The 288,358-nt window shown below is 44.5% G+C and overlaps 1 protein-coding gene across 1 annotated transcript; it reads right to left on the reverse strand.

Annotated features, from left to right (window-relative positions):
• Positions 1 to 45,402: 45,402 nt before the first annotated feature.
• On the reverse strand, positions 45,403 to 184,184 carry TK2 (thymidine kinase 2). Its single transcript, XM_063945406.1, has 10 exons — positions 183,979 to 184,184; positions 171,574 to 171,608; positions 167,966 to 168,040; positions 156,713 to 156,766; positions 142,933 to 143,022; positions 117,092 to 117,165; positions 67,675 to 67,763; positions 51,204 to 51,283; positions 49,035 to 49,115; positions 45,403 to 45,961 (listed from the first exon to the last, which is right to left on the reverse strand). The coding sequence occupies exons 1-10, from the start codon at positions 184,064 to 184,066 to the stop codon at positions 45,884 to 45,886; spliced, it is 744 nt and encodes a 247-aa protein (XP_063801476.1). The 5' UTR covers positions 184,067 to 184,184; the 3' UTR covers positions 45,403 to 45,883.
• Between the last annotated feature and the right edge of the window lie 104,174 nt (positions 184,185 to 288,358).

Below are 288,358 nucleotides of genomic sequence, written 5' to 3' on the forward strand. Positions count from 1 at the left end.
TCTGGATGAAGTCCCCACTCTCCCGGGTGAAGGTCGTGTCTGCTGAGGAAGTCTGCTTCCCAGTTGTCCACGCCCGGGATGAATACTGCTGACAGTGCTATCACGTGATTCTCCGCCCAGCGAAGGATCCTGGCAGCTTCTGCCATTGCCCTCCTGCTTCTTGTGCCGCCCTGTCTGTTTACATGGGCGACTGCCGTGATGTTGTCCGACTGGATCAACACCGGTCTTCCTTGAAGCAGAGGTTCCGCCTGGCTTAGAGCATTGTAGATTGCTCTTAGTTCCAGAATGCTTATGTGAAGAGACTTTTTCAGGCTCGACCACACTCCCTGGAAATTTCTTCCCTGTGTGACTGCTCCCCAGCCTCTCAGGCTGGCATCCGTGGTCACCAGGATCCAATCCTGCCTGCCGAATCTGCGGCCCTCCAATAGATGAGCCTCCTGCAACCACCACAGAAGGGATACCCTTGTCCTCGGCGACAGGGTTATCCGCAGGTGCATCTGAAGATGCGACCCTGACCATTTGTCCAACAGATCCCTTTGCATGGAATCTGCCGAAAGGGATTGCTTCGTAAGAAGCTACCATTTTTTCCCAGGACTCTTGTGCATTGATGTACAGACACCTTTCCTGGTTTTAGGAGGTTCCTGACCAGGTCAGATAACTCCTTGGCTTTTTCTTCGGGAAGAAAAACCTTTTTCTGAACTGTGTCCAGAATCATCCCCAGGAACAGCAGACGAGTTGTCGGCATTAATTGGGATTTTGGAATATTCAGAATCCATCCGTGCTGCTTTAGCACCTCTTGAGATAGTGCTAAACCCATCTCTAGCTGTTCTCTGGACCTTGCCCTTATTAGGAGATCGTCCAAGTATGGGATAATTAATACGCCTTTTCTTCGAAGAAGAAATATTATCTCGGCCATTACCTTTGTAAAGACCCGAGGTGCCGTGGACAAACCAAACGGCAGCGTCTGAAACTGATAGTGACAGTTTTGTACAACGAACCTGAGGTACCCCTGGTGTGAGGGGTAATTGGAACGTGGAGATACGCATCCTTGATGTCCAAGGATACCATAAAGTCCCCTTCTTCCAGGTTCGCTATCACTGCTCTGAGTGACTCCATCTTGAACTTGAACTTCTTTATGTATAGGTTCAAGGACTTCAGATTTAGAATAGGCCTTACCGAGCCATCCGGCTTCGGTACCACAAATAGAGTGGAATAATACCCCTTCCCTTGTTGTAGAAGAGGTACCTTGACTATCACCTGCTGAGAATACAGCTTGTGAATGGCTTCCAAAACCGTCTCCCTTTCTGAGGGGGACGTTGGTAAAGCAGACTTCAGGAAACGGCGAGGTGGCTCTGTCTCTAATTTCAACCTGTACCCCTGAGATATTATCTGCAGGATCCAGGGATTTACCTGCGAGTGAGCCCACTGCGCGCTGTAATTTTTGAGACGACCGCCTACCGCCCCCGAGTCCGCTTGCGAAGCCCCAGCGTCATGCTGAGGCTTTTGTAGAAGCCGGGGAGGGCTTCTGTTCCTGGGAAGGAGCTGCCTGTTGCTGTCTCTTCCCTCGTCCTCTGCCTCGTGGCAGATATGAATAGCCCTTTGCTCTCTTATTTTTAAAGGAACGAAAGGGCTGCGGTTGAAAGGTCGGTGCCTTTTTCTGTTGGGGAGTGACTTGAGGTAGAAAGGTGGATTTCCCGGCCGTAGCCGTGGCCACCAAATCCGATAGACCGACCTCAAATAACTCCTCTACGCATCGCCTGTCCACTGTCGTGTCCATAAAGCTCTTCTGGCCGAAATGGACATAGCACTTACCCGTGATGCCAGTGTGCAGATATCTCTCTGTGCATCACGCATATAAAGAAATGCATCCTTTATTTGTTCTAACGACAGTAAAATATTGTCCCTGTCCAGGGTATCAATATTTTCGATCAGGGACTCTGACCAAACTACCCCAGCACTGCACATCCAGGCAGTCGCAATAGCTGGTCGTAGTATAACACCTGCATGTGTGTATATACCTTTTTGGATATTTTCCATCCTCCTATCTGATGGATCTTTAAGTGCGTCCGTCTCAGGAGAGGGTAACGCCACTTGTTTTGATAAGCGTGTTAGCGCTTTGTCCACCCTAGGAGGTGTTTCCCAGCGCTCCCTAACCTCTGGCGGGAAAGGGTATAAAGCCAATAACTTCTTTGAAATTAGCAGTTTTTTATCGGGGCACCCCACGCTTCATCACACACGTCATTTAATTCTTCTGATTCGGTAAAAACTACTGGTAGTTTTTTCACACCCCACATAATACCCTGTTTAGTGGTACCTGTAGTATCAGCTAAATGTAACATCTCCTTTATTGCCAAAATCATATAACGTGTGGCCCTACTGGAAAATACGGTTGATTCGTCACCTTCACCACCGGAATCAGTGCCTGTGTCTGGGTCTGTGTCGACCGACTGAGGCAAGGGACGTTTTACAGCCCCTGACGGTGTTTGAGGCGCCTGGACAGACACTAATTGAGTGTCCGGCCGCCTCATGTCGGCAAACGACTGCTTAAGCGAGTTGACGCTATCCCGTAATTCCACAAATAAAGGCATCCATTCTGGTGTCGACCCCCTAGGAGGTGACATCCTCATATTTGGCAATTGCTCCGCCTCCACACCAATAACGTCCTCATACATGTCGACACACACGTACCGACACACAGCAGACACACAGGGAATGCTCTATACGAAGACAGGACCCACTAGCCCTTTGGGGAGACAGAGGGAGAGTCTGCCAGCACACACCAAAAAACGCTATATATGACAGGGATAGCCTTATGATTAAGTGCTCCCTTATAGCTGCTTTTATATTAATATATTGCCATTTATTCTGCCCCCCCTCTCTGTTATACCCTGTTTCTGTAGTGCAGTGCAGGGGAGAGACCTGGGAGCCTTCCTGACCAGCGGAGCTGTGACAGAAAATGGCGCCGTGTGCTGAGGAGATAGGCCCCGCCCCTTTTTCGGCGGGCTCGTCTCCCGCTATTTAGTACATTTAGGCAGGGGTAAATATCTCCATATAGCCTCTGGGGCTATATGTGAGGTATTTTTAGCCTTTTTAAAGGTTTTCATTTGCCTCCCAGGGCGCCCCCCCCCAGCGCCCTGCACCCTCAGTGACTGCCGTGTGAAGTGTGCTGAGAGGAAAATGGCGCACAGCTGCAGTGCTGTGCGCTACCTTAAGAAGACTGCAGGAGTCTTCAGCCGCCGATTCTGGACCTCTTCTTGCTTCAGCATCTGTGAGGGGGCCGGCGGCGTGGCTCCGGTGACCATCCAGGCTGTACCTGTGATCGTCCCTCTGGAGCTTCATGTCCAGTAGCCAAGAAGCCAATCCATCCTGCACGCAGGTGAGTTCACTTCTTCTCCCCTCTGTCCCTCGTTGCAGTGATCCTGTTGCCAGCAGGAATCACTGTAAAATAAAAAACCTAAGCTAAACTCTCTAAGCAGCTCTTTATGAGAGCCACCTAGAATTGCACCCTTCTCGGCCGGGCACAAAAATCTAACTGGAGTCTGGAGGAGGGTCATAGGGGGAGGAGCCAGTACACACCACCTGACCTGTAAAAGCTTTACTTTTGTGCCCTGTCTCCTGCGGAGCCGCTATTCCCCATGGTCCTTTCAGGAACCCCAGCATCCACTTAGGACGATAGAGAAAAAAGCTGTTAGTCTATAGGGTGTTCTCATGTAGGAAAACCTCAGCAGACGGCAATGAGACAACTGCGGGCTGTGCTAAGTTGGAAGAAGGGGTTGGGATTGATACGTATAAATCAGAGGTGCATATAGGCAAATATGCATATTCCAGCACACAAAATCAGTCTAAGCCTGTTTAGTGAAACCTGTGTGGTGCAGTTTTACCAGAGTAGAAGGTAAAGGTCTTTTTTTCTTTTCCCTTCCGATGGCCTTTACCCATTTGCATTTCTCCATAGTATGTTATCATCTGTTCTAGTGACAGCAGCCACTTCTATAAGAGCATGTATATAAATGTTACTAGCTCCGTAGCTAGGAACCTATTTAAAATGTAAGTGCAATAGGTCTATGCCTGTGTTATCCCTGAAGACTATGGCCACAGACAATCCTGGGCAGCGTAGAGACAGGCAGTGGTCATGGGTTAAATACCAACCATGGCTATAATCAGTGTGTAGTTTGTATGTTCTCTGTATTTGTGTGGGTTTCCTCCACAGTCCTAAACAAATATAAGTTGATTGTCTTCTGACCAAACTGGTGTGTGTTTGTGTGGTAAGGAATGGTTGATGTACCAAGTAGTGCAAGGCGAAGTGGGTAAGTTGTCCATAACGATCAATCAACATCTACCTATCATATTATACAATGCAATTGATAAATGCTTTCTCAAAGCTGATTGGTTACTATGGGCAACTTCTCCACTCTTGTCACATCAACTCCATATCCTTATCACACAGCACATTGCTCTCCAGACCAGCACCTTATCACACACAGCACAGCGCTCCCCGTACCAGTACCTTATCACACACAGAACAGCGCTCCCCGTACCAGTACCTAATCGCACATAACACAGCACTCCCCGAACCAATACCTTATCACACACAGAACAGCGCTCCCCGTACCAGTACCTAATCACACATAACACAGCACTCCCCGTACCAATACCTTATCATACACAGCACATCACTCCCCGTACCAGCACCTTATCACACACAACACAGCACTCCCCGAACCAATACCTTATCACACACAGAACAGCGCTCCCCGTACCAGTACCTAATCGCACATAACACAGCACTCCCCGAACCAATACCTTATCACACACAGAACAGCGCTCCCCGTACCAGTACCTAATCACACATAACACAGCACTCCCCGTACCAATACCTTATCATACACAGCACATCACTCCCCGTACCAGTACCTTATCATACACAACACAGCACTCCCCGAACCAATACCTTATCACACACAGAACAGCGCTCCCCGTACCAGTACCTAATCGCACATAACACAGCACTCCCCGAACCAATACCTTATCACACACAGAACAGCGCTCCCCGTACCAGTACCTAATCACACATAACACAGCACTCCCCGTACCAATACCTTATCATACACAGCACATCACTCCCCGTACCAGCACCTTATCATACACAACACAGCACTCCCCGTACCAGTACCTAATCGCACATAACACAGCACTCCCCGAACCAATACCTTATCACACACAGCACAGCGCTCCCCGTACCAGTACCTAATCGCACATAACACAGCACTCCCCGAACCAATACCTTATCACACACAGAACAGCGCTCCCCGTACCAGTACCTAATCACACATAACACAGCACTCCCCGTACCAATACCTTATCATACACAGCACATCACTCCCCGTACCAGCACCTTATCACACACAGCACAGCGCTCCCCGTACCAGTACCTAATCGCACATAACACAGCGCTCCCCGTACCAGTACCTTATCACACACAGCACAGCGCTCCCCGTACCAGTACCTAATCGCACATAACACAGCACTCCCCGTACCAATACCTTATCACACACAGAACAGCGCTCCCCATACCAGTACCTTATCACACATAACACAGCACTCCCCGTACCAATACCTTATCATACACAGCACATCACTCCCCGTACCAGCACCTTATCACACACAGCACAGCGCTCCCCGTACCAGTACCTTATCACACACAGCACAGCGCTCCCCGTACCAGTACCTAATCGCACATAACACAGCACTCCCCGTACCAATACCTTATCACACACAGAACAGCGCTCCCCATACCAGTACCTTATCACACATAACACAGCACTCCCCGTACCAATACCTTATCATACACAGCACATCACTCCCCGTACCAGCACCTTATCATACACAACACAGCACATCACTCCCCGTACCAGTACCTAATCGCACATAACACAGCACTCCCCGTACCAATACCTTATCATACACAGCACAGCGCTCCCCGTACCAGTACCTAATCGCACATAACACAGCGCTCCCCGTACCAGTACCTAATCACACATAACACAGCACTCCCCGTACCAATACCTTATCGCATACAGCACAGCGCTCCCCATACCAATACCTTATCATACACAGCACATCACTCCCCGTACCAGCACCTTATCATACACAACACAGCACAGCGCTCCCCATACCAATACCTTATCGCATACAGCACAACGCTCCCCATACCAATACCTTATCATACACAGCACATCACTCCCCGTACCAGCACCTTATCATACACAACACAGCACATCACTCCCCGTACCAGTACCTAATCGCACATAACACAGCACTCCCCGTACCAATACCTTATCATACACAGCACAGCGCTCCCCGTACCAGTACCTAATCGCACATAACACAGCGCTCCCCGTACCAATACCTTATCATACACAACACAGCACATCACTCCCCGTACCAGTACCTAATCGCACATAACACAGCACTCCCCGTACCAATACCTTATCATACACAGCACAGCGCTCCCCGTACCAGTACCTAATCACACATAACACAGCACTCCCCGTACCAATACCTTATCGCATACAGCACAGCGCTCCCCATACCAATACCTTATCATACACAGCACATCACTCCCCGTACCAATACCTTATCATACACAGCACAGCGCTCCCCGTACCAGCACCTTATCATACACAACACAGCACAGCGCTCCCCATACCAATACCTTATCGCATACAGCACAACGCTCCCCATACCAATACCTTATCATACACAGCACATCACTCCCCGTACCAGCACCTTATCATACACAACACAGCACAGCGCTCCCCATACCAATACCTTTTCTCTATCGTCCTAAGTGGATGCTGGGGTTCCTGAAAGGACCATGGGGAATAGCGGCTCCGCAGGAGACAGGGCACAAAAAGTAAAGCTTTTACAGGTCAGGTGGTGTGCACTGGCTCCTCCCCCTATGACCCTCCTCCAGACCCCAGTTAGATTTTTGTGCCCGGCCGAGAAGGGTGCAATTCTAGGTGGCTCTCATAAAGAGCTGCTTAGAGAAGTTTAGCTTAGGTTTTTTATTTTACAGTGATTCCTGCTGGCAACAGGATCACTGCAACGAGGGACTTAGGGGAGAAGAAGTGAACTCACCTGCGTGCAGGATGGATTGGCTTCTTGGCTACTGGACATGAAGCTCCAGAGGGACGATCACAGGTACAGCCTGGATGGTCACCGGAGCCTCGCCGCCGGCCCCCTCGCAGATGCTGAAGCAAGAAGAGGTCCAGAATCGGCGGCTGAAGACTCCTGCAGTCTTCTAAAGGTAGCGCACAGCACTGCAGCTGTGCGCCATTTTCCTCTCAGCACACTTCACACGGCAGTCACTGAGGGTGCAGGGCGCTGGGGGGGGGCGCCCTGGGAGGCAAATGTAAACCTATATAAGGCTAAAAATACCTCACATATAGCCCCCAGAGGCTATATGGAGATATTTAACCCCTGCCTAAATACAATAAATAGCGGGAGACGAGCCCGCCGAAAAAGGGGCGGGGCCTATCTCCTCAGCACACAGCGCCATTTTCTCTCACAGAAAGGCTGGAGAGAAGGCTCCCAGGCTCTCCCCTGCACTGCACTACAGAAACAGGGTTTAAACAGAGAGGGGGGGCACTAAATTGGCGACATAAATATATTAAAGATGCTATAAGGGAGAAACACTTATATAAGGTTGTCCCTATGTAATTATAGCGTTTTTTTGGTGTGTGCTGGCAAACTCTCCCTCTGTCTCTCCAAAGGGCTAGTGGGGTCCTGTCCTCTGTCAGAGCATTCCCGGTGTGTGTGCTGTGTGTCGGTACGTGTGTGTCGACATGTATGAGGACGATGTTGGAGGAGGCGGAGCAATTGCCTATGATGGTGATGTCACTCTCTAGGGAGTCGACACCGGTATGGATGGCTTATTTAGGGAATTACGTGAGAATGTCAACACGCTGCAAGGTCGGTTGACGACATGAGACGGCCGACAAACAATTAGTACCGGTCCAGGCGTCTCAGAAACACCGTCAGGGGTTTTTAATAACGCCCATTTACCTCAGTCGGTCGACACAGACACAGACACCGACACTGAATCCAGTGTCGACGGTGAATAAACAAACGTATTCCTTATTAGGGCCACACGTTAAGGGCAATGAAGGAGGTGTTACATATTTCTGATACTACAAGTACCACAAAAAAGGGTATTATGTGGGAGTGAAAAAACTACCTGTAGTTTTTCCTGAATCAGATAAAATAAAATAAAGTGTGTGATGATGCGTGGGTGTACCCCGATAGCAAATATTGGCGTTATACCCTTTCCCGCCAGAAGTTAGGGCGCGTTGGGAATGAATAAGGCGCTCACACGCTTATCAAGTGGCGTTACCGTCGCCAGATACGGCCGCCCTCAAGGAGCCAGCTGATAGGCAGCTGGAAAAATATCCTAAAAAGTATATACACACATAAGGTGGTTATACTGCGACCAGCGATCGCCATCAGCCTGGAGATGCAGTGCTGGGTTGGCTTGGTCGGTTTCCCTGACTGAAAATATTTGATTGATATAGAGCATTTAATAGGATGCATTATATATTTATGTATGCGAGATGCACAGAGGGATATGTGCACTCTGGCATCAAAATAAGTGCGTGATCCATATCTCCCAGAAGATGTCATGGACACGACAGTGGTCAGGTGATACATATCCCATACGACACATGGAAGTATGGCCGTATAAAGGGAAAGAGTTATTTGGGGTCGGTCCAACGGACCTGGGGGTCTCGGCAACAGCTGGAAATCCAACCTTTTTACCCCAAGTTACATCTCAGCAGAAACAGACACCGTCTTTTCAGCCTCAATCCTTCCGTTCCCATGAGGGCAAGCGGGCAAAAGGCCAGTCATATCTGCCCAGACATAGAGGAAAGGGAAGTAGACTGCAGCAGACAGCTCCTTCCCAGGAAAGGAAGCCTTCCACCGCGTCTGCCAAGTCCCCAGCATGACGCTGGGGCCGTGTAAGCGGACTCAGGTTAGGTGGGGGTGTAGTCTCAAGAGTCTCAACGCGCAGTGGGATCACTCGCAAGTTGACCCCTGGATCGTACTAGTATTATCCCAGGGGTACAGATTGGAGAGTCGAGACATCTTTTCCTCGCAGGTTCCTGAAGTCTGCGTTACCAACGGCTCCCTCCAACAGGGAGGCAGTATTGGGAAAAATTCACAAGCTGTATTTCCAGCAGGTGATAATCAAAGTACCCCTCCTACAACAAGGAAAAGGGTATTAGTCTTCCACACTATATGGTGGTACTGAAGCCAGACGGCTTGGTGAGACATAGTCTAAATCTGAAATCTTTGAACACTTACATAAAGGTTCAAATCAAGATGGAGTCACTCAGAGCAGTGATAGCGAACCGGAAAGAAGGGGACTATATGGTGTCCCTGGACATCAAGGATTACCTCCATGTCCAAATTTGCCCTTCTCAACAAGGGTACATCGGGTTCGTGATACAGAACTGTCAATATCAGTTTCAAAAGTTGCCGTTGAATTATCCACGGCACCCCGGGCCTTTACCAAGGTAATGGCCGAAAAGATGACTCTCTTCAAAGAAAAGGGCATCTTAATTATCCCTTACTTGGACGATATCCTGAAAGGGGCAAGTTCCAGAGAACAGTTGGAGGTCGGAAAAGAACTATCTAAAGTAGTTCTACGATAGCACGAGTGGATTCTAAATATTCCAAAAATCGCAGCTGTGTTTTCCGATGATACGTCTGCTGTTCCCAGGAATGATTCTGGGCATAGTCCAGAAAAAGGTATTTCTCCTGGAGGGGAAAGCCAGGGAGTTATCCGACCTAGTCAGAAACCTCCTAAAACCAGGCCAAGTATCAGTGCATTAATGCACAGGAGGCCTGGGAAAAATGGTGGCTTCTTACGAAGCGATTCCATTCGGCAGATCTCACGCAAAACATTTTCAGGGAGATTTGCTGGACGAATGGTCCGGATCGCATCTTCAGATGCATCAGCGGATAACCCTGTCTCCAAGGACAAGGGTATCTCTTCTGTGGTGGTTGCAGGAGGCTCATCTACTGGAGGGCCGCAGATTCGGCATACAGGATTGGATCCTGGTGACCACGGACGCCAGCCTGAGAGGCTGGGGAGCAGTCACACAGGGAAGAAACTTCCAGGGAGTGTGGACGAGCCTGGAAAAGTCTCTTCACATAAACATTCTGGAACTAAGAGCAATCTACAATGCTCTAAACCAGGCGGAACCTCTGCTTCAAGGAAGACCGGTGTTGATCCAGTCGGACAACATCACGGCAGTCGCCCATGTAAACAGACAGGGCGGCACAAGAAGCAGGAGTGCAATGGCAGAAGCTGCCAGGATCCTTCGCTGGGCGGAGAATCACGTGATAGCATTGTCAGCAGTATTCATCCCGGACGTGGACAACTGGGAAGCAGACTTCCTCAGCAGACACGATCTTCACCCGGGAGAGTGGGGACTTCATTCAGAAGTTTTCCTCATGATAATAAACCGTTGGGAAAAACCAATGGTGGACATGATGGCGTCTCGCCTCAACAAAAAACTGGACAGGTATTGCGCCAGGTCAAGAGATCCGCAGGCAATAGCTGTGGATGCGCTGGTAACACCTTGGGTGTACCAGTCGGTATATGTGTTTCCTCCTCTGCCTCTCATACCAAAGGTATTGAGGATTATACGGCAAAGAGGAGTAAGAACGATACTAGTGGCTCCGGATTGGCCAAGAAGGACTTGGTACCCGGAACTTCAAGAGATGGTCACGGACGATCCGTGGCCTCTACCTCTGAGAAGGGACCTGCCTCAGCAGGGTCCTTGTCTTTTTCAAGACTTACCGCGGCTGCGTTTGACGGCATGGCGGTTGAACGCCAGATTCTAAAAGAAAAAGGCATTCCTGAAGAAGTCATTCCTACCTTGATTAAGGCAAGGAAAGAAGTCACCGAAAAGCATTATCACCGCATTTGGCGGAAATATGTGGCATGGTGCGAGGGTCGGAATGCTCCGACGGAGGAATTTCAACTGGGTCGTTTCCTACATTTCCTGCAATCAGGATTGTCTATGGGTCTCAAATTGGGATCTATTAAGGTTCAAATTTCGGCCCTGTCTATATTCTTCCAAAAAGAATTGGCCTCAGTTCCTGAGGTCCAGACTTTTGTCAAAGGAGTACTGCATATACAGCCTCCTGTGGTGCCTCCGGTGGCACCGTGGGATCTAAATGTAGTTTTAGATTTCCTCAAATCCCATTGGTTTGAACCACTTAAGAAGGTGGATTTGAAATATCTCACATGGAAAGTGACTATGTTACTGGCCCTGGCTTCGGCCAGGAGAGTATCAGAACTGGCGGCTTTATCTTATAAAAGTCCTTATTTAATTTTCCATTCAGATAGGGCAGAGCTGCGGACGCGTCCGCATTTTCTCCCGAAGGTGGTGTCAGCGTTTCACCTGAACCAGCCTATTGTAGTGCCTGCGGCTACAAACGACTTGGAAGACTCCAAGTTGTTGGACGTTGTCAGAGCTTTAAAGATATACATTTCAAGGACGGCTGGAGTCAGAAAATCTGACTCGCTGTTTATACTGTATGCACCCAACAAGTTGGGTGCACCTGCTTCTAAGCAGTCGATTGCTCGTTGGATTTGTAACACGATTCAACTTGCACATTCTGTGGCAGGCCTACCACAGCCTAATTCTGTTAAGGCCCATTCCACAAGGAAGGTGGGCTCATCCTGGGCGGCTGCCCGAGGGGTCTCGGCATTACAACTCTGCCGAGCAGCTACGTGGTCAGGGGAGAACACGTTTGTAAAATTTTACAAATTTGATACCCTGGCAAAAGAGGACCTGGAGTTCTCTCATTCGGTGCTGCAGAGTCATCCGCACTCTCCCGCCCGTTTGGGAGCTTTGGTATAATCCCCATGGTCCTTTCAGGAACCCCAGCATCCACTTAGGACGATAGAGAAAATAAGAATTTACTTACCGATAATTCTATTTCTCGGAGTCCGTAGTGGATGCTGGGCGCCCATCCCAAGTGCGGATTATCTGCAAGACTTGTACATAGTTATTGTTAACTATTTCGGGTTATTTTGTTTAGGGAGCCATCTTTCAGAGGCTCCTCTGTTATCATACTGTTAACTGGGTTTAGATCACAAGTTGTACGGTGTGATTGGTGTGGCTGGTATGAGTCTTACCCGGGATTCAAAATCCTCCCTTATTGTGTACGCTCGTCCGGGCACAGTACCTAACTGGAGTCTGGAGGAGGGTCATAGGGGGAGGAGCCAGTGCACACCACCTGACCTGTAAAAGCTTTACTTTTTGTGCCCTGTCTCCTGCGGAGCCGCTATTCCCCATGGTCCTTTCAGGAACCCCAGCATCCACTACGGACTCCGAGAAATAGAATTATCGGTAAGTAAATTCTTATTATCGCATACAGCACAACGCTCCCCATACCTGCACCTTATCGCATACAGCACAGCGCTCCCCGTACCAGTTCCTAATCGCACACAGCACATCGCTCCCCGTACCAGTTCCTAATCGCACACAGCACATCGCTCCCCGTACCAATACTTTATCGCACATAACACAGCGCTCCCCATACCTGCACCTTATCGCACACAGCACAGCGCTCCCCGTCCCAATACCTTATCGCACACAGCACATCGCTCCCCGTACCAATACTTTATCGCATACAGCACAGCGCTCCCCATACCAGCACCTTATCACACACAGCACATCGCTCCCCGTATCGGTACCTTATCACACACACATCGCTCCCCATACCAGCACCTTATCGCACATAACACAGCGCTCCCCATACCAGCACCTTATCGCACATAACACAGCGCTCCCCATACCAGCACCTTATCGCACATAACACATCGCTCCCCATACCAGCACCTTATCACACACACATCGCTCCCCATACCAGCACCTTATCACACACACATCGCTCCCCATACCAGCACCTTATCACACACACATCGCTCCCCATACCAGCACCTTATCGCACATAACACATCGCTCCCCATACCAGCACCTTATCGCACACACATCGCTCCCCAGACCAGCACCTTATCGCACATAACACAGCGCTCCCCATACCAGCACCTTATCACACACAGCACATCGCTCCCGGTACCAGCACCTTATCACACACACATCGCTCCCCATACCTGCACCTTATCGCACATAACACATCGCTCCCCATACCAGCACCTTATCACACACACATCGCTCCCCATACCAGCACCTTATCGCACATAACACATCGCTCCCCATACCAGCACCTTATCACACACACATCGCTCCCCAGACCAGCACCTTATCGCACATAACACATCGCTCCCCATACCAGCACCTTATCACACACACATCGCTCCCCAGACCAGCACCTTATCGCACATAACACAGCGCTCCCCATACCAGCACCTTATCACACACAGCACATCGCTCCCGGTACCAGCACCTTATCACACACACATCGCTCCCCATACCTGCACCTTATCGCACATAACACATCGCTCCCCATACCAGCACCTTATCACACACAGCACATCGCTCCCCGTATCGGTACCTTATCACACACACATCGCTCCCCATACCTGCACCTTATCGCACATAACACAGCGCTCCTCATACCAGCACCTTATCACACACAGCACATCGCTCCCCGTATCGGTACCTTATCACACACACATCGCTCCCCATACCAGCACCTTATCGCACATAACACAGCGCTCCCCATACCAGCACCTTATCGCACATAACACAGCGCTCCCCATACCAGCACCTTATCGCACATAACACATCGCTCCCCATACCAGCACCTTATCACACACACATCGCTCCCCATACCAGCACCTTATCACACACACATCGCTCCCCATACCAGCACCTTATCACACACACATCGCTCCCCATACCAGCACCTTATCGCACATAACACATCGCTCCTCATACCAGCACCTTATCACACACAGCACATCGCTCCCCGTATCGGTACCTTATCACACACACATCGCTCCCCATACCAGCACCTTATCGCACATAACACAGCGCTCCCCATACCAGCACCTTATCGCACATAACACAGCGCTCCCCATACCAGCACCTTATCGCACATAACACATCGCTCCCCATACCAGCACCTTATCACACACACATCGCTCCCCATACCAGCACCTTATCACACACACATCGCTCCCCATACCAGCACCTTATCACACACACATCGCTCCCCATACCTGCACCTTATCGCACATAACACAGCGCTCCTCATACCAGCACCTTATCACACACAGCACATCGCTCCCCGTATCGGTACCTTATCACACACACATCGCTCCCCATACCAGCACCTTATCGCACATAACACAGCGCTCCCCATACCAGCACCTTATCGCACATAACACAGCGCTCCCCATACCAGCACCTTATCGCACATAACACATCGCTCCCCATACCAGCACCTTATCACACACACATCGCTCCCCATACCAGCACCTTATCACACACACATCGCTCCCCATACCAGCACCTTATCACACACACATCGCTCCCCAGACCAGCACCTTATCGCACATAACACAGCGCTCCCCATACCAGCACCTTATCACACACAGCACATCGCTCCCGGTACCAGCACCTTATCACACACACATCGCTCCCCATACCTGCACCTTATCGCACATAACACATCGCTCCCCATACCAGCACCTTATCACACACACATCGCTCCCCATACCAGCACCTTATCGCACATAACACATCGCTCCCCATACCAGCACCTTATCACACACACATCGCTCCCCAGACCAGCACCTTATCGCACATAACACAGCGCTCCCCATACCAGCACCTTATCACACACACATCGCTCCCCAGACCAGCACCTTATCGCACATAACACATCGCTCCCCATACCAGCACCTTATCACACACACATCGCTCCCCAGACCAGCACCTTATCGCACATAACACAGCGCTCCCCATACCAGCACCTTATCACACACAGCACATCGCTCCCGGTACCAGCACCTTATCACACACACATCGCTCCCCATACCTGCACCTTATCGCACATAACACATCGCTCCCCATACCAGCACCTTATCACACACACATCGCTCCCCATACCAGCACCTTATCGCACATAACACATCGCTCCCCATACCAGCACCTTATCACACACACATCGCTCCCCAGACCAGCACCTTATCGCACATAACACAGCGCTCCCCATACCAGCACCTTATCGCACATAACACAGCGCTCCCCATACCAGCACCTTATCACACACAGCACATCGCTCCCGGTACCAGCACCTTATCACACACACATCGCTCCCCATACCTGCACCTTATCGCACATAACACATCGCTCCCCATACCAGCACCTTATCACACACACATCGCTCCCCAGACCAGCACCTTATCGCACATAACACAGCGCTCCCCATACCAGCACCTTATCGCACATAACACAGCGCTCCCCATACCAGCACCTTATCACACACAGCACATCGCTCCCGGTACCAGCACCTTATCACACACACATCGCTCCCCATACCTGCACCTTATCGCACATAACACATCGCTCCCCATACCAGCACCTTATCACACACACATCGCTCCCCATACCAGCACCTTATCGCACATAACACATCGCTCCCCATACCAGCACCTTATCACACACACATCGCTCCCCAGACCAGCACCTTATCGCACATAACACAGCGCTCCCCATACCAGCACCTTATCACACACACATCGCTCCCCAGACCAGCACCTTATCGCACATAACACATCGCTCCCCATACCAGCACCTTATCACACACACATCGCTCCCCAGACCAGCACCTTATCGCACATAACACAGCGCTCCCCATACCAGCACCTTATCACACACAGCACATCGCTCCCGGTACCAGCACCTTATCACACACACATCGCTCCCCATACCTGCACCTTATCGCACATAACACATCGCTCCCCATACCAGCACCTTATCACACACACATCGCTCCCCATACCAGCACCTTATCGCACATAACACATCGCTCCCCATACCAGCACCTTATCACACACACATCGCTCCCCAGACCAGCACCTTATCGCACATAACACAGCGCTCCCCATACCAGCACCTTATCGCACATAACACAGCGCTCCCCATACCAGCACCTTATCACACACAGCACATCGCTCCCGGTACCAGCACCTTATCACACACACATCGCTCCCCATACCTGCACCTTATCGCACATAACACATCGCTCCCCATACCAGCACCTTATCACACACACATCGCTCCCCAGACCAGCACCTTATCGCACATAACACAGCGCTCCCCATACCAGCACCTTATCGCACATAACACAGCGCTCCCCATACCAGCACCTTATCACACACACATCGCTCCCCATACCAGCACCTTATCGCACATAACACATCGCTCCCCATACCAGCACCTTATCACACACACATCGCTCCCCAGACCAGCACCTTATCGCACATAACACAGCGCTCCCCATACCAGCACCTTATCACACACACATCGCTCCCCAGACCAGCACCTTATCGCACATAACACATCGCTCCCCATACCAGCACCTTATCACACACACATCGCTCCCCAGACCAGCACCTTATCGCACATAACACAGCGCTCCCCATACCAGCACCTTATCACACACAGCACATCGCTCCCGGTACCAGCACCTTATCACACACACATCGCTCCCCATACCTGCACCTTATCGCACATAACACATCGCTCCCCATACCAGCACCTTATCACACACACATCGCTCCCCATACCAGCACCTTATCGCACATAACACATCGCTCCCCATACCAGCACCTTATCACACACACATCGCTCCCCAGACCAGCACCTTATCGCACATAACACAGCGCTCCCCATACCAGCACCTTATCGCACATAACACAGCGCTCCCCATACCAGCACCTTATCACACACAGCACATCGCTCCCGGTACCAGCACCTTATCACACACACATCGCTCCCCATACCTGCACCTTATCGCACATAACACATCGCTCCCCATACCAGCACCTTATCACACACACATCGCTCCCCAGACCAGCACCTTATCGCACATAACACAGCGCTCCCCATACCAGCACCTTATCGCACATAACACAGCGCTCCCCATACCAGCACCTTATCACACACAGCACATCGCTCCCGGTACCAGCACCTTATCACACACACATCGCTCCCCATACCTGCACCTTATCGCACATAACACATCGCTCCCCATACCAGCACCTTATCACACACACATCGCTCCCCATACCAGCACCTTATCGCACATAACACATCGCTCCCCATACCAGCACCTTATCACACACACATCGCTCCCCAGACCAGCACCTTATCGCACATAACACAGCGCTCCCCATACCAGCACCTTATCACACACACATCGCTCCCCAGACCAGCACCTTATCGCACATAACACATCGCTCCCCATACCAGCACCTTATCACACACACATCGCTCCCCAGACCAGCACCTTATCGCACATAACACAGCGCTCCCCATACCAGCACCTTATCACACACAGCACATCGCTCCCGGTACCAGCACCTTATCACACACACATCGCTCCCCATACCTGCACCTTATCGCACATAACACATCGCTCCCCATACCAGCACCTTATCACACACACATCGCTCCCCATACCAGCACCTTATCGCACATAACACATCGCTCCCCATACCAGCACCTTATCACACACACATCGCTCCCCAGACCAGCACCTTATCGCACATAACACAGCGCTCCCCATACCAGCACCTTATCGCACATAACACAGCGCTCCCCATACCAGCACCTTATCACACACAGCACATCGCTCCCGGTACCAGCACCTTATCACACACACATCGCTCCCCATACCTGCACCTTATCGCACATAACACATCGCTCCCCATACCAGCACCTTATCACACACACATCGCTCCCCAGACCAGCACCTTATCGCACATAACACAGCGCTCCCCATACCAGCACCTTATCGCACATAACACAGCGCTCCCCATACCAGCACCTTATCACACACACATCGCTCCCCATACCAGCACCTTATCGCACATAACACATCGCTCCCCATACCAGCACCTTATCACACACACATCGCTCCCCAGACCAGCACCTTATCGCACATAACACAGCGCTCCCCATACCAGCACCTTATCGCACATAACACAGCGCTCCCCATACCAGCACCTTATCACACACAGCACATCGCTCCCGGTACCAGCACCTTATCACACACACATCGCTCCCCATACCAGCACCTTATCGCACATAACACATCGCTCCCCAGACCAGCACCTTATCGCACATAACACAGCGCTCCCCAGACCAATACCTTTATCGCATACAGCACAGCGCTCCCCATACCAGCACCTTATCACACACAGCACATCGCTCCCGGTACCAGCACCTTATCACACACACATCGCTCCCCATACCAGCACCTTATCGCACATAACACAGCGCTCCCCAGACCAGCACCTTATCGCACATAACACAGCGCTCCCCATACCTGCACCTTATCGCACATAACACAGCGCTCCCCATACCTGCACCTTATCGCACACAGCACAGCACTCCCCGTCCCAATACCTTATCACACACACATCGCTCCCCATACCAGCACCTTATCGCACATAACACAGCGCTCCCCATACCTGCACCTTATCGCACACAGTACAGCGCTCCCCGTCCCAATACCTTATCGCACACAGCACAGCGCTCCCCGTCCCAATACCTTATCGCACACAGCACATCGCTCCCGGTACCAGCACCTTATCGCACATATGGCTTAATTCAGACATGATCGCAGCAGCAAATTTGTTAGCAAATGGGCAAAGCCATGTGCACTGCAGGGGGGAGGGGGGGCAGATATAACATGTGCAGAGAGAGTTAAATTTGGGTGGGGTGTGTTCAAACTGAAATCTAAATTGCAGTGTAAAAATAAAGCAGCCAGTATTTACCCTGCACAGAAACAATATAACCCACCCAAATGTAACTCTCTCTGCACATGTTATATCTGCCTCACCTGCAGTGCACATGGTTTTGCCCATTTCATAAAAAATTTGCTGCTGCAGTCAGGTCTGAATTAGGCCCACAGCGCTTCCCGTACCAATACCTAATCGCACACTTATTTGCTATTCACCTTACACATTTACATTATGTTAATGTCCACCTAATCAATTGAACTTTCACATCCTTAATTTCCTTACCCCCAGGTGACATGGAAACTAGGATTCCCCCCCCTCCCCATTAATAACAACCATCACAATATTAGTTGGTCGATGTTGCAGGCGTAGATCTCAGGACCAGCTGCTTTTTCCATGGGCAGCTTTACGTGGCTTGAGTTAGGAGCCCCAAGCATCTTTTTGTTTTAATATCTGAAGGAAAAACTGCAAATATTGTTTACAATGAAATTGTATGATCAATTAGTACAATATAAAATATACATCACAATATTAGATGGTCTATGTAAAATTAATTCCACCGAGCAATAACAGACATTCACGCGAGCGAATCAGTGGGCAAATGCTAGTTAATTTCTACATCAACCGTTACAACCACAAAAAACAGGAAGTTCTCTTGCAAGAAGTAAAAGCCTTGGAGAGAGATAAAGTGGATCAAAATAAAATGCAAACTAGTCAGTCTCTCTTTTTTTTTAGCACAGCCTGTGACATGGGAGTTAGCTGATTTGTTGCTACTTTAAAGGGGTCTATTTACTAAGCCTTGGATGTAGAAAAAGTGGACTGAGATAAAGTACCAACTAAACAGCCCCTAACTTATTTTTCAAACATAGCCTGTAACACGGCAGTTAGGAGTTGATTCGCTGGGACTTTATATCCGTCCAAGGCTTAGTAAATAGACCCCATCTATCTGCAAGATTTGATACATCTCTCCCTCCAGAGTGGCAGGTAAACAGACATGCTTCCTTGAATGAGCAAGCTGTGATTCAACACGTGGAGAATTCAATAGCACTTGCTCCTCAGCTGATACCAAGGTATCACCCGCCAGCTCCATACAGAACAACTGTGTGAACATTTGTAAAGACAAGAAGTTTAGCCGCTTACACAAATAAAATCCCTTCAGGGACAACAGATAACATACAGCACACAAAGCTCCAAGACCTGGTAAATTACTATATGTACACTTTACAAGGTACAGTGATACTAGGCAGTTTGTGAACCCTTCACATTTTTCTGAGTAGCAGCATAAATGTGTTCTGAGCTTCATCTAAGTCATAAAGACAGAACCTAATAAATCAAATAGCACACACACAAGGATTTACTTTTTCATTAATGATTACTCAATGCTATCATAATACATGGGAGTGGTATTATTTGTCTGGGAGTAGAATGTCACCTGTATGCAAGCCTCTTGGATAACCTGCTTGTTAAGGTGGGTTTTGGTACCCTGCCCTATGTAACATTATCAGATTCTCACGACACGGGTCTGTGAACGCATACTGTACCTCCAATACAGGAGATTTCTGAGGATCTCTGAGGAGAAGCTGTCCATGCTCAGGCTGGAGACGATTACAATGATTCAAAAAATAAGATTTTACTTACCGGTAAATCTCTATTTCTCGTAGTCCGTAGTGGATGCTGGGGACTCCGTAAGGACCATGGGGAATAGACTGGCTCCGAAGGAGACATGGGCACTTTAAGAAACAATTTAGACTCTGGTGTGCTCTGGCTCCTCCCTCTATGTCCCTCCTCCAGACCTCAGTTAGAGAAACTGTGCCCGGTAGAGCTGACAGTACAAGGAAAGGATTTTGGGAATCCAGGGTAAGACTCATACCAGCCACCCCAATCACACTGTATAACTTGTGATAACTTTACCCAGTTAACAGTATGAACAATCACAGAGCATCAGATAAACTCCGATGCAACTATAACATAACCCTTATTTAAGCAATAACTATATACAAGTATTGCAGAAGAAGTCCGCACTTGGGACGGGCGCCCAGCATCCACTACGGACTACGAGAAATAGATTTACCGGTAAGTAAAATCTTATTTTCTCTAACGTCCTAGTGGATGCTGGGGACTCCGTAAGGACCATGGGGATTATACCAAAGCTCCTAAACGGGCGGGAGAGTGCGGATGACTCTGCAGCACCAAATGAGCAAACACAAGGTCCTCCTCAGCCAGGGTATCAAACCTGTAGAACTTTGCAAAGGTGTTTGAACCTGACCAAGTAGCCGCTCGGCAAAGCTGTAATGCCGAGACCCCTCGGGCAGCCGCCCAAGAAGAGCCCACCTTCCCTGTGGAATGGGCCTTAACTTATTTAGACAGCGGCAACCCAGCCGCAGAATGAGCCTGCTGAATCATGTTACAGATCCAGCGAGCAATAGTTTGCTTTGAAGCAGGAGCACCAAGCTTGTTGGGAGCATACAGGATAAACAAAGACTCTGTTTTCCTGACCCTAGCCGTTCTGGCTACATAAACCTTCAAAGCCCTGACCACATCTAGTAACTCGGAATCCTCCAAGTCACGAGTAGCCACAGGCACCACAATAGGTTGGTTCATATGAAAGGATGACACCACTTTTTTCAGAAATTGTGGACGGGTCCGCAATTCTGCTCTGTCCATATGGAAAACCAGATAGGGGCTTTTATGTGACAAAGCCGCCAATTCTGACACACGCCTAGCTGAAGCCAAGGCTAATAGCATGACCACCTTCCACGTGAGAAACTCCACGGTTTTGAGTGGCTCAAACCAATGTGACTTCAGGAAACTCAACACCACGTTAAGATCCCAAGATGCCACAGGAGGCACAAAAGGGGGCTGAATATGCAGCACTCCCTTTACAAACGTCTGGACTTCAGGAAGAGAAGCCAGTTCTTTTTGAAAGAAAATGGATAGAGCCGAAATCTGGACCTTAATGGAACCCAATTTCAGGCCCAAAGTCACTCCCGACTGTAGGAAGTGAAGGAAACGGCCCAGCTGGAATTCCTCCGTAGGGGCATTCCTGGCCTCACACCAAGCAACATATTTTCGCCATATACGGTGATAATGTTTAGCCGTCACGTCCTTCCTAGCATTTATCAGCGTAGGAATAACCTCATCTGGAATGCCTTTTTCTGCTAGGATCCGGCGTTCAACCGCCATGCCGTCAAACGCAGCCGCAGTAAGTCTTGGAACAGACAGGGCCCCTGTTGCAACAAGTCCTGTCTTAGAGGCAGAGGCCATGTGTCCTCTGTGAGCATTTCTTGCAGATCCGGATACCAAGTCCTTCTTGGCCAATCCGGAACAATGAGTATTGTTCTCACTCTTCTTTTTCTTATGATTCTCAGCACCCTTGGTATGAGAGGAAGAGGAGGAAATACATAAACCGACTGGAACACCCACGGTGTCACTAGTACGTCTACAGCTATCGCCTGAGGGTCTCTTGACCTGGCGCAATATCTCTGTAGCTTTTTGTTGAGGCGGGATGCCATCATGTCCACCTGTGGCAGTTCCCACCGCCTTGCAATCTGCGTGAAGACTTCTTGATGAAGTCCCCACTCTCCCGGGTGGAGGTCGTGCCTACTGAGGAAGTCTGCTTCCCAGTTGTCCACTCCCGGAATGAACACTGCTGACAGTGCTCTTACGTGATTCTCCGCCCAGCGAAGAATTCTGGTGGCTTCTACCATCGCCACCCTGCTCCTTGTGCTGCCTTGGCGGTTTACATGAGCCACTGCGGTGATATTGTCTGACTGAATCAGAACCGGTTGGTCGTGAAGCAGGGACTTCGCTTGACGTAGGGCGTTGTATATGGCCCTTAGTCCCAGGATGTTGATGTGAAGGCAAGTCTCCTGGCTTGACCACAGCCCTTGGAAATCTCTTCCCTATGTGACTGCCCCCCACCCTCGGAGGCTTGCATCCGTGGTCACCAGGACCCAGTCCTGAATGCCGAATCTGCGACCTTCGAGAAGGTGAGCACTCTGTAGCCACCACAGGAGACACACCCTGGCCCTGGGGGATAGGGTGATTAACCGATGCATCTGAAGATGTGATCCGGACCACTTGTCCAGTAAGTCCCATTGGAAGGTCCTCGCATGGAACCTGCCGAAGGAAATGGCCTCGTATGATGCCACCATCCTTCCCAGGACTCGAGTGCAGTGATGCACCGACACCTGTTTTGGTTTTAATAGATTCCTGACCAGTGTCACGAGCTCCTGAGCTCTCTCTATCGGGAGATAAACCCTTTTCTGGTCTGTGTCTAGGATCATGCCTAGGAGAGGCAGATGAGCTGTAGGAACCAACTGCGACTTTGGAATATATAGAATCCAGCCGTGTTGCCGTTACACTTCCATAGAAAGTGATACGCTGTTCAGCCACTGCTCTCTTGATCTCGCTTTTATGAGGAGATCGTCCAAGTACGTGATAATAGTGACACCTTGCTTCCGCAGGAGCACCATCATTTCCGCCATTACCTTGGTGAACATTCTCGGGGCCGTGGAGAAACCAAACGGCAACGTCTGAAATTGGTAATGACAATCCCGTACCGCAATTCTGAGGTACGCCTGATGAGGTGGATAAATGGGGACATGAAGGTATGCATCCTTTATGTCCCGAGTCACCATAAAATCTCCCCCTTTCAGGCTTGCAATGACCGCTCTTAGCGATTCCCTCTTGAACTTGAACCTTTTCAGGTATATGTTCAGGGATTTTAAATTCAATATGGGTCTGACCGAACCGTCCGGTTTCGGGACTACCACATGGTCGAATAATAACCCCCTCCTTGTTGAAGGAGGGGAACCTTGACCACCACCTGTTGAAGATACAATTTGTGAATTGCAGTTAACACTGTTTCCCTCTCTGTGGGGGGAAGCCGGCAGGGCCGTCGGTGAGGGGGCATCTTCTGAAAGTCCAGCTTGTATCCCTGAGACACAATATCTATTGCCCAGGGATCTAACAGGGAGTGAACCCACTTGTGGCTGAACTTACGAAGGCGTGCCCCCACCGGGCCTAGCTCCGCCTGTGGAGCCCCAGCGACATGCGGTGGATTTTTGTAGAGGCCGGGGAGGACTTCTGTTCCTGGGAACTAGCTGTGTTGTGCAGCTTCTTTCCTCTGCCCCTGCCTCTGGCAAGAAAGGACGCACCTCGGACTTTCTTGTTTCTTTGTTCGAAAGGCTGCATTTGATAATGTCGTGCTTTCCTAGGCTGTGCAGGAATATAAGGCAAAATATCAGAATTACCAGCTATAGCTGTGGAGACCAGGTACGAGAACCCTTCTCCACACAATCCTCAGCCTTCCATATGCCTCTTAAGTCGGCATCATCTGTCCATTGCATATTCTACAGGACACGTCAAGCAGAAATCGACATAGCTTTGACTCTAGGACCCAGTAGACTCATGTCTCTTTTGGCATTTTATATATATATATATATATATATATATATATATATATATATATATATATATCTCTACATACTAGGGTCTCAATCTCTGCTGATAAGGTACCTGTCCACGCTGCCACAGCGCTATAAACCCATGCCGACACAATCGCCGGTCTGAGTAGTGTACCAGAATGTGCACGCTATCTGCAGGATCCCTGAGAATAGCTGTTATGTCAGGGCTACCTTTTGGGCAAACGTGACACCCTAGGGGAAGATTCCCATCCTATCCTGGCCCTAGTGGGGAAAGGGTACTGCCTGAGATTTCTTTGTGGGAAACTGCAGTCTCTTGTCTGGAGATTCCTGCTCTTTTTCATCATGAGCTCTCTTCCCCTTAAACATGTGTACCCTTGAGTCAGGGACAGATGAGTCATCAGTGATATGCAAATCATCTTTTATTACAATAATCATATATTGCATACTTTTCTGCCATTTGGCTGTAACTTTGCATTATCGTAGTCGACACTGGAGTCAAACTCCGTGTCGATATCAGTGTCTATTATTTTGGATAGTGAGCATTGAGAAACTCTGAAGGTCTCTGCGACATAGGGACAGACATGGGTAGATTTCCTGTCTGTTTTCTAATCTTTTGTGCAATAAATTTACCTTAGCACTTAATTACACATATCCAAACAGGTGTCGGCGTCGTCGACGGAGACACCCTCACACACACATATTTGCTCTATCTGCTCCTTAGGGGAGCCTTTTACCTCAGACATGTCGACACACACGTACCGACACACCACACACTCAGGGAATGCTCATCTGAAGACAATTCCCCCATAAGGCCCTTTGGAGAGACAGAGAGAGAGTATGCCAGCACACACCCCAGCGCTATTAGCCCAGGAATAACACAGTAACTTAATGTTAACCCAGTAGCTGCTGTTTATATTGATTTTTGCGCCTAATTATGTGCCCCCCCTCTCTTTTTACCCTCTTCTACCGTGTAACTGCAGGGGAGAGACTGGGGAGCTTCCTCTCAGCGGTGCTGCGGAGAAAAAACGGCGCTGGTGAGTGCTGAGGAAGAAGCCCCGCCCCCTCGACGGCGGGCTTCTGTCCCGCTTTCATGTACAATTTTGGCAGGGGCTCATACATATATACAGTGCCCAACTGTATATTATGCAAACTTTTGCCAAGAGGTTCTCTAATTGCTGCCCAGGGCGCCCCCCCCTGCGCCCTGCACCCTACAGTGACCGGAGTATGTGGGTTTAGTGTGGGAGCAATGGCGCACAGCTGCAGTGCTGTGCGCTACCTCATATGAAGACTGGAGTCTTCTGCCGCCGATTTCGAAGTCTTCTTGCTTCTGTCTTCCGGCTCTGCGAGGGGGACGGCGGCGAGGCTCCGGGATCGGACGACCAAGGGTGCGATCCTGTGTACGATCCCTCTGGAGCTAATGGTGTCCAGTAGCCTAAGAAGCAGGACCTATCTTCAGTGAGTAGGGCTGCTTCTCTCCCCTCAATCCCACGTAGCAGAGAGTCTGTTGCCAGCAGATCTCTCTGAAAATAAAAAAACCTAACAAAATACTTTCTTTTTAGCAAGCTCAGGAGAGCTCACTAAGTAGCACCCAGCTCGTCCGGGCACAGATTCAAACTAAGGTCTGGAGGAGGGACATAGAGGGAGGAGCCAGAGCACACCAGTATCCAAATTCTTTCTTAAAGTGCCCTGTCTCCTGCAGAGCCCGTCTATTCCCCATGGTCTTTACGGAGTCCCCAGCATCCACTAGGACGTTAGAGAAATAATATTTCAACTCATTTATAGGGTTAGATTTACTATAGCTTCTAAAACAGAGAAGATGTGATGTCCATAGCAACCAGTCAGAGTCTGGCTATCATTTTCTAGAGGTCAATAGATAAATGATAAGCAGAATCTGATTGGTTGCTATGGGCAACATCACTTGTTTGTTTTAGAAGCTTTATTCAATCTGCAACATAGTATATATTCAGAATGACCAACCAATTCCCATCAGAGCTTCAGCTACTGGGTAAGATATGGAGTTACAGGCCGCTTTGCATGTGGCCAGTTCCAGCCATCTTAGATTTACTGCAGTGTCACAGGTTGCACACGCGTATTTACCAATGTATGTACAATTCAGAGGTGCACGGATGTCAGAATAGTGTCTGGAGACCCTGAATGGCTGTTTGTGGGTGGCATCAATGCAAACGCACGTAAGAGAACAGTTTTGTGGGTATGTTGTCATGGGTGTTGATCAAAAGGTCGACAAACAGGGCTAAGTCAACAGGTCAGCAATATATGGTCAACATGCATTAGGTCGACAGTACAAAAGGTCAACAGAAAAATGGTCGATATAAGCTTCTTTTTTGTGGCCTTTATGGTGTCATTTTGTATATTTAACCATATTTAAGCCAAATTAGTAGAAACGTGTACCCTTGCCAAATCGCTTCGCTTGCCAGCCTTCGGGCAAGGTGCCTCGCTCTGCTACCGCTGTGCTGGTCACAGGTTATTATTCCCAATCGTAAGCCACCTGGATGGTAAATAATGAACCTTATGTCAACCTTTTGTCCATGTCGATTTAGAGACTGTTGTTCTGAATTGTGCATAAGAGTTCTGGGCACCCAATTCAGACATACACATACCTCCCAACATGACCTTCTCCAGGAGGGACAGAATGCTCTACTCCTGGACTTCCCTCTTAATGTATGATTGCATCACCTGTGGTGAAACACCTTTCTTATCCATTAACCTGTTCAAAACAGGTGATGTTAATCACACATTAAGAAAAGAGTCCAGAAGCAGAGCATTGTCTCTCTCCTGGAGAGGGTCATGTGGGATCCGGTCTGAAGATCGACAGTGTCTAGGTCGACAATGTTTAGGTCGACCACTATAGGTCGACAGTCACTAGGTCGACATGATTGGAAGGTCGACAGGGTTTCTAGGTCGACGTGCTAGGTCGACATGAGTTTTTCACTTTTCTTTTTTTGATTTTTTTCATACTTAATGATCCACGTGGACTATGATTGGAACGGTAAAGTGTGCCGAGCGAAGCGGTAGCGGAGCGAAGGCACCATGCTCGAAGCATGGCGAGCGGACGCGGTGCACTAATTTGGGATCCCGGTCACTCTACGAAGAAAACGACACCATTTTTTTTTAAATCCTCATGTCGACCTTTAGACCTGTCGACCTAGCACATGTAGACCTAAAAACCCTGTCGACCTTCCTTCCATGTCGACCTAGTGACTGTCGACCTATAGTGGTCGACCTAGACACTGTCGATTTGATGAACCACACCCTATCATGTTGGGAAGTATGCATACAGTATTTCCTATGTGCCTAGCATGGGGCAGGTGTAAGTTCAGATAATAATGAAGAAAGCTGCTCTCCGATATGGACATTAGGCCTTAATCAGATTTGTTAGCAAACCAAAAAGCTCACTAATGGGCAAAACCATGTTACACTGCAGGTGGAGCAGATGTAACATGTGCAGAGTGCATTAGATTTGGGTGGGGTGTGTTCAAACTGAAATTTAATTTGCAATGTAAAAATTAAGCAGCCCATATTTACCCTGCACAGAAACAATATAACCCACCCAAATCTAACTCTCTGCACATGTTACATCTGCCTCACCAGCAGTGCAACATGGTTTTGCCCAATTGCTAACAACTCTGAATAACCCATATAAAGCCGGTGCTACAGCACAGGACATGCAGATTGTGGCATTAACATTTAATTTGCAATCTATTCACATTCCGAATGCAGACACATTCAGACCTGTGTGTAACTTAGAATCTGGACCATTATATTCTTCCAAAGGTGCATTATGAAATTCATTTTAGTATATAGACAATCCACTAGGAGACTAGATGGTGAGTTATCTGTCACTTGGCCGTTTGACCGTTTCCATGGTGCACAGATTAGCCAGCTAACGCAGCGACACCTATTTCACTTACAATGAAAAAGGAGTGCGTTAGATAATGTGACCATAATATCCCTTTAATTTGGAACACCTATGATTTACACAGGTACTTTGGCTGGCTAAAACCAGGTGAAATTCAGGATAGAGTTTAGCCAGTCACAGAACCTGTATAAATCATAGGTGTCCCAGATTAAAGGGATATTATGGTCACCCTATGTTAGAGGACTCTCCTACCTCATTTGAATTCTACAGTATGACACCAGTTCCAGTAGTGACCCAGCCTTACAGCAATTCCTGGTCTTTGTTGGATGAGGCAATGGCTGAACAAGGATTTTAAATAACCTGAAGTAATATTGACCCCTTTATGCCACCACAAAACATTTCTTCCAAGCGCAAAGATTTTGGGCCTGTTTCAGAATTGGAAGGAAATCAGACGCGTGCTTCCGCATTATGCGCACTTAAATGTGTATATTCGCCAGTGATGTGCGGTGAGGTAAATGACTGGGGAGGCACACATGGGGGTGGGTTTGAGTACCTGGAGCCTCTCACCCCCTAGTCAGTGTAACTCTCCCTTCACTACACTAAGCTTCAGTGTCCATTGATTTGCCTACCTGCATCGCTGTGTCTTCTTCCTCCCCCTGCTGCATACTTGCCTACCTGACCCTCTCCATGAGGGAGAAAATGCTCTGTTCCTGGACTTTCCTGGTAATGTATGATTGCCATCACCTGTGGTGAGCTAGTTAATTGATAAGAAAGGTGTTTCACCACAGGTGATGGCAATCATACATTACCAGGAAAGTCCAGGAACAGAGCATTTTCTCCCTCATGGAGAGGGTCAGGTAGGCAAGTATGCCCTGCTGCTGCTGAGCTCCATACCTCCCAACATGACCCTCTCCAGGAGGGACACAATGCTCTTGTTCAGGACTTTCTCTTAATTCATGATTGCCAGCACCTGTGTTGAACAGGTTAATGGATAAGAAAGGTGTTTCAGCACAGGTGATGGTAATTATAAGGGAAGTCCAGGAGCAGAGCATTCTGTCCCTCCTGGAGAGGGTCATGTTGGGAGGTATGGAGCTCTGATCTAGGGATGGCCATTGATGATTTGAAATCATCGATGGTTTATGGCCAATGCTGAATACTTTTACCATCGATGGTAGAGAACCGATAGCAATGTTATTTTTTTGTATTCTTGTGCCCACAGACCCTCAAAACGCAGTCACTGTCACTACTTGTGCTGCCGCCGCCTGGCGCTATTCTGCTGACAGGGAGTTCTCTTCCTGAGCCCGGCAGTCAGCAAACATGGCTGCCGCCTACCATTGCTCAGCTCAACTCCATGCCGGCTATCAGTCATTCAACCTGCCCACTGTTTGTATCGTCAATAGACAGGGAAGGTGGCTACTTGCACCTTGCCCTACCAATGTGGGCTTGTAACTCAGTCTGGCTGACGGTGAGTGTGATGACTGACATCAGTCACATATCTGTTCTAGTTCTTCTGCTGTGATACTCTGCCTCTACGTGCCACTCTGCTGATCAGATGTGGATGTAGCACACTGCAGTGCAGAGTCTCTGCCTCTGCTGTGGGATATGCAGCCACTGGCCCGGCCTATAGTTCACAGCACACAGGTGAGGCCACACAGTGACACCAGCACGCAGCATTGTTGCACTTGTAACCGCCAGAGCCAGCCACCAGGGGGAGCCACTATGCGCATGCTGTTGGTTCGTTTCTCCCCCCCCACAGGGTGGGATGTACTAACCTCTCTCGCCGCATTAACTGCTTTTCTGTGCGCCCCCTTGACATATTCTCCATGGTAACCTGTCTCCAACTCCCACTCCCGGCGCTGCTATTCGCTTCTCGTTTACACATGCACCGCCTCTTCACCGCCACTAAGGTCTCAGCTTTGTTGTTGCCGTGCTCCCCCTTTGCTATTTTCCGTGGAGAATATGTCAGGGGACCGTAGAGAAAAGCAGTTAATGTGGCGGCGGGAGAGGTTAGTACATCCCGCCCACAGTGAGGCATGCCTCTCTTGGCTCTATTTCTCTGCAGTATTACTAGCCGTGGTGTAGACCCGATCCCAGCTCTGCAAGCAGTGTCTATCAGAGGTGAAGCTGACTGCTGCACCTCTCGTCCCTCCCTGCAATTTAAGGATGGCCTCAGTGAGTTAACAATTGATAGTCACATCGATAGTACCATTGATGGTTAACCTCGATAGTATAAAACCATCAGCAAGGGAGCCATTGATGGTTTCACCCACCGATGGTCATTCATGTTGTTCCATTCAAGGTACTGCGGGCCCATCACAGCCTCGGGCGGGGCTTCACTGGTGTGAGGGGCAGAGCTAAGCTCTGTGTCAACAGACACAGCGTCAACATGTTTACAATGTTGACATCTGAAATGATGGCACGCGATATGTCGACATTCCCAGAATGCAGACAGTCAGGCTGTGGGGGGAGTTTAGGGATAGTCTGCCAGGAATGGGGGGGGGGGGTTAAGGATTAGGGTAAAAAAAAAAAAAAACTTGCTGATCGTCAAACTTCAGCACTGGAAGAACACGGAAGATGATGCTACCTCCAGGAAGAAGTAAGTGACTGCTGGTGCTGGGCCACCATTGACAACATGGTCACTGTGCCTTGCTAAGCATGCCAACATTGCAACGATGTTGGCATTGTCATATTGGCATGAGAACTGTTGACCAGACTTACAGCTAAACCCTTTTGCCATTTTTAGTTCCTTCAGCATCCACTTTTTCTCCTCTCTCCCTCCACCTATTACTATACAATATCTCTCTTCTCATTCACCTTAGTTCTGTCTCCAAAACCCTTCCTCTTCACTCTCTTCTCCCCTCCTCAGTCTTTCTATTTCTTACTCTCCTGCCCCAAATCCTAATAAGGAGCACAAACAAACATTACAATGTGGTTTAATTACCCAGTTTCTTCCCGATTTTCTCTTACGTCCTAGAGGATGCTGGGGTCCATATTAGTACCATGGGGTATAGACAGGTCCACCAGGAGCCATTGGCACTTTAAAAGTTTAATAGTGTGGGCTGGCTCCTCCCTCTATGCCTCTCCTACCAGACTCAGTTTAGAAAATGTGCCCGGAGGAGCCGGTCACAGCTGGGGGAGCTCTACAGAGCTTCTTTAGAAAAGTTTGTTTCTCTAACGTCCTAGTGGATGCTGGGAACTCCGAAAGGACCATGGGGAATAGCGGCTCCGCAGGAGACTGGGCACAACTAAAGAAAGCTTTAGGTCACCTGGTGTGCACTGGCTCCTCCCACTATGACCCTCCTCCAAGCCTCAGTTAGATCTTTGTGCCCGGCCGAGCTGGATGCACACTAGGGGCTCTCCTGAGCTTCTAGAAAGAAAGTATATGTTAGGTTTTTTATTTTACAGTGAGACCTGCTGGCAACAGGCTCACTGCACCGAGGGACTAAGGGGAGAAGAAGCGAACCTACCTGCTTGCAGCTAGCTTGGGCTTCTTAGGCTACTGGACACCATTAGCTCCAGAGGGATCGACCGCAGGCCCGTCCTTGGTGTTCGGTCCCGGAGCCGCGCCGCCGTCCCCCTTACAGAGCCAGAAGCAAGAAGAGGTCCGGAAAATCGGCGGCAGAAGACATCAGTCTTCACCAAGGTAGCGCACAGTACTGCAGCTGTGCGCCATTGCTCCTCATACACACTTCACACTCCGGTCACTGAGGGTGCAGGGCGCTGGGGGGGGCGCCCTGAGCAGCAATAATAAGACCTTGGCTGGCAAAATAATCACAATATATAGTCCCAGAGGCTATATATGTGATAAATACCCCTGCCAGAATCCATAAAAAAGCGGGAGAAAAGTCCGCGAAAAAGGGGCGGAGCTATCTCCCTCAGCACACTGGCGCCATTTTCTCTTCACAGTGCAGCTGGAAGACAGCTCCCCAGGCTCTCCCCTGTAGTTTTCAGGCTCAAAGGGTTAAAAAGAGAGGGGGGGCACTAAATTTAGGCGCAATATTGTATATACAAGCAGCTATTGGGGAAAATTCACTCAGTTATAGTGTTAATCCCCACATTATATAGCGCTCTGGTGTGTGCTGGCATACTCTCTCTCTGTCTCCCCAAAGGGCTTTGTGGGGTCCTGTCCTCAGTCAGACCATTCCCTGTATGATTGCGGTGTGTCGGTACGGCTGTGTCGACATGTTTGATGAGGAGGCTTATGTGGTGACGGAGCAGATGCCGATAAATGTGATGTCGCCCCCTGTGGGGCCGACACCAGAGTGGATGGATAGGTGGAAGGTATTAACCGACAGTGTCAACTCCTTACATAAAAGGCTGGATGACGTAACAGCTGTGGGACAGCCGGCTTCTCAGCCCGCGCCTGCCCAGGCGTCTCAAAGGCCATCAGGGGCTCAAAAACGCCCGCTCCCTCAGATGGCAGACACAGATGTCGACACGGAGTCTGACTCCAGTGTCGACAAGGTTGAGACATATACACAATCCACTAGGAACATCCGTGACTTGATCCCGGCAATAAAAAAAAAAAAAATATGTTACACATTTCTGACATTAACCCAAGTACCTCTAAAAATGGGTTTTATGTTTGGGGAGAAAAAGAAGGCAGTGTTTTGTTCCCCCATCAGATGAGTGAATGAAGTGTGTGAAAAAGCGTGGGTTCCCCCGATAAGAAACTGGTAATTTCTAAAAAGTTACTGATGGCGTACCCTTTCCCGCCAGAGGATAAGTTACGCTGGGAGATATCCCCTAGGGTGGATAAGGCGCTCACACGGTTGTCAAAAAAGGTGGCACTGCCGTCTTAGGATACGGCCACTTTGAAGGTACCTGTTGATAAAAAGCAGGAGGCTATCCTGAAGTCTGTATTTACACACTCAGGTACTAGACTGAGACCTGCAGATCGTGCTGCTGCAGCGTGGTCGGTGTCCCTGTCAAACAGGGATACTAGTTTGTTAACATATGAACATATTAAAGACGTCGTCTTATATATGAGGGATGCACAGAGGGATATTTTGCCGGCTGGCATCCAAAATTAATGTAATGTCCATTCTGTCAGGAGGGTGTTAGAGACCTGTCACTGGACAGGTGATCCTGACTTTAAAAGGCGCATAGAGATTCTGCCTTATAAGGGTGAGGAATTATTTGGGGATGGTCTCTGGGACCTCGTATCCACAGCAACAGCTGGGAAGAAATTTTTTTACCTCAGGTTTCCTCACAGACTAAGAAAGCACTGTATTATCAGGTACAGTCCTTTCGGCTTCAGAAAAGCAAGCGGGTCAAAGGCGCTTCCTTTCTGCATAAAGACAAGGGAAGAGGGAAAAAGCTGCACCAGTCAGCCAGTTCCCAGAATCAAAATTCTTCTACCGCTTCCTCTGAGTCCACCGCATGACGCGGGGGCTCCACAGGCGTAGCCAGGTACGGTGGGGGGCCGCCTCAAAAATTTCAGCGATCAGTGGGCTCGCTCACAGGTGGATCCCTGTTTCCTTCAAGTAGTATCTCAGGGGTACAAGCTGGAATTTGAGATGTCTTCCCCCCGCCGTTTCCTCAAATCTGCCTTGCCGACAACTCCCTCAGGCAGGGAGGCTGTGCTAGAGGCAATTCACAAGCTGTATTCCCAGCAGGTGATAGTCAAGGTACCCCTACTTCAACGAGGACAGGGTTACTATTCCACACTGTTTGGGGTACCGAAACCACAGGGTTCGGTGTGACCCATTTTATATTTAAAATCCTTGAACACATACATAAAAAATTTAAGTTCAAGATGGAATCGCTCAGGGCGGTTATTGCAAGCCTGGACGAGGGGGATTACATGGTATCCCTGGACATCAAGGATGCTTACCTGAATGTCCCCATTTACCATCCTCACCAGGAGAACCTCAGATTTGTGGTACAGGATTGCCATTACCAAGTCCAGACACTGCCGTTTGGACTGTACACGGCACCGAGGGTGTTTACCAAGGTAATGGCCGAAATGATGATACTCCTTCGAAAAAAGGGAGTTTTAATTATCCCGTACTTGGACGATCTCCTTATAAAGGCGAGGTCCAAGGAGCAGTTGTTAGTCGGGGTAGCACTATCTCGGAAAGTGCTACAACAGCACGGTTGGATTCTAAACATTCCAAAGTCACAGCTGGTTCCTACGACAAGTCTACTGTTCCTGGGGATGGTTCTGGACACAGACCAGAAAAAAGTGTTTCTCCCGGAGGAGAAAGCCAAGGAGCTGTCATCTCTAGTCAGAGACCTCCTGAAGCCGAAACAGGTATCGGTGCATCATTGCACGCGAGTCCTGGGAAAAATGGTAGCTTCCTATGAAGCAATCCCATTCGGCAGGTTCCATGCAAGAACTTTTCTGTGGGACCTGTTGGACAAGTGGTCCGGATCGCATCTTCAGATGCATCGGCTGATAACCGTGTCTCCAAGGACCAGGGTATCGCTACTGTGGTGGCTGCAGAGTGCCCATCTTCAAGAGGGCCGCAGGTTCGGCATACAGGACTGGGTCCTGGTGACCACGGATGCCAGCCTTTGAGGCTGGGGGGCAGTCACACAGGGAAGAAACTTCCAGGGACTTTGGTCAAGTCAGGAGACTTCCCTACACATAAATATTCTGGAACTGAGGGCCATTTACAATGCCCTGAGTCAGGCAAGGCCTCTGCTTCAAAACCAGCCGGTACTGATCCAATCAGACAACATCACGGCAGTCGCCCATGTAAACCGACAGGGCGGCACAAGAAGCAGGATGGCGATGGCAGAAGCCACAAGGATTTTCCGATGGGCGGAAAATCACGTGTTAGCACTGTCAGCAGTGTTCATTCCGGGAGTGGATAACTGGGAAGCAGACTTCCTCAGCAGACACGATCTACACCCGGGAGAGTGGGGACTTCATCCAGAAGTCTTCCAACTGATGGTAAACCGTTGGGAAAGGCCACAGGTGGACATGATGGCGTCCCGCTTAAACAAAAAACTAGATAAATATTGCGCCAGGTCAAGAGACCCTCAGGCAATAGCTGTGGACGCTCTAGTGACACCGTGGGTGTACCAGTCGGTTTATGTGTTCCCCCCTCTGCCTCTCATACCAAAGGTACTGAGAATAATAAGAAGGCGAGGAGTAAGAACGATACTCGTGGTTCCGGATTGGCCAAGAAGAGCTTGGTACCCAGAACTTCAAGAAATGATATCAGAGGACCCATGGCCTCTACCGCTCAGACAGGATCTGCTACAGCAGGGGCCCTGTCTGTTCCAAGACTTACCGCGCCTGTGTTTGACGGCATGGCGGTTGAACACCGGATCCTAAAGGAAAGGGGCATTCCGGAGGAAGTCATTCCTACGCTGATTAAAGCTAGGAAAGAAGTAACCGCAAACCATTATCACCGTATTTGGCGAAAATATGTTGCATGATGTGAGGCCAGGAAGGCCCCAACGGAGGACTTTCAGCTGGGTCGATTTCTGCACTTCCTACAGTCAGGAGTGACTCTGGGCCTAAAATTGGGTTCCATTAAGGTCCAGATTTCGGCTCTGTCGATTTTCTTTCAGAAAGAACTGGCTTCACTGCCTGAAGTTCAGACTTTTGTAAAGGGAGTGCTGCATATTCAGCCCCCTTTTGTGCCTCCAGTGGCACCTTGGGATCTCAACGTGGTGTTGAGTTTCTTAAAATCACATTGGTTTGAACCACTTAAAACCGTGGATCTAAAATATCTCACGTGGAAAGTGGTCATGTTATTGGCCTTGGCTTCGGCCAGGCGTGTGTCAGAATTGGCGGCTTTGTCATGTAAAAGCTCTTATCTGATTTTCCATATGGATAGGGCGGAATTGAGGACTCGTCCCCAGTTTCTCCTTAAGGTGGTATCAGCTTTTCACTTGAACCAACCTATTGTGGTGCCTGCGGCTACTAGGGACTTGGAGGATTCCAAGTTACTGGACGTAGTCAGGGCCTTGAAAATGTATGTTTCCAGGATGGCTAGAGTCAGGAAAACTGACTCGCTATTTATCCTGTATGCACCCAACAAACTGGGTGCTCCTGCTTCTAAGCAGACTATTGATCGCTGGATTTGTAGCACAATTCAGCTGGCGCATTCTGCGGCTGGACTGCCGCATCCTAAATCTGTAAAAGCCCATTCCACAAGGAAGGTGGGCTCATCTTGGGCGGCTGCCCGAGGGGTCTCGGCTTTACAACTTTGCCGAGCTGATACTTGGTCAGGGGCAAACACGTTTGCAAAATTCTACAAATTTGATACCCTGGCTGAGGAGGACCTTGAGTTCTCTCATTCGGTGCTGCAGAGTCATCCGCACTCTCCCGCCCGTTTGGGAGCTTTGGTATAATCCCCATGGTCCTTTCGGAGTTCCCAGCATCCACTAGGACGTTAGAGAAAATAAGATTTTACTCACCGGTAAATCTATTTCTCGTAGTCCGTAGTGGATGCTGGGCGCCCGTCCCAAGTGCGGATTGTCTGTAATACTTGTACATAGTTATTGTTAACAAAAGGGTTATTGTTGAGCCATCTGTTGAGAGGCTCAGTGTTTTCATACTGTTAACTGGGTATAGTATCACGAGTTATACGGTGTGATTGGTGTGGCTGGTATGAGTCTTACCCGGGATTCAAAATCCTTCCTTATTGTGTCAGCTCATCCGGGCACAGTATCCTAACTGAGGCTTGGAGGAGGGTCACAGTGGGAGGAGCCAGTGCACACCAGGTGACCTAAAGCTTTCTTTAGTTGTGCCCAGTCTCCTGCGGAGCCGCTATTCCCCATGGTCCTTTCGGAGTTCCCAGCATCCACTACGGACTACGAGAAATAGATTTACCGGTGAGTAAAATCTTATTTTTAGAGTTTGTTTTTTTCACAGGGAGGCTGCGGACAACAGCCTCCCTGCATCGAGGGACTGAGGGGGGGAGCAGTGTCTTGAGCCACTGCCTCCGCTGACTGGACATTGAGCTCCAGAGGGGACAGATCGCGCCCTGCCACAGGGGAACGCTCACCCTGGCAGTCAGCCGCCACCCCCTCACTGAGCTGAAGTGTGGCGAGTTAGTCACTGTCCCCCCCTTACAAGCAGGGGGTCAGTGTGAAGAGGGCGGCTTAAGGGTGGGAGCACGGTATTAACCGCGCTCCCGGATTGCTCAGCAGTACTGCGGTGCGGCACTGTGAGGGTCGCCCTGAGCCAGCAAGATACCCTACACTGACCATTTCCAGCCTGTCGGGGTCTAACTCCAGCTGGGGTCCAACAGTTCAGCTTCAGAAGCTGAACTGTTGGACCCCAGCTGGAGTTAGACCCGTAGTACATACCGGCCGCAGCATTCATCTGCTGGTTGTTTATTCTTGAGTGGAGAGGAGCCGCTCACCGGTGCCCGCAAACGGCACGTAGAGGTGGAGACCTGTGGAGTATTCAGACCGAGCAGGACAGGTTGTAGCAGGAGCCAGTGCAGGTGCCGTTTTCCCCGCAGCTAGAAGCCAGTGTGGTGGACGTCGGGATGTACTCCTGCTGATACTACTTGCTCACACCTCACGTAAGATTCCGGTTGAAAACGGCTCCTATTCATTTTACTGACCTATGTTGGATTATTACATTCAAAGGAACTTTGATACAAAGTGACTGTCTATTGTAGACATCTATTATACGGGTTCTACCAGCAGCTACACTTGGTCTATTTTTTTGACTTTGTAAATCAAGTCATTTAGCTATAGAGCTAGTTTTTACACCTCTGTGCACAGAATATGCTTAAGTCCACCTCCTTTTATTGGAAAGTATATATACTTGTCATCTTAGATGTTTAAACTACTAAGACCGGTCTTGTTTTATGATTTGTGATTATTCATATATTATTAAATATTTTTAATTCAATAGGAGTCTTATTTTTGTCAGCCATATCATATAAATTTATAATATAGCGCAAAAGTTTCTAACAATTGGAGTTCGATGTTCCAGTTCTGTCTCAGAAGTGGAACAGGGGTTATTATTCGAACCTTTTTGTGGTACCGCAACCGGATGGTTCGGTACGGCCTATTCCAAACTTAAAGTCTTTGAACCCTTACTCAGGGAGTTCAAATTCAAGATGGAATCTCTGAGAGCTGTCATCTCAGGACTGACGGAGGGGGAGTTCCTGGTGTCTCTAGACATCAAGGATGCTTACCTCCACATTCCCATTTGGTCGCCGCATCAGGCATATCTCAGGTTTGCACTGTTGGATGATCACTATCAATTCCAGGCACTGCGGTTTGGCCTCTACACAGCACCAAGGATCTTCACCAAGATGATGGTTCTCCTCCGCAAACAGGGGGTGAACATAATTCCATATCTGGACGATCTCCTGATCAAGGCGTCGTCCAAGGAGAGGTTGTTGCGATCCATCATGCTCACGACACAGCTGCTCAGGAAGCATGGCTCGATCCTGAACCTTCCGAAGTCTCATCTGGAGCCGACAAGGAAGCTGCCTTTCCTGGGAATGATCCTCGACACGGAAGTCCAGAGGATATTTCTCCCGGTGGAGAAAGCGTTGGTGATTCAAACAATGGTCCGGGATGTCTTAAAGCCTATCTGGGTATCGGTTCATCAATGCATACGTCTTCTGGGGAAGATGGTTGCCGCCTTCGAGGCTCAGCAGTACGGCAGGTTTCATGCTCAACCTTTTCAGCTGGATCTCTTGGACCAGTGGTCGGGCTCTCACCTTCACATGCACAAGAGGATACGCCTGTCTCCAAAAGCCAGGATTTCACTCCTCTGGTGGCTGCAACTTCCGCACCTTCTGGAAAGACGAAGGTCTGGAATTCAAGACTGGATCCTTTTAACTACAGATGCAAGTCTAAGATGTTGGGGAGCAGTCGCTCTGGGGGAAACCTTTCAGGGAAGCTGGTCGGATCAAGAATAAATTTTCCCAATAAACATCCTGGAACTCAGGGCCGTGTACAACACCCTCCTGCAAGCAGCACACCTTCTAAGGATCGGGCTGTTCAGGTGCAGTCGGACAACGTGACCACAGTGGCCTACATAAACCGACAAGGCAGGACGAAGAGCAGGGCTGCCATGTCAGAGGTGTCAAAAATCCTCCTCTGGGCAGAAGGGCACGCGGTGGCGATGTTGGCAATCTTCATTCCGGGTGTAGACAACTGGGAAGCAGACTTCCTCAGCAGACACGATCTCCATCCAGGAGAGTGGGACATCCATCCTGAGGTGTTCGAGGAGGTAAACGGTCGGTGGGGGTTCCTCACATAGACATGATGGCCTCCCGCCTCAACAAGAAGCTGCGGAGGTACTGTTCCAGGTCGAGAGACCCACTGGCGGTGGACGCACTGGTAACACCGTGGGTGTTCACGTCAGTGTATGTGTTCCCTCTACTTCCTCTGATACCAAAAGTTCTTCAACTGGTAAGAAGAACAAAGGTTTTGGCAATCCTCATTGCTCCGGACTGGCCAAGGAGGGCTTGGTACGCGGATCTACTGGATCTTCTGCTGGAAGATCCACGGCCGTTGCCTCTTCGGGAGGATCTGCTACTGCAGGGGCCGTTCGCTTATCAAGACTTACCACGGCTATGTTTGACAGCATGGCGGGTGAACGCCAGATCTTAGCTCGGAAGGGTATCCCGAGTGAGGCCATTCCTACCCTGCTACAGGCTAGGAAGGGGGTAACGTCTAAACATTATCATCGCATTTGGAAAAAATATGTTTCTTGGTGTGAGTACAAGAAGTTTCCTCCGGTGAAGTTTCAACTTGGACGTTTTCTCCTTTTCCTGCAAGCAGGGGTGGATATGGGGCTAAGATTGGGCTCCATCAAGGTCCAAATCTCTGCTTTGTCCATCTTCTTCCAAAAACAATTGGCTGTCCTCCATGAGGTTCAGACCTTTTTAAAAGGGGTTCTGCACATCCAGCCTCCCTTTGTGGCTCCAACGGCACCCTGGGATCTTGATGTGGTGTTGCAGTTCCTGCAATCTGCTTGGTTTGAGCCTCTACTGGAGGCTGATCTCAAGTTTCTCACGTGGAAGGCGGTCACCTTGTTGGCCTTGGCTTCTGCGCGACGCGTGTCAGAAATTGGGGGCCTTATCTTGTAAAAGCCCCTATCTGATCTTCCATGAAGACAGGGCGGAATTTAGGACTCATCCACAGTTCCTGCCTAAGGTTGCATCGGGTTTCCATATCAACCAACCTATTGTGATGCCAGTGGCTACTGACTCCTTAATTGCTTCAAAGGCCTTGGATGTAGTGAGGGTTTTGAAGATTTACGTGTAGAGGACGGCTCGTCATAGGAACAGTGACTCTCTGTTTGTCCTCTATGATCCCGAGAAGATTGGGTGTCCTGCTTCTAAGCAGTCGATTTCACGCTGGATCAGGTTCACTAACCAGCATGCTTATTCCACGGCAGGATTGCCGTGTCCGAAATCTGTAAAGGCCCACTCTACTCGTAAAGTAGGCTCTTCCTGGGCTGCTGCCTGGGGTCTCTCGGCTGTACAACTCTGCCGAGCAGCTCCTTGGTCTGGGTCGAACACGTTTGCCAAGTTTTACAAGTTCGATACTTTGGCCTCTGATGACCTCAAGTTTGGTCAAGCAGTGTTGCAGGAGCCTCCGCGCTCTCCCTACCGTACTGGGAGCTTTGGTAACATCCCCATGGTACTAATATGGACCCCAGCATCCTCTAGGACGCAAGAGAAAATAGGATTCTGGTTACCTACCGGTAAATCCTTTTCTCATAGTCTGTAGAGGATGCTGGGTGCCCGCCCAGCGCTGCGTTTCCCTGCATTGGATTTATAGTTCAGTACTGCCTGGTTCCTAGGTAAGTTCTGCGTTATTTACTGTTTCAGCTGTTGCTGAGTTGTTTCGGCATGTTAGCCGGATTTGCCTGTTGTGTGAGCTGGTATGAATCTTGCCACTATCTGTGTAATTCCTTCTCTCGAAGTATGTCGTCTCCTCGGGCACAGTTTTCTAGACTGAGTCTGACAGGAAGGGCATAGAGGGAAGAGCCAGCCCACACTATTAAACTCTTAAAGTGGCAATGGCTCTTGGTGGACTCTATACCCCATGGTACTAATATGGACCCCAGCATCCTCTACGGACTACGAGAAAAGGATTTAACGGTAGGTAACCAAAATCCTATTTTATATTTTACCAGTATCCATACATATACATATCCTTTAATTTAATAGCGCTCATTTTATCAAAAATCCAAGCAATCAAATCTAACTGATCAGCTGAACAAAGCATTAACAAACACAAAATCCATTTATTTTCTCCTGCCCCTCTGTTTACTGCTCTTCTCTCCTTTTTTTTTTTAGAAAGAAAACAAAAAGTCTGTATAAGTACAGGCCAGTGTTCAAGTCTCAAACAAACAATAAGACAGCGCTTTTCACGTTGTATGAAAAAATAGCCTTTACTTTATATTTCATATATAGAATACAGATATAAAAGGATTTTCACCTATACATATATATAGATATCACACTAAGATACCGGCCAGTACCAATTTTAATCTAAAAAATATATATTAAAATTATCTCTGTAACAAAAACAATTCATTCAAAATATTCAACTAGAGTAACAATTGCCCTGTATCTCTATAATTCTCCTAATAGGGCTATTAAGATGTATATTCCTTAAATTTTCTATATAGCACAATAAGCCTTGTTAGTAAGCAGAGAAATCCACATGCATCTGTTAATTTAGGCAAGAAAGAATTTAAAGTAGAGGATTTTATCCAACAGTTCAAGCAGGTTGTTTGTTAGTGCACTATAGATGTAATTGGTGGTGCAGCTGTTAATTTGAGATCAGCTGTTAGCGTTTTAATCAGATAGATATTGAGCCTGTGTTATAATCAATACCGTCCATACCTTACAACAGACTTGATGTTGTTATATTAAGCATATATCGCTATTATTATATAATCAACTGTGTATACAAATAGGCAGTATGTATACAACTCCGTCTGGATATCTGAGAATCCACAATACACCACGAGTGTGGTACACTCTGTACTCTAATGGATACCTCTCCTCACAATGCTTGTGGGCATATCAGCCTTCCAGCCAGTGGCAATGATGCTGTGATCCTTATCTCACTCTCCGGTGTAAGGGCTTTTCTCCTTAATACTTTTGGATGCCTGGTGGCTACTTCAAACAGCCGCGGCAACACAGCGTGATGAAAGCTGCAGTGAATCCCGGCTCTCCTCAGCACAGCCAGCGCCGGTACGAGCACTCAGTCACGGCAGCAGCAGCAAAATGATGATGTGGTGCTAGCACAATGAGTCCACAAACGCGTTTCTCCGCCTACCCTCCGGCTTAGGCGGCTTCCTCAGTGAATTATTCACTGAGGAAGCCGCCGAAGCCGGAGGGTAGGCGGAGAAACGCGTTTGTGGACTCATTGTGCTAGCACCACATCATCATTTTGCTGCTGCTGCTGCCGTGACTGAGTGCTCGTACCGGCGCTGGCTGTGCTGAGGAGAGCCGGGATTCACTGCAGCTTTCATCACGCTGTGTTGCAGCGGCTGTTTGAAGTAGCCACCAGGCATCCAAAAGTATTTAGGAGAAAGCCCTTACACCGGAGAGTGAGATAAGGATCACAGCATCATTGCCACTGGCTGGAAGGCTGATATGCCCACAAGCATTGTGAGGAGAGGTATCCATTAGAGTACAGAGTGTACCACACTCGTGGTGTATTGTGGATTCTCAGATATCCAGACGGAGTTGTATACATACTGCCTATTTGTATACACAGTTGATTATATAATAATAGCGATATATGCTTAATATAACAACATCAAGTCTGTTGTAAGGTATGGACGGTATTGATTATAACACAGGCTCAATATCTATCTGATTAAAACGCTAACAGCTGATCTCAAATTAACAGCTGCACCACCAATTACATCTATAGTGCACTACCAAACAACCTGCTTGAACTGTTGGATAAAATCCTCTACTTTAAATTCTTTCTTGCCTAAATTAACAGATGCATGTGGATTTCTCTGCTTACTAACAAGGCTTATTGTGCTATATAGAAAATTTAAGGAATATACATCTTAATAGCCCTATTAGGAGAATTATAGAGATACAGGGCAATTGTTACTCTAGTTGGATATTTTGAATTAATTGTTTTTGTTACAGAGATAATTTTAATATATATTTTTTAGATTAAAATTGGTACTGGCCGGTATCTTAGTGTGATATCTATATATATGTATAGGTGAAAATCCTTTTATATCTGTATTCTATATATGAAATATAAAGTATAGGCTATTTTTTCATACAACGTTAAAAGCGCTGTCTTATTGTTTGTTTTAGTTCTTTTAATTCTTGGGACAACTGGGATCAGTGTCCCGAGACTAGCTGCTTTCACATTGTAGGTGACAGCGCCAGGTGTATATTTTTAAATCTTTCAGTGTTCAAGTCTGCTAGTTGTCCTGCAGAGCAGACACAGACTGTGCATGTCACTGCGTTAGCTGCGCACAGCCGTACTAACGTCCTATTTACATCTTTACCGTTAGTTTTGGGAGGCGGAGTCTTTCGTCTCTGTATGTGGCCTGTACATCCATACAAGCATTTTTGTTGCCTATGCTGTTGTACATTTTTGCTTATGACATTGTTATCGTCAGGAGAATCTGTTATAAGTATGTACAGATGGGTCCTCTTACATTCTTGCTGCAGTCATACTAAACAGCCCTTCAAGTTGCGCCATGCTGTGGCGGGACTCTGTAGCGCCTAGCACCTTTTTTTTTTTGTTTTGTTGCTTCTTTTGCCTGGAAAACACTAACGTTTCATTTTAGATGCGGATAGAGCCGCTATTACACACAGAATACAGGCAAGCAGCATATTTCAATCAGCAGAAGCAGCTCATACGTCCTATTGCATTACATTGTGTCTTAGATACATTTTCGCAATAAAAAAACACGCAAAAAAGATGCTAAGCGCTACAGAGTCACACGGCACTCACGTGTTATGTGTAACGCGACTTGTAGAGCATGGAGCAAAGTTGTAAGAGGACACATCTGTATAGGAAATAATAAAAGTCTTTGGAGACTATGGGGACCACTTATTTACCAGCGTTAAAACTCAATAAAAATCATAAAATAAAAAAAAAAAAAATGATAAAACTTGTTGTGCTCAAGCCAATCGGCTCACAACTGTAATTTTTCAAACTCGAGCTGATTGGCTGGAGCACTGTTTCTCAAATGCAATAAGTTTAAACACCCATTGATAAATAGGACCCTATAGATGTGTGTTATGCCAGAAGTGTCTTGACGTAACATCAGTAACCCTGATGGGAGTGTGTCAAAGGTCGTGACAACTATCATTAAATGCCAACGTGATGACAATTTTATTAGCAGCTGAATTTATTATATAGATTGCGGACCCTTATGTAGTTCTTTGTAGTGAACCTCTTATCAAAAACAGTATTGAGTGAATAGTCATGAAGTATAAAGGGTCCTTTCATTCACTGGAATTATGACAGCTGGTAGCACGGCATGGTAGAGCTACCTCCAACAATATTTACTAGCCCATTAAGATCATTGGTTGTTGGGTAGTTGTCTAGTTACTGCTCATTGGCCCTCATTCCGAGTTGATCACTCGCTAGCTACTTTTAGCAGCCGTGCAAACGCATAGTCGCCGCCCACAGGGGAGTGTATTTTCGCTTTGCAAGTGTTCGATCGCATGTGCAGCCGAGCGGTACAAAAACATTTTGTGCAAAACAAGACCAGCCCTGTAGTTACTTAACCTGTGCGATGATTCCAGCGACAGAGGTACCGGAATTGACGTCAGATACCCACCCTGCAAACGATTGGACACGCCTGCATTTTCCCTACCACTCCCAGAAAATGGTCAGTTGACACCCATAAACGCCCTCTTCCTGTCAATCTCTTTGCGATTGGCTGTGCGAATGGATTAGTCGCTAGAAGCACTGCACAGCAACTATGCTGTTTGTACCCGTACAACGCGCGTGCACATTGCGGTGCATGCGCAGTTTTTTTTACCTGATCGCTGCGCTGTGAAAATCGGCAGCGTGCGATCAACGCTGAATGACCCCCATTAACTTGAGTGTAAGCACAGACATAATATAAATAGGTGAAATTAAAATGCGAGCTGTCTAACGTATAAAGCATTCAGCCATCAACTGCATTGTAAAACAAATGTCACTTTATGCGTATCAATCTGCAACAAGAAGTACAAAGGAGTGTGGAAGGGTAGTATGGGGTAATGGCCCCTTAAACAACATAATAATAATAATACAAACTAAATCATAAAAATCAAAAGTGGAAAAAAATAAATAAATATTGGAGTAAAATGTATCCACTAGCAGCCGTACGTGGGGAATCTGACATTTCTGCACTAAAACGAAGAGCTGGTATATTGGTCCAATGAAACAACTATGCTTTACTAATGCCTGGCCCCCCAAAACGGTCCAATCTGTAGAGTAAGACATACCCACTTGTTACCTATACATCTTTAGGGCATGCCATTCTGTGGCTGCAGCCAATTGATAAGCCGCACACTCACAAATATTGCTTCAGCCCCTAAGAAAGATCTGCTCCAAACGTGTGATGGCATAGTCTACGCTATAGCAGTTTCAAAAGTTGTAAGGCTCAAAAAAGGTCTTGTATCAAGCTGAAAGGATCCTTCCGCGATTAGCTTCATAGTGCTGAATCATCTCCTCCAGATCCTTATCCGCATCTATTACCTGTGCAAATAGGAAACAACGTAGACTTTCCTTATACACAGCAACAATGAATATGAAACATAACTACACTTTAAGAAAGTAGGAAATGTATTTACATAAGACACATAAGTATGATTTACCTTCAAGACTATACATTATTTCTACAGCAAACTACGAGGGAGGAACAATAAGGTAACAAGTGCAAAATTCTCTATTTCATTCTAATTCCCCACCAGGCCAGAGCAGACAGACCACTGCTACCCCTCACAGCCATTACACTGCGCCTCATATCATGTTACCTTGCTCACTGAACCACCCTCCTATTTACTGTGCTAAGCTTTTCCTCTTAGGGGGTGGATCCTATTAGCTGTGATGTTATCGCGGGTGCGAATCATCGCGGCAGTGGCTGCACGTTACGGTGGCTCGAATTCACACAAAAGTGCTCGCTGCCCCATATGGCTCAGAGCACTTTGGTGCGAAATCAGCCCGCGAAGAGTGCAAGATCGTGTGCCGTTGCCGCCGTTTAAATGCCATGGCAACAGCACATTGCACCCTTTAGGACCGACCCCTTATTGTTCTTCACTGGCCTCCATTAGTGTGGGAATAGGAGTTCAAAGAAACCAGGAAAGAATAGACAATAAGGAGGGAATTTAACTGTTTTATCGCGCCCGATCTCCCGTCTAAAGTGACGGGAGATCACAGGGCGATATGCAATTGTGCCTATTAGGGATGGGTTTGAGCGTGCAAAGCACCTAAACCCGACTAAACTAATGGTCGCGAGTGTGAAAAGACCCGTTTGGGTCTCTTTACGCGCATTTCAGCTCACTACCTCCAGGGGTAGCAAGCGGATATGAACTTCTCGTGGCCGTCGGCAGCAACATTTGAATAGCTGCCGGCGGACGCTCGTGGGTGCCGGGACCAGCGATAACATTTTAATCCAGCCCTAATAATTAGAATGTATTTTTGTTTCAGGAATTTGTGAATATACAGCCAGTTGTTTTATGAACGTTGGTCACACAGTACTTTAGTCGTATTATGTGCGACTTCAACAGAATGAATACTGGTTTTACCCACAACAGGAAACCTCCAAGTGTTGATCTCACTATTGGATATTAATATGTAGCAATACTTATAGTATTTATTGTGCACAGATTTAGTTTCCTTTTATTTCTACTGTAGCGCCTAAATTGTATTAGAGAGACTTTATTTGGGTAGGCAGTAGAAACCGTATACGTTCAGTATAGAAAGAGCTTTCCACAAGGCCTCCTCTCTACAATATTAATGAGTAGAACTTTGCTTTTGTTATTAGTGAGCAAGGTTTAATCTACAGAATGAACCATTTGGTACAGAGGATGCGACACAAATCCACAACCTTGTGTCAAAATCATTCTCCATTGTGTTACCAAGCAGATGTGTTACGCAAGTCTTTAATCTTTTTTTTTACCACCAGTTACCTCCCATAAAACTCTCACTGACTGCCAATCATTCTGCATCCTAACTCTGACTGTGACAGTCTTTGGTAACCAGTCTTGTTGCATGCGTAGTAAAACAAATTGTTCAACTCCACAAACATCGATATTGCGTCCACCTCTGACTCCAGTGCTCACTGTTTTTATATGTAAACATACACAGGGGGCCAAATTACTATGACCACGAGGTTAGTAGTTTAGTTTGTAGACTTGGGAGCAGGGCCCTCTTACCTCTCTGCGTGTCTGTTATTACCCTTGTTGTAATTACTGTTTTGTTCTTACGTATTGTATATAGCGCCAGCATATTTCATTGCACTTTACAAGTAAATGTTAATGCTTTGTTGGGCCCTTAATACGGCTTGAATTTTTCTAGGCATGGAATCTAGTAACTGTTGGCGTGTTTCATGGGGAATATTAGCCATATCCTCACCCTACTATCTACAAGTTGTAAGTGAAAATGTAATAACCCTTTTCCAATCATTTACTGTCCAATTCCTGTAATATTATCCGTAATGTTATGTATGGTTGCTCGTCTGTGGGGCTGAACAAGCCCGCCAACTGTCTAAGCCACTGGAGCATCCGGGAGGCGGTTATGATCGAAGGCCTTGTGCACAGACCTAGGTGTACATTTACTAAGCAGTGATAAGAGCGGGGAAGTGAGCCAGTGGAGAAGCTGCCCATGGCAACCAATCAGCACTGAAGTAACATCTATAATTTGCATACTATAAAATGATACAGAGCTGCTGATTGGTTGATGGGGAAATTTCTCCACTGGCTCACTTCTCCACTCTTATCACTGCTTAGTAAATGTACCCCCAAGTCTTTGGTCTGCTCACTCACTCTACACCATAACAACTTCCGCCCTTGAACAAATCACCAGTGTAGCCGCTTTACTAATACTCTCACCGCTGCAGGCGGCAACAATCATTCCACGTTCAAAGTCCATTAGATAACGTGGTTTTCCCATTATTTGTTATACACTTCATTAATCTCGGCATACCTTCACCTATCCGATCTTATACAGATTCATCCATCTTACGTCAGCAGTATCTGCGGAATATCTAATGTACGCAAAGTCACCTGGTGGAAATAATACTGTGGCCACCCAGCCTATAAATCCTATGCAACCGTGTAATACTAAGGGGTCTATTCGTGAAGCAGTGAAAAGTGTGGAGAAGTTGCCCATGGCAACCAATCAGCTGCTCTGTACAATTGTATAGTATGCAAATTATAAATGTTACTTCAATGCTGGTTGGTTGCCATGGGAAACTTCTCCACTGGCTCACTTCTCCACTTTTCACTGCTTCATGAATAGCCCCCTAACTGAGTTGCATTCAGTCACTGGGTGAATGCTGCACAAAACACATCAAACAAGACTAGTTTCCAACATGGAGAGAGTCCCAGAGAATGTGATTACAGTGTTCTGTGGGTTCACCTCCACATCCTTTTCAATTCATACTGTAGATTGAGCTGTTGTCACCAAGCAAATGAATGCAGCTCAAAGTTAGCGTTCCACAGATACATAAGCAGTGCCATGTGTATGCAAGCCTCAGGTGCATAGTAGCAGCTGAACATGGAATTAGGGCATGTTCATGATACAACACACCACTTTATACAATGCTTACAAGAACAGGCGCTGGCACAGGAAACGAGGTCTGCTTAATGAGCCACTCTTCATAGAGCCCATGAATCGCATACAGATATTCCTGGAAGATAAAAAAAAAATATGTTTTTTTTTCTCCGGTCCTTGGGGCTGATAATCAAAAATACTTTTATCATGCAGCTTGTGTTCACATCCATAATTAATAACCAACATCAGCTGAACCAGCAACCCTCTCTTCTAACAACCTATTGTTCACCCTCACGACTAAACAATTGCTGTCAGGGTGGACTGACCTGTACTGATCCCAAGCAGAGTTTCCACCTGATCCTCATTAGCTCCTTTTTTACAGTACCCTATTATTAACAAGTCTGTCGCTCTGATCTCACTAACACAGAAGCTACCTGCTCCATTACTGCTTTCTAAAAGAGTAGGTGACCCTTTTTATTCATAGCAGGGCTTATAAGGATCAACACTTACTTACTGAAGGGAATAATGGACAAGGGTTCTCCAAGCTTCTTGAATAGCAGACTTGTGCTTGCTACAGATCTTGTATACACATTATAGAGAGTGCTAATGCGAACACGAGTTTACTTCTGCCATTCAATATTGCCGCACCTATTCTTTTTAAAATGTCTCAGATAGGCAAGGAGCGTTGTGTGAGTATATACATAGATAGACCAATATACATTTTCTGAAAGCCATAAACAGCTGAGAGCTCATTGAAATACAGACATGTCTTCCCTCATCGCTGCTGCAGTCATGTTACACAGCCCCTCTATTCGCGCCTAGTCGTGGGCGCGTTTACCAACGTCAATCATCTTTTCATGCATTTTTTCCCCCTCAAAAAAAAAATCTTGTTCGCAATTGTTATTTCTGCATATGAAATGCTATGTTAGTGTTTTCCTAAAATACACTGTAACCTAGAATTTCATATGCAGATACAGCCGCAGTCGCACACAGAATATAGGCATGCCGCATATCACTTTAATCAGCAAAGTCTGCTTGTTTGTCTTATTCACATAGCAATACGGGGAAAATAAAAAACGCCCGACGCTGGCCGAGTCGCACAAGAACTGGCGTCTCTCATCCACCCTGTGTGCTGAGACTCATTACGTATGGAGGCTAGATGAGGAAAGACGCATCTATAAGCAGCCCTCTCTCATAATAATTACTTTACTTATTTAAACATTACAAATAAAGGTGTCCTCATACATCTAGGCGCAGAACACCACGCAGCACTAGATGCCTAGCGTGAGTGAGCCGCAAGGTCCTGTGCAGCTCTGTTAGCACAGCACGTCTTTTTTGCATAAAATGTGTCTCATTTGCAATGCGGTGTGACTAAGACGCACAAGGAGACTAAGCGGATCCATTTAATATAGGACACTTGTAGATCTGTGTGCAACTGAGCACAATGGAACTCATATTGAAAAAAACAACAACCTGTGGCTGCTACTTTGTAGCACTTCGTATACAGAGTCAGAGACTCAGTCACACACAATCTACAAGTGCCATCTAAGAAATGAATTCACGCAGTCTCCTGGTGCGTCCTAGTTGCATCGCGTTGGGACAAAGACATTTTTTGGCAAATAAGACACCTGATGCGATCAGAGTCTCAAGGGACCTAGCGCGCCAAGGGGGTCTGTTTGGCGCAACTGCAGCAATGATGTACGAGGACACATCTGTCATTGTGATTAGTGTATAAAATGACACACCATTCCTAATAAAGGATGTGGGCTACTACAATGTGGATTTTGGCTTTGTTAAGAATATTTTACATTTGCCACTCCCCTTTTTTGGTGGTAATAGGTTTAAAGTGGGGACAGAGATAAACTGAGCAAGTATTCTGCTAGTACAAAAAGAACTGTCCCTGTCACTGAAGATTTAGGTAGAGAAATTGCTCAACTGCTTCTTGCATGTTTCATTATGTTTTGTTTCACGACTAGTGTCAGCCTATCACAAAACAAGAGCAAAGCAAAATACTTTGATGTAACCAATGAAAAGAATAAAACACAACACTTTAAAATGTATCATCTGCTTTACACATTTTTTAAGAAAACTACATTATGGTGTCAAAATGCTTTTTATTTCTCCAATCACTCCACTGGACGAAGCAGTAGTCAACACAATGTGTTCTGGTGAAGAGACGGCAATGACACCCTCTGGACTGGAGAAGAAGCCATTAAAGTCTTACCAGTGGTATTACCCGCTCCTCCTCTCTACACCTCATCTTTAATCTCTGGTAACAGGTTTCAGGTGATGTCCGCAGATAAACTGTAGGGGGGAGGGGGGGACGACATACAATACAGTTATTAGCTATTACAGACGTCTATTGCGCTGCATTGAGAGTACAGGAATGTGAGTATTTACTGTTGTGGTTCCTCCCAGTAGGCCTCTATGCAGCCGCATCTTGTACAGGAAACACAAAAATCTATTTACAGTAACTAGAAAGTGCAGGATTGATGGGGTACCGAAACCACAAGCTTACTCCTTTGTTACTCGGTAACATAGCAGCATGAGGAACCTAGGCTGACAATCGTCTCAAGGGATTGACTTGTGTACGATACAAAATACAATATATTGCACAGATAAAGGAATGTTCATAACAAATACTAAAGTACAGTTCTCTCTGGTATGTCAGATAACCAGCTGGGCTGGCTTTTGTTTTTCTCTATGACAAATAAAAACTGTGTTTTTTAATATTGCGTTTGACAAAAATATTCTGAAAACAGTAACCCTGTAATTCTGTACGTCAATGATTGACAGGCCTGGCCAGTCTAGTTCTGTGGATCTCTATAGCTTAAAGAATGTACATCAAGGGTGTGTGCTTTCTTACTGTGGCCTTAGTCGTGCCTTATGTACTAAGGTGTGAGGCTTTTATTTCTCTAACGTCCTAAGTGGATGCTGGGGACTCCGTAAGGACCATGGGGATTAGCGGCTCCGCAGGAGACTGGGCACAACTATAAAGAAAGCTTTTAGACTACTGGTGTGCACTGGCTCCTCCCACTAAGACCCTCCTCCAGACCTCAGTTAGATTCTTGTGCCCGGCCGAGCTGGATGCACACTAGGGGCTCTCCTGAGCACCTAGAAAGAAAGTATATTTAGGTTTTTTATTTTCAGCGAGATCTGCGGGCAACAGACTCACTGCAGCGAGGGACTAAGGGGAGAAGAAGCGAACCTACCTAACAGGTGGTAGTTTGGGCTTCTTAGGCTACTGGACACCATTAGCTCCAGAGGGATTGACCGCAGGACCCGACCTTGGTGTTCGTTCCCGGAGCCGCGCCGCCGTCCCCCTGACAGAGCCAGAAGCACGAAGAAGGTCCGGAAAATCGGCGGCAGAAGACTTCAGTCTTCACCAAGGTAGCGCACAGCACTGCAGCTGTGCGCCATTGCTCCTCATGTACACCTCATACTTCGGTCACTGATGGGTGCAGGGCGCTGGGGGGGGGCGCCCTAAGGGCAATAAATAACACCTTGGCTGGCAAAATATACATCATATATAGTCCCAGAGGCTATATAGATGTAAAATCACCCCTGCCAGTATCACAGAAAAAGCGGGAGAAAGTACGCCGAAAAGGGGGCGGGGCTTCTCCCTCAGCACACTGGCGCCATTTTTCCCCTCACAGTTCCGCTGGAAGGAAGCTCCCTGGCTCTCCCCTGCAGTCTGAGAATACTACAGAAGGGTAAAAAAGAGAGGGGGGGGGCACTAAATTTAGGCGCAGTATAGATATATATATATATGTAATATATATAAAAAAGCAGCTATAGGGAAATCACTCATTGATAGTGGGATCCCAGTGTTATATAGCGTTCTGGTGTGTGCTGGCATACTGTCTCTCTGTCTCCCCAAAGGGCTTTGTGGGGTCCTGTCCTCTGTCAGAGCATTCCCTGTGTGTTTGCGGTGTGTCGGTACGGCTGTGTCGACATGTTTGATGAGGAGGCTTATGTGGAGGCGGAGCAGATGCCTGTAAATGTGATGTCACCCCCTGCGGGGTCGACACCTGAGTGGATGGTGCTGTGGAAGGAATTACGTGATAGTGTCGACTCCTTACATAAAAGGTTTGACGACATACCTAATGTGGGACAGCCGGCTTCTCAGCCTGTGCCTGCCCAGGCGTCTCAAAAACCATCAGGGGCTCTAAAACGCCCGCTACCTCAGATGGTTGACACAGATGTCGACACGGATACTGACTCCAGTGTCGACGACGAAGAGACTAATGTAACTTCCAGTAGGGCCACACGTTACATGATTGAGGCAATGAAAAATGTGTTGCACATTTCTGATGTTAACCCCGGTACCACAAAAAAGGGTATAATGTTTGGAGAGAAAAAACTACCAGTAGCTTTTCCTCCATCTGAAGAGTTAAACGAAGTGTGTGAAGAAGCGTGGGCTTCCCCTGATAAAAAGATGGTAATTTCTAAGAGGTTACTAATGGCGTACCCTTTCCCGCCAGAGGATAGGTCACGCTGGGAAACATCCCCTAGGGTGGATAAAGCGCTCACACGCTTGTCGAAAAAGGTGGCACTACCGTCTCCGGATACGGCCGGCCTGAAGGAATCTGCTGATAGAAAGCAGGAGGCTATCCTGAAATCTATATATACACACACAGGTGTGATACTGAGACCGGCTATAGCTTCAGCCTGGATGTGCAGCGCTGCTGCTGCGTGGTCAGATTCCCTGTCAGAAAATATAGATACCCTAGACAGGGACACTATTTTGCTGAACGTAGAGCATATAAAAGACGCACTTTTATACATGAGAGATGCACAGAGGGATATTTGCCGGCTGGCATCCAAAATTAGTGCTATGTCCATTTCTGCCAGGAGAGGGTTATGGACTCGGCAGTGGACAGGTGATGCAGATTCCAAACGACACATGGAAGTTCTGCCTTATAAGGGTGAGGAATTGTTCGGGGATGGTCTCTCGGACCTCGTTTCCACAGCAACAGCTGGGAAGTCCACATTTTTGCCCCATGTTCCCTCACAACCAAAGAAAGCACCGTATTATCAGGTACAGTCCTTTCGGCACAATAGGGGCAAGCGGGTTAAAGGCGCGTCCTTTCTGCCCAGAGGCAGAGGTAGAGGGAAAAAGCTGCAGCATACAGCCAGTTCCCAGGAGCAAAAGTCCTCCCCCGCTTCCTCTAAGTCCACAGCATGACGCTGGGGCTCCACAGGCAGAGCCAGGTACGGTGGGTGCCCGTCTCAAGCATTTCAGCAATCAGTGGGTTCGCTCACGGGTGGATCCCTGGATCCTTCAAATAGTATCTCAGGGGTACAAACTGGAATTCGAGACGTCTCCCCCCCGCCGTTTCCTCAAATCTGCCTTGCCAACCACTCCCTCAGGCAGGGAGGCAGTGTTACAGGCAATTCAAAAGCTGTATTCACAACAAGTGATAGTAAAGGTGCCCCTACTTCAACAAGGAAGGGGTTACTATTCCACAATGTTTGTGGTACCGAAACCGGACGGTTCGGTGAGACCCATTTTAAATTTGAAATCCTTGAACACATATATCAAAAAATGCAAGTTCAAGATGGAATCGCTCAGGGCGGTTATTGCAAGCCTGGACGAGGGAGATTACATGGTATAGCTGGACATCAAGGATGCTTACCTACATGTCCCCATTTACCATCCTCACCAGGAGTACCTCAGGTTTGTGGTACAAGATTGTCATTACCAATTCCAGACGTTGCCGTTCGGTCTCTCCACGGCTCCGAGGGTCTTTACCAAGGTAATGGCGGAAATGATGATACTCCTTCGAAGGAAGGGAGTTTTAATTATCCCGTACTTGGACGATCTCCTGATAAAGGCGAGGTCCAGAGAGCAGTTGTTGGTAGGGGTAGCACTATCTCGGGAAGTGCTACAACAGCACGGCTGGATTCTAAACATTCCAAAGTCACAGCTGGTCCCTACGACATGCCTGCTGTTCCTAGGGATGGTTCTGGACACAGAACAGAGAAAAGTGTTTCTCCCGGAGGAGAAGGCCAAGGAGCTGTCATCTCTGGTCAGAGGCCTCCTAAAACCAAAACAGGTGTCGGTGCATCACTGCACGCGGATTCTGGGAAAAATGGTAGCTTCCTACGAAGCGATTCCATTCGGCAGGTTTCATGCAAGAACCTTTCAGTGGGACCTGTTGGACAAGTGGTCCGGATCGCATCTTCAGATGCATCGTCTGATAACCCTGTCTCCAAGGACAAGGGTGTCTCTGCTGTGGTGGCTGCAGAGCGCTCATCTTCAAGAGGGCCGCAGATTCGGCATACAGGACTGGGTCCTGGTGACCACGGATGCCAGCCTTCGAGGCTGGGGAGCAGTCACACAGGGAAGAAACTTCCAAGGACTATGGTCAAGTCAGGAGACTTCCCTGCACATAAATATTCTGGAACTAAGGGCCATTTACAATGCCCTAAGTCAGGCAAAACCCCTGCTTCAAAACCAGCCGGTACTGATCCAGTCAGACAACATCACGGCAGTCGCCCATGTAAATCGACAGGGCGGCACGAGAAGCAGGACGGCGATGGCAGAAGCCACAAGGATTCTCCGATGGGCGGAAAATCACGTGTTAGCACTGTCAGCAGTGTTCATTCCGGGAGTGGACAACTGGGAAGCAGACTTCCTCAGCAGGCACGACCTCCACCCGGGAGAGTGGGGACTTCATCCAGAAGTCTTTCAAATGATTGTAAACCAGTGGGAAAAATCACAGGTGGACATGATGGCGTCCCGCCTAAACAAAAAGCTAGAAAAATATTGCGCCAGGTCAAGGGACCCTCAGGCGGTAGCAGTGGACGCCCTGGTGACACCGTGGGTGTTCCAGTCGGTCTATGTGTTCCCTCCTCTTCCTCTCATCTCAAAGATATTGAGAATCATAAGACGAAGAGGAGTACAGACAATTCTCATTGTTCCAGATTGGCCTTGAAGGGCCTGGTATCTGGATCTGCAGGAAATGCTCACAGAAGATCCGTGGCCTCTTCCTCTCAGAGAGGACCTGTTGCAACAGGGGCCCTGTCTGTTCCAGGACTTACCGTGGCTACGTTTGACGGCATGGCGGTTGAACGCCGGATCCTAGCGGAAAAGGGCATTCCGGATGAGGTCATTCCTACTCTGATAAAGGCTAGGAAGGACGTGACAGCTAAACATTATCACCGTATATGGAGGAAGTATGTTGCTTGGTGTGAGTCCAGGAATGCTCCTCCGGAAGAATTCCATCTGGGCTGTTTCCTTCACTTCCTACAGACTGGAGTGAATTTGGGGCCTAAAATTAGGCTCCATTAAGGTTCAGATTTCGGCCCTATCAATTTTCTTCCAGAAGGAGTTGGCTTCTCTCCCAGAAGTCCAGACTTTTGTGAAGGGAGTGCTGCATATCCAGCCTCCTTTTGTGCCTCCAGTGGCACTATGGGACCTTAACGTGGTGTTAAGGTTCCTTAAGTCTCACTGGTTTGAGCCTCTTCAAACGGTGGAATTAAAGTATCTCACTTGGAAAGTGGTCATGTTGTTGGCCTTGGCATCGGCAAGACGAGTGAGAGTTGGCGGCTTTATCTCACAAAAGCCCCTATCTGATTTTCCATGTGGATAGAGCGGAGTTGCAGACTCGTCCTCAATTTTTGCCTAAGGTGGTTTCATCTTTTCATATGAACCAACCTATTGTGGTGCCTGTGGCTACGAGGGACTTGGAGGATTCCGAGTCCCTTGATGTGGTCAGGGCATTGAAAATGTATGTGGCCAGAACGGCTCCTGCGGAGCCCGTCTATTCCCCATGGTCCTTACGGAGTCCCCAGCATCCTCTACGGACTAGGAGAAAAAGATTTACTGGTAGGTTTAAAATCTTATTTTCTCTTACGTCCTAGAGGATGCTGGGGTCCACATTAGTACCATGGGGATGTACCAGAGCTGACAGAACGGGAGGGAGAGCGCGGAGGCTCCTGCAGAACTGACTGACTGAACTTCAGATCATCAGAGGCCAAAGTATCGAACCTGTAGAACCTTGCAAACGTGTTCGACCCAGACCAAGTTGCAGCTCGGCAAAGTTGTAAAGTCGAAGACCCCACCATACGAGTAGAGTGGGCCTTGACAGACATAGGACACGGCAATCCTGCCGTAGAATACGCATGCTGGATAGTGAACCTGATCCAGCAACAGATCGTCTGCTTAGAAGCAGGACACACAATTTTCTTGGGATCATACAGGTTTAACAGAGTCCAAATTTCTGCGACGAGCAGTCCTCTTCACATAGATTTTCAGAGCCCTTACAACATCCAAGGACTTTGATGAAATTGAGGAGTCAGTAGCCACTGGCACCACAATAGGTTGGTTGATATGAAATGCCGACACAACCTTCGGAAGAAACTGCCGACATGTCCGGAGCTCATCTCTATCTTCGTGGAAGATCAAGTATGGGCTTTTACAGGACAAAGCCCCCAACTCCGACACACATCTAGCAGAAGCTAAGGCCAACAACGTGACAGCCTTCCACGTAAGAAATTTTACCTCAACCTCCTGTAGAGGCTCGAACCAGTTCGATTGGAGGAACTGCAACACCACGTTAAGGTCCCAAGGCGCCGTAGGCGGTACAAAGGGAGGCTGGATGTGCAGAACTCCCTTCAGAAAGGTCTGAACCTCAGGGAGGGCAGCCAATTATTTCTGGAAGAAAATGGATAGGGCCGAAATCTGGACCTTCACAGATCCCAACCTCAGGCCCATAGCCACACCGGCTTGTAGAGTAGAAACCGTCCCAGTTGAAACGCCACTGCAGGAAATTTCTTGGACTCACCCCAAGACACATTTTTTCCAAATTTGATGGTAATGTTTAGACGTTACTCCTTTCCTAGCCTGTATCAGGGTAGGAATAACCTTGTTCGGAATTCCCTTTTGAACTAGTATCAGGCGTTCAATCTCCATGCCGTCAAACGTAGCCGCGGTATGTCTTGATAGGCGAACGGCCCCTGCTGCAGCAGGTCCTCCCGAAGAGTAGAGCCAGAAGATCCGCGTACCAAGCCCTTCTTGGCTAGTCTGGAGCAATGAGGATCGCTTGAATCCTTGTTCTCCTTATGAGCTTTAGAACTCTTGGGATGAGTGGAAGTTGAGGAAACACGTACACCGACTGGAATACCCACGGAGTCACTAGGGCGTCCACCGCCACTGCTTGCGTGTCCCTCGACCTGGAACAATACCGCCGAAGCTTCTTGTTGAGACGAGAGGCCATCATGTCGATCTGGGGTATGCCCCAAAGATCTGTTACCTCCTTGAACATCTCCGGATGGAGACCACACTCCCCTGGATGGAGATAGTGTCTGCTGAGGAAGTCCACTTCCCAGTTGTCTACTCCCAGAATGAAGATTGCCGACAGTGCCAATGCGTGTTTTTCTGCCCAGAGGATGATTCTTGATACCTCTGACATTGCAGCTCTGCTCTTCGTTCGGCACTGTCGGTTTATGTAAGCTAATGTTGTCACATTGTCCAACTGCACTTGAACGGTCCGATTTCTCAGAAGATGGGCCGCTTGAAGACGACCTTTGTAGACGGCTCTTAGTTCCAGAATGTTTAGCGGCAGGCCGGCTTCCAGACTTGACCACCTTCCTTGGAAGGTTTCCCCTTGAGTGACTGCGCCCAAGCACCGGAGACTTGCATCCGTGGTTAGAAGGATCCAGTCCTGAATCCTGAACCTGCGGTCCTCCAGAAGGTGAGGCAGTTGCAGCCACCAGAGGAGTGAAACCCTGGCCTTTGGTGACAGACATATTCTCTGGTGCATATGTAGATGGGATCCCGACCACTTGTCCAGGAGATCCAGTTGGAAGGACCGAGCGTGAAACCTCCCGTACTGCAGTGCCTCGTAAGAGGCCACCATCTTTCCCAGAAGGCGAATGCACTGATGAACCAACACCCGGGTTGGCTTCAGGACATCCCGGACCATTGTTTGTATCCCAGAAAGGACAACCTCCTGGTTGGTTCCAAATGTGATTTTGGAAGATTCAAGATCCGGCCATGTTCCCTGAGAAGATGGGTCGTGAGAGATATGGACCGTAACAGCTTCTCCTTGGACGATGCCTTTATCAACAGATCATCCAGATATGGAATTATGTTCACCCCCTGTCTGCGGAGGCGAGCCATCATTTCCACCATCACCTTGGTGAATACCCTCGGTGCTGTGGAGAGGCCGAATGACAGGGCCTGGAACTGAAAATGACAGTCCAACAGTGCAAATCGAAGATAAGCTTGATGCGGCAGCCAAATCGGAATGTTGAGGTACGCATCCTTGATATCTAGGGATACCAGGAATTACCCCTCCTCCAGACCTGATATCACTGCCCTCAGGGACTCCATTTTGAACTTGAACTTCCTCAGAAAGGGGTTTAGTGAGTTTAAGTTCAGAATGGGCCTGACCGAACCATCCGGTTTCGGTACCACGAAAAGATTCAAATAGTAACCTTTGTTTTGCATATGAGGTGGTACTGGCACAATGACCTGTGCCTCCACCAACTTCTGGACGGCTTCTTGCAGGACAGTCCTGTCCGCCAGCAGAGCTGGCAAGCCTGATTTGAAAAATCGGTGAGGAGGGAGATTTTGAAATTGCAGCCAGTACACCTGAGACACAATATCTTGCACCCAGGGGTCCAGGCCGGATGACACCCAGACGTGACTGAAATGCCTGAGTCTCGCTCCCACCGGCCCCACCTCCGGGGTGTGCCATCCACCGTCATGCGGAGGACTTTGGTGTACCTGAAGCAGGTTTCTGTTCCTGGGAACCTGCAGCCGCAGGTTTCTTGGACTTGGGCCGACCTCACCGAAAGAAGGTGTTGGACGGCTTGGACTTTCTGGGCTGGAAACTGAAAGGGCTGTGATGTAGCTGAAGAAAAGGGTTTCTTCGGAGCAGGTGTAGCTGAGGGAAGAAAGGGTGACTTACCAGCCGTAGCCATGGAGATACACGCATCTAACGCCTCCCCAAGAGAGCCTGACCTGTGTAGGGTAGGGTCTCCACACTTCTCCTGGATTCCGCGTCGGCAGACCACTGGCACAACCACAGTCCTCGACGAGCTGATACAGACATGGAAGAAATTCCGGCAGCCATAGAACCCAGGTCTTTCATGGATTCTACCAGAAATCCTGCCAAATCCTGAATATTACGTAAAAACAATTCAACATCACATTTCGCCATAGTATCCAAGTCTTCAAGTAACGTGCCTGACCACTTTACTATAGCTTTGGCAATACAAGCACTGGCAATAGTGGGACATAGTATTGCCCCAGAAGCCGTGTACATGGATTTGAGCGTATTATCAATTTTACGATCAGCCGGCTCTTTCAAGGCGGTAGATCCTGGAACAGATAAAACCACCTTTTTTGAGAGTCTGGATACTGACGTGTCCACAATAGGCCGGTTTTCCCATTTTTTCCTATCCTTTACCGGGAAAGGAAACGCTACCAGGACCCTTTTAGGTATCTGGAATTTTTTTATCCGGGTTTTCCCAAGCCTTTTCAAAAATAGCATTTAATTCCTTTGACGCAGGGAAGGTTAGCGAGGCTTTCTTATTTTCAGTGAAGTAAGCCTCCTCAACCTGCTCTGGTGTTGTATCAGCAATATTCAACACATCCCTAATATCCTCTATCATCAACTGCACCCCTTTTGCAAGAGATGCTGCCCCCTGCAACACATCCCCATCACCGTCTGTAGTATAAGAATCGGTATCATCCTGCATGATCTGTGCCAGAGCACGTTTATGTGAATATACAGCGGGGAGCCCTGAAGTACCAGAACTGGGCCAGACTGCCATAGAGTTCTGTAAAGCCTGACTTGCAGATTCATTTTGTGCAATCCTATTTGAAATCTGAGAAATCATAGATTTGATAGAGGATAACCACTCAGGCTCCCTTGCTGGAATCTGTGCTAAACCAGTGCAATCCTGATTACATGGAATGGGATCATCCTGAGAGGACATATCCTCTACAGCATATGACACAGAGTCCCTGGACATTGCTTAATGGAGACCACAGACACTCCACACACGCACACACAGGGGAGGACAGACAGTTTCAACCCCAAGAATGGCGAGAGAGACACAGAGATTGGAGCCAACTCACACACAGCGCTTTTAATATAAAGGGAGACCCCCCATCAGCACTGACTGTGCACCTTAATAGGTTACGCAGTTGTTTTGCAGCCTCCCCCCCTTCTACAACCCCCTGGTACCGTGAGAGATAGCTGGAGTTGCTTTGGAGGGACTTGCTCTTCCTGGACAGCGCTGAATGCTGCTCTGAGGAGAAGCTCCGCCCCCAAAATGGCGCTGTCTTCCCGCTCTTCCTAGGATTTATGCTGGCTGAGATCCCGGGACCCCAACAGGCTGTGTGACCAGTGTAGGGTGTAGGCGCTGGCTCAGGGCGCCCCTCACAGTGCCGCACTATGTACCACTGAGCCTCCGGAGCGCAGTTAATACTGCGCTCCTACCCTGATGCCGCCATCTTCACACCGGCCCCCCGCTTGCAAGGGGGGTCAGCGACTCACTCGCCACTGATCTTCAGCTCTGTAAGGGGGTGGCGGCATGGTGCCTGGGGCGAGTGATCCCCTGTGGCGGGGTACTTCGATCCCCTCAGGAGCTCAGTGTCCTGTCAGCGGAGATAGTGGCTCAGACCCCGCAGGGCGGACACTACTCCCCCCTTAGTCCCACGAAGCAGGGGGTCTGTTGCCAGCAGCCTCCCTGTAAAATAATAAACTCTAAAAATAAGAATTTACTTACCGATAATTCTATTTCTCGTAGTCCGTAGTGGATGCTGGGAACTCCGTAAGGACCATGGGGAATAGCGGCTCCGCAGGAGTCTGGGCACAAAAGTAAAGCTTTAGGACTACCTGGTGTGCACTGGCTCCTCCCCCTATGACCCTCCTCCAAGCCTCAGTTAGGATACTGTGCCTGGACGAGCGTACACAATAAGGAAGGATTTTGAATCCCGGGTAAGACTCATACCAGCCACACCAATCACACCGTACAACTTGTGATCTGAACCCAGTTAACAGCATGATAAAAGAGGAGCCTCTGGAAAGATGGCTCACAACAACAATAACCCGATTTAGTTAACAATAACTATGTACAAGTATTGCAGACAATCCGCACTTGGGATGGGCGCCCAGCATCCACTACGGACTACGAGAAATAGAATTATCGGTAAGTAAATTCTTATTTTCTCTGACGTCCTAGTGAATGCTGGGAACTCCGTAAGGACCATGGGGATTATACCAAAGCTCCCAAACGGGCGGGAGAGTGCGGATGACTCTGCAGCACCGAATGAGAGAACTCCAGGTCCTCCTCAGCCAGGGTATCAAATTTGTAGAATTTAGCAAACGTGTTTGCCCCTGACCAAGTAGCTGCTCGGCAAGTTGTAAAGCCGAGACCCCTCGGGCAGCCGCCCAAGATGAGCCCACCTTCCTTATGGAATGGGCTTTTACAGATTTTGGCTGTGGCAGGCCTGCCACAGAATGTGCAAGCTGAATTGTACTACAAATCCAACGAGCAATAGTCTGCTTAGAAGCAGGAGCACCCAGCTTGTTGGGTGCATACAGGATAAACAGCGAGTCAGATTTTCTGACTCCAGCCGTCCTGGAAACATATTTTCCGGGCCCTGACAACGTCCAGCAACTTGGAATCCTCCAAGTCCCTAGTAGCCGCAGGCACCCCAATAGGCTGGTTCAGGTGAAACGCTGACACCACCTTAGGGAGAAACTGAGGACTAGTCCACAATTCCGCCCTGTCCGAATGGAAAATCAGATAAGGGCTTTTACAGGATAAAGCCGTCAATTCTGACACGCGCCTGGCCGAAGCCAGGGCCAACAGCATGACCACTTTCCATGTGAGATGTTTTAAATCCACAGATTTAAGTGGTTCAAACCAATGTGATTTGAGGAACCTCAAAACTACATTGAGATCCCAAGGTGCCACTGGAGGCACAAAAGGAGGCTGTATATGCAGCACTCCCTTGACAAATGTCTGGACTTCAGTAACTGAAGCCAGATCTTTTTGGAAGAAAATCGACAGGGCCGAAATTTGAACCTTAATGGACCCCAATTTGAGGCCCATAGACACTCCTGTTTGCAGGAAATGCAGGAATGGACCCAGTTGAAATTCCTCCGTTGGGGCCTTCCTGGCCTCGCACCACGCAACATATTTTCGCCAAATGCGGTGATAATGTTTTGCGGTCACATCCCTCCTGGCTTTTTGATCAGGGTAGGGATGACTTCCTCCGGAATGCCTTTTTTTTTTTTTTTTTTAGGATCCGGCGTTCAACCGCCATGCCGTCAAACGCAGCCGCGGTAAGTCTTGAAACAGACAGGGTCCTTGCTGGAGCAGGTCCCTTCTTAGAGGCAGAGGCCACGGGTCCTCTGTGAGCATCTCTTGAAGTTCCGGGTACCAAGTCCTTCTTGGCCCCACCCGGAGCCACGAGTATAGTTCTTACTCCTCTCCGTCTTATAGTTCTCAGTACCTTGGGTATGAGAGGCAGAGGAGGGAACACATACACCGACTGGTAAACCCACGGTGTTACCAGAGTGTCCACAGCTATTGCCTGAGGGTCCCTTGACCTGGCGCAATACCTGTCCAGTTTTTTGTTGAGGCGGGACGCCATCATGTCCACCATTGGTTTTTCCCAACGGTTCACAATCATGTGGAAGACTTCTGGATGAAGTCCCCACTCTCCCGGGTGGAGGTCGTGTCCACTCCCGGAATGAACACTGCTGACAGTGCTATTACATGATTTTCCGCCCAGCGAAGAATCCTTGCAGCTTCTGCCATTGCCCTCCTGCTTCTTGTGCCGCCCTGTCTGTTTACGTGGGCGACTGCCGTGATGTTGTCCGACTGGAACAGCACCGGCTGACCTTGAGGCAGAGGTCTTGCTTGGCTTAGAGCATTGTAAATGGCCCTTAACTCCAGAATATTTATGTGAAGTGATGTCTCCAGGCTTGACCTCAAGCCCTGGAAATTTCTTCCCTGTGTGACTGCTCCCCAGCCTCGCAGGCTGGCATCTGTGGTCACCAGGACCCAGTCCTGAATGCCGAATCTGCGGCCCTCTAGAAGATGAGCACTCTGCAACCACCACAGGAGAGACACCCTTGTCCTTGGGGAAAGGGTTAACCGCTGATGCATCTGAAGATGCGATCCGGACCATTTGTCCCGCAGATCCCACTGGAATGTTCTTGCGTGGAATCTGCCAAATGGGATTGCTTCATAGGAAGCCACCATTTTTCCCAGGCCCCTTGTGCATTGATGCACTGAGACTTGGCCTGGTGTTAGGAGGTTTCTGACTAGCTCGGATAACTCCCTGGCTTTCTCCTCCGGGAGAAATACCTTTATCTGGACTGTGTCCAGGATCATCCCTAGGAATAGAAGACGTGTCGTCGGGATCAGCTGCGATTTTGGGATATTGAGAATCCAACCATGCTGCCGCAACACTACTTGCGATAGTGCTAACCCGACTACCAACTGTTCCCTGGATCTCGCCCTTATCAGGAGATCGTCCAAGTAAGGGATAATTAAAAACTCCTTTCCTTCGGAGGAGTATCAACATTTCGGCCATTACATTGGTAAAGACCCGGGGTGCCGTGGACAATCCAAACGGCAGCGTCTGAAACTGATAGTGGCAGTTCTGTACCACAAACCTGAGGTACCCTTGATGAGAAGGGTAAATTGGGACATGCAGGTAAGCATCCTTGATGTCCAGAGACACCATATAATCCCCTTCTTCCAGGTTCGCGATCACTGCTCTGAGTGACTCCATCTTGAATTTGAACCTCTGTATGTAAGTGTTCAAAGATTTTAGATTTAAAATATGTCTCACCGAGCCGTCCGGCTTCGGTATCACCAACTGCGTGGAATAATACCCCTTTCCCTGTTGCAGGAGGGGTACCTTGATTATCACCTGCTGAGAATACAGCTTGTGAATGGCTTCCAATACCGCCTCCCTGTCGGAGGGAGACGTCGGTAAAGCAGACTTTAGGAAACAGCGAAGGGGAGACGTCTCGAATTCCAATTTGTACCCCTGAGATACCACCTGAAGGATCCCGGGGTCCACTTGTGAGTGAGCCCACTGCGCTCTGAAATTCTTGAGACGGGCCCCCACCATGCCTGAGTCCGCTTGTAAAGCCCCAGCGTCATGCTGAGGACTTGGCAGAAGCGGGAGAGGGCTTCTGTTCCTGGGAACTGGCTGTCTGCTGCAGCCTTTTTCCTCTTCCTCTGCCACGGGGCAGAAATGAGGAACCTTTTGCCCTTATGGGGCCGAAAGGACTGCGCCTGATAATACGGCGTCTTCTTATGTTGAGAGGCTACCTGGGGTAAAAATGTGGATTTCCCAGCCGTTGCCGTGGCCACCAGGTCTGATAGACCTACCCCAAATAACTCCTCCCCTTTATAAGGCAATACTTCCATATGCCTTTTGGAATCCGCATCACCTGACCACTGCCTCGTCCATAACCCTCTTCTGGCAGAAATGGACAGCGCACTTACTCTTGATGCCAGTCGGCAAATATCCCTCTGTGCATCACGCATATATAAAAATGCATCTTTTAAATGCAATATAGTCAGTAATATACTGTCCCTATCCAGGGTATCAATATTTTCAGTCAGGGAATCCGACCAAGCCACCCCAGCACTGCACATCCAGGCTGAGGCGATTGCTGGTCGCAGTATAACACCAGTATGTGTGTATATACATTTTAGGATATTCTCCTGCTTTCTGTCAGCAGGTTGTCTAATTCCTTCCATAAGCTCATCCACTCAGGTGTCGACCCCCTAGGGGGTGACATCACCATTACAGGCAATTGCTCCGCCCCCACATCAGTTTCCTCCTCATACATGTCGACACAAACGTACCGACACACAGCACACACACAGGGAATGCTCTGATAGAGGACAGGACCCCACTAGCCCTTTGGGGAGACAGAGGGAGAGTATGCCAGCACACACCAGAGCGCTATATATAGACAGGAATACCACTATATAACGTGCTTTTCCCTTTATAGCTGCTGTTATTATCAAAACTGCGCCAAATTAGTGCACCCCCTCTCTTTTTTACCCTTTTCTGTAGTGCAGGACTGCAGGGGAGAGTCAGGGAGACGTCCTTCCAGCGGAGCTGTGATGGAAAATGGCGCCCGTGTGCTGAGGAGATAGGCTCCGCCCCCTTCTCGGCGGCCTTTTCTCCCGCTTCTGGCAGGGGTTAAAATACATCCATATAGCCCTGGGGGTTATATGTGGTGTATTTTCGCCAGCCAAGGTGTTTATATTGCTGCTCAGGGCGCCCCCCCCTTGCGCCCTGCACCCTCAGTGACCGGAGTGTGAAGTGTGCCTGAGGAGCAATGGCGCACAGCTGCAGTGCTGTGCGCTACCTTGTTGAAGACTGATGTCTTCTGCCGCCGATTTTTCCGGACCTCTTCTTGCTTCTGGCTCTGTAAGGGGGCCGGCGGCGCGGCTCTGGGACCGGACTCCGAGGCTGGGCCTGTGTTCGGTCCCTCTGGAGCTAATGGTGTCCAGTAGCCTAAGAAGCCCAAGCTGGCTGCAAGCAGGCAGGTTCGCTTCTTCTCCCCTTAGTCCCTCGATGCAGTGAGCCTGTTGCCAGCAGGTCTCACTGAAAATAAAAAACCTAAAACTAAACTTTTTCTAAGAAACTCAGGAGAGCCTCCTAGAATGCACCCTTCTCGTCCGGGCACAAAAATCTAACTGAGGCTTGGAGGAGGGTCATAGGGGGAGGAGCCAGTGCACACCAGGTAGTCCTAAAGCTTTACTTTTGTGCCCAGACTCCTGCGGAGCCGCTATTCCCCATGGTCCTTACGGAGTTCCCAGCATCCACTAGGACGTCAGAGAAATAAACTTTACTAGAGAAACTCTGGAGAGCTCCCCTAGGTGTGACCGGCTCCTCCGGGCACATTTTCTAAACAGAGTCTGGTAGGAGGGGCATAGAGGGAGGAGCCAGCCCACACTCTCAAACTCTTAAAGTGCAAATGGCTCCTGGTAGACCTGTCTATACCCCATGGTACTAATGTGGACCCCAGCATCCTCTCTAGGACGTAAGAGAAAAAAAAAAGTCACCAGATTTCAGTATCAGTAATCAACTAGATGGATAAGACAAAAAAGTTTAATAACTAGTATGCAAGAATGACAGTTTTACACTTTTGAGCAAGACATATTAATTCAGTTTTTTTAAATTGAGCTATTCTTTATTAAATATTTCATATTTTAAACACTTACAAAACAGCACATTCTTGCTACAAGAATGGCTTCTTCCATATATTTCCTACATATTTTAACATGCATATAGCCCCCCCCCAAACAAAAAAAAAAAATACCAGACTTTTTACATACACATATAAACATACATATTATTTGTCTTCCAGATTCAACCTAAAGGAAAATTTGTAATGTCTCTAAGAGTACAATATAATTCCGTAGGTTATCTTGATTTCCTCCTAATATCCCAACCCATCCTCCTCCCCTCGTTAGACCTTGTATAGTTGTATTACCCTAAGACCCCTTTGCTTTATTATTACATTTTAAAATAAAGAAAATTTGTAGGATTTACAATGTTAAAGCACTAAATTATAAAGTTACTGGTACAATTACACTGATGTCTGAAAACCACAATTGCCCCTTATTCAATCCACACATAAAAGTACTTGTGCACCCACAGTATTAAAGAACATTCTTACCGATCAGGTCAACAGAGAGGTCAATGTTCTCTATGATCCAGTTAAACCACTCTGTTAAAACCACATAATCCACTTCAGGCATCTTCCCACTGCAAAATCCACAGAAAGGCAGAAGCGTTAATGGAGATGTCACAGTGTGAGAAGCCTCAATGTGAGAAGGGATTAAACGCTACCAATAACGGCGATTTATCTCTGCTGGAAAAGGACATTTGTTATGGCGAATGTATCATGTCTGCAGATTAACACTTTCTCTGTAGGGTGCTTAGAGAACTAGGTAAAGTATCTGTTATCAGTGGTAGGGTACAAGGAGGCACAGACTTTGTAAATAGAGTACATACAGAACTACATAAGATAACCATGTGGGAACACACAACAAATACAAGCTACATTCAATTATATCACTGCCTGTTACTCTTCATCTGTTCATGCCACTTTCCCCATAGAGTATATAGAAAGAGGAAAACCTACAGAAACCCTATATGAATTTTTAAAGTATAAAAAATAAATAAAAACACAGTTCTAATTTAAATGGGACTATTAGACCAACCAAGTAGCCCTCATGCCAGTTTAGGAGTTTAGGGAAGCCTTGCTTATTGGTCTTGGTCACCTAGCTGGGCACAGGTGTAAGACCAACTGTCACATTTCAAATATCTACAGGTGACATGGAAAACATGAACCGCTTGGGGTGCTGAGGACAGAAGACTTTGAGAACCACTGGGTTACAATAATCAGGAAGCAGCAGAACAGACCAACCATGTGTTGAATGTCTCCTCTGTGTCATTAGCATACAGCTCAGGGACTCAGGGAATCTGAGCTGTCTGATCTGCAGGGGTAAGAGAGTGAGCACTGTCAGTGTGTCTGTCTGACCTGTGAGCCTGTATACCAGTGTGCCTTCCTCTCACTCCTATTTATGATTCTTTGTGCAGTGAGTCTATGTCCCAAGTCCTGCCTGTCTGTGACCTCCAGTCCTGGCATTAGCCAATGCATGAACTATGTTTTTATGATGCAGAGATAACAGTCCACCACCAAGGCATCTAGCGGGCAGTTCAAATATCAAAATGACAACAAAAACAGGACATTTTAACGTGTGCACCCTGGAGGTCAAACCCAGGGTGCACACGCCAAAATACTTTAAATCGCATTATTAACAGTGTCAGCTTTACAACTTCAAACATGATGGCACTGTAAAGCAGCAAGCTTGAAGTTGGAAAGCTGACCCTTATAATGATTTCAATCTAAATGTATTGTTAACTGGTTGGGTGTGATATGCTGCCAGTCGGGATGAAGGTGGCCAGAATACCAACTGCAGCATCCCGATGGCAAAAATCCCGACAGAGACAATGTATGTATACTTATTAATACCCCCATAACCCTCCCTTCCCACAGCCTAAACCTACCCCCCCCCCCCCCCCCACCCTATCCCTCCCCGGTGGTGCATAATCATAACCCCCCTTCACACAGCCTAACTCTTACTCTCCCACAACCTAAGCCTAACCCTCCCCGGGTGTGCCTAAATCTATCCCCTCCCCACAGCCTAACCCTAACCCCCCCCCACCCCGCAGCCTAACCCTAACCCCCCCACCCTGCAGCCTAACCCAACCCCCATCCCCCACCAAACACTTTCAGGATCCCGACGGTCGGGATTGTGATCCTAGTCGGGGTTGCAGGAACCGGCATTCCGAGCAGTGTCGGGATTCCGCCATCAGTATTTCAACCCCCGGGATCCTGACCGAATCCCTTATTAACATGTTGGCCTACCTGGTTCGTCCTTTTGATTTACTGAACTCAGATGCTCACCGCCTTATGTTAAGTGTATTTAGTAAAATATACTGACTGTAATTGTAAGATTCCAGCACTTTTCTAAAGGTCTCAAAGCACAAAAAGTAACTATGACAACATAAAACAATAGCATTTTACTTGCAATTCTTTAATCTCCGTCTTATAACATAAGACTGAGTATGCCACTCTTTTGGACTAAAAGAATTTGAAATAAAAAAGTGGCTGTTTTAGGCTTATTGTGGCAGTCTTTAACTTGTCCCTATATCAAACACTCAGGAACCCTTGAAGAAATACTGCTTTTACCCCTTAGAAGTAAACATTACATTTGGTAACGAAGACGCGCTACACAACCCACTTTTAAAGCAGAACTAGTTCCTCATTGTTGCATCTGGAAAGTAGAGACTGCTGGCGCAGCCATCCGTGCTGGTATTGCCTTACAATAAGGGAAGATACTGAAAAATTAAAACACCCAAAGCTCACCCGACACCACCATGTCACGCTAGAGGTTTCCTAATAGAACGATTTCTTTATGGAATGTGTGACCAGCCTTAGAAACATGTGATCCTACTGTACAATTAAATGTGCAATGAAAAGAAACAAAGACAGGTTTACAGGAACTCTACAACACTTTAAGTAGAAGACATCCTGATGAACACGAATAGCTGGAAGGAAGAGGAAATACAATTTTTCTTTTCTTTAGAACAAGGTTTGTCCTGTGCAGCTTTTGAATAAAAGTAATATGCTCCAATATCAGATATAGGGGTTGATCCTATTACCCGTGAAGGGTGTGATGTGCCGTTGCAGAGGCGTTTAAACACCGGCACCAGATCTCGCACCATTCGCGGGCTGAATTCGCACCAAAGTGCTTGCAGCCAAATGGGGCAGCGAGCACTTTTGTGCGCATTTGGGCTGCCGTAAAGTGCAGCCGCTGCCGCAATGATTTGCACCCGCAAAATCATTGCGGCTAATACCCCTTTCACATCTCCAATGCCAGATCCCGCCGGGGAATTGGAAACGGGTCCTTCCCGGGTGGGATCTGGCATTAGAGCCTCAGCGCTGGCATCCCCACCCGGCAATTAGCTGGGCTGGTTGTGGGGGGCAGAGCCAGCAGCGGGGGCAGCGCTGGGAGATGAGCTCATCTCCACACCCCCTCTCCCTATGTAGTAAACAGGTCCCAGGTCTCATTGACTCGGGAACCCGTTCACACTGCCACTGACCCGGTATTCAACCTGGGAAGAACCCTTCTTATAACCCAGGTTGAACCCAAGGTCAGGCGACTCGGGAATTCTCCAAGGCCCTTTTCACATCGCACACTGACCCGTGTCGACCTGACAACATGCCGGGTTATTTTTGCGATGTGAAAGGGGTATAATAGGATCAACCCCATATTCTGCACAAGTAATCCTTGACAAGGTCTATTTAGTGTTTTCAATTATTTTGGATATCACTGTCAAAGTCACTTTGCCCAGTGAGGCAATAAAGCTGCTGATGTGGATGAGTCACATGTGCAGAATGGCGGCTACCAGCTTGACACTTCCTACTTCTAACCTTGTCCTTACTTACTGTATGTGGTTATATACTATAAAGATAATGGAGTGGGAGGAACCAGTGTATCTATTCTGCCTGCAGTTTAGCACAGACAAAACAGCCGACTATAGGTTATGTGCATACTAATAAGTACACTTACATCAGCATTCTAACTGAACTGCTTACAAAAATGCAGTTGTATTAGGGAGCACTAATCCCTATGCCACCTGCTCTTGTGATTTACAGTCAGTGGTGCAAGTGTGCGGGTACAGTGTACCCTAAAGTATTTGGCAGTGGGTATGCCGTACTGCCACCCACACACATTCAGCACACCAGTGACGCACCCCGCCATTACTGCTGCCTCACACTTTAGGCAGAGAGGAGAGCGCAGCATGCGCCTCTCCTCTCCTGCCTGAGACAGTCCGGCGGTTCTTGAGCCAATCAGAGCTCGCGGACTGGCAGCTAATCAGGAGATGCCGCTGCCGGACCGCGAGCCCTGATTGGCTCGCGGACAGGTGCCAGATCTAAAATACGGGATGATGCCACCACCGCAGGACGACGCGGAGACTGGACTGAGGGCAAGAGGGGCGTGTGCTGTGCTCTCCTCTTCCCAGCAGCAGAAGACAGTGCCAGCCCCAGGCAGCAGCAGCAACGGTGAGTTGAACTGCTGGGGCATATCTGGCACTCTGGGGGCATGTGTATCTGGCACTGTGGGGGCATATCTGGCATGTGTGCATCTGGCACCGTGGGGGCATGTGTGCATCTGGCACCGTGGGGGCATGTGTGCATTTGGCACCGTGGGGGCATGTGTGCATCTGGCACCGTAGGGGCATGTGTGCATCTGGCCCCCCATATGTGTATCACGCCACCATTTTCATTGCCCACGCCCCATGTGGCATTTGGCCACACCCATTTTTGCCACACGCATACAGTACCTATAAGACATTTTTTCTACTTGCACCACTGGTTACAGCTTATTACACATTAAAGTTTAATTTATATACTACATGGACAGTTTACAGATTCATACTGGACAGACCGATATTCCAGCAGTAGATTGTGAATGGCCTTTATATGCGTGTGGACAAAAACTTGCATTAATCTAGCTAACTCCCAATAAAGAGAACAAACAAAATAAGCGATCCAACCATCCAGGCCAGGCCTAGCACTGCCCAGTCGGATTACAGTAAGTCATGTCAGCTCCTCTCCACAGAAAAAGAAGAGTTGTGGTGAATGGGTAACACAAGGTTACATACAATTTCCAGTATCCTAAGGTCTGTCGGGGTATGCAAACTTTGAAGCCCCATACACACTAGACGAGAAAGTGAAAGATCTCGCTCAGAAGGGCCAATGTGAGCGAGATCTTTCACAATCTCGTCCAGTGTGTACACTCAATGTCGTTAACGATGCACATCGTTAACAACCCCCTCTCTCTCGTCTGAACATGTACAGACGAGGGAGGTCCTCGTTAACGACAGCCATGTTACAGATGCAGCATGGCCGTCGTTCCCCCCACCATCACTCCAATCCCCGCCGGCATCGGCAAGTGTGTACTGGCCTTGAGTCTTCCAAATGTTATGTCTATTAGTACTGGATTAAATTGCATTTAGAATATATCAAACAGTTGTAAGCGGCTTCCGGAGAATGCCCAACAGCTGCTACAATCAGGTACTGCCAGTGCTGCAAGCAGCCTCCAGCCAGGCAGGAAAGAAGAACCAACTGCTGTATACAATGTATCACAAATGGTTTGCAGCAGGTAAACAGAAATCCCATATTACACCATTAAAAGGTGGATTTAAGCAAATAGAGATGGGTTTAAACCTTTCATCTATTTGAACTGTGCACTGCCAGATGGCCACGTACCTACCAGTAACAACCTCCAGCAGTTGAGAGGGGAAGGAATTCCCCTTTCTAAAAGGTTCTAAATGAGAGTAAATAACAAAAGAGAAATATTTACTTAGATTACTACCAAATGCAAAATAAAAATAAAAACGCAAACAGACAATAAAAAAACACAACTGTCTCTATATTTCTAAATAAATTAATAAAACAGCGCACGTGGCACGTACAAACGTTTGAGCACCCTCTCAGCTGATTCAGTAACACTTCCGTTATTGCTTTTTTAATGTTCAGCAACTTTTAAATTAACTTACCAGAGGGCATATTCATTATGTTAATTATCAGGGGCGGATAACATTCTGACACGCAGCGAGCGCCGGAGCAATTCATCATCGCTCCAGCATGGAGAAAGCCGTTCCGAAAATCAGCTGTTTCCACTAATCTTTTCACCGCTACTTTCGTAGCAGTGAAAAGATTTGGCAGTACTAGTGCGTCTGCATGAACTACAGTTCACGCAGGCACACAAAGCACCCGGTGGAAGGAGCCGGACAGGGGCAGAGGGATTCAGAAGGATCCCTTTTTGCAAGCCGGGACTACTTCACCACTCACAATTTTATCTCTTGCCAAGCGTTGATAAATACCACTCAGTGTTTTCTAGGTCTCCTCACAGAGGGGGACATTTACTAAGCAGTGATGAGAGTGGAGAAGTAAGCCAGTGGAGAAGTTGCCCATGGCAACCAATCAGCACTGAAGTAACATCTATAATTTGCATACTGTAAAATGATACAGAGCTGCTGATTGGTTGATGGGGCAATTTCTCCACTGGCTCACTTCTCCACTCTTATCACTGCTTAGTAAATGTCCCCTAGAATCACAAGTGAAATTAGCTCCACCTGCGGATCTCTTACTATATATCAGTGAGTAATAACTACAGCTGTGCACCTGTGAGGTGAAAAAGCACCCTGCAGGATCATAAATCGTCCCCTTGTATACAGAATGCAAGTCAGAGTGCACGTTACAATGTAGTTGTCTACTCCTTGGGGGTCATTCCGAGTTGATCGCTCGCTGACGATTTTCGCAGCGCAGCGATCAGGTGAAAAAATGGCATTTCTGCGCATGCGTATGCCCCGCAATGCGAACACGCGACGTACGGGTATAAAGCTCTTTGTGGTTGTGCTCAGGTTCTAGCAAAGTTTTCCTTCGCACTGGCGGCCACAAGAAGATCGACAGGAAGGGGGCGTTACTGGGTGTCAACTGACCCTTTTTAGGGAGCGTTTGTAAAAACGCAGGCGTGTCTATAAAAACGCAGGCATGGCTGGGTGTTCGCTGGGCGGGTGTTCGAGTTCAAATCCGGATACGAATAGGCTGAAGTGATCGCAAGCGCAGAGTAGGTTCAGAGCTACTCTGAAACTGCACAAACTGTTTTTGTAGAGCTCAGCTGCACAAGCGTTCACACTTCTGCTAAGCGAACATACACTCCCCTGTGGGCGGCGGTATAGCGTTTGCACGGCTGCTAAAACTAGCTAGCGAGTGATCAACTCAGAATGACCCCCCTTGCCCGCCTCTGAAATTGGAACACTATTTCTATCCTTAGCGAAGCGGATGGCAGAGGAGGGACTGTAAATGACATCACTGCTGTGGCTGCCGTCATAACAGCACTCCGATAAAGAGGGAAAGAACAGGGTAAGCTGTGAGCACGTACTGCTTTACAGTACTTCCCTAGTAGCAGAAAAGACTTCTTTTTTACCTATATATATTTTAACCCTCTGCTTAACTTTTCTGTTTTATAACACATTAGGCTTATAACCACTTCAGCAATGGAGGAGACGTTTATTATCTACTTATGTATATCCTACAGCTGTTTTTTCAAGAAGACTTGGCATATGCAGTATTTTTCTCAGTACAGATGTTGGTTGTTACACGAGTGTCCAAGTGATCGCGCGGAGCAAAAAAAATTGTGGGTCCCAGGGACCCCTCACTTTAACAATTTGGGGTCCTACTCCACTGTTTCTGGGTCCCATCACATATTATGGCGGATAGCTTAGGCAGTGCTGGTGGCAGGTAGCAGTTGGTGTAAAGGGGTGTAAGGGCAAGCAGTAATTAGGTAGAGCCGGGGGTGGAAGCAGGGAAAAGTTGGGATAGAGGTGGGTAAGGGCAGGCAGTGCTGGGGGAAGGGGAGGGAGGGGGGTGGGGGATCAGTGTGGACAGCAGTTGGGACAGTGTTGGGGGGCAAATGTATATAGCAGCTGGGGCAGTACTGGGTGCAATGATGGGGTTAGGGACAGGCAGTACCAGGAGTAGGGAAGGGGTAAAGATAGATGGCAGCTGAGGGAGCACTGGGGGGGCAAAGATGGGGTTAGGGGAAAGCTGTACTGGGGTGGTTAGAGAGGGCAAGGGCACATAGTAAGCTGGGGCAAGGAGGGGATTAGGGGCAGACAGTGCCGGGAGTAGGGAGGGGGTAAGGGTAAATAGCAGATGGGTCAGTACTGGATATAAGCCGAGAGTTAAGGGCAGGCAGTGCTGAGGGTAGGGTAGAAAGTAGCTGGGGAAGTATTGGCGAGGGCAAGGAGGGGGTTAGGGGCAGGCAGTGATGGTGAGGGAGGGGTCAGGGGTAGTTAGCACCGGGGCTGTACTGGGTGCAAGAGGGGGTTAAGGGCAGACAGTGCTGGGGGTAGGGGATATATATATTAATTATACTAAACATTGTATAAACATGCACATATTCATATGTATGCTGTACACACACACAGGAAAACAAAGCATTTGGTTGACATTTAACTATTCTGTTTTTTTAGTTTACAACTAAAATCTAACTTGAACATTTAGGCAACGACCAAAAGTAAATAACATCGCTACTGCACTGTAGGACTAATTCAGACCTGATCGCTCCTCTGCGGTTTTGCAGAGGGCTGCGATCAGACAGCCACCGCCCAAAGTGTCAAAACCCGCCCCATGCAAGTGTGCGAATGCATGCGTACTGTATGCCGGCAAAAAATGTCTCCAGTCATTGGACAACTGCAAATCCATACACATCGCACTCACCATCTAATGTTTTTTCCAGTCTGTGCAGACTGTGCGTAACCCAGGACCTACTCCAACAGTGCGATAGAAGCAGGCTGGTCGGGGCCGGAGCCGACGTCTCACACCCTCAGATGGGATGATGCAATGAACGACACTATGCTACTAAATGTAACATGGAATGGTACATTGCTCATCATCTACTGCATTGTGCAGTAGTTTTACCCCTAGGAGTAGGGCAGGACAGGGGGCGCATAGGTGCCAAGCATGAACCACGCCTCAAAAAGAGGATGTGGCCAACTGGGGAGGAGGTGCGGTCCTGCCTGTGTCATTAATGGGGGCGTGCCCCAGCTTCCACCAAGTGCTCCCTTTAATGTGAACAGGGCATATCATTTATTCACGTGGCAGAAGGCTGTTTTAGCTGTTTAACCCTGACATTTGCTTTATCAACCATACTGTATCATTACTCAATTCCTGAGGGTGATACAACACACATTGCCCAACAGAAAGGAATCAGACACATTCGACACAGTCATTGTATCTTTCTGTTTGGGACATTTTCCTATTCCTTGTATGGATAAGATTTATTCATAAGTGAGGTTAGAACATCAGATGCAGAAAAAAAATGTAACTAACATCTCCTACCTGGCTCTATAACCTAACATGGGCATTTTACTGGGAAGAAAAGGAAGTGTAATGTCATGGCACAGGATTGTACGCTACAATGTCATAGTCATTTGCTAATGTGTGCTGGGTGTGGTTGTAGCCTAGAACAGTGATGGCTAACCTTGACACTCCAGCTGTTGAACTACACATCCCAGCATGCCCTGCATCAGTTTTGGCGTGGTCAAATAACAAAACTGTAGAAGGGCATGCTGGGATATGTAGTTCGACAACAGCTGGAGTGTCAAGGTTAGTCATCACTGGCCTAGAACTACTCTCATCTGTACCAATACAAAAGATGATCGTTCAAGACAATCAACACATCACAGCCAAGAGACTCACAGAACTTTTACACATACACTTATCACTGAGATGCACCCTGTAATCCACAGGCGGGTCAGTACACGGGTCTCTGTACAGCCAGATGTCCCCAGCAGCATACAGTGCAACAAGCCATGTGAGCAGCACTGTAGCCGGGGACATATAACTAGGGCAATCAAAGGATGGGAGCGCGGGAACCCTGAGCCCCCTGCGCTGCTGACAGAGCCCTGATCCGCACCCTCAAGGAAAGGGAGACAGCATTCCTGGTACTGGGGTCGGCGGCGCACATGTCATACGCCAGGTCTCCCACACAGCGCCTGCTGCAGCCCGGACACACATGCCGCCGGGCGGACAACATGCTGGGTGCACAGGGCAGATGCCGACCAGGACAGTGCAGGGGCAGGGGGTATCAAGCCGTCTCCCTTCCTGGACACAAAGTACAGCATGGAAGTAGTGACAGGCTCGAGCAGTCTCACCGTTGTGGTGGAGGGCGGGTGAGCGGGGCCAGTCTCTGCCAGTGCTGCAGCACAGATTCAGGGTGCTGGCGGCGGAGCCAGAGGTCAGCGGGGAGGAGCCTAAGGATTCAAAATGTACTGGACTGGCGGGCAAAGAGAGAGAGACACTGCAGCCTGTGATTGGCTAGAGACTACAGGAGGTGATTGGCTTGGGAAACAGCCAGTCACCTCCTGTGTGCCGCTGACTGGCTAGGTCGATAACACACAGATCAAGATGAGCGCATCCTGAGTGACCCGCTCATCTTCTAAACGTGGGTACCAGGTGGCTGTTTTGGGGTAAAATATGCGCCATATCGCATTTTTGCGATCACTAGTGTCCTATATGTATGTATGGGTATATGATATACTAAGGGGAAAATATATGTATAAAAACTATAAACATATGCCAGCATTTCTCAAATTGTGTGCCGTGGCACTTTACAGGGGTGCCGCAGCCTGATGATCTAGTCCGCTCCCGACTCCCACACTGAATGCAACCAGACAGCAAGTTAATCTGGCCGCCCGCTGCTTTAAACAGACGTAGCGTGCGGCCATTTACACAAAGGGCACCAAACTTCGGGCCCCATCCCCTTCCAGTCTTCTCCTCTCCCTCTGTGCGCTACTTTTTTCTGTGCCTCGGCAGTCAGAGCAGAACTAATGGCGGTGCAGCTACCTAGGGCCCCGCAACTGGTGACTTTATAATGAGTCACAGTGGCTCATTAGTATACTGCTGCACGGTAGTGGTCCGAGAGCAGTGTGAGATAGGAAATCTGTGTACGTAGGGTTGGGATCTACTGTTTTAGGGAAGGTGTGTGGGTGGGTCTTTGTTCCTGGGGTAGATCTGTGTGGGGGTAGGTCTGTGCTCAGTGGAGATTAGTGTGTGGGGCAGTAGGTCTGTGCTAGGGTTAGATCTGTGTATGTGGGAAGGGGGGGGTGTCTTTGCTAGGCGGATATCTGTGTTAGGTCTGTGCTGGGGATATCTTTGTGAGATGGTAAGGGGGCGATATGTGTAGGGGGAAAATCTCCTGGGCTAGGGGGAGATAGGTGTGAGGGGGAGATCTTTTCTGCTTATGGGAGATCAGTGTTGGAAGAGGATCAACCCATAAGACTACTTACAGGGTACCGCAAAAATATTCAGACACAATAAGGGTGCCATAAAACGAAAAAGTTTGAGAGCCACTGACATATGCGCTATGTTTTGTGCGCAAAGCGTCACATCAAAAATGTGCTCTTCAAAATTAAAATGTGCCCTCCTTAGTGATCAGCACCCTCCCTAAAAAACCCTAGAGTGAACATTAATATATATCAAAGCTCTGAGAAGAGTTAAAATACCAGCCAATCAGCTCCTAACTGTTCACAGATTGTGTTTGAAATATGACAGTTAAAATCTGATTGGTTCGTGCTTTATCTCTCTCCCAGCTTTGATACATACAGTATGCCCCTATGGGGTGCATTCAATAACTGTCGGAAGCTGCCATCTTGTCGGAAAGACGGCAGCTTAGACAGAAATAGGTCAGAAGGGGTTCCGACCTATTCAATAGGGGCTGATTATTCCGACAAGTCGTGAATTCCCGACTTGTCAGAAAACACGTGGATCGGTGGAATAGCCGCAGATCCACATGCTTCTGTCGGAAATGGGGCCAAGTCCAACAGGTTTTGGCCCCCTCTCCGACAAACTCAAGCCGACTTGAAAACAAGTCGGATTGAGGTGAGGAGACAAGCGGTGCAGGGGGAGCAGAGATCACCGGCCGGCGGGGGGAGCTGCCTGTGGGGGGACATGTCTGCGGAGGCGGGGGAAGGCGCTGCAGGGAGAGAGGTGCATGGCTGTCCCCAACCAGGCACCTCTCTCCCTGCAGCGCCTCCCCCCGCCGCCGCAGACATGTCCCCCCGCAGCAAGCTCCTTCCGCCGGCCACCGTTCTCTGGTCCCCCCGCAGGCACCTCTCTCCCTGCAGCACCTCCCCCCCGCTGCCAGCTCCTCCCGGCGCCCATTGATCTCTGCTCACCCCGCTGCCCAGCTTACCCCCGCCACCGTCCCGCTCATGCACGCCGCCATCTGCGCCGCTGCTGTCAGCGCATCCGCAGCCGCTGACAACTGCGGCAGGACAGGACCCTATGTATGGCCAAATCAGACAGTCGGATTTGGCCGTCCATTGAATAGGGGTTGTCGGATCCATTCCGACAACTGCATGTCTGAATGGATCCGACTCTTATTGAATATACCCCTATGTCTCTTAGCAGCTGTCAAGAGAGCATGAAAATAAAGAACGGACAGTGACAAAGCAGAAGACAATGCTTCCTGGATGGAATTTCTGCCGTCAGAGAAGTCATAAACTAATGGAAGTTAAGGGGACCTGGTGTAGTCCAGGACTGGTCTGGCATCCCAAGAAATGTCATTGCAATGATATGAGAGTTATGCATTGCATATCTGACCACTTGACAAATAGTATTATCAAATGATCAGCATAAACGTTTCGGTATAGTGGTCCACAGTACAATGTTGCTTAAACCAAAGTGATTTGCATAGAAGTTATGACAGGAGGACACCTTTTTAGGTGTACAAAACAATATGCCTAGATAAACCAGAGACTTATTTTTTTTTTTTTAATCAACTGCTTTTAGGGCCCATTTATCAGTAAATCGGGGGGAAAAATATTTTCACAATTCTCCGATCCACCCATACATTGCCGATATCTCTCAGTGGTTTGCAGATCATTTTCAGCAAATACAGATCTGCCAGTCTTGAACGGCTCATCATTTTACTAGTAATGGTCATTAAATCGGCTGATCATTACAATACACTAGCAATTTACAACCCTGATTGGTCGGTGAAGGGTTAGGGCAGGGGGCAGGAGAGGGTTAAAATACTTACCACTGCCCGGTGTCAGGATCCTCATTGTTGGGATGCTGGTCATGTGACCGCCAGCATCCTGACAACCGGCATTTCATACCCAACCCATTCAGAGTGCTCAGATTAAACACTGAAAACCAGTGGAGAGATCACAATCATATGATGACCTAATATATCTGAACCAGGAGTGTTCTGCTGGGGAGAGTGGAAAAATAAGAATTTACTTACCGATAATTCTATTTCTCGTAGTCCGTAGTGGATGCTGGGAACTCCGTAAGGACCATGGGGAATAGCGGCTCCGCAGGAGACTGGGCACAACTAAAGAAAGCTTTAGGACTACCTGGTGTGCACTGGCTCCTCCCCCTATGACCCTCCTCCAAGCCTCAGTTAGGATACTGTGCCCGGACGAGCGTACACAATAAGGAAGGATTTTGAATCCCGGGTAAGACTCATACCAGCCACACCAATCACACCGTACAACTTGTGATATGAAACCCAGTTAACAGCATGATAATAGAGGAGCCTCTGAATAGATGGCTCACAATAATAACCCGTTTTAGTTAACAATAACTATGTACAAGTATTGCAGACAATCCGCACTTGGGATGGGCGCCCAGCATCCACTACGGACTACGAGAAATAGAATTATCGGTAAGTAAATTCTTATTTTCTCTGACGTCCTAGTGGATGCTGGGAACTCCGTAAGGACCATGGGGATTATACCAAAGCTCCCAAACGGGCGGGAGAGTGCGGATGACTCTGCAGCACCGAATGAGAGAACTCCAGGTCCTCCTCAGCCAGGGTATCAATTTTGTAGAATTTTGCAAACGTGTTTGCCCCTGACCAAGTAACAGCTCGGCAAAGTTGTAAAGCCGAGACCCCTCGGGCAGCCGCCCAAGATGAGCCCACCTTCCTCGTGGGATGGGCTTTAACAGATTTAAGCTGCGGTAATCCCACCGCAGAATGCGCCAGCTGAATAGTGCTACACATCCAGCGCGCAATAGACTGCTTAGAAGCAGGAGCACTCAGCTTGTTGGGTGCATACAGGATAAACAGCGAGTCAGACTTTCTGACTCCAGCCGTCCTGGAAATGTAAATTTTCAGGGCCCTGACTACGTCCAGCAACTTGGAATCCTCCAAGTCCCTAGTAGCCGCAGGCACCACAATAGGTTGGTTCAAGTGAAAAACTGAGACCACCTTCGGGAGAAACTGAGGACGAGTCCTCAATTCTGCCCTATCCATATGGAAAATCAGATAAGGGCTTTACAAGACAAAGCCGCCAATTCTAAAACTCACCTGGCCGAAGCCAGGACCAACAGCATGACCACTTTCCACGTGAGATATTTTTAAATCCACAGTCTTAAGTGGTTCGAACCAATGTGATTTCAGGAATTCCAAAACCACATTGAGATCCCAAGGTGCCACTGGGCACAAAAGGAGGCTGAATATGCAGAACTCCTTTGACAAAAAGTCTGAACTACAGGCAGTGAAGCCCGTTCTTTCTGGAAGAAAATCGACAGAGCCGAAATCTGGACCTTGATGGACCCCAATTTGAGGCCCAACGTCACTCCTGCTTGCAGGAATTGTAGGAATCGACCCAGCTGACATTCCTTCGTCGGGGCCTTCTTGGCCTCACACCACGCAACATATTTTCGCCCAATGCGGTGATAACGTTTTGCAGTGACATCCTTCCTGGCTTTGAGCAGGGTAGGGATGACTTCCTCCGGAATGCCCATTAGGATCCGGTGTTCAACCGCCATGCCGTCCAACGCAGCCGCGGTAAGTCTTGGAACAGACAGGATCCCTGCTGCAGCAGGTCTTGTCCGAGCGGCAGAGGCCAAGGGTCCTCTGCAAGCATCTCTTAAAGTTTCGGGTACCCAGCTCTTCGTGGCCAATCCGGAACCACGAGTATAGTTTCCACTCCTCGCTTTCATATGATTCTCAGTACCTTGGGAATGAGAGGCAGAGGAGGAAACACATAAACCGACTGGTACACCCACGGTGTCACTAGAGCGTCCCCAGCGATCGCCTGAGGGTCCCTTGACCTGGCGCAATATCTTTTCAACTTTTGTTGAGGCGGGACGCCATCATGTCCACCCGTGGTCATACCCAACGGTTTTTCCGCATTTGGAAAACTTCTGGATGAAGTCCCCATTCTCCCGGGTGTAGGTCGCCCATCGGAGAATCCTTGTGGCTTCTGCCATCGCCATCCTGCTTCTTGTGCCGCCCTGTTTGTTTACATGGGCGACCGCCGTGATGTTGTCTGATTGGATCAGTACCGGCTGGTTCTGAAGCAGGGGCCTTGCTTGACTTAGGGCATTGTAAAAAGCCCTTAGCTCCCGGATATTAATGTGAGGCGAAATTTCCTTGGAAATTTCTTCCCTGTGTGACTGCACCCCAGCCCCGAAGGCTGGCATCCGTTGTCACCAGGACCCCGTCCTGTATTCCGAATCTGCGGCCCTCTAGTAGATGAGGCCTCTGCAGCCACCACAGCAGCGACACCCTGTTTCTTGCTGACAGGGTTATCCGCTGTTGTATCTGTAGATGGGACCCGGACCATTTGTCCCACAGGCCCCACTGGAACGTCCTTGCGTGGAACCTTCCGAATGGAATTATGCTTTGTACGAAGCTACCATTTTTCCCAGGACTCGTGTGCATTGATGTGCCGACACTTGTCCTGGTTTCAGGATGTCTCTGACTAGAGATGACAACTCCTCGGCTTTTTCCACTGGAAGAAACACTCTTTTCTGGTCTGTGTCCAGAATCATTCCCAGGAACAGAAGACGTGTCGTCGGGACCAGCTGTGACTTTGGAAAATTGAGAATCCAGCCGTGCTGTTGTAGCACTTCCCGAGAGAGTGCTACCCCTATTACCAACTGTTCTTTGGACCTCGCCTTTATCAGGAGATCGTCCAAATACGGGATAATAAAAACTTCCTTCTTGCGAAGGAGTATCATTTCGATCATTACCTTGGTAAAGACCTTCGGAGCCGTGGGCAACTCCAACGGCAGCATCTGGAACTGATAGTGACAGTCCTGTAGCACACATCTGAGGTACTCCTGGTGAGGAGGGTAAATGGGGACATGCAGGTACGCATCCTTGATGTCCAGGGAGACCCTGTAATCCCCCTCGTCCAGGCTCGTAATAACCGCCCTGAGCGATTCCATCTTGAACATGAATCTTCTGATATAAAAAATTCAAGCATTTTAATTTTAAGATGGGTCTCACCGAACCGTTCTGTTTCGGTACCACGACCATTGTGGTATAGTAACCCCTTCCTTGCTGAAGGAGGGGCACCTTGACAATCACTTGTTGTGATTATAGTGTTGAATAGTCACCAACACCGCCTCCCTGGCAGAGGGAGGTGCCGGTAAGGCAGATTTTATGAAACGGCGGGGGGGCGAACATCTCGAACTCCAGCCTGTACCCCTGAGAAACTACCTGAAGGACCCAGGGATCCATGTGAGAGAGCCCACTGGGCGCTGAAATTTCTGAGACGGGCACCCACCGTACCCGGGTCCGCCTAAGCAGCCCCAGCGTCATGCTGTGGGCTTACCGGACGCAGGGGAGGACTTCTGCTCTTGGGAACTAGCTGTTGCTTTTTCCTCTACCTTTGCCTCTCGGCAGAAAGGATGAGCCTCTAGCCATCTTGCTTTTCTGGGGCCGAAAGGACTGTACTTGATGATACGGTGCTTTCTATTGTTGTGGGGTAACCTGTGGCAAAAAAGTCGATTTCCCAGCAGTAGCTGTGGAAACGAGGTCTGACAGACCATCCCCAAACAGTTTTACCCCCTTATAGGGCAAACTTCCATGTGCCGATTCGAGTCGGCATCGCCTGACCATTGCCGAGTCCATAACCCCCGTCTGGCGGCAATGGACCTAGCGCTTATTTTTGATGCCAGTCGGCAATTATCCCTCTGTGCATCACGCATGTATAAGACCACGTCCTTTATATGCTCTATTGTCAGGAAAATATTGTCCCTATCCTTAGTTATTTTCCGACAGGGAATCTGACCATGCAGCAGGAGCACTGCACATCCATGCCGAAGCAACGGCTGGTCGCAATATAATGCCCTAGTGTGTGACTATATCTTATAGGGTAACCTCCTGCTTTCTATCAGCAGGTTCCTTCAGGACGTCCGTATCCGGAGACGGTAGTGCCACCTTTTCTGATAAGCGTGTAAACGCTGTATCTACCCTATGGGGTGTTTCACCGCGTGACCTATCCTCTGGCGGGAAAGGGTACGCTGCCAATAACCGTTTTGAAATTATCAATTTCTTATCGGGAGAAGACCACGCTTCCTCACACACATCATTTAATTTCTCAGATGCAGGAAAAACTACTAATAGTTTTCTCTCACCAAACACAATACCCTTTTTATGTGGTATCTGGGGTATAATCATAAATGTGTAATACATTTTTCATTGCCTCAATCATGTAACGGGTGGACCTATTTGGAGGGTACACTAGTCTCATCGTCGTCGACACTGGAGTCGGCATCCGTGTCGACAACTGTGTCTGCTATCTGAGGTAGCGGGCGTTTTTAGAGCCCCCCATGACATTTGAGACACTGGAACAGGCACAAGCTGAGTAGCCGGCTGTGCTGTGTCGTCGACCTTTTATGTAAGGAGTTGACACTTTCACGTAATCCTTCCATAAATTCAACCACACCGGTGTCGACCCCGCAGGGGGTGACAACATATTTACAGGCATTCGCTCCGCCTCCACCTCATTATCCTCCACATACATGTCGACACAGCCGTACCGACACACAGCCCACACACAGGGAATGCTCTGATAGAGGACAGGACCCCACAAAGCCCTTTGGGGAGACAGAGGGAGAGTATGCCAGCACACACCAGGGCGCTATATATCACAGGGATAGCACCCATAAAAAAGTGTTTTCCCTTATAGCTGCATATATATTGTATACTGCGCCTAAAATGTGCCCCCCCTCTCTTTTTAACCCTTTCTGTAGTGTATTAACTGCAGGGGAGAGCCAGGGAGCTTCCCTCCAACGGAGCTGTGAGGGAAAAATGGCGCCAGTGTGCTGAAGGAGATAGCTCCGCCCCTTTTTCGCGGACTTTTCTCCCGCATTTTTATGGATTCTGGCAGGGGTTAATGTACATCCATATAGCCCTGGGGGTTATATGTGATGTATTTTTGCCAGCCAAGGTGTTTATATTGCTGCTCAGGGCGCCCCCCCCCAGCGCCCTGCACCCTCAGTGACCGGAGTGTGTGGTGTGCATGAGGAGCAATGGCGCACAGCTGCAGTGCTGTGCGCTACCTTGGTGAAGACTGATGTCTTCTGCCGCCGATTTTCCGGACCTCTTCTTGCTTCTGGCTCTGTAAGGGGGCCGGCGGCGCGGCTCTGGGACCGGACTCCGAGGCTGGGCCTGTGTTCGATCCCTCTGGAGCTAATGGTGTCCAGTAGCCTAAGAAGCCCAAGCTGGCTGCAAGCAGGCAGGTTCGCTTCTTCTCCCCTTAGTCCCTCGATGCAGTGAACCTGTTGCCAGCAGGTCTCACTGAAAATAAAAAACCTAAAACTAACTTTTTTCTAAGAAGCTCAGGAGAGCCTCCTAGATTGCACCCTGCTCGGTCGGGCACAAAGATCTAACTGAGGCTTGGAGGAGGGTCATAGGGGGAGGAGCCAGTGCACACCAGGTAGTCCTAAAGCTTTCTTTAGTTGTGCCCAGTCTCCTGCGGAGCCGCTATTCCCCATGGTCCTTATGGAGTTCCCAGCATCCACTAGGACGTCAGAGAAATAGATTTCATGTGTCAAGAACAACAAAAAGTCGTTCGACATAAGAAATGTTTGTAGACCAATTTCTGCAAATGGAGGATTTGCCAAGTACGGATTGACATGATGGCCAAATTTATGCTAACGTCATATTAAAAACCAACCAATAAATAGTAACTACATTCAAATGTCATGTTTTACAACCCGCTGCAGTAGCGCAGAAACGTGCATTCAAGTGTATACGCTCAGTTAAGTTGAAGCTAGATTTTTTTTTGGATATTGAGTGAAATGTGTGAATAACACTTTCTTTTAAAGACCCAGAGTTTAGAATCCAGGATTTGCAGTGTGATGTGACTGAAGTGTCACATACAGTATGATAAATGGACAGGCAGAAGAGAGTGAGCAGTCGTATATTGACTATTCACAGAGCTCCCTCTGCTGGCGACTTCTTTCAATTACTCTCCAATCTTTGGTGGTCTAGAAAACTAAGCGTCTCAAAGCTGTAAAATGTGCAAGATACACAAAAGTCATATTACAGACCCTAAGGCTCCACCCATATTTCTTCTTGCTTATGTAAAACGCAAGTTTCCACAACACACTAGTTACATCTGAGATTCTAACACTTATGGATGGATGTATTAACAGTGTCTATGTACCGTATATACTCGATTATAAGCCGACTTTTTCAGCACTTTTTTTGTGCTGAAAAAGCCACCTCGGCTTATAATCGAGTCAGCGTTAGGAGGGACACAGAGAGCGCAGCTCTCCTGTGTCCCTCCTGCATCTCCTGCGGTGTGTGTGTTAAAGGAAGTGCACGAACCAGCACTTCCTTTAACACACGCCGCTGCCGCCGGAGACGCAGGAGGGACACAGGAGAGCCGCGCACTGCGCTCTCCGTGTCCCTCCTTCAGAAGACAGCGTGGGAGCGACGGAGGGTAAGTATCTAGCACTGTGGGGCATATCTGGCACTGTGGGGCACATCTGGCACTGTGGGGCACATCTGGCACATCTAGCACTGTGGGGCATATCTGGCACTGTGGGGCATATCAGGCACATCTGGCACTGTGGGGCACATCTTGCACTGTGGGGCATATCGGGCACATCTGGGACTGTGGGGCATATCTGGCACTGTGGGGGCATATCTGGCACTGTGGGGGCATATCTGGCACTATGAGGGCATATCTGGCACTATGAGGGCATATCTGGCACTGAGGGCTGTGTACGGCTAGAGCTGCATTTCCCACCCTAGGCTTATACTCGAGTCAATAAGTTTTCCCAGGTTTTTGGGGTAATATTAGGTGCCTCGGCTTATATTCGGGTCGACTTATACTCGAGTATATACGGTATGTGTATGCATCAAGTGTAGGAATATGCATATTATATTTATTACATCTCAGCCTTTTGCAGTGAGATCCTGCAAGGACCCAGCACTAAAAAAAAATAAAAAAATCAAATTTTTTTCCCCCTAGCACCCTGAATGATCGCAGTAACCAGATTTAAATCCCATACAATATCTTAGAATTCAGAGATCTCGGTTACATATATCTGCGCAAATGTATGTGTAAGCCCCCAAGCCGCGTCAAGGCCTCTCTGTATATATATTGGGGGTCACTAGCGCTATATCTAGGTGCAGGGCGTGGCACCCAAAAAAAATCAGCATAAGCCAGACAGCTCAGGGCAGCATACTAGTGAAAAAACTATAATATTAATATAATAGTGTTTAAGAAGCCGAAGCTATAGAGAAAGTGATACAAAAATCAGATGTAATTAAAATAAGAAATAGTGCTTAAGAAAATAGTATGTGATAAGTGTTAATGTAAGGGTATGCCACACTAAAGCCATCCAGCTCCGCCAATTCAGGGGCACCACGTCCCACACCTCCACAACCCCAATCTGGGTCTATGTTTAAGCAGCAAGGAGCCACATGATAATGGCTCCCTGCTACAATATTACTAAGCTAAGAGCTACCCACCTTGGAGCAACCCCATAATGCTCCATCTGGCATGTCAGGACCTGCATCTCCCTACTGGTAGAAAAATATTAGGGTGAGGTCACACAAAAAAAAATTCTATCACGTTATTTCCTTCTGGAAAAAGGAATAAACAAAAAAAAAGGGGGTAATGTATCTGCACTTTTACTTGCACATGAATTTTAAAGTGAGAGGAGTTCCCCTATATTTTGTAATAAATTATTAATATATAGTTTTTACTAGGGGTGTCGCCGACTACAGTAAAATTACAAATATTGAACAAGCAAGAGAAGAAAGTAGTGTATAACGGGCGCACAAAAAGGAATATTTTGATAAAACTTAACTTTTAATAAACTTAGGTAAAATCTTGTGGCTTTTTGGAACAGTTTGATTCGGTATAATAGTGAAAAATAGATAATAGTTAAAATCACACTGACAAGAAAATAAAGAGTATAATAAAGATTTTGGGGGACATGAACGAAGCAGTGATAAAAGTGGAGAAGTTGCCCATGGCAACCAATTAGCTGCTCTGTATATGTTTATAGTATGCAAATTCTAAATGTTACGTCAATGCTGATTGGTTGCCATGGGTCACTTCACTTTTATCACTGCTTAGTACATGTCCCCGTAAAAGAGGGAAAAGGCAATGTCCACCTGTTGTTACTGTCCTAATCCTGTCATTGGCCGCACAACCAAATTGTTTAAATTCACATTTATTTTTGTGTTATGGGTGTTGGTGATTATTAACTTCCAAGTTTTCTGCTGTTTTTACAAATGGTTTTACCATTCAGTGTCAATAATTTATAGCCGTATTGCTCCATAAGGACACAAACAGTATTCCAATGTTATCATTTCTCATTAGCCTGCCACAGGAAAGGTAATAATAATACCATAGAATCAATACATTAACCGGTGCGTGCATCTGTGAAACACTATAGGCATAAATCAGACCTGATCGCTGTTGCGCAATTTTGCATGATGGGCGATTATCGAACGACTGCGCATGTGTATTGATTGCAATGTGCAGGCCAAACTACGCAAGAATGTTGCAAAAATTTTGATCGCTAGGCGTACGCAAGTTGATTGACAGGAAGTGGACATTTGGGGGTGCTAACTGGTTGTTTTCCGGGAGTGTCAGGAAAAACGCAGGCATTCCCAAGCATTTTCTGGGAGGGTGTGTGACGTCAGCTCCGGTCCTGATCAGCCTGTTCTCATTGCATTGGAGGAGTAAGACCTGGGCTACGCCCACACTGCACAGTATGGAAAAATCATTAGATGGTGAGTGATTTGCGAATGGATTTGCAGCTGTCTAGCTAAGTTTTCGCATGGCATACACATGCATTCGCACACTTGCGCGGGGCAGGTTTTCAGTCTCTGGGCGGCGACTAGACTATCTGATCGCAGACCTCTGCAAAAACGCAGCACAGTGATCAGGTCTGAATTAGGCCCTTCTTCAGTAGGGGATGTCAGTTCAAGTAGTCTCTAATCAATTAGGCGCACGCTGCTATTATGCACAGTATCTGTTTTACATATGGAATATATCCTTAATTAGTCAAATTTAGATCTATATTAGTTACCCCTGGAAAAAAGGACACGTTTTTTTTTTCTTTCTTTGAAGTTCTTACCCATTGCAATGATTATGGTTTGCATATACTGTGTCACATGAGTAGGTTTCCTGCTGTGACGGCTTCTGTATGCGACTTTTAGGGCCAGCATTAAAATGACTAAAGCACTCAAATGGTTACTAAAGGCATATGTCAATTCTCCTGCATCAGTCACTAATGAAACACTTCTCAGAGAGTGACCAGATAGTAAGCTGCGTTTTCCAGGCGCTGCTTTTCCTGACGGAATGGACAGAGCTCTGAAATACAGAACATTATTTTTTCTCTGGCTGTTTTCTTGCTAAGCAAAAACAGCTAATGTGACACCCTACGCAGATTTTATATATAAAAAAAAATAAAATAAAAATTATATATATATATATATATATATATATATATATATATATAATATTCATAAAAAATATTATATATATATATATATATATATATATATATTTTATGAAAGCAGAGTTCAAGATGAAGATTTCAAGTTTTTATTACAGCCGCAAAGCAGAAGGCAACCTGTAAAATGGCAGCTGAACGGTTACACTACTGGGAAAACACTAAGGAGAACTATTTTGCCAGAAACATTTCTAATATACTGTATTAAAGCAGAGTCAGCTTAGAAATGAGGAGCCAAGTCATAAAGGGCAAGGCTGGAGAGAGGTTTATTAACTTACCAACGTTACCACTAATGTTCTTTAGGAGGAAATGAAGATTGAGTTCTAAAAGTGAAGACTGTAGAAAGTTATTCAATGAAGGGATGCTTGAAAGTGACCCCAAGACAACGGTTCTTGCAGTCCAGGAGAGAAGAGAGTATTAATGGAAATGGAGATATCAGGGAGATGAATATTAGTAAAGGACAGTTGTGTAGGCAGATTTTGGAAGGGGGTGGTGGTAGGGGTTTAAAAAAAAAAAAAAAAATAGGCACCACTGGGGGCATTGCTATATCATGCAGTGGGGTGTAAGTGCATTGTAGTGGGCATTCCACACCAACTTAATTACTGCGCGCCGAGGCAACTTCTGCTACTGGAACTGCAATATTGAAGGCAACAGACCTTTGTATCAAAACTGTTAGGAAAAACACAAGGAAAAGGAAGCCAGTGTGGTTTGCAAAAGAAGTAGCAAATATTGTGAGAGCAAAAAAGATGGCTTTTAGGAAATATAAGCAGACACAAAATAATGAAGACAAAGAGATATATCTTGTTAGACAGAAGGAGACTAAGAAGGTAATCAGATGTGCAAAGGCACAAGCTGAGGAGAAAATGGCCCAGTCAGTGGGTAAAGGAGGCAAAACTTTTTTTTAGGTATTTAAGCGAAAGGAGAAAAACAAAAGGCGGAATTATAAAACTAAAGACGGACACTGGGAGTTTTGTTGAAGGAGACAATTTAATAGCAGATCATCTTAGTGATAATTTTTGCTCAGTATTTACTACTGAAAGAGAGGGGAAGGGGCCACAGTTAAGTTGCAGGGATATTCAGGAAAATTAAACAAGTACATTTACAGAGGAGAAGGTCCTAACAGAACTCTCAAAGTTGAAAGTGGACAAACCTATGGGACCAGATGGGATACATCCAAGGATACTAAAAGAACTTAAAGAGGTGCTGGTAGCACCATTGACAGAATTATTCAACCAGTCATTAGCTACAGGAGTAATTCCAGAGGACTGGAAAAGAGCAAACGTAGTCCCACTGAACAAAAGTGGAAGCAAGGAAGAGGCAAACAACTACAGACCAGTGAGTCCTGATCCGCACCATCAAGGAAAGGGAGACACCATTCCTGGTACTGGGGTCGGCGGCGCACATGTCATACGCCAGGTCTCCCACACAGCGCCTGCTGCAGCCCGGGCACACATGCCGCCGGGCGGACAACGGGCTGGGTGCACAGGGCAGATGCCGACCAGGACAGTGCAGGGGCAGGGGGTATCAAGCCATCTCCCTTCCTGGACAGCATGGAAGTAGTGACAGGCTCGAGCAGTCTCACCGTTGTGGTGGAGGGCAAGTGAGCGGGGCCAGTCTCTGCCAGTGCTGCAGCACAGATTCAGGGTGCTGGCGGCGGAGCCAGAGGTCAGCGGGGAGGAGCCTAAGGATTCAAAATGTACTGGACTGGCGGGCAAAGAGAGAGAGACACTGCAGCCTGTGATTGGCTAGAGACTACAGGAGGTGATTGGCTTGGGAAACAGCCAGTCACCTCCTGTGTGCCGCTGACTGGCTAGGTCGATAACACACAGATCAAGATGAGCGCATCCTGAGTGATCCGCTCATCTTCTAAACGTGGGTACCAGGTGGCTGTTTTGGGGTAAAATACGCGCCATATCGCATTTTTGCGATCACTAGTGTCCTATATGTATGTATGGGTATATGATATACTAAGGGGAAAATATATGTATAAAAACTATAAACATATGCCAGCATTTCTCAAATTGTGCGCCGTGGCACTTTACAGGGGTGCCGCAGCCTAATGATCTAGTCCGCTCCCGACTCCCACACTGAATGCAACCAGGCAGCAAGTTAATCTGGCCGCCCGCTGCTTTAAACAGACGTAGCGTGCGGCCATTTACACAAAGGGCACCAAACTTCGGGCCCCATCCCCTTCCAGTCTTCTCCTCTCCCTCTGTGTGCTACTTTTTTCTGTGCTTTGGCAGAACTAATGGCGGTGCAGCTACCTAGGGCCCCGCAACTGGTGACTTTATAATGAGTCATAGTGGCTCATTAGTATACTGCTGCACGGTAGTGGTCCGAGAGCAGTGTGAGATAGGAAATCTGTGTACGTAGGGTTGGGATCTACTGTTTTAGGGAAGGTGTGTGGGTGGGTCTTTGTTCCTGGGGTAGATCTGTGTGGGGGTAGGTCTGTGCTCAGTGGAGATTAGTGTGTGGGGCAGTAGGTCTGTGCTAGGGTTAGATCTGTGTATGTGGGAAGGGGGGGGGTTTCTTTGCTAGGGGGATATCTGTTAGGTCTGTGCTGGGGATATCTTTGTGAGATGGTAAGTGTTCTTTACTAGGGGGCGATATGTGTAGGGGGTAAATCTCCTGGGCTAGGGGGAGATAGGTGTGAGGGGGAGATCTTTTCTGCTTATGGGAGATCAGTGTTGGAAGAGGATCAACCCATAAGACTACTTACAGGGTACCGCAAAAATATTCAGACACAATAAGGGTGCCATAAAACGAAAAAGTTTGAGAGCCACTGACATATGCGCTATGTTTTGTGCGCAAAGCGTCACATCAAAAATGTGCTCTTCAAAATTAAAATGTGCCCTCCTTAGTGATCAGCACCCTCCCTAAAAAACCCTAGAGTGACCATTAATATGTATCAAAGCTCTGAGAAGAGTTAAAATACCAGCCAATCAGCTCCTAACTGTTCACAGATTGTGTTTGAAATATGACAGTTAAAATCTGATTGGTTCGTGCTTTATCTCTCTCCCAGCTTTGATACATACAGTATGCCCCTATGGGGTGCATTCAATAACTGTCGGAAGCTGCCATCTTGTCGGAAAGACGGCAGCTTAGACAGAAATAGGACAGAAGGGGTTCCGACCTATTCAATAGGGGCTGATTATTCCAACAAGTCGTGAATTCCCGACTTGTCAGAAAACACGTGGATCGGTGGAATAGCCGCAGATCCACATGCTTCTGTCGGAAATGGGGCCAAGTCCAACAGGTTTTGGCCCCCTCTCCGACAAACTCAAGCCGACTTGAAAACAAGTCGGATTGAGGTGAGGAGACAAGCGGTGCAGGGGGAGCAGAGATCACCGGCCGGCGGGGGGAGCTGCCTGTGGGGGGACATGTCTGCGGAGGCGGGGGAAGGCGCTGCAGGGAGAGAGGTGCATGGCTGTCCCCAACCAGGCACCTCTCTCCCTGCAGCGCCTCCCCCCGCCGCCGCAGACATGTCCCCCCGCAGCAAGCTCCTCCCGCCGGCCACCGTTCTCTGGTCCCCCCGCAGGCACCTCTCTCCCTGCAGCACCTCCCCCCGCTGCCAGCTCCTCCCGGCGCCCATTGATCTCTGCTCACCCCGCTGCCCAGCTTACCCCCGCCACCGTCCCGCTCATGCACGCCGCCATCTGCGCCGCTGCTGTCAGCGCATCCGCAGCCGCTGACAACTGCGGCAGGACAGGACCCTATGTATGGCCAAATCAGACAGTCGGATTTGGCCGTCCATTGAATAGGGGTTGTCGGATCCATTCCGACAACTGCATGTCTGAATGGATCCGACTCTTATTGAATATACCCCTATGTCTCTTAGCAGCTGTCAAGAGAGCATGAAAATAAAGAACGGACAGTGACAAAGCAGAAGACAATGCTTCCTGGATGGAATTTCCGCCGTCAGAGAAGTCATAAACTAATGGAAGTTAAGGGGACCTGGTGTAGTCCAGGACTGGTCTGGCATCCCAAGAAATGTCATTGCAATGATATGAGAGTTATGCATTGCATATCTGACCACTTGACAAATAGTATTATCAAATGATCAGCATAAACGTTTCGGTATAGTGGTCCACAGTACAATGTTGCTTAAACCAAAGTGATTTGCATAGAAGTTATGACAGGAGGACACCTTTTTAGGTGTACAAAACAATATGCCTAGATAAACCAGAGACTTATTTTTTTTTTTTTAATCAACTGCTTTTAGGGCCCATTTATCAGTAAATCGGGGGGAAAAATATTTTCACAATTCTCCGATCCACCCATACATTGCCGATATCTCTCAGTGGTTTGCAGATCATTTTCAGCAAATACAGATCTGCCAGTCTTGAACGGCTCATCATTTTACTAGTAATGGTCATTAAATCGGCTGATCATTACAATACACTAGCAATTTACAACCCTGATTGGTCGGTGAAGGGTTAGGGCAGGGGGCAGGAGAGGGTTAAAATACTTACCACTGCCCGGTGTCAGGATCCTCATTGTTGGGATGCTGGTCATGTGACCGCCAGCATCCTGACAACCGGCATTTCATACCCAACCCATTCAGAGTGCTCAGATTAAACACTGAAAACCAGTGGAGAGATCACAATCATATGATGACCTAATATATCTGAACCAGGAGTGTTCTGCTGGGGAGAGTGGAAAAATAAGAATTTACTTACCGATAATTCTATTTCTCGTAGTCCGTAGTGGATGCTGGGAACTCCGTAAGGACCATGGGGAATAGCGGCTCCGCAGGAGACTGGGCACAACTAAAGAAAGCTTTAGGACTACCTGGTGTGCACTGGCTCCTCCCCCTATGACCCTCCTCCAAGCCTCAGTTAGGATACTGTGCCCGGACGAGCGTACACAATAAGGAAGGATTTTGAATCCCGGGTAAGACTCATACCAGCCACACCAATCACACCGTACAACTTGTGATATGAAACCCAGTTAACAGCATGATAATAGAGGAGCCTCTGAATAGATGGCTCACAATAATAACCCGTTTTAGTTAACAATAACTATGTACAAGTATTGCAGACAATCCGCACTTGGGATGGGCGCCCAGCATCCACTACGGACTACGAGAAATAGAATTATCGGTAAGTAAATTCTTATTTTCTCTGACGTCCTAGTGGAAGCTGGGAACTCCGTAAGGACCATGGGGATTATACCAAAGCTCCCAAACGGGCGGGAGAGTGCGGATGACTCTGCAGCACCGAATGAGAGAACTCCAGGTCCTCCTCAGCCAGGGTATCAATTTTGTAGAATTTTGCAAACGTGTTTGCCCCTGACCAAGTAACAGCTCGGCAAAGTTGTAAAGCCGAGACCCCTCGGGCAGCCGCCCAAGATGAGCCCACCTTCCTCGTGGGATGGGCTTTAACAGATTTAAGCTGCGGTAATCCCACCGCAGAATGCGCCAGCTGAATAGTGCTACACATCCAGCGCGCAATAGACTGCTTAGAAGCAGGAGCACTCAGCTTGTTGGGTGCATACAGGATAAACAGCGAGTCAGACTTTCTGACTCCAGCCGTCCTGGAAATGTAAATTTGGAATCCTCCAAGTCCCTAGTAGCCGCAGGCACCACAATAGGTTGGTTCAAGTGAAAAACTGAGACCACCTTCGGGAGAAACTGAGGACGAGTCCTCAATTCTGCCCTATCCATATGGAAAATCAGATAAGGGCTTTACAAGACAAAGCCGCCAATTCTAAAACTCACCTGGCCGAAGCCAGGACCAACAGCATGACCACTTTCCACGTGAGATATTTTTAAATCCACAGTCTTAAGTGGTTCGAACCAATGTGATTTCAGGAATTCCAAAACCACATTGAGATCCCAAGGTGCCACTGGGCACAAAAGGAGGCTGAATATGCAGAACTCCTTTGACAAAAAGTCTGAACTACAGGCAGTGAAGCCCGTTCTTTCTGGAAGAAAATCGACAGAGCCGAAATCTGGACCTTGATGGACCCCAATTTGAGGCCCAACGTCACTCCTGCTTGCAGGAATTGTAGGAATCGACCCAGCTGACATTCCTTCGTCGGGGCCTTCTTGGCCTCACACCACGCAACATATTTTCGCCCAATGCGGTGATAACGTTTTGCGGTGACATCCTTCCTGGCTTTGAGCAGGGTAGGGATGACTTCCTCCGGAATGCCCATTAGGATCCGGTGTTCAACCGCCATGCCGTCCAACGCAGCCGCGGTAAGTCTTGGAACAGACAGGATCCCTGCTGCAGCAGGTCTTGTCCGAGCGGCAGAGGCCAAGGGTCCTCTGCAAGCATCTCTTAAAGTTTCGGGTACCCAGCTCTTCGTGGCCAATCCGGAACCACGAGTATAGTTTCCACTCCTCGCTTTCATATGATTCTCAGTACCTTGGGAATGAGAGGCAGAGGAGGAAACACATAAACCGACTGGTACACCCACGGTGTCACTAGAGCGTCCCCAGCGATCGCCTGAGGGTCCCTTGACCTGGCGCAATATCTTTTCAACTTTTGTTGAGGCGGGACGCCATCATGTCCACCCGTGGTCATACCCAACGGTTTTTCCGCATTTGGAAAACTTCTGGATGAAGTCCCCATTCTCCCGGGTGTAGGTCGCCCATCGGAGAATCCTTGTGGCTTCTGCCATCGCCATCCTGCTTCTTGTGCCGCCCTGTTTGTTTACATGGGCGACCGCCGTGATGTTGTCTGATTGGATCAGTACCGGCTGGTTCTGAAGCAGGGGCCTTGCTTGACTTAGGGCATTGTAAAAAGCCCTTAGCTCCCGGATATTAATGTGAGGCGAAATTTCCTTGGAAATTTCTTCCCTGTGTGACTGCACCCCAGCCCCGAAGGCTGGCATCCGTTGTCACCAGGACCCCGTCCTGTATTCCGAATCTGCGGCCCTCTAGTAGATGAGGCCTCTGCAGCCACCACAGCAGCGACACCCTGTTTCTTGCTGACAGGGTTATCCGCTGTTGTATCTGTAGATGGGACCCGGACCATTTGTCCCACAGGCCCCACTGGAACGTCCTTGCGTGGAACCTTCCGAATGGAATTATGCTTTGTACGAAGCTACCATTTTTCCCAGGACTCGTGTGCATTGATGTGCCGACACTTGTCCTGGTTTCAGGATGTCTCTGACTAGAGATGACAACTCCTCGGCTTTTTCCACTGGAAGAAACACTCTTTTCTGGTCTGTGTCCAGAATCATTCCCAGGAACAGAAGACGTGTCGTCGGGACCAGCTGTGACTTTGGAAAATTGAGAATCCAGCCGTGCTGTTGTAGCACTTCCCGAGAGAGTGCTACCCCTATTACCAACTGTTCTTTGGACCTCGCCTTTATCAGGAGATCGTCCAAATACGGGATAATAAAAACTTCCTTCTTGCGAAGGAGTATCATTTCGATCATTACCTTGGTAAAGACCTTCGGAGCCGTGGGCAACTCCAACGGCAGCATCTGGAACTGATAGTGACAGTCCTGTAGCACACATCTGAGGTACTCCTGGTGAGGAGGGTAAATGGGGACATGCAGGTACGCATCCTTGATGTCCATCCTTGATGTCCAGGTACGCATCCTTGATGAAACCCTGTAATCCCCCTCGTCCAGGCTCGTAATAACCGCCCTGAGCGATTCCATCTTGAACATGAATCTTCTGATATAAAAAATTCAAGCATTTTAATTTTAAGATGGGTCTCACCGAACCGTTCTGTTTCGGTACCACGACCATTGTGGTATAGTAACCCCTTCCTTGCTGAAGGAGGGGCACCTTGACAATCACTTGTTGTGATTATAGTGTTGAATAGTCACCAACACCGCCTCCCTGGCAGAGGGAGGTGCCGGTAAGGCAGATTTTATGAAACGGCGGGGGGGCGAACATCTCGAACTCCAGCCTGTACCCCTGAGAAACTACCTGAAGGACCCAGGGATCCATGTGAGAGAGCCCACTGGGCGCTGAAATTTCTGAGACGGGCACCCACCGTACCCGGGTCCGCCTAAGCAGCCCCAGCGTCATGCTGTGGGCTTACCGGACGCAGGGGAGGACTTCTGCTCTTGGGAACTAGCTGTTGCTTTTTCCTCTACCTTTGCCTCTCGGCAGAAAGGATGAGCCTCTAGCCATCTTGCTTTTCTGGGGCCGAAAGGACTGTACTTGATGATACGGTGCTTTCTATTGTTGTGGGGTAACCTGTGGCAAAAAAGTCGATTTCCCAGCAGTAGCTGTGGAAACGAGGTCTGACAGACCATCCCCAAACAGTTTTACCCCCTTATAGGGCAAACTTCCATGTGCCGATTCGAGTCGGCATCGCCTGACCATTGCCGAGTCCATAACCCCCGTCTGGCGGCAATGGACCTAGCGCTTATTTTTGATGCCAGTCGGCAATTATCCCTCTGTGCATCACGCATGTATAAGACCACGTCCTTTATATGCTCTATTGTCAGGAAAATATTGTCCCTATCCTTAGTTATTTTCCGACAGGGAATCTGACCATGCAGCAGGAGCACTGCACATCCATGCCGAAGCAACGGCTGGTCGCAATATAATGCCCTAGTGTGTGACTATATCTTATAGGGTAACCTCCTGCTTTCTATCAGCAGGTTCCTTCAGGACGTCCGTATCCGGAGACGGTAGTGCCACCTTTTCTGATAAGCGTGTAAACGCTGTATCTACCCTATGGGGTGTTTCACCGCGTGACCTATCCTCTGGCGGGAAAGGGTACGCTGCCAATAACCGTTTTGAAATTTTCAATTTCTTATCGGGAGAAGACCACGCTTCCTCACACACATCATTTAATTTCTCAGATGCAGGAAAAACTACTAATAGTTTTCTCTCACCAAACACAATACCCTTTTTATGTGGTATCTGGGGTATAATCATAAATGTGTAATACATTTTTCATTGCCTCAATCATGTAACGGGTGGACCTATTTGGAGGGTACACTAGTCTCATCGTCGTCGACACTGGAGTCGGCATCCGTGTCGACAACTGTGTCTGCTATCTGAGGTAGCGGGCGTTTTTAGAGCCCCCCATGACATTTGAGACGCTGGAACAGGCACAAGCTGAGTAGCCGGCTGTGCTGTGTCGTCGACCTTTTATGTAAGGAGTTGACACTTTCACGTAATCCTTCCATAAATTCAACCACACCGGTGTCGACCCCGCAGGGGGTGACAACATATTTACAGGCATTCGCTCCGCCTCCACCTCATTATCCTCCACATACATGTCGACACAGCCGTACCGACACACAGCCCACACACAGGGAATGCTCTGATAGAGGACAGGACCCCACAAAGCCCTTTGGGGAGACAGAGGGAGAGTATGCCAGCACACACCAGGGCGCTATATATCACAGGGATAGCACCTATAAAAAAGTGTTTTCCCTTATAGCTGCATATATATTGTATACTGCGCCTAAAATGTGCCCCCCCTCTCTTTTTAACCCTTTCTGTAGTGTATTAACTGCAGGGGAGAGCCAGGGAGCTTCCCTCCAACGGAGCTGTGAGGGAAAAATGGCGCCAGTGTGCTGAAGGAGATAGCTCCGCCCCTTTTTCGCGGACTTTTCTCCCGCATTTTTATGGATTCTGGCAGGGGTTAATGTACATCCATATAGCCCTGGGGGTTATATGTGATGTATTTTTGCCAGCCAAGGTGTTTATATTGCTGCTCAGGGCGCCCCCCCCCAGCGCCCTGCACCCTCAGTGACCGGAGTGTGTGGTGTGCATGAGGAGCAATGGCGCACAGCTGCAGTGCTGTGCGCTACCTTGGTGAAGACTGATGTCTTCTGCCGCCGATTTTCCGGACCTCTTCTTGCTTCTGGCTCTGTAAGGGGGCCGGCGGCGCGGCTCTGGGACCGGACTCCGAGGCTGGGCCTGTGTTCGATCCCTCTGGAGCTAATGGTGTCCAGTAGCCTAAGAAGCCCAAGCTGGCTGCAAGCAGGCAGGTTCGCTTCTTCTCCCCTTAGTCCCTCGATGCAGTGAACCTGTTGCCAGCAGGTCTCACTGAAAATAAAAAACCTAAAACTAACTTTTTTCTAAGAAGCTCAGGAGAGCCTCCTAGATTGCACCCTGCTCGGTCGGGCACAAAGATCTAACTGAGGCTTGGAGGAGGGTCATAGGGGGAGGAGCTAGTGCACACCAGGTAGTCCTAAAGCTTTCTTTAGTTGTGCCCAGTCTCCTGCGGAGCCGCTATTCCCCATGGTCCTTATGGAGTTCCCAGCATCCACTAGGACGTCAGAGAAATAGATTTCATGTGTCAAGAACAACAACAAAAAGTCGTTCGACATAAGAAATGTTTGTAGACCAATTTCTGCAAATGGAGGATTTGCCAAGTACGGATTGACATGATGGCCAAATTTATGCTAACGTCATATTAAAAACCAACCAATAAATAGTAACTACATTCAAATGTCATGTTTTACAACCCGCTGCAGTAGCGCAGAAATGTGCATTCAAGTGTATACGCTCAGTTAAGTTGAAGCTAGAATTTTTTTTGGATATTGAGTGAAATGTGTGAATAACACTTTCTTTTAAAGACCCAGAGTTTAGAATCCAGGATTTGCAGTGTGATGTGACTGAAGTGTCACATACAGTATGATAAATGGACAGGCAGAAGAGAGTGAGCAGTCGTATATTGACTATTCACAGAGCTCCCTCTGCTGGCGACTTCTTTCAATTACTCTCCAATCTTTGGTGGTCTAGAAAACTAAGCGTCTCAAAGCTGTAAAATGTGCAAGATACACAAAAGTCATATTACAGACCCTAAGGCTCCACCCATATTTCTTCTTGCTTATGTAAAACGCAAGTTTCCACAACACACTAGTTACATCTGAGATTCTAACACTTATGGATGGATGTATTAACAGTGTCTATGTACCGTATATACTCGATTATAAGCAGACTTTTTCAGCACGTTTTTTTGTGCTGAAAAAGCCACCTCGGCTTATAATCGAGTCAGCGTTAGGAGGGACACAGAGAGCGCAGCTCTCCTGTGTCCCTCCTGCATCTCCTGCGGTGTGTGTGTTAAAGGAAGTGCACGAACCAGCACTTCCTTTAACACACGCCGCTGCCGCCGGAGACGCAGGAGGGACACAGGAGAGCCGCGCACTGCGCTCTCCGTGTCCCTCCTTCAGAAGACAGCGTGGGAGCGACGGAGGGTAAGTATCTAGCACTGTGGGGCATATCTGGCACTGTGGGGCACATCTGGCACAGCTAGCACTGTGGGGCATATCTGGCACTGTGGGGCATATCAGGCACATCTGGCACTGTGGGGCATATCTGGCACTGTGGGGCACATCTTGCACTGTGGGGCATATCGGGCACATCTGGCACTGTGGGGGCATATCTGGCACTGTGGGGGCATATCTGGCACTATGAGGGCATATCTGGCACTATGAGGGCATATCTGGCACTGAGGGCTGTGTACGGCTAGAGCTGCATTTCCCACCCTAGGCTTATACTCGAGTCAATAAGTTTTCCCAGGTTTTTGGGGTAATATTAGGTGCCTCGGCTTATATTCGGGTCGACTTATACTCGAGTATATACGGTATGTGTATGCATCAAGTGTAGGAATATGCATATTATATTTATTACATCTCAGCCTTTTGCAGTGAGATCCTGCAAGGACCCAGCACTAAAAAAAAATAAAAAAATCAATTTTTTTTCCCCCTAGCACCCTGAATGATCGCAGTAACCAGATTTAAATCCCATACAATATCTTAGAATTCAGAGATCTCGGTTACATATATCTGCGCAAATGTATGTGTAAGCCCCCAAGCCGCGTCAAGGCCTCTCTGTATATATATTGGGGGTCACTAGCGCTATATCTAGGTGCAGGGCGTGGCACCCAAAAAAAATCAGCATAAGCCAGACAGCCCAGGGCAGCATACTAGTGAAAAAACTATAATATTAATATAATAGTGTTTAAGAAGCCGAAGCTATAGAGAAAGTGATACAAAAATCAGATGTAATTAAAATAAGAAATAGTGCTTAAGAAATTAGTATGTGATAAGTGTTAATGTAAGGGTATGCCACACTAAAGCCATCCAGCTCCGCCAATTCAGGGGCACCACGTCCCACACCTCCACAACCCCAATCTGGGTCTATGTTTAAGCAGCAAGGAGCCACATGATAATGGCTCCCTGCTACAATATTACTAAGCTAAGAGATACCCACCTTGGAGCAACCCCATAATGCTCCATCTGGCATGTCAGGACCTGCATCTCCCTACTGGTAGAAAAATATTAGGGTGAGGTCACACAAAAAAAATTCTATCACGTTATTTCCTTCTGGAAAAAGGAATAAACAAAAAAAAAGGGGGTAATGTATCTGCACTTTTACTTGCACATGAATTTTAAAGTGAGAGGAGTTCCCCTATATTTTGTAATAAATTATTAATATATAGTTTTTACTAGGGGTGTCGCCGACTACAGTAAAATTACAAATATTGAACAAGCAAGAGAAGAAAGTAGTGTATAACGGGCGCACAAAAAGGAATATTTTGATAAAACTTAACTTTTAATAAACTTAGGTAAAATCTTGTGGCTTTTTGGAACAGTTTGATTCGGTATAATAGTGAAAAATAGATAATAGTTAAAATCACACTGACAAGAAAATAAAGAGTATAATAAAGATTTTGGGGGACATGAACGAAGCAGTGATAAAAGTGGAGAAGTTGCCCATGGCAACCAATTAGCTGCTCTGTATATGTTTATAGTATGCAAATTCTAAATGTTACGTCAATGCTGATTGGTTGCCATGGGTCACTTCACTTTTATCACTGCTTAGTACATGTCCCCGTAAAAGAGGGAAAAGGCAATGTCCACCTGTTGTTACTGTCCTAATCCTGTCATTGGCCGCACAACCAAATTGTTTAAATTCACATTTATTTTTGTGTTATGGGTGTTGGTGATTATTAACTTCCAAGTTTTCTGCTGTTTTTACAAATGGTTTTACCATTCAGTGTCAATAATTTATAGCCGTATTGCTCCATAAGGACACAAACAGTATTCCAATGTTATCATTTCTCATTAGCCTGCCACAGGAAAGGTAATAATAATACCATAGAATCAATACATTAACCGGTGCGTGCATCTGTGAAACACTATAGGCATAAATCAGACCTGATCGCTGTTGCGCAATTTTGCATGATGGGCGATTATCGAACGACTGCGCATGTGTATTGATTGCAATGTGCAGGCCAAACTACGCAAGAATGTTGCAAAAATTTTGATCGCTAGGCGTACGCAAGTTGATTGACAGGAAGTGGACATTTGGGGGTGCTAACTGGTTGTTTTCCGGGAGTGTCAGGAAAAACGCAGGCATTCCCAAGCATTTTCTGGGAGGGTGTGTGACGTCAGCTCCGGTCCTGATCAGCCTGTTCTCATTGCATTGGAGGAGTAAGACCTGGGCTACGCCCACACTGCACAGTATGGAAAAATCATTAGATGGTGAGTGATTTGCGAATGGATTTGCAGCTGTCTAGCTAAGTTTTCGCATGGCATACACATGCATTCGCACACTTGCGCGGGGCAGGTTTTCAGTCTCTGGGCGGCGACTAGACTATCTGATCGCAGACCTCTGCAAAAACGCAGCACAGTGATCAGGTCTGAATTAGGCCCTTCTTCAGTAGGGGATGTCAGTTCAAGTAGTCTCTAATCAATTAGGCGCACGCTGCTATTATGCACAGTATCAGTTTTACATATGGAATATATCCTTAATTAGTCAAATATAGATCTAGATTAGTTACCCCTGGAAAAAAGGACACGTTTTTTTTTCTTTCTTTGAAGTTCTTACCCATTGCAATGATTATGGTTTGCATATACTGTGTCACATGAGTAGGTTTCCTGCTGTGACGGCTTCTGTATGCAACTTTTAGGGCCAGCATTAAAATGACCAAAGCACTCAAATGGTTACTAAAGGCATATGTCAATTCTCCTGCATCAGTCACTAATGAAACACTTCTCAGCGAGTGACCAGATAGTAAGCTGCGTTTTCCAGGCGCTGCTTTTCCTGACGGAATGGACAGAGCTCTGAAATACAGAACATTATTTTTTCTCTGGCTGTTTTCTTGCTAAGCAAAAACAGCTAATGTGACACCCTACGCAGATTTTATATATATATAAAAATAAAATAAAAATTATATATATATATATATATATATATATATATAATATTCATAAAAAATATTATTTATATATATATATATATATATATATATATATATATATATATATATATTTTATGAAAGCAGAGTTCAAGATGAAGATTTCAAGTATTTATTAAAGCCGCAAAGCAGAAGGCAACCTGTAAAATGGCAGCTGAACGGTTACACTACTGGGAAAACACTAAGGAGAACTATTTTGCCAGAAACATTTCTAATATACTGTATTAAAGCAGAGTCAGCTTAGAAATGAGGAGCCAAGTCATAAAGGGCAAGGCTGGAGAGAGGTTTATTAACTTACCAACGTTACCACTAATGTTCTTTAGGAGGAAATTAAGATTGAGTTCTAAAAGTGAAGACTGTAGAAAGTTATTCAATGAAGGGATGCTTGAAAGTGACCCCAAGACAACGGTTCTTGCAGTCCAGGAGAGAAGAGAGTATTAATGGAAATGGAGATATCGGGGAGATGAATATTAGTGAAGGACAGTTGTGTAGGCAGATTTTGGTAGGGGGTGTTGGTAGGGGTTTAAAAAAAAAAAAAAAAAGAATTTACTCACCGGTAATTCTATTTCTCGTAGTCCGTAGTGGATGCTGGGTACTCCGTAAGGACCATGGGGTATAGACGGGCTCCGCAGGAGACTGGGCACTCTTAAAAGAAAGATTCGGTACTATATCTGGTGGGCACTGGCTCCTCCCTCTATGCCCCTCCTCCAGACCTCAGTTAGGGAAACTGTGCCCGGAAGAGCTGACATTACTAGGAAAGGATTTGGAATCCAGGGTAAGACTCATACCAGCCACACCAATCACACCGTACAACTTGTGATAACTATACCCAGTTAACAGTATGAACAACAAATGAGCCTCATTAACAGATGGCTCATAACAAAACCCTTTAGTTAAGCAATACCTATATACACGTATTGCAGAGAGTCCGCACTTGGGACGGGCTCCCAGCATCCACTACGGACTACGAGAAATAGAATTACCGGTGAGTAAATTCTTATTTTCTCTGATGTCCTAGTGGATGCTGGGTACTCCGTAAGGACCATGGGTATTATACCAAAGCTCCCAAATGGGCGGGAGAGTGCGGATGACTCCGCAGCACCAAATGAGCAAACTCAAGATCCTCCTCAGCCAGGGTATCAAACTTGTAGAATTTTGCAAATGTGTTTGAACCCGACCAAGTAGCAGCTCGGCAAAGTTGTAAAGCCGAGACCCCTCGGGCAGCCGCCCAAGAAGAGCCCACCTTCCTCGTGGAATGGGCTTTTACTGATTTAGGATGCGGCAGTCCAGCCGCAGAATGTGCAAGTTGAATCGTGCTACAGATCCAGCGAGCAATAGTCTGCTTTGAAGCAGGAGCACCCAGCTTGTTGGATGCATGCAGGATAAATAGCGAGTCAGTTTTTCTGACTCCAGCTGTCGTGGAAACATAGATTTTTAGGGCCCGGACTACGTCCAGCAACTTGGAATCCTCCAAGTTACTAGTAGCCGCAGGCACCACAATAGGTTGGTTCAAATGAAAAGCTGATACCACCTTTGGGAGAAATTGGGGACGAGTCCTCAATTCTGCCCTGTCAATATGGAAAATCAGATATGGGCTTTTACACGACAAAGCTGCCAATTCTGACACACGCCTGGCCGAAGCCAAGGCCAACAGCATGACCACTTTCCACAAGAGATATTTTAGCTCCACGGTTTTAAGTGGCTCAAACCAATGTGATTTTAGGAAATCCAACACCACATTGAGATCCCAAGGTGCCACTGGAGGCACAAAACGGGGGTGAATATGCAGCACTCCCTTAACAAACGTCTGAACTTTAGGCAGTGAGGCCAGTTCTTTTTGAAAGAAAATAGACAGGGCCGAAATCTGGACTTTTATGGAACCCAATTTTAGGCCCATAGTCACTCCTGAGTGTAGGAAGTGCAGAAATCGACCCAACTGAAATTCCTCCGTTGGGGCCTTCCTGGCCTCACACCAAGCAACATATTTTCGCCATATGCGGTGATAACGTTTTGCTGTCACATCCTTCCTAGCTTTTATCAGCGTAGGAATGACTTCATCTGGAATGCCCTTTTCCTTTAGGATCCGGCGTTCAACCGCCATGCCGTCAAACGCAGCCGCGGTAAGTCTTGGAACAGACAGGGCCCCTGCTGTAGCAGGTCCTGTCTGAGTGGCAGAGGCCATGGGTCCTCTGAGATCATTTCCTGAAGTTCTGGGTACCAAGTTCTTCTTGGCCAATCCGGAACAATGAGTATAGTTCTTACTCCCCTTTTTCTTATTATCCTCAGTACCTTGGGTATGAGAGGAAGAGGAGGGAACACATACACCGACTGGTACACCCACGGTGTCACTAGAGCGTCCACAGCTATCGCCTGAGGGTCCCTTGACCTGGCGCAATACCACCTGTGGCCGTTCCCAGCGATTTACAATCAGCTTGAAGACTTCTGGATGAAGTCCCCACTCTCCCGGGTGGAGGTCGTGCATGCTGAGGAAGTCTGCTTCCCAGTTGTCCACTCCCGGAATGAACACTGCTGACAGTGCTATCACGTGATTCTCCGCCCATCGAAGAATTCTAGTGGCTTCTGCCATTGCCATCCTGCTTCTTGTGCCGCCCTGGCGGTTTACATGGGCGACCGCTGTGATGTTGTCTGACTGAATCAGAACTGGTTGGTTTTGAAGCAGGGGTTCTGCTTGACTCAGGGCATTGTAAATGGCCCTTAGTTCCAGAATATTTATGTGTTGGGAAGTTTCCCGACTCGACCATTGTCCTTGGAAGTTTCTTCCCTGGGTGACTGCAACCCAACCTCGGAGGCTTGCATCCGTGGTCACCAGGACCCAGTAATGTATGCCGAATCTGCGGCCTTCGAGCAGATGAGCACTCTGCAGCCACCACAGCAGAGACACCCTGGCCCTCGGGGACAGGGTGATCAACCGATGCATCTGGAGATGCGATCCGGACCACTTGTCTAACAGATCCCACTGAAAGATCCTTGCATGGAACCTGCCGAAGGGAATTGCTTCGTAAGAAGCTACCATCTTTCCCAGGACTCGCGTGCAGTGATGCACCGACACCTGCTTTGGTTTCAGGAGGTGCCTGACCAGAGATGATAATTCCTGGGCCTTCTCCTCCGGGAGAAACACCTTCTTCTGTTCTGTGTCCAGAATCATGCCCAAGAACAGCAGACGCGTCGCAGGAATCAGCTGTGACTTTGGGATATTCAGAATCCAGCCGTGCTGATGCAGCACTTCCTGAGATAGTGCTACGCTGACTAGCAACTGCTCTTTGGACCTCGCCTTTATAAGGAGATCGTCCAAGTACGGGATAATTATGACTCCCTTCTTTCGGAGGAGCATCATCATTTCGGCCATTACCTTGGTAAATACCCGCGGTGCCGTGGACAGACCAAACGGCAACGTCTGGAATTGGTAATGACGGTCCTGTACCACAAACCTGAGGTACTCCTGGTGAGGTGGATAAATGGGGACATGCAGGTAAGCATCCTTGATGTCCAGTGACACCACATAAAATCCCCTTCTTCCAGGCTTGCAATAACCGCCCTGAGCGATTCCATCTTGAACTTTCTTATATAAATGTTCAAGGATTTTAAATTTAGAATGGGTCTCACCGAACCGTCTGGTTTCGGTACCACAAACATTGAGGAATAGTAACCCCGCCCCTGTTGAAGGAGGGGTACCTTGATTATCACCTGCTGAAGATACAGCCTGTGAATAGCCGCCAGTACTACCTCCCTTTCTCTGAGAGCAGCAGGCAAGGCTGATTTGAGGTAACGGCGAGGGGGAATCGCCTCGAACTCCAGCTTGTATCCCTGTGATACTACATGCAGAACCCAGGGATCCACCTGTGAGCGAACCCACTGGTCGCTGAAGTTCCGGAGACGCGCCCCCACCGCACCTGGCTCCGCCTGTGGAGCCCCAGCGTCATGCGGTGGACTTAGTAGAAGCAGGGGAGGATTTTTGTTCCTGGGAACTGGCTGTCTGGTGCAGCTTTTTCCCTCTCCCCTTGCCTCTGGGCAGAAAGGAAGCGCCTCTGACCCGCTTGCCTTTCTGGGGCCGAAAGGACTGTACCTGATAATACGGTGCTTTCTTAGGCTGTGAGGGAACCTGAGGTAAAAATGTCGATTTCCCAGCTGTTGCTGTGGATACGAGGTCCGACTGACCATCCCCAAACAATTCCTCACCCTTATAAAGGAAAACCTCCATGTGCCTTTTAGAATCAGCATCACCTGTCCACTGCCGAGTCCATAATACTCTCCTGGCAGAAATTGACATTGCATTAATTCTAGATGCCAGCCGGCAAATATCCCTCTGTGCATCCCTCATATATAAGAAAACGTCTTTTATAAGCTCTACGGTTAGCAGAATAGTGTCCCTGTCGAGGGTATCAATATTCTCTGACAGGGTATCAGACCACGCAGCTGCAGCACTACACATCCATGCTGAAGCAATTGCAGGTCTCAGTATAGTACCCGAGTGTGTATACACAGACTTCAGGATAGCCTCCTGCTTTCTATCTGCAGGCTCTTTTAGGGCGGCCGTATACTGAGACGGCAGTGCCACCCTTTTAGATAAGCGTGTGAGCGCCTTGTCCACCCTAGGGGATGTTTCCCAACGTAACCTGTCCGCTGGCAGGAAAGGGTAAGCCATCAGTAACCTCTTAGAAATCACTAGTTTCTTATCGGGGGAAACCCACGCCTCTTCACACAATTCATTCAGCTCATCAGATGGGGGAAAAGTCACTGGCTGCTTTTTCTCCCCAAACATAATACCCTTTTTAGTGGTAACCGGGTTAATATCAGAAATGTGCAACACATTCTTCATTGCCGTAATCATGCAACGGATGCCCCTTGTGGATTGTGTATATGTCTCATCATCGTCTACACTGGAGTCAGACTCCATGTCGACATCTGTGTCTGCCATCTGAGGTAGCGGGCGTTTCTGAGCCCCTGATGGCCTTTGATACGCTTGGGCAGGCGCGGGCTGAGAAGCCGGCTGTCCCACAGCTGTTACGTCATCGAACCTTTTATGTAAGGAGTTGACACTGTCGGTTAATACCTTCCACATATCCACCCACTCTGATGTCGGCCCCGCAGGGGGTGACATCACACTTATCGGCACCTGCTCCGCCTCCACATAAGCCTCCTCATCAAACATGTCGACACAGCCGTACCGACACACCGCGCACACACACAGGGAATGCTCTGACTGAGGACAGGACCCCACTAAGTCCTTAGGGGAGATAGAGAGAGAGTATGCCAGCACACACCACAGCGCTATATATCACAGGGATGCACACTATACTGAGTGATTTTTCCCAATAGCTGCTATTATACACAATTTGCGCCTAAATGTATGTGCCCCCCCCTCTCTTTTTTACCCTTCTTGTAGTATATACTGCAGGGGAGAGCCTGGGGAGCGTCCTTCCAGCGGAGCCGTGAAGAGAAAATGGCGCCGGTGTGCTGAGGAAGATAGCCCCGCCCCCTCCGCGGCGGGCTTCACCCGCTTTTTTAATAAAGTTTATGGCAGGGGATTAGGCACATATAGAGTGTTATACACTGTATTATGTGTATTTTGCCAAAAAGGTATACATATTGCAGCCCAGGGCGCCCCCCCCCAGCGCCCTGCACCCACTAGTGCCCGGAGCGTGTGGTGTGCTTGGGAGCAATGGCGCACAGCTGCAGTGCTGTGCGCTACCTTATTGAAGACCGAAGTCTTCAGCCGCCGGTTTTCTTCTGTTTCTTCCGTCTTCTGGCTCTGCAAGGGGGACGGGGGGACGGCGGCGCGGCTCCGGGAACGGACGATCGAGGTCGTGCCCTGTGTTCGATCCCTCTGGAGCTAATGGTGTCCAGTAGCCTAGAAGCACAAGCTAGCTGCAAGCAGGTAGGTTTGCTTCTCTCCCCTCAGTCCCTCGTAGCAGTGAGTCTGTTGCCAGCAGATCTCACTGAAAATAAAAAACCTAACAAATACTTTCTTTTCTAGGAAGCTCAGGAGAGCCCCTAGGGTGTATCCAGCTCTGGCCGGGCACAGATACTAACTGAGGTCTGGAGGAGGGGCATAGAGGGAGGAGCCAGTGCACACCAGATATAGTACCTAATCTTTCTTTTAAGAGTGCCCAGTCTCCTGCGGAGCCCGTCTATACCCCATGGTCCTTACGGAGTACCCAGCATCCACTAGGACATCAGAGAAAATAGGCACCACTGGGGGCATTGCTATATCATGCAGTGGGGTGTAAGTGCATTGTAGTGGGCATTCCACACCAACTTAATTACTGCACGCCGAGGCAACTTCTGCTACTCGAACTGCTTCGCCCCCCCATAATCAGTCTCTGAATTCACTGTTTACGCTACAGAGCAGTCTCTCACACTTACAGAGTCACAGAGTCCCAATCATGTAGAATCATACAGCACAAGCATACACAGATTGGTTCACACAAAATAGTGCCCCTCTCCTTTTTACTTTTCAGGCTGGATAGTGGTCGCCCTACAGAAGCTCCTCCCCCTTCTATCTTCAGAGTGCAGACAGGAGTCAGGGTCAAGGGATGTACCCTGTGCTATGTAGCTTTGCCCCCTGCTTGGATGCCCGCCTTTATCCTGTCCTGTCTTCCTTGGCAGCTCAGCCTCAGATAAGGGGGCATGCTCCCCTGCCATCTCCCTATAGGCACCACTCTGGACAAGTTGTATGTTAGGGGAAGCTTTCGCTCCATCCTCCGGCTACGCCACTGGTGACGGAGTGATAAAAATAAAAGTTCAGTCTGTATGGGAAATGCAGTATAATTTATGAAATTCTTTTGAGCACACAAAAATGTATGCTTCTGAAATACTGTCAGAAGCGTTAGTAAGAACAGCAAATATAAAGTTGGATGCAATCCTAAAGACAGAACAGAAGTCCAAAAAGCATGATTACTTCGTTAAACAGACAGGTAAACTAAGAAGGTGAGACAACACGAAGACCTGAAGGACCCCCAACTGTAAGTGGAAGCAGGAGAGAAGTAAGAGATTCAAAGTATAAGCTGCAGGAACAATTCAATAAACTGGTTATAATGTAATAACAAACAATGACCTTTTAATCCAAAAAGCTCAAAGCCTAACTAGAGATGGATTCTATACATTTGGAGACATACAGGTCCTAATTCAGATTTGATCGCAGCAGTAAATTTGTTAGCTAATGGGCAAAACGATGTGCACTGCAGGGGGGCAGATATAACGTGCAGAGAGAGAGTTAGATTTGGGTGGGTTATATTGTTTCTGTGCAGGGTAAATACTGGCTGCTTCATTTTTACGCTGCAATTCAGATTTCAGTTTGAACACACCCCACCCAAATCTAACTCTCTCTGCACATGTTACATCTGCCCCACCTGCAGTGCACATGGTTTTGCCCATTAGCTAACAAATTTGCTGCTGCGCTCAGATCTGAATTAGGCCCACAGTACACAAAGGGAAAATATCATGCAAGGGGGAGACAATAAAAATGTTCGGTCAGGTAAATAATTCAAAACAAAGAAAAAGATTGGAATGCAGAAAGTACAGTAGGTAATTGCACATAAACTTAGAGAAATACAGGGCTAAGAGAGAAGGTGAGTGGATGGTTACGGATCACTGCTGGTGGCAGATTGCAATTAGATTTTCGGTTACATAAAGTAAAAATCCTCCTTGAACCTGCAAGCAAGGTCCTAACTACAGTACTACTATGGTGAGATCAATATGGGGGCATACTGAACCAAGAATAGATCTGAAGCTTTTAAAGAGCAGTGTTCTCCCCACGCTTTAAAATTATGGGTGGTCCACCTGGCAAGCGCCCTCTTGTCGCCCGGCAGCCAAGACCCCTTGTCGCTCGGCAACTCTTACCACCACTGTGTCCTCTGTGGATATCCCGGCAGCCCCAGTAATGTATGCGTCCCCTGGCATTCGCCCGGCACCCTCTCCAACATTAACATGTTTCCAGCAGAGGGGGATGCTGGACAGAGCACCGGATGTGACATCGGCTTCAGTCACATCATCTCTGTAGCGCTCCATTAGGCACTCGGGGATGTGCACACTGTGACGCTGATGGAGGGCAGAGATCCCTCCTTCTGCTTAAAAGGAGGAGGCATGCTGACTGGACGGGAACAGATGCCTGAGCATATTGAAAGAGTGGTCCACACTCTGTTGTTTATATCACTGGGGGTCATTCAGACCTGATCGCACACTAGCTTTTTTTTGCAGCGGTGCGATCGGGTCTGAACTGCGCATGCACCGCAATGCACAGGCGCGGGCATCACCCGACAGCGACAGATTTTACGAAGAAAGCGATGGCACCGGCGATCGCAAGAAGATTGACAGGAAGGGGTCGTTTGTGGGTGGCAACTGACCGTTTTTAAGGAGTATCAAGGAGAACACAGGCGTGCCCAGCCATTCGGAAGGAGTGTCTCTGACGTCAGCATCGGTCCAGATCGTCGCAGCGGGTGAGCAAGTCCTGGGCTCGGTATGAGATACCTACAATCAAAATCCCGACAGCAATTGACCGACGGTCAAAATCCCGACAATGTAAAAATCCCAACATGGTCAAAATACCGACATTTAAAATACCGACATGTAAAATGTTGATAGGTCAAAATGCAGACACAAGTTTTTTTCATTGGGTTTTTGTTGTGTATGTCGACATGGACACCATATAAGTGTACCGCTGCGCTCGCCATGCTTCGGGCACACTATTATATTCCCCAACCAGGTCCACTGGGATGGTAAAGTATTTACAAGTCGGTTTCAATGAAAAAATCATGAAAAACGTATGTCGACTTTTTGACCTGTCAACATTATAAATGTCGGTATTTTGACCTTGTCTGTATTTTAAATGTCGATATTCTGACCATGTCGGGATTTTGACCTTGTCGGGATTTTGACCATTGGTCAATTGCTGTTGGTATTTTGACCGTTGGGATTTTGATTGTCGGTAAATTGACTGCATCCCGCGCAGAAACTGCACAAACTTTTGTTTTATGCAGCTCTCTGCACATCCGATCGCACCCCTGCACAGCGATTATCCCCTACCCCTGTAGGTAGCGATTACCTGGTCGCAGCAGTGCAAAAAACACCTGCTTGCGACCAGATCTGAATTAGGCTCATTGGGGGTAATTCTGAGTTGATCGCAGCAGGAACTTTGTTAGCAGTTGGGCAAAACCATGTGCACTGCAGGGGAGGCAGATATAACATGTGCAGAGAGAGAGAGATTTGGGTGTGGTGAGTTCAATCTGCAATCTAAATTGCAGTGTAAAAATAAAGCAGCCAGTATTTACCCTGCACAGAAACAAAATAACCCACCCAAATCTAACTCTCTCTGCAAATGTTATATCTGCCCCCCCTGCAGTGCACATGGTTTTGCCCAACTGCTAAAAGTTTTCCTGCTGCGATCAACTTGGAATTACCCCCATTGTGTCTTGGGTCAGGAGCAGTAAAAACAACTTTGTGGAGCTAGCAAGTGGGGGCGACTTGTTTAAGTATCTGAGAGCTGTTTGTGGGGGTAATTAGTATTTTAAAAAGCTGTTTAAAAAACAATTGTGCCAGCACGTGGGAGCAAAGAGCTCTGCTGTTTAAATACAGTGCATCCGGAAAGTATTCACAGTGCTTCACTTTTTCCTCATTTTGTTACGTTACAGCCTTATTCCAAAACGGAATAAATTTATTTTTTCCCCCTCAAAATTCTACACACAATACCCCATAATGAGAATGTGAAAAAAGTTTGAGATTTTTGCAAATTTATTAAAATTAAAAAGCTACGAAATCACATGTACATAAATATTCATAGCCTTTGCTCAATACTTTGTTGATGCACCTTTGGCAGCAATTACAGCCTCAAGTCTTTTTGAATATGATGACACAAGCTTGGCACACCTATCTTTGGACAGTTTCTCCCATTCCTCTTTGCAGCACCTCTCAAGCTCCATCAGGTTGGATGGGAAGTGTCGGTGCACAGCCAGCCATTTTCAGATCTCTCCAGAGGTGTTCAATCGGATTCAAGTATGGGCTCTGGCTGGCCACTCAAGGACATTCACAGAGTTGTCCTGAAGCCACTTCTTTCATATCTTGGCTGTGTGCTTAGGGTTGTTGTCCTGCTGAAAGATGAACCATCACCCCAGTCTGAGGTCAAGAGTGCTCTGGAGCAGGTTTTCATCCAGGATGTCTCTGTACATTGCTGCATTCCTCTTTCCCTATATCCCGACTAGTCTCCCAGTTCCTGCCGCTGAAAAACATCCCCACAGCATTATGCTGCCACCACCATGCTTCACTGTTGCAATGGTATTGGCCTGGTGATGAGCAGTGCCTGGTTTCCTCCAAACATGACGCCTGGCATTCACGCCAAAGAGTTACATTTTTGTTTCAGACCACAGAATTTTGTTTCTCATGCTCTGAGAGTCCTTAAGGTGCATTTTGGCAAACTCCAGGCGGGCTACCAAGTGCTTTTTTACTAAGGAGTGGCTTCTGTCTGGCCACTCTACCATACAGGCCTGATTGGTGGATTGCTGCAAAGATGTTTGTCCTTCTGGAAGGTTCTCTCTCCACAGAGGAATGATGTAGCTCCGACAGAGTGACCATCGGGTTCTTGGTCACCTTCCTGACTAGGGCCCTTCTCTCCCAATCGCTCAGTTTAGATGGCCGGACAGCTGTAGGAAGAGTCCTGGTGGTTCCGAACTTCTTCCATTTACGGATTATGGAGGCCACTGTGCTCATTGGGACATTCAAAGCAGCAGATTTTTCTTTACCCTTCCCCAGATTTGTGCCTTGAGACAATCCTGTCTCGGAGGTCTACAGACAATGCCTTTGACTTCATGCTTAGTTTGTGCTCAGACATGCACTGTCAAGTGTGGGACCTTATATAGACAGGTGTGTGCCTTTCCAAATCATGTCCAATCAACTGAATATACCACAGGTGTACTCCAATTAAACTGTAGGAACATCTCAAGGATGATCAATGGAAAGAGGATGTACTGAACCTGAGCTCAATTTTGAGCTTTATGGCAAAGGCTGTGAATACTTATGTACATGTGATTTCTTAGTTTTTTTATTTTTAATAAATTTACAAAAATCTTTAAAAAACTTATTTCACGTTGTCATTATGTGTAGAATTTGAAGGGAAAAAAATAATTTATTCCATTTTGCCTAGAGCAATTTACACCAAACTTGGTACACATATCACTTATAATCTGGAAAAAAATACTGTGGTGGTAAAACACTCCTAGCACCCCTAGAGGTGGGAATGGGGTGACATGTAAAAATCCATAGTTTTCGGGATAAGTCTGGAATGCCTGGAGCAATTTACAACAAACTTCGTACACATATCACTTACAATCTGGAACAAAATACTATGGGGGTAAGACACCCCTAGCACACCTAAGGGTTGGGGTGGGAAGGGGGTGACATGTAAAAATCCATAGTTTTCGGGGTCGCAGAGATGCCGTTTAAGTCCATGTTCATCCCTCATCAGCACGGGGGGTGAGAAGGGGTGAAAAATTAAATGTCCAAAATAACCGACATTAGTGTCAAATTATGCTGGCGCTATAAGCATCAAACTGACAAGTATACAGCCCAGAGGCCCATTACGTAGTGACCCCTGGGGGAACAGCTCCCACATAGACTATACCCGGCTCAGGTGATGAAACAATGACAGCAGTCGGCGGTGTGCGCAGGGCCTGGGGGTAGGGTATGGGGCAGCCCTGCTGCTGCTTCCACACTTTCCTATGTCAACACAGATCCACCTGGTCCAAGCTCTCCACGTTTAACATCCTCCCTCCACCACTTGCTTGCTGATCTGCAGCAGCACGACGCACCTCCGTCATTGGCTACACAGCAGCAGCATTGATAAATCGCATTAGGGTCGCTGCTGCCTGTGGTCACCCCCCGGCACAGCCGCCGCTTCCATAACTACTACTGTCACTGTACAGGCCACTGACACCGGGGGGGCACGGCGGCACCGCTACTGGGTAAAGCAAATGTCTCCCCGCCGGTGTACCCAGCGCTGGCTGCTGTGTCCGGCTTGGGGAGGGGGTGATCCCGGGGAGGTTCCCAGCAGCAGGTGTCCCCTCCGTCTTTGTGCTGCTCCCTCCGGGTGCTGCTGGCTGCTGCCTTGCAGGGGGATGGGTGGTCTTAGTTTACCAGGAAGTCCTTTAAAATGAAAAAGTTATACGCATGGCAATACTTGCAATTCCGTAGCGAAGCACAGATATTCAGCTAGTTAATATATAAAAATCTCAAGTTTAAATCAATATGGTCATGATTTAAACATTTTATTATTGTGAAGACCCCTACCCGGCTACTTGATGCCACGCGGCTGGAAAAATTTTCTGGGGAGAACACTGAAGAGGCATAAAACGATACCAAAGATAAGAGAGAAGACATATACTATGAAATAAGCTATGTTTGGCATGGTAAAATTAATATGCTAAACGAGCCAAGAACGATCACTGGATGTAGTTATGTGACCGCCGTTTATAATAATACCTCCCCCCCCCTGCATCCCAAACACTGATAATCCCGACAGTCGGCAAGCTGCACTCTCCACCGAGCCTGCAAGGGGCTTCGTTGCGCTGCCCCCTCCTCTTCCCCCAGCATTCTGCGGCCAATATCCCGCGCCAGGATTCTGACCACCGGTAACACATACCCAACAATCACACAGTGAAAGACTATTGCTAGGCAAATACACGGTTAAGCTATTACAGGTTGAGTATCCCTTATCCAAAATGCTTGGGACCGGAAGAATTTTGGATATCTGATTTTTCCGTATTTTGGAATTATTGCATACCATAATGAGATATCATGGTGATGGGACCCAAGTCTAAGCACAGAATGCATTTATGTTTCATATACACCTTATACACACAGCCTGAAGGTGATTTAATACAATATTTTTAATAACTTTGTGTATTAAACAAAGTTTGTGTACATTGAGCTATCAGAAAACAAAGGTTTCACTATCTCACTCTCACTAAAAAAATTCCGTAATTCGGAATATTCCGTATTTCGGAATATTTGGATATGGGATACTCAACCTGTACAAAAAAATAAAATAAATAAAAAGATAGATACTGTACCTTTTGTAAAGGTTTTCTACAAATATGTGCTTTGCACTGTGGATTGACCTCTCCATCATTTTAACAGAAGCGATCTGCAGGGAATTACACAGGTACAGGTTAGAATGCATTCACAAAGGTGTAGCAGCAATACATTGCACTTGCAATGTAAAATATGTAGCAATCCACAAAGATACCTTATTCGGTGACAATGGAAATTGAATACAGCAGAGATCATCTTTACAGCAACGACAAAGCTATAAGAACCGCAGCCTACAGCTTACTCAATTGTAAATAGCAGCATTCACACAGCGAGCGAGTAAAGTTACAGTTTCCCAAGGAATCAGTTGCCGGCAGACGGGTTACCGGCTGTCAGTATACAGACAGCGCCATCCCGTCTATCGGAATCCCAGCTGGGAGGCACAGAGTGGGAATACAACCTGTGGCGAGGAAAGCAAGCCACTGTATCCGAAGCGTGGTGAGCGCAGCGAGCCCGGTGGCTTGCTGATAAAAGTGGAGAAGTGAGCCAGTGGAGAAGTTGCCCATGGCAACCAATAGGCAGCTCTATACCCTTTTATAGTACGCAAATTATAAATGTTACGTCAATGCTGATTGGTTGCAATGGGCAACTTCTCCACTTTTATCACTGCTTAGTACATCACAGCCATCTCTCATCCTAATCCTCTGTCACATGCTCACTTCTAGCCTGTATGTCTGACCCTCGCCTTCAGGATGCAAGCCGACTCACCTCATATGCTAGCCCTCGATTTCTGCCAACATGATAATTATTTCAGTGTCCTGTTCCCTGGTGCAGAATGCTTATATAACATGTATTTGTCAAACATTGTTTTATACTGTAAGCCATTGTTTTTCTTGTCTTGGTCATTGTTAAAGTACTCTGCCAGGCGCTGCAGAACCCTTGTGGCGCCATATAAATAAAAGCTAGAAAGTCCCTCTTTAATACAGATCCCTCTATACAACAAATAATAAGATTTTAAACCTACCGGTAAATCTTTTTCTCCTAGTCCGTAGAGGATGCTGGGGACTCCGTAAGGACCATGGGGTATAGACGGGCTCCGCAGGAGACATGGGCACTATAAAGAACTTTTAGTATGGGTGTGCACTGGCTCCTCCCTCTATGCCCCTCCTCCAGACCTCAGTTAGAGAACTGTGCCCAGAGGAGATGGACAATATGAGGAAAGGATTTTGTTAAGCTAAGGGCAAGATTCATACCAGCCCACACCAATCATACCATATAACCTGGAATATACGCAACCAGTTAACAGTATGAACAAAAAAAACAGTATCAGTCAAAGACAGATTCCAACTGTAACATAACCCTTATGTAAGCAACAACTATATACAAGTCTTGCAGATTTAGTCCGCACTGGGACGGGCGCCCAGCATCCTGTACGGACTAGGAGAAAAAGATTTACCGGTAGGTTTAAAATCTTATTTTCTCTTACGTCCTAGAGGATGCTGGGGACTCCGTAAGGACCATGGGGTTTATACCAAAGCTCCCAACCGGGTGGGAGAGTGCGGATGACTCTGCAGCACCGACTGAGCAAACGCAAGGTCCTCATCAGCCAGGGTATCAAACTTGTAGAATTTTGCAAAAGTGTTTGAACCCGACCAAGTAGCTGCTCGGCAAAGCTGTAATGCCGAGACGCCTCGGGCAGCCGCCCAAGAGCCCACCTTCCTAGAGGAATGGGCCTTTACCGAATTAGGTAACGGCAATCGAGCCGTAGAATGAACCTGCTGAATCGTGTTACAGATCCAGCGAGCAATAGTCTGCTTAGAAGCAGGAGCGCCAACCTTGTTGGCTGCATACAGGACAAACAGAACCTCTGTTTTCCTAACCCTAGCCGTCCTGGCTACATACATTTTTAAGGCCCTGACTACATCCAGGGACTTGGAGTCCTCCAAGTCCCCCGTAGCCACAGGCACCACAATAGGTTGGTTCATGTGAAAAGATGAAACCACCTTAAGTAGAAATTGAGGACGAGTCTTCCCTTCCGCTTTCCAAGTGAGAAATTTCAATTCAACTGTTTGAAAAGGCTCAAACCAGTGCGATTTAAGGAACTGTAACACTACGTTAAGGTCCCATGGTGCTACTGGGGGCACAAAAGGAGGCTGGATGTGTAGCACTCCCTTTACAAAAGTTTGGACTTCTGGGAGAGAAGCCAATTCCTTCTGGAAGAATATAGACAGGGCCGAAATGTGTACCTTAATGGAGCCTAACTTTAGGCCCATATCCACTCCTGTCTGTACAAAGTGGAGAAAACGGCCCAAGTGGAAACCTTCCGTAGGATCATTCTTGGCTTCACACCAAGATACATACTTTCTCCAGATACGGTGATAATGTTTCGCTGTCACTTCCTTCCTAGCCTTTATCAGAGTAGGGATGACTTCTTCCAGAATACCCTTCTCCGCTAGGATTCGGTGTTCAACCGCCATGCCGCCAAACGTAACCGCGGTAAGTCTTGGAACACGCAGGTCCCCTGCTGCAACAGGTCCTCTCTGAGAGGAAGAGGCCACGGATCTTCTGTGGGCATCCCCTGAAGATCTGAATACCAGGCCCTTCGAGGCCAATCTGGAACAATGAGTATTGTCAGTACTCTTTTCCGTCTAATGATTCCCAATATTTTTGAGATGAGAGGAAGAGGAGGAAACACATAGACCGACTGAAACACCCATGGGGTCATCAGGGCGTCCACCGCTACTGCCTGAGGGTCCCTTGACCTGGCGCAATACCTCCAAAGCTTCTTGTTGAGGCGTGATGCCATCATGTCTATTTGAGGAAGCTCCCAACGACTTGTTATCTCTGCAAAGACTTCTTGATGAACTCCCCACTCTCCTGGATGGAGATCGTGTCTGCTGAGGGAGACTGCTTCCCTGTTGTCCACTCCCGGAATGAATATCGCTGACAGAGCGCTTACGTGATTTTCTGCCCACCGCAGAATCCTGGTGGCTTCCGCCATTGCCACTCTGCTCTTTGTACCGCCTTGGCGGTTTACATGAGCCACAGCTGTGACGTTGTCGGATTGAATCAGAACCGGTAGGTCGCGAAGAAGATTCTCCGCTTGTCGTAGGCCGTTGTAAACGGCCCTTAATTCCAGTATGTAGATGTGTAGGCAAGCCTCCTGGCTTGACCACAGTCCCTGAAAATTCCTTCCTTGTGTGTCTGCTCCCCATCCTTGGAGGCTCGCGTCCGTGGTCTCCCGAACCCAGTCCTGAATGCCGAACCTGCGACCTTCTAGAAGATGAGCACTCTGCAGCCACCACAGGAGAGACACCCTGGCCCTGGGGGACAGAGTTATCTTCTGATGTATTGGAAGGTGAGACCCGGACCACTTGTCCAGAAGGTCCCACTGAAAAGTCCTCGCCTGAAACCTGCCGAAGGGGATGGCCTCGTAGGTCGCCACCATTTTCTCCAGTACTCGAGTGCATAGATGGACTTACACTCTTTTTTGTTTTAACAGGTCTCTGACCCTGTTCTGGAGTTCCTGGGCTTTTTCCATTGGGAGAAAAACCCTCTTCTGTTCTGTGTCCAGAATCATGCCTAAGAAAGACAGCCGAGTTGTTGAAACCAACCGTGACTTTGGTAGATTTAGAACCCAGCCATGTTGCTGCAGCACTCTCAGGGAGAACGACACGCTTTTCTGCAACTGTTCCTTTGATCTCGCTTTTATCAGATCGTCCAAGTACGGGATAATTGTGACTCCTTGCCTGCGCAGGAGTACCATCACTTCCGCCATTACCTTGGTGAAAACCCTTGGGGCCGTGGAAAGCCCAAACGGCAACATCTGAAATTGGAAATGACAGGCCTGTACAGCGAATCTCAGGTACGCGTGATGAGGAGGATAAATGGGGACATGAAGGTATGCATCCTTTATGTCTAGTGACACCATAAAATCCCCCCCCCTCCCTTCCAGGCTGTAGATCACTGCCCTGAGCGATTCCATCTTGAACTTGAACCTTTTTAAGTACAGGTTCAGGGATTTTAAGTCGAGAATGGGTCTGACCGAGCCATCCGGTTTCGGTTGCCACAAATAGGGTTGAATAGTACCCTTTTCCCTGTTGCATTAAGGGAAACCTGATAATCACTTGCTGTAGACACAGCTTTCGAATTGCAGCCCCCACTATCTCCCTCTCTGGGGGAGACGTTGGTAAAGCCGATTTGAAGAATCGGCGGGGAGCCACGTCTTTGAATTCCAGCTTGTAACCTTGGGACACAATTTCCATCGCCCAAGGATCCACATCCGACTGAACCCAGACGTGGCTGAAGAGTCGAAGACGTGCCCCCACCGGAGCGGACTCCCTCAGTGGAGCCCCAGTGTCATGCGGTGGATTTAGTAGAAGCCGGGGAGGACTTCTGTTCCTGGGAACTGGCCGTAGCAGGCATTCTTTTTCCCTCTACCCTTACCTCTGGCGAGGAAAGAAGAGCCCCGACCTCTTCTGGACTTATGCGACCGAGAGGACTGCATCTGATACTGCGGCGTTTTCTTTTGCTGTGGGGGAACATAAGGCAAAAAAGGCAGATTTACCCGCGGTAGCTGTTGAAACCAGGTCCGCGAGACCTTCCCCAATTAAAAGCTCACCCTTGTAAGGCAAAATTTCCATATGCCTCTTTGAGTCGGCATCACCCATCTATTGGCGGGACCACAGCATATATAAGACTGCATCTTTGATGTGACCTAAGGTCAATAAAATGGTATCCCTATCTAGGGTATCAATATCAGCTGACAATGTATCTGTCCAAGCTGCTACCACGCTACAAAGCCAAGCCGATGCTATTGCCGGTCTAAGCAAAGCCCCCGTATGTGTAGTTTCATGCCTGCGATCCGCAGGACCTTTTAGTGTCGCTGTGTCCGGGGACGGTAGGGCCAACTTTTTGGACAAGCGTGTTAAGGCCTTGTCGACCGTGGGTGACGATTCCCACCGTAACCTGTCCTTTGAGGGGAAAGGATATGCCATAATAATTCTTTTGGGAATCTGCAGTTTTTTTGTCTGGAGTTTCCCAAGCTTTTTCAAATAATGCGTTCAGCTCATAAGATGGGGGAAACGTTACCTCAGGTTTCTTTACTTTAAACCTGTGTACCCTCGTGTCAGGGACAGAGGGGTCATCTGTGATATGCAAAACATCTTTTATTGCAATATTTAAAAATAATGAATACTTTTTGCCACCCTTGGGTGTAACGTTGCATCATCATAGTCGACACTGGAGTCAGAATCCGTGTCGGTATCAGTGTCTACTATTTGGGACAGGGGACGTTTTTGAGACCCTGAAGGGCCCTGTGACACAGTCAAATCCTTGGACTCTGCTTTGTCCAATCTCTTATGTAATAAATGTACATTTGCATTTAAAACATTCCACATGTCCAACCAATCAGGTGTCGGCGTTGCCGACGGAGACACCACAATCATCTGCTCCACCTCCTCCTTAGATGAGCCTTCCGCTTCAGACATGCCGACACACACGTACCGACACAACCCCACACACACAGGGATATTTATATGGAGACAGATCCCCAATAAGGCCCTTTGGAGAGACAGAGAGAGAGTATGCCAGCACACACCCAGTGCCACTGACACCGGAAATAGAATTCCCAGATAAAACAGCGCTTTATATATATATATATATATATATATATATATAATCACATTATATACACTCACTGCTGCTAATAAGTGCCCCCCCCCCCCTCTGTTTTGCCCTGTGTCTTCAGCAGGGGAGAGTCCGGGGAGCCAGCTCCATGCTGTGGAGAAAATGGCGCTTTCCGTGCTGAGGGATCAAGCTCTGCCCCCTCCCCGGCGGGCTTCGGTCAAGCTCATTTTTACAATACTGGCGGGGGTTATGATATATAGTGCCTCTGTAGCCTATATATGTATGTTTGCCAGCCCTAGAGGTTTATTGCTGCCCAGGGCGCCCCCCCTGCGCCCTGCACCCATCAGTGCCTTGTGTGTTGTGTGTGGGAGCAATGGCGTGCAGCGGTAGCTTACCTCAGTGAAGATCTGAAGGCTTCTGCCGCCTTGAAGTCTTTTTTTCTTATTATACTCACCCGGCTTCTATCTTCCGGCTCTGCGAGGAGGACGGCGGCGCGGCTCTGGGATGAACGGCGGGGTGAAACCTGCGTTACGACTCCCTCTGGAGCTAATGGTGTCCAGTAGCCTAAGAAGCAGAGCCTATCACTTACGTAGGTCTGCTTCTCTCTCCTCAGTCCCACGATGCAGGGAGCCTGTTGCCAGCAGTGCTCCCTGGAAATAAAAAAACCTAACAAAATAATTTTTCAGAGAAACTCAGGAGAGCTCCCCTGTAATGCACCCTATCTCCTCTGGGCACAAGATCTAACTGAGGTCTGGAGGAGGGGCATAGAGGGAGGAGCCAGTGCACACCCATACTAAAAGTTCTTTATAGTGCCCATGTCTCCTGCGGAGCCCGTCTATACCCCATGGTCCTTACGGAGTCCCCAGCATCCTCTAGGACGTAAGAGAAAATGAGCTTCATGTAGCTCTATAGCAGAGCAATAGACAGGTTGTAGAGTGCACTTTGCATGCAGCAAAATAAGGAAGTTGCAGAGTGACCAGGGGGGGTAATTTTTATATCTATGGTAGTTGTTTAGCTTTAGGAGGTGGCAGCAAGGTAGGTGCATGGGGGCGTGGCCGGTGGCAAGGTGGGCTGTCTGGGGGTGTGGCCGGCAGAGAGGTGGCCAGTCCAGGGGCATGCATCATGATCGCATCACCGTGGCTCCGCCCCCCGCTCTACCGTGCCGCGAAAAACAGGCATTGTAGAGTGGGGAGCGGAGATACGATGACGGATTAAGCATGAATCTCGTCATTAGAACCCCTCGGTCCGCCCACTTATTCTCTGCTGTGGGCGGCCGATCAGATTCACTTGGACTTCCCACTTGTTATCTTCTGTGGGCAGCCGAGGGGGGTGGGGTAGGGGAAGCGGGGTTGCAGGTGGCTGTCAGGGAAAGCGTAAGACTTGCCTACCTTTCCGGGGGGGGGGGGGGGGGGGGGGGCAGGAGGGCCACCCGATTCTCGGGAGCCTCCCGGCCATTCCGGGAGGGTAGGCAAGTATGGCTTCAAGGGACTTTCATTTCTTATTTTAGCAAAACAAGATAAACTCAAACACACAGAGAAGCGAGAAAGAAAAGGCAATGTGTTTACCAAATGTTGTAAACCAATAAAGTAAAATCATTTGAAGGTGGAAAACCCCTTTGCACTAAAAATAAGATTTTACTCACCGGTAAATCTATTTCTCGTAGTCCGTAGTGGATGCTGGGAACTCCGTAAGGACCATGGGGAATAGCGGCTCTGCAGGAGACTGGGCACAACTAAAGAAAGCTTTAGGACTACCTGGTGTGCACTGGCTCCTCCCACTATGACCCTCCTCCAGACCTCAGTTAGGATACTGTGCCCGGAAGAGCTGACACAATAAAAGGATTTTGAATCCCGGGTAAGACTCATACCAGCCACACCAATCACACCGTATAACTCGTGATACTATACCCAGTTAACAGTATGAAATATAACTGAGCCTCTCAACAGATGGCTCAACAATAACCCTTTAGTTAGGCAATAACTATATACAAGTATTGCAGACAATCCGCACTTGGGATGGGCGCCCAGCATCCACTACGGACTACGAGAAATAGATTTACCGGTGAGTAAAATCTTATTTTCTCTGACGTCCTAGTGGATGCTGGGAACTCCGTAAGGACCATGGGGATTATACCAAAGCTCCCAAACGGGCGGGAGAGTGCGGATGACTCTGCAGCACCGAATGAGAGAACTCAAGGTCCTCCTCAGCCAGGGTATCAATTTAGTAGAATTTTGCAAAAGTGTTTGACCCTGACCAAGTAGCAGCTCGGCAAAGTTGTAAAGCAGAGACCCCTCAGGCAGCCGCCCAAGAAGAGCCCACCTTCCTTGTGGAATGGGCTTTTACAGATTTAGGATGCGGCAGTCCAACCGCAGAATGCGCAAGCTGAATTGTGCTACAAATCCAGCGAGCCATAGTCTGCTTAGAAGCAGGAGCACCCAGCTTGCTGGGTGCATACAGGATAAACAACGAGTCAGTTTTCCTGACTCCAGCCGTCCTGGAAACATAAATTTCCAAGGCCCTGACTACATCCAGTAACTTGGAATTCTCCAAGTCCATAGTAGCCGCAGGCACCACAATAGGTTGGTTCAAGTGAAAAGCTGATACCACCTTAGGGAGAAACTGGGGACGAGTCCTCAATTCTGCCCTATCCATATGGAAAATCAGATAAGGGCTTTTACACGAGAAAGCCGCCAATTCTGACACACGCCTGGCCGAAGCCAAGGCCAATAACATGACCACTTTCCACGTGAGATATTTTAAATCCACGGTTTTAAGTAGCTCAAACCAATGTGATTTTAGGAAACTCAACACCACGTTGAGATCCCAAGGTGCCACTGGAGGCACAAAAGGAGGCTGACTATGCAGGACTCCCTTGACAATGTCTGAACTTCAGGCAGTGAAGCCAGTTCTTTCTGGAAGAAAATCGACAGAGCCGAAATCTGGACCTTAATGGAACCCAATTTTAGGCCCATAGTCACTCCTGACTGTAGGAAGTGCAGAAATCGACCCAGCTGAAATTCCTCTGTTGGGGCCTTCCTGGCCTCACACCACGCAACATATTTTCGCCCAATGCGGTGATAATGGTTTGCGGTTACTTCTTTCCTAGCTTTAATCAGCGTAGGAATGACTTCCTCCGGAATGCCCTTTTCCTTCAGGATCCGGCGTTCAACCGCCATGCCGTCAAACTCAGCCGCGGTAAGTCTTGGAACAGACAGGGCCCCTGCTGCAGCAGGTCCTGTCTGAGCGGTAGAGGCCATGGGTCCTCTGATAACATTTCTTGAAGCTCCGGGTACCAAGTTCTTCTTGGCCAATCCGGAACAATGAGTATAGTTCTTACTCCTCTTCTCCTTATTATCCTCAATACCCTGGGTATGAGAGGAAGAGGAGGGAACACATAAACCGACTGGTACACCCACGGTGTCACTAGAGCGTCCACAGCTATTGCCTGAGGGTCTCTCGACCTGGCGCAATATCTCTTTAGCTTTTTGTTTAGACGGGACGCCAGCATGTCCACCTGTGGCCTTTCCCAACGGTTTACAATCAGTTGGAAGACTTCTGGATGAAGTCCACACTCTCCCGGGTGTAGGTCGTGCTGAGGAAGTCTGCTTCCCAGTTGTCCACACCCGGAATGAACACTGCTGACAGTGCTAACACGTGATTTTCCGCCCATCGGAGAATTCTTGTGGCTTCTGCCATCGCCATCCTGCTTCTTGTGCCGCCCTGTCGGTTTACATGGACGACTGCCGTGATGTTGTCTGATTGGATCAGTACCGGCTGGTTTTGAAGCAGGGGCCTTGCCTGACTTAGGGCATTGTAAATGGCCCTCAGTTCCAGAATATTTATGTGTAGGGACGACTCCTGACTTGACAAAAGTCCTTGGAAATTTCTTCCCTGTGTGACTGCCCCCCAGCCTCGAAGGCTGGCATCCGTGATCACCAGGACCCAGTCCTGTATTGCCGAATCTGCGGCCCTCTTGAAGATGAGCACTCTGCAGCCACCACAGTAGAGATACCCTGGTCCTTGGAGACAGGGTTATCAGCCGATGCATCTGAAGATGCGATCCCCACCACTTGTCCAAGAGGTCCCACTGAAAAGTTCTTGCATGGAACCTGCCGAATGGAATTGCTTCGTAGGAAGCAACCATTTTTCCCAGGACTCATGTGCAGTGATGCACCGATACCTGTTTTAGTTTCAGGAGGTCTCTGACTAGAGATGACAGCTCCTTGGCTTTCTCCTGCGGGAGAAACACTTTTTTCTGTTCCGTGTCCAGAACCATCCCCAGGAACAGTAGGCGTGTGGTAGGAACCAGCTGTGACTTTGGAATGTTTAGAATCCATCCGTGCTGTTGTAGCACTTCCCGAGAAAGTGCTACCCCGACTAACAACTGCTCCTTGGACCTCGCCTTTATAAGGAGATCGTCCAAGTACGGGATAATTAAGACTCCCTTTTTTCGAAGGAGTATCATCATTTCTGCCATTACCTTGGTAAACACCCTCGGTGCCATGGACAGTCCAAACGGCAGCGTCTGGAATTGGTAATGGCAATCCTGTACCACAATTCTGAGGTACTCCTGGTGAGGATGGTAAATGGGGACATGCAGGTAAGCATCCTTGATGTCCAGGGATACCATGTAATCCCCCTCGTCCAGGCTTGCAATAACCGCCCTGAGCGATTCCATCTTGAACTTGAATTTTTTTATGTATGTGTTCAAGGATTTCAAATTTAAAATGGGTCTCACCGAACCGTCCGGTTTCGGTACCACAAACATTGTGGAATAGTAACCCCGTCCTTGTTGAAGTAGGGGCACCTTGACTATCACCTGCTGGGAATACAGCTTGTGAATTGCCTCTAGCACAGCCTCCCTGCCTGAGGGAGTTGTCGGCAAGGCAGATTTGAGGAAACGGCGGAGGGGAGACGTCTCGAATTCCAGCTTGTACCCCTGAGATACTACTTGAAGGACCCAGGGATCCACCTGTGAGCGAGCCGACTGATCGCTGAAATTTTTGAGGCGGCCCCCCACCGTACCTGGCTACACCTGTGGAGCCCCCGCGTCATGCGGTGGACTCAGAGGAAGCGGGGGAAGAATTTTGATTCTGGGAACTGGCTGACTGGTGCAGCTTTTTCCCTCTTCCCTTGTCTCTGTGTAGAAAGGAAGCGCCTTTGACCCACTTGCTTTTCTGAAGCCGAAAGGACTGTACCTGATAATACAGTGCTTTCTTAGGGTGTGAGGAAACCTGAGGTAAAAATTTTTCTTCCCAGCTGTTGCTGTGGATACGAGGTCCCAGAGACCATCCCCAAACAATTCCTCACCCTTATAAGGCAGAATCTCTATGTGCCTTTTAAAGTCAGCATCACCTGTCCAGTGCCGGGTCTCTAATACCCTCCTGGCAGAATGGACATTGCATTAATTCTGGATGCCAGCCGGCAAAATATCCCTCTGTGCATCCCTCATATATAAGACAACGTCTTTAATATGCTCTTATGTTAGCAAAATAGTATCCCTGTCTGACAGGGTCACAGACCACGCTGCAGCAGCACTATCCATGCTGAGGCAATTGCAGGTCTCAGTCTAGTACCAGAGTGTGTAAATACAGACTTCAGGATAGCCTCCTGCTTTTTATCAACAGGTACCTTCAAAGTGGCCGTATCCTAAGACGGCAGTGCCACCTTTTTTGACAAACGTGTGAGCGCCTTATCCACCCTAGGGGATATCTCCCAGCGTAACCTATCCTCTGGCGGGAAAGGGTACGCCATCCGTAACTTTTTAGAAATTACCAGTTTCTTATCGGGGGAACCCACGCTTTTTCACACACTTCATTCACTCATCAGATGGGGGAACAAAACACTGCCTGCTTTTTCTCCCCAAACATAAAACCCTTTTATAGTGGTACTTGGGTTAATGTCAGAAATGTGTAACACATTTTTTATTGCCGGGATCATGCAACGTATGTTCCTAGTGGATTGTGTATATGTCTCAACCTTGTCGACACTGGAGTCAGACTCCGTGTCGACATCTGTGTCTGCCATCTGAGGGAGCGGGCGTTTTTGAGCCCCTGATGGCCTTTGAGACGCCTGGGCAGGCGCGGGCTGAGAAGCCGGCTGTCCCACAGCTGTTACGTCATCCAGCCTTTTATGTAAGGAGTTGACATTGTCGGTTAATACCTTCCACCTATCCATCCACTCTGGTGTCGGCCCCACAGGGGGCGACATCCCATTTATCGGCATCTGCTCCGCCTCCACATAAGCCTCTTCATCAAACATGTCGACACAGCCGTACCGACACACCGCACACACACAGGGAATGCTCTGACCGAGGACAGGACCCCACAAAGCCCTTTGGGGAGACAGAGAGAGAGTATGCCAGCACACACCAGAGCGCTATATAATGTAGGGATTACCACTATAACTGAGTGAATTTTCCCCAATAGCTGCTTGTATAAACAATATTGCGCCTAAATTTAGTGCCCCCCATCTCTTTTTAACCCTTTGAGCCTGAAAACTACAGGGGAGAGCCTGGGGAGCTGTCTTCCAGCTGCACTGTGAAGAGAAAATGGCGCCAGTGTGCTGAGGGAGATAGCTCCGCCCCTTTTTCGCGGACTTTTCTCCCGCTTTTTTATGGATTCTGGCAGGGGTATTTATCACATATATAGCCTCTGGGGCTATATATTGTGATGATTTTGCCAGGCAAGGTGTATATATTGCTGCTCAGGGCGCCCCCACCCAGCGCCCTGCACCCATCAGTGACCGGAGTGTGAGGTGTGCATGAGGAGCAATGGCGCACAGCTGCAGTGCTGTGCGCTACCTTGGTGAAGACTGAAGTCTTCTGCCGACGATTTTCCGGAACACTTCTTGCTTCTGGCTCCGTAAGGGGGCCGGCGGCACGGCTCCGGGACCGAACATCAATGGCCGGTTCCATGCGGGTGATCCCTCTGGAGCTAATGGTGTCCAGTAGCCTAAGAAGCCCAAGCTACCACCAGTTAAGTAGGTTCGCTTCTTCTCCCCTTAGTCCCTCGCTGCAGTGAGTCTGTTGCCAGCAGATCTCACTGTAAAATAAAAAACCTAAAATATACTTTCTCTCTAGGAGCTCAGGAGAGCCCCTAGTGTGCATCCAGCTCAGCCGGGCACAGGATTCTAACTGAGGTCTGGAGGAGGGTCGTAGTGGGAGGAGCCAGTGCACACCAGGTAGTCCTAAAGCTTTCTTTAGTTGTGCCCAGTCTCCTGCGGAGCCGCTATTCCCCATGGTCCTTACGGAGTTCCCAGCATCCACTAGGACGTCAGAGAAATAAAAGTTAATTTCCTAAAGTCATAAGGACACAACAGATGTGATTACAGCCAGGCACAGGACATGTATATTTGTGATAAAATAGGATTTATGTCCTACTGTACCTGGTACTTCCTTTGTTTTATGTGGAAATACTAGACAACAATGGCTTGTCAGTTCCTGTAACCGTCTTTTCTTTCTTCGTCCTCTTGGGGACACAGGAGTGCTAACGCTGTGTATAGGGCTGGCCGGGAGCAGGCAAGCACCAAAAGGGTTACTTTAAAGTACCCAGCAGCCTTTCCTCCCCGTCCCTTATACCCACCAGGCCCGGAAGTTTTGTTAGCAAGCTTTAAGGCAGGAGCAGCATACAGAGGAAGGAAGAAAGAAAGTCACAGACACCATACACACAGAAGGCCACTGTGAAGCCGGAAGGTCGCACACCACCTACACAGGAATCCAATCCCGCAGGACAGGTGTCCTGTGCCCCCTATGGACTCGAAGAAAAGGATTTACTAGGTAAGACATAAATCCTATTTTCTTTCTTCGTCCATTAGGGGGCACAGGAGTTCTACCGTTGGGACGTCCTAAAGCTGTACCCAAAGGTGTCAAACGCATAGAATTTGATGAATGTCTGGGCAGAAGACAACGTAGCCGTTTTACAAATCTGCTCCGCTGTGGCTCCATGAGAGGCTGCCCAGGAAGCCCCCACAGCTCGTATGGAATGGGCCCTCACCCCTGAAGGGATAGGAAGATTCGCCGCCACATAGGCGTGATGAATAATCAACTGAAGCCATCTAGCTAAGGTTTGTTTGGACGTGGGGCATACCCGTTTATGTGCGTCCAATATCACAAACAGGAAGAGCTTCTTTACAATAGACAGCATAAATGCATTTGCAAACGCTGGGGCCACGTTGCTCCCCATCGCACACCCCAAGCGTTGTAGATAGAACATCCCATCAAACAAAAAGAAATTTCGAGTAAGGGTTTTCTCAAGCAAAAGCAGGAAAAAAATCTATAATCAGGACCCTTGTAGTGTGGATTGCCAATCAAGAGATGTCTCATTGAGGAAATTCCCTCCAGGTGTGGTATATTTGTGTATAGACTAACCACATCTATACTTGCTAACACGCATTCTTCAGGTAGTGCTGTACATTTCTGAAGATGGAGTAGAAGCTGTGTGGTGTCCATGAGTACAGATGGTTCGGCTTGAATTACCGGCTGTAAATAGAAATCGAGGTATCTGGAGATTGCATTATACAACGATCCACGTGCCGAAATTATCGGGCGTCCAGGGGGGGCAGATAAACTCTTATGCACTTTTGGCAACGTATAGAGAATTGGGGTAATAGGATGGTCCACCGTCAATGCTTTCAGAGTGGTTTTATCGATAACTTTCTTCTGATATGCATCTAGTAAAATAATATCGATCTTCTTAAATGGAATTGAGGGATTTCCCCCCAATTTCTCATAAACCGCCTGATCACTGAGTTGACGGTGAATTTCTTCCATATATTGATCACGGTCTTGCAGCACGATGGCCCCACCCTTGTCGGCCGCATGTATCACCACCTCTTTGTTCTCACTCAACGATCTCATGGCTTCAAATTCACCCTGTGTTAAATTAAAAGGGGACTTGTCCGATCTCTTGAACTCCATATTAACAGTGGATTCTAGCATTCTTGAATAGCTCTTAATTGACGCATTGTGTGTCTGTGGATCAAACTGAGAGACTGGTCTCAAGGGATGATCCGGGTTTTCCATCCCTGCAGTAGTTGGATTCTTTCCAAAATACTCTTTTAGTTTTAAATTGCGTTGGTGTTTCCAAGCATCCACTTTCCATTCAAAGGTATTAAATTTTGTCGTGGGTACATATGAAAGTCCTTTGTTCAACAACCTAGTTTCTTCCTCTGATAAAGAATAGGAAGATAAATTGATAATAAGTTCATTCTGGGGGATTAACGTTTTCCTCTTCCTTTCCCCTTGGCCGCCCCTCCTTGTTTGGGAGCGTATTCTTTTCCTCGCGCACCTCCTGTGCGTGTAGAGGTCCCTAAAAGGGGTTTGCTGCTTTGGGTGCTGGTTGAAGGTTCCTGTTCCCCTGTTGAGCTTTCCCCAGTGGACACCTCAGTATCTGTCAGAAAACGCCTCGAACTCCGTTTGTTGAAGAATTTCTTCCTTCTTAAAGGATAACGCCCTGTTGCCCAGGGGTAAACTGTTTGGTCTTCATAATCCTTATTAACTGTTACCAGTTTAGATTTCTTATATTTAATCAGTTCCTGTTTGTATGACTCAACCTTTTGATTCAGTTTTGTCATCCAATCCGTGTTCGGGTCACTTGTCAAAAGAGTATTGGAGGATCTTACCACTTCTGCTATCTTATTCTTAGTTTCATTCATGATTCTGGTTGATTCTTCTATCACCAATAACATCAGGTCAAAGGAGCATTTATTCAACACTGCCACCCAACGGCGACAGAACTCTGAATTCATCCTCCCAATAGTAGCAATATTTCTGATCCTGAATCCCCTAGGGATTTTCCGTTCCCTATAATAATCAGAGATTGTAACACTGTGCAGGTGATAATCAATCTCCTTTTTCTTTAGTTTGAGTAATGAGAAGTAGATATCTTCAGCAGCATCAACACCAGCAGCATTTTTAAAGGTGTCCTTTGTTAATACCATCTCTGCCTCAGAATCAGTGAAGCTTAAAAACTCCCCTGTAGGCAGAGTAATAGCTTGAAAACCTGGGATGTTTTTCAATCTGCTTTGGCATAATCCCTCCATGCTAGTGAACTATTCAGAGTAGCAGCAAGTCCTTATGTATAACAAAACACCGTGTTCACAAATAGATGTGTGAAAAAGAAGAACTTAGTGAATAATGAGAAAAGTACTGACACAAATCCATATCATATCTGAAAAATGGTTGCCATGTCCAATAAAAATCTGACAAGCAGAGATCTAATACACACAGTTCCAATATGACCGGCACTCCAAACAAATTGATTAAATACCTGGGTGCCCTCCCACGGTCCAAGCAGAGCAAATACAGAGAGAGAGAAACGGGCGGCACTCCACGGATTTTCAAAAAGAATTGAGACAGCTACACAAGCTTAATTGTCAACGTTTCAGGTGCTATTTAATCACACCTTTCGTCAGGATACAAACATAACATATAAAACATACCTTTTATAGATCCCAGTGCCCAGACCCATTGCTATCAAGCATGTGTTGACATGCACCTCAAGATTTGTAATCTACATCATCAAATGTCCCTGCGGACTAGCATATATTGGTAAAACTGTTTGTACATTCCGGGAGCGGGCTGCACAACACAGATCCGCTATCAGAATGGCCCTGGAGGGTAAAGCTACCGAACAGCCAGTAGCGCGTCACTTCAAGGAAGTAGGCCATAGTATGGCTACTTTGCGCTATAAGCTGGTGGATCATGTCCCCCCAATGTCGAGAGGAGGGGATCGGAATAAGAAACTATTGCAGTTGGAGGCACGGTGGATATATGACCTCAACATTGTTTCACCAATGGGCCTTAATGAGAATTTGTCTCTTTTATGCTTTCTATAAATGTTTCTGTTTTTCTCTAGTTGGCCTTAGTTGATTTAAATTATCAGTATTAATAAGCTCTAACAGATTGTGGTTGAATCAGTTTAAATTGGTGAACAAGGGGTTTACTGCATTGGTTTCATTAAGCTAATTGATTTAATTAATCTAAGTAATCCACTGAATAGTTTTGTGTATTATATGAAATTATTGTAGTTAGAGGCACGGTAGATATATGATCTTAATACTGTCTCACCTATAGGCCTTGAAGATATTTTGTCTCGTTTATGCTGTTTATAAATGCTTCTGCTTGTATCTAACTGGGTTTATATGATCTAAATTAGCAGCACCAATTAGCCACAACAAATTATAGTTGAAAGATGTCCGCATTGCACTGATGTTTCATTTTGTATGCGATTTGGTCCAGTTTTATGAACAAGGTGTTTACTGCATTATGCTTAGTAATCCATTTAATCTAAGTAATCCATTGGATTGTTGTGTGCACTATTTAGTAATAGATCTATGTCCCTTTATGATTCATGATGCTATACAGCAGCGGAGTCCGTGCACTGTTCGGTGCTTCTTTGTTATTGTTTGTTGGTTGCCCTGGTGATGGGTCCTGACTCTCCCGCCCGCCTATTGGTAGATGCGTTTTGACGCGCTTCCGGTGGGCGGGCTGGGGGTGGAAGGCACGGAGCACGGAGGCAACCAGGAGTGTTCTTGGTTGCCAGGGGAACAAATTCTCCTGTCGGGTGCGGACGGCCGGATGCTGTGACGGCACCCGTGACCGGAAGTGGGCGGTGTTGGTGATGTGGGTCTGGGCACTGGGATCTATATAAGGTATGTTTTAAATGTTATGTTTGTATCCTGACGAAAGGTGTGATTAAATAGCACCTGAAACGTTGACAATTAACCTTGTGTAGCTGTCTCAATTCTTTTAGCCCCCATCAGGGTACAGAATACAGGGATAGCAACGTGTGTGAGATACACGGAATAGGAACCACACAGCAGCTAAAGGCACACACAGTTACATGTACAATGCAGAAATTATTACAAACAATAAAACTGCACTGGACTAGCAATACTACGTAAAGCTATGTATGTATACAGATATAACAATGCACAGTAAATACTGGATGTATATCACAGAATACTTGTACTAAATATTCCTGTAGGTATGCACTTTTTCTTAACTGACACTGACAGTGTCTACGCCAGCGGCGCGGTCTGTCTCCGGAGACGGCGTCCAGATTGCGATTTCGGCGGGTCCCACCTGGGGGACCATCTTACCTCCTCGTGCGGCCACGCGATCTAGGAGAGCAGCAGTGGCATGTGTGCCTGATGAGACCGGTGCGCCTCCGCTGTAAGTACCCCGGCAACCAGGGCGCGGGAGTATACAGCGCCGCTGGGGGAGGTGAGGGAGCCTCAGCACGATATGTCAGCATGACATATAGCACCAAGTGCATATGCTGCGGCCTTTGAAGTCTTCTTTCTTGTCAGAAAAGCTCTTTTCAGGGCTGCGTTAGTTGCCTGCACTGTAGGCACCAATTTACAAACTGAGCTCCAGTGCATGGAGGCGGGGATATAGAGTAGGCGGTGCAGTGCATCCTGGGAACAGTCAAAGCTTTAGCCTGTTGGTGCCTCAGATCAAGATCCAACTCTACACCCCGATGTTATTCCCTGTGGAATACCAGTGCACTCCGCTGCAGAAATACTGGTTGCTTTTGCATGTAACCTTCAAATGGTAGACAGCTTTATTTTTACACTGCAATTTAGATTTCAGTTTGAACACACCCCACCCAAATATAACTCTCTCTGCACATGTTACATCTGCCCCACCTGCAGTGCAACATGATTTTGTCCAATTTGTGCTTTTTTGCTTTGCTAACAAACCTGAATCAGACCCAACAGACCAGTAACGCTAACAAAGAAACACTGTTACTAGAGAGGTACAGCTGCAAGTACAAGAAAGTCTGCATTCCTGGGCAGGCTGTCTGTGACCCCTGAGAGTCTGGAATACATGGATATAATGGGAAGGATTTTTAAAAATCCCCACTTATGCATCAGTAATGAGACACTGATGATAGTACATTATGTCCCGAAGCCACTCGGTGGGAGGATAGCAATATGGAGTCTAAAAGCAATATTTTTGTTATGGTCAATGCAGGTTTTTTTTTTTTTTTTTGGGTGTCATTTTGTATTTTGAACCATGTTAAAGTCAAATTAGTTGAAATGTGTACACCCGCGGGGTCGCTACGCGTTGGGCAAGATGCCTCGCTGCGATCAGCAAAGGTTACTATTCCCAATTGTAGTCCAGGTGGATGGTAAAGTATGAAATAACAGAAAAAAAATAAATAAAAAAAACTTGCATCTACTGTATGTGTGTTGACCATTTTCAAGTTATCCATCTGAACCTGTCGACCTTAAACACGTTTACCTTTTGACCATGTCGATCTTCTTTGTGTTTCATAACAATATTACAATAAACTTACAATGGGACAGAGCTTAGTGTGCACAGGAAACCTGTTTCCCCCACTGAACATTGGCATTAGAGAGGCAGTGACTGAGGTGAGAGGTACAGGATGGTTTAAAAACCAATGGAAAAAAAAATAAGATTTTACTTACCGATAAATCTATTTCTCGTAGTCCGTAGTGGATGCTGGGGACTCCGTCAGGACCATGGGGAATAGCGGCTCCGCAGGAGACAGGGCACAAAAATAAAGCTTTAGGATCAGGTGGTGTGCACTGGCTCCACCCCCTATGACCCTCCTCCAAGCCTCAGTTAGGATACTGTGCCCGGACGAGCGTACACAATAAGGAAGGATAATGAATCCCGGGTAAGACTCATACCAGCCACACCAATCACACCGTATAACTTGTGATCTGAACCCAGTTAACAGTATGACAAACGTAGGAGCCTCTGAACAGACGGCTCACAACAATAACAACCCGATTTTTTTGTAACAATAACTAAGTACAAGTATTGCAGACAATCCGCACTTGGGATGGGCGCCCCAGCATCCACTACGGACTACGAGAAATAGATTTATCAGTAAGTAAAATCTTATTTTCTCTGACGTCCTAAGTGGATGCTGGGGACTCCGTCAGGACCATGGGGATTATACCAAAGCTCCCAAACGGGCGGGAGAGTGCGGATGACTCTGCAGCACCGAATGAGAGAACTCCAGGTCCTCTTTAGCCAGGGTATCAAATTTGTAGAATTTTACAAACGTGTTCTCCCCCGACCACGTAGCTGCTCGGCAGAGTTGTAATGCCGAGACCCCCCGGGCAGCCGCCCAGGATGAGCCCACTTTCCTTGTGGAATGGGCCTTGACAGATTTTGGTTGTGGCAAGCCTGCCACAGAATGTGCAAGTTGAATTGTGCTACAAATCCAACGAGCAATCGTCTGCTTAGAAGCAGGAGCACCCAGCTTGTTGGGTGCATACAATATAAACAGCGAGTCAGACTTTCTGACTCCAGCCGTTCTTGAAATATATATTTTCAATGCCCGGACCACGTCCAACAACTTGGAATCCTCCAAATCGTTAGTAGCCGCAGGCACCACAATAGGCTGGTTCAGGTGAAACGCTGACACCACCTTAGGCAGAAAATGAGGACGCGTCCGCAGTTCTGCCCTGTCCGAATGGAAAATCAGATATGGGCTTTTATAGGATAAAGCCGCCAATTCTGACACTCTCCTGGCTGAAGCCAGGGCCAGTAGCATGGTTACTTTCCATGTAAGATATTTCAAATCCGCCGATTTGAGTGGCTCAAACCAATGGGATTTGAGAAAATCCAAAACTACATTAAGGTCCCACGGAGCCACTGGGGGCACAACCGGGGGCTGTATATGTAGTACTCCTTTTACAAAAGTCTGGACTTCAGGAACTGAAGCCAATTCTTTCTGGAAGAAAATCGACAGGGCCGAAATTTGAACCTTAATGGACCCCAATTTGAGGCCCATAGACAATCCTGTTTGCAGGAAATGTAGGAATCGACCCAATTGAAATTCCTCCGTGGGGGCCTTCCTGGCCTCACACCACGCAACATATTTTCTCCAAATGCGGTGATAATGTTGTGCAGTCACCTCCTTCCTGGCTTTTACCAGTGTAGGAATGACCTCTTCCGGAATGCCTTTTTCCCTTAGAATTCGGCGTTCAACCGCCACGCCGTCAAACGCAGCCGCGGTAAGTCTTGGAATAGACACGGTCCCTGCTGAAGCAGGTCCCGTCTTAGAGGTAGAGGCCACGGATCCTCCGTGAGCATCTCTTGAAGTTCCGGGTACCAAGTTCTTCTTGGCCAATCCGGAGCCACGAGTATCGTTCTTACTCCCCTTTGCCGTATAATTCTCAGTACTTTTGGTATGAGAGGCAGAGGAGGGAACACATACACTGACTGGAACACCCACGGTGTTACCAGAGCGTCCACAGCTATTGCCTGAGGGTCTCTTGACCTGGCGCAATACCTGTCCAGTTTTTTGTTGAGGCGGGACGCCATCATATCCACCTTTGGTTTTTCCCAACGGTTCACAATCATGTGGAAGACTTCTGGATGAAGTCCCCACTCTCCCGGGTGTAGATCGTGTCTGCTGAGGAAGTCTGCTTCCCAGTTGTCCACTCCCGGAATGAACACTGCTGACAGTGCTATCACATGATCTTCCGCCCAGCGAAGAATCCTTGCAGCTTCTGCCATTGCTGTCCTGCTTCTTGTGCCGCCCTGTCTGTTTACGTGGGCGACTGCCGTGATGTTGTCCGACTGGATCAACACCGGCTGACCCTGAAGCAGGGGTTTTGCCAGACTTCGAGCATTGTAAATCGCTCTTAGCTCCAGTATATTTATGTGAAAAGACATCTCCAGGCTTGACCATACTCCCTGGAAGTTTCTTCCCTGTGTGACCGCTCCCCAGCCTCTCAGACTGGCATCCGTGGTCACCAGGACCCAGTCCTGTATGCCGAATCTGCGGCCCTCTAACAGATGAGCACTCTGCCACCACCACAGAAGAGACACCCTTGTCCGTGGTGATAAGGTTATCCGCTGGTGCATCTGCAGATGCGATCCGGACCATTTGTCCAACAGATCCCACTGAAAAGTTCGTGCGTGGAATCTGCCGAATGGAATCGCTTCGTAAGAAGCCACCATCTTTCCCAGGACTCTTGTGCATTGATGCACAGACACTTTTCCTGGTTTTAGGAGGTTCCTGACAAGTTTGGATAACTCCTTGGCTTTCTCTTCCGGAAGAAACACCTTTTTCTGAACCGTGTCCAGAATCATTCCCAGGAACAGCAGACGTGTTGTCGGTGTCAACTGAGATTTTGGAAAATTCAGAATCCACCCGTGTTGTTGCAGCACTAATTGGGTTAGTGCTACTCCGTCCTCCAGCTGTTCTCTGGACCTTGCCCTTACCAGGAGATCGTCCAAGTAAGGGATAATTAATACGCCTCTTCTTCGAAGAAGAATCATCATTTCGGCCATTACCTTGGTAAAGACCCGAGGTGCCGTGGACAATCCAAACGGCAGCGTCTGAAACGGATGATGACAGTTTTGCACCACGAACCTGAGGTACCCTTGATGTGAAGGGCAAATTGGGACATGCAGGTAAGCATCCTTTATGTCCAGGGACACCATAAAGTCCCCTTCTTCCAGATTCGCTATCACTGCTCTGAGTGACTCCATCTTGAATTTGAATTTCTGTATGTACAGGTTCAAAGATTTCAGATTTAGAATAGGTCTTACCGAGCCGTCCGGCTTCGGTACCACAAATAGCGTGGAGTAATACCCTTTTCCTTGTTGTAGGAGGGGTACCTTGACTATCACCTGCTGAGAAAACAGCTTGTGAATGGCTTCCAATACCGTCGCCCTGTCTGAGGGAGACGTTGGCAAAGCAGACTTTAGGAACCGGCGAGGGGGAGACTTCTCGAATTCCAACCTGTAACCCTGAGATACTACCTGCAGGATCCAGGGGTCCACCTGTGAGCAAGCCCACTGTGCGCTGAAATTCTTGAGTCGACCCCCCACCGCTCCTGAGTCCGCTTGTAAAGCCCCAGCGTCATGCTGAGGGCTTTGCAGAACCCTGGGAGGGCTTCTGTTCCTGGGCAGGGGCTGCTTGCTGTCCTCTCTTACCCCTTCCTCTGCCCCGGGGCAGATATGACTGTCCTTTTGCCCGCTTGTTCTTATAGGACCGAAAGGACTGCGGCTGAAAAGACGGTGTCTTTTTCTGTTGGGAGGGGGTCTGAGGTAAAAAGGTGGATTTTCCGGCAGTTGCCGTGGCCACCAGATCCGATAGACCGACGCCAAATAATTCCTCCCCTTTATACGGCAATACTTCCATATGTCGTTTAGAATCCGCATCACCTGACCACTGTCGTGTCCATAAACTTCTTCTGGCAGATATGGACATCGCATTTACTCTCGATGCCAGAGTGCAAATATCCCTCTGAGCATCTCGCATATAAAGAAAAGCATCCTTTAATTGCTCTATAGTCAATAAAATACTGTCCCTATCCAGGGTATCAATATTTTCAGTCAGGGAATCCGACCAGACCACCCCAGCACTGCACATCCAGGCTGAGGCGATGGCTGGTCGCAGTATAACACCAGTATGTGTGTATATACTTTTTAGGGTAGTTTCCAGCCTCCTATCAGCTGGATCCTTGAGGGCGGCCGTATCAGGAGACGGTAACGCCACTTGTTTTGATAAGCGTGTGAGCGCCTTATCCACCCTAGGGGGTGTTTCCCAGCGCGCCCTAACCTCTGGCGGGAAAGGGTATAATGCCAATAACTTTTTTGAAATTAGCACTTTTCTATCTGGGTTAACCCACGCTTCATCACATACATCATTCAATTCCTCTGATTCAGGAAAAACTACAGGTAGTTTTTTCACCCCCCACATAATACCCCTTTTTGTGGTACTTGCAGTATCAGAGATATGCAAAGCCTCCTTCATTGCCGTGATCATATAACGTGTGGCCCTACTTGAAAATACGTTTGTTTCTTCACCGTCGACACTAGATTCAGTGTCCGTGTCTGGGTCTGTGTCGACCGACTGAGGTAAAGGGCGTTTTACAGCCCCTGACGGTGTCTGAGACGCCTGGGCAGGTACCAACTGGTTTTCCGGCCGTCTCATGTCGTCAACTGATTTTTGTAATGTGCTGACATTATCACGTAATTCCATAAACAAAGCCATCCATTCCGGTGTCGACTCCCTGGGGGGGTGACATCACCATTATCGGCAATTGCTCTGCCTCCACACCAACATCGTCCTCATACATGTCGACACACACGTACCGACACACAGCAGACACACAGGGAATGCTCTTATCGAAGACAGGACCCCACTAGCCCTTTGGGGAGACAGAGGGAGAGTTTGCCAGCACACACCCAAGCGCTATAATATATATGGGAACAACCTTATATAAGTGTTGTATCCTTATAGCAGCTTAAATATATAAAATATCGCCAAAAAAAGTGCCCCCCCTCTCTGTTTTACCCTGTTTCTGTAGTGCAGTGCAGGGGAGAGTCCTGGGAGCCTTCCTCACAGCGGAGCGGAGCAGGAAAATGGCGCTGTGTGCTGAGGAGAATAAGCCCCGCCCCCTATTCCGGCGGGCTTTTCTCCCGGAGTTTGAGATATCTGGCATGGGTTTAATACATCCATATAGCCTCAAGGGCTATATGTGATGTATTTTTTAGCCATAAAAGGTATTATACATTGCTGCCCAGGGCGCCCCCAGCAGCGCCCTGCACCCTCCGTGACCTATGGTGTGAAGTGTGTGACAACAATGGCGCACAGCTGCAGTGCTGTGCGCTACCTTCATGAAGACTGAAAAGCCTTCTGCCGCCGGTTTCTGGACCTTCAATCTTCAGCATCTGCAAGGGGGGTCGGCGGCGCGGCTCCTGGACGAACCCCAGGGTGAGACCTGTGTTCCGACTCCCTCTGGAGCTAATGGTGTCCAGTAGCCTAAGAAGCCAATCCATCCTGCACGCAGGTGAGTTGAACTTCTCTCCCCTAAGTCCCTCGATGCAGTGAGCCTGTTGCCAGCAGGACTCACTGAACATAAAAAACCTAAAAACTTTTTCTAAGCAGCTCCTTAAGAGAGCCACCTAGATTGCACCCTGCTCGGACGGGCACAAAAACCTGAGGCTTGGAGGAGGGTCATAGGGGGAGGAGCCAATGCACACCACCTGATCCTAAAGCTTTATTTTTGTGCCCTGTCTCCTGCGGAGCCGCTATTCCCCATGGTCCTGACGGAGTCCCCAGCATCCACTTAGGACGTCAGAGAAAACACAATATTAAAATTAAAAATAGGAATTTAAAGGGACCTAGCAAAATACTGTAGATGCCCACAAATATAGTACTATGGACTATGGGGGTGATTCAGACCTGATCGCTGCTGTGCGTTTTCGTACAGTGGTCGATCAGCGATCAACTGCGCATGCACCGCAATGCGCACGATCGTCGTAAAACAACAGGCATCGCCAGTCAGCGACAGGCTGGTGCGAAAACTCCAATTGCACAGCCATCTGCATGCGGATTGACAGGAAGAGGCCGTTTGTTGGTGGTAACTGACCGTTTTCTGGGAGTGTCAGGAAAAACGCAGGCCTTCCCCAGAGTTTTCAAGTAGGGTGTGTGACGTCAGCTCCGGCTCCGATCAGCCTGTTCTCATCACACTGTAGGAATAAGTCCTGGGCTGCGCACACACTGGAAAAATCATTCAATGGTAAGTGAGGTGCAAACGGATTTGCGGCTGTCCGGTGACTGAGGGATTTTTTAGCAGCTCGGCGCACACATGCGATCTCACACTTGCACGGCGAATATAGAGTCCTCTTGGGCGGCGACTATCTGATCGCAGGACAACAATTTTAGCAGCCCAGCGATCAGGTCTGACTCACCCCCTATATTATTGCGAGCCTCACAAATGGTGTCATACTTACTTCCAATGTTGTAATCTGGCTATCAGCACCCAATCACTCAGTTATGAGCACAACAATGCTGTCCTGGTTTACCATAGAAACCAGCACAGTAAACTGGGGATCTCTTTTTTGTCTTTTTCGCGTGTCAGTAATTAAACCCACAGAACCCTCAGAAAATAAATAGTAATCACAACGCATATGGATGAAGCCTCTATGGATACAGTACAATTTAGGGAATGAATAATTCAGCTTGAACTGTAGAACTTTCATGAGCAGGATCCTTGGGTGATACTCACCCTCGCCAGCTCTGTGCCTTATGGCCTCCCAATAAACAACAACTTGACGGTTGCCGATATGGATTGGATGGTAGCCTCTACATACCAAACAAAACTCAGTAACAAACCTTAAATCCCATATAGCTTGATTCATTTATCAGCTATTGCATCACTGAGTTATCTGCTGAACTAATTCCATGGCTCTATCACTAGAGAGACAGGGGTGATAAGTATTTCAAGGAGACATTAATACAATTACCGATGGTCTTGTATGAACATCCAGCATAGTCAGTTGAACATAGGTCTGAAGCGTTAACCCCCATCTTGAAGGATCCAGGTACATTAAACCCTGAACAAAGATAAAAACTCACAATAAATACAAACACTCATCATTTATTCTTGGAAAAAAAAGATACTTGTTTCTTTAAATAAAGGAGGGATACATTTGTGGGATTTTTTTCAAGTTTCAGAGTAACTCCCCAAGGAAAGTTAAAATAAAAAAAGGAAAGAATGCTTCCCCATTATACTACATTTGCGGGACTTGCCTTGGTCCCCAAAAAGAAAAGTAGTTATTAAGGTCTCAGCTGCAAATTGTGGGAAAAGGGAAATTTACAAGGTTTCGATACCTTGGACAGTCCCAGAGTTTTGATAAATTGTTTAAAACAGGTCGAGCATAAAGAAAAAAGTAGACTGAGGTACCGGAACTTTAGATCAACTGGACATCCTCTACAACAGGCGTGGCCAACCTGTGGCTGTTGAGCCGCATGAGGCTCTTTCTTTATTCAAATGTGGCTCCTTACACTCAGTCACCTGAGCACAACAGATCCTGGAAACTGGTGCACTCCAACCAGACACACAGCAGCACTACGGCAACTGAAAACTGGGGGAGCTAGATACTGGGCTGTAGTGACATATGAGGGTGGGCTGGAGTGACACAAGGGAGAGCTGGCTGGAGTGACACAGAAGGATCCTGGCAGGAGAGACATAATGGGGGAGCTGACTGGAGTCATACAGGAGGGTGCTGGCAGGAGTGACAAAGTGGGGAGATGGCTGGAGTGACAAAGGAGAATCCTGGCAGGAGAGACACAATGGGGAGCTGACTGGAGTGACACAGGAGGGTTCTGGCTGGAGTGACACATTGACACATGGGGCACTGGCTGGAGTGACACATGGAGGAGCTGAAGTGTATTATGTGAATATGGCTTTTTCAATATATTTTATGTGGATCTGGATTTTTAAGTTAATTTATGTGGAAGTGTCTTTTTCAGTGTATTTTATGTTGATTCTGGCTTTAAAATGTATTTTATGTGGATCTGGCATTTTCATTGTATTTTATACCATGGGGTGTGGCCTAGCAGGCACCAGGTCACACCACATTTTTGCAAACGCGCCTTCGGCTTGATGTCGGCTCTTTGACGTACCTAGCAAGATATTTTGGCTCTTTGTCTCTGACTGGTTGGCCACCCCTGCTCTACAAGGTCTTTGGAGCCCCGGCAACAAAGGGATGTATATTTGGCATCATAAAGTTACCTGGCATCCAACACTAATAACATAAAGGGCCTGGAACTCATTACCACCCACAGAAAACCTGCAGCTCAAAGTGAATATACTGTGACCGGTCAGTAAAACACACTAGCGGAAGCGGCACTAAACCGCTGTTGTTGAACTACAAACCCTTGAAAAGATCACTCATCAAGAACAGCTAGATACATGTTATCTAGAAATAGGTGTTCCCCTAAAAGAACCCATACTTGGGGTTAGGCATAGACTGCGGAAGGCGTAGGTTAGGGTTAGGATTAGGGTTAAAATACTTACAGGGGAGAAAGTTTGCAAAAGTTTAAAGGTGTTGCCCATAGCGAACAATGACATTTTAGCTTGCACTTTGTAGACTGTAACAGATAAATTCTAGTATATTCTGGGTGGCCTGACTGCTGAGGAGGGTGGCCGTGTTTCATCTCAGCTCCCACAAACACCACGGAGATTCACCCTAAAATACCCTCCCACCCATTGCCTGACTCTCCCAGGCACCCCTCAGTGGCTTAACCTGCCCTGCTGCCGACGTCTGGGGGGACCCGCGGAGTCGGGGAGCACTTTTAAGTGCTCCTGAGGACTGCGGCCTTCCCCCGGAGTGAAGCCGGGGCCTCGAGTTGGGAGACGGCCCGGACCGGCCGCTGGAGCCTCGCCGCGGACCGGCCCCTGGAGGGTCCGCCTCAACGCGCTGAAGCCCAGCTTGGATCCCCTGTGTCCTCCCTGGTGGAAGAGAGAAAAGACCACAACGTGCGGGTGAGTGCGCTCCGTGCACGGAGCTTCCCGCTAGCCGCCGCGCCCGCCGTCCTCCGTCCCTGCTCGGGCTGACGGACGCGCCTCACCTCCCCTGCTACTTACGTCCTCGGGTCGCAGAGAGCTGTGCGGTCGGCTGCTTGGGCTCCACAGGGGGCTGCGCTGGGCCGGGCTCTTCTTTCCCCGCTCTCCAGGCTGCAGCTTCAAGAGGCCCACTGACCCTCTAAACAGGGGACTATACTACACCCCTGGGCCGACGCACACTCCCAGGGACACGGGGGGGAATAACACACTGCTCCCCAGCCCTCTGGTGCACTATTTCCCAGGGGACCAGCTGGGGGTACGTAGCCTAGCACAGCCGGCTTCTGCGGGCACCCGGGATCGCTGGGGCCACCTGGGATCTGTGGAGCTAGGAAGTGCCCGGAGACCATCTCAGAGGGTGCTCTCAGCTGGCGCCGTGACCAGAGGACGCACGACGGGTCTGAAGCGGAGGGTTGGCGAGCTGCCACCAGAAGACACCAGGGGCTCCCCCTCGACGCCATACACCACGAACCAACCTCTGCCCTCCCCCGAGCCGGGACATCATTGCTGCTCCCTACCTCTGCACACCGGCCTACTAGGGGATTGCGGAGTAGCCACTAGCTCCTGTCACCACTCGCAGGTTGCTGGACACTCCGTCTGGCTTGGCCCTGCCCACGGTGACGCCGACTTTTGTCCCCGGCGGGACGTTACTCACATCTGACTCGCCCTGACGGTCTCGTTGCCTAGCCTGTTTTAAACAACCGGGACTCTCACTCCTCTACCCGCAAAGACGGAGGTACCCTGGATTAAAGGACCCCCTCCTACCTCTGACGCGGAGTCCCCACTACCGGCATTTCCACAACACAAACCTCCGGCACCATGACCACCTGACAACGAGGAACGTGGTCCCCCCCTGGGTGTTCCCCCCCCCCCCTTTTTTTTTTAGATTTCCAACCTCCCCTGCCGGATCATATTTCATAGTATACTACCCTATACTGTTCCGGTCCACATGCAGAAATCTTCGTCCAAGACTCCTAAACAAGGGGGTGCTGATATCTCTCAACACTTTACCAGGGGCACCAAGAACACTCAACATAGAGGTCCCCCCTCCCCTCCTAACGATTCTATGGAAAGCTCCGCCTCCCCGCCTTCTGCTCCGTCCACTAAGGATGATATCTTAGCTCTCCGCTCCCTTATTTCGGACTTTAAGGACTCCTTGGAGTCCAAATTGGACAAGGTGGTGGCCTCCATTAAGACGGACATCTCTTCCCTAGCTTCCAGGGCCTCGAAAATGGAATCCCGTCAGGACCATTTCCAGAAGGCTCTAAACGATACGGGTCGTGACTTGGACCACATTGTCTCAGAACTGGCAGAACTCCGCACTAAAAACGAGGATCTTGAGAACCGGGAACGCAGATCCAATCTGCGCATCCGCAACATCCCGGAATCCGTCAGTATGGACAACCTCGAACCCTATCTTCACGACCTCTTCTCCTTTCTGATTCCGGACCTGGGGGCTGTACAGCTTCCTCTAGAGAGGGCTCATCGTGCCCTTCGCCCTAAGCCTAGGGATGGAGAACCTCCTCGCGATGTGGTCCTTCGCTTCCTCAAGTTTAAGGATAAAGAAAGGGTCCTCAACTCCACCCGTGGAAAGCCTTATGTACTCTACAATTCTTCTAAACTACAGCTCTTCCAAGATCTGGCCCCTCTGACCTTAGCTAAACGAAGAGAACTCCGTGATCTCACGAAGGCACTACGGGACCGAAACATCCGGTACCGATGGGGCTTCCCATTCAAGCTAATAGTTGACCTCCAGGGAAAGACGGTCATCATCAGAGATCCCCGTGAGGGCAGGGACCTGCTCTCGCACATAGAGGAAGCTGGTCCCCCCGCTGGAGCAGACCATTCACCTTAAAATTGGATTATGTGTTAGGTTGGATGTCCTCCAACGATCCCTTTTTCCTATCCATCGATAACTGCTTCAGTCCTTGAATAATCTACACTATTATGCATGCTTCCCCCCCCCCAGACACCTGTATAACTTTTTATTGATTATTTGTTGTCGGGGGGTCACACTCCTTGTTACACTGTTATACTGTTATACGATGATACAACTATAAGGATTTCGATGTAAAGTTCACGTAATGCATGTGTTCACTCCTCCCCCCATATACCCCTCTCCCCCCCCCCCCCCTTTTTTTTCTTTTTCTTCTCTCTCTCCTCCTCCCTTCTCATCCCCCCCCCCCCCCATCCCTACCCCATGATGCCTTTTGTTCTTTTTCTGGAATTATCTCGAGGCCACTCCTTGTAGTAGTCCAAACTCACTAGACTCCATATGTTCATAGTAGCCTGGGTGGCCAATCTCTGGTTTCTGGCAATCACCCTGTGACGACACGTGATGACACAGCTGGCGCGTCGTGTCGCTCCGTGGTAAAAGACACGTGGTTACTTTCCTAGCCCTGGTCCTACACATGGACTTCATCAATTGCCAATATGTTATTAGTTACATGTTAGGCAATATTGTATTATATTGTATGATATTATTGTTACAAGGGTACAGTTATGTTTTCAATGTATATATATGAATGTATTGGTTATTCTGCTATAGTTTGTAAAATAATGTTTCCCCATGTGACGATCAGATAACCTATGTATTTGCTCTGTCTGGGAAGATACAGCCAGTCTCAGATGTCAGGCCATACACCCCCCTCATTCTTCCCCACACAATGGATTCCAGGCCACACAATCAGATTAAGTAAGGTTACTTTAGTTAACATCTATTGTGGCCTAGGGGACATGCCTGGGCATGTGAAAATAGGGTTGCTCTGAAACTGTCTGGGGGTGTCGCCTTATTGTAGAAAAGACAAAGGTTTGATAATAGCAAAGTGGGGACGTGAGACAGAGGTGGAGAGAGAGGCAGAAGACTGACTAAGAAGTAATGTTCTGTCAGGAGCTCCAGGAGGGAATTGACGTGTAGAATTGGATCACAGAAGTGTGCTGAACTGTGTTATAACCTATTCTGTTAATAAACCACTGTTGGTTTTTCATCTACCACCGTGACTGAGTGATTTTGAACCCAATATCCTCACATTTGGCGGCAGCAGTGGGATCACTCAAGACACCAGCAGAAAGGTATAAACCACAGCAGGCAATGGATTCCGCCCCGCTATGTTACCGATACAACAAGAAGCATCAACTACAGGACCTCTGTCGAGGAAGACGGATTAAGTTTAATACAGTGGATACCAAGGAATCCCTAATTGGAAAACTGGCTCAATGGGACGTTGAGCACCCTTGTGATAAGGAGGAAGAGGAGGATATGGTCCAGGCCTCAGCGGAGGAGACCAGTAGTGGAACCAGGGCAGTGGAGCTTGTGGTTGGAAGTTCATCAGCATATCGGCAGGCTGGGAAGCCGGATCCGTTATGTATAGTTACCAAGATGCAGTACATTTGGGAGTACTGGAATGAAGCTCAGTGGGAAATCAGCAGGTGGAGAGTATCCAGCATACAGGACAAGTTGTGTCATCTGGGGAATGCATTCATGCACTGCAGAAGTGAAGCAGCCACATGGAATCTGCTGGGGGAGCCAGAGTTTGAGGAATTCAGGGAGGAAGTGATCGAAACAGTGGCCCAAATGACACAAAGTATACAATATACAGAGACGGAAGGGCAAGTGCAGAGTAAATTGTCTTCCCGGACAGATCCAGAGGAAGTTGCATTGGATCGGGGGCCCCTAGATACCCCAGCATGGCGAGACCAGGGTTACAGGGTGGATGCGGAAAGGCACCACCTGCAACAGCTTCTCCCATACCCAAGGGAAGAAGTTGCCCAGTGGTCTATATGGAAGGAAGCACGCGTTGAAGTGAAGAAAGCAGTGAGCACAATCCAGGCACCCCAGGAGGAACTGCACTACAACTTCCCTGTTGCTGAGACGGAAGATGAGGACTTAGTGAGAGAGCGTCAAGAACTGTCTGCCCAGTATGTTACACTGGAAAAGGATGACCTTGACCAGGTTGATGCAAGGAAGCACTGTCTGCAACCCGTTCTCTTGTCCCTGGGGGAATGTCGCAGTGAAACACTTGGTGACCAGTCTGAGCTGTGTTACAACTGGCCATTTGCGGGCTTGGAGGATATAGAAACCATCGCAGAGTGCCAGCGAGACATTGAGGAAGAAGTTGCCACTATCACCCGACCACCACTTCAGCAACAGAGCCTCCAAGGGAATCCTTCAGGTGAGCACCAACCAGTCCTGGCTATTGAGCCATTTACAGTGTTGTGTTTGGGGGAGGCTACTGAAAATGAGAAGGGAGTGGGGTCTGTCATTCAAACACCCCAGGAGAAGATGCACTATACCTTCCTATTGGCAGAGGTGGAAGAGGAGATCTCTGCGAGGGCAGCAGTAGGTGGTAATGTACCAACTATAAGCATGGTTAGGGCAAAGAGTGTCTCACTTCAGGCTGATCAGCATATTCGGCTGAGGGAGGCCTATTGTGAAGCTTTGTTCATGGCTGCCCCCGTTATTTTATCAGAAAAGGATGTTCAGGAAGGGCCCAGTGTATCCCCAGCTACTGCATCTCTCCCAGAAGATTCTGGAGGTCTGTTCCCATTCAGTGAACTTGATGGTAAGGAGCTGCAGTCTGAATGCCAGAATCTTCCCTATGACTCAGAGAAAATCCAGTTATCAGACCTGGTGAAAATAGCATCAGCTCAGGAACTGGAAGGGAACATGTTGCTCTACTCTAGGGCACCTGAATGTGTTTTGGACTGGCATTGTGTGCAAGGTGAAATGACTGACTCTAACCATGACAATGGTGGTCAGCCAGGACATGTAGCCGTGAATGGAGAAGGTAATGCCACTGTCCCTGTGAACCTACATCCATGTTCCAGTACAACCATGGTCGAGTTGGTGGGTACACACAAGGGAGGTGAGCAGATTGTACTCCAGGTCAAAGCATACAGGACTCAGAGTAGGATCCCACAAAGTACCAAGCCAGCCAGGCTGGAGGAAGCATTTACCCAGGATAGCACAGAAGAAACTTCTGGCATGAAGGAATCCCCATTGTGCCCTGACATTTACCATACCCGTGGTTCATATTTGGGGGAGGGAAGCCACTGTCCTGATGCACCAGAGGTGATGGAAGTGGGGTTCCCAGGGAATACATTGTTGGGGAGGGAGAGTGAGGGCCCCAGAGATCAGATTTTGTTTATGGAGGAAAATTGTGACTATCTGAAATGTGAGGTTACCCAGTTGGGTGTAGGGGAATTATTAGGTCCCCAGGTGCAGTTATTGGACTTACTGAATTATACTGTTGCACATGCTGTTACCCCAACCCAGCGGCTGTCTACAAAGGGGACTTTGATTAATGTATTTGGATGGGACACCCGGGGGAAATACAAGAACTATGGACTGCTGATCACGTTTCCACCGGACCCTGGTAAGACTGTATTAATTTATGTACTGTGGGCCACGCACCCACCAGACCGGGGAAAGAAATTCCCACACAAGCCTCATGACAATTACCACAGACTTTGGACCTTGGACGCAGGTGGTCTCCGTACAAACTGTACAATGCTATTCACAAAAACCACCAGACCCACAAGAGAAACCTGCCAGTCATTATTATGATGGGGCACAGACTGTCTGATGTAGAAGAGCATCATTGCGCTCAGCAAGCTTCAGCTACTTAGGACACAGGGCGAGAAAGTAGGGGAAGGTAATGTGACGACACGTGATGACACAGCTGGCGCGTCGTGTCGCTCCGTGGTAAAAGACACGTGGTTACTTTCCTAGCCCTGGTCCTACACATGGACTTCATCAATTGCCAATATGTTATTAGTTACATGTTAGGCAATATTGTATTATATTGTATGATATTATTGTTACAAGGGTACAGTTATGTTTTCAATGTATATATATGAATGTATTGGTTATTCTGCTATAGTTTGTAAAATAATGTTTCCCCATGTGACGATCAGATAACCTATGTATTTGCTCTGTCTGGGAAGATACAGCCAGTCTCAGATGTCAGGCCATACACCCCCCTCATTCTTCCCCACACAATGGATTCCAGGCCACACAATCAGATTAAGTAAGGTTACTTTAGTTAACATCTATTGTGGCCTAGGGGACATGCCTGGGCATGTGAAAATAGGGTTGCTCTGAAACTGTCTGGGGGTGTCGCCTTATTGTAGAAAAGACAAAGGTTTGATAATAGCAAAGTGGGGACGTGAGACAGAGGTGGAGAGAGAGGCAGAAGACTGACTAAGAAGTAATGTTCTGTCAGGAGCTCCAGGAGGGAATTGTCGTGTAGAATTGGATCACAGAAGTGTGCTGAACTGTGTTATAACCTATTCTGTTAATAAACCACTGTTGGTTTTTCATCTACCACCGTGACTGAGTGATTTTGAACCCAATATCCTCACACACCCCTAGCCCTTCATGCTACTTCCAATTGAGGTTAGATTCTATCGCTCCCCTACACCCCATTTTGCCTCCCATATTTAGTTTGTTCCCAGCTCAGGGACTTAATGTCTCTATTAGATGATTACGGTTAGAATGACTGCATCATGCGTTATTAGGTCTCTCTCCTCCTGCAGCCCCAACGTTTTCAAGTTTTAGCTGTTATGGTTTGTGATACGGTCCACGGGCATAGGGGTCTCGCATATTTAACCGGCTTCACCGCTGGCCCCCTCCTGGACTTCACAAGCTGCACTGTGGACCCCCTGTGCTGGTCGACCCCGCAGGTTTCGACAAGTGTGTCTCTATGTAAGCCGTAAAATTTCTGGTATCTCCAGACAATAAGTACTCATTGTATTTTCAGATGCTGATTGTTTCTCTCCTCCACTCACACACCCTCCGTTTCTTTTTTTTTCTTTTCCTCTCTCTCTCCCCCCCCCCCCCCCGTCTCTCCCCCTCTACCCCCCCTCACCCAGGGGACACCGTCCCACCTCGTGTCTCCTACAATCAGGTGCACATTTTGTTTGAAACCTGTTCTCCTCCATCTATGTGATATTTCTCTACTCATTTAGATCTCCACCCCCCCCCGATTTTATTTACTTTGTTCTACTCCCTTTTGGCGACACGGAACTTTGGTTCCCTCGCCTCTCTGGACCACTAAGTCCTAACTACAGGAGTACCAATCTCCTCTGTATTGAGTAACCTGTTCTTTCTCTTTTTCCTACCCGTCTCTAATTTTTTCTGTAGGTCTTTTGTTTTTCCCTTTTTTTTTTTTCCCCCCTTTTTTTCTCCCCCTTTTTTTTTTCTTTCCCTCTCTTTCTCCTCCCTCTCTCCTCTTTTTCTTTCTCTCCCTTTTTTTTTTTTTTTGTCTAAACTCCCCCTCCTGAGCGTGTCGGCCTCCTTCTACTGATCTCCCTTTTTATTACCTCACCCAAACTCTCCCTGCCCCCAGCACAATGCCCTTCACCATTGCCTCTATGAATGTTCGGGGCCTTAACACGCCCCATAAACGCTCTCATCTGTTCCGTACAATCCGCACCCTACGCGCAGACATAGTTCTACTCCAAGAAACACATTTTAAGCGTAATGGCCACCCCAATTTATCTTCCAGACGATTTTCCACTGTGTTGTACTCCTCAAGCGAATCTAAGCGCAATGGAGTCGCTATCCTGATAAGCAACAAACTCCCCTTCACCCAAAGCTTGGTTCATGTTGACACAGAGGGGAGATATATCATTCTGGTTGGCAGGCTGGGACACTTGGATGTAACTATAGCCAACCTATACGCACCCAACACGGGCCAACAACGGTTTTTGAGCTCCTTTTTCAAAGCCCTCCAAAAACACAGAGCGGGATATGTATTCCTGGGGGGGGGACTTCAACGCAGTCCTAGACCCTCTGCTAGATAAATCCGCTCCCCAAAAGCGCCCCTGCACCTGCCATGTATCCGACACCTTCTCCAAACTTATTAAAGAGGCATCTCTCTTTGACACTTGGCGTGCTCTTAACCCATCCTCCAAGGACTATACTTTTTTTTCCCACCCCCATCAATCTTATTCCAGACTAGATTATCTCTTCTGCAGCCCCCCGGCCTCTAACCACATTCTGTCCTCCTCGATTATCCCCAATGTCTGGTCGGATCACTCCTCCATCGCATCCGCATTTGATCTGTTGGACACCCCAACTTCCCGCCCATCCTGGCGCCTGAACGAGACACTTCTTAAAATCCCCTCCTTCAAATCCACGATAGCCGGGCTGCTTAAGGAATATTTTTCTTTTAACAATCCTGAATCAGGATGTTCCCCATTAGTCTGGGAAGCCCACAAAGCTGTCCTCAGAGGCCATGTAATCAGCTATGCATCTCACCGCAATAGGGAACACAAGGCACTACTCAAGGAACTCACTGACCAGGTCCAAAACCTAGACTCTCTTCATAAGCGCAGTCCCATGGACTCGAACTATAAACAGCTTATGGCAGCCAGGGCAGCCCTCAACGCACTAATCACAGAAAAGATAGATAAATCTCTCCGTTGGCTGAACCAGCGATTTTATGAAAAGAGCAACAAGGCTGACGCCCTCTTGGCAAATAGATTAAAAACACGTAAAGCCCTCTCCTCCATAGTCTCACTTAAGGACTCTAATGGCAACACCCACTATAAACCCTCAGACATTAATTCTATCTTTAAAGATTATTACGCCCGTTTATATAACTCCCCAGACAGTTCGTCATCCCTACCTGACTCAAATATGCGAATTTCCGATTTTCTGACCTCATGCTCTCTCCCACAGCTAGATGCTCCTTCAACCACTGCACTATGTAGGCCTATATCCGATGAGGAAGTATCGGCTGCTCTTAAACTTCAGAAACCCTCTAAGGCCCCGGGACCGGACGGCCTACCCTTCGCGTACTACAAAACATTCGAATGTGATCTAGTCCCCCACTTGACGTCTACTTTTAATAAAATCCTTAACGGGGAACTCTTTCACAACGAAACTACTAGAGCATTAATCACTGTTATTCCCAAACCAGGTAAAGATCACCAACAGGTCACTAATTATCGCCCTATATCCCTTCTCAACACCGACCTGAAACTTTTCGCAAAAATTCTTGCTCTACGCCTGAACCCTCTTCTCCCGTCCCTGATACACCCCGACCAAGTCGGATTTGTCCCTACACGCCAAGCTCTAGATAATACCAGACGCACCATCAACTTGATCCATCATGCTCCCCTCTCTTCTATTGGCATTAGATGCGGAAAAAGCCTTCGATAGGGTCTCGTGGACCTTCCTCGATCAAACACTCCGCAGCTTTGGTATCCACGGAAAATTTCTACAAGCAATATCGGCACTCTATCACAACCCCTCCACTTCTGTGCTAACAAATGGAATCCTCTCAGACACCTTCGCCATCACCAATGGTACGCGACAGGGATGCCCACTGTCGCCTCTCATCTTCGCTCTGATAATAGAACCTCTCGCCTGTCGCATCCGTCTTAATCCGGATATTACCGGCTTTTCTATCAAAGAATCACACTACAAACTCTCCCTTTTTGCAGATGACGTCCTCCTCACCCTCACTAACCCGTTAATTTCCCTTCCCAATCTTTTCAAAGAATTAACTCTATATGGGGATCTCTCTGGATATAGGGTGAACAACGACAAATCAGAGGCTCTCCCGCTACACATCCCTCTCAATACCCTAAACCTCCTAAAATCCAACTTCCCCTATGCATGGCGTCATACCTCCATTAAATATTTGGGGGTACAAATCACCAAATCCTACCACTCTCTCTATGACGCCAATTTTCCACCCTTATTTAAGGAAATATCTCAAAACATCTTAGGATGGAAAAAACATTTCATTTCTTGGATCGGCAGAATTAATGCCATCAAGATGAACGTCATCCCCAAGATATTATACCTCTTCCAAACTCTCCCTGTCCCGGTCCCTCCTCGGATTCTAGCCTCACTCCAGACCCAATATGGTAAATTCATATGGAATGACAAGAAGCCACGATTGCGCAGGGAGACCCTCCAACAAAGCTCTTCGTGTGGCGGCCTAGGCCTTCCCTCGCTGTCAAGATACTACCACGCCACGGCTCTCAGTCAACTTGTCGCCTGGCACTCTCCACGGCACACAAGGAGATGGGTGGACCTGGAGAGTGATCTGGCTCAGGTCGACTCGGTTTCTCACCTTCCATGGCTCCCCCGCCCGCACAGACCTAAAACCATTCAGCCAGTGCCAACAATATCCCTAACTTTATCGGTGTGGGATTCGCTAAAATCTAAATTTCCACTTCACACAACTCCCTCTCCCCTAACCCCCATTTGGAACAACCCCTCCATCTCACCAGGCCGCTCCCACCAACTTGCGTCCAACTGGACTAGAGCAGGAGTCTCCCGCTATCATCTACTTCACAACAATGCACCGTACTCATTCGCAGACCTTCAAACAAAGCACTCTCTCCCGACGTCATATTTCTATCAATACCTTCAAATTCGACACTTCGTTATGTCCTCAACCAGGACAACGCCTATCCCTAATGTCCCGACCCCGATGGAACGCCTTTGCATGTATCGCTCCACGGACCGAGGCACTATATCTAATCTGTACCACTCCATCTTGTCTCCAGTCGCGTCACCCCGCGCGGCGCATGAACTTGCTTGGGAAATCGACTTGGGGACACCTCTGGAAGATGACATGTGGGAAACTATCCGACTGAATATTTCTAAATGCTCTATTAGCGTCTCCATTAAGGAGAACTCCTACAAAGTTTACGCGCGATGGTATCTGGTCCCCGAGCGATTACACCAAATATATCCGAACACTTCTAACCTCTGTTGGCGCCAATGTGGTCAAGTAGGCTCGTTTTTCCACACTTGGTGGAGCTGCCCGAGGATAGCCTCCTTTTGGTTTATGGTCCGTACCCTTATCCAGTCGCTTGTTCCGGACTGCCCCCTTTTGCCCCCTGAGACGTTGCTCCTGTGTGCCCCAGCCTGCCAGCTATCCAAGTCGGAAAACAAACTGGCTATGCATATAGCCTGTGCAGCTAAACTCCAGATTGCTAAATCATGGAAACTCCCCACTCCCCCAACCCGTCTGGAACTCATGAACCGCGTTTGGTTTGTGGCTAAAATGGAATATCTTTCCTCCTTGATGAACAACACAGTGGACAAATTCCACGGCGTCTGGACACCTTGGTACACTAAATTTCAACTAACTCTCCCAGGTCTCTTCTAGTTCGCCTTGCCCTTTTTCCCCACACGACTCTCCTCCCGACTCGCTCTCCCCGTTCACGACATGCCTCGGCCTTTTTTTTTTTTTTTTATTTACTTTTTTCCTCCCCTTCTCCCTCTCATTCTCTTTTCTCCTTAATTTTTCATTCTACTCCTCCTTCTTTTTTCACATAACTCTCTCGGTAATCTTCTACAAATCCTTTCAAGGATCCTAATGTTTATCCCTTTGGAATATTCCATTATGTTTCCTAATTTTGTTCCTAATTCTCGATTGTTTTTGGATATGTTTAAAGTAACAAAAATACAAGAAATAAAATAAAATAAAAAGGTAAATACAATAGATCAGATAACATGAGGACACACTCCTGCACTTAATCTTCTATATATACTAGTTTTGTTATGCTTCAAGAGTGTCCATTGTTTTTACATGTCATTGTTTTCCTTTTGCCAATAAACTTTTGTGATTTAAAAAAAAAAAGAACCCATACTTAATCTTACTTTAGACATATATAGTATTGCAACTTGTTTTATTTGCCATTATTACCAGTGGATTGTGGCCGTGGACATTCCTCCATTTTGCCACGGGTTCTGTCAAGACCTTAAAAACAAATTACAGTATGTTAGAAATTATACTTCATGAATTTCTCCATTTACGAAAAGAGACAATGCCACACCCTATTTATAGAAATGGCCATTGATATATGCCTCTTATGGAAAGTAACAGTTTTTGCTAGGGGAGCCCATCTCTTCTTCCACTGAACTACTATCACATGTATACAATACCCCTCAGTGTGTAAACTGACATTACTTCCAGCATTGTTTCTGGTTCTACTTTAGTGATGCCTTCAGAATACATCTTACAGCAGAATCATCAACCACCACTGTAACTTGTTCTCGTTTGGTACGCTTCAAAGCATGTACTGTAAATTCACCTGGGAAAGCTACAGATATATAGGGGAAGATGTACCAAACATTGGAGAGAGATAACTTAATAACAGTGTCGGACTGGGGCATAAAGGGCCCACTTAGGGAATACAGTAGTAGGGGCCCATGCTTAAGGAATGGGGCCAGTTACCACGGGGTGAGGCTTGGACAGTCATTAGAGACCATGTGTCTGACCTTCTAATAGAGTAACAGTATATAATTTTAAGTGCACTGTCTGGAATCTGACATTAGGGAAAGGAAAGGGGTTCTCAGGCAGTGGGGCCCACCAGGATTTCCTCTGTCACCCACTGGGCCAGTCCAACCCTCCGTACTAAACAATTAGTTTACAACTGTCACTTTACAGGCTGTGTTTAAAAAATAAATTAGAAGCGATTGGTTGGTACTCTCTCTCGATACATCTCCCCCGTAGAATGCTCAATGCGCTAACAGCATCCTGAGGTGCTATGTCCCTCCACATTGCTTCTCATTGATGTACAGCTCTGAATTAGTCACTGGTCGACTTGCTGAACATGCTAGCCAGCTTTTTGGCGAACTAGGGATGGGATTTTAAAGGTGTTTATATTTGTGTACTACAGCTTACTTAACCACGTAACTGGCATGGTCAGATCACATGCGACCGCGCCGCCCCACTGTGTCCCCCAGTTTTGTCAAGGAGAACGTTATGCAGATGTGCATAATATAAGATAAAAAAAATACTTTTTAAACTATATTAAATAAAATAGGATTTTAATACCTACCGGTAAATCCTTTTCTTGTAGTCCATAAGGGATATTGGGGACAGATTAGTACAATAGGTTATAGACCGGTCCAAAGGAGCCAATGCACTTTAAATTTCTTCAACTGGGTGTGCTGGCTCCTCCCCTCTATGCCTCCTCCCACAGGCAGTTATAGGTAAACAGTGCCCGAAGGAAAAAGGACATACTTGAGAGAAGGAACATAACAATAAGGGTGGTGAGATTTGCACACCAGCACACGATAACATAACCTGGCCAGCAACGGCTGGCAACAGAAAATAGCAACAGCTGAACAGGAAACACATTACAGAGAAACTGCAGAAAGTCACTGCACAGAGGCGGGCGCCCAATATGCCTTACCGACTACGAGAAAAGGATTTATTGGTAGGTATAAAAATCCTATTTTCTCTAGCATCCATAAGGGATACTGGGGACAGATTAGTACGATGGGGACGTCCCAAAGTTTCCAGAATGGGCGCAAACGTGCGGAGACTGCTGCAGCACCGCCTGCCCAAACTGGGTATCCTCTTTGGCCAGGGTATCAAACTTGTAGAATTTAACAAGGTGTTCTTTCCAGACCAGGTAGCCGCTTGGCACAGTTGCAAGGCCGAGACTCCATGGGCAGCCGCCCAGAAAGAGTCCACTCACCTTGTAGAGTGGGCCTTCAGAGACTTAGGAACAGGTAAGGTTGCCGACACATAGGCCTGTTGGATAGTAAGCCTAATCCAACGAGCAAGAGACTGCTTTGAAGCAGGACAACCCTTTTTCTGTGCATCATAGAGCACAGACAAAAAATCCGACTTCCTGATCCGAGCTGTGCGCCTGACATAGATCTTCAAAGCACGCACAACACCCAAAGACTCCGGAGGAGACAAAACGTCAGAACAGGACGAAACCACAATAGGTTGATTCAGGTGGAACACGGAGACAACCTTCGGCAGGTACTGCTGTCTAGTCCTGAGCTCTGCTCTGTCCTTGTAAAAGACCAAGTAGGAACTTTTACACGATAAGGCCCCCAATTCTGAGACACATCTAGCAGAAGCCAGGGCCAATAATATCACCATCTTCCACCTGAGGTACTTGTCTTCTACCGTCATCAGAGGTTCAAACCAGGAGGACTGTAGAAAGCTTAACACCACATCCAAATCCCAAGGTGCCGTAGGTGGCACAAACTGAGGTTTTATGTGAAGCACCCCTTGCAAGAAGGTCTGAACTTCAGGCAGGTTAGGCAACTTCTTCTGGAAGAAGACGGAAAGAGCTGAAATCTGGACCTTAATGGATCCAAGACGCAAGCCTTTAACTACTCGTCTGTAGGAAAAGAAGTAATCGTCCCAAGTGGAATTCTCTTGATGGATATGTGTGTTCCTCGCACCAAGAAACAGATCTCCGCCAGATATGACGATAGCGTTTTGACGTCACAGGTTTTCCGGCTTGCACCATACTGTCAAGGACTTTTCTGGAAAGCCCATTGTGAGCTAGGATGTTCCGTTCAACTTCCATGCCGTCAAACGAAGCCGCCGTAAGTCCGGGTAGAAGAATGGTCCTTGCTGAAGAAGATCCTTTCTAGGCGGCAGAGGCCAAGGGTCGTCTATGGACATGTCCAGAAGAGCCATGTACCACGCTCTCCAGGGCCAATCCGGTGCAATCATGATTGCTTGTAATCCGTGATGTCTAATCCACTTGAGCACCCTGAGGGTCTCTGGTTCGCGAGCAGAAGCAGCAAAGCTTCTTGTTGAGGCGAGACGCCATCATGTCGATCTGTGGGCATCCCCACCTGTCGACGATCTGTTGAAACACCTGAGGGTGTAATCCCCACTCCCCCAGGTGGAGATCGTGGCAACTCAGGAAGTCCGTTTCCCAGTTTTCCACTCCCAGAATGAAAATTGCGGACAGTGCTCTTGCATTTCTTTCCGCCCAGAGAAGTATTTTTGACACTTCTCGCATGCAGGCCTTGCTTTTTGTCCCTCCTTGTCGATTGATGTACGCCACTGCCGTGGCATTGTCCGACTGAACCTGGATTGCCTGATCCCTGATTAGAGGGGAGGCCTGAATCAGAGCATTGCATACAGCCCGATGTTGATCGTAAGTAGGGCCTCTTGGGTAGACAACCTGCCCTGGAACTGCGCCCCCTGGGTGACAGCTCCCCATCCTCTCAGGCTCGTATCAGTCGTGAGAGGATCCAATCGTGAATCCTGAAGCGTCGACCTTCCAGCAGGTTGACTGTGGCCACCACAGGAGTGAAATCCTGGCTTGGGGTGACAGCTGAATCATCCGGTGCATCTGAAGAAGTAAACCGGACGACTTGTTCAGGATGTCCAATTGGAAGGGTCTGGCATGGAACCTTCCGAACTGTATCGCCTCGTACGAGGCCACCATTTTTCCCCAACAATTTTATACAAAGATGAATGGAAACTTGAGCAGGTCGGAGAACCCTGCGAACCATCTCTTGAAGCGTTCTCACCTTGTCCTCTGGGAGGAACACTCTCTGAGCTACAGTATCCAGTATCATACCCAGAAACAGGAGCTGTTGAAACTGTTCCAGTTGGGACTTCTGTAGATTGAGGATCCACCAATGGTGAGACAGAAGTTGTATAGTGCAATCTATATGGAGCAGTAGAAGCTTCCTGGAACTCGCTTTTATCAGGAAATCGTCCAGGTAAGAGACAATGTTGACCCCCTGGTCTCCGAGCTGAAACATAATTTACGCTATCACCTTCGTGAACACCCTCAGAGCTGTAGACAGGCCGAAGAGCCTGAAAGGTTCCGGTATGTTATGGTCGACAGTCATTAGGTCGACATTGACATGGTCGACATGGACACATGGTTGACACATGAAAATGGTCGACACATGAAAGGTCGACACATGAAAAGGTCGACGTGAGTTTTGTAACTTTTTTTTGTGTCGTTTTTTGCGTAAAGTGACTGGGAACCCCAATTAGTGCACCGCGTTAGCTCGCCATGCTTCGGGCATGGTGCCTTCGCTACGCTACCGCTTCGCTCGGCACAGATTACCGTTCCAATCGTAGTCCACGTGGTTCGTAAAGTATGGAAAAGTTCCCCAAAAGAGAAAAAAATAAAAAAAATAAACTCATGTCGACCTTTTCATGTGTCGACCATGTGTCCATGTTGACCATGTCAATGTCGACCAATAGTGGTCGACCTAATGACTGTCGACCATAACATGGTCGACCATGTGAACGGATACCACCTGAAACTGGTAGTGATCATTCAGGAGGACGAACCGCAGATAGGCCTGATGAGGAGGCCAAATTGGAATATGGAGGTTCCTGTTGTTCCAGGCCTGCGATCTCAAAGATTCCATCTTTAATTTGAAAACCTTCAGGTAAGGATTCAAGGACTTCAGATTCAAAATGGGTCTCACAGAGCCGTCTGGTTTTGGCACTACGAACAGACTGGAGTAGTAACCTTGTCAATGATTTGGGACTGGAACAACTTGTCGATGGCCAGGAGTAGCATAGCACGCATAATTTCCAAAGCTGGCAAGCTTGATTTGAAAAATCGTTGGGAAGGAGTACCGTTGAACTCCAGCTTGTGACCCTGAGAGATAAGGTCCCTTACCGAGGCATCTTGGCAGGAACCGTCCCAGACGTGGCTGTAGTGACATAACCAAGCTCCCACCCTCATTGTGCGGGTGAGGTGTACGGATCCCTCCTGGGGGGGATCCACGGGTGCCTCTGCCCGAGACTGGCTGGAGGTTTTGCACCAAGCATTTACGTAAGGTTACAAAGGGTGTTGGAGACATAGCCAGTATGAACATTATTAGTAGCTCCGGCGCCATTGCGGGGGGCGGAGCTACATCAGAGTGGGCTCAGCTGCATTTTGGCACCTTCCTCTGCATATGCAGCAGCAGCAGTCTCATATAGTTACTCCAAACGTTCACACACTGGATCACTGGTACCGGGTGTAGAGTGGGAGAGCCGCTATCAGTGCACAGTTTACATTCCTCTGGGGAATTCTCTGTACAAACCGTATCACTATATATATATATATATATATATATATATATATATATATATATATCTATATCACACACATATATAATACTTTGACAGTCTCACTGGGGTCTGTACAGCGTTGGGTGCGCTGGTGTCCTCTCTTCTGTGTCTCCTCTCACATGCAATAGGGCAAGCTGGTATTGTATTCAGTCTGTGTTGTATGTGTATTGTATCTGTATTTCATAATGGTGAAACAGAAGTTATGCAGTGTATGTAATGCCAGATTTTTCCCTATTTCATCTGGCTCCATATCATGTGAGCAGTGTAGTCAGTCATCACAAGATGCTGATAACAATGTGGGGGAGAGTCCAGAGCCTTCCTGGCTGGGGGCTATCAGAACTATGATGTCCGATATATCATCTCAGCTCACTGCCAATGCCAATAAAACACAAGAACTGCAACAAGCAGTATCTAGCCTAACTGCCAAGGCTGACATTTCCCATCCCCCACTGTCTACTACAGGTGCACAAAAACGTGCTTTACCGACAATCCTATCAGATACTGATGATGATGTACAGGTTGACGGGGATGAAGTGGACCCCATTAGTGGGGATTCCACCCCTACACAGGGTATTGAACCCCTCATATTAGCTATACGGGATGTGTTAAAGCTCCCCCTGGAGGACGCTGCTAATAAGCAGTCATTTTTCCTCCCACAAGACAAACTGACAGTCACTTTTCCTGATTCCAAGGAATTGGATGGTTTATTTAAATTAGCCTGGAAAAATCCAGATAAAAAAATAAAATAGGATTTTAATACCTACCGGTAAATCCTTTTCTCTTAGTCCGTAGAAGATGCGGGGGATGCTTCAAGAACCATGGGGTATAGACGGGATCCGCAGGAGACATGGGCACTTTAAGACTTTAAATGGGTGTGAACTGGCTCCTCCCTCTATGCCCCTCCTCCAGACTCCAGTTATAGGAACTGTGCCCAGGGAGACGGACATTTCGAGGAAAATGATTTATTGTTAAACTAAGGGTGAGATACATACCAGCTCACACCACCAAACACGCCGTACAACCTGGCATTTAACAGAATTCCAGTCAACGGCATGAACAAAATCAGCAACAGGCTGACCATAACCAAAGCACAACCATTGTGAAACACAAGCAATAACTATTAAACAAGTACTGCAGCTAGAGTCCGCACTGGGACGGGCGCCCAGCATCCTCTACGGACTAAGAGAAAAAGATTTACCGGTAGGTATTAAAATCCTATTTTCTCTGACGTCCTAGAGGATGCTGGGGATGCTTCAAGAACCATGGGGTTTATACCAAAGCTCCAGAACGGGCGGGAGAGTGCGGATGACTGCAGCACCGATTGACCAAACAAGAGGTCCTCCTCAGCCAGGGTATCAAACTTGTAAAACCTCGCAAAGGTGTTTGATCCCAACCAAGTAGCAGCTCGGCAAAGCTGTAATGCAGAGACCCCTCGGGCAGCCGCCCAGGATGCGCCCACGTTTCTGGTAGAATGGGCCTTCACCGATTCCGGTAACAGCAATCCCGCCGTAGAATGAGCCTGCTGAATCGTATTACAGATCCAGCGTGCAATAGTCTGCTTGGAAGCAGGAGCCCCAATCTTGTTTGGAGCCCACAGGACAAACAGAGCCTATGTTTTCCTTATCTGAGCCGTTCTGGCGACATAGATTTTCAAAGCTCTGACCACATCGAGAGACTTCGATTCCGCCAAGGCGCCAGTAGCCACTGGCACCACAATAGGCTGGTTTACGTGAAACGCTGAAACCACTTTTGGCAGAAATTGCTGACGAGTTCTCAACTCCGCTCTATCTGCATGGAAGATTAAATAGGTGCTTTTGTGAGACAAAGCCAATTCAGACACCCGCCTTGCGGATGCCAAGGCCAACAGCATGACTACTTTCCAAGTAAGGAATTTCAACTCAACCTTACGTAAAGGTTCAAACCAATGAGATTGCAGGAACTGCAACACCACATTAAGATCCCATGGTGCCACTGAGGGCACAAAGGGAGGTTGGATGTGCAGCACACCTTTCACGAAGGCCTGAACTTCTGGAAGGGAGGCCAATTCTTTCTGAAAGAAAATTGATAAGGCCGAAATTTGTACTTTAATGGAGCCTAACTTTAGGAACGCATCCACACCTGCTTGCAAAAAATGGAGAAGTCGCCCCAGCTGAAATTCTTCCATAGGAGCCTTCTTGGGTTCACACCATGACACATATTTTCTCCAAATACGGTGGTAATGCTTCACCGTTACTGCTTTTCTAGCCTGAAGTAATGTGGGAATGATTTCACTGGGAATACCCTTTCGGGCTAGGATTTGGTGCTCAACCGCCACGCCGTCAAACACAGCCGCGGTAAGTCTTGATACACGCACGGTCCTTGCTGTAACAGGTGCTCTCGTAGAGGAAGAGGCCAGGGATCTTCTAGGAGTAATTCTTGAAGATCTGGATACCAGGCCCTCCTTGGCCAGTCTGGAACAATGAGTATCACCTGAACCCTTGTTCTTCTTATGATCTTTATCACCTCTGGAATGAGTGGAAGTGGAGGGAACACATAGACCAACTGAAACACCCACGGTTTCACCAGGGCGTCCACCGCTATTGCTTGAGGGTCCCTCGACCTGGAACAATATCTCTGAAGTTTCTTGTTGAGGCGTGATGCCATAATGTCTATTTGAGGAATTCCCCAACGACTTGTCACTTCTGCAAAGACCTCTTGATGAAGACCCCACTCCCCTGGATGGAGATCGTGTCTGCTGAGGAAGTCTGCTTCCCAGTTGTCCACTCCTGGAATGAAGACTGCTTGCATGTTTTTCCGCCCAGCGAAGAACTTTTGTGGCCTCCGCCATCGCCACTCTTTGTTCCACCCTGGCGGTTTATGTACGTCACTGCTGTTATCTTGTCTGACTGAATCAAAATGGACAGACCGCGAAGAAGATGTTCCGCTTGCAGAAGTCCGTTGTAAATGGCCCTAAATTCCAGAATGTTTATGTGCAGACAAGCTTCCTGGCTTGACCATTTTCCCTGGAAATTTTCCCCGTGTGACTGCTCCCCAGCCTTGGAGACTTGCATCTGTGGTCACCAGGATCCAATCCTGAATCCCGAACCTGCGTCCCTCTAGGAGGTGAGAACTGTGCAGCCACCACAGGAGAGAGATTCTGGTCCTGGAAGATAGGTGCATGTGCAGGTGAGACCCGGACCACTTGTCCAACTGGTCCCACTGAAACACTCTGGCATGGAACCTGCCAAACTGAATGGCCTCGTAGGCCACCACCATCTTCCCCAGCAACCGAGTGCATTGAAGAATCGGCACTCTTGCCGGTTTCAGAATCTGTTTTACCATGTTCTGTATTTCCAGAGCCTTTTCCAGTGGAAGAAAAACTCTCTGTAATTCTGTATCCAGAATCATACCTAAGAATGACAGCCGTGTTGTCGGAACAAACTGTGATTTTGGAAAGTTTAGGAGCCAACCAAGTTGTCGCAGAATTGTCAGGGAGAGCGTAATGTTTTTCAGTAATTGCTCCTTGGATCTCGCCTTTATCAGGAGATCGTCCAAGTACGGGATAATTGTGATTCCCTGCTTGCGCAGGAGAACCATCATTTCCGCCATAACCTTGGTGAAAATCCTTGGTGCTGTGGACAGACCAAACAGCAACGTCTGAAATTGGTAATGACAATCCTGAACAGCAAACCTCAGATAAGCCTGATGTGGAGGATATATGGGAACGTGTAAGTAGGCATCCTTTATGTCGACCAACACCATAAAATCCCCCTCCTCCAGACTGGAGATCACTGCTCGGAGAGATTCCATCTTGAATTTGAATTTTTTTTAGATAGAAATTGAGGGATTTTAGGTTCAGTATTGGTCTGACTGAGCCATCCGGCTTCGGGACCACGAACAGGCTCGAATAAAAACCTTCCCCTGTTGTGACGGGGGTACCGTGACAATGACCTGATTTTGACACAGCTTTAGTATTGCAGCGCATACTACCGCCCTTTCTGGAAGAGAAGCTGGCAAGGCAGATTTAAAAAAATCGGTGAGGGGGCATTCTGACTTCTGGCTCTGCAAGGGGGGTGACGGTGCAGCTCCGGGAACGAGCATCTAGGCGTACCTAGCGATCAGACCCTCTGGAGCTAATGGTGTCCAGTAGCCTAAGAAGCAGAGCCTTGAAACTCACAGAAGTAGGTCTGCTTCTCTCCCCTCAGTCCCACGATGCAGGGAGCCTGTTGCCTGCAGGTCTCTCTGAAAATAATAAACCTAACAAAGTCTTTTTTCTGAGTAACTCTGGAGAGCTCCTCAGTGTGCATCCAGTCTCACTGGGCACAGAATCTAACTGGAGTCTGGAAGAGGGGCATAGAGGGAGGAGCCAGTTCACACCCATTTAAAGTCTAAAAGTGCCCATGGCTCCTGTAGATCCCGTCTATATCCCATGGTTCTTTAAGCATCCCCAGCATCCTCTAGGATGTATGAGAAATATCAGGTGTCCAAAAGGTTTTTGAATACATTCCCCTTTGCCCCTGAAGGCAGGAAATTCTGGGAAGAATCTCCAGCAGTAGACGTCTCAGTCTCTTGCCTTTCTAAAAAGAAAATTTAACCCACTCTGAAATCTATCTACACTGCTGCAGGTATAGCTCAAAGACCGGTCATTGCTGGATGACACATGCCATTCATACGTGGGCTACTCAAATTCAAGAGGGTCTTTCGGGTGATATGACCTTGGTTACTACTGTAACTTTCCTAAAACACATTCAGGACACGGCAAGAGTCCTCTGTGAGTACCTTAAAGAGATTGGCAATATTAATGCTAGGGCCACTGCTATGGCTGTGTCTGCATGCAGAGCCATATGGTTGCGTCAGTGGATTGCAGACGTCGACTCCAAATGTAATGTGGAATATCTTCCCTTCAAAGGTGAATGGCTCTTCGGAGGTGAATTGGACGCATGGATCTCCAAAGCTACTGCTGGGAAAAACCACATTTCTCCCTTCAGGGGCTCCGCCTGCTAGGCGTACCTACCCAGGACCGTCTACTCAGTCCTTTCGGTCCTCCAGATTTCGATCTAGGGCCAGGGGTGCCTCCAAAGCAGCTAGAGGCTCCAGAGGTAAGCCTAAGAAACCAGCCGTTGTCGGCTCTCAGGAACAGAGCACCAGTTCAGCTTCCACAAAGACTTTGGCATGACTGTGCCTACCCACCCCGGGGGGATCTCGGTTTGTACTCACCACCGACGATCACCTTCAGGCTCTATTCTCTGTTAGGGGTGTGCGGCATGCTGCGGCTGCCCCCCCCCCCCAACTCCCACGGCATAGGTATGCTGTTGCCCAAACTGCATATCGAAATAAGCAAAAGTTTAAAAGAAATTGAAGAAAAGCTCTGGCGCTTGCAGAGTGTGCATCCTCTCCTGAGGGCAGTTTTTTTTAAACTGCCTGTGGGAGAGGGCATAGAGGGGAGGAGCCAGCACACCCAGTTGAAGAAATTTTAAAGTGCACTGGCTCCTTTGGACACGTCTATACCCCATTGTACTAATCTGTCCCCAATATCCCTTATGGATGCTAGAGAAAAATGTTTTAAAAAACTACTATAATGACGGTTTTGAAGGGAAAAATTGTTAGTTAAGTGGTTAAACATCTTTACATCTGCAACGGATCCTTTCTACGTCTTACTCTGCCAAGCAGCCTTAGTTTTTAGTCTTAAATGTATAATATGTCTACTGTACAGTTGCATATGTGCAGTATGAACTCATATGTGTAATGTTTGTAATGTATGCTACATTTTTTTCCTCCATGTTGCTGCTTGGCGATGCATTGTACCACAAAGAATTCCTAGTGTACGTGAGTACACCTGGCCAATAAAGCCGATTCTGATTCTGATTCTAGTAAATAGTCCGTCATTTTGCCTCATTAGAACATTCTACATCTGCTATGTTGAAGATGACCGAGGCGCCAGGAGGCAAGTGCACACACCTTTAAGACCAACACGTTATATTCCAACCTGACAATAAGGAAAAATTATTATTGCCGTATTAAATCTGAATTAAAAATTGCTTTCAAGCTGGTCCAGGCTGCAGGCCTTCACTGCGTACACTATGCTGAATAGGATAACTGGTCGCTTAACATAGTCTGGGATACCTCAAGGTTTGGAGTATTAGAGAAATATTCAAGACAGCTGGTTTTTCCACTCGCTATGTTTCCCTCCACACAGATCTAAGAAGCAAAAACAAACAGCAACAAATAAACCATGCCAGTGAATAGACAGTACTTGGCTGTATATAGGGAAAACTGGGAATCAGTATAAAACAAACTTTCACAGTAATACATTTATACCCGTTTTCCACTAGCTAAAAAAACACGGGTAAATGCACGGGGCGCAAATTTACCCGTGTTTTTTGCTAGTGGAAAAAAGAGTCCCTCTGCAAAAACCCAGATCAAGTGACCCGGGAATCTACCCGGGTAGGACACGGGATTGATCCGGGTAAGGTTGTAGTGTAAACGGAAGCCGTGTCGCATCTCCCGTTTATACTGTATGGAAGGGCGGCGCAGGGAGATCATGTGATCTCCCAGCGCCGCCGCGTCACCAGAGCGTCACCAACCCGGCAATATGCCGGGTTGGGTGAGTGCAGTGGGAAAGGGGGCTCTGATGCGGGTCGCAGCCGAGTAGCTCCAGTGTCAGGCCCGCATCAGTAGTGGAAAAGGGGTATTACATAGCATTCTCAGAAGGCCCATAAACCCTAGTCCCCTTATCTCCATTACATTCTTTTGTTTTCACTTAGGGTCGAAAACTGCCTTCTGTCGAAAAGATGGCAGTTTTCGACTTTTTAAGGTCGAATATTGATTCGACCTATTCAGTCCCATCAGTTCTTAGTTGACAAGTCATGGAATTCGACTTGTCGAATAGTACGTGAATCGGTGGTATAGCTGCCAATTCACGTACTTTTGAGTGAAACGGGGCCAAATTTGACACGATTTGGCCCCCTTTCCGACCATCTCAGTCCGACATAAAGAAATGTCGGACTGAGATGTGGGACCCAGAGGAGGAAAGGGGGGAAGGGGGGGGGAGACAATCGCGGGACAGCCGCAGGGCATACAGGGGAGAGAAGCGCTACAGCACAGCGTTGCATCAGGATGTCTCACAACCGCGCCGCTCACGGCAGCGTCCACCCGGCTCCAGCAAGTGAGGTCACGCCTGCTGGAGCCGGGTCGACACTGCCGTGAGGTCGGCGGCTGCGAGACAACCACCTGCAGCGCTACTGTAACGCTGATCTCCTCAGTCTGCCCGCTGGTCTCCCCGCAGCTCCCTCCCGCCCCCTCCTCCTCTGGGTCCCTCATCTCAATTCGACTTTTTAAAAGTCGAATTTAGATGAGATTGAATAGGGGTTGTCGGATCCATTCCGACAAATGCATGTCGGAATGGATCCGACCCTAATTGAATATACCCCAATGTTTGGTCAATTTTTTATCAATTTTGTGTTTAAGGGTCTAAATCACACATTTACCAACATTTTTGACATTGTTTAAAAAAAAAAAAAAAAATCATCTATTAGTAAATGTGGAATTTAGGGGGACATGTACTAAGCAGTGATAAAAGTGGATTAGTGAGCCAGTGGAGAAGTTGCCCGTGGCAACCAATCAGCTGCTCCATACAATTGTATAGTATGCAAATTAGAAATATTACATCAATGCTCATTGGTTGCCATGGGCAACTTCTCTACTGGCTCACTTCTCCACTTTTATCACTGCTTAGTACATGTCCCCCTTAGATCCTGAAATACAAAATCGACCAAACATTGACCCAGATTGATTCTTAGTAAATATACTCCTAAATACCACATTTACTGACAGATGATGTAGACCCTGAAACACAAAATCCATCAAAATTCGACCAAAAATTGATCAATATCAGCAATTAGTAAATATACCTCCTAAAGAGCTAAAAAAACAAAAAAACACATGACCACCAAGAATGATTTTTATAGTGGAGGAATTCAGAAGACAATATTAGCTGAACTTTTCTACTTATGTAATTGTCTTCAATATGACTGTGAAATCCCTTGGTTCTGTTAGTTACAGACGCGTTCTCATACACCTAGCCTCAATATGCCATATAGCACAAAGGGGCAGATTTATTAAGCCTGGTGAAGTGATAAAGTGAAAGGTGATAACGCACCAGACAGTCAGCTCCTGTCATTTTTCAAACCCAGCCTGTAACATGGAAGTTAGGAGCTGATTGGCTGGTGCAATATCACCTTCCACTTTATCACACTTCACCAGGCTTAATAAATCTGCCCCAAAGTGCCTAGCACAACTGAGCCGCTCCGAGAGCTGAGCGTCTTTTTCTTGAAAATTATGCATCTAATTCGTATCACAGACGCATCACACTAATGTGTGAGGTTTTTTTTAAGAAGTGGAGATACAGGTTGAGTCTCCCTTATCCAAAATGCTTGGGACCGGAAGAATTTTGGATATGGGATTTTTCCGTATTTTGGAATAATTGCATACCATAATGAGATATCATGGTGATGGGACCCAAGTATAAGCACAGAATGCATTTATGTTACATATATACCTTATACACACAGCCTGAAGGTCATTTTAGCCAATATTTTTAATAACTTTGTGCATTAAATAAAGTGTGTGTACATTCACACAATTCATTTATGTTTCATATACACCTTATACACACAGCCTGAAGGTCATTTAATACAATATTTTTAATAACTTTGTGTATTAAACAAAGTTTGTGTACATTGAGCCATCAGAAAACAAAGGTTTCACTATTTCAATCTCACTCAAAAAAGTCCGTATTTCGGAATATTCCGTATTTCGGAATATTTGGATATGGGATACTCAACCTGTATAGCAAGTAGCAACCAATCAGATCCTACCTATCATCTTCCAGAAGCAGCTAGATAAATGTTAAGTGGAATCTGATTAGTTGCTGTGGGCAACATCTCCAGTTAAAAAAAAAAAAATCACACCTTAGTTAATATACCCCAAAGTATACTACAGATGCAGTGCTGAGACTTTAACCACACAGGAATTATTATAAACTCGTATTAAGGAGAACATGTACTAAGCAGTGACAAAAGTGGAGTAGTGAGCCAGTGGAGAAGTTGCCGACAGCAACCAATCCGCTGCTCCATACAATTGTATAGTATGCAAATTAGAAATGTTAAGTCAATGCTAATTGGTTGCCGTGGGCAACTCAACTTTTATCACTGCTTAGTACATGTTCCCCAAAGTCACAGATTCAGGCTCAGTCACACAGATGTACAAATGTTCACATCAAATTGATCAGTGCAGTCTAGCAAAGTAGTTTTGTTGGTTCCGGTTGATTTATTTGTGTGAATAAGACGCTAGGCGCGGCCAGGTCATCCAAGAACAAGCGCATTGAGAGGGGCTTTTTCCAGTGATTGAAGCCATAGTGTATGAGGACACATCTGTAAGTGGAGAGGAGGCTCTTGTGGGAAACCGATTTAGTAATGTTCTTCTTTAAGTTAATACATTTTTTTTAGAACATCAAACCTTCAAAACAGTCACAGTGTTTATCCATGTTAAATATACAGAATGCAACAAAGATAACATATTTTAAGTGTAAAAATTGAAAATGTACACAGAAAAAAATTAAGTTCAAAATTAAACTGCTGTTTCAATATATGCTTGAACAAAGTAACATTTAATGTATGTATTTTTTTAAATAACAGATGTTTAGGGGCATAGGGGCAGGAGTAGATACTTACTGTGCTTTTTGCTTTGTTGTTTTTTAAAAGGTTACCTAGTACCAAAAAAAATAAAAAATTCAAGTTTAAAAAATACATTAACAGAAAATGATAAGCATATTTATGTCAAAAGTAGAACTATATACGTATGTTCCTAAAAGACATACAGAGTAAAGGTGCATACACACACTGGGCGTCTTTGCCCGGCCTGTATGCACAGCTATGATGGCCGACACCTCTTGGCTGAATATCGCTCAGTGCATACACACTGAGTGCTTTCCCCCCCCCGCCCAGCGATGTCAGCAGGGGTTAACGGCTTTCCATAGCAGGACGCTATGGAAAGCTGTTCACCCCGCCGTTCATCTACTGGTAATACAAGCATATGAACGGCTGCCGCCGGCGATGAAGCGGGAGCGCACATCAGCGCTCATCGCCGGGGCATACATACTGGGCGGTTTTGATCTGAAAGCAGCTCAAAACAGCAAAAGTGAGCTGCTTTCAGTTCAAAATCGCCTTTAAAGTGTGCATTCTCCATTGCATGTATACAAATATTATACTGCTAGTATTTCCTAATATATATAACGTGATCCTCTTTCTCTTAAACATAAAAACAACTTTCAGGAGTAAATTTACTAAGGTGGGAGTTTCTTAGAACTGGTGATGTTGCCCATGGAAGCCAATTAGATTATATCTATTATCTTCTAGGAGCAGCTACATAAATGTTAAGTAGAATCTGATTGGTTGCCATGAGCAACATCCCAGTTCTAAATAAAACTCCCACCTTAGTAAATTTACCACTCATTGGCCCTCATTCCGAGTTGTTCGCTCGCTAGCTGCTTTTAGCAGCATTGCACACGCTAAGCCACCGCCCTCTGGGAGTGTATCTTAGCTTAGCAGAAGTGCGAACGAAAGATTCGCAGAATTGCGAATATAAATTTCTTAGCAGTTTCTGAGTAGCTCGAGACTTACTCACTCCTACACTGCGATCAGTTCAGTCAGTTTCGTTCCTGGTTTGAGGTCACAAACACACCCAGCGTTCGCCCAGACACTACCGCGTTTTTCCCAGAAATGCCAGCGTTTTTTCGTACACGCCCAGAAAACGGCAAGTTTCCGCCCAGAAACACCCACTTCCTGTCAATCAGACTACGATCACCAGAACGATGAAAAATCCTCGTTATGCCGTGAGTAAAATACCTAACTTTTGTGTAAAAGAACTAAGCGCATGCGCTCTGCGAACCTTGCGCATGCGCAGTAAGCGACTAATCGCAATATAGCGAAAATCGGCAATGAGCGAACAACTCGGAATGATCCCCATTGTGCACTACCACAATTGGTTAGTCCACTTTTAAACTAGAGCTTCATCATGAAGTCAAAATAACATTCAAAGCAACTTTGAGAACAGGTTATTGAAACATCAATCAGTGGAAGGATAAGGACATATCAGACTTTTAAATATTCCCTGGATCACTGACAAGCCAACTTACACTTACAACAATACACATACAGTATAAGAACTACCAAGGAATCAAAAGGAAAAATGTCTTCATATAGGGCGGGCACTTATGGGATTTCCTGAGTCTGATAGTGAATTGCAAGTTTATGTATAGCATATGCCTAAAATGTAACTTTAATTACACAAAATAATATCATGTAACCACTGAAAGCAATGTTTTGGTGCAATATTATAAGCAATTCCTAAAGTAAAAATGAATAACTATACAAATAAATAAATAAATAAAGTATATTCTCCATTTAAAATGTAGCTTGTTGTGGAACCTATATTCGGGGTTCAAAAAAAGCACACTAATGGGCAAAACCATGTTCACTGCAGGTGGGCCAGATGTATCATATGCAGAGAGATTTAGATTTGGGTGGGTTATATTGTTTCGGTGCATGATAAATACTGACTGCTTTTTTTTTTTACACTGCAATTTAAATTTCAGATTTAGATTTCACTTTGAACACACCTCACCCAAATCAAAATCTTTTTGCATCTGCCCCACCTGCAGAGCAACATAATTTTGCCCATTAGGGTACTTTTTTGGTTTGCTAACATACCTCAATATTCACAAAAATATTGTCTTTCAATGTAAGCACTACTGACAGTCAATAATATAGATTTGGCAAATCGGCAGTCCCGCACCAATCTATTGCAAACTTCTTTGCAGATAAAATATCCACCATCCGGGCTGGAATCTCCACAGTGCCATCAAAGGAGTGCCAAACTACAACTCCTGCCAATATAAGCCACCTGCCTTCATGGACCAGCTTTAACCCAGTGGATGTAAAGGACATTGCTGAAATTGCTCGGATTTTGCGTCCCACCACCTGTGATCTGGACCCTGCCTCAATCAAGCTTCTAATAGGTTGTATGGATATAATTCGTCCTGTATTTGCAAAAATTGTTCAATGCTCTTTGCAGAGAGGCATTTTTCCTGGACCCCTAAAGGAAGCAATTGTTAGACCTCTTCTTAAAAAACCTAATTTAGATCCCGACTGCATGACCAACTACAGACCGGTATATAAAAACCTTCCTTTTCTAGGAAAGGTTATTGTGAAAATGGTTGCAAATCAACTGGAAACCCTCCTGACAACCCATGATATCTTATGATCCATTCCAATCAGGATTCAGGAGAAGACATAGCACTGAAACAGCTCTGGTGTGTGTGTTAAATGATCTTCTGATGGCAAGAGACAGAGGTGACTGTTCAATATTAATCCTTCTGGATCTCTCTGCAGCATTTGATACCGTGGACTATGGGCTTCTGATTGAGCGACTGATACATTTTTGTGGACTGGATGGCACAGTCCTTAGCTGGTTCAAATCATTTCTCACAGGCAGGTCACAGAGAGTATCGTCTGGAGTATACTCATCACCATCAGTGCCATTGCCATGTGGTATCCACAAGGTTCTAAACTATCCCACATGCTTTTTGCAGTATACGTGCTCCCGCTGGGTGAAATAATCAGGCGCCATGGCCTGGTCTACGACTGCTATGCAGATGATACACAACTGTACTTGTCCTTTGTTCCGGGCACTGATAACCCAATAACAACCCTAAATGGCTGTCTAGCTGAACTCCAGGAGTGGATGAGTGCCAGTTGGCTGCAACTGAACCCAGATAAAACAGAGGTCCTTATGATAGGACAGCAACATAAAAGGACAAGACTGCAGCATACCCAACCAACTGGATTTACACTCGGGGATTCAAAATTACAAACCACTGATCGTGTGCGGAATCTTGGCGTTGTCCTGGATGGTGGCTTGACACTTAAACATCAGATATCAGCCACAATCAAATCCTCATTCTTTCACCTGAGGAACATAGCCAGAATCAAGCACTTAATTCCCTCAGATGATCTGCCAAAAGTCATCCATGCATTTGTATAATCTAGATTAGACTAGACTACTGTAATGCCCTCTACCTTGGTCTCCCAGCAAAAGAATTGCACCGCTTACAGCTGGTGCAAAACACAGCTGCCAGGCTGTTAACCGACCAGCCCCGTTCCAGCCACATAACACCCATCCTCTACTTCCTTCACTGGCTGCCTGTAAAATGGCGAATCATCTTCAAGATTGGCTTACTGAGTTTCAAAGCACTACATGACCAGGGACCAAGGTACCTGAAGCAGCTTCTGATCCCATACTGCCCCACTCGATTACTGTGATCTGTAGATGAAGGACTTTTAGCAGTTCCTAGAATCTCCCGTAATTCATCTGGGGGTCTAGCTTTTAGTCATGCGGCTCCGACTCTATGGAACTCACTTCCCCGCACAGTGCGAGAGGCCCCAACTATAGAATCCTTCAAAAGTAGACTCAAGACTTTCCTGTTTACTCAAGCATTTCTATAATGTCCCTTTAGTATCTACATGCTCCTGTATTTTATGAAAAGCTTTTCTGTACTTCATTATTTTCGGGTATGGGTCGTTAGGTCGACCCAACTTAGGTCGACAGACATTAGGTCGACAGGTGTTTTTGGTGTGGTTTTCTTCGGAAAGTGATGGGGAACCCCAATTAGTGCACCGTGTTCGCTCGCCATGCTTCGGGCAAGGTGCCTTGCTTCGCTCGGCACAGGTTACCATTCCAATCGTAGTCCGCGTGGATCGTTAAGTATGGGAAAAAAAAAAAAAAATTGAAACACTCATTTCGACCTTTTGACCTGTCGACCTAATGACCATGTCGACCCAATGCATGTCAACCTTCAGTGGTCGACCTAATGACCGTATCCCTTATTTTCTGTACTATATTATGCTATGTATCTATTAAGCGCCTTGAGTCCTATTGGAGAAAGAGCGCTATATAAATAAAATTATTATTATTTTTTTTTTATTATTATTGATATAGGATTGCAATCTCTGCATTTAGTACAGACACAAATCAGTAAAATATAATTCATCATCTCCGGGATCAGTATTATTTTTGCACATGCGTAAGTAGCTGTGACTCCCAATCTGCGCATGTGCAAAAATAATATCAATCCCGCAGATGATTAAAGAAACAGTTCACATTAAGGGGTCCATTCATGAAGCAGTAAAAAGTGTGGAGAAGTGAATCAGTGGAGAAGTTGCCCATGACAACCAATCAGCTGCTCTTTATAATTTTATAATATGCAAATTATAAATGTTACATCAAAGCTGATTGGTCGCCATGGGCAGCTTCTCCACCGTCTCACTTCAACACTTTTCACTGCTTCATGAATAGACCCCATACAAAGAGGAGGAAGAGATACCAGGGACCCAGGAGTCTATCTACTAAGACTTGGAAGGAGAGAGAGAGATGGAGAGAGAGAGGGGGAGAGAGAGAGAAGGGGGGGGGGGGGAGAGAGAGAGAGAGAGAGAGAGAGAGAGAGAGAGAGAGAGAGAGAGAGAAGGGGGGGGGAGAGAGAGCGCGAGAGAGAGAGTACCAGCCAATCAGTTCCTTATACCCCTTCACGCTAGCATAAAAATCCCAGGGTTTTGCACATGAACGCACCATGGATTTCCGCGTGTGAAAGGAAATGACCTGGGACAACCTTGCTCACTACCATGGTCGTGCTAAGATCCGGAAATTTGCAGCCTTGCTAGACACAGCAAATTCCCGAGGTACAGTACATGTCTTGAAAGGATATAACGGCCAACATGTAACATATAGGCTGTGTTTGAAACATGAATTAGCAACTCCATGGCTTAGTACATAGACCCCTGGCACTATAAAGATGGGTACACACTGGACTGACAGGCATTCATTCCGACATTGAAACAAATGTCCTGGTGAGGGGATTGCTCAGACACATCAGAATGAGTTTAGTGAAGGATGGAATGATCGCGTTCTGTCCCTCATTAGCATAAACAAGGTCGCTAGCCATATCGCTAGGTTTGATGTGCAGCCCATCAAACCTAGCATCCGGCGCTAGCGGCCGCTGGAGAGCGCATTCACCCTTACACATTGTAACAAAGGCGCCGAGCCCGTGATGGCGCCGGAGAGGGGTAAGGGGGAGGGGCGGCAGGTGGCCCGCGGGCCAGCGGCACGATGGAAAGGAGGGGCGGGCAGGTGTGCCCGTCCCCTCTTTCACACCTACAGGCGCTGGTAGCCTGTAGGAGGAGAGGGGGCCGGCCGGATAGCGGGCGGGTTAAATAGGAAGGCGGGGGGGAGGAGGCGGCCACTGAGAAAGGTGAGCACAGAGAGTGCGGTCGGCAGCAGCAGCAACAGCAGCGCGACGAACAAACGGTTGCAGCGGCGGCCAGCGAGGAGAGGATCCACGGAGGGCGCCAGCAGCCGCCGATCAGGAGGAAGAGGTCACTCGCGGGTGAGCGCAGCTCGGCAAGTACGAGCAAGAAGCGGCAGCAGGGGGGGACGGAGAGAAGTCGGGCACAGGTCGCAGAAGCAACTTCCGGTCACTTCCGGTCGCGAGGCGGCTCCGGAGGCTGGGTGCAGCGCGGGGGGGCTGGAAAAAGGGTCGCATTTCGTCGGACCAGGTCACCAGCGAGATCAGCACCGCAGGGCAGCTGCACAAGCCACATTGTATCCCCTGCAGAAGGAAAGAAGAATGGAAGGGCAATCAGAGAGGGGGGTCAGAAGAAGGAGCATACCCCACAGGTTCAGGGAGGAGACCGAGGACAGTGCAGGGTTACACTTTAACCCTGCAGGGAGGGAAGGAGCACGTAATCAGCAGCAGCACAGGGATAATGAGGCAGGAGCTCCCCCTGGTGGCAGGAAAGGAGGAGGACGGCCGCATGTGCGGAAGAGAAGAAAAAGCAGCTCCAATCCAGCAGCCAGGGCTGCGAAGAGGAAGAAGCAGCCGGCAGCAGTGATCACCAGCGAGCAGCAATACGGGGTGAGTGACCTGCCGCCTATTTACGAAGATATCCCCGCGGCAGCGGAGTCAGATGGACCTGACTCCGGGGGGGAGGGCCGGAAGGGTTGGGGCAAAGTTTTGAGCAGCGCCAATCCCACTTCACCCGCCACACAACCGCAAACCCCAGCCCGTAGATGGGAGAAAGGAGAGGGCGGGCCATCATCAAGCGGCCGGGATGCGTGGGTACAGGAGGCTTCCACCCAGCTGTTCAAGGAGATGTCACAGCTTCCGGCGGCGGGGCAGCCGGGCAGGGGGAGGCATGACAACGGACACCGTCACAGCAAGGAGAGGCATTACAACGGGCATGGAAGCAGGGAGTCATCTTACGGCCGGAGATCACCGCGTTACCATTCGCCACCGCCCAGCCCTCGGCATCAGCACAGCCTACATTTCACAGCACGCAGGTCATCACCGGTCAGGGGTTACAGCCGACACGCATCACCGCCGGAGGCATACATCACATCACGGCACGGCTGTCGAGGGTGCAGCTGCAGCAGGGGAGAAGACAGGCAGGAACAGCGTTATCAGTCGACGGGAGGAGGGCAGCGATCAGTGCAGCACAGCAGCCAGCACGGCACACCGACAAGACAAGGCGACAGGGAGGCAGTGCACAGGAACTTGCAAGTCTTCACCACGCCAGCAAGATCAACGCACGGGAGCAATACGGCGGTCCACGGTACCATCACGCCACGGGAACGGCAGAGGGCATACACGCAGCGGCCAGGAGGTGCGGAATTCCAGCGCGGAGAGGGCGTCATGGGCTACGCTACGGCCGGCGATGCCCCAGCAGTCAACACGGTCCAAGTGGCCACCACACCGAAGGCAGCATCCGGCGCGATGACCAGCGCGGACGGTCCAGCGAGGGAATCCTCACACGGGACGGGTGAGACCAATGTCGATATGAACAGTTTGTGTAATGTTATGGTGTCCCCAGATATATCGCAGAATGTTGGTAACGTTATGTTTAAGTTCACGGGGGTGGTCGGTAAGGGCGGAGCAGGTCAGGCGAGGGAGCAGGGGGATAGCGCAACGGATTCAGACGAGGACGAATCATGTAGAGTGTTGAGGGAGCAGCTAAAGTTAGCTAGAGCGACATGTAAGAAAAGGAAGGGGCTTACGCCGGGGACAGATGCGGTTAGGGAACGGATGGGGCAGGTGCAGCAGGAAACGGCTAAGAAATTTTTGCAGACAGGATCCGCAGTGGGTTGCGAGTTTAGCGCAGTGGCAGGCCACTTGCCAAAACAAATCAGAAAGGAGATAGAAAAAGGGGGTTTTGTCGATATATGTTCATTGACAGAGAAGGGCTTGAGCGACAAGGAAAAGGCAAAACCGAAAGGGGGTACACAAGTCAATAGCTACAAGACTATTGAGAACTGGCTGAGCGGAATGTTCGCCTACTCCGGCTGTTACATAGAAGCGTACCCCGAGGTAGCGATGAGCATGCTAAAATATACAGATTTTATATACTCTGTGTACAAGGAACAAGGGGGATCAGTCTGGCTGAGGTACGATGAGAGTTTTAGAGCGAAGGCAGAGGGCGGTAAGCCCATCGACTTCGGAGTTAGGGACCTCGACGCGTGGCTCAAGGCATTAGCAAGCGGTATAGCGGAGAAGGCGGCACCAGCACAAGCAGCCGGGGCAGGGAGGCCTAGCACGCAGAAACATGACCTCAAATGCTGGGCGTTTAACGAATCTCAGTGCACCCGCGCGCAGTGCAAATTCAGGCACGCATGTTCCTTTTGCAACGCAAGTCATGCAGCAAAGGATTGCTATAGGAAGAGAGCAAATCACCCAAGAAAACTACCCGCGGCAGCAGGGGCTGGGAAAAGCGTTTAGCCCAGTGAATTTAAGCAGGATCCTGGGGTGGCTAGCCAGGTATCCCAAGCAGCAGGAAGCCAAATTGCTGCGGGACGGTTTTAGGGAGGGCTTTAGGATACCAATAATAAGAGAGGTCCCGCCCACAGAAAAAATAAGAAACCTGAAATCCGTCAAGGAGCAACCGGGGGTGGTACGGGAGAAGATCGCAAAGGAGCTAGAGTTAGGTAGAATGGCGGGGCCATTTGCAGCCCCACCATTACAGGATTTGATAGTGTCACCTTTGGGACTGGTCCCAAAAAAGGCACCGGGGAAGTTCAGGCTCATTCAGCACCTGTCTTACCCCGAGGGAGGGTCAGTAAACGACGCACTGGACAAAGAGCAATGTTCAGTGCAGTATCAATCCTTTGACCAGGCGGTCAAGATGGTGAGAGCACAAGGGAAAGGAGCTCTCATGGCAAAGCTAGACATCGAGTCGGCCTTCAGACTGCTTCCATTGCACCCAGAGAGCTTCAGGTTGATGGGTCTAAGTTTTGACGGGGTTTTCTTTGTGGACAAATGCCTGCCAATGGGGTGCGCCATTTCATGCGCTTTCTTCGAGGCATTTAGTTCGTTCCTGCAATGGTGTTTGCAGGAACGCGCTGGGGCAAGGGCCATAGCGCATTATCTAGACGATTTCTTGGTGGCGGGCCCACCAGAGTCGGAGCAGTGCAGCCACCTTTTACGAGAGCTACAGGGTATGCTGGAAGAGTTCAGCGTACCCATCGCGGCGGAGAAAACCGAAGGCCCGACGGAGGTTATATCCTATTTGGGCATAGAAATTGACACGGTTAGGCAGGAGTGCAGACTACCAACAGAGAAGGTGGTAAAGTTGGTCAGGGAAGTGAGCGACTGCGCAAAGGCCAAGAAGGTCACGCTGGGGCAGTTGCAGTCTTTGCTGGGGAGCCTAAATTTCGCTTGCAGGGTGATTCCAATGGGCAGAATCTTCAAGAGGAGGCTGGAACAAGCCACAGCAGGCAGGGCATCAAAGCACCACTTCATACGCATCACCAGGGAGCTTAGGGAGGACCTGCGGGTGTGGGAGGAGTTCCTCTTACAGTTTAACGGGGTGCAAATATGGCCCAAGGAAGTAGCACCAAACCGTGCGCTGCAGTTATTCACAGACGCAGCAGGAGCTACGGGGTTTGGGGCATACTTGCAGGGCGAATGGTGCGCCCAGCGATGGCCACCAGAATGGGAGACCGCGGGGATCACCAAGAACTTAGCGGCATTGGAGTTGTTCCCAATAGTCGTGGCAGTCGACATATGGGGTAAAGTGCTGGCAAACAGGCAGATCCAATTCTGGTGCGACAACATGGGGGTGGTGCAAGCCGTGAACAACCAGCGGGCATCATCGCCGCCGGTGGTCAGGTTGCTCAGGAGGTTGGTGGCAGCATGTTTGCACCACAACATAACATTCAGAGCTAGACACGTGCCAGGGGAGAAGAACGTAATAGCGGACGCATTGTCCAGGCAGAAATGGGAAGTTTTTAGGACCGCAGCGCCGGGAGCAAGCGAAGTAGGTTTAACATGCCCCTCCTATCTCTGGCAGATAGTCGATCAGAACTAGACAACTTGGTGGAGCGGTCCCTGGCACCAAAGACCTGGAAGGCCTACAAGGCCGCATGGAGAAGATGGCGGCAGTTCCAGGGGGAGGGGGAGATTGAAGCCAAGCCTCCGCAGCAACAATTGTTGGCGTTCTTGGACAAACTCAGAAGGGAGCAGACGTCCAGGGCAGGAGCAAACACGATACTAGCAGGGGTATCCTTTTTCCAGAAACTGGCAGGCGAAAGGGACGAGACGAAGAGTTTCGTAGTACGCACGATAATGAAGGGTTGGGCAAGGGCGGAGGTCAAGAAACCAGACGCTAGGGAACCAATCACAATCGAAAGGCTGAGGAAACTGATAGAAGCGGTCCCAAGCGTCTGCCGCGACCAGAGTGAGGCAAGGTTGTTTACAACGGCTTTTATTATGGCTTTTAGGGGGGCATTCAGGGTTAGCGAGTTGGTAGCGCAGTCCAAAACAGCAAGGGAAACAGGGCTGCAGTGCAGTAGCGTTACCGTAGCGGAGGACACAGTACTGTGTAAAATACGCAGATCAAAGACAGACCAGAACGGAAAGGGAAAATGGGTGCAGCTACGCAGGCACGACGACGCTGCGGTCTGCCCGGTAAGGGCGGTCGAAGCATTTAGGGTAACAAGGCCGGCAGGAGGAGGGAATTTTCTGGTACACAAGGACGGGGCGGCGCTCACTAGGTACCAGTTTGCAGCGGTGTTGAAGAGATGTGTAGGAGCACTTGGCTGGCAGGCAGAGAGGTTCGGGACACACTCGTTTAGAATAGGGGCGGCCACGTCAGCCGCTAACGAAGGGTGCGCGATCGAAGAGATCAAAGCATTAGGCAGGTGGGGGTCCAACAGCTACAGGCGCTACATTAGACCCCTCAACGACGAAACAGAAAACATCTAACGATCATGTCCCCCCCCCCCCCCCTCTCCCACACAGCCCCATCCGCAAGAAAAAAGGAGGCGAGGCGGATATGGATCGTCGGTCACTCATACGTTCACTGGGCGGCAGCACGGGCCGCCGGGAGGCCGTATGGAAAGCAGTTGGGGCTAGCGGAGAAAGAGGGGACGGTATGCTGGTTTGGGCAGAGAGGGATGAGGTGGCACGGCTTGAGGGGCACCCTGTTATCCGGGGAAGAGGCGACAAGCAGCCCCGATACCATAGTATTACACCTGGGGGGCAACGATTTGGGCGACATGAAATCCCTAGACTTGATCAGGACAATACAGGACGATCTAGCATGGGTAAGCGAGCGATGGCCGGGCGTAGAGCTAATATGGTCTAACATCATTCCCAGGCTAGCTTGGCGCGGAGCTCGGAAAGGGGCAGGAGTGGAGAGGGCTAGGAAAAGGGTCAACGCGGCCGTGGGCAAATGCGTGGCAGCACTAGGGGGACAGGTCATACGGCATAAGGACATCAGTCAAAAGATCGGGGGCATGTATAGGAGCGACGGGGTCCATTTGTCGGACATTGGGATTGACCTTTTTAATAATGCGCTTCAGGAAGCACTGGAGGCCGGGGGTCAGTAGCTGGTTGCAGGGTGGGGGCTTCGGGTCTCGGGGGAGGGGGGCAGCCGAGATCCTCGTGTGGCGGGAAGAAGCGGTGCGCAAGGCATGGCGAACGGGGGGAGCCAGCCGAGGTTGGCAGATTCACCCTCGGTGAACGGGCGCATGCTCGGCTCCAGCTTTGGACGGTTGGGCCAGGGAGCTGCGTGCCAGGTGAGCGTGATATGCGCCAGGAGGGCTGGTTCCCCAGGGGCGTTGCCGCGGTGCCTACAGGGTAGGCAGGGCACGCCCCCAGGAAATCAGGAGGGGTCAGGGACCCATGGGCGCCTTGCCCACCACTTCTATCCGTGCCCCGCAACCTTGTAAGGTAACATGTAAGGTAATGGAAATAAACTGTGGCCAGTAATTCGATCCAAAGGAAATGTGTCAGACTCTTTATTTCAAGGGGAGCTTATTAGCTTATGTGAGCGGTAACAAAGGGGGCCGCCGTAGGTCGACCTCTCCCCCTTACTGAGCGGCGTAGGTGATTTGCCGCTATGAAACAGCAATTGACCCAACATTGCTCCAGTGTGTACCAGCTTATGAAAGAAAGATCACCAACGGCATCAGGATTTCAGAATCGTACATCAAGTCTCCAGCATCACACTGGATTGCACAAAGATGGATCAAGTAATGATGACCCAAACAAATGGGTGTAATAAATTCCAAGAATAAGATGGACCAAGGACTGTCTACAAATACTATTCTGTAGGTTTAAGAAAACACTTCAAGGAACTGAAATAAGAAACACAACAAATTGTAAAATAATAAGCATGGACACCCCATCATTTATGGCAGACAGCTGTGTATAAGAGACAACCAACAGACAACCAACCACTGGCTCTCCTGATGTTGTGAACTACAAATCCCAGCATGGCCAGACACAAACCCTTCTATCCGTCTACACTCCTATAACATACAGGGATGTCAGTGTATGCTTGGAATTGCAGTTCCACAGCATCTGGATATTAGCAGGCAGCCCATCCGATCCCTGTACAGGAGGAGAGAGTGGTACATTGACTGTCCTAACTGACCGCACACAGCGGATACACAGCACTGTACAGTACTGACAGTATGAGCATATGGACGGTATGCACTAACTACAGGGGCGGCAGGCAGTAACTCTGTACCTCGGCTCTCGGTGCTTAGTGCCCGGCTCATGGCGAATGCTTGTCTCCGTATCACAGCCCATAGCCGGGGCGCTGCTCTCACTAACATGCCGGTACAGCGCCGCCGCGGCCTATACACACTGCCATACACACACTGCCAGCAGCAGCACACTACGTAACCGGGGCCGGCATTCTGCTAAACAACTCCCCCAGCAGCAGGTCACACCCAGCGGGGAGGAGACTGTTACTAGCACCGCTGACTGACAGCTGCATGCACACACAACCTTCTGTGCTAGCTACCGTAGCTAGATCGATCGATCGGTAGATTAGATTATTATAATTACACCATTGCTGTACCTTCAAATGGGGGGGTTTATATTGTAATTACTGGATCGTAATAATAATAATAATAATAATGATTCTTATAAGAATTCGTTACATTGTGTAGCCCGGACTAGTGAACTTCATTATAAATAAATGTGTTACTGTATTTTATTATTAATTACCCTATGGAAAAAAATGATGTCAAACTGATTATTATTATTATTATTATTATTATTATGACCATTTTTAGCTTTAATCATTTATGACCACTTGTCCATTTAAATGCACATTGTGACAAGTACACCCGCCCCCAGCACTCCTTGTCCGGTGTTAGTGAACGTTGGTGTTATGCCAGCTACTAACAATAAAAATAGGATTTTAATAACCTACCATTAAATCCTTTTCTCATAGTCCGTAGAGGATGCTGGGGTCCATTTTAGTACCATGGGGTATAGACGGTTCCGCAGGAGCCTTCGGCACTATGACTTTTTAACAGTGTGAACTGGCTCCTCCCTCTATGCTCCTCCTCCAGACCTCAGTATAGGAACTGTGCCCAAGGAGACGTACATTTTCGAGAGAGGAATTACTAATAAACTTGTGGCGAGATTCACACCAGCTCACACCATACACAAAAAACATGTTGGCTAACATGGCCTTTAACATAACTCATGCCAACCAGCATGTATAACGCAACAGCAACAGCTGTCAACATCTAACACATGTGTGCAAAAAGATAAACGTAATCAGCAGGAAAAAATTAGCACTGGGCGGGCGCCCAGCATCCTCTACGGACTACGAGAAAAGGATTTACCGGTAGGTTATTAAAATCCTATTTTCTCTTGCGTCCTAGAGGATGCTGGGGTCCATTTTAGTACCATGGGGATGTACCAAAGCTCCCAGTACGGGCGGGAAAGTGCTAATGTTCCTGCAGAACTGACTGACCAAATTTTAGGTCGTCAGCAGCCAAGGTGTCAAACTTATAAAACTTAGCAAACGTGTTTGCACCTGACCAAGTAGCAGCTCGGCAGATTTGCAAAGCCGAGACACCCCGGGCAGCCGCCCAGGACGAACCCACTTTCCTAGTAGAGTGGGCTTTTACCGAAGTCGGTAACGGCAATCCTGCCGTGTAATGAGCATGCTGAATGGTACCCCTGATCCAGCGCGCAATAGTCTGCTTAGGAGCAGGACCCCCAATCTTGTTAGGGTCATAGAGGACAAAGATTCTGTTTTCCTTATCCTAGCCGTTCTTGCAACATAAATCCTCAATGCTCTGACGACATCCACGGACTTTGAGACGGCTGAGGTGTCAGAAGCCACTGGCACCACCACAGGTTGGTTGATATGAAAAGAAGAAACAACCTTCGGAAGAAAGTGCTGACGTGTTCTCAGTTCAGCCCTATCTTCATGAAATATTAAGTAAGGACGCTTGTCTGAGAGAGCTCCTAACTCAGACACTCCTCTGTCTGAGGCCAAGGCCAACAGCATGACCACTTTCCAAGTGAGAACCTTCAACTCTACCTCTTGTAGAGGCTCAGACCAGTCCGATTTAAGGAACTGCAACACCACATTAAGATCCCATGGCGCCGCAGGAGGCACAAAGGAAGGTTGGATGCGCAGAACCCCCTTCACGAACGTCTGGACCTCAGGAAGAGAAGCCAATTGTTTCTGAAAGAAAACTGACAAGGCCGAAATCAGAACCTTGATAGATCCTAATCTCAATCCAGCATCCACACCCGCCTGTAGAAATAGGAGAAGTCGTCCTAATTGAAACTCCACCGCAGGAGACTTCTTGGATTCACACCAAGATACATATTTTCTCCAAATACGATGGTAATGTTTGGACGTTACCCCTTTCCTGGCCAGAATAACCGTGGGAATGACTTCATTGGGAATTCCCTTACGGGCTAGGATCTGGCGCTCAACAGCCATGCCGTCAAATGCAGCCGCGGTAAGTCCTGATAAACTAACGGCCCCTGCTGAAGCAGGTCCTCGCGAAGAGGAAGAGGCTGAGGATCTTCCAGTAATAACTCTTGAAGATCTGGATACCAAGCCCTCCTTGGCCAGTCTGGAGCAATGAGTATTGCTCGAACTCTTGTTCTTCTGATGATCTTGAGAACTTCTGGAATAAGTGGAAGTGGAGGGAACAGATACACCGACTGAAACACCCACTGGGTCCCCAGTGCATCTATCGTTATTGCTTGTGGGTCTCTCGACCTGGAACAATATTTCTGAAGCTTCTTGTTGAGGCGTGATGCCATCATATCCACTTGAGGAACGCCCCAACGACTTGCCACCTCCGCAAAGACTTGTGGGTGGAGGCCCCATTCTCCTGGATGGAGATCGTGTCTGCTGAGGAAGTCTGCTTCCCAGTTGTCCACTCCTAGAATGAAAATTGCAGACAGAGCTTTTGCATGTCTTTCTGCGCAGAGGAGTATCTTTGTCACCTCTGCCATTGCCGCTCTGCTTTTTGTTCTGCCTTGACGGTTTATGTAAGCTACTGCAGTTACATTGTCTGACTGGATCTGTATGGGACGACCTTGAAGAAGGTGTGCCGCTTGATGAAGACTGTTGTACACAGCTCTCAACTCCAGAATGTTTATGTGAAGGCGAGTTTCTTGACTTGACCACCTTCCTTGGAAGCTTTTGCCTTGTGTGACTGCTCCCCATCCTCGGAGACTTGCATCCGTGGTCACAAGGATCCAGGCCTAAATCCCGAACCTGCATCCCTCCAGGAGGTGGGACATTTGTAGCCACCACAGAAGCGAAATTCTGGCTTTTACTGACAAGATTATCTTTTGATGCATGTGGAGATGCGACCCAGACCACTTGCCCAGTAGGTCCCACTGGAAGACCCTGGCATGGAATCGGCCTTTTCCACCGGTAGAAATACTCTCTGTACCTCGGTGTCCAGTATCATTTCCAAAAATTATAACCTCATCGTCGGTTCCAACTGAGATTTTGGAAAGTTGATGATCCTGAAGTACCGTCAGGAATAACGCTATGTTTTGGATAAGCTTGTCCCTGGATCTCGCTTTTATAAGGAGATCGTCCAAGTATGGAATTATGTTGACTCCTTGTTTGCGAAGGAGAACCATCATCTCCGCCATCACCTTGGTGAATATTCTCGGAGCCGTGGAGAGCCCGAACGGTAATGTCTGGAATTGGTAGTGGCAATCCTGAACTACAAACCTCAGGTATGCTTGATGTGGTGGGTAAATGGGGACATGCAAGTAAGCATCCGTCATGTCCACTGACACCAGAAATTCCTTTTCTTCCAAGCTGGAAATCACCGCTCTCAAGGATTCCATCTTGAATTTGAATCTTTTCAAATAAAGATTCAGAGATTTTAGGTTTAAAATCGGTCTGGCCGAGCCAACCGGCTTCGGTACCACAAACAGGCTTGAATAAATACCTTGATTCCTTTGTTCGTCAGGAACTAAGGCACTTACTTTGTCTTGACATAATTTGTGTATTGCGTTCAGGACATTTGTGCTGTCTTAAGCAGAAACTGGCAAGGTTGATTTGAAAAATCGGCATGGGGAAGGTCTTGAAATTCCAACTTGTAACCTTGGGATATTATCTGTAAAATCCAAGGATCCAGGTCTGAGCGAAACCAGACCTGGCTGAAAAATAGTAGCCATGCCCCCACCCGATCGCACTCCCGCAGAGCAGCCCCAGCGTCATGCTGTGGCTTTTGCAGAAGTAGTTGCTGACTTCTGCTCCTGGGAGCCTGAGGGTGTTGTATGTTATCTACCTTTTCCTCTCCTTTTTTCCTGTGAAAAAAGGGGTACTTTTAGCCTTTTTGTACTTGTTGGGCCAAAAGGACTGCATAGTATGAGAATGATATACTTTTTTAGCCGGTGCAGCTGCCGACAGCAGAAATGCTGATTTGCCAGATGTAGTAGTTGATATAATGGCATCTAGTGTCTCTCCAAAGAGGGCCTCACCATCGTAGGGGAGCGCCTCAATATTTCTTTTGGATTCTGCGTCAGCATTCCATTGGCGTATCCAGAGTGCCCTGCGGGCTGAAATCGCCATAGTAGAGGCCCTTGAGCCCAGTAAGCCTACGTCCTTCATAGCCTCAACCAAGTAACCTGCAGAATCTTTGATATGACCTAGAATTTGCAGCATGTCATCTTTATCGACCGTGTCAATATTAACAATCAAGTTATCTGCCCACTTTTTGACTGCGTTACCTACCCACGCAGAAGCAATTGTGGGCCTGAGCAACGTACCCGTAGCAACATAGATGGACTTTAAAGTCGTCTCTAATTTGCAGTCAGCAGGTTCTTTTAATGAAGCTGACCCTGGGGCAGGTAAAATGATTTTCTTTGACAACCTAGAAACTGATGTGTCTATCATTGGGGGTGACTCCAACTTACACCTATCCACTTCAGGGAAAGGGTAGGCTACCCGCAATCTTTTAGGGATAGCAAATTTATTTTCCGGGTTAGCCCAGGAGTCCTCAAAAAATGTATTTAAGTCCTTAGACGGAGGAAAAGTCACCACCTGTTCTTTATTTAAATCAAAATCTTTTTCCTCAGGTGGAGTTGTTGTGTCTGGAAATTCCAACACCTCTTTTATAGCGACTATCATACATTGAATGCTCTTAGCCAGTTTGGGGTCTACCCCCCTCAAATCCCCAGTGTAGACGTCAGTGTCGGAATCTGTGTCAGTGTTTCTTTGCATAATTTGGGCCAGGGATCTTTTCTGGGAACTGGAGGGGTCCCGAGTGGATGATGTAGAACAATCAGCAAATAGAGCATCTTCCACAGACTGTCTCCAATGCTTTGTCTGTTCCTCAGACTCAGAGAATTTCTTAGCTAGTTTAGCCATATTACTCTGCAGCTTTCTCACCCACACAGGCTCAGAACACTCTTGTGCCTCTAAAATGGGTTCCTCTGGGGAAGAGCTTACTCTAGACATGGTACACGCGTGTACAGTCACACCACTCACACACACACGGGAGCTAATGGGGACAGACTTACACTAATGTCTGTCAGAGGGACCCAGAGGGAATTGACAGCCCACACCACGCGCCCTATACGTATTGCATACAATGAATATACATATATACCAACACAGCGCTTTATATCCAATGTGAAGCCTGCAGACTTCAATAAATTATGTGCTCCCCTCCCCTCTATAACACCCTGGTACTTGTATCAGCGATGTGTGAGGAAAAGCAGCGTGCAGGATCAGCGCTCCGGCGTCTCTGTGAGGAGAAAATGGCGCCAATTGAGTGTTACAAGCAATTCTGAGGAGAAGCCCCACCCCCTGTAATGGCACGGTTCAGCCACAGTAATATAATATTTATACTGGCAGCGGTATGTACACCAGCAGCTCCCTTGTGTGTACTTTAATGCCAGTGAGAGTAAGGATTTATCATGTCCCTCAGAGCGCGCCCCCCCCCCCCCCTCGCGCTCTGCACCCTGTGCTGAGACACATGTTTTTGCGCAGCATCCCGTGCTGCGCTGGTACCTTTATGCCACTATGATGACCGGAGGGCCCCTCTCTGCAGGTCTCTGGTAAATAATCACCAGCCTTCTGACTTCTAGCTCTGTTAGGGGGTGGCGGCAGTGCTGTGGGAGTGAATAGCAGCCAGGCAAGGGCTGTGTTCAGTACCCTTCAGGAGCTAATGGTGTCCTGTCAGCGGAAGCAGAGCCATTAAACTAACTGAGAATTGGTTCCTACTTCCCCCCCTAAGTCCCACGAAGCAGGGAAGCTGTTGCCAGCAGCTTTCCTGTAAAATAAATAACCTAACAAAGTCTTTTCCAGCAGAACTCTGTAGAGCTCCACTGTTGTGCATCCAGTCTCCCGGGCACATTTTCTAAACTGAGGTCTGGAGGAGGGGCATAGAGGGAGGAGCCAGTTCACACTGTTAAAAAGTCTTAGTGCCGATGGCTCCTGTGGAACAGTCTATACCCCACGGAACTAAAATGGACCCCAGCATCCTCTAGGACATAAGAGAAATATATCCGTCTGCCACCATCAAAGGTTTAGGTGCTCCTCCCATAGCACCTTTCACTCACACTTAAGGTGGGTACACACTGGCCGATATATTGGCCGTTCTCTTGAACGGCCAATATATTGCGGGTCCGTCGGCCAGTGTGTACGGGTGATATGTCTGTGAACTCCGTCGTTCACAAACATATTGAGTCGGCCTTGCAGCACTACCGATATATTGGCGCATCGCTGTGTGTGTACGGGAAGTCGGCCGACATTCCGTACACATGCTGTGGCAGCCGGTGGTGATTGACAGCTGAACTGGGTGTAGCGTGTGTACAGGGGCGTAGGGAGGATGGAACAAGTGGAGCTCGAACTCCAGGCGCCACTGGGGACAGAAGGCGCCGGCTCACTGCACAGCTGAGAGCCGGGATCTCGGGCAGGGGTAGGAGGAAATGACTAGAAGAGAGGGAAAGGGTGGCCACCACACTGCCTGCATGTTGCAGATCACTGATTGCACAGTGCAGAGAGTCCAGTGCAGTGCAGTGCAGTGCAGTGCAGTGCAGTGTGGTGTGTTGTTAGGGAATAGGGGAGGTTTGAAGGCTTGTCAGAAGAACTTTACTGGCTGTCAGGGATCTGCATTCAGTGATCTGGAACATGCAGGCAGTGTGGTGGCCACTCCTTCCCTTTCCTCAGTCCTTTCCTTCTACCCACGGAGGTCCAGCCTGTCAATCACATTGAAGCTCCGCCCCCCCAGGCTGGAACGAGGAGCTGCTCTGCTGCTGGCCTCTTGGTGAGAATTATTGTGTGTTTATGTCTGTGTATACTGTGTGTTTATGTGTATATGTCTGTGTTTGTGTGTAAATGTGTGTGTATATGTCTGTGTGCTAATGTGTATACATGTGTGTGTTTGTGTATATATATCTTTGTATACAGTATGTGTGAGTATATGTGTATGTATGTCTGTGTGTATATGTGTATGTCTGTGTATATCTGTGTGTGTGTGTGTATATGTGTGTGTTTGTGTGTGTGTGTGTGTGTGTGTGTGTGTGTGTATATATATCTGTGTATACTGTATTTGTGTGTCTATGTATGTCTGTGCCTAAATGTGTGTGAATCTATGTATGTACATATGTATATATGTGTGTGTGGTGGCGGTGGTGGTGGGTGGGGGCGCCGTGACATGACCTTTCTCCAGGTGTCATGTCTCCACGCTACGCCTCTGCGTAGTTCATGACGTCAGTCCCCGACGGATCAGGCAGTGTGTATGCTCAACACACTGCCCAATCCGTCCATAGATATATCTGCCTATCAATTGATCGACAGATAAATCTATCAGTGTGTACCCACTTTTACAGTAAATACACTGTAAAAATTAGTGATGAGCGGGTTTGGTTTCTCGGAAACCGAACCCCCCCGAACTTCACCCTTTTTACACGGGTCCGAGGCATACTTGTATTCTCCCGTATGGCTCGGTTAACCCGAGCGCGCCCGAACGTCATCATCCCGCTGTCGGATTCTCGCGAGATTCGGATTGTATATAAGCAGCCGCGCGTCGCCGCCATTTTCACTCGTGCATTGGAAATGTTAGGGAGAGTACGTGGCTGGCATCCTCTCCGTTTATTCATTGTTAAGTTGATGCAAATATTTGTGCTTGCTTATATCATTGTGGGGACTGGGGAGCAGCTTTATATTAATATAGGAGGAGTACAGTGCAGAGTTTTGCTGATCAGTGACCACCAGTTTTATCCGTTCTCTGCCTGGAAAAAACGCTCCTTATCTGTGCTCAGTGTGCTGCATATATCTGTGCTCACACTGCTTAATTGTGGGGACTGGGGAGCAGCTGTATTATATAGCAGGAGTACAGTGCAGAGTTTTGCTGACAGTGACCACCAGTATACGTTGTCTGCCTGAAAAACACTCCATATCTGTGCTCAGTGTGCTGCTTTATTGTGGGGACTGGGGAACACCAGTATAATATATATATATAGGAGGAGTACAGTGCAGAGTTTTGCTGACCAGTGACCACCAGTATATAATATATAGCATTACGGTACAGTAGGCCACTGCTGTACCTACCTCTGTGTCGTCAAGTATGCTATACATCTACATTCTATACCTGTGGTGCATTTTAGTTTTGCAGTTTGCTGACACAGTGACCACCAGTATATATAGCAGTACGGTACGGAAGGCCACTGCTGTACCTACCTCTGTGTCTTCAAGTATACTATCCATCTACATTCTATACCTGTGGTGCATTTTAGTTTTGCAGTTTGCTGACACAGTGACCACCAGTATATATAGCAGTACGGTACGGAAGGCCACTGCTGTACCTACCTCTGTGTCATCAAGTATACTATCCATCTACATTCTATACCTGTGGTGCATTTTAGTTTTGCAGTTTGCTGACACAGTGACCACCAGTATATATAGCAGTACGGTACGGAAGGCCACTGCTGTACCTACCTCTGTGTCGTCAAGTATACTATCCATCTAGATTCTATACCTGTGGTGCATTTTAGTTTTGCAGTTTGCTGACACAGTGACCACCAGTATATATAGCAGTACGGTACGGAAGGCCACTGCTGTACCTACCTCTGTGTCGTCAAGTATACTATCCATCTACATTCTATACCTGTGGTGCATTTTAGTTTTGCAGTTTGCTGACACAGTGACCACCAGTATATATAGCAGTACGGTACGGAAGGCCACTGCACTACTTACCTCTGTGTCTTCAAGTATACTATCCATCTACATTCTATACCTGTGGTGCATTTTAGTTTTGCAGTTTGCTGACACAGTGACCACCAGTATATATAGCAGTACGGTACGGAAGGCCACTGCTGTACCTACCTCTGTGTCGTCGAGTATACTATCCATCTACATTCTATACCTGTGGTGCATTTTAGTTTTGCAGTTTAGGAAAGAAGAAAAAACGGAAAGCGCTGAATTCCAGGAAATATATAAAACGATGAGAGCCAACAATTCAAAATTGATACAAATTTATTAATATTATAAATCAAAAATAAAATATAGAAATGAAAACTGCATGTAAAACCTAAAGAAAATGGGTTATAAAACACCTCTGTATACTCTGTATCTAGACATCAGATAAGCATAAAGTAAAAGAACGTATAACAGCTGGCAATTATATGAGGGACTGTGATCCCAGAGTATTATTTAAATAAATAAATAAATAAATAAATAAATAATACTCTGGGATCACAGTCCCTCATATAATTGCCAGCTGTTATACGTTCTTTTACTTAGCCAGCTACATTCCGGGACTGCATTCACTTCTCTATTTGCCGGCTATTTGCACAGCATTCATCGGTGTTATATCAACTATGGACATCTTCTTCATTCATCATTAATATGAACTTATGCTTATCTGATGTCTAGATACAGAGTATACAGAGGTATTTTATAACCCATTTTCTTTAGGTTTTACATGCAGTTTTCATTTCTATATTTTATTTTTGATTTATAATATTAATAAATTTGTATCAATTTTGAATTGTTGGCTCTCATCGTTTTATATATTTCCTGGAATTCAGCGCTTTCCGTTTTTTCTTCTTTCCTTTTCTTCAATTTATCACTATCACACATAGTGTTTACGGATGCGCAGTCTTCCAGGACAATTTTATATTCATTATTGACACTATTTGTGTATATACACAAACAAAATTGTGGGGCGCTATTTAACAGTTAGTTGTTGCTTTTTACCTTCGTTAGTTTTGCAGTTTGCTGACACAGTGACCACCAGTATATATAGCAGTACGGTACGGAAGGCCACTGCTGTACCTACCTCTGTGTCGTCGAGTATACTATCCATCTACATTCTATACCTGTGGTGCATTTTAGTTTTGCAGTTTGCTGACACAGTGACCACCAGTATATATAGCAGTACGGTACGGAAGGCCACTGCTGTACCTACCTCTGTGTCATCAAGTATACTATCCATCTTGTTTCTATACCTGTGGTGCATTTTAGTTTTGCAGTTTGCTGATAAATTGACCACCAGTATATATAGCAGTACGGTACGGAAGGCCACTGCTGTACCTACCTCTGTGTCGTCAAGTATACTATCCATCTACATTCTATACCTGTGGTGCATTTCAGTTGTGCGCAGTATATATAGTAGTAGGCCATTGCTATTGATACTGGCATATAATTCCACACATTAAAAAATGGAGAACAAAAATGTGGAGGGTAAAATAGGGAAAGATCAAGATCTACTTCCACCTCGTGCTGAAGCTGCTGCAACTAGTCATGGCCGAGACGATGAAATGCCATCAACGTCGTCTGCCAAGGCCGATGCCCAATGTCATAGTAGAGAGCATGTAAAATCCCCCCCAAAAAAGCTCAGTAAAATGACCCAAAAATCTAAATCAAAATCGTCTGAGGAGAAGCGTAAACTTGCCAATGTGCCATTTACGACACGAAGTGGCAAGGAACGGCTGAGGCCCTGGCCTATGTTCAAGGCTAGTGGTTCAGCTTCACCTGAGGATGGAAGCACTCATCCTCCTGCTAGAAAACTTAAAAGAGTTAAGATGGCAAAAGCACAGCAAAGAACTGTGCGTTCTTCTAAATCACAAATCCCCAAGGAGAGTCCAATTGTGTCGGTTGCGATGCCTGACCTTCCCAACACTGGACGGGAAGAGGTTGCGCCTTCCAGCATTTGCATGCCACCTGCAAGTGCTGGAAGGAGCACCCGCAGTCCAGTTCCTGATAGTCAAATTGAAGATGTCACTGTTGAAGTACACCAGGATGAGGATATGGGTGTTGCTGGCGCTGGGGAGGAAATTGACAAGGAGGATTCTGATGGTGAGGTGGTTTGTTTAAGTCAGGCACCCGGCAAGACACCTGTTGTCTGTGGGACGAATATGGCCATTGACATGCCTGGTCAAAATACAAAAAAAATCAGCTCTTCGGTGTGGAATTATTTCAACACAAATGCGGACAACAGGTGTCAAGCCATGTGTTGCCTTTGTCAAGCTGTAATAAGTAGGGGTAAGGACGTTAACCACCTAGGAACATCCTCCCTTATACGTCACCTGGACCGCATTCATCAGAAGTCAGTGACAAGTTCAAAAACTTTGGGTGACAGCGGAAGGAGCCCACTGACAACTAAATCCCTTCCTCTTGTAACCAAGCTCCTGCAAACCACACCACCAACTCCCTCAGTGTCAATTTCCTCCTTACACAGGAAAGCCAATAGTCCTGCAGGCCATGTCACTGGCAAGTCTGACGAGTCCTCTCCTGCCTGGGATTCCTCCGATGCATCCTTGAGTGTAATGCCTACTGCTGCTGGCGCTGCTGTTGTTGCTGCTGGGAGTCGATCGTCATCCCAGAGGGGAAGTCGGAAGACCACTTGTACTACTTCCAGTAAGCAATTGACTGTCCAACAGTCCTTTGTGAGGAAGATGAAATATCACAGCAGTCATCCTGCTGCAAAGCGGATAACTCAGGCCTTGGCAGCCTGGCCAGTGAGAAACGTGGTTCCGGTATCCACCGTTAATTCAGAGGCAACTAGAGACTTGATTGAGGTACTGTGTCCCCGGTACCAAATACCATCTAGGTTCCATTTCTCTAGGCAGGCGATACCGAAAATGTACACAGACCTCAGAAAGAGAGTCACCAGTGTCCTAAAAAATGCAGTTGTACCCAATATCCACTTAACCACGGACATGTGGACAAGTGGAGCAGGGCAGACTCAGGACTATATGACTGTGACAGCCCACTGGGTAGATGTATTGCCTCCCGCAGCAAGAACAGCAGCGGCGGCACCAGTAGCAGCATCTCGCAAACGCCAACTCGTTCCTAGGCAGGCTACGCTTTGTATCACCGCTTTCCAGAAGAGGCACACAGCTGACAACCTCTTACGGAAACTGAGGAACATCATCGCAGAAAGGCTTACCTCAATTGGACTCTCATGGGGATTTGTGACATCGGACAACGCCAGCAATATTGTGCGTGCATTACATCTGGGCAAATTTCAGCACGTCCCATGTTTTGCACATACATTGAATTTGGTGGTGCAGAATTATTTAAAAAACTACAGGGGCATGCAAGAGATGCTGTCGGTGGCCCGAAGAATTGCGGGCCACTTTCGGCATTCAGCCACCGCGTGCCGAAGACTGGAGCACCACCAAACATTCCTGAACCTGCCCTGCCATCATCTGAAGCAAGAGGTGGTAACGAGGTGGAATTCAACCCTCTATATGCTTCAGAGGATGGAGGAGCAGCAAAAGGCCATTCAAGCCTATACATCTGCCCACGATATAGGCAAAGGAGGGGGAATGCACCTGACTCAAGCGCAGTGGAGAATGATTTCAACGTTGTGCAAAGTTCTGCAACCCTTTGAACTTGCCACATGTTGTTATGATTCTAATACTCAGGTCTGGGGTGATCTTATATGAAAGGACCTGAATACCAGAACATAATGCTGGGAAAGGGGAAAGGAATGGGAATAGCCCCTGGCGCCCTATCTCCGTTGTCTTGCCCGTGCTGTCAGTACACTCTTGCGAGACTATGGTTGCTTGGGCCCATGGCAGCCGCGTTTGAAGGGCGGATTACGTCTGCCCAACTCCGATGCCCCCTCAGGTCTTAATGAGAGACAAAGAGTGAACCGAGACAGGATGATAACAAAGGGCCCTCTAACTAAACAACAAGGCCAGGGGCTACTAACAAACCTAAAACTAAAGTATGCGCGGATTACCGCCAGGGAAAAGAACAACCAAAATACTCCACTTTTCCACTCTCCTACACGGCACCGCCGAGTTCCGGAGAGGACTGTGGAAGCGGATACCTCCGCAAATGCTCCAAAACCAGAACACAATATAAAGCGGCCTAGGCCGCAGCACGCGGCAGAGCCGCCACTCACGAAACCAAACGAGATCCTCTAAAGACTGTCACTGGTAAATGAGGACCAGGAGAACTCCTTGGGATGAGATGACAAACACCAAGACTCAGGAACTCAGAGGACTGGAATGACCGGGCACAGCAGACCAGGAACAGACGTTCACCAACATGAGCAGCATGCAGGAAACTATCACCGGCGTCTGTGTGAGGAACTGAGAAGGCATTTAGCAGGGAATCCTCCAATCAGAGTCCAGAGCCTGATTACAATGAATGTCGTGCAGCTGCCCTGCTGCACGACCAGAAAACATGTGTGCACAGTTAATTAATCAACCCTGCAACGGGGAACGCGGTCCGCTCGTGGTGTCCCCGTTGCTAGGGTCCCGGCGGCTCGGCTCGCCCGGCGTCCTAGCGTTGCCAGGGAGCCGGCGGCCCAGCGCGCACGGCGCCCTAGCGTTGCTAGGGACCCGGCGGCTCAGCGCGCTCGGCGTCCCTAGTTGCTAGGCGCCGGGCCGGGAGGAAGTCCCGGACCGCGGCGCCTAACAGTACCCCCCCCCCCCTTGAGGAGGGGTCAACGAACCCCCAAAGCCAGGTTTCTGAGGAAATTCCTGAAAGAATAATCTCTTGAGTTTAGGGGCATGAAGATCCTTATCCATTACCCAAGATCTTTCCTCCGGACCATAGCCTTTCCAGTGAATCAAAAAATAAAGCCGGCCCGGGACACTTTAGAATCTAAAACCTTCTCTACCAAGAACTCCTGTTGTCCCTGCACATCCACTGGAGATCTACCCTGGGAGGTCCTCCGAGGAAATCAGCTGGAAGAAACATATTGTTTCAACAGGGAACAGTGGAAAGTATTTCCAATTCTGAGAGATCTTGGCAAGCGTAGCCGAAAGGCAACTGGGTTGACCTTCTTAATGATAAGAAACGGTCCAATAAATTTGGGTCCCAGTCTAGCCGAGGGTTGTCTAAAAAGTGCAAGGACGTCGGAGCCTATCAGAAAATTTCTTTTCTCGGAAGGCCACTTTTCTGAGGGCAAGGTGCACTTTTCTCCAAATTGCTCTGAGATGGGAGGTTAAGGTCAACGAGGAAACTGGAGAATTATGGAAAAAAGAGTTGGCTCTAGGATGAAAACCAAAGACTGAAAAGATTGGGGACTCCTTGGTGGAGGAATGACACGAGTTATTATAAGCAAATTCGGCCAAATTAAGAAACTTGGACCAATCATTCTGGAGTTTGGCCGAATACAAGCGTAAGTACTGTTTTAATGACTGGTTGACTCGTTCGGTTAGCCCGTTAGACTGTGGATGGTAACCCGATGTTAAAGACAGTTTCATCTTCAATGAGGCACAAAAACCTTTCCAGAATCGTGCGATGAACTGTGGACCCCGCTCAGAGACAACATCAGTGGGCAAACCATGGAGCCTAAACACATGGCGGAGGAACAAAACTGCCAACCCTTGAGCAGAGGGTAATCGGGGAAGAGCAATGAAATGAGCCATTTTACTAAAACGGTCCACTACCACCCAAATGACTCGCAATCCGGCTGAAAGGGGAAGGTCCACCACGAAATCCATGGAAATATGAGACCATGGCCTGAGAGGAACGGCTAAAGGCATGAGTTGCCCGATAGGCAACGAACGAGGAACCTTATGCTGTGCACAAACCTGACAGGAATGGACGAATTCCTTAACGTCTTTAGAAAGACTAGGCCACCACACTGAGCGAGGGACTAACTCCAAGGTCTTAGTGATACCCGGATGCCCCGAGACTTTGTTGTCATGAAACTCAGTTAAAACAGTGCCTCTCAAAAATTCAGGGACAAAAAGACGACCAGCAGGAGTAAGTCTAGGAGCTTGGTGTTGAAGCTGGTTTAACTGAGTAAATAAATCCTGTGTGAGGCCTGCCCGGATGACTGAAGATGGAACTATGGGGGTAGTAACAGGATTGCTATTGTGAACCGGAAGAAAGCAACGTGACAGGGCATCAGCTTTCGTATTCTTGGAACCAGGCCTGAAGGTGATTATAAACCTGAAACGAGTAAAAAACAATGCCCAACGTGCCTGCCGAGCATTAAGCCGTTTAGCTGATTCAATATATTACAGGTTCTTATGGTCAGTAAAAACAGTAATAGTATGCCTAGCTCCCTCCAGCCAATGCCTCCATTCCTCGAAAGCCCATTTTACTGCCAGTAATTCCCGATTACCAACGTCATAGTTGGATTCAGCGGAGGAGAATTTCCTGGACATGAAGGCACAAGGATGTAACTCCTGAGACTCCGGATCTTCCTGAGAAAGGATAGCCCCCACTCCAACCTCTGAGGCATCAACCTCCACAATAAAGGGAAGCTCCGGATTAGGATGTCTGAGGACAGGAGCCGAGACAAAGGCCTGCTTCAAGGCCCGGAAGGCTACTCAGCTTCATGCGACCAATTGGAGGGATCTGCTCCTTTTTTAGTCAAAGCTACTATGGGAGCGACCAGGTCAGAAAAAGTATGAATGAACCGCCTATAATAATTAGCAAACCCTAAAAAGCGCTGAATTGCTTTTAAATTAGTGGGTTGCGCCCAATTAAGGATGGCCTGGAGTTTTTTCGGTTCCATGAAAAATCCCTGGGGAGAAATAATGTACCCCAAGAAAGACACCTCTGTGATGGGAAAATCACACTTCTCAAGCTTGGCATATAAATGATTCTCTCATAATTTTTGAAGAACCAGACGCACCTGGGTAACATGTTGTTCCATAGACTCAGAGTATATCAAAATGTCATCAAGATAAACGACCACGAACTTTCCAAGGAAGTCACGGAGAACATTATTAATGAGGTCTTGAAAAACCGCCTCAGCATTTGACAGGCCGAACGGCATCACCAGGTATTCATAGTGACCCGACTGAGTGCTGAAAGCCGTCTTCCACTCATCCCCAGATTTTATTGGAGGAAGTCCCGGACCGCGGCGCCTAACACACGTGAAGTCAGTTCAGACACTGCCAGCCTGAGTCAGGTCATTCCCCTCATCAGGCTTTTGCAGAAGAAGCTGGAGACATTGAAGGAGGAGCTAAAACAGAGCGATTCCGCTAGGCATGTGGGACTTGTGGATGGAGCCCTTCATTCGCTTAACCAGGATTCACGGGTGGTCAATCTGTTGAAATCAGAGCACTACATTTTGGCCACCGTGCTCTATCCTAGATTTAAAACCTACGTTGTATCTCTCTTTCCAGCAGACACAAGTCTGCAGAGGTTCAAAGACCCTCTGGTGAGAAAATTGTCAAGTCAAGCGGAACGTGACCCGTCAACATCTCCTCCTTCACATTCTCCCGCAACTGGGGGTGCGAGGAAAAGGCTAAGAATTCCGAGCCCACCCGCTGGCGGTGATGCAGGGCAGTCTGGAACGAGTGCTGACATCTGGTCCGGACTGAAGGACCTGCCAACGATTACTGACATGTCGTCTACTGTCACTGCATATTATTCTCTCACCATTGAAAGAATGGTGGAGGATTATATGAGTGACCGCATCCAAGTAGGCACGTCAGACAGTCCGTATGTATACTGGCAGGAAAAAGAGGCAATTTGGAGGCCCTTGCACAAACTGGCTTTATTCTACCTAAGTTGCCCTCCCTCCAGTGTGTACTCCGAAAGAGTGTTTAGTGCAGCCGCTCACCTTGTCAGCAATCGGCGTACGAGGTTACTTCCAGAAAATGTGGAGAAGATGATGTTCATCAAAATGAATTATAATCAATTCCTCCGTGGAGACATTCACCAGCAGCAATTGCCTCCAGAAAGTACACAGGGACCTGAGATGGTGGATTCCAGTGGGGACGAATTAATAATCTGTGAGGAGGGGGATGTACACAGTGAAAGGGGCGAGGAATCGGAGGATGATGGTGAGGTGGACATCTTGCCTCTGTAGAGCCAGTTTGTGCAAGGAGAGATTGATTGCTTCTTTTTTTGGTGCGGGCCCAAACCAACCAGTCATTTCAGTCACAGTCGTGTGGCAGACCCTGTCGCTGAAATGATGGGTTCATTAAAGTGTGCATGTCCTGTTTATACAACATAAGGGTGGGTGGGAGGGCCCAAGGACAATTCCATCTTGCACCTCTTTTTTCTTTCATTTTTCTTTGCATCATATGCTGTTTGGGGACTATTTTTTTGAAGTGCCATCCTGTCTGACACTGCAATGCCACTCCTAGATGGGCCAGGTGTTTGTGTCGGCCACTTGGGTCGCTTAGCTTAGTCACACAGCTACCTCATTGCGCCTCTTTTTTTCTTTGCATCATGTGCTGTTTGGGGACTATTTTTTTGAAGTGCCATCCTGCCTGACACTGCAGTGCCACTCCTAGATGGGCCAGGTGTTTGTGTCGGCCACTTGTGTCGCTTAGCTTAGCCATCCAGCGACCTCGGTGCAAATTTTAGGACTAAAAATAATATTGTGAGGTGTGAGGTGTTCAGAATAGACTGGAAATGAGTGGAAATTATGGTTATTGAGGTTAATAATACTATGGGATCAAAATGACCCCCAAATTCTATGATTTAAACTGTTTATTAGGGTTTTTTGTAAAAAAACACCCGAATCCAAAACACACCCGAATCCGACAAAAAATTTTCGGTGAGGTTTTGCCAAAACGCGTCCGAATCCAAAACACGGCCGCGGAACTGAATCCAAAACCAAAACACAAAACCCGAAAAATGTCCGGTACACATCACTAGTAAAAATCAGTAGCATACCTCCCAACTGTCCCAATTTTTGCGGGACACTCCCATTTTATTTTCAGTATCCCGCGGTGAGGGGGGGGGGAAGCAGTTGGGAGGCTCCTGTTACTGCTGTTCTGCAGAGCGGCGGTGAATAGGGAGTCAGGGAGAGAGGGCATGCAAGCAGCTCATAGAGCGCTGGGCATGCCCCTCTTGTGACTGTAAAACGGGGCGTGACTCACGAGTGCGGCTCTGCCATGAGGCCACGCCCTTTTTATATAGGTCACGCCCCCTTTTTGCACACGTGCAGATTTCCCTCTACCAACATTTCAAAAGTTGGGAGGTATGCAGTAGCATGTGTGCCTCACAAGGCATAGCTTAAGAACACAGAGGTCAGAATGAAAAACTAAGGGCCCCATTTATCAACGAGTTTCCATGCTGGAAACTCGTTTTAAGTGGTAAATTTAACCAATTTTTAATTAACAAGGCTAATAGCGCTGCTAACTAGCAGCGCTATTAGCCTTTCATTTTCCCTATACTGCTGCACACTAAAGTGTATTTACCAACGAGCAATATTTCTGAAATAGCGCTCGCTTACCTAAAATTGCTTTGTCTGCTCCGGGCAGACGTTATGGACGCTGCTGCAGCGGTGTCCGTCCTACGCTCCGGCTCCCCCCTCCTGCAGCAAACCTGGAATGCATCACGCCTGCCAGGTTGCTATAGAGACAGCCTGAAAATCACTACTGCGCAAGTGCCGGGAATATGCATACAACGGCGCATGCGCAGTAGTTAGGGACGCCGAAGAAAAAGAGCATTCGTAAGCGCTGTTTGGCCTTGACAAACAGCGCTGACGGGTGTTTTTACGTTACTGCTCACCAGCGACAGCTTCAATGCTAAATACAAGTAAAAAAGCGCGGCGAGCCGTAACGTAAATTAGCATTAGAATTTTTTTTCGTTGATAAATGGGGGCCTAAGTTTTAATTTCAAGAATAAGAATAACTTCAGGGTTTATAGTTACAAAAATATACGTTATGGTAAGAACTTACTGTTGATAACGGTATTTCTCCTAAGTCCACAGGTTCCACAGGATAACAATGGGATATGATGGAGCGACAGCGGATTGGCACCAAATGATGAAAAGCTTTATGGTCTCCCAGGATGCAACGGGCCCGTCCATATATCCCGCCCACTGGCTCAGGCAAATCAGTTGTATTCCAAAGCACAAGGGCAGGAGCATCATGTAGAGCAGGGGCAAATGCAGGATTTCTAAAGGGGGGTTTCCGGATACAGTATGTGATATATATATATATATATATATATATATATGTCCATCTCACCCCCCCATCAGCAACTCCGACTCCCCGGCCGCGGCGCCGCCCGAACAACAACTGCTGCTGCTGCCACAGGCATACACATTAGGAGGGACAGGTGGCGCAGGAGAAGGCTTTCATAGCCCTCCCTGCACCACGTACACAGACCCGCCGCCTCCTCCGCACACATCCAGCTGTCAGCTCTCCTACTGTGACAGGAGCCGAGTGCTGCAGTGACATAATCTCCTGCAGCACTCGCCTCCTGTCACAGAGAAGAGCCGGCACACACACACACTCCAGTCTCCGGGGGCAGCCAGCATCTTCAGGCAAGCTGGAAACACCCCCGGAGCCAGAGAGAACATACCCATGAGGCCATGCCCCTTTTCACATTAGGCCACGCCCCCTTTCTGGCGCGCAACGGGGGGGAGGAAATGTAATAGTACAGACCGCGCTCCCACACCTGGTGACACCTCTGGATAGTGGACTATTTCACAGCCTGCAGCAGCCGCCCACAGCCCCAACGGTGAGTCCCTCTGGCCATCCTACCCAATGTATCTATGTCTGGTCACCACTTTACACAAGTCTCCACTTCTGGTGTCCACCCCCTCTACTACTTTCCCCCTCTATTCATCAGCTTCCTCACTGGGGATCCTCCCTGCCGCCCCGCGTCTCTATATCCCCTCCCTACCGCCCCACGTCTCTCGATCCCCTCCCTACCACCCTGCGTCTCTCTATCCCCTCCCTACCACCCCGCGTCTCTCTATCCCCTCCCTATGGCCCGTGTATCTCTATCCCCTCCCTACCACCTGCGTCTCTCTATCCCCTCCCTAACGCCCCGCATCTCTCTATCCCCTCCCTACCGCCCAGCATCTCTGTATCCCCTCCTTACCACCCCATGTCTCTGTATCCCCTCCTCCCTACGCCTCTGTATCCCCACCCTACCGCCCCGTGTCTATCTATCCCCTCCCTACCGCCCCACGTCTCTGTATCCCGTCCCTACCGCCCACGGCTCTGTTTCCCCTCCCTACCACCCCATGACTCTGTATCCCCTCCCTACCGCCCTGTGTCTCTGTATCCCCATCTTACCGCCACGCATCTCTCTATCACCTCCCTACCGCCCCGCGTCTCTGTATCCCGTCCCTACTGCCCCACGCCTCTGTATCCCCTCCCTACCGCCCTGGGTCTCTGTATCCCCTCCCTACCGCCATGCGTCTCTGTATCCCCTTCCTACCGCCACGCATCTCTCTATCCCCTCCCTACCGCCCCGCGTCTCTGTATCCCGTCCCTACTGCCCCACGCCTCTGTATCCCCTCCCTACTACCCCACGTCTCTGTATCCCCTCCCTACCGCCCGCGTCTCTGTATCCCGTCCCTACCGCCCCACGCCTCTGTATCCCCTCCCTACCACCCCATGTCTCTGTATCCCCTCCTTACCACCCTGCGTCTCTCTATCCCCTCCCTACCGCCATGCGTCTCTCTATCCCCTCCCTACCGCTCCGCGTCTCTGTATCCCGTCCCTAACACCCCGCGTCTCTGTATCCCCTCCCTACCGCCCTGCGTCTCTGTATCCCCTCCCTACCGCCCTGCGTCTCTGTATCCCCTTCCTACTGCACTGCGTCTCTGTATTCCCTCTCTACCGCCACGCGTCTCTCTATCCCCTCCCTACCGCTCTGCGTCTCTGTATCCCCTCCCTACCGCCCCGCGTCTCTGTATCTCCTCCCTACCGACCCGCGGCTCTCTATCCCCTCCCTACCGCCCCGTGGCCCTCATTCCGAGTTGATCGCACGCTAGCTGCTTTTAGCAGCAGTGCAAATGCTGGGCCGCAACCCTCTGGGAGTGTATCTTAGTTTAGCAGAAGTGCGAACGAAAGATTAGCAGAACTGCACAGGAAAAATTTCATGCCCTTTCTGAGTAGCTCCAGACCTACTCCTATCTTGCAATGACTGCAGTCTGTTTAGTTCCTGGTTTGACGTCACAAACACGCCCTGCGTTCTGCCAGCCACTCCCCTGTTTCTCCAGCCAATCCTGCATTTTTTTCTGGCACGCCTGCGTTTTTTAGCACACTCCCTGAAAACGCTGAGTTGCCGCCCAGAAACACCCACTTCCTGTCAATCATACTACGAACACTCGAGCGACTGAAAAACGTTGCTCGAGCTTCTGTAAAACTGCAAACTTTTGTGTGTACTTAGTGCATGCGCGCTGCGTACCATGCGCATGTGCATAAATGCCGTTTTTTCACCTGATCGCTGCGCTGTGAAAAACGGCAGTGAGCGATCAACTCGAAATGAGAGCCAGTGTCTCTGTGTCCCCTCCCTACCCCCCTGTGTCCCATACAGGGTCCATGCCACCAGCTTCTTGATACCTCCCTAACAAACCCTCACCAGGAGTACAGGAGCCATAACCCCTGCCATGCTCACCGTAGTTACTCTGCTCTGCCGCCTCCTCCCTATCCATCACACAGCAAGCGCAGGGCGCAAGCCCTGCACCGAGCAGATGACCGCACTGCCCATGCCCATTGGCCCTGGGAGCAGCTCCAGCATGCGCACCCTCCTCCTACTACACCTGAGGGGGCCGCGCACATAGCGCATGCAGAAGTAACTAGTGCACCTGTGGCCGCGTGGAGACCTTGCTTGCGCAACATGTCCGCATTGCTAAACCTGAAGGATCAGACGGTGTAGAGAGAGGACACAGCTGCCCCTGTTCCTCATTGTACCAGCACTCCCCTCTGTGTCTAATGACACCATTTACCTCTTCATGCGGGTATGTCTATATCACATGCATACTTATCCGTGTCCTATATATTGTTACACATAAAATTACATAGGTATAGGTCCCGCACCCCCCCTCCACCCGCAGCATCTACATACTCCCTGCCTCATCCGGGGTCCCCCCCGCACCTGCTACATTCTGTACATCGTGCCCTGCAGGCACTGTTCACGCCGTCGCAAGGGGCTACACCCCCTTCACCATCTGAAGCACCTTCGTCGTGCAATATTTAACCACTAACAAACCTAGAAATGCAGGTAATACTCATACAAATATTGAACCCCAGCACGGCGTGCAGGGGTTAAGGGGGCATAGACCCTTTTGACGGTGTGAAGAGCGCCCGTAGGGCACGATGAAGCGCCTAGTATATATATATTTATATATATATATATATATATATAGACACATACAATACACACATATGCATGTGCATATATATATATATATACATATATGTGTGTGTGTATATATATATATATGAAATATGGGATGCGCCAGAATCCCAACTCACAACGGGATGCCGCACCGGAATCCCAAAAGGGGCCAGGACACGATGCAGTATCCTGACCGTCGAGACAGTGGGGTGGGTAAGTATTACACCAGGGATGGAGGGGGGGGGGGTTAGGTTTTGTCAACCCCCAGGGGACTTGGAGTTAGGGTGCGGGGGGTGGGGGGTTTGGTTTAGGGTTCGGGGAGTGGGGTTAGGGTTAGGCACCACCATGAAGGGGGGGTTTAGGCTCCGGGGGGAAGACTGTTTAAGGTGTGCGGGGAGGGTGAGTTAGGTTTAGGTGCCACCCGGGGGGAAGGGGAGGTTAGGGTTAGGCTGTGGTGGGGGGAGGGTTAGGCACCTAAAAGGGAGGGTTAGGTAGGGTAGGGGGAGGGTTAGACCAGGACTTTTCAAGTAATTGATACTCTAAATCGCAGGTTTATACATGTACATATATAGTATATAGCTGTATTCACAAACTGTAAAAAATAAAAATACATGCTCACATCTGCCTTCCTGCCACTTTCACCATTACCGAGGTCCTGCAGCTCCACCGCTGATGGTGACTGCCTCCTTCCACCGCTTCCATCATTGTCAATGTCCTGACTCCTGCATCTCCGCCGCTGACGGTGACTGCCTCTGCCCGCCGCTTCCACTATTTCCTACCGCCGCTGACGGTGACTCTGACAGGTGGCACTGCGTGGACTTTGGTGGAAGCTGCTATGGCTGACCATGCGCAGCCAGCAGCTCCCTCCATGACACTCTCTATGCAGATAGCTACATAGCTCTCTGCTAGAGCAGCTCTGCTATCATGGTTGCATACACGATCACTGCTCTTACTGAGATGGAGACACTGCTGTCTCTGTCTCAAAAATAAAAATGTTGGCTCATTAGGGGGGGTTTCCAGGTACTCAGAACCCCCCCCCGCATGCGCCATTGTAGAGCCCTAATCAGGCGAGAAGAACACATGCACACCCTTCCGTACAAGAAGGAAGAGGTTAGTGAGTAGAAGGATCCTCAAATCAGGTGCGTCAGGGTGGGATCCTTGTGGAACCTGTGGACTTAGGAGAAATACTGTTATCAACGGTAAGTTCTTACCATAACGTATATTTCTCCGGCAGCTTCCACAGGTTATCCACAGGATAACAATAGGCTTTCGCAAAGCAATTTAGTGGTGGGTACGCTCCTGATTGGAGAGGAGAACCTTACACCCGAATTCAGCATCATGAGAGGCAAAAGTATCGAAGGCATAATGTCTAATGAATGTGTTAATGTAAGACCATGTGGCTGCCTTACATATCTGTTCTGCTGAAGCACCATGTTGTGCTGCCCATGAAGGACCTACCTTACGTGTCCCAATTTCAAGGGGAGTCAGAAATGTGTATGACCGTATATGAAAAAAATATAAGTCCCGGACACAGAAATTTTTATCAAAAATGAAAATTTCACAAGTGTCCCAATTTCTGCTTTAAACTTTAGGTACATATCCAAAATGTATCACCAAGGTGACAGAAGATAATTCTGGTGCATGGTTTTCCAATTGGAGTCAGAAATGTGTATGGCCGTATATGAAAAAAAGTAAGCCCCGGACCCACAATTTTGCTCAAAAATGAAAATTTCAAAAGTGTCCCAATTTCTGCTTTAAACTTTAGGTACATATCCAAAATGTATCACCAAGGTGACAGAAGATAATTCTGGTGCATGGTTTTCCAATTGGAGTCAGAAATGTGTATGGCCGTATATGAAAAAAAGTAAGCCCCGGACCCACAATTTTGATCAAAAATAAAAATTTCAAAAGTGTCCCAATTTCTGCTTTAAACTTTAGGTACATATCCAAAATGTATCTCCAAGGTGACAGAAGTTAATTCTGGTGCATGGTTTTCCAATTGGAGTCAGAAATGTGTATGGCCATATATGAAATAAACGTAAGCCCCGGACCCACAATTTTGATCAAAAATGAAAATTTCAAAAGTGTCCCAATTTCTGCTTTAAACTTTAGGTACATATCCAAAATGTATCACCAAGGTGACAGAAGTTAATTCTGGTGCATGGTTTTCCAATTGGAGTCAGAAATGTGTATGGCCATATATGAAATAAACGTAAGCCCCGGACCCACAATTTTGATCAAAAATGAAAATTTCAAAAGTGTCCCAATTTCTGCTTTAAACTTTAGGTACATATCCAAAATGTATCACCAAGGTGACAGAAGTTAATTCTGGTGCATGGTTTTCCAATTGGAGTCAGAAATGTGTATGGCCGTATATGAAATAAATGTAAGCGCCGGACCCACAATTTTGATCAAAAATGAAAATTTCAAAAGTGTCCCAATTTCTGCTTTAAACTTTAGGTACATATCCAAAATGTATCACCAAGGTGACAGAAGTTAATTCTGGTGCATAGTTTTCCAATCGGAGTCAGAAATGTGTATGGCCATATATAAAAAAAACAAAATGTATCACCAAGGTCAGAAGTTAATTCTGGTGCATGGTTTTCCAATTGGAGTCAGAAATGTGTATGTCCATATATGAAAAAAAACGTAAGCCCCGGACCCACAATTTTGATCAAAAATGAAAATTTCAAAAGTGTCCCAATTTCTGCTTTAAACTTTAGGTACATATCCAAAATGTATCACCAAGCTGACAGAAGTTAATTCTGGTGCATGGTTTTCCAATTGGAGTCAGAAATGTGTATGACAATATATGAAAAAAAAAACGTAAGCCCCGTACCCACAATTTTGATCAAAAATGAAAATGTCAAAAGTGTCCCAATTTCTGTTTTAAACTTTAGGTACATATCCAAAATGTATCACCAAGGTGACAGAAGTTAATTCTGGTGCATAGTTTTCCAATTGGAGTCAGAAATGTGTATGGCCATATATAAAAAAAACATAAGCCCCGGATCCACAGTTTTGATCAAAAATGAAAATTTCAAAAGTGTCCCAATTTCTGCTTTAAACTTTAGGTACATATCCAAAATGTATCACCAAGGTGACAGAAGTTAATTCTGGTGCATAGTTTTCCAATTGGAGTCAGAAATGTGTATGGCCATATATAAAAAAAACATAAGCCCCGGATCCACAGTTTTGATCAAAAATGAAAATGTAAAAAGTGTCCCAATTTCTGCTTTAAACTTTAGGTACATATCCAAAATGTATCACCAAGGTGACAGGAGTTAATTCTGGTGCATGGTTTTCCAATTGGAGTCAGAAATGTGTATGGCCGTATATGAAATAAACTTAAGCCCCGGACCCACAATTTTGATCAAAAATGAAAATTTCAAAAGTGTCCCAATTTCTGCTTTAAACTTTAGGTACATATCCAAAATGTATCACCAAGGTGACAGAAGATTATTCTGGTGCATGGTTTTCCAATTGGAGTCAGAAATGTGTATGGCCATATATAAAAAAAACGTAAGCCCTGGACCCACAATTTTGATCAAAAATTAAAATTTCAAAAGTGTCCCAATTTCTGCTATAAACTTTAGGTACATATTCAAAATGTATCACCAAGGTGACAGAAGTTAATTCTGGTGCATGGTTTTCCAATTGGAGTCAGAAATGTGTATGGCCATATATGAAAAAAACGTAAGCCCTGGACCCACAATTTTGATCAAAAATTAAAATTTCAAAAGTGTCCCAATTTCTGCTATAAACTTTAGGTACATATTCAAAATGTATCACCAAGGTGACAGAAGTTAATTCTGGTGCATGGTTTTCCAATTGGAGTCAGAAATGTGTATGGCTGTATATGAAATAAACGTAAGCCCCGGACCCACAATTTTGATCAAAAATGAAAATTTCAAAAGTGTCCCAATTTCTGCTATAAACTTTAGGTACATATTCAAATTGTATCACCAAGGTGACAGAAGTTAATTCTGGTGCATGGTTTTCCAATTGGAGTCAGAAATGTGTATGGATGTATATGAAATAAACGTAAGCCCCAGACCCACAATTTTGATCAAAAATGAAAATTTCAAAAGTGTCCCAATTTCTGCTTTAAACTTTAGGTACATATCCAAAATGTATCAACAAGGTGACAGAAGATTATTCTGGTGCATGGTTTTCCAATTGGAGTCAGAAATGTGTATGGCCATATATGAAATAAACGTAAGCTCCGTACCCACAATTTTGATCAAAATGAAAATTTCAAAAGTGTCCCAATTTCTGCTTTAAATTTTAGGTACATATCCAAAATGTATCACCAAGGTGACAGAAGTTAATTCTGGTGCATGGTTTTCCAATTGGAGTCAGAAATGTGTATGGCCGTATATGAAATAAATGTAAGCGCCGGACCCACAATTTTGATCAAAAATGAAAATTTCAAAAGTGTCCCAATTTCTGCTTTAAACTTTAGGTACATATCCAAAATGTATCACCAAGGTGACAGAAGATTATTCTGGTGCATGGTTTTCCAATTGGAGTCAGAAATTTGTATGGCCGTATATGAAAAAAACATAAGCCCAGGATCCACAATCTTGATCAAAAATTAAAATTTTAAAAGTGTCCCAATTTCTGCTTTAAACTTTAGGTACATATCCAAAATGTATCACCAAGGTGACAGAAGTTAATTCTGGTGCATGGTTTTCCAATTGGAGTCAGAAATGTGTATGACCATATATGAAAAAAAACGTAAGCCCCGGACCCACAATTTTGATCAAAAATGAAAATTTCAAAAGTGTCCCAATTTCTGCTTTAAACTTTAGGTACATATCCAAAATGTATCACCAAGCTGACAGAAGTTAATTCTGGTGCATGGTTTTCCAATTGGAGTCAGAAATGTGTATGACCATATATGAAAAAAAAACGTAAGCCCCATACCCACAATTTTGATAAAAAATGAAAATGTCAAAAGTGTCCCAATTTCTGTTTTAAACTTTAGGTACATATCCAAAATGTATCACCAAGGTGACAGAAGTTAATTCTGGTGCATGGTTTTCCAATTGGAGTCAGAAATGTGTATGACCATATATGAAAAAAAACGTAAGCCCCGGACCTACAATTTTGATCAAAAATGAAAATTTCAAAAGTGTCCCAATTTCTGCTTTAAACTTTAGGTACATATCCAAAATGTATCACCAAGGTGACAGAAGTTAATTCTGGTGCATGGTTTTCCAATTGGAGTCAGAAATGTGTATGGCCATATATGAAAAAAACGTAAGCCCTGGACCCACAATTTTGATCAAAAATTAAAATTTCAAAAGTGTCCCAATTTCTGCTATAAACTTTAGGTACATATTCAAAATGTATCACCAAGGTGACAGAAGTTAATTCTGGTGCATGGTTTTCCAATTGGAGTCAGAAATGTGTATGGCCGTATATGAAATAAATGTAAGCGCCGGACCCACAATTTTGATCAAAAATGAAAATTTCAAAAGTGTCCCAATTTCTGCTTTAAACTTTAGGTACATATCCAAAATGTATCACCAAGGTGACAGAAGATTATTCTGGTGCATGGTTTTCCAATTGGAGTCAGAAATTTGTATGGCCGTATATGAAAAAAACATAAGCCCAGGATCCACAATTTTGATCAAAAATGAAAATTTTAAAAGTGTCCAAATTTCTGCTTTAAACTTTAGGTACATATCCAAAATGTATCACCAAGCTGACAGAAGTTAATTCTGGTGCATGGTTTTCCAATTGGAGTCAGAAATGTGTATGGCCATATATGAAAAAAACGTAAGCCCTGGACCCACAATTTTGATCAAAAATTAAAATTTCAAAAGTGTCCCAATTTCTGCTATAAACTTTAGGTACATATTCAAAATGTATCACCAAGGTGACAGAAGTTAATTCTGGTGCATGGTTTTCCAATTGGAGTCAGAAATGTGTATGGCTGTATATGAAATAAACGTAAGCCCTGGACCCACAATTTTGATCAAAAATGAAAATTTCAAAAGTGTCCCAATTTCTGCTTTAAACTTTAGGTACATATCCAAAATGTATCACCAAGGTGACAGAAGTTAATTCTGGTGCATGGTTTTCCAATTGGAGTCAGAAATGTGTATGTCCATATATGAAAAAAAACGTAAGCCCCGGACCCACAATTTTGATCAAAAATGAAAATTTCAAAAGTGTCCCAATTTCTGCTTTAAACTTTAGGTACATATCCAAAATGTATCACCAAGCTGACAGAAGTTAATTCTGGTGCATGGTTTTCCAATTGGAGTCAGAAATGTGTATGACAATATATGAAAAAAAAAACGTAAGCCCCGTACCCACAATTTTGATCAAAAATGAAAATGTCAAAAGTGTCCCAATTTCTGTTTTAAACTTTAGGTACATATCCAAAATGTATCACCAAGGTGACAGAAGTTAATTCTGGTGCATAGTTTTCCAATTGGAGTCAGAAATGTGTATGGCCATATATAAAAAAAACATAAGCCCCGGATCCACAGTTTTGATCAAAAATGAAAATTTCAAAAGTGTCCCAATTTCTGCTTTAAACTTTAGGTACATATCCAAAATGTATCACCAAGGTGACAGAAGTTAATTCTGGTGCATAGTTTTCCAATTGGAGTCAGAAATGTGTATGGCCATATATAAAAAAAACATAAGCCCCGGATCCACAGTTTTGATCAAAAATGAAAATGTAAAAAGTGTCCCAATTTCTGCTTTAAACTTTAGGTACATATCCAAAATGTATCACCAAGGTGACAGGAGTTAATTCTGGTGCATGGTTTTCCAATTGGAGTCAGAAATGTGTATGGCCGTATATGAAATAAACTTAAGCCCCGGACCCACAATTTTGATCAAAAATGAAAATTTCAAAAGTGTCCCAATTTCTGCTTTAAACTTTAGGTACATATCCAAAATGTATCACCAAGGTGACAGAAGATTATTCTGGTGCATGGTTTTCCAATTGGAGTCAGAAATGTGTATGGCCATATATAAAAAAAACGTAAGCCCTGGACCCACAATTTTGATCAAAAATTAAAATTTCAAAAGTGTCCCAATTTCTGCTATAAACTTTAGGTACATATTCAAAATGTATCACCAAGGTGACAGAAGTTAATTCTGGTGCATGGTTTTCCAATTGGAGTCAGAAATGTGTATGGCCATATATGAAAAAAACGTAAGCCCTGGACCCACAATTTTGATCAAAAATTAAAATTTCAAAAGTGTCCCAATTTCTGCTATAAACTTTAGGTACATATTCAAAATGTATCACCAAGGTGACAGAAGTTAATTCTGGTGCATGGTTTTCCAATTGGAGTCAGAAATGTGTATGGCTGTATATGAAATAAACGTAAGCCCCGGACCCACAATTTTGATCAAAAATGAAAATTTCAAAAGTGTCCCAATTTCTGCTTTAAACTTTAGGTACATATCCAAAATGTATCACCAAGGTGACAGAAGTTAATTCTGGTGCATGGTTTTCCAATTGGAGTCAGAAATGTGTATGGCCATATATATAAAAAACATAAGCCCCGGATCCACAGTTTTGATCAAAAATGAAAATGTCAAAAGTGTCCCAATTTCTGCTTTAAACTTTAGGTACACATCCAAAATGTAACACCAAGGTGACAGAAGTTAATTCTGGTGCATGGTTTTCCAATTGGAGTCAGAAATGTGTATGGCCATATATGAAAAAAACGTAAGCCCTGGACCCACAATTTTGATCAAAAATTAAAATTTCAAAAGTGTCCCAATTTCTGCTATAAACTTTAGGTACATATTCAAATTGTATCACCAAGGTGACAGAAGTTAATTCTGGTGCATGGTTTTCCAATTGGAGTCAGAAATGTGTATGGATGTATATGAAATAAACGTAAGCCCCAGACCCACAATTTTGATCAAAAATGAAAATTTCAAAAGTGTCCCAATTTCTGCTTTAAACTTTAGGTACATATCCAAAATGTATCAACAAGGTGACAGAAGATTATTCTGGTGCATGGTTTTCCAATTGGAGTCAGAAATGTGTATGGCCATATATGAAATAAACGTAAGCTCCGTACCCACAATTTTGATCAAAATGAAAATTTCAAAAGTGTCCCAATTTCTGCTTTAAATTTTAGGTACATATCCAAAATGTATCACCAAGGTGACAGAAGTTAATTCTGGTGCATGGTTTTCCAATTGGAGTCAGAAATGTGTATGGCCGTATATGAAATAAATGTAAGCGCCGGACCCACAATTTTGATCAAAAATGAAAATTTCAAAAGTGTCCCAATTTCTGCTTTAAACTTTAGGTACATATCCAAAATGTATCACCAAGGTGACAGAAGATTATTCTGGTGCATGGTTTTCCAATTGGAGTCAGAAATTTGTATGGCCGTATATGAAAAAAACATAAGCCCAGGATCCACAATCTTGATCAAAAATTAAAATTTTAAAAGTGTCCCCAATTTCTGCTTTAAACTTTAGGTACATATCCAAAATGTATCACCAAGGTGACAGAAGTTAATTCTGGTGCATGGTTTTCCAATTGGAGTCAGAAATGTGTATGACCATATATGAAAAAAAACGTAAGCCCCGGACCCACAATTTTGATCAAAAATGAAAATTTCAAAAGTGTCCCAATTTCTGCTTTAAACTTTAGGTACATATCCAAAATGTATCACCAAGCTGACAGAAGTTAATTCTGGTGCATGGTTTTCCAATTGGAGTCAGAAATGTGTATGACCATATATGAAAAAAAAACGTAAGCCCCATACCCACAATTTTGATAAAAAATGAAAATGTCAAAAGTGTCCCAATTTCTGTTTTAAACTTTAGGTACATATCCAAAATGTATCACCAAGGTGACAGAAGTTAATTCTGGTGCATGGTTTTCCAATTGGAGTCAGAAATGTGTATGACCATATATGAAAAAAAACGTAAGCCCCGGACCTACAATTTTGATCAAAAATGAAAATTTCAAAAGTGTCCCAATTTCTGCTTTAAACTTTAGGTACATATCCAAAATGTATCACCAAGGTGACAGAAGTTAATTCTGGTGCATGGTTTTCCAATTGGAGTCAGAAATGTGTATGGCCATATATGAAAAAAACGTAAGCCCTGGACCCACAATTTTGATCAAAAATTAAAATTTCAAAAGTGTCCCAATTTCTGCTATAAACTTTAGGTACATATTCAAAATGTATCACCAAGGTGACAGAAGTTAATTCTGGTGCATGGTTTTCCAATTGGAGTCAGAAATGTGTATGGCCGTATATGAAATAAATGTAAGCGCCGGACCCACAATTTTGATCAAAAATGAAAATTTCAAAAGTGTCCCAATTTCTGCTTTAAACTTTAGGTACATATCCAAAATGTATCACCAAGGTGACAGAAGATTATTCTGGTGCATGGTTTTCCAATTGGAGTCAGAAATTTGTATGGCCGTATATGAAAAAAACATAAGCCCAGGATCCACAATTTTGATCAAAAATGAAAATTTTAAAAGTGTCCAAATTTCTGCTTTAAACTTTAGGTACATATCCAAAATGTATCACCAAGCTGACAGAAGTTAATTCTGGTGCATGGTTTTCCAATTGGAGTCAGAAATGTGTATGGCCATATATGAAAAAAACGTAAGCCCTGGACCCACAATTTTGATCAAAAATTAAAATTTCAAAAGTGTCCCAATTTCTGCTATAAACTTTAGGTACATATTCAAAATGTATCACCAAGGTGACAGAAGTTAATTCTGGTGCATGGTTTTCCAATTGGAGTCAGAAATGTGTATGGCTGTATATGAAATAAACGTAAGCCCTGGACCCACAATTTTGATCAAAAATGAAAATTTCAAAAGTGTCCCAATTTCTGCTTTAAACTTTAGGTACATATCCAAAATGTATCACCAAGGTGACAGAAGTTAATTCTGGTGCATGGTTTTCCAATTGGAGTCAGAAATGTGTATGTCCATATATGAAAAAAAACGTAAGCCCCGGACCCACAATTTTGATCAAAAATGAAAATTTCAAAAGTGTCCCAATTTCTGCTTTAAACTTTAGGTACATATCCAAAATGTATCACCAAGCTGACAGAAGTTAATTCTGGTGCATGGTTTTCCAATTGGAGTCAGAAATGTGTATGACAATATATGAAAAAAAAAACGTAAGCCCCGTACCCACAATTTTGATCAAAAATGAAAATGTCAAAAGTGTCCCAATTTCTGTTTTAAACTTTAGGTACATATCCAAAATGTATCACCAAGGTGACAGAAGTTAATTCTGGTGCATAGTTTTCCAATTGGAGTCAGAAATGTGTATGGCCATATATAAAAAAAACATAAGCCCCGGATCCACAGTTTTGATCAAAAATGAAAATTTCAAAAGTGTCCCAATTTCTGCTTTAAACTTTAGGTACATATCCAAAATGTATCACCAAGGTGACAGAAGTTAATTCTGGTGCATAGTTTTCCAATTGGAGTCAGAAATGTGTATGGCCATATATAAAAAAAACATAAGCCCCGGATCCACAGTTTTGATCAAAAATGAAAATGTAAAAAGTGTCCCAATTTCTGCTTTAAACTTTAGGTACATATCCAAAATGTATCACCAAGGTGACAGGAGTTAATTCTGGTGCATGGTTTTCCAATTGGAGTCAGAAATGTGTATGGCCGTATATGAAATAAACGTAAGCCCCGGACCCACAATTTTGATCAAAAATGAAAATTTCAAAAGTGTCCCAATTTCTGCTTTAAACTTTAGGTACATATCCAAAATGTATCACCAAGGTGACAGAAGATTATTCTGGTGCATGGTTTTCCAATTGGAGTCAGAAATGTGTATGGCCATATATGAAAAAAAACGTAAGCCCTGGACCCACAATTTTGATCAAAAATTAAAATTTCAAAAGTGTCCCAATTTCTGCTATAAACTTTAGGTACATATTCAAAATGTATCACCAAGGTGACAGAAGTTAATTCTGGTGCATGGTTTTCCAATTGGAGTCAGAAATGTGTATGGCCATATATGAAAAAAAGTAAGCCCTGGACCCACAATTTTGATCAAAAATTAAAATTTCAAAAGTGTCCCAATTTCTGCTATAAACTTTATGTACATATTCAAAATGTATCACCAAGGTGACAGAAGTTAATTCTGGTGCATGGTTTTCTAATTGGAGTCAGAAATGTGTATGGCTGTATATGAAATAAACGTAAGCCCCGGACCCACAATTTTGATCAAAAATGAAAATTTCAAAAGTGTCCCAATTTCTGCTTTAAACTTTAGGTACATATCCAAAATGTATCACCAAGGTGACAGAAGTTAATTCTGGTGCATGGTTTTCCAATTGGAGTCAGAAATGTGTATGGCCATATATGAAAAAACGTGAGCCCTGGACCCACAATTTTGATCAAAAATTAAAATTTCAAAAGTGTCCCAATTTCTGCTATAAACTTTAGGTACATATTCAAATTGTATCACCAAGGTGACAGAAGTTAATTCTGGTGCATGGTTTTCCAATTGGAGTCAGAAATGTGTATGGCTGTATATGAAATAAACGTAAGCCCCGAACCCACAATTTTGATCAAAAATGAAAATTTCAAAAGTGTCCCAATTTCTGCTTTAAACTTTAGGTACATATCCAAAATGTATCACCAAGGTGACAGAAGTTAATTCTGGTGCATGGTTTTCCAATTGGAGTCAGAAATGTGTATGGCCGTATATGAAATAAATGTAAGCGCCGGACCCACAATTTTGATCAAAAATGAAAATTTCAAAAGTGTCCCAATTTCTGCTTTAAACTTTAGGTACATATCCAAAATGTATCACCAAGGTGACAGAAGTTAATTCTGGTGCATAGTTTTCCAATTGGAGTCAGAAATGTGTACGGCCATATATAAAAAAACAAAATGTATCACCAAGGTGACAGAAGTTAATTCTGGTGCATGGTTTTCCAATTGGAGTCAGAAATGTGTATGGCCATCAATGAAATAAACATTAGCCCCGGACCCACAATTTTGATCAAAAATGAAAATTTCAAAAGTGTCCCAATTTCTGCTTTAAACTTTAGGTACATATCCAAAATATATCACCAAGGTGACAGAATTTAATTCTGGTGCATGGTTTTCCAATTGGAGTCAGAAATTTGTATGGCCATATATGAAAAAAACGTAAGCCCTGGACCCACAATTTTGATCAAAAATTAAAATTTCAAAAGTGGCCCAATTTCTGCTATAAACTTTAGGTACATATTCAAAATGTATCACCAAGGTGACAGAAGTTAATTCTGGTGCATGGTTTTCCAATTGGAGTCAGAAATGTGTATGGCCATATATAAAAAAAACATAAGCCCCGGATCCACAATTTTGATCAAAAATGAAAATTTCAAAAGTGTCCCAATTTCTGCTTTAAACTTTAGGTACATATCCAAAATGTATCACCAAGGTGACAGAAGTTAATTCTGGTGCATGGTTTTCCAATTGGAGTCAGAAATGTGTATGGCCATATATGAAAAAAAAACGTAAGCCCCGGACCCACAATTTTGATCAAAAATGAAAATTTCAAAAGTGTCCCAATTTCTGCTTTAAACTTTAGGTATATATCCAAAATGTATCACCAAGGTGACAGAAGTTAATTCTGGTGCATGGTTTTCCAATTGGAGTCAGAAATGTGTATGGCTGTATATGAAATAAACGTAAGCCCCGAACCCACAATTTTGATCAAAAATGAAAATTTCAAAAGTGTCCCAATTTCTGCTTTAAACTTTAGGTACATATCCAAAATGTATCACCAAGGTGACAGAAGTTAATTCTGGTGCATGGTTTTCCAATTGGAGTCAGAAATGTGTATGGCCGTATATGAAATAAATGTAAGCGCCGGACCCACAATTTTGATCAAAAATGAAAATTTCAAAAGTGTCCCAATTTCTGCTTTAAACTTTAGGTACATATCCAAAATGTATCACCAAGGTGACAGAAGTTAATTCTGGTGCATAGTTTTTCAATTGGAGTCAGAAATGTGTACGGCCATATATAAAAAAACAAAATGTATCACCAAGGTGACAGAAGTTAATTCTGGTGCATGGTTTTCCAATTGGAGTCAGAAATGTGTATGGCCATCAATGAAATAAACATTAGCCCCGGACCCACAATTTTGATCAAAAATGAAAATTTCAAAAGTGTCCCAATTTCTGCTTTAAACTTTAGGTACATATCCAAAATATATCACCAAGGTGACAGAATTTAATTCTGGTGCATGGTTTTCCAATTGGAGTCAGAAATTTGTATGGCCATATATGAAAAAAACGTAAGCCCTGGACCCACAATTTTGATCAAAAATTAAAATTTCAAAAGTGGCCCAATTTCTGCTATAAACTTTAGGTACATATTCAAAATGTATCACCAAGGTGACAGAAGTTAATTCTGGTGCATGGTTTTCCAATTGGAGTCAGAAATGTGTATGGCCATATATAAAAAAAACATAAGCCCCGGATCCACAATTTTGATCAAAAATGAAAATTTCAAAAGTGTCCCAATTTCTGCTTTAAACTTTAGGTACATATCCAAAATGTATCACCAAGGTGACAGAAGTTAATTCTGGTGCATGGTTTTCCAATTGGAGTCAGAAATGTGTATGGCCATATATGAAAAAAAAACGTAAGCCCCGGACCCACAATTTTGATCAAAAATGAAAATTTCAAAAGTGTCCCAATTTCTGCTTTAAACTTTAGGTATATATCCAAAATGTATCACCAAGGTGACAGAAGTTAATTCTGGTGCATAGTTTTCCAATTGGAGTCAGAAATGTGTATGGCCATATATAAAAAAAACATAAGCCCCGGATCCACAGTTTTGATCAAAAATGAAAATGTAAAAAGTGTCCCAATTTCTGCTTTAAACTTTAGGTACATATCCAAAATGTATCACCAAGGTGACAGGAGTTAATTCTGGTGCATGGTTTTCCAATTGGAGTCAGAAATGTGTATGGCCGTATATGAAATAAACGTAAGCCCCGGACCCACAATTTTGATCAAAAATGAAAACTTCAAAAGTGTCCCAATTTCTGCTTTAAACTTTAGGTACATATCCAAAATGTATCACCAAGGTGACAGAAGATTATTCTGGTGCATGGTTTTCCAATTGGAGTCAGAAATGTGTATGGCCATATATGAAAAAAAACGTAAGCCCTGGACCCACAATTTTGATCAAAAATTAAAATTTCAAAAGTGTCCCAATTTCTGCTATAAACTTTAAGGTACATATTCAAAATGTATCACCAAGGTGACAGAAGTTAATTCTGGTGCATGGTTTTCCAATTGGAGTCAGAAATGTGTATGGCCATATATGAAAAAAACGTAAGCCCTGGACCCACAATTTTGATCAAAAATTAAAATTTCAAAAGTGTCCCAATTTCTGCTATAAACTTTAAGGTACATATTCAAAATGTATCACCAAGGTGACAGAAGTTAATTCTGGTGCATGGTTTTCCAATTGGAGTCAGAAATGTGTATGGCCATATATGAAAAAAACGTAAGCCCTGGACCCACAATTTTGATCAAAAATTAAAATTTCAAAAGTGTCCCTATTTCTGCTATAAACTTTAGTTACATATTCAAAATGTATCACCAAGGTGACAGAAGTTAATTCTGGTGCATGGTTTTCCAATTGGAGTCAGAAATGTGTATGGCTGTATATGAAATAAACGTAAGCCCCGGACCCACAATTTTGATCAAAAATGAAAATTTCAAAAGTGTCCCAATTTCTGCTTTAAACTTTAGGTACATATCCAAAATGTATCACCAAGGTGACAGAAGTTAATTCTGGTGCATGGTTTTCCAATTGGAGTCAGAAATGTGTATGGCCGTATATGAAATAAATGTAAGCGCCGGACCCACAATTTTGATCAAAAATGAAAATTTCAAAAGTGTCCCAATTTCTGCTTTAAACTTTAGGTACATATCCAAAATGTATCACCAAGGTGACAGAAGATTATTCTGGTGCATGGTTTTCCAATTGGAGTCAGAAATGTGTATGGCCATATATGAAATAAACGTAAGCTCCGGACCCACAATTTTGATCAAAAATGAAAATTTCAAAAGTGTCCCAATTTTTGCTTTAAACTTTAGGTACATATCCAAAATGTATCACCAAGGTGACAGAAGTTAATTCTGGTGCATGGTTTTCCAATTGGAGTCAGAAATGTGTATGGCCGTATATGAAATAAATGTAAGCGCCGGACCCACAATTTTGATCAAAAATGAAAATTTCAAAAGTGTCCCAATTTCTGCTTTAAACTTTAGGTACATATCCAAAATGTATCACCAAGGTGACAGAAGTTAATTCTGGTGCATGGTTTTCCAATTGGAGTCAGAAATGTGTATGACCATATATGAAAAAAAACGTAAGCCCCGGACCCACAATTTTGATCAAAAATGAAAATTTCAAAAGTGTCCCAATTTCTGCTTTAAACTTTAGGTACATATCCAAAATGTATCACCAAGCTGACAGAAGTTAATTCTGGTGCATGGTTTTCCAATTGGAGTCAGAAATGTGTATGACCATATATGAAATAAAACCGTAAGCCCCGTACCCACAATTTTGATCAAAAATGAAAATGTCAAAAGTGTCCCAATTTCTGTTTTAAACTTTAGGTACATATCCAAAATGTATCACCAAGGTGACAGAAGTTAATTCTGGTGCATGGTTTTCCAATTGGAGTCAGAAATGTGTATGACCATATATGAAAAAAAACGTAAGCCCCGGACCTACAATTTTGATCAAAAATGAAAATTTCAAAAGTGTCCCAATTTCTGCTTTAAACTTTAGGTACATATCCAAAATGTATCACCAAGGTGACAGGAGTTAATTCTGGTGCATGGTTTTCCAATTGGAGTCAGAAATGTGTATGGCCGTATATGAAATAAACGTAAGCCCCGGACCCACAATTTTGATCAAAAATGAAAATTTCAAAAGTGTCCCAATTTCTGCTTTAAACTTTAGGTACATATCCAAAATGTATCACCAAGGTGACAGAAGATTATTCTGGTGCATGGTTTTCCAATTGGAGTCAGACATGTGTATGGCCATATATGAAAAAAAACGTAAGCCCTGGACCCACAATTTTGATCAAAAATTAAAATTTCAAAAGTGTCCCAATTTCTGCTATAAACTTTAGGTACATATTCAAAATGTATCACCAAGGTGACAGAAGTTAATTCTGGTGCATGGTTTTCCAATTGGAGTCAGAAATGTGTATGGCCATATATGAAAAAAAGTAAGCCCTGGACCCACAATTTTGATCAAAAATTAAAATTTCAAAAGTGTCCCAATTTCTGCTATAAACTTTAGGTACATATTCAAAATGTATCACCAAGGTGACAGAAGTTAATTCTGGTGCATGGTTTTCTAATTGGAGTCAGAAATGTGTATGGCTGTATATGAAATAAACGTAAGCCCCGGACCCACAATTTTGATCAAAAATGAAAATTTCAAAAGTGTCCCAATTTCTGCTTTAAACTTTAGGTACATATCCAAAATGTATCACCAAGGTGACAGAAGTTAATTCTGGTGCATGGTTTTCCAATTGGAGTCAGAAATGTGTATGGCCATATATGAAAAAACGTAAGCCCTGGACCCACAATTTTGATCAAAAATTAAAATTTCAAAAGTGTCCCAATTTCTGCTTTAAACTTTAGGTACATATTCAAATTGTATCACCAAGGTGACAGAAGTTAATTCTGGTGCATGGTTTTCCAATTGGAGTCAGAAATGTGTATGGCTGTATATGAAATAAATGTAAGCCCCGAACAAACAATTTTGATCAAAAATGAAAATTTCAAAAGTGTCCCAATTTCTGCTTTAAACTTTAGGTACATATCCAAAATGTATCACCAAGGTGACAGAAGTTAATTCTGGTGCATGGTTTTCCAATTGGAGTCAGAAATGTGTATGGCCGTATATGAAATAAATGTAAGCGCCGGACCCACAATTTTGATCAAAAATGAAAATTTCAAAAGTGTCCCAATTTCTGCTTTAAACTTTAGGTACATATCCAAAATGTATCACCAAGGTGACAGAAGATTATTCTGGTGCATGGTTTTCCAATTGGAGTCAGAAATGTGTATGGCCATATATGAAATAAACGTAAGCTCCGGACCCACAATTTTGATCAAAAATGAAAATTTCAAAAGTGTCCCAATTTTTGCTTTAAACTTTAGGTACATATCCAAAATGTATCACCAAGGTGACAGAAGTTAATTCTGGTGCATGGTTTTCCAATTGGAGTCAGAAATTTGTATGGCCGTATATGAAAAAAACATAAGCCCAGGATCCACAATTTTGATCAAAAATGAAAATTTCAAAAGTGTCCCAATTTCTGCTTTAAACTTTAGGTACATATCCAAAATGTATCACCAAGGTGACAGAAGTTAATTCTGGTGCATGGTTTTCCAATTGGAGTCAGAAATGTGTATGACCATATATGAAAAAAAACGTAAGCCCCGGACCCACAATTTTGATCAAAAATGAAAATTTCAAAAGTGTCCCAATTTCTGCTTTAAATTTTAGGTACATATCCAAAATGTATCACCAAGCTGACAGAAGTTAATTCTGGTGCATGGTTTTCCAATTGGAGTCAGAAATGTGTATGACCATATATGAAAAAAAAACCGTAAGCCCCGTACCCACAATTTTGATCAAAAATGAAAATGTCAAAAGTGTCCCAATTTCTGTTTTAAACTTTAGGTACATATCCAAAATGTATCACCAAGGTGACAGAAGTTAATTCTGGTGCATGGTTTTCCAATTGGAGTCAGAAATGTGTATGACCATATATGAAAAAAAACGTAAGCCCCGGACCTACAATTTTGATCAAAAATGAAAATTTCAAAAGTGTCCCAATTTCTGCTTTAAACTTTAGGTACATATCCAAAATGTATCACCAAGGTGACAGAAGTTAATTCTGGTGCATAGTTTTCCAATTGGAGTCAGAAATGTGTATGGCCATATATAAAAAAAACATAAGCCCCGGATCCACAGTTTTGATCAAAAATGAAAATTTCAAAAGTGTCCCAATTTCTGCTTTAAACTTTAGGTACATATCCAAAATGTATCACCAAGGTGACAGAAGTTAATTCTGGTGCATAGTTTTCCAATTGGAGTCAGAAATGTGTATGGCCATATATAAAAAAAACATAAGCCCCGGATCCACAGTTTTGATCAAAAATGAAAATGTAAAAAGTGTCCCAATTTCTGCTTTAAACTTTAGGTACATATCCAAAATGTATCACCAAGGTGACAGGAGTTAATTCTGGTGCATGGTTTTCCAATTGGAGTCAGAAATGTGTATGGCCGTATATGAAATAAACGTAAGCCCCGGACCCACAATTTTGATCAAAAATGAAAATTTCAAAAGTGTCCCAATTTCTGCTTTAAACTTTAGGTACATATCCAAAATGTATCACCAAGGTGACAGAAGATTATTCTGGTGCATGGTTTTCCAATTGGAGTCAGACATGTGTATGGCCATATATGAAAAAAAACGTAAGCCCTGGACCCACAATTTTGATCAAAAATTAAAATTTCAAAAGTGTCCCAATTTCTGCTATAAACTTTAGGTACATATTCAAAATGTATCACCAAGGTGACAGAAGTTAATTCTGGTGCATGGTTTTCCAATTGGAGTCAGAAATGTGTATGGCCATATATGAAAAAAAGTAAGCCCTGGACCCACAATTTTGATCAAAAATTAAAATTTCAAAAGTGTCCCAATTTCTGCTATAAACTTTAGGTACATATTCAAAATGTATCACCAAGGTGACAGAAGTTAATTCTGGTGCATGGTTTTCCAATTGGAGTCAGAAATGTGTATGGCCATATATGAAAAAAAGTAAGCCCTGGACCCACAATTTTGATCAAAAATTAAAATTTCAAAAGTGTCCCAATTTCTGCTATAAACTTTAGGTACATATTCAAAATGTATCACCAAGGTGACAGAAGTTAATTCTGGTGCATGGTTTTCTAATTGGAGTCAGAAATGTGTATGGCTGTATATGAAATAAACGTAAGCCCCGGACCCACAATTTTGATCAAAAATGAAAATTTCAAAAGTGTCCCAATTTCTGCTTTAAACTTTAGGTACATATCCAAAATGTATCACCAAGGTGACAGAAGTTAATTCTGGTGCATGGTTTTCCAATTGGAGTCAGAAATGTGTATGGCCATATATGAAAAAACGTAAGCCCTGGACCCACAATTTTGATCAAAAATTAAAATTTCAAAAGTGTCCCAATTTCAGCTATAAACTTTAGGTACATATTCAAATTGTATCACCAAGGTGACAGAAGTTAATTCTGGTGCATGGTTTTCCAATTGGAGTCAGAAATGTGTATGGCTGTATAAGAAATAAACGTAAGCCCCGAACAAACAATTTTGATCAAAAATGAAAATTTCAAAAGTGTCCCAATTTCTGCTTTAAACTTTAGGTACATATCCAAAATGTATCACCAAGGTGACAGAAGTTAATTCTGGTGCATGGTTTTCCAATTGGAGTCAGAAATGTGTATGACCATATATGAAAAAAAAACGTAAGCCCCGTACCCACAATTTTGATCAAAAATGAAAATTTCAAAAGTGTCCCAATTTTTGCTTTAAACTTTAGGTACATATCCAAAATGTATCACCAAGGTGACAGAAGTTAATTCTGGTGCATGGTTTTCCAATTGGAGTCAGAAATGTGTATGGCCGTATATGAAATAAATGTAAGCGCCGGACCCACAATTTTGATCAAAAATGAAAATTTCAAAAGTGTCCCAATTTCTGCTTTAAACTTTAGCTACATATCCAAAATGTATCACCAAGGTGACAGAAGATTATTCTGGTGCATGGTTTTCCAATTGGAGTCAGAAATTTGTATGGCCGTATATGAAAAAAACATAAGCCCAGGATCCACAATTTTGATCAAAAATGAAAATTTCAAAAGTGTCCCAATTTCTGCTTTAAACTTTAGGTACATATCCAAAATGTATCACCAAGGTGACAGAAGTTAATTCTGGTGCATGGTTTTCCAATTGGAGTCAGAAATGTGTATGACCATATATGAAAAAAAACGTAAGCCCCGGACCCACAATTTTGATCAAAAATGAAAATGTCAAAAGTGTCCCAATTTCTGTTTTAAACTTTAGGTACATATCCAAAATGTATCACCAAGGTGACAGAAGTTAATTCTGGTGCATGGTTTTCCAATTGGAGTCAGAAATGTGTATGACCATATATGAAAAAAAACGTAAGCCCCGGACCTACAATTTTGATCAAAAATGAAAATTTCAAAAGTGTCCCAATTTCTGCTTTAAACTTTAGGTACATATCCAAAATGTATCACCAAGGTGACAGAAGTTAATTCTGGTGCATAGTTTTCCAATTGGAGTCAGAAATGTGTATGGCCATATATAAAAAAAACATAAGCCCCGGATCCACAGTTTTGATCAAAAATGAAAATTTCAAAAGTGTCCCAATTTCTGCTTTAAACTTTAGGTACATATCCAAAATGTATCACCAAGGTGACAGAAGTTAATTCTGGTGCATAGTTTTCCAATTGGAGTCAGAAATGTGTATGGCCATATATAAAAAAAACATAAGCCCCGGATCCACAGTTTTGATCAAAAATGAAAATGTAAAAAGTGTCCCAATTTCTGCTTTAAACTTTAGGTACATATCCAAAATGTATCACCAAGGTGACAGGAGTTAATTCTGGTGCATGGTTTTCCAATTGGAGTCAGAAATGTGTATGGCCGTATATGAAATAAACGTAAGCCCCGGACCCACAATTTTGATCAAAAATGAAAATTTCAAAAGTGTCCCAATTTCTGCTTTAAACTTTAGGTACATATCCAAAATGTATCACCAAGGTGACAGAAGATTATTCTGGTGCATGGTTTTCCAATTGGAGTCAGACATGTGTATGGCCATATATGAAAAAAAACGTAAGCCCTGGACCCACAATTTTGATCAAAAATTAAAATTTCAAAAGTGTCCCAATTTCTGCTATAAACTTTAGGTACATATTCAAAATGTATCACCAAGGTGACAGAAGTTAATTCTGGTGCATGGTTTTCCAATTGGAGTCAGAAATGTGTATGGCCATATATGAAAAAACGTAAGCCCTGGACCCACAATTTTGATCAAAAATTAAAATTTCAAAAGTGTCCCAATTTCAGCTATAAACTTTAGGTACATATTCAAATTGTATCACCAAGGTGACAGAAGTTAATTCTGGTGCATGGTTTTCCAATTGGAGTCAGAAATGTGTATGGCTGTATATGAAATAAACGTAAGCCCCGAACAAACAATTTTGATCAAAAATGAAAATTTCAAAAGTGTCCCAATTTCTGCTTTAAACTTTATGTACATATCCAAAATGTATCACCAAGGTGACAGAAGTTAATTCTGGTGCATGGTTTTCCAATTGGAGTCAGAAATGTGTATGACCATATATGAAAAAAAACATAAGCCCCGGACCCACAATTTTGATCACAAATGAAAATTTCAAAAGTGTCCCAATTTCTGTTTTAAACTTTAGGTACATATCCAAAATGTATCACCAAGCTGACAGAAGTTAATTCTGGTGCATGGTTTTCCAATTGGAGTCAGAAATGTGTATGACCATATATGAAAAAAAAACGTAAGCCCCGTACCCACAATTTTGATCAAAAATGAAAATGTCAAAAGTGTCCCAATTTCTGTTTTAAACTTTAGGTACATATCCAAAATGTATCACCAAGGTGACAGAAGTTAATTCTGGTGCATGGTTTTCCAATTGGAGTCAGAAATGTGTATGACCATATATGAAAAAAAACGTAAGCCCCGGACCTACAATTTTGATCAAAAATGAAAATTTCAAAAGTGTCCCAATTTCTGCTTTAAACTTTAGGTACATATCCAAAATGTATCACCAAGGTGACAGAAGTTAATTCTGGTGTATAGTTTTCCAATTGGAGTCAGAAATGTGTATGGCCATATATAAAAAAAACATAAGCCCCGGATCCACAGTTTTGATCAAAAATGAAAATTTCAAAAGTGTCCCAATTTCTGCTTTAAACTTTAGGTACATATCCAAAATGTATCACCAAGGTGACAGAAGTTAATTCTGGTGCATAGTTTTCCAATTGGAGTCAGAAATGTGTATGGCCATATATAAAAAAAACATAAGCCCCGGATCCACAGTTTTGTTCAAAAATGAAAATGTAAAAAGTGTCCCAATTTCTGCTTTAAACTTTAGGTACATATCCAAAATGTATCACCAAGGTGACAGGAGTTAATTCTGGTGCATGGTTTTCCAATTGGAGTCAGAAATGTGTATGGCCGTATATGAAATAAACGTAAGCCCCGGACCCACAATTTTGATCAAAAATGAAAATTTCAAAAGTGTCCCAATTTCTGCTTTAAACTTTAGGTACATATCCAAAATGTATCACCAAGGTGACAGAAGATTATTCTGGTGCATGGTTTTCCAATTGGAGTCAGACATGTGTATGGCCATATATGAAAAAAAACGTAAACCCTGGACCCACAATTTTGATCAAAAATTAAAATTTCAAAAGTGTCCCAATTTCTGCTATAAACTTTAGGTACATATTCAAAATGTATCACCAAGGTGACAGAAGTTAATTCTGGTGCATGGTTTTCCAATTGGAGTCAGAAATGTGTATGGCCATATATGAAAAAAAGTAAGCCCTGGACCCACAATTTTGATCAAAAATTAAAATTTCAAAAGTGTCCCAATTTCTGCTATAAACTTTAGGTACATATTCAAAATGTATCACCAAGGTGACAGAAGTTAATTCTGGTGCATGGTTTTCTAATTGGAGTCAGAAATGTGTATGGCTGTATATGAAATAAACGTAAGCCCCGGACCCACAATTTTGATCAAAAATGAAAATTTCAAAAGTGTCCCAATTTCTGCTTTAAACTTTAGGTACATATCCAAAATGTATCACCAAGGTGACAGAAGTTAATTCTGGTGCATGGTTTTCCAATTGGAGTCAGAAATGTGTATGGCCGTATATGAAAAAACGTAAGCCCTGGACCCACAATTTTGATCAAAAATTAAAATTTCAAAAGTGTCCCAATTTCTGCTATAAACTTTAGGTACATATTCAAATTGTATCACCAAGGTGACAGAAGTTAATTCTGGTGCATGGTTTTCCAATTGGAGTCAGAAATATGTATGGCTTTATATGAAATAAACGTAAGCCCCGAACCCACAATTTTGATCAAAAATGAAAATTTCAAAAGTGTCCCAATTTCTGCTTTAAACTTTAGGTACATATCCAAAATGTATCACCAAGGTGACAGAAGTTAATTCTGGTGCATGGTTTTCCAATTGGAGTCAGAAATGTGTATGGCCGTATATGAAATAAATGTAAGCGCCGGACCCACAATTTTGATCAAAAATGAACATTTCAAAAGTGTCCCAATTTCTGCTTTAAACTTTAGGTACATATCCAAAATGTATCACCAAGGTGACAGGAGTTAATTCTGGTGCATAGTTTTCCAATTGGAGTCAGAAATGTGTATGGCCATATATAAAAAAAACATAAGCCCCGGATCCACAGTTTTGATCAAAAATGAAAATGTAAAAAGTGTCCCAATTTCTGCTTTAAACTTTAGGTACATATCCAAAATGTATCACCAAGGTGACAGGAGTTAATTCTGGTGCATGGTTTTCCAATTGGAGTCAGAAATGTGTATGGCCGTATATGAAATAAACGTAAGCCCCGGACCCACAATTTTGATCAAAAATGAAAATTTCAAAAGTGTCCCAATTTCTGCTTTAAACTTTAGGTACATATCCAAAATGTATCACCAAGGTGACAGAAGATTATTCTGGTGCATGGTTTTCCAATTGGAGTCAGAAATGTGTATGGCCATATATGAAAAAAACGTAAGCCCTGGACCCACAATTTTGATCAAAAATGAAAATTTCAAAAGTGTCCCAATTTCTGCTTTAAACTTTAGGTACATATCCAAAATTTATCACCAAGGTGACAGAAGTTAATTCTGGTGCATGGTTTTCCAATTGGAGTCAGAAATGTGTATGACCATATATGAAAAAAAACGTAAGCCCCGGACCCACAATTTTGATCAAAAATGAAAATTTCAAAAGTGTCCCAATTTCTGCTTTAAACTTTAGGTATATATCCAAAATGTATCACCAAGGTGACAGAAGTTAATTCTGGTGCATAGTTTTCCAATTGGAGTCAGAAATGTGTATGGCCATATATAAAAAAAACATAAGCCCCGGATCCACAGTTTTGATCAAAAATGAAAATTTCAAAAGTGTCCCAATTTCTGCTTTAAACTTTAGGTACATATCCAAAATGTATCACCAAGGTGACAGAAGTTAATTCTGGTGCATAGTTTTCCAATTGGAGTCAGAAATGTGTATGGCCATATATAAAAAAAAAACATAAGCCCCGGATCCACAGTTTTGATCAAAAATGAAAATGTAAAAAGTGTCCCAATTTCTGCTTTAAACTTTAGGTACATATCCAAAATGTATCACCAAGGTGACAGGAGTTAATTCTGGTGCATGGTTTTCCAATTGGAGTCAGAAATGTGTATGGCCGTATATGAAATAAACGTAAGCCCCGGACCCACAATTTTGATCAAAAATGAAAATTTCAAAAGTGTCCCAATTTCTGCTTTAAACTTTAGGTACATATCCAAAATGTATCACCAAGGTGACAGAAGATTATTCTGGTGCATGGTTTTCCAATTGGAGTCAGAAATGTGTATGGCCATATATGAAAAAAAACGTAAGCCCTGGACCCACAATTTTGATCAAAAATGAAAATTTCAAAAGTGTCCCAATTTCTGCTATAAACTTTAGGTACATATTCAAAATGTATCACCAAGGTGACAGAAGTTAATTCTGGTGCATGGTTTTCCAATTGGAGTCAGAAATGTGTATGGCTGTATATGAAATAAACGTAAGCCCCGGACCCACAATTTTGATCAAAAATGAAAATTTCAAAAGTGTCCCAATTTCTGCTTTAAACTTTAGGTACATATCCAAAATGTATGACCAAGGTGACAGAAGTTAATTCTGGTGCATGGTTTTCCAATTGGAGTCAGAAATGTGTATGGCCATATATATAAAAAACATAAGCCCCGGATCCACAGTTTTGATCAAAAATGAAAATTTCAAAAGTGTCCCAATTTCTGCTTTAAACTTTAGGTACATATCCAAAATGTATCACCAAGGTGACAGAAGTTAATTCTGGTGCATGGTTTTCCAATTGGAGTCAGAAATGTGTATGGCGATATATGAAAAAACGTAAGCCCTGGACCCACAATTTTGATCAAAAATTAAAATTTCAAAAGTGTCCCAATTTCTGCTATAAACTTTAGGTACATATTCAAATTGTATCACCAAGGTGACAGAAGTTAATTCTGGTGCATGGTTTTCCAATTGGAGTCAGAAATGTGTATGGCTGTATATGAAATAAACGTAAGCCCCGGACCCACAATTTTGATCAAAAATGAAAATTTCAAAAGTGTCCCAATTTCTGCTTTAAACTTTAGGTACATATCCAAAATGTATCACCAAGGTGACAGAAGTTAATTCTGGTGCATGGTTTTCCAATTGGAGTCAGAATGTGTATGGCCGTATATGAAATAAATGTAAGCGCCGGACCCACAATTTTGATCAAAAATGAAAATTTCAAAAGTGTCCCAATTTCTGCTTTAAACTTTAGGTACATATCCAAAATGTATCACCAAGGTGACAGAAGATTATTCTGGTGCATGGTTTTCCAATTGGAGTCAGAAATGTGTATGGCTGTATATGAAATAAACGTAATCCCCGGACCCACAATTTTGATCAAAAATGAAAATGTAAAAAGTGTCCCAATTTCTGCTTTAAACTTTAGGTACATATCCAAAATGTATCACAAAGGTGACAGAAGTTAATTCTGGTGCATGGTTTTCCAATTGGAGTCAGAAATGTGTATGGCCATATATGAAAAAAAGTAAGCCCTGGACCCACAATTTTGATCAAAAATTTAAATTTCAAAAGTGGCCCAATTTCTGCTATAAACTTTAGGTACATATTCAAAATGTATCACAAAGGTGACAGAAGTTAATTCTGGTGCATGGTTTTCCAATTGGAGTCAGAAATGTGTATGGCCATCAATGAAATAAACGTTAGCCCCGGACCCACAATTTTGATCAAAAATGAAAATTTCAAAAGTGTCCCAATTTCTGCTTTAAACTTTAGGTACATATCCAAAATGTATCACCAAGGTGACAGAATTTAATTCTGGTGCATGGTTTTCCAATTGGAGTCAGAAATTTGTATGGCCATATATGAAAAAAACGTAAGCCCTGGACCCACAATTTTGATCAAAAATTTAAATTTCAAAAGTGGCCCAATTTCTGCTATAAACTTTAGGTACATATCCAAAATGTATCACCAAGGTGACAGAAGTTAATTCTGGTGCATGGTTTTCCAATTGGAGTCAGAAATGTGTATGGCCATATATAAAAAAAACATAAGCCCCGATCCACAGTTTTGATCAAAAATGAAAATTTCAAAAGTGTCCCAATTTCTGCTTTAAACTTTAGGTACATATCCAAAATGTATCACCAAGGTGACAGGAGTTAATTCTGGTGCATGGTTTTCCAATTGGAGTCAGAAATGTGTATGGCCGTATATGAAATAAACGTAAGCCCCGGACCCACAATTTTGATCAAAAATGAAAATTTCAAAAGTGTCCCAATTTCTGCTTTAAACTTTAGGTACATATCCAAAATGTATCACCAAGGTGACAGAAGATTATTCTGGTGCATGGTTTTCCAATTGGAGTCAGAAATGTGTATGGCCATATATGAAAAAAAACGTAAGCCCTGGACCCACAATTTTGATCAAAAATTTAAATTTCAAAAGTGTCCCAATTTCTGCTATAAACTTTAGGTACATATTCAAAATGTATCACCAAGGTGACAGAAGTTAATTCTGGTGCATGGTTTTCCAATTGGAGTCAGAAATGTGTATGGCCATATATGAAAAAAACGTAAGCCTTGGACCCACAATTTTGATCAAAAATTAAAATTTCAAAAGTGTCCCAATTTCTGCTATAAACTTTAGGTACATATTCAAATTGTATCACCAAGGTGACAGAAGTTAATTCTGGTGCATGGTTTTCCAATTGGAGTCAGAAATGTGTATGGCTGTATATGAAATAAACGTAAGCCCCGGACCCACAATTTTGATCAAAAATGAAAATTTCAAAAGTGTCCCAATTTCTGCTTTAAACTTTAGGTACATATCCAAAATGTATCACCAAGGTGACAGAAGTTAATTCTGGTGCATGGTTTTCCAATTGGAGTCAGAAATGTGTATGGCCATATATATAAAAAACATAAGCCCCAGATCCACAGTTTTGATCAAAAATGAAAATTTCAAAAGTGTCCCAATTTCTGCTTTAAACTTTAGGTACATATCCAAAATGTATCACCAAGGTGACAGAAGTTAATTCTGGTGCATGGTTTTCCAATTGGAGTCAGAAATGTGTATGGCCATATATGAAAAAAACGTAAGCCCTGGACCCACAATTTTGATCAAAAATTAAAATTTGAAAAGTGTCCCAATTTCTGCTATAAACTTTAGGTACATATTCAAATTGTATCACCAAGGTGACAGAAGTTAATTCTGGTGCATGGTTTTCCAATTGGAGTCAGAAATGTGTATGGCTGTATATGAAATAAACGTAAGCCCCGGACCCACAATTTTGATCAAAAATGAAAATTTCAAAAGTGTCCCAATTTCTGCTTTAAACTTTAGGTACATATCCAAAATGTATCACCAAGGTGACAGAAGTTAATTCTGGTGCATAGTTTTGCAATTGGAGTCAGAAATGTGTATGGCCGTATATGAAATAAACGTAAGCCCCGGACCCACAGTTTTGATCAAAAATGAAAATGTAAAAAGTGTCCCAATTTCTGCTTTAAACTTTAGGTACATATCCAAAATGTATCACCAAGGTGACAGAAGTTAATTCTGGTGCATGGTTTTCCAATTGGAGTCAGAAATGTGTATGGCCATATATGAAAAAAAGTAAGCCCTGGACCCACAATTTTGATCAAAAATTTAAATTTTAAAAGTGGCCCAATTTCTGCTATAAACTTTAGGTACATATTCAAAATGTATCACAAAGGTGACAGAAGTTAATTCTGGTGCATGGTTTTCCAATTGGAGTCAGAAATGTGTATGGCCATATATAAAAAAAACATGAGCCCCGGATCCACAATTTTGATCAAAAATGAAAATTTCAAAAGTGTCCCAATTTCTGCTTTAAACTTTAGGTACATATCCAAAATGTATCACCAAGGTGACAGAATTTAATTCTGGTGCATGGTTTTCCAATTGGAGTCAGAAATGTGTATGGCCATCAATGAAATAAACGTTAGCCCCGGACCAACAATTTTGATCAAAAATGAAAATTTCAAAAGTGTCCCAATTTCTGCTTTAAACTTTAGGTACATATCCAAAATGTATCACCAAGGTGACAGAAGTTAATTCTGGTGCATAGTTTTCCAATTGGAATCAGAAATGTGTATGGCCATATATAAAAAAAACATAAGCCCCGGATCCACAATTTTGATCAAAAATTTAAATTTCAAAAGTGGCCCAATTTCTGCAATAAACTTTAGGTACATATTCAAAATGTATCACCAAGGTGACAGAAGTTAATTCTGGTGCATGGTTTTCCAATTGGAGTCAGAAATGTGTATGGCCATATATAAAAAAAACATAAGCCCCGGATCCACAATTTTGATCAAAAATGAAAATTTCAAAAGTGTCCCAATTTCTGCTTTAAACTTTAGGTACATATCCAAAATGTATCACCAAGGTGACAGAAGTTAATTCTGGTGCATTGTTTTCCAATTGGAGTCAGAAATGTGTATGGCCGTATATGAAATAAATGTAAGCGCCGGACCCACAATTTTGATCAAAAATGAAAATTTCAAAAGTGTCCCAATTTCTGCTTTAAACTTTAGGTACATATCCAAAATGTATCACCAAGGTGACAGAAGATTATTCTGGTGCATGGTTTTCCAATTGGAGTCAGAAATTTGTATGGCCGTATATGAAAAAAACATAAGCCCAGGATCCACAATTTTGATCAAAAATGAAAATTTCAAAAGTGTCCCAATTTCTGCTTTAAACTTTAGGTACATATCCAAAATGTATCACCAAGGTGACAGAAGTTAATTCTGGTGCATGGTTTTCCAATTGGAGTCAGAAATGTGTATGACCATATATGAAAAAAAACGTAAGCCCCGGACCCACAATTTTGATCAAAAATGAAAATGTCAAAAGTGTCCCAATTTCTGTTTTAAACTTTAGGTACATATCCAAAATGTATCACCAAGGTGACAGGAGTTAATTCTGGTGCATGGTTTTCCAATTGGAGTCAGAAATGTGTATGACCATATATGAAAAAAAACGTAAGCCCCGGACCTACAATTTTGATCAAAAATGAAAATTTCAAAAGTGTCCCAATTTCTGCTTTAAACTTTAGGTACATATCCAAAATGTATCACCAAGGTGACAGAAGATTATTCTGGTGCATGGTTTTCCAATTGGAGTCAGACATGTGTACGTCCATATATGAAAAAAAACGTAAGCCCTGGACCTACAATTTTGATCAAAAATTAAAATTTCAAAAGTGTCCCAATTTCTGCTATAAACTTTAGGTACATATTCAAAATGTATCACCAAGGTGACAGAAGTTAATTCTGGTGCATGGTTTTCCAATTGGAGTCAGAAATGTGTATGGCCATATATGGAAAAAAGTAAGCCCTGGACCCACAATTTTGATCAAAAATTAAAATTTCAAAAGTGTCCCAATTTCTGCTTTAAACTTTAGGTACATATCCAAAATGTATCACCAAGGTGACAGAAGTTAATTCTGGTGCTTGGTTTTCCAATTGGAGTCAGAAATGTGTATGGCCGTATATGAAATAAATGTAAGCGCCGGACCCACAATTTTGATCAAAAATGAAAATTTCAAAAGTGTCCCAATTTCTGCTTTAAACTTTAGGTACATATCCAAAATGTATCACCAAGGTGACAGAAGATTATTCTGGTGCATGGTTTTCCAATTGGAGTCAGAAATGTGTATGGCTGTATATGAAATAAACGTAATCCCCGGACCCACAATTTTGATCAAAAATTAAAATTTCAAAAGTGTCCCAATTTCTGCTATAAACTTTAGGTACATATTCAAAATGTATCACCAAGGTGACAGAAGTTAATTCTGGTGCATGGTTTTCCAATTGGAGTCAGAAATGTGTATGGCTGTATATGAAATAAACGTAAGCCCCGGACCCACAATTTTGATCAAAAATGAAAATTTCAAAAGTGTCCCAATTTCTGCTTTAAACTTTAGGTACATATCCAAAATGTATCACCAAGGTGACAGAAGTTAATTCTGGTGCATAGTTTTGCAATTGGAGTCAGAAATGTGTATGGCCGTATATGAAATAAACGTAAGCCCCGGACCCACAGTTTTGATCAAAAATGAAAATGTAAAAAGTGTCCCAATTTCTGCTTTAAACTTTAGGTACATATCCAAAATGTATCACCAAGGTGACAGAAGTTAATTCTGGTGCATGGTTTTCCAATTGGAGTCAGAAATGTGTATGGCCATATATGAAAAAAAGTAAGCCCTGGACCCACAATTTTGATCAAAAATTTAAATTTTAAAAGTGGCCCAATTTCTGCTATAAACTTTAGGTACATATTCAAAATGTATCACAAAGGTGACAGAAGTTAATTCTGGTGCATGGTTTTCCAATTGGAGTCAGAAATGTGTATGGCCATATATAAAAAAAACATGAGCCCCGGATCCACAATTTTGATCAAAAATGAAAATTTCAAAAGTGTCCCAATTTCTGCTTTAAACTTTAGGTACATATCCAAAATGTATCACCAAGGTGACAGAATTTAATTCTGGTGCATGGTTTTCCAATTGGAGTCAGAAATGTGTATGGCCATCAATGAAATAAACGTTAGCCCCGGACCAACAATTTTGATCAAAAATGAAAATTTCAAAAGTGTCCCAATTTCTGCTTTAAACTTTAGGTACATATCCAAAATGTATCACCAAGGTGACAGAAGTTAATTCTGGTGCATAGTTTTCCAATTGGAATCAGAAATGTGTATGGCCATATATAAAAAAAACATAAGCCCCGGATCCACAATTTTGATCAAAAATTTAAATTTCAAAAGTGGCCCAATTTCTGCAATAAACTTTAGGTACATATTCAAAATGTATCACCAAGGTGACAGAAGTTAATTCTGGTGCATGGTTTTCCAATTGGAGTCAGAAATGTGTATGGCCATATATAAAAAAAACATAAGCCCCGGATCCACAATTTTGATCAAAAATGAAAATTTCAAAAGTGTCCCAATTTCTGCTTTAAACTTTAGGTACATATCCAAAATGTATCACCAAGGTGACAGAAGTTAATTCTGGTGCATTGTTTTCCAATTGGAGTCAGAAATGTGTATGGCCGTATATGAAATAAATGTAAGCGCCGGACCCACAATTTTGATCAAAAATGAAAATTTCAAAAGTGTCCCAATTTCTGCTTTAAACTTTAGGTACATATCCAAAATGTATCACCAAGGTGACAGAAGATTATTCTGGTGCATGGTTTTCCAATTGGAGTCAGAAATTTGTATGGCCGTATATGAAAAAAACATAAGCCCAGGATCCACAATTTTGATCAAAAATGAAAATTTCAAAAGTGTCCCAATTTCTGCTTTAAACTTTAGGTACATATCCAAAATGTATCACCAAGGTGACAGAAGTTAATTCTGGTGCATGGTTTTCCAATTGGAGTCAGAAATGTGTATGACCATATATGAAAAAAAACGTAAGCCCCGGACCCACAATTTTGATCAAAAATGAAAATGTCAAAAGTGTCCCAATTTCTGTTTTAAACTTTAGGTACATATCCAAAATGTATCACCAAGGTGACAGGAGTTAATTCTGGTGCATGGTTTTCCAATTGGAGTCAGAAATGTGTATGACCATATATGAAAAAAAACGTAAGCCCCGGACCTACAATTTTGATCAAAAATGAAAATTTCAAAAGTGTCCCAATTTCTGCTTTAAACTTTAGGTACATATCCAAAATGTATCACCAAGGTGACAGAAGATTATTCTGGTGCATGGTTTTCCAATTGGAGTCAGACATGTGTACGGCCATATATGAAAAAAAACGTAAGCCCTGGACCTACAATTTTGATCAAAAATTAAAATTTCAAAAGTGTCCCAATTTCTGCTATAAACTTTAGGTACATATTCAAAATGTATCACCAAGGTGACAGAAGTTAATTCTGGTGCATGGTTTTCCAATTGGAGTCAGAAATGTGTATGGCCATATATGGAAAAAAGTAAGCCCTGGACCCACAATTTTGATCAAAAATTAAAATTTCAAAAGTGTCCCAATTTCTGCTATAAACTTTAGGTACATATTCAAAATGTATCACCAAGGTGACAGAAGTTAATTCTGGTGCATGGTTTTCTAATTGGAGTCAGAAATGTGTATGGCTGTATATGAAATAAACGTAAGCCCCGAACCCACAATTTTGATCAAAAATGAAAATGTCAAAAGTGTCCCAATTTCTGCTTTAAACTTTAGGTACATATCCAAAATGTATCACCAAGGTGACAGAAGTTAATTCTGGTGCATGGTTTTCCAATTGGAGTCAGAAATGTGTATGGCCGTATATGAAATAAATGTAAGCGCCGGACCCACAATTTTGATCAAAAATGAAAATTTCAAAAGTGTCCCAATTTCTGCTTTAAACTTTAGGTACATATCCAAAATGTATCACCAAGGTGACAGAAGATTATTCTGGTGCATGGTTTTCCAATTGGAGTCAGAAATGTGTATGGCCATATATGAAATAAACGTAAGCTCCGGACCCACAATTTTGATCAAAAATGAAAATTTCAAAAGTGTCCCAATTTTTGCTTTAAACTTTAGGTACATATCCAAAATGTATCACCAAGGTGACAGAAGTTAATTCTGGTGCATGGTTTTCCAATTGGAGTCAGAAATGTGTATGGCCGTATATGAAATAAATGTAAGCGCCGGACCCACAATTTTGATAAAAAATGAAAATTTCAAGTGTCCCAATTTCTGCCTTAAACTTTAGGTACATATCCAAAATGTATCACCAAGGTGACAGAAGTTAATTCTGGTGCATGGTTTTCCAATTGGAGTCAGAAATGTGTATGACCATATATGAAAAAAAACGTAAGCCCCGGACCCACAATTTTGATCAAAAATGAAAATTTCAAAAGTGTCCCAATTTCTGCTTTATACTTTAGGTACATATCCAAAATGTATCACCAAGGTGACAGAAGTTAATTCTGGTGCATGGTTTTCCAATTGGAGTCAGAAATGTGTATGACCATATATGAAAAAAAAACGTAAGCCCCGCACCCACAATTTTGATCAAAAATGAAAATGTCAAAAGTGTCCCAATTTCTGCTATAAACTTTAGGTACATATTCAAAATGTATCACCAAGGTGACAGAAGTTAATTCTGGTGCATGGTTTTCCAATTGGAGTCAGAAATGTGTATGGCCATATATGAAAAAAAGTAAGCCCTGGACCCACAATTTTGATCAAAAATGAAAATTTCAAAAGTGTCCCAATTTCTGCTATAAACTTTAGGTACATATTCAAAATGTATCACCAAGGTGACAGAAGTTAATTCTGGTGCATGGTTTTCCAATTGGAGTCAGAAATGTGTATGGCTGTATATGAAATAAACGTAAGCCCTGGACCCACAATTTTGATCAAAAATTAAAATTTCAAAAGTGTCCCAATTTCTGCTATAAACTTTAGGTACATATTCAAATTGTATCACCAAGGTGACAGAAGTTAATTCTGGTGCATGGTTTTCCAATTGGAGTCAGAAATGTGTATGGCTGTATATGAAATAAACGTAAGCCCCGGACCCACAATTTTGATCAAAAATGAAAATTTCAAAAGTGTCCCAATTTCTGCTTTAAACTTTAGGTACATATCCAAAATGTATCACCAAGGTGACAGAAGTTAATTCTGGTGCATGGTTTTCCAATTGGAGTCAGAAATGTGTATGGCCATATATGAAAAAAAGTAAGCCCTGGACCCACAATTTTGATTAAAAATGTAAATTTCAAAAGTGTCCCAATTTCTGCTATAAACTTTAGGTACATATTCAAAATGTATCACCAAGGTGACAGAAGTTAATTCTGGTGCATGGTTTTCCAATTGGAGTCAGAAATGTGTATGGCTGTATATGAAATAAACGTAAGCCCCGGACCCACAATTTTGATCAAAAATGAAAATTTGAAAAGTGTCCCAATTTCTGCTTTAAACTTTAGGTACATATCCAAAATGTATCACCAAGGTGACAGAAGTTAATTCTGGTGCATGGTTTTCCAATTGGAGTCAGAAATGTGTATGGCCATATATGAAAAAAACGTAAGCCCTGGACCCACAATTTTGATCAAAAATTAAAATTTCAAAAGTGTCCCAATTTCTGCTATAAACTTTAGGTACATATTAAAATTGTATCACCAAGGTGACAGAAGTTAATTCTGGTGCATGGTTTTCCAATTGGAGTCAGAAATGTGTATGGCTGTATATGAAATAAACCTAAGCCCCGGACCCACAATTTTGATCAAAAATGAAAATTTCAAAAGTGTCCCAATTTCTGCTTTAAACTTTAGGTACATATCCAAAATGTATCACCAAGGTGACAGAAGATTATTCTGGTGCATAGTTTTCCAATTGGAGTCAGAAATGTGTATGGCCATATATTAAAAAAACATAAGCCCAGGATCCACAATTTTGATCAAAAATGAAAATGTCAAAAGTGTCCCAATTTCTGCTTTAAACTTTAGGTACATATCCAAAATGTATCACCAAGGTGACAGAAGTTAATTCTGGTGCATGGTTTTCCAATTGGAGTCAGAAATGTGTATGACCATATATAAAAAAAAACCGTAAGCCCCGGACCCACAATTTTGATCAAAAATGAAAATTTCAAAAGTGTCCCAATTTCTGCTTTAAACTTTAGGTACATATCCAAAATGTATCACCAAGCTGACAGAAGTTAATTCTGGTGCATGGTTTTCCAATTGGAGTCAGAAATGTGTATGACCATATATGAAAAAAAAACGTAAGCCCCGCACCCACAATTTTGATCAAAAATGAAAATGTCAAAAGTGTCCCAATTTCTGTTTTAAACTTTAGGTACATATCCAAAATGTATCACCAAGGTGACAGAAGTTAATTCTGGTGCATGGTTTTCCAATTGGAGTCAGAAATGTGTATGGCCGTATATGAAATAAACGTAAGCCCCGGACCCACAATTTTGATCAAAAATGAAAATGTCAAAAGTGTCCCAATTTCTGCTTTAAACTTTAGGTACATATCCAAAATGTATCACCAAGGTGACAGAAGTTAATTCTGGTGCATGGTTTTCCAATTGGAGTCAGAAATGTGTATGACCATATATGAAAAAAACGTAAGCCCCGGACCCAGAATTTTGATCAAAAATGAAAATTTTAAAAGTGTCCCAATTTCTGCTTTAAACTTTAGGTACATATCCAAAATGTATCACCAAGGTGACAGAAGTTAATTCTGGTGCATAGTTTTCCAATTGGAGTCAGAAATGTGTATGGCCATATATAAAAAAAACATAAGCCCCGGATCCACAGTTTTGTTCAAAAATGAAAATTTCAAAAGTGTCCCAATTTCTGCTTTAAACTTTAGGTACATATCCAAAATGTATCACCAAGGTGACAGAAGTTAATTCTGGTGCATTGTTTTCCAATTGGAGTCAGAAATGTGTATGGCCATATATAAAAAAAACATAAGCCCCGGATCCACAGTTTTGATCAAAAATGAAAATGTAAAAAGTGTCCCAATTTCTGCTTTAAACTTTAGGTACATATCCAAAATGTATCACCAAGGTGACAGGAGTTAATTCTGGTGCATGGTTTTCCAATTGGAGTCAGAAATGTGTATGGCCGTATATGAAATAAACGTATGCCCCAGACCCACAATTTTGATTAAAAATTTAAATTTCAAAAGTGTCCCAATTTCTGCTATAAACTTTAGGTACATATTCAAAATGTATCACCAAGGTGACAGAAGTTAATTCTGGTGCATGGTTTTCCAATTGGAGTCAGAAATGTGTATGGCTGTATATGAAATAAACGTAAGCCCCGGACCCACAATTTTGATCAAAAATGAAAATTTCAAAAGTGTCCCAATTTCTGCTTTAAACTTTAGGTACATATCCAAAATGTATCACCAAGGTGACAGAAGTTAATTCTGGTGCATGGTTTTCCAATTGGAGTCAGAAATGTGTATGGCCATATATGAAAAAAAATGTAAGCCCTGGACCCACAATTTTGATCAAAAATAAAAATTTCAAAAGTGTCCCAATTTCTGCTATAAACTTTAGGTACATATTCAAATTGTATCACCAAGGTGACAGAAGTTAATTCTGGTGCATGGTTTTCCAATTGGAGTCAGAAATGTGTATGGCTGTATATGAAATAAACGTAAGCCCCGGACCCACAATTTTGATCAAAAATGAAAATTTCAAAAGTGTCCCAATTTCTGCTTTAAACTTTAGGTACATATCCAAAATGTATCACCAAGGTGACAGAAGTTAATTCTGGTGCATGGTTTTCCAATTGGAGTCAGAAATGTGTATGGCCGTATATGAAATAAATGTAAGCGCCGGACCCACAATTTTGATCAAAAATGAAAATTTCAAAAGTGTCCCAATTTCTGCTTTAAACTTTAGGTACATATCCAAAATGTATCACCAAGGTGACAGAAGATTATTCTGGTGCATGGTTTTCCAATTGGAGTCAGAAATGTGTATGGCCATATATGAAAAAAACATAAGCCCAGGATCCACAATTTTGATCAAAAATGAAAATTTCAAAAGTGTCCCAATTTCTGCTTTAAACTTTAGGTACATATCCAAAATGTATCACCAAGGTGACAGAAGTTAATTCTGGTGCATGGTTTTCCAATTGGAGTCAGAAATGTGTATGACCATATATAAAAAAAAACGTAAGCCCCGCACCCACAATTTTGATCAAAAATGAAAATGTCAAAAGTGTCCCAATTTCTGTTTTAAACTTTAGGTACATATCCAAAATGTATCACCAAGGTGACAGAAGTTAATTCTGGTGCATGGTTTTCCAATTGGAGTCAGAAATGTGTATGGCCGTATATGAAATAAACGTAAGCCCCGGACCCACAATTTTGATCAAAAATGAAAATGTAAAAAGTGTCCCAATTTCTGCTTTAAACTTTAGGTACATATCCAAAATGTATCACCAAGGTGACAGAAGTTAATTCTGGTGCATGGTTTTCCAATTGGAGTCAGAAATGTGTATGACCATATATGAAAAAAAACGTAAGCCCCGGACCCAGAATTTTGATCAAAAATGAAAATTTTAAAAGTGTCCCAATTTCTGCTTTAAACTTTAGGTACATATCCAAAATGTATCACCAAGGTGACAGAAGTTAATTCTGGTGCATAGTTTTCCAATTGGAGTCAGAAATGTGTATGGCCATATATAAAAAAAACATAAGCCCCGTATCCACAGTTTTGATCAAAAATGAAAATTTCAAAAGTGTCCCAATTTCTGCTTTAAACTTTAGGTACATATCCAAAATGTATCACCAAGGTGACAGGAGTTAATTCTGGTGCATGGTTTTCCAATTGGAGTCAGAAATGTGTATGGCCGTATATGAAATAAACGTATGCCCCAGACCCACAATTTTGATTAAAAATTTAAATTTCAAAAGTGTCCCAATTTCTGCTATAAACTTTAGGTACATATTCAAAATGTATCACCAAGGTGACAGAAGTTAATTCTGGTGCATGGTTTTCCAATTGGAGTCAGAAATGTGTATGGCTGTATATGAAATAAACGTAAGCCCCGGACCCACAATTTTGATCAAAAATGAAAATTTCAAAAGTGTCCCAATTTCTGCTTTAAACTTTAGGTACATATCCAAAATGTATCACCAAGGTGACAGAAGTTAATTCTGGTGCATGGTTTTCCAATTGGAGTCAGAAATGTGTATGGCCATATATGAAAAAAAATGTAAGCCCTGGACCCACAATTTTGATCAAAAATAAAAATTTCAAAAGTGTCCCAATTTCTGCTATAAACTTTAGGTACATATTCAAATTGTATCACCAAGGTGACAGAAGTTAATTCTGGTGCATGGTTTTCCAATTGGAGTCAGAAATGTGTATGGCTGTATATGAAATAAACGTAAGCCCCGGACCCACAATTTTGATCAAAAATGAAAATTTCAAAAGTGTCCCAATTTCTGCTTTAAACTTTAGGTACATATCCAAAATGTATCACCAAGGTGACAGAAGTTAATTCTGGTGCATGGTTTTCCAATTGGAGTCAGAAATGTGTATGGCCGTATATGAAATAAATGTAAGCGCCGGACCCACAATTTTGATCAAAAATGAAAATTTCAAAAGTGTCCCAATTTCTGCTTTAAACTTTAGGTACATATCCAAAATGTATCACCAAGGTGACAGAAGATTATTCTGGTGCATGGTTTTCCAATTGGAGTCAGAAATGTGTATGGCCATATATGAAAAAAACATAAGCCCAGGATCCACAATTTTGATCAAAAATGAAAATTTCAAAAGTGTCCCAATTTCTGCTTTAAACTTTAGGTACATATCCAAAATGTATCACCAAGGTGACAGAAGTTAATTCTGGTGCATGGTTTTCCAATTGGAGTCAGAAATGTGTATGACCATATATAAAAAAAAACGTAAGCCCCGCACCCACAATTTTGATCAAAAATGAAAATGTCAAAAGTGTCCCAATTTCTGTTTTAAACTTTAGGTACATATCCAAAATGTATCACCAAGGTGACAGAAGTTAATTCTGGTGCATGGTTTTCCAATTGGAGTCAGAAATGTGTATGGCCGTATATGAAATAAACGTAAGCCCCGGACCCACAATTTTGATCAAAAATGAAAATGTCAAAAGTGTCCCAATTTCTGCTTTAAACTTTAGGTACATATCCAAAATGTATCACCAAGGTGACAGAAGTTAATTCTGGTGCATGGTTTTCCAATTGGAGTCAGAAATGTGTATGACCATATATGAAAAAAAACGTAAGCCCCGGACCCAGAATTTTGATCAAAAATGAAAATTTTAAAAGTGTCCCAATTTCTGCTTTAAACTTTAGGTACATATCCAAAATGTATCACCAAGGTGACAGAAGTTAATTCTGGTGCATAGTTTTCCAATTGGAGTCAGAAATGTGTATGGCCATATATAAAAAAAACATAAGCCCCGTATCCACAGTTTTGATCAAAAATGAAAATTTCAAAAGTGTCCCAATTTCTGCTTTAAACTTTAGGTACATATCCAAAATGTATCACCAAGGTGACAGAAGTTAATTCTGGTGCATTGTTTTCCAATTGGAGTCAGAAATGTGTATGGCCATATATAAAAAAAACATAAGCCCCGGATCCACAGTTTTGATCAAAAATGAAAATGTAAAAAGTGTCCCAATTTCTGCTTTAAACTTTAGGTACATATCCAAAATGTATCACCAAGGTGACAGGAGTTAATTCTGGTGCATGGTTTTCCAATTGGAGTCAGAAATGTGTATGGCCGTATATGAAATAAACGTAAGCCCCGGACCCACAATTTTGATTAAAAATTTAAATTTCAAAAGTGTCCCAATTTCTGCTATAAACTTTAGGTACATATTCAAAATGTATCACCAAGGTGACAGAAGTTAATTCTGGTGCATGGTTTTCCAATTGGAGTCAGAAATGTGTATGGCTGTATATGAAATAAACGTAAGCCCCGGACCCACAATTTTGATCAAAAATGAAAATTTCAAAAGTGTCCCAATTTCTGCTTTAAACTTTAGGTACATATCCAAAATGTATCACCAAGGTGACAGAAGTTAATTCTGGTGCATGGTTTTCCAATTGGAGTCAGAAATGTGTATGGCCATATATGAAAAAAATGTAAGCCCTGGACCCACAATTTTGATCAAAAATTAAAATTTCAAAAGTGTCCCAATTTCTGCTATAAACTTTAGGTACATATTCAAATTGTATCACCAAGGTGACAGAAGTTAATTCTGGTGCATGGATTTCCAATTGGAGTCAGAAATGTGTATGGCTGTATATGAAATAAACGTAAGCCCCGGACCCACAATTTTGATCAAAAATGAAAATTTCAAAAGTGTCCCAATTTCTGCTTTAAACTTTAGGTACATATCCAAAATGTATCACCAAGGTGACAGAAGTTAATTCTGGTGCATGGTTTTCCAATTGGAGTCAGAAATGTGTATGGCCGTATATGAAATAAATGTAAGCGCCGGACCCACAATTTTGATCAAAAATGAAAATTTCAAAAGTGTCCCAATTTCTGCTTTAAACTTTAGGTACATATCCAAAATGTATCACCAAGGTGACAGAAGATTATTCTGGTGCATGGTTTTCCAATTGGAGTCAGAAATGTGTATGGCCATATATGAAAAAAACATAAGCCCAGGATCCACAATTTTGATCAAAAATGAAAATTTCAAAAGTGTCCCAATTTCTGCTTTAAACTTTAGGTACATATCCAAAATGTATCACCAAGGTGACAGAAGTTAATTCTGGTGCATGGTTTTCCAATTGGAGTCAGAAATGTGTATGACCATATATAAAAAAAACGTAAGACCCGGACCCACAATTTTGATCAAAAATTAAAATTTCAAAAGTGTCCCAATTTCTGCTTTAAACTTTAGGTACATATCCAAAATGTATCACCAAGGTGACAGAAGTTAATTCTGGTGCATGGTTTTCCAATTGGAGTCAGAAATGTGTATGGCCGTATATGAAATAAATGTAAGCGCCGGACCCACAATTTTGATCAAAAATGAAAATGTCAAAAGTGTCCCAATTTCTGCTATAAACTTTAGGTACATATTCAAAATGTATCACCAAGGTGACAGAAGTTAATTCTGGTGCATGGTTTTCCAATTGGAGTCAGAAATGTGTATGGCCATATATGAAAAAAAGTAAGCCCTGGACCCACAATTTTGATCAAAAATGAAAATTTCAAAAGTGTCCCAATTTCTGCTATAAACTTTAGGTACATATTCAAATTGTATCACCAAGGTGACAGAAGTTAATTCTGGTGCATGGTTTTCCAATTGGAGTCAGAAATGTGTATGGCTGTATATGAAATAAACGTAAGCCCCGGACCCACAATTTTGATCAAAAATGAAAATTTCAAAAGTGTCCCAATTTCTGCTTTAAACTTTAGGTACATATCCAAAATGTATCACCAAGGTGACAGAAGTTAATTCTGGTGCATGGTTTTCCAATTGGAGTCAGAAATGTGTATGGCCATATATGAAAAAAAGTAAGCCCTGGACCCACAATTTTGATTAAAAATTTAAATTTCAAAAGTGTCCCAATTTCTGCTATAAACTTTAGGTACATATTCAAAATGTATCACCAAGGTGACAGAAGTTAATTCTGGTGCATGGTTTTCCAATTGGAGTCAGAAATGTGTATGGCTGTATATGAAATAAACGTAAGCCCCGGACCCACAATTTTGATCAAAAATGAAAATTTGAAAAGTGTCCCAATTTCTGCTTTAAACTTTAGGTACATATCCAAAATGTATCACCAAGGTGACAGAAGTTAATTCTGGTGCATGGTTTTCCAATTGGAGTCAGAAATGTGTATGGCCATAAATGAAAAAAACGTAAGCCCTGGACCCACAATTTTGATCAAAAATTAAAATTTCAAAAGTGTCCCAATTTCTGCTATAAACTTTACGTACATATTCAAATTGTATCACCAAGGTGACAGAAGTTAATTCTGGTGCATGGTTTTCCAATTGGAGTCAGAAATGTGTATGGCTGTATATGAAATAAACATAAGCCCCGGACCCACAATTTTGATCAAAAATGAAAATTTCAAAAGTGTCCCAATTTCTGCTTTAAACTTTAGGTACATATCCAAAATGTATCACCAAGGTGACAGAAGATTATTCTGGTGCATGGTTTTCCAATTGGAGTCAGAAATGTGTATGGCCATATATGAAAAAAACATAAGCCCAGGATCCACAATTTTGATCAAAAATGAAAATTTCAAAAGTGTCCCAATTTCTGCTTTAAACTTTAGGTACATATCCAAAATGTATCACCAAGGTGACAGAAGTTAATTCTGGTGCATGGTTTTCCAATTGGAGTCAGAAATGTGTATGACCATATATAAAAAAAAAAACGTAAGCCCCGGACCCACAATTTTGATCAAAAATGAAAATTTCAAAAGTGTCCCAATTTCTGCTTTAAACTTTAGGTACATATCCAAAATGTATCACCAAGCTGACAGAAGTTAATTCTGGTGCATGGTTTTCCAATTGGAGTCAGAAATGTGTATGACCATATATGAAAAAAAAACGTAAGCCCCGCACCCACAATTTTGATCAAAAATGAAAATGTCAAAAGTGTCCCAATTTCTGTTTTAAACTTTAGGTACATATCCAAAATGTATCACCAAGGTGACAGAAGTTAATTCTGGTGCATGGTTTTCCAATTGGAGTCAGAAATGTGTATGGCCGTATATGAAATAAACGTAAGCCCCGGACCCACAATTTTGATCAAAAATGAAAATGTCAAAAGTGTCCCAATTTCTGCTTTAAACTTTAGGTACATATCCAAAATGTATCACCAAGGTGACAGAAGTTAATTCTGGTGCATGGTTTTCCAATTGGAGTCAGAAATGTGTATGACCATATATGAAAAAAAACGTAAGCCCCGGACCCAGAATTTTGATCAAAAATGAAAATTTTAAAAGTGTCCCAATTTCTGCTTTAAACTTTAGGTACATATCCAAAATGTATCACCAAGGTGACAGAAGTTAATTCTGGTGCATAGTTTTCCAATTGGAGTCAGAAATGTGTATGGCCATATATAAAAAAAACATAAGCCCCGGATCCACAGTTTTGATCAAAAATGAAAATTTCAAAAGTGTCCCAATTTCTGCTTTAAACTTTAGGTACATATCCAAAATGTATCACCAAGGTGACAGAAGTTAATTCTGGTGCATTGTTTTCCAATTGGAGTCAGAAATGTGTATGGCCATATATAAAAAAAACATAAGCCCCGGATCCACAGTTTTGATCAAAAATGAAAATGTAAAAAGTGTCCCAATTTCTGCTTTAAACTTTAGGTACATATCCAAAATGTATCACCAAGGTGACAGGAGTTAATTCTGGTGCATGGTTTTCCAATTGGAGTCAGAAATGTGTATGGCCGTATATGAAATAAACATAAGCCCCGGACCCACAATTTTGATTAAAAATTTAAATTTCAAAAGTGTCCCAATTTCTGCTATAAACTTTAGGTACATATTCAAAATGTATCACCAAGGTGACAGAAGTTAATTCTGGTGCATGGTTTTCCAATTGGAGTCAGAAATGTGTATGGCTGTATATGAAATAAACGTAAGCCCCGGACCCACAATTTTGATCAAAAATGAAAATTTCAAAAGTGTCCCAATTTCTGCTTTAAACTTTAGGTACATATCCAAAATGTATCACCAAGGTGACAGAAGATAATTCTGGTGCATGGTTTTCCAATTGGAGTCAGAAATGTGTATGGCCATATATGAAAAAAATGTAAGCCCTGGACCCACAATTTTGATCAAAAATTAAAATTTCAAAAGTGTCCCAATTTCTGCTATAAACTTTAGGTACATATTCAAATTGTATCACCAAGGTGACAGAAGTTAATTCTGGTGCATGGTTTTCCAATTGGAGTCAGAAATGTGTATGGCTGTATATGAAATAAACGTAAGCCCCGGACCCACAATTTTGATCAAAAATGAAAATTTCAAAAGTGTCCCAATTTCTGCTTTAAACTTTAGGTACATATCCAAAATGTATCACCAAGGTGACAGAAGTTAATTCTGGTGCATGGTTTTCCAATTGGAGTCAGAAATGTGTATGGCCATATATGAAAAAAAGTAAGCCCTGGACCCACAATTTTGATTAAAAATTTAAATTTCAAAAGTGTCCCAATTTCTGCTATAAACTTTAGGTACATATTCAAAATGTATCACCAAGGTGACAGAAGTTAATTCTGGTGCATGGTTTTCCAATTGGAGTCAGAAATGTGTATGGCTGTATATGAAATAAACGTAAGCCCCGGACCCACAATTTTGATCAAAAATGAAAATTTGAAAAGTGTCCCAATTTCTGCTTTAAACTTTAGGTACATATCCAAAATGTATCACCAAGGTGACAGAAGTTAATTCTGGTGCATGGTTTTCCAATTGGAGTCAGAAATGTGTATGGCCATATATGAAAAAAACGTAAGCCCTGGACCCACAATTTTGATCAAAAATTAAAATTTCAAAAGTGTCCCAATTTCTGCTATAAACTTTAGGTACATATTCAAATTGTATCACCAAGGTGACAGAAGTTAATTCTGGTGCATGGTTTTCCAATTGGAGTCAGAAATGTGTATGGCCATATATGAAAAAAACATAAGCCCAGGATCCACAATTTTGATCAAAAATGAAAATTTCAAAAGTGTCCCAATTTCTGCTTTAAACTTTAGGTACATATCCAAAATGTATCACCAAGGTGACAGAAGTTAATTCTGGTGCATGGTTTTCCAATTGGAGTCAGAAATGTGTATGACCATATATAAAAAAAAAACGTAAGCCCCGGACCCACAATTTTGATCAAAAATGAAAATTTCAAAAGTGTCCCAATTTCTGCTTTAAACTTTAGGTACATATCCAAAATGTATCACCAAGCTGACAGAAGTTAATTCTGGTGCATGGTTTTCCAATTGGAGTCAGAAATGTGTATGACCATATATGAAAAAAAAACGTAAGCCCCGCACCCACAATTTTGATCAAAAATGAAAATGTCAAAAGTGTCCCAATTTCTGTTTTAAACTTTAGGTACATATCCAAAATGTATCACCAAGGTGACAGAAGTTAATTCTGGTGCATGGTTTTCCAATTGGAGTCAGAAATGTGTATGACCATATATGAAAAAAAACGTAAGCCCCGGACCCAGAATTTTGATCAAAAATGAAAATTTTAAAAGTGTCCCAATTTCTGCTTTAAACTTTAGGTACATATCCAAAATGTATCACCAAGGTGACAGAAGTTAATTCTGGTGCATAGTTTTCCAATTGGAGTCAGAAATGTGTATGGCCATATATAAAAAAAACATAAGCCCCGGATCCACAGTTTTGATCAAAAATGAAAATTTCAAAAGTGTCCCAATTTCTGCTTTAAACTTTAGGTACATATCCAAAATGTATCACCAAGGTGACAGAAGTTAATTCTGGTGCATTGTTTTCCAATTGGAGTCAGAAATGTGTATGGCCATATATAAAAAAAACATAAGCCCCGGACCCACAATTTTGATTAAAAATTTAAATTTCAAAAGTGTCCCAATTTCTGCTATAAACTTTAGGTACATATTCAAATTGTATCACCAAGGTGACAGAAGTTAATTCTGGTGCATGGTTTTCCAATTGGAGTCAGAAATGTGTATGGCTGTATATGAAATAAACGTAAGCCCCGGACCCACAATTTTGATCAAAAATGAAAATTTCAAAAGTGTCCCAATTTCTGCTTTAAACTTTAGGTACATATCCAAAATGTATCACCAAGGTGACAGAAGTTAATTCTGGTGCATGGTTTTCCAATTGGAGTCAGAAATGTGTATGGCTGTATATGAAATAAATGTAAGCGCCGGACCCACAATTTTGATCAAAAATGAAAATTTCAAAAGTGTCCCAATTTCTGCTTTAAACTTTAGGTACATATCCAAAATGTATCACCAAGGTGACAGAAGATTATTCTGGTGCATGGTTTTCCAATTGGAGTCAGAAATGTGTATGGCCATATATGAAAAAAACATAAGCCCAGGATCCACAATTTTGATCAAAAATGAAAATTTCAAAAGTGTCCCAATTTCTGCTTTAAACTTTAGGTACATATCCAAAATGTATCACCAAGGTGACAGAAGTTAATTCTGGTGCATGGTTTTCCAATTGGAGTCAGAAATGTGTATGACCATATATAAAAAAAAACGTAAGCCCCGGACCCACAATTTTGATCAAAAATGAAAATTTCAAAAGTGTCCCAATTTCTGCTTTAAACTTTAGGTACATATCCAAAATGTATCACCAAGCTGACAGAAGTTAATTCTGGTGCATGGTTTTCCAATTGGAGTCAGAAATGTGTATGACCATATATGAAAAAAAAACGTAAGCCCCGCACCCACAATTTTGATCAAAAATGAAAATGTCAAAAGTGTCCCAATTTCAGTTTTAAACTTTAGGTACATATCCAAAATGTATCACCAAGGTGACAGAAGTTAATTCTGGTGCATGGTTTTCCAATTGGAGTCAGAAATGTGTATGGCCGTATATGAAATAAACGTAAGCCCCGGACCCACAATTTTGATCAAAAATGAAAATGTCAAAAGTGTCCCAATTTCTGCTTTAAACTTTAGGTACATATCCAAAATGTATCACCAAGGTGACAGAAGTTAATTCTGGTGCATGGTTTTCCAATTGGAGTCAGAAATGTGTATGACCATATATGAAAAAAAACGTAAGCCCCGGACCCAGAATTTTGATCAAAAATGAAAATTTTAAAAGTGTCCCAATTTCTGCTTTAAACTTTAGGTACATATCCAAAATGTATCACCAAGGTGACAGAAGTTAATTCTGGTGCATAGTTTTCCAATTGGAGTCAGAAATGTGTATGGCTATATATAAAAAAAACATAAGCCCCGGATCCACAGTTTTGATCAAAAATGAAAATTTCAAAAGTGTCCCAATTTCTGCTTTAAACTTTAGGTACATATCCAAAATGTATCACCAAGGTGACAGAAGTTAATTCTGGTGCATTGTTTTCCAATTGGAGTCAGAAATGTGTATGGCCATATATAAAAAAAACATAAGCCCCGGATCCACAGTTTTGATCAAAAATGAAAATGTAAAAAGTGTCCCAATTTCTGCTTTAAACTTTAGGTACATATCCAAAATGTATCACCAAGGTGACAGGAGTTAATTCTGGTGCATGGTTTTCCAATTGGAGTCAGAAATGTGTATGGCCATATATGAAAAAAAGTAAGCCCTGGACCCACAATTTTGATCAAAAATTAAAATTTCAAAAGTGTCCCAATTTCTGCTATAAACTTTAGGTACATATTCAAAATGTATCACCAAGGTGACAGAAGTTAATTCTGGTGCATGGTTTTCCAATTGGAGTCAGAAATGTGTATGGCTGTATATGAAATAAACGTAAGCCCCGGACCCAAAATTTTGATCAAAAATGAAAATGTCAAAAGTGTCCCAATTTCTGCTTTAAACTTTAGGTACATATCCAAAATGTATCACCAATGTGACAGAAGTTAATTCTGGTGCATGGTTTTCCAATTGGAGTCAGAAATGTGTATGGCCATATATGAAAAAAACGTAAGCCCTGGACCCACAATTTTGATCAAAAATTAAAATTTCAAAAGTGTCCCAATTTCTGCTTTAAACTTTAGGTACATATTCAAATTGTATCACCAAGGTGACAGAAGTTAATTCTGGTGCATGGTTTTCCAATTGGAGTCAGAAATGTGTATGGCTGTATATGAAATAAACGTAAGCCCCGGACCCACAATTTTGATCAAAAATGAAAATTTCAAAAGTGTCCCAATTTCTGCTTTAAACTTTAGGTACATATCCAAAATGTATCACCAAGGTGACAGAAGTTAATTCTGGTGCATGGTTTTCCAATTGGAGTCAGAAATGTGTATGACCATATATGAAAAAAAACGTAAGCCCCGGACCAAGAATTTTGATCAAAAATGAAAATTTCAAAAGTGTCCCAATTTCTGCTTTAAACTTTAGGTACATATCCAAAATGTATCACCAAGGTGACAGAAGTTAATTCTGGTGCATAGTTTTCCAATTGGAGTCAGAAATGTGTATGGCCATATATAAAAAAAACATAAGCCCCGGATCCACAGTTTTGATCAAAAATGAAAATTTCAAAAGTGTCCCAATTTCTGCTTTAAACTTTAGGTACATATCCAAAATGTATCACCAAGGTGACAGAAGTTAATTCTGGTGCATGGTTTTCCAATTGGAGTCAGAAATGTGTATGGCCGTATATGAAAAAAAAGTAAGCCCCGGACCCACAATTTTGATCAAAAATGAAAATTTCAAAAGTGTCCCAATTTCTGCTTTAAACTTTTGGTACATATTCAAAATGTATCACCAAGGTGACAGAAGTTAATACTGGTGCATGGTTTTCCAATTGGAGTCAGAAATGTGTATGACCATATATGAAAAAAAACGTAAGCCCTGGACCCACAATTTTGATCAAAAATTAAAATTTCAAAAGTGTCCCAAATTCTGCTTTAAACTTTAGGTACATATCCAAAATGTATCACCAAGGTGACAGAAGTTAATTCTGGTGCATGGTTTTCCAATTGGAGTCAGAAATGTGTATGGCCGTATATGAAATAAACGTAAGCCCCGGACCCACAATTTTGATCAAAAATGAAAATTTCAAAAGTTTCCCAATTTCTACTTTAAACTTTAGGTACATATCCAAAATGAATCACCAAGGTGACAGAAGTTAATTCTGGTGCATGGTTTTCCAATTGTAGTCAGAAATGTGTATGACCATATATGAAAAAAGACAAGCCCCGGACCCACAGTTTTGATCAAAAATGAAAATTTCAAAAGTGTCCCAATTTCTGCTTTAAACTTTAGGTACATATCCAAAATGTATCACCAAGGTGACAGAAGTTAATTCTGGTGCATGGTTTTCCAATTCGAGTCAGAAATGTGTATGGCCGTATATGAAAAAAAAAGTAAGCCCCGGACCCACAATTTTGATCAAAAATGAAAATTTCAAAAGTGTCCCAATTTCTGCTTTAAACTTTTGGTACATATCCAAAATGTATCACCAAGGTGACAGAAGTTAATACTGGTGCATGGTTTTCCAATTGGAGTCAGAAATGTGTATGACCATATATGAAAAAAAACGTAAGCCCCGGACCCACAATTTTGATCAAAAATGAAAATTTCAAAAGTGTCCCAAATTCTGCTTTAAACTTTAGGTACATATCCAAAATGTATCACCAAAGTGACAGAAGTTAATTCTGGTGCATGGTTTTCCAATTGGAGTCAGAAATGTGTATGACCATATATGAAAAAAAACGTAAGCCCCGGACACACAATTTTGATCATAAATGAAAATTTCAAAAGTGTCCCAATTTCTGCTTTAAACTTTAGGTATATATCCAAAATGTATCACCAAGGTGACAGAAGTTAATTCTGGTGCATGGTTTTCCAATTGGAGTCAGAAATGTGTATGGCCGTATATGAAATAAACGTAAGCCCCGAACCCATAATTTTGATCAAAAATGAAAATTTCAAAAGTGTCCCAATTTCTGCTTTAAACTTTAGGTACATATCCAAAATGTATCACCAAGGTGACAGAAGTTAATTCTGGTGCATGGTTTTCCAATTGGAGTCAGAAATGTGTATGACCATATATGAAAAAAAAACGTAAGCCTCGCACCCACAATTTTGATCAAAAATGAAAATGTCAAAAGTGTCCTAATTTCTGTTTTAAACTTTAGGTACATATCCAAAATGTATCACCAAGGTGACAGAAGTTAATTCTGGTGCATGGTTTTCCAATTGGAGTCAGAAATGTGTATGGCCGTATATGAAATAAACGTAAGCCCCGTACCCACAATTTTGATCAAAAATTAAAATTTCAAAAGTGTCCCAATTTCTGCTTTAAACTTTAGGTACATATCCAAAATGTATCACCAAGGTGACAGAAGTTAATTCTGGTGCATGGTTTTCCAATTGGCGTCAGAAATGTGTATGACCATATATGAAAAAAAACGTAAGCCCTAGACCCACAATTTTGATCAAAAATGAAAATTTCAAAAGTGTCCCAATTTCTGCTTTAAACTTTAGGTACATATCCAAAATGTATCACCAAGGTGACAGAAGTTAATTCTGGTGCATGGTTTTCCAATTGTAGTCAGAAATGTGTATGACCATATATGAACAAAGACATAAGCCCCGGACCCACAGTTTTGATCAAAAATGAAAATTTCAAAAGTGTCCCAATTTCTGCTTTAAACTTTAGGTACATATCCAAAATGTATCACCAAGGTGACAGAAGTTAATTCTGGTGCATGGTTTTCCAATTGGAGTCAGAAATGTGTATGGCCGTATATGAAAAAAAAGTAAGCCCCGGACCCACAATTTTGATCAAAAATGAAAATTTCAAAAGTGTCCCAAATTCTGCTTTAAACTTTTGGTACATATCCAAAATGTATCACCAAGGTGACAGAAGTTAATACTGGTGCATGGTTTTCCAATTGGAGTCAGAAATGTGTATGACCATATATGAAAAAAAACGTAAGCCCTGGACCCACAATTTTGATCAAAAATTAAAATTTCAAAAGTGTCCCAAATTCTGCTTTAAACTTTAGGTACATATCCAAAATGTATCACCAAGGTGACAGAAGTTAATTCTGGTGCATGGTTTTCCAATTGGAGTCAGAAATGTGTATGGCCGTATATGAAATAAACGTAAGCCCCGGACCCACAATTTTGATCAAAAATGAAAATTTCAAAAGTTTCCCAATTTCTACTTTAAACTTTAGGTACATATCCAAAATGTATCACCAAGGTGACAGAAGTTAATTCTGGTGCATGGTTTTCCAATTGTAGTCAGAAATGTGTATGACCATATATGAAAAAAGACAAGCCCCGGACCCACAGTTTTGATCAAAAATGAAAATTTCAAAAGTGTCCCAATTTCTGCTTTAAACTTTAGGTACATATCCAAAATGTATCACCAAGGTGACAGAAGTTAATTCTGGTGCATGGTTTTCCAATTCGAGTCAGAAATGTGTATGGCCGTATATGAAAAAAAAAGTAAGCCCCGGACCCACAATTTTGATCAAAAATGAAAATTTCAAAAGTGTCCCAATTTCTGCTTTAAACTTTTGGTACATATCCAAAATGTATCACCAAGGTGACAGAAGTTAATACTGGTGCATGGTTTTCAAATTGGAGTCAGAAATGTGTATGACCATATATGAAAAAAACGTAAGCCCCGGACCCACAATTTTGATCAAAAATGAAAATTTCAAAAGTGTCCCAAATTCTGCTTTAAACTTTAGGTACATATCCAAAATGTATCACCAAAGTGACAGAAGTTAATTCTGGTGCATGGTTTTCCAATTGGAGTCAGAAATGTGTATGACCATATATGAAAAAAAACGTAAGCCCCGGACACACAATTTTGATCATAAATGAAAATTTCAAAAGTGTCCCAATTTCTGCTTTAAACTTTAGGTATATATCCAAAATGTATCACCAAGGTGACAGAAGTTAATTCTGGTGCATGGTTTTCCAATTGGAGTCAGAAATGTGTATGGCCGTATATGAAATAAACGTAAGCCCCGAACCCATAATTTTGATCAAAAATGAAAATTTCAAAAGTGTCCCAATTTCTGCTTTAAGCTTTAGGTACATATCCAAAATGTATCACCAAGGTGACAGAAGATTATTCTGGTGCATGGTTTTCCAATTGGAGTCAGAAGTGTGTATGGCCGTATATGAAAAAAACGTAAGCCCCGGACCCACAATTTTGATCAAAAATTAAAATTTCAAAAGTGTCCCAATTTCTGCTTTAAACTTTAGGTACATATCCAAAATGTATCACCAAGGTGACAGAAGTTAATTCTGGTGCACGGTTTTCCAATTGGAGTCAGAAATGTGTATGACCATATATGAAAAAAAAAAACGTAAGCCCCGCACCCACAATTTTGATCAAAAATGAAAATGTCAAAAGTGTCCCAATTTCTGTTTTAAACTTTAGGTACATATCCAAAATGTATCACCAAGGTGACAGAAGTTAATTCTGGTGCATGGTTTTCCAATTGGAGTCAGAAATGTGTATGGCCGTATATGAAATAAACGTAAGCCCCGGACCCACAATTTTGATCAAAAATGAAAATTTCAAAAGTGTCCCAATTTCTGCTTTAAACTTTAGGTACATATCCAAAATGTATCACCAAGGTGACAGAAGTTAATTCTGGTGCATGGTTTTCCAATTGGAGTCAGAAATGTGTATGACCATATATGAAAAAAAAAAACGTAAGCCCCAGACCCACAATTTTGATCAAAAATGAAAATTTCAAAAGTGTCCCAATTTCTGCTTTAAACTTTAGGTACATATCCAAAATGTATCACCAAGGTGACAGAAGTTAATTCTGGTGCATGGTTTTCCAATTGGAGTCAGAAATGTGTATGACCATATATGAAAAAAAACGTAAGCCCCGGACCAACAATTTTGATCAAAAATGAAAATTTCAAAAGTGTCCCAATTTCTGTTTTAAACTTTAGGTACATATCCAAAATGTATCACCAAGGTGACAGAAGTTAATTCTGGTGCATGGTTTTCCAATTGGAGTCAGAAATGTGTATGGCCGTATATGAAATAAACGTAAGCCCCGGACCCACAATTTTGATCAAAAATGAAAATTTCAAAAGTTTCCCAATTTCTACTTTAAACTTTAGGTACATATCCAAAATGTATCACCAAGGTGACAGAAGTTAATTCTGGTGCATGGTTTTCCAATTGTAGTCAGAAATGTGTATGACCATATATGAACAAAGACATAAGCCCCGGACCCACAGTTTTGATCAAAAATGAAAATTTCAAAAGTGTCCCAATTTCTGCTTTAAACTTTAGGTACATATCCAAAATGTATCACCAAGGTGACAGAAGTTAATTCTGGTGCATGGTTTTCCAATTGGAGTCAGAAATGTGTATGGCCGTATATGAAAAAAAAGTAAGCCCCGGACCCACAATTTTGATCAAAAATGAAAATTTCAAAAGTGTCCCAATTTCTGCTTTAAACTTTTGGTACATATCCAAAATGTATCACCAAGGTGACAGAAGTTAATACTGGTGCATGGTTTTCCAATTGGAGTCAGAAATGTGTATGACCATATATGAAAAAAAACGTAAGCCCTGGACCCACAATTTTGATCAAAAATTAAAATTTCAAAAGTGTCCCAAATTCTGCTTTAAACTTTAGGTACATATCCAAAATGTATCACCAAGGTGACAGAAGTTAATTCTGGTGCATGGTTTTCCAATTGGAGTCAGAAATGTGTATGGCCGTATATGAAATAAACGTAAGCCCCGGACCCACAATTTTGATCAAAAATGAAAATTTCAAAAGTTTCCCAATTTCTACTTTAAACTTTAGGTACATATCCAAAATGAATCACCAAGGTGACAGAAGTTAATTCTGGTGCATGGTTTTCCAATTGTAGTCAGAAATGTGTATGACCATATATGAAAAAAGACAAGCCCCGGACCCACAGTTTTGATCAAAAATGAAAATTTCAAAAGTGTCCCAATTTCTGCTTTAAACTTTAGGTACATATCCAAAATGTATCACCAAGGTGACAGAAGTTAATTCTGGTGCATGGTTTTCCAATTCGAGTCAGAAATGTGTATGGCCGTATATGAAAAAAAAAGTAAGCCCCGGACCCACAATTTTGATCAAAAATGAAAATTTCAAAAGTGTCCCAATTTCTGCTTTAAACTTTTGGTACATATCCAAAATGTATCACCAAGGTGACAGAAGTTAATACTGGTGCATGGTTTTCCAATTGGAGTCAGAAATGTGTATGACCATATATGAAAAAAAACGTAAGCCCCGGACCCACAATTTTGATCAAAAATGAAAATTTCAAAAGTGTCCCAAATTCTGCTTTAAACTTTAGGTACATATCCAAAATGTATCACCAAAGTGACAGAAGTTAATTCTGGTGCATGGTTTTCCAATTGGAGTCAGAAATGTGTATGACCATATATGAAAAAAAACGTAAGCCCCGGACACACAATTTTGATCATAAATGAAAATTTCAAGTGTCCCAATTTCTGCTTTAAACTTTAGGTATATATCCAAAATGTATCACCAAGGTGACAGAAGTTAATTCTGGTGCATGGTTTTCCAATTGGAGTCAGAAATGTGTATGGCCGTATATGAAATAAACGTAAGCCCCGAACCCATAATTTTGATCAAAAATGAAAATTTCAAAAGTGTCCCAATTTCTGCTTTAAACTTTAGGTACATATCCAAAATGTATCACCAAGGTGACAGAAGTTAATTCTGGTGCATGGTTTTCCAATTGGAGTCAGAAATGTGTATGACCATATATGAAAAAAAAACGTAAGCCTCGCACCCACAATTTTGATCAAAAATGAAAATGTCAAAAGTGTCCTAATTTCTGTTTTAAACTTTAGGTACATATCCAAAATGTATCACCAAGGTGACAGAAGTTAATTCTGGTGCATGGTTTTCCAATTGGAGTCAGAAATGTGTATGGCCGTATATGAAATAAACGTAAGCCCCGTACCCACAATTTTGATCAAAAATTAAAATTTCAAAAGTGTCCCAATTTCTGCTTTAAACTTTAGGTACATATCCAAAATGTATCACCAAGGTGACAGAAGTTAATTCTGGTGCATGGTTTTCCAATTGGCGTCAGAAATGTGTATGACCATATATGAAAAAAAACGTAAGCCCTAGACCCACAATTTTGATCAAAAATGAAAATTTCAAAAGTGTCCCAATTTCTGCTTTAAACTTTAGGTACATATCCAAAATGTATCACCAAGGTGACAGAAGTTAATTCTGGTGCATGGTTTTCCAATTGTAGTCAGAAATGTGTATGACCATATATGAACAAAGACATAAGCCCCGGACCCACAGTTTTGATCAAAAATGAAAATTTCAAAAGTGTCCCAATTTCTGCTTTAAACTTTAGGTACATATCCAAAATGTATCACCAAGGTGACAGAAGTTAATTCTGGTGCATGGTTTTCCAATTGGAGTCAGAAATGTGTATGGCCGTATATGAAAAAAAAGTAAGCCCCGGACCCACAATTTTGATCAAAAATGAAAATTTCAAAAGTGTCCCAAATTCTGCTTTAAACTTTTGGTACATATCCAAAATGTATCACCAAGGTGACAGAAGTTAATACTGGTGCATGGTTTTCCAATTGGAGTCAGAAATGTGTATGACCATATATGAAAAAAAACGTAAGCCCTGGACCCACAATTTTGATCAAAAATTAAAATTTCAAAAGTGTCCCAAATTCTGCTTTAAACTTTAGGTACATATCCAAAATGTATCACCAAGGTGACAGAAGTTAATTCTGGTGCATGGTTTTCCAATTGGAGTCAGAAATGTGTATGGCCGTATATGAAATAAACGTAAGCCCCGGACCCACAATTTTGATCAAAAATGAAAATTTCAAAAGTTTCCCAATTTCTACTTTAAACTTTAGGTACATATCCAAAATGTATCACCAAGGTGACAGAAGTTAATTCTGGTGCATGGTTTTCCAATTGTAGTCAGAAATGTGTATGACCATATATGAAAAAAGACAAGCCCCGGACCCACAGTTTTGATCAAAAATGAAAATTTCAAAAGTGTCCCAATTTCTGCTTTAAACTTTAGGTACATATCCAAAATGTATCACCAAGGTGACAGAAGTTAATTCTGGTGCATGGTTTTCCAATTCGAGTCAGAAATGTGTATGGCCGTATATGAAAAAAAAAGTAAGCCCCGGACCCACAATTTTGATCAAAAATGAAAATTTCAAAAGTGTCCCAATTTCTGCTTTAAACTTTTGGTACATATCCAAAATGTATCACCAAGGTGACAGAAGTTAATACTGGTGCATGGTTTTCAAATTGGAGTCAGAAATGTGTATGACCATATATGAAAAAAACGTAAGCCCCGGACCCACAATTTTGATCAAAAATGAAAATTTCAAAAGTGTCCCAAATTCTGCTTTAAACTTTAGGTACATATCCAAAATGTATCACCAAAGTGACAGAAGTTAATTCTGGTGCATGGTTTTCCAATTGGAGTCAGAAATGTGTATGACCATATATGAAAAAAAACGTAAGCCCCGGACACACAATTTTGATCATAAATGAAAATTTCAAAAGTGTCCCAATTTCTGCTTTAAACTTTAGGTATATATCCAAAATGTATCACCAAGGTGACAGAAGTTAATTCTGGTGCATGGTTTTCCAATTGGAGTCAGAAATGTGTATGGCCGTATATGAAATAAACGTAAGCCCCGAACCCATAATTTTGATCAAAAATGAAAATTTCAAAAGTGTCCCAATTTCTGCTTTAAGCTTTAGGTACATATCCAAAATGTATCACCAAGGTGACAGAAGATTATTCTGGTGCATGGTTTTCCAATTGGAGTCAGAAGTGTGTATGGCCGTATATGAAAAAAACGTAAGCCCCGGACCCACAATTTTGATCAAAAATTAAAATTTCAAAAGTGTCCCAATTTCTGCTTTAAACTTTAGGTACATATCCAAAATGTATCACCAAGGTGACAGAAGTTAATTCTGGTGCACGGTTTTCCAATTGGAGTCAGAAATGTGTATGACCATATATGAAAAAAAAAAACGTAAGCCCCGCACCCACAATTTTGATCAAAAATGAAAATGTCAAAAGTGTCCCAATTTCTGTTTTAAACTTTAGGTACATATCCAAAATGTATCACCAAGGTGACAGAAGTTAATTCTGGTGCATGGTTTTCCAATTGGAGTCAGAAATGTGTATGGCCGTATATGAAATAAACGTAAGCCCCGGACCCACAATTTTGATCAAAAATGAAAATTTCAAAAGTGTCCCAATTTCTGCTTTAAACTTTAGGTACATATCCAAAATGTATCACCAAGGTGACAGAAGTTAATTCTGGTGCATGGTTTTCCAATTGGAGTCAGAAATGTGTATGACCATATATGAAAAAAAAAAACGTAAGCCCCAGACCCACAATTTTGATCAAAAATGAAAATTTCAAAAGTGTCCCAATTTCTGCTTTAAACTTTAGGTACATATCCAAAATGTATCACCAAGGTGACAGAAGTTAATTCTGGTGCATGGTTTTCCAATTGGAGTCAGAAATGTGTATGACCATATATGAAAAAAAACGTAAGCCCCGGACCAACAATTTTGATCATAAATGAAAATTTCAAAAGTGTCCCAATTTCTGCTTTAAACTTTAGGTACATATCCAAAATGTATCACCAAGGTGACAGAAGTTAATTCTGGTGCACGGTTTTCCAATTGGAGTCAGAAATGTGTATGACCATATATGAAAAAAAAAACGTAAGCCCCGCACCCACAATTTTGATCAAAAATGAAAATGTCAAAAGTGTCCCAATTTCTGTTTTAAACTTTAGGTACATATCCAAAATGTATCACCAAGGTGACAGAAGTTAATTCTGGTGCATGGTTTTCCAATTGGAGTCAGAAATGTGTATGGCCGTATATGAAATAAACGTAAGCCCCGGACCCACAATTTTGATCAAAAATGAAAATTTCAAAAGTGTCCCAATTTCTGCTTTAAACTTTAGGTACATATCCAAAATGTATCACCAAGGTGACAGAAGTTAATTCTGGTGCATGGTTTTCCAATTGGAGTCAGAAATGTGTATGACCATATATGAAAAAAAAAAAACGTAAGCCCCAGACCCACAATTTTGATCAAAAATGAAAATTTCAAAAGTGTCCCAATTTCTGCTTTAAACTTTAGGTACATATCCAAAATGTATCACCAAGGTGACAGAAGTTAATTCTGGTGCATGGTTTTCCAATTGGAGTCAGAAATGTGTATGACCATATATGAAAAAAAACGTAAGCCCCGGACCAACAATTTTGATCAAAAATGAAAATTTCAAAAGTGTCCCAATTTCTGTTTTAAACTTTAGGTACATATCCAAAATGTATCACCAAGGTGACAGAAGTTAATTCTGGTGCATGGTTTTCCAATTGGAGTCAGAAATGTGTATGGCCGTATATGAAAAAAGACATAAGCCCCGGACCCACAGTTTTGATCAAAAATGAAAATTTCAAAAGTGTCCCAATTTCTGCTTTAAACTTAAGGTACATATCCAAAATGTATCACCAAGGTGACAGAAGTTAATTCTGGTGCATGGTTTTCCAATTGGAGTCAGAAATGTGTATGACCGACTTCCGGTTCCGGCATGGGAGAGTGAGCAGCTTCTCCTCGCGGCTCCGCTCTCAACACTGACCCCTTACCGCAAACACGCTGTCAGCATCGGGGAAACACCGCTCCCGGTCCCCTCGACGGACAGAGGAGACTATGGAGAAATTTTTAGCGTCACCAGCCGCCCCGAAGACGCTCCTTCCGCCACAGCCACCGAGACAGGAGAAGCGCAGGGGGGAACACAACATGGCGCCGGACGCCGATACAGCCCCTGGAACTCCGGTCAGTAAAAAACCCATTGCAGCGGCGGCTAGCACGGGGGACTCTAAATCTAGTATACCTACACACTCCTCTGCACATGAGGACATGGTACTGGCGTTGCAGGAGGCAATGGCGCCATTATTGCAAAAAGCTGTGGTGGACATAACAACACAGATAAAAAACTTGGCTGGCAGGATGACTGAAGCTGAGCAGCGCATTAGTGACAACACTGACAATGTAACAGGGCTACAGAAAACTATCTCCGCTCTGGTTCTAGATAATAAACGTCTATCAGAGAAGATAGATAGCATCGAAAACAGAACCAGAAGAAATAATTTAAGAATCATTGGCCTGCCTGAAACACTTAAAGGGGCCGCCTTAGAGCACTTTGTCCATACTACACTCCCCGCTCTGTTAAAGATAGACAGGGACTGTGCTGACATGGTGATTGAAAGAGTGCACCGTTTGGGAGATCTGGCCAGAGACTCTTCTCAACGTCCAAGAGTGGTGATCTTTAAGACATTGAACTATCTGCATACATTGGCGATTTGGAAGGCGTCCCGCAAATATAACCCTATTTTATGGGAAGGGCATTCTCTACGTATTTTCCAAGACTTTTCTGTCGAGCTATCGAGACTGCGACGTGCCTTTTCCCCAATCTGTTCCATGCTTGCTAAATCTAACCGAAGATTCATGATGCTATTCCCGGCGCGCCTACGCATCTACACTGGTGCAGAATTTTCCGAGTTTACCACACCTGCTGACGCGGAGGCATTTCTCAAAGAGGAAGCTGAGGGGAGAAATAATATGGATCTGTCCCAGGCCCCAGATGACTGAGTCAAGTCAGGCTGCATTTGTCTATAAGGGGCGATAACGAGAAATCAAACAAACCAACAAACAAACTGTCCCCTGAGTAATAACGCACCAGTAAAATTTACTGCTCATATGCTGACACATTATTGTTCCTTTACGTTGTTATCTAAAGCAATATGTTGTATCCCTGAGTTTCAATGTGCTTAAGTCCGTGCCCTGAGTAGATAGGGACAAATGGTTAATAGTTACAAGGGGTGGTGTTCTGAGCGGAGACCGAGCCGTAGGGTCTTATTTTCATTGTCGTTACTACAGAATTCAGCCCTCGGAGCACTGGCTGCACGAGGCCTGGATTCCCACTGGAAGTCTAAGTGGAAGATGAATAGTTGCTGCTCATGGTGGCTTGTATCTGTTTTTCTTATGTTCTTTATCGGTTTATATGTTTTTATTTTTAATGTCTGCTTGTCCCTCATGTGTGATCCCTCCCCATCCCTTCCTAGACTAGGTTTAAAAGTGCTGGTGTTTAAAGTGATGATTCCCTACCTGTGTTATGATGTCTCTTAAGGTTGGGTCTCTTAATGTACGGGGTATACACACTCCTGCCAAAAGGCGGCGTCTCTTGACATATTTAAATAAACATATGATAGATGTAATCTGCCTGCAAGAAACACATCTACAGCCCGAAGAGGTTAAAAAATTGAACATGATGGGCTGGGGAGTATTGGGTTCTTCATCCTATAATAATAAATCACGGGGTGTGGTGATATTAGCTAAGAAATCCCTAAATATTAATGTGTCTATAATGGATTCTGATACGGAGGGCAGGGTTTTAATAGTGAAGCTAGATTTCCGAGGTGTGGTCTTTCATATATGCAATATCTATGCACCAAATGTATATAGCAAAACCTTCTTCACCTCCCTGATAGCAAGATTGCATGTTTTGGATCCTGCCACATTGGTAGTCTGCGGTGACTTTAACTTACTCTCATCTTCCTTCCTGGACAGGACTCCCCCTCCGAAACGAGAAATGACACTGCCTAAAATTGGTATACCTTTTTTTCTTAAGACACTTAACTTAATAGACACTTGGAGGGCTACGCACCCTATAGAGAGGGAATATTCATGCCTCTCTCTGACTCATAACACGTGGTCAAGAATTGATTATATCCTGGTAGCGGAACAGTTTTTTCCGAGAATAGAATCGGTGGAAATGGAGCCCCCTGTTGTAGCGGATCATGGTTTGGTTCACATGGTGGTGAGTTTTGGAAAGACGGGGAGCTCTGTTCCCACTTGGAGATTCCCTTCCCACTTAGTGCAATCTCAATATCTGAAGTCTCAACTGGAGACTTGGTGGGGGGAGTATCTGAGTGAGAATGAGGCATATGCGAGTTCCAATCCCACAGTCTTCTGGCAGGCTGCCAAGACTGTAATTAGGGGTAAATTGATTGCCTATGTGTCTTCCCTTAAAAAACAACGTAATGCCTCCTACCTAGAACTGCAAGCTAATCTATCTAATGCCTTTCAGACCTATAAATTATCCCCTTCCCCAGAACATAAAACTTCCTACCTATCAGCCAAATTGCATTTCAGTGAATTATTACAAAAAAGTGGTGATCACCACCACTTTCAAGTTAACGCTAAGTTTTATAAATTTGGTAATAAAACAGGACGGCTTTTGACCAACCTGTTACAGGGTTCAAGGGGCCAGTCTGTGGTCCACCCGCTGTTACAAGCGGATGGATCTCTCACCACTTCAGATAAACAAATTGCAGAAGTCATGAAGTCCTTCTATGAAACCCTCTATTCTGTACCAGCAGAGAATCCTGATCTAACCTCCTCTCCTACTACTACTGACCCCCCTCTTCCCTCCCCCTCTTCTCAATTTCCCTTTGCCTATTGGGACTCGCTCTCACTTCCTCAGCTCCCTGACTCTCTTTGTTCATCCTTAACTGCACCCATTACCACTGCAGAAATCTTATTAGCTATAAAACAATTGAAACTTGCCAAGTCCCCAGGACCTGACGGCTATACTAACGAATTTTACAAGATGTTGGACTCACAGGTTGCCCAACCCTTAGCTGCATGCTTTAATCATATAATCAGTACTGGGTCTCTTCCTCTTCACTTCTCGGATGCCTTTATTAAAATTTTACCGAAAGCAGGCAGAAATCTAGCCCTCCCCGGGTCATACAGACCTATTTCGCTGCTAAATTCTGATTATAAGCTTTTTACAAAAATTTTAGCTGAAAGATTGAAACCCATTTTGCCCCTTATAATCCACAAAGACCAAACGGGGTTTATAACTGGGAGGCATTCAGTAGTGAACGTGCGAAGAGTCCTAGCTGCAATACATCAAGCTACTGTCGTAACCCCATCTTCTTCCCCTTCAATTCTAATCACGTTAGATGCGGAAAAGGCCTTCGATCTTGTATTATGGCCTCACCTGTTCCGCACTTTAGAAAAATTTGGCTTCCCTACTCAATTCATTGATATTATCCGCCTGTTCTACTCTACTCCTAACTCCCAGGTAGTCTGCAATGGACTCTTTTCTCCTGCATTCACTCTACAAAGAGGCACGAGACAAGGATGCCCTTTATCGCCCCTTTTGTTTGCCATTGCAATAGAACCATTAGCAGTGGCAATAAGATCGTCCCCTTTAATAACTGGTATAGGAGTAGGAGCTGAGGAACTGAGGGTGAGCTTGTTTGCAGATGACACTCTTATCTTTCTATCTAATCCTCAACGCTCTTTGCCAGCTCTACTACATCTGCTACACTCTTTTGGCTTGGTTTCAGGATACCGAGTCAATTTGTCCAAATCAGAGATACTACCTCTGGGTAAGATACCCCCTGACTTGCAGACCGATCCTTCCTTCCCCTTTTCAATTGCATTGTCACAGATTAAATATTTGGGCATACAAATTTGTTCTGATTTAAAAAAGCTATACTCGGCTAATTTTCACCCTATAATAGCAAAATTAGCAACGAAAATGGAGGCATGGAGAGACCTTCCTCTATCCCTTCTGGGCCGTCTAACTGTTATACATTCAATTCTCTTCCCTAAGCTGTTCTATTGTATGCAGATGTTGCCTACTGTGTTGGTAAAGTCTGACATGCAAAAAATAGATGCCTTATTTTCCAAATTTCTCTGGCAGGGCAAGCGCCCCAGGATTTCGAAGGCCAAACTTATACTGCCCAGGAAGGAGGGGGGGATGGGTTATCCCGATTTAAAGATGTATTCACACGCTGTTATCTTTAGATACATCCAAGATTGGATATTATCCAAATCTCATTACACTGACCTATCTCTCGATATGGAAGTTTTCGCACCCTATTCACCTAGTGCCCTTCTACAATCACCACCCTCCCTTATACCCACAGAAATACGCACTCATATCTTATTTGCAGATACACACAAGACTTGGATCGCAGTTAATAAACATTGCAACAGTGACTCATACACTACGTCCTTCATCCCCTTATGGGGTAATCCCTCCTTTTCCCCATCGCTAACAAATCCTTGGTTTAAAATGTGGCGTTCCAAGGGGCTGGATCTATCTTACAAGGTCTTTGACCCGGGAGGCCATCTGGCTTCTTTTGAAACGTTAGCTAATCACTTCTCGTTACCTAACTCACATCTATTCATGTTCCTACAAGTCCGCCATTTCTTGATGAAAAAGAAAGTAACCCCCTTCCTACTACATACAACACAAATCACAATAGCCCAGATCGATTCTTTGGAGAAATTGTTCTACTTTCTTTTAAACACTAACTATAAAGTGAAACATTTATACGCCCTGCTTATTACCTTTAATAGCCGTAAACAATGGGAGATATTGGTATCAAAATGGAAAACAGATATTCCTCTACTGACCACATTACAAGATTTGACAGCTTCCTCCTCCCTCTCTCTGAAAATATTAAAATCTGCTTATTTGCAAGAGGTACATATTCGCACTATACATAGGGCATATATCACCCCATATCAACGTAGACATATGGTCAAGGGAGAACTTGGTGAATGTGGAAAATGTACAGCTGTTAAAGCAGATTTTATGCATTGTATGTGGGATTGCTACAAACTTAGGCAGTTTTGGTGTAAAGTCATACGATTTACTAATGATATGCTTCATCTCCATCTCTGTCCAGACCCAGCTGCCTGTCTGGGTATTAATTTCTCCAATTGGGACCTGGGCAGGAATAAGAAAAATATCTTACCTTTATTAATCACTCTACTAGCGGTGTGTAAGAAATGTATATTGCTCCACTGGATTAAAAAAACTGCTCCTAGACTGGGAGACGTTAAATGCAAACTTTTACAATTATTGTATTATGAAAGGAAATATGTTTGCCAGGACCTTGCGCATGGAGTCAGATCATTCTTTACTAAATGGGCTCCATTCATAAATACTCTTGACTTGGAGACTCAGCAACATATAACTAAAGTTTTCAACGACTATGAGCCTATCCAACCAAAAAGGCGACAAAAGTAGATTAATACGCTTGCACTGGTATAGACTGTACCTTACAACATAAGTCTAGGATACCTCTCTCCCCCCTCCCTCCCCTCCCTTTCCCCTTTGTCTTACCATCACCCTTCTGTCTTTTTTTTTTTCTGTCCAATTGGTATATTATGTTTTATACTGTAACATTTCAACTGTTATGGATGGTCAGACGATGGAGCGATCACAATTCAGGCTCCTGCTAAACCACATGGGAACATATAATGATACGCGGAATGACGGTGTCCTACGCATATATTTCCTTTATTAATGGTTACCTTTATTGTGATCTCACGCCCACCAGGGCTGTAATGGTTATTGTACAATGTCTGATTGTTCTGCAATGTTTACTCTCTGATGTATATGGAAAATTCGAATAAATAAATATTAAAAAAAAAAAAAAAAGAAATGTGTATGACCATATATGAAAAAAAACGTAAGCCCCGGACACACAATTTTGATCATAAATGAAAATTTCAAAAGTGTCCCAATTTCTGCTTTAAACTTTAGGTACATATCCAAAATGTATCACCAAGGTGACAGAAGTTAATTCTGGTGCATGGTTTTCCAATTGGAGTCAGAAATGTGTATGGCCGTATATGAAATAAACGTAAGCCCCGAACCCATAATTTTGATCAAAAATGGAAATTTCAAGAGTGTCCCAATTTCTGCTTTAAACTTTAGGTACATATCCAAAATGTATCACCAAGGTGACAGAAGTTAATTCTGGTGCATGGTTTTCCAATTGGAGTCAGAAATGTGTATGACCATATATGAAAAAAAACGTAAGCCCTAGACCCACAATTTTGATCAAAAATGAAAATTTCAAAAGTGTCCCAATTGCTGCTTTAAACTTTAGGTACATATCCAAAATGTATCACCAAGGTGACAGAAGTTAATTCTGGTGCATGGTTTTCCAATTGGAGTCAGAAATGTGTATGACCATATATGGAAAAAAAAACGTAAGCCCCACACCCACAATTTTGATCAAAAATGAAAATGTCAAAAGTGTCCCAATTTCTGCTTTAAACTTTAGGTACATATCCAAAATGTATCACCAAGGTGACAGAAGTTAATTCTGGTGCATGGTTTTCCAATTGGAGTCAGAAATGTGTATGACCATATATGAAAAAAAAACGTAAGCCTCGCACCCACAATTTTGATCAAAAATGAAAATGTCAAAAGTGTCCTAATTTCTGTTTTAAACTTTAGGTACATATCCAAAATGTATCACCAAGGTGACAGAAGTTAATTCTGGTGCATGGTTTTCCAATTGGAGTCAGAAATGTGTATGGCCGTATATGAAATAAACGTAAGCCCCGTACCCACAATTTTGATCAAAAATTAAAATGTCAAAAGTGTCCCAATTTCTGCTTTAAACTTTAGGTACATATCCAAAATGTATCACCAAGGTGACAGAAGTTAATTCTGGTGCATGGTTTTCCAATTGGCGTCAGAAATGTGTATGACCATATATGAAAAAAAACGTAAGCCCTAGACCCACAATTTTGATCAAAAATGAAAATTTCAAAAGTGTCCCAATTTCTGCTTTAAACTTTAGGTACATATCCAAAATGTATCACCAAGGTGACAGAAGTTAATTCTGGTGCATGGTTTTCCAATTGGAGTCAGAAATGTGTATGACCATATATGAAAAAAAAACCGTAAGCCCCGCACCCACAATTTTGATCAAAAATGAAAATGTCAAAAGTGTCCCAATTTCTGTTTTAAACTTTAGGTACATATCCAAAATGTATCACCAAGGTGACAGAAGTTAATTCTGGTGCATGGTTTTCCAATTGGAGTCAGAAATGTATATGGCCATATATGAAATAAACGTAAGCCCCGGACCCACAATTTTGATCAAAAATGAAAATTTCAAAAGTGTCCCAATTTCTGCTTTAAACTTTAGGTACATATCCAAAATGTATCACCAAGGTGACAGAAGTTAATTCTGGTGCATGGTTTTCCAATTGGAGTCAGAAATGTGTATGACCATATATGAAAAAAAACGTAAGCCCCGGACCCACAATTTTGATCAAAAATGAACATTTCAAGTGTCCCAATTTCTGCTTTAAACTTTAGGTACATATCCAAAATGTATCACCAAGGTGACAGAAGTTAATTCTGGTGCATGGTTTTCCAATTGGAGTCAGAAATGTGTATGACCATATATGAAAAAAAACGTAAGCCCCGAACCAACAATTTTGATCAAAAATGAAAATTTCAAAAGTGTCCCAATTTCTGTTTTAAACTTTAGGTACATATCCAAAATGTATCACCAAGGTGACAGAAGTTAATTCTGGTGCATGGTTTTCCAATTGGAGTCAGAAATGTGTATGGCCGTATATGAAATAAACGTAAGCCCCGGACCCACAATTTTGATCAAAAATGAAAATTTCAAAAGTTTCCCAATTTCTACTTTAAACTTTAGGTACATATCCAAAATGTATCACTAAGGTGACAGAAGTTAATTCTGGTGCATGGTTTTCCAATTGTAGTCAGAAATGTGTATGACCATATATGAACAAAGACATAAGCCCCGGACCCACAGTTTTGATCAAAAATGAAAATTTCAAAAGTGTCCCAATTTCTGCTTTAAACTTTAGGTACATATCCAAAATGTATCACCAAGGTGACAGAAGTTAATTCTGGTGCATGGTTTTCCAATTGGAGTCAGAAGTGTGTATGGCCGTATATGAAAAAAACGTAAGCCCCGGACCCACAATTTTGATCAAAAATTAAAATTTCAAAAGTGTCCCAATTTCTGCTTTAAACTTTAGGTACATATCCAAAATGTATCACCAAGGTGACAGAAGTTAATTCTGGTGCACGGTTTTCCAATTGGAGTCAGAAATGTGTATGGCTGTATATGAAATAAACGTAAGCCCCGGACCCACAATTTTGATCAAAAATGAAAATTTCAAAAGTGTCCCAATTTCTGCTTTAAACTTTAGGTACATATCCAAAATGTATCACCAAGGTGACAGAAGTTAATTCTGGTGCATGGTTTTCCAATTGGAGTCAAAAATGTGTATGACCATATATGAAAAAAAAAAACGTAAGCCCCGGACCCACAATTTTGATCAAAAATGAAAATTTCAAAAGTGTCCCAATTTCTGCTTTAAACTTTAGGTACATATCCAAAATGTATCACCAAGGTGACAGAAGTTAATTCTGGTGCATGGTTTTCCAATTGGAGTCAGAAATGTGTATGACCATATATGAAAAAAAACGTAAGCCCCGGACCCACAATTTTGATCAAAAATGAACATTTCAAGTGTCCCAATTTCTGCTTTAAACTTTAGGTACATATCCAAAATGTATCACCAAGGTGACAGAAGTTAATTCTGGTGCATGGTTTTCCAATTGGAGTCAGAAATGTGTATGACCATATATGAAAAAAAACGTAAGCCCCGGACCAACAATTTTGATCAAAAATGAAAATTTCAAAAGAGTCCCAATTTCTGTTTTAAACTTTAGGTACATATCCAAAATGTATCACCAAGGTGACAGAAGTTAATTCTGGTGCATGGTTTTCCAATTGGAGTCAGAAATGTGTATGGCCGTATATGAAATAAACGTAAGCCCCGGACCCACATTTTGATCAAAAATGAAAATTTCAAAAGTTTCCCAATTTCTACTTTAAACTTTAGGTACATATCCAAAATGTATCACAAAGGTGACAGAAGTAAATTCTGGTGCATGGTTTTCCAATTGGAGTCAGAAATGTGTATGACCATATATGAAAAAAAACGTAAGCCCCGGACCAACAATTTTGATCAAAAATGAAAATGTCAAAAGTGTCCCAATTTCTGCTTTAAACTTTTGGTACATATCCAAAATGTATCACCAAGGTGACAGAAGTTAATTCTGGTGCATGGTTTTCCAATTGGAGTCAGAAATGTGTATGACCATATATGAAAAAAAACGTAAGCCCCGGACCAACAATTTTGATCAAAAATGAAAATTTCAAAAGTGTCCCAATTTCTGTTTTAAACTTTAGGTACATATCCAAAATGTATCACCAAGGTGACAGAAGTTAATTCTGGTGCATGGTTTTCCAATTGGAGTCAGAAATGTGTATGGCCGTATATGAAAAAAGACATAAGCCCCGGACCCACAGTTTTGATCAAAAATGAAAATTTCAAAAGTGTCCCAATTTCTGCTTTAAACTTAAGGTACATATCCAAAATGTATCACCAAGGTGACAGAAGTTAATTCTGGTGCATGGTTTTCCAATTGGAGTCAGAAATGTGTATGACCATATATGAAAAAAAACGTAAGCCCCGGACACACAATTTTGATCATAAATGAAAATTTCAAAAGTGTCCCAATTTCTGCTTTAAACTTTAGGTACATATCCAAAATGTATCACCAAGGTGACAGAAGTTAATTCTGGTGCATGGTTTTCCAATTGGAGTCAGAAATGTATATGGCCATATATGAAATAAACGTAAGCCCCGGACCCACAATTTTGATCAAAAATGAAAATTTCAAAAGTGTCCCAATTTCTGCTTTAAACTTTAGGTACATATCCAAAATGTATCACCAAGGTGACAGAAGTTAATTCTGGTGAATGGTTTTCCAATTGGAGTCAGAAATGTGTATGACCATATATGAAAAAAAACGTAAGCCCCGGACCCACAATTTTGATCAAAAATGAACATTTCAAGTGTCCCAATTTCTGCTTTAAACTTTAGGTACATATCCAAAATGTATCACCAAGGTGACAGAAGTTAATTCTGGTGCATGGTTTTCCAATTGGAGTCAGAAATGTGTATGACCATATATGAAAAAAAACGTAAGCCCCGAACCAACAATTTTGATCAAAAATGAAAATTTCAAAAGTGTCCCAATTTCTGTTTTAAACTTTAGGTACATATCCAAAATGTATCACCAAGGTGACAGAAGTTAATTCTGGTGCATGGTTTTCCAATTGGAGTCAGAAATGTGTATGGCCGTATATGAAATAAACGTAAGCCCCGGACCCACAATTTTGATCAAAAATGAAAATTTCAAAAGTTTCCCAATTTCTACTTTAAACTTTAGGTACATATCCAAAATGTATCACTAAGGTGACAGAAGTTAATTCTGGTGCATGGTTTTCCAATTGTAGTCAGAAATGTGTATGACCATATATGAACAAAGACATAAGCCCCGGACCCACAGTTTTGATCAAAAATGAAAATTTCAAAAGTGTCCCAATTTCTGCTTTAAACTTTAGGTACATATCCAAAATGTATCACCAAGGTGACAGAAGTTAATTCTGGTGCATGGTTTTCCAATTGGAGTCAGAAGTGTGTATGGCCGTATATGAAAAAAACGTAAGCCCCGGACCCACAATTTTGATCAAAAATTAAAATTTCAAAAGTGTCCCAATTTCTGCTTTAAACTTTAGGTACATATCCAAAATGTATCACCAAGGTGACAGAAGTTAATTCTGGTGCACGGTTTTCCAATTGGAGTCAGAAATGTGTATGGCTGTATATGAAATAAACGTAAGCCCCGGACCCACAATTTTGATCAAAAATGAAAATTTCAAAAGTGTCCCAATTTCTGCTTTAAACTTTAGGTACATATCCAAAATGTATCACCAAGGTGACAGAAGTTAATTCTGGTGCATGGTTTTCCAATTGGAGTCAAAAATGTGTATGACCATATATGAAAAAAAAAAACGTAAGCCCCGGACCCACAATTTTGATCAAAAATGAAAATTTCAAAAGTGTCCCAATTTCTGCTTTAAACTTTAGGTACATATCCAAAATGTATCACCAAGGTGACAGAAGTTAATTCTGGTGCATGGTTTTCCAATTGGAGTCAGAAATGTGTATGACCATATATGAAAAAAAACGTAAGCCCCGGACCCACAATTTTGATCAAAAATGAACATTTCAAGTGTCCCAATTTCTGCTTTAAACTTTAGGTACATATCCAAAATGTATCACCAAGGTGACAGAAGTTAATTCTGGTGCATGGTTTTCCAATTGGAGTCAGAAATGTGTATGACCATATATGAAAAAAAACGTAAGCCCCGGACCAACAATTTTGATCAAAAATGAAAATTTCAAAAGAGTCCCAATTTCTGTTTTAAACTTTAGGTACATATCCAAAATGTATCACCAAGGTGACAGAAGTTAATTCTGGTGCATGGTTTTCCAATTGGAGTCAGAAATGTGTATGGCCGTATATGAAATAAACGTAAGCCCCGGACCCACATTTTGATCAAAAATGAAAATTTCAAAAGTTTCCCAATTTCTACTTTAAACTTTAGGTACATATCCAAAATGTATCACAAAGGTGACAGAAGTAAATTCTGGTGCATGGTTTTCCAATTGGAGTCAGAAATGTGTATGACCATATATGAAAAAAAACGTAAGCCCCGGACCAACAATTTTGATCAAAAATGAAAATGTCAAAAGTGTCCCAATTTCTGCTTTAAACTTTTGGTACATATCCAAAATGTATCACCAAGGTGACAGAAGTTAATTCTGGTGCATGGTTTTCCAATTGGAGTCAGAAATGTGTATGACCATATATGAAAAAAAACATAAGCCCCGGACCAACAATTTTGATCAAAAATGAAAATTTCAAAAGTGTCCCAATTTCTGTTTTAAACTTTAGGTACATATCCAAAATGTATCACCAAGGTGACAGAAGTTAATTCTGGTGCATGGTTTTCCAATTGGAGTCAGAAATGTGTATGGCCGTATATGAAAAAAGACATAAGCCCCGGACCCACAGTTTTGATCAAAAATGAAAATTTCAAAAGTGTCCCAATTTCTGCTTTAAACTTAAGGTACATATCTAAAATGTATCACCAAGGTGACAGAAGTTAATTCTGGTGCATGGTTTTCCAATTGGAGTCAGAAATGTGTATGACCATATATGAAAAAAAACGTAAGCCCCGGACACACAATTTTGATCATAAATGAAAATTTCAAAAGTGTCCCAATTTCTGCTTTAAACTTTAGGTACATATCCAAAATGTATCACCAAGGTGACAGAAGTTAATTCTGGTGCATGGTTTTCCAATTGGAGTCAGAAATGTGTATGGCCGTATATGAAATAAACGTAAGCCCCGAACCCATAATTTTGATCAAAAATGAAAATTTCAAGAGTGTCCCAATTTCTGCTTTAAACTTTAGGTACATATCCAAAATGTATCACCAAGGTGACAGAAGTTAATTCTGGTGCATGGTTTTCCAATTGGAGTCAGAAATGTGTATGACCATATATGAAAAAAAAACGTAAGCCCTAGACCCACAATTTTGATCAAAAATGAAAATTTCAAAAGTGTCCCAATTTCTGCTTTAAACTTTAGGTACATATCCAAAATGTATCACCAAGGTGACAGAAGTTAATTCTGGTGCATGGTTTTCCAATTGGAGTCAGAAATGTGTATGACCATATATGGAAAAAAAAAACGTAAGCCCCACACCCACAATTTTGATCAAAAATGAAAATGTCAAAAGTGTCCCAATTTCTGCTTTAAACTTTAGGTACATATCCAAAATGTATCACCAAGGTGACAGAAGTTAATTCTGGTGCATGGTTTTCCAATTGGAGTCAGAAATGTGTATGACCATATATGAAAAAAAAAACGTAAGCCTCGCACCCACAATTTTGATCAAAAATGAAAATGTCAAAAGTGTCCTAATTTCTGTTTTAAACTTTAGGTACATATCCAAAATGTATCACCAAGGTGACAGAAGTTAATTCTGGTGCATGGTTTTCCAATTGGAGTCAGAAATGTGTATGACCATATATGGAAAAAAAAAACGTAAGCCCCACACCCACAATTTTGATCAAAAATTAAAATTTCAAAAGTGTCCCAATTTCTGCTTTAAACTTTAGGTACATATCCAAAATGTATCACCAAGGTGACAGAAGTTAATTCTGGTGCATTGTTTTCCAATTGGCGTCAGAAATGTGTATGACCATATATGAAAAAAAACGTAAGCCCTAGACCCACAATTTTGATCAAAAATGAAAATTTCAAAAGTGTCCCAATTTCTGCTTTAAACTTTAGGTACATATCCAAAATGTATCACCAAGGTGACAGAAGTTAATTCTGGTGCATGGTTTTCCAATTGAAGTCAGAAATGTATATGGCCATATATGAAATAAACGTAAGCCCCGGACCCACAATTTTGATCAAAAATGAAAATTTCAAAAGTGTCCCAATTTCTGCTTTAAACTTTAGGTACATATCCAAAATGTATCACCAAGGTGACAGAAGTTAATTCTGGTGCATGGTTTTCCAATTGGAGTCAAAAATGTGTATGACCATATATGAAAAAAAACGTAAGCCCCGGACCCACAATTTTGATCAAAAATGAACATTTCAAGTGTCCCAATTTCTGCTTTAAACTTTAGGTACATATCCAAAATGTATCACCAAGGTGACAGAAGTTAATTCTGGTGCATGGTTTTCCAATTGGAGTCAGAAATGTGTATGACCATATATGAAAAAAAACATAAGCCCCGAACCAACAATTTTGATCAAAAATGAAAATTTCAAAAGTGTCCCAATTTCTGCTTTAAACTTTAGGTACATATCCAAAATGTATCACCAAGGTGACAGAAGTTAATTCTGGTGCATGGTTTTCCAATTGGAGTCAGAAATGTGTATGACCATATATGAAAAAAAACGTAAGCCCCGGACCCACAATTTTGATCAAAAATGAACATTTCAAGTGTCCCAATTTCTGCTTTAAACTTTAGGTACATATCCAAAATGTATCACCAAGGTGACAGAAGTTAATTCTGGTGCATGGTTTTCCAACTGGAGTCAGAAATGTGTACGGCCGTATATGAAATAAACGTAAGCCCCGGACCCACAATTTTGATCAAAAATGAAAATTTCAAAAGTTTCCCAATTTCTACTTTAAACTTTAGGTACATATCCAAAATGTATCACCAAGGTGACAGAAGTTAATTCTGGTGCATGGTTTTCCAATTGTAGTCAGAAATGTGTATGACCATATATGAACAAAGACATAAGCCCCGGACCCACAGTTTTGATCAAAAATGAAAATTTCAAAAGTGTCCCAATTTCTGCTTTAAACTTTAGGTACATATCCAAAATGTATCACCAAGGTGACAGAAGTTAATTCTGGTGCATGGTTTTCCAATTGGAGTCAGAAGTGTGTATGGCCGTATATGAAAAAAACGTAAGCCCCGGACCCACAATTTTGATCAAAAATTAAAATTTCAAAAGTGTCCCAATTTCTGCTTTAAACTTTAGGTACATATCCAAAATGTATCACCAAGGTGACAGAAGTTAATTCTGGTGCACGGTTTTCCAATTGGAGTCAGAAATGTGTATGGCCGTATATGAAATAAACGTAAGCCCCGGACCCACAATTTTGATCAAAAATGAAAATTTCAAAAGTGTCCCAATTTCTGCTTTAAACTTTAGGTACATATCCAAAATGTATCACCAAGGTGACAGAAGTTAATTCTGGTGCATGGTTTTCCAATTGGAGTCAAAAATGTGTATGACCATATATGAAAAAAAAAACGTAAGCCCCGGACCCACAATTTTGATCAAAAATGAAAATTTCAAAAGTGTCCCAATTTCTGCTTTAAACTTTAGGTACATATCCAAAATGTATCACCAAGGTGACAGAAGTTAATTCTGGTGCATGGTTTTCCAATTGGAGTCAGAAATGTGTATGACCATATATGAAAAAAAACGTAAGCCCCGGACCCACAATTTTGATCAAAAATGAACATTTCAAGTGTCCCAATTTCTGCTTTAAACTTTAGGTACATATCCAAAATGTATCACCAAGGTGACAGAAGTTAATTCTGGTGCATGGTTTTCCAATTGGAGTCAGAAATGTGTATGACCATATATGAAAAAAAACGTAAGCCCCGGACCAACAATTTTGATCAAAAATGAAAATTTCAAAAGTGTCCCAATTTCTGTTTTAAACTTTAGGTACATATCCAAAATGTATCACCAAGGTGACAGAAGTTAATTCTGGTGCATGGTTTTCCAATTGGAGTCAGAAATGTGTATGGCCGTATATGAAATAAACGTAAGCCCCGGACCCACATTTTGATCAAAAATGAAAATTTCAAAAGTTTCCCAATTTCTACTTTAAACTTTAGGTACATATCCAAAATGTATCACAAAGGTGACAGAAGTAAATTCTGGTGCATGGTTTTCCAATTGGAGTCAGAAATGTGTATGACCATATATGAAAAAAAACGTAAGCCCCGGACCAACAATTTTGATCAAAAATGAAAATGTCAAAAGTGTCCCAATTTCTGCTTTAAACTTTTGGTACATATCCAAAATGTATCACCAAGGTGACAGAAGTTAATTCTGGTGCATGGTTTTCCAATTGGAGTCAGAAATGTGTATGACCATATATGAAAAAAAACGTAAGCCCCGGACCAACAATTTTGATCAAAAATGAAAATTTCAAAAGTGTCCCAATTTCTGTTTTAAACTTTAGGTACATATCCAAAATGTATCACCAAGGTGACAGAAGTTAATTCTGGTGCATGGTTTTCCAATTGGAGTCAGAAATGTGTATGGCCGTATATGAAAAAAGACATAAGCCCCGGACCCACAGTTTTGATCAAAAATGAAAATTTCAAAAGTGTCCCAATTTCTGCTTTAAACTTAAGGTACATATCCAAAATGTATCACCAAGGTGACAGAAGTTAATTCTGGTGCATGGTTTTCCAATTGGAGTCAGAAATGTGTATGACCATATATGAAAAAAAACGTAAGCCCCGGACACACAATTTTGATCATAAATGAAAATTTCAAAAGTGTCCCAATTTCTGCTTTAAACTTTAGGTACATATCCAAAATGTATCACCAAGGTGACAGAAGTTAATTCTGGTGCATGGTTTTCCAATTGGAGTCAGAAATGTGTATGGCCGTATATGAAATAAACGTAAGCCCCGAACCCATAATTTTGATCAAAAATGAAAATTTCAAGAGTGTCCCAATTTCTGCTTTAAACTTTAGGTACATATCCAAAATGTATCACCAAGGTGACAGAAGTTAATTCTGGTGCATGGTTTTCCAATTGGAGTCAGAAATGTGTATGACCATATATGAAAAAAAACGTAAGCCCTAGACCCACAATTTTGATCAAAAATGAAAATTTCAAAAGTGTCCCAATTTCTGCTTTAAACTTTAGGTACATATCCAAAATGTATCACCAAGGTGACAGAAGTTAATTCTGGTGCATGGTTTTCCAATTGGAGTCAGAAATGTGTATGACCATATATGGGAAAAAAAAACGTAAGCCCCACACCCACAATTTTGATCAAAAATGAAAATGTCAAAAGTGTCCCAATTTCTGCTTTAAACTTTAGGTACATATCCAAAATGTATCACCAAGGTGACAGAAGTTAATTCTGGTGCATGGTTTTCCAATTGGAGTCAGAAATGTGTATGACCATATATGAAAAAAAAAACGTAAGCCTCGCACCCACAATTTTGATCAAAAATGAAAATGTCAAAAGTGTCCTAATTTCTGTTTTAAACTTTAGGTACATATCCAAAATGTATCACCAAGGTGACAGAAGTTAATTCTGGTGCATGGTTTTCCAATTGGAGTCAGAAATGTGTATGACCATATATGGAAAAAAAAAACGTAAGCCCCACACCCACAATTTTGATCAAAAATTAAAATTTCAAAAGTGTCCCAATTTCTGCTTTAAACTTTAGGTACATATCCAAAATGTATCACCAAGGTGACAGAAGTTAATTCTGGTGCATGGTTTTCCAATTGGAGTCAGAAATGTGTATGACCATATATGAAAAAAAACCGTAAGCCCCGCACCCACAATTTTGATCAAAAATGAAAATTTCAAAAGTGTCCCAATTTCTGCTTTAAACTTTAGGTACATATCCAAAATGTATCACCAAGGTGACAGAAGTTAATTCTGGTGCATGGTTTTCCAATTGGAGTCAGAAATGTGTATGACCATATATGAAAAAAAACGTAAGCCCCGGACCCACAATTTTGATCAAAAATGAACATTTCAAGTGTCCCAATTTCTGCTTTAAACTTTAGGTACATATCCAAAATGTATCACCAAGGTGACAGAAGTTAATTCTGGTGCATGGTTTTCCAATTGGAGTCAGAAATGTGTATGACCATATATGAAAAAAAACGTAAGCCCCGAACCAACAATTTTGATCAAAAATGAAAATTTCAAAAGTGTCCCAATTTCTGTTTTAAACTTTAGGTACATATCCAAAATGTATCACCAAGGTGACAGAAGTTAATTCTGGTGCATGGTTTTCCAATTGGAGTCAGAAATGTGTACGGCCGTATATGAAATAAACGTAAGCCCCGGACCCACAATTTTGATCAAAAATGAAAATTTCAAAAGTTTCCCAATTTCTACTTTAAACTTTAGGTACATATCCAAAATGTATCACCAAGGTGACAGAAGTTAATTCTGGTGCATGGTTTTCCAATTGTAGTCAGAAATGTGTATGACCATATATGAACAAAGACATAAGCCCCGGACCCACAGTTTTGATCAAAAATGAAAATTTCAAAAGTGTCCCAATTTCTGCTTTAAACTTTAGGTACATATCCAAAATGTATCACCAAGGTGACAGAAGTTAATTCTGGTGCATGGTTTTCCAATTGGAGTCAGAAGTGTGTATGGCCGTATATGAAAAAAACGTAAGCCCCGGACCCACAATTTTGATCAAAAATTAAAATTTCAAAAGTGTCCCAATTTCTGCTTTAAACTTTAGGTACATATCCAAAATGTATCACCAAGGTGACAGAAGTTAATTTTGGTGCACGGTTTTCCAATTGGAGTCAGAAATGTGTATGGCCGTATATGAAATAAACGTAAGCCCCGGACCCACAATTTTGATCAAAAATGAAAATTTCAAAAGTGTCCCAATTTCTGCTTTAAACTTTAGGTACATATCCAAAATGTATCACCAAGGTGACAGAAGTTAATTCTGGTGCATGGTTTTCCAATTGGAGTCAAAAATGTGTATGACCATATATGAAAAAAAAAACGTAAGCCCCGGACCCACAATTTTGATTAAAAATGAAAATTTCAAAAGTGTCCCAATTTCTGCTTTAAACTTTAGGAACATATCCAAAATGTATCACCAAGGTGACAGAAGTTAATTATGGTGCATGGTTTTCCAATTGGAGTCAGAAATGTGTATGACCATATATGAAAAAAAACGTAAGCCCCGGACCCACAATTTTGATCAAAAATGAACATTTCAAGTGTCCCAATTTCTGCTTTAAACTTTAGGTACATATCCAAAATGTATCACCAAGGTGACAGAAGTTAATTCTGGTGCATGGTTTTCCAATTGGAGTCAGAAATGTGTATGGCCGTATATGAAAAAAGACATAAGCCCCGGACCCACAGTTTTGATCAAAAATGAAAATTTCAAAAGTGTCCCAATTTCTGCTTTAAACTTAAGGTACATATCCAAAATGTATCACCAAGGTGACAGAAGTTAATTCTGGTGCATGGTTTTCCAATTGGAGTCAGAAATGTGTATGACCATATATGAAAAAAAACGTAAGCCCCGGACACACAATTTTGATCATAAATGAAAATTTCAAAAGTGTCCCAATTTCTGCTTTAAACTTTAGGTACATATCCAAAATGTATCACCAAGGTGACAGAAGTTAATTCTGGTGCATGGTTTTCCAATTGGAGTCAGAAATGTGTATGACCATATATGAAAAAAAACGTAAGCCCTAGACCCACAATTTTGATCAAAAATGAAAATTTCAAAAGTGTCCCAATTTCTGCTTTAAACTTTAGGTACATATCCAAAATGTATCACCAAGGTGACAGAAGTTAATTCTGGTGCATGGTTTTCCAATTGGAGTCAGAAATGTGTATGACCATATATGGAAAAAAAAACGTAAGCCCCACACCCACAATTTTGATCAAAAATGAAAATGTCAAAAGTGTCCCAATTTCTGCTTTAAACTTTAGGTACATATCCAAAATGTATCACCAAGGTGACAGAAGTTAATTCTGGTGCATGGTTTTCCAATTGGAGTCAGAAATGTGTATGACCATATATGAAAAAAAAAAACGTAAGCCTCGCACCCACAATTTTGATCAAAAATGAAAATGTCAAAAGTGTCCTAATTTCTGTTTTAAACTTTAGGTACATATCCAAAATGTATCACCAAGGTGACAGAAGTTAATTCTGGTGCATGGTTTTCCAATTGGAGTCAGAAATGTGTATGGCCGTATATGAAATAAACGTAAGCCCCGTACCCACAATTTTGATCAAAAATTAAAATTTCAAAAGTGTCCCAATTTCTGCTTTAAACTTTAGGTACATATCCAAAATGTATCACCAAGGTGACAGAAGTTAATTCTGGTGCATGGTTTTCCAATTGGCGTCAGAAATGTGTATGACCATATATGAAAAAAAACGTAAGCCCTAGACCCACAATTTTGATCAAAAATGAAAATTTCAAAAGTGTCCCAATTTCTGCTTTAAACTTTAGGTACATATCCAAAATGTATCACCAAGGTGACAGAAGTTAATTCTGGTGCATGGTTTTCCAATTGGAGTCAGAAATGTGTATGACCATATATGAAAAAAAACGTAAGCCCCGGACCCACAATTTTGATCAAAAATGAAAATTTCAAAAGTGTCCCAATTTCTGTTTTAAACTTTAGGTACATATCCAAAATGTATCACCAAGGTGACAGAAGTTAATTCTGGTGCATGGTTTTCCAATTGGAGTCAGAAATGTGTACGGCCGTATATGAAATAAACGTAAGCCCCGGACCCACAATTTTGATCAAAAATGAAAATTTCAAAAGTTTCCCAATTTCTACTTTAAACTTTAGGTACATATCCAAAATGTATCACCAAGGTGACAGAAGTTAATTCTGGTGCATGGTTTTCCAATTGTAGTCAGAAATGTGTATGACCATATATGAACAAAGACATAAGCCCCGGACCCACAGTTTTGATCAAAAATGAAAATTTCAAAAGTGTCCCAATTTCTGCTTTAAACTTTAGGTACATATCCAAAATGTATCACCAAGGTGACAGAAGTTAATTCTGGTGCATGGTTTTCCAATTGGAGTCAGAAGTGTGTATGGCCGTATATGAAAAAAACGTAAGCCCCGGACCCACAATTTTGATCAAAAATTAAAATTTCAAAAGTGTCCCAATTTCTGCTTTAAACTTTAGGTACATATCCAAAATGTATCACCAAGGTGACAGAAGTTAATTTTGGTGCACGGTTTTCCAATTGGAGTCAGAAATGTGTATGGCCGTATATGAAATAAACGTAAGCCCCGGACCCACAATTTTGATCAAAAATGAAAATTTCAAAAGTGTCCCAATTTCTGCTTTAAACTTTAGGTACATATCCAAAATGTATCACCAAGGTGACAGAAGTTAATTCTGGTGCATGGTTTTCCAATTGGAGTCAAAAATGTGTATGACCATATATGAAAAAAAAAACGTAAGCCCCGGACCCACAATTTTGATCAAAAATGAAAATTTCAAAAGTGTCCCAATTTCTGCTTTAAACTTTAGGAACATATCCAAAATGTATCACCAAGGTGACAGAAGTTAATTATGGTGCATGGTTTTCCAATTGGAGTCAGAAATGTGTATGACCATATATGAAAAAAAACGTAAGCCCCGGACCCACAATTTTGATCAAAAATGAACATTTCAAGTGTCCCAATTTCTGCTTTAAACTTTAGGTACATATCCAAAATGTATCACCAAGGTGACAGAAGTTAATTCTGGTGCATGGTTTTCCAATTGGAGTCAGAAATGTGTATGGCCGTATATGAAAAAAGACATAAGCCCCGGACCCACAGTTTTGATCAAAAATGAAAATTTCAAAAGTGTCCCAATTTCTGCTTTAAACTTAAGGTACATATCCAAAATGTATCACCAAGGTGACAGAAGTTAATTCTGGTGCATGGTTTTCCAATTGGAGTCAGAAATGTGTATGACCATATATGAAAAAAAACGTAAGCCCCGGACACACAATTTTGATCATAAATGAAAATTTCAAAAGTGTCCCAATTTCTGCTTTAAACTTTAGGTACATATCCAAAATGTATCACCAAGGTGACAGAAGTTAATTCTGGTGCATGGTTTTCCAATTGGAGTCAGAAATGTGTATGACCATATATGAAAAAAAACGTAAGCCCTAGACCCACAATTTTGATCAAAAATGAAAATTTCAAAAGTGTCCCAATTTCTGCTTTAAACTTTAGGTACATATCCAAAATGTATCACCAAGGTGACAGAAGTTAATTCTGGTGCATGGTTTTCCAATTGGAGTCAGAAATGTGTATGACCATATATGGAAAAAAAAACGTAAGCCCCACACCCACAATTTTGATCAAAAATGAAAATGTCAAAAGTGTCCCAATTTCTGCTTTAAACTTTAGGTACATATCCAAAATGTATCACCAAGGTGACAGAAGTTAATTCTGGTGCATGGTTTTCCAATTGGAGTCAGAAATGTGTATGACCATATATGAAAAAAAAAACGTAAGCCTCGCACCCACAATTTTGATCAAAAATGAAAATGTCAAAAGTGTCCTAATTTCTGTTTTAAACTTTAGGTACATATCCAAAATGTATCACCAAGGTGACAGAAGTTAATTCTGGTGCATGGTTTTCCAATTGGAGTCAGAAATGTGTATGGCCGTATATGAAATAAACGTAAGCCCCGTACCCACAATTTTGATCAAAAATTAAAATTTCAAAAGTGTCCCAATTTCTGCTTTAAACTTTAGGTACATATCCAAAATGTATCACCAAGGTGACAGAAGTTAATTCTGGTGCATGGTTTTCCAATTGGCGTCAGAAATGTGTATGACCATATATGAAAAAAAACGTAAGCCCTAGACCCACAATTTTGATCAAAAATGAAAATTTCAAAAGTGTCCCAATTTCTGCTTTAAACTTTAGGTACATATCCAAAATGTATCACCAAGGTGACAGAAGTTAATTCTGGTGCATGGTTTTCCAATTGGAGTCAGAAATGTGTATGACCATATATGAAAAAAAACCGTAAGCCCCGCACCCACAATTTTGATCAAAAATGAAAATGTCAAAAGTGTCCCAATTTCTGTTTTAAACTTTAGGTACATATCCAAAATGTATCACCAAGGTGACAGAAGTTAATTCTGGTGCATGGTTTTCCAATTGGAGTCAGAAATGTATATGGCCATATATGAAATAAACGTAAGCCCCGGACCCACAATTTTGATCAAAAATGAAAATTTCAAAAGTGTCCCAATTTCTGCTTTAAACTTTAGGTACATATCCAAAATGTATCACCAAGGTGACAGAAGCTAATTCTGGTGCATGGTTTTCCAATTGGAGTCAGAAATGTGTATGACCATATATGAAAAAAAACGTAAGCCCCGGACCCACAATTTTGATCAAAAATGAACATTTCAAGTGTCCCAATTTCTGCTTTAAACTTTAGGTACATATCCAAAATGTATCACCAAGGTGACAGAAGTTAATTCTGGTGCATGGTTTTCCAATTGGAGTCAGAAATGTGTATGGCCGTATATGAAATAAACGTAAGCCCCGGACCCACAATTTTGATCAAAAATGAAAATTTCAAAAGTTTCCCAATTTCTACTTTAAACTTTAGGTACATATCCAAAATGTATCACCAAGGTGACAGAAGTTAATTCTGGTGCATGGTTTTCCAATTGTAGTCAGAAATGTGTATGACCATATATGAACAAAGACATAAGCCCCGGACCCACAGTTTTGATCAAAAATGAAAATTTCAAAAGTGTCCCAATTTCTGCTTTAAACTTTAGGTACATATCCAAAATGTATCACCAAGGTGACAGAAGTTAATTCTGGTGCATGGTTTTCCAATTGGAGTCAGAAGTGTGTATGGCCGTATATGAAAAAAACGTAAGCCCCGGACCCACAATTTTGATCAAAAATTAAAATTTCAAAAGTGTCCCAATTTCTGCTTTAAACTTTAGGTACATATCCAAAATGTATCACCAAGGTGACAGAAGTTAATTCTGGTGCACGGTTTTCCAATTGGAGTCAGAAATGTGTATGGCCGTATATGAAATAAACGTAAGCCCCGCACCCACAATTTTGATCAAAAATGAAAATTTCAAAAGTGTCCCAATTTCTGCTTTAAACTTTAGGTACATATCCAAAATGTATCACCAAGGTGACAGAAGTTAATTCTGGTGCATGGTTTTCCAATTGGAGTCAAAAATGTGTATGACCATATATGAAAAAAAAAACGTAAGCCCCGGACCCACAATTTTGATCAAAAATGAAAATTTCAAAAGTGTCCCAATT

The sequence above is a fragment of the Pseudophryne corroboree genome, chromosome 11 (genome assembly GCF_028390025.1).
Source record: "Pseudophryne corroboree isolate aPseCor3 chromosome 11, aPseCor3.hap2, whole genome shotgun sequence".
Taxonomy (NCBI): domain Eukaryota; kingdom Metazoa; phylum Chordata; class Amphibia; order Anura; family Myobatrachidae; genus Pseudophryne; species Pseudophryne corroboree.

Coding starts and splice junctions, on each gene's coding strand:
- TK2 (XM_063945406.1), bottom strand. CDS start 184,066: ATGTTAGTGAGAGCAGCGCCCCGGCTATGGGCTGTGATACGGAGACAA. Junction 168,041..171,573: donor ACAACAAAGCAAAAAGCACA/GTAAGTATCTAC, acceptor TTTGCTTCTTAG/ATCTGTGTGGAGGGAAACAT. Junction 143,023..156,712: donor TCCACGGCCACAATCCACTG/GTAATAATGGCA, acceptor ATCTTTGTTCAG/GGTTTAATGTACCTGGATCC.